Source organism: Carettochelys insculpta, chromosome 3 (assembly GCF_033958435.1).
Source record: "Carettochelys insculpta isolate YL-2023 chromosome 3, ASM3395843v1, whole genome shotgun sequence".
NCBI lineage: Eukaryota > Metazoa > Chordata > Testudines > Carettochelyidae > Carettochelys > Carettochelys insculpta.
Genome location: NC_134139.1, coordinates 39256151 through 39535394, shown reverse-complemented (window position 1 = coordinate 39535394; position 279244 = coordinate 39256151). Strand labels below are relative to the sequence as shown.

The 279244-nt window shown below is 44.3% G+C and overlaps 4 protein-coding genes across 11 annotated transcripts; 3 read left to right on the top strand and 1 right to left on the bottom strand.

Moving 5' to 3' along the window:
* Nucleotides 1-13663: 13663 nt before the first annotated feature.
* CALM2 (calmodulin 2) lies at nt 13664-31481 on the top strand. The gene is made up of 6 exons (XM_074989662.1): nt 13664-13812; nt 18611-18641; nt 26231-26374; nt 26447-26553; nt 28003-28138; nt 30854-31481. Exons 1-6 carry the CDS (start codon nt 13810-13812, stop codon nt 30880-30882), a joined length of 450 nt encoding a protein of 149 aa, XP_074845763.1. The 5' UTR covers nt 13664-13809; the 3' UTR covers nt 30883-31481.
* A 9604-nt stretch (nt 31482-41085) lies between these two features.
* STPG4 (sperm-tail PG-rich repeat containing 4) lies at nt 41086-65500 on the top strand. The gene is made up of 7 exons (XM_074988398.1): nt 41086-41091; nt 41959-42030; nt 48271-48531; nt 50287-50351; nt 51711-51765; nt 59326-59430; nt 61658-65500. Exons 1-7 carry the CDS (start codon nt 41086-41088, stop codon nt 61772-61774), a joined length of 681 nt encoding a protein of 226 aa, XP_074844499.1. The 3' UTR covers nt 61775-65500.
* Nucleotides 65501-76003: 10503 nt separating this feature from the next.
* Nucleotides 76004-248678, bottom strand: TTC7A (tetratricopeptide repeat domain 7A). 4 transcript variants are annotated; one of them, XM_074989651.1, is made up of 20 exons: nt 248516-248678; nt 241093-241256; nt 238341-238509; nt 231433-231563; nt 230902-231023; nt 218676-218754; nt 213704-213864; nt 213152-213215; nt 199783-199920; nt 198844-198927; nt 186089-186193; nt 174690-174807; nt 168897-168954; nt 158310-158382; nt 150457-150617; nt 128488-128604; nt 125911-126008; nt 123843-123977; nt 107475-107677; nt 76004-79040 (listed from the first exon to the last, which is right to left on the bottom strand). In XM_074989651.1, exons 1-20 carry the CDS (start codon nt 248670-248672, stop codon nt 78819-78821), a joined length of 2559 nt encoding a protein of 852 aa, XP_074845752.1. In that variant the 5' UTR covers nt 248673-248678; the 3' UTR covers nt 76004-78818. The 4 variants fall into 4 exon arrangements, with proteins under 4 accessions (XP_074845752.1, XP_074845753.1, XP_074845754.1 ...); XM_074989652.1 differs by lacking the exon at nt 248516-248678 and adding an exon at nt 244008-244120; XM_074989653.1 differs by lacking the exons at nt 238341-238509; nt 241093-241256; nt 248516-248678 and adding an exon at nt 237577-237635.
* Nucleotides 248679-252449: 3771 nt separating this feature from the next.
* Nucleotides 252450-259745, top strand: MCFD2 (multiple coagulation factor deficiency 2, ER cargo receptor complex subunit). Of its 5 annotated transcripts, none has more exons than XM_074989660.1 (4): nt 252450-252472; nt 255562-255710; nt 256357-256516; nt 258333-259745. In XM_074989660.1, the coding sequence occupies exons 2-4, from the start codon at nt 255568-255570 to the stop codon at nt 258462-258464; spliced, it is 435 nt and encodes a 144-aa protein (XP_074845761.1). In that variant the 5' UTR covers nt 252450-252472; nt 255562-255567; the 3' UTR covers nt 258465-259745. The 5 variants fall into 5 exon arrangements, with proteins under 5 accessions (XP_074845761.1, XP_074845762.1, XP_074845759.1 ...); XM_074989661.1 differs by having other exon boundaries at nt 252454-252472; nt 255641-255710; XM_074989658.1 differs by lacking the exon at nt 252450-252472 and adding an exon at nt 252507-252637.
* The last annotated feature ends 19499 nt before the right edge of the window (nt 259746-279244 follow it).

The window sequence follows — 279244 nt, the reverse complement described above, 5'->3', positions numbered from 1 at the left end:
GCTGGTCGCTGTCATCCGCCGCTCCTCCTACTGGCCGCCCGCCGGTCGCCATCGTCCGCTGCTCCTCCTACCAGCTGCCCACCGGTCGCCATCATCACTCACTTACCGGTCACCCTGCTGGGGGATCGCCCTGAGGCAGAATGCTGTGATTTCACCTGTGTGTGGCCTCAGCTGCCACTTTGTGATTTGAGCTCTGCGTGGCCTCAGTGCCGCTCTGTGATTCCAGCTCTTAATATCTCCAGTATGGAGTTTCATGAAAACCCTAGTATCCAGCTCTATCTTTCAACAGGTGGGGAGGACTAGTCAAACCAGGCTTATAGCTATATGGCCAAGGCATAGGCAGGGCCAAGGCACTCAGCAAGCAAGCTAAGCTAAGCTAAGCTAAGCTGGCACGGCACGGCACGGCACGGCACGGCACGGCACCCTCCCCACCCACTTTACAATGCTTTAAACCAGGGAGCCCTGTGTAATCAATGTCTTATGCCCTGTCCCCCACAACAACCCAGAGCATTGGTGAGATCCCACAACTCCCTCACTGAGTGTCAGCATAAATTGTGATTTTACAACAATGTGTTTACAATAGACAAAATCTCATTGCTTACTTGCTACCCATTAGGCTTTGCCTGAAAGGTATCACACATGCACAACTTTGCATCACACACGCACACCTTTGCATTCTCATGCAAATGATCTCTTAGAGACACATTCCTCCCAGCCTCAGTATCGCACATGCACCCCTTTGCATTCTCATGCAAATGATCTCTGGGAGACACATTCCTCCCAGCCTTCAGCAGCCTTGCGTTCCTGCTGCCACATTCCTTAGACAAGAATAAAAGATGTTCAATAAATAACGAATTTCATTACAGCATTCTTACCCATCTACTTCTCCATATCTGAAATTACCCAGTCAGATTTAGGGTTTCTAATCTCTTTTATAATTTACGTGGGTCAAATGTCCTTGTGAGTTGTCTAGAAATACAAATGTAGGGGAGATTGATTTCCCTTTCTGTAAAGTATATATTTAAATGTCAGGTGGTTGTGTGCCACGAGGTTGTGCTATGAGTCAAATGTAGATGGCTCCTACAAGGAGGATAATACTCCATGTTGGAGATATATATATTTGTTCATTCTTTGTTGCCGCATTCAATATGAAACTAAAACTCATCCAGATTGAAAATGCGTGTTTTGTCTGTTAGTGTCTGAGGAAAAACTATAAAAAGATCTGCAATTGTAAAAATAAGTGTAGGCCTTCACGTAGCTTGTGTCATTCACTCTATGCTGGTTTCCTCCTTGAAATGATTCTCAATATCGCCTCTAATCCAATTTGTCCACATCTTTTCTGGACACAATATTTCAGATGAGGCCAGGTAAGGTCACATCCTAAGCTGATATGAAAAGTGAACTCAATGGAAATGCAAGTACAAGAACAAAGAGGTCACAGTAGTAGTAAGAAATTAACATAAATCGGACACAGGAAAACTCCCTTATCAGAGGGTGAGATCAAATCAATAATAGCAGTGACTCACCTCTAACAGCAATTTTTTTTAATTGTACAGTGCATCATAGACTGAACCACTACAGTGTGAGGTCAACTGTCCACGTAAGCATGTATTAATTTTACACTAGGACATTGTTAATAGCTAATTAATGACTAATGTTCCTATTGGTACCGATTATATTGCACGAATATTAAACAAGTCTTGTCTTCCTTGTTAATAAACCTATAGGTTTTTCTATGGGAACTTGTGTGACAACTAGACCGAGGGAGACCATGTTTCGCTATGCTGAAGAAGGGACACCTGGTAAAATTATTCATACTTAAGTGAGTTCAATAGTGATCAATCAGAACAATAACGTACAAAAAGTCAAATTAACATCAAGTTGCCTGATCCCCTGTTAGAAAGAAATACTGCAGAGCTGGAGTTTTTATTTACCTTCTTATCTTTAAGGTTTGCATGGAGAGATGTGACATACACACCTACTCCCATAAACTTCTCTCACATGGGGATGGATGTGACGCACTGACCTGCCCCCAAACTTCCCTGCCCAGTGCTCTCCATGCCTGGCTGGGCCCTGAGGATGGAACTGATTTTCCTGGTACCTGCTGCTGGCTTTCTCAGGGCAACATGTGGAAGGCACACAGTGTCACAGGTCCCTCAGATTTCTGTCAGGGTTCACACCAGAGTAGGACCAGCTGCAACCTTTTAGCAGTGTTCAGGAGACAAGAGATGGGAGCTGCTTCCAGCTACAGGGAGGCACGAATGACCTAGTCTGTGTACTTGAGAAATCATCTCTTTCATCCTACCTTCCCGCTGTATCCCACTCCTGTGTGGCTGGAAGCACTTTGTCCCTTCCTGCCTGCACAATGTTGAAAGGCAGCTAACATTTCCAAGATGCTGCTAGCCACCGACATAACCCAGCTACCTTTTGTTCCCTGTCTAAAGCACGTGTAGGAAGGAGATAAACCCTAAGGATACATTGTGCTCCAGTTCTCAGAGAATCTGTCTGCAGGGCCTTCAGCAAACCTGACCAGACAAATAGGTCAGTAAGGGAGTGTGTCTAGGGGACAAAGCAGCCCCCACATGCCCTGGGGGCAGGACCAAGGCTGGAGGGTGGTATATGAAGAAGGTGCTATGTTCTTGGTTGTGTGTGCTGTGGAATGCTGCAAAACCTGCAGGGCTGGGGAATAAACAGACTGGAAATAGAAGAAAAGTGTCCTCATGCCACCACTATATGGGACTTTGGCACATTCAAGGCTTGGCTCCTGCTGCCCGTGCCCTGGCCACAGGATATTGAGCTTTTCCTGGTGCCAGCACAGCCAGCAGCAGTGGGGGAAGGAAGGAGCCTGCCAGCCAAGCTGTTGGTGAGTTGTATGCTCCAAGCATGGCCTTGTTCCCTGCACGTTACTTGGAGAGGAACATGCCCCACAGGGGTGATATAGAGAAGCAGCAGGGCTGGAGAGTGAATGGGTACAGCAGGAAAAAGGACAGTGAGAAGAAAAGCATGTAAAGAGTTGATGGGTGGAAAGCAGAGGTGACAATGGCCACTTTCAGCTCACACTCAGCAACCGCCATATCAAGCAACAAGGGCTGGCTGGAAATGGGACAGGGATTAATAGGGGTCTGCTGACCAAGAGGAGGCACTGTGCTGATATACCAGCAGGGGGAGTGGCTGGTCTCACAAGCTGCACAGGTGCCAAATCACCAGCTTTGGACTCCCAAGCCCATCATCAGACACTGGCCCTGCTCCCCAACTGGTAGGAGGGCAGCTGGCAAGCAAGGATCTTGCCAGCAGCAGACCCACCAGTACTTGTGGGAAGGGAAAGACAGAAAATATGGGACAATTGGCCTACTTATTTTTTTTAAAGTAGGGATACTTGCAGGAAAGATTAAGTATAAGATTGTCCCTTTAAAAACAGAACCCTGGTCACCCTATGAAGAGACAAAGTTCAGATCATGTTGAGGCTGATGGTGGGTCTAAGGTTATTGAAGGTGACATCTGACTATGTTAAATTCTGGCCCACTATCCTCTGAGATTTCTGGAATGGAGAGAATGGCCATATTAGGAACTTCAGTCCACAAGATTTCAGCTTCATCCAAACCAGAGCATAAATAGGATAGGTATTAGACATTAATCTGCACTGAAGATTAGATAAGAAACCAAAACTCAGTGACATGGGCATTCTTCTAATGCAGTGGTGTCCGATGGGAACTGAAAGATTGCCACAATTGTGATTATCATCTTTCTATACTTGCCACAGCACCCCCAGCAGCCAGGTTCCCCAATTCCCCCTTCCAAATAAATGCCCTCCCCCAGAGCCAGGTACCCTCATTCCCCTGTCCTAAATTAATGCCAGGGACTCCCCAGAGTCGCTAGAGCCACTGGGGCTGGAGGAACTGGGGCTGCTGGAGCGGCTTGGCCCACCAGGGCTGGAGAAGTGACTGAGGCTACTGCCGGGGCTGCTGCCAGGGCCACTGCTGGGGCTGGGGCTGGAGCTGCTGGAGCCACCATGTGTTTCTCCCATCTGAGTGGGGCGTGTGTGCAGGCAGACTGCACTTGCACGCAGCTCTAGGAGTATTTGCATTAAAAAGCCATTCCCCACATATGGCAAGTGGCAACCATATTGGACACTGCAGTTGTAATGAGCCAGACTGTGCCCCCAACAACACAATGAAGCTGTCCCAAGAAGAACCATGCCAGAGCGATAGTTCCCAATTCGGGCACTGGTGCAAAGGGGCAGTTTTTAAACACTAGGAGATTAGTTTGAATTTATTAAGTTTGATTTTTAGCACCCGATTTTGTAAAGTTAAGGGTTCTTATTCCCACTGTGATTATGAAGTCAGAGTGCATCCCCAGTAGGGTGGGCAGCTTTGACTTTGCCTGCAATACATGGTGGGGTCTTGAGGAACCAAGACATCATACTCATGAAAGACGACCCCATCCCACCCCACCCCACCTGTGGCCTCTGTTGGAACCAAAAGACAAAATACTATAACTGTCAGGGGTAGACACACTTAAGTCTCACCAGCAAGGGTGATTGGATTAAGGCAACACCCCAGCTCATCCACTGCAGAAGTCAAGTCAAAGTTGGCTACAAGCTGTTCAGAGCATGAAATGCTGAAATAAACCTACATTAAAAGCAGACTGGGACCATCACTAAGGGCTGTTCTACACTACCCAGTTAGGTTGACTGCTACAGCTGATTCAGTGGCTAGAACAATGGTGTTGGTCATACTCATAAGGTGGGCATTGTGGCTGCAATATTCTGGCCTCTCTGCAATAGTGTAGCAGTCCATCCAGGACCTCCTCTTAGATGGCGCAGCCCTGTTTTCAGATCTAGCTGACATTAGGGTGGGAACAGAGACCTGCAACCATAGGGAGCTGTGGAGGGTGGTGTCTGCGGATGGTTAACGCCAGAAAAATGTCTCACAGTGCACAATCATATTACCCTGACTGCTCACCATTGCTTTGTATCCTTACATATACATGCAACTCCAGAGTGGCCATGCTGATATCACTGGGAGAAATGTCTGGCACCAGTACATGTGGTGAGCATACTCACCACACATGGAATGGACATAAGCAATACATCCTAAAGGACAAGAGTTATGAGGTAAGCAACTATTTTAAAATGAAACTATCCTAATATAACCATATTATTCGTACTTCATAGGGATAATACTTAGGATCAGTCAATTTCAATGTGTAGATTAGTCTAAGCCATTTGGACATACATACATTTGTAGTACCCAGAGGAACTGAGACCTCATCTGGGGTGAGTGAAGTCTTTGCTCTACAGCCTTAGCTGAGAGCTAGCTGACCTTTAGCTCGTGTGGTAGAGTGCAGGGCTTCAGACCCTATGCTTGCAGGTTCTACCCCTGGTGCCAGCAACCCAGGTCTGTCAGCATTATGCATTCTTGACCAAAATTCTAGTACCCCAAGAAATCTAAACACATTCATGCTTTTCAGCCTTAACAGGGATCTCAACTTTCTTATGCATTCATTACAAGGGCAGTTTCCCCACCTTTGATATTCACAGGACTGGGACAAATCCTACTTAATTTGCTTTATCAGCTGGTCCTACTATGACAAGTAATCCTTTTCCCTGCCTCTCCCTTCCCTCCCTGATTTATCAACCCTGAATTCTATTTTTTCTGCTTCAATTATCTGAAGAAGTGGGTCTTGCCCACGAAAGCTCATGACCTAATAAATTGGTTAGTTTCTTAGGTGCTACATGACTGTGTGTTGTTTGTGAAGCTACAGACGAATGCAGCTACCCCCCTGAGACCACATTCTCACAATTTACAGAAGCCAGTTAGATTCTGAATCTTCATTTTTCCACCAATTAAATCACTATGTGAACATTTACAGATGGATTTATATACTGAAAACTTTAATTATTAAAGTACTTAACATTTACACACACTAAGCACTTCTATATTACTTGCAATCTTCCAAGCTTTTCCAAGAATTTAAATAGCTGAATGTGCTTACATCTATAGGATTAGCATGCTGGATGTAAGAAATTGTCGTTCAGCTCTTTAAGGTTTAGAGAGTTGAAAAATTGCTTCAATTATGCTATCTCACCTATAACTGTTTTGCTTATACAAGCAATGAGGTTTTAAGGAGCTCCCTAATAGTGGGAACTTCTTTCTAGTACATTTTCTTTTTGTCTCTTAAAAACCTGGGAAATTCCTACTTTAAAAAATGTCATTAAATTAAGGTTAATGAACTACTTACACTTGCATGCAGACTATATAAACAAGAACCTTATATTAAATCCTGGGGAGGGGTACGTAGCATACTATGTACCATTTTGTATAGTCCAGATAACAAAGTCCATTAAAAGATAAAAACAGGGCTGGCAACAGACTTGGCTGGGCCCTGGCTATGCGGGAGAAGGTCAGTGTCAGGGGACTCTTGCTCAGAAGGGGTGGAGTCTTAGGTGGAAGGCAGGGCTAAGGGCAGCCAGGCCTCAGCACCAGCCAGATGGAGCAGCGCTTTCCCTATCAATCCTCCAGTACTGCCTGGACCATGGGGCTGTTTGGAGCTCTGTTGGTGATTTAAAGGGCCCAGAACTCTGGCCACCATTTCTATCACGCAGCCTGGAGTCCTGGGCATCTTTAAATTGCTGGACCCAGATCAACTGCTCCATTTGTCTCTCCCTGCTGGGGGCCCTGTATAAAAAGTACATACAATAAAAGCTGTGTTACCCAGAATTCAGATAACCGGCACTCTCTTTTAAACAGCAGCCACCCAACCAGCACCTGGATGTCTGGGGCTGGAGGCTGCAGGGCCGGGTGCCCAGTGGGGGCTGGGGCCGGCTGCCACAGGGCCAATTGCCTGGCCAGCAGCAGTGGGGCTGGGGGCCAACGCCTGGCTGTCCAGTCACCAGCAGCAGACTTGGAGCAGGGGCTGGCTGCCAGACTGACGGCAGCAGGATTGGGGGCTGTCTGCCCGATCACTAGAGGTGGCTGGGGAGCTGGGGTCAAGCTGCCTGGCTGGTGGCTGCAGGGTCAGGGGCTGGGGGCCACCTGCACTGCCAGGTTTGGCAGCAGCAGGGCCAGTGGAGTGGGGCCAGTGCCCCCACTCCAATAACTGGCAAATTTGATTATCCAGCACCCACCCATTCCCCAGTAATAAACTTTACTTACGCAACATTAAACATGCAAACTAAAGTAAAAATGAAAATTGCTGGTATATGTAACCTACCTAAGTTAACACCACAAATACCCTTGACAATTCCAGAAATGGGGCAGTTAATTAGAGTTATAGAAGGCTGTACAGCTGGATGAAAAGAAAATCTTCAGTAAATTAACACTGACAAGCTGATTTAACCATATTCCTGAGGGTAATTTTCACATAAAAAGTCTATCAATAAAACATACTGGACCATTATGACAGTGAAATGACCCAACATTTCACAGCTGCCTCTAGCCTGTTTGGAGGGTTTTGTGCCTCATATGGTATATTTGCATTCTACAGAATCTCTGCTTGCTCTTCTTTTTCCCTAATAAGTAATTTCTAGTCCTCAGTGGTTGTGAAGAAAGCCTCCCAAATGTGAAGCAACTGTAACTGACATAACATTATATGCTAAGTCCGTAAAGAGCCCGAGATAATGTTCATTAGAGTGGTGACCTCTTCTGTCTGCCCTTAATCTCAATGGGATGCTAACTCCAATGACTAATGATGCCACTTTGAATGTAACATTAATGTATTGCTATTCCAATTTCAAGTCAATTTGATTGGTGACCATTTTAGCACCTCCATCCTCATCTCATCTGTTAACAGAACCCACAAAAGATGGGTTTAGGGGGTTGCTACAGAAAAAAATGCAGAAGAAAGAAAGGAGGTAACATACAAAGACTGGTAAGGGGGAGAGAAAGGGAAATGGAAAAGAGAGAAAAAGGCATAAATAGCGGCCCTATCTATGACAGATACGGCAATTTCTTCCCATATCATTACAAATTCCTACTGAAATAAGTTTAAGTACCTTTGAAGTCCATTGCATTAAATCCAACTTTATGTTATTGTGGGCTGGGAATTTATATAACCTTTCAAGTGGGAAATAAAATGAAGAACCTGGATGATTTGAACAATGTGTCAGAAAAGAATGGACTTTTGGGACAATATGTGTGAAGGGGGTTTTCTGGAAAGTATCTTAATGGAATGCAAATTTTCCACCTTCAGTTATGCAAAAACTCAGCCTTTTGAAGCTATACCCCGAGGAGTGGGCCTTTGTCTGTTGATCATCTCTTATGTGAGGCCAAGATCAAGGGCCCAAAGTGTACAAAGGAAAGTCTAAATTATTCATGATGGTTCGTTTCTGAATCTTACTGTTAAGAACTTGTAACCACATGGAATACCCCATTGTAAGATTTGAAGGACTGACACTTTCTAGAACCCCTGGTTCACAGTTGGGTGATCTTTGGGATCAGGTTCAATGTCCCATTACACAGTGTCCTGCTGGGCATTCTTGGCTGTCTTTTATAGCATTTTTCAATGGATCTTGTTTGCTGTACACTCCAGCATCTTTGTGAGAAGGGACGAATCCCACACTGCTCTCCTGTACTCTGGTAACTGTCATTAAGACATCCCAGATGGCATTGCCATTAATCACAAAACTCCTAAAAGAAGAAGACTCCCAGCTACCTGATATGCTATGTAACATGGGTAGGAGCAATCTTACATTGCTTCTGGCATTCCCAAACAGCTGCAGACAACAGATTGTTACTTTTGGGCTCAGGAAACAAGAATGGACTGGTGGGATTGACTGCTGGGACTGGTGGGATCAATAGTGCAGGTCTGCGATGATGAGCGGGGGCGACAGAATTTTCGGATGTGAAAAGCCACCTTCCTGGAACTGTGCGCAGAGGACACCCAAGCACTATGGTGCAAGGACACAATGATGAAAGCTGCCCTGTCAGTGGAAAAGTACACGGCAATTGTTGTGTGGAAGCTGGCAACTCCAGGCTGCTATTGGTCAGTCACAAATCATTTGGGAGTCAGAAGATTGACTATTTGGGCTGTGTTAATACAAGTATGCAGAGCAACTAATCACATCCTGCTATGACAGACTGTGACTCTGGAAAAATTGTGTGAAATAGTGGATGGCTTTACAGAAGAGTTATATGGAGAGAGATGTATGGCAAACTTTTCAATTCTGGTGTCAAACCACCTTACGATTAAGTACAGTAACTCTTTCATATCCAACATTCTATCATCCAGAACTCTCAAATAATCAGCATTTTAACCTTAATTAAATTTTAGTTCATTTTCCATAATTAAAGTATCATGAAATTAAATACAAATAAATACAGCAAATACAGTATAAGCTTACCATGTACAATACTACTGTTGTTGGCAAATAAAGTACTCTGCATACATTTTTGTTTGTTTTTGAATATCTAATATTTTGTTTTTCTTTATTGTTATGCATTGCTAGGTATACCTCTCTCTTATCCAGAATATTTCAGTATCTGGCAACCTACCTGGTCCCAGGGCTGCCAGATATGAAAGAGTTTACTGCATATCTACAGAAAGGGATATTTCTCTATGGTGTTGCAGGTGCATGTGGATCACCCTGGGTGTTTCACTGACATTAACACAGGGTGGTCTATGAAGTTTTAGGATGCAAGTATCTTCAGGAACAGTGACCTGTATAGGAAGCTACAAGTGGAGATTTCCTTTCCCTACTAAAAGATTATAGCAGGGAATGTTGAAATGCCCTTAGTGATCCTGGGAAACCAGCCAAACCCCTTAGAGCCATGGCTCATTAGATGTGGAAACCTGCATAGCAGTAAGAAGCAGTTCAACAACAAGCTGAGTAGGTGTGGACAGAAGTGGAACGTGCATGTGGCAGATGAAAGGTGCACTGGATAGGTCTTTCTGGTAGGTTTGACCTTAATGAGGATAATATTCCCACAGTCTTAGATGCATGTGTTTCTTTGTGAAGCAAAGGGTAACATGCTTGATCAGGAGTGGAGTGTTGAGTCAGAATCAGCATGCTGATTTTGAGTAGCCAGATACTAGGCTTATTAGAAGGACCCAGAGCCGTCTACTTGAATCAGGGAGGCTCTGAGTCAACACCTTGAAAATGATAAGTAATATGTATCTTTGTGATTAGTACTGTTGTGTTACTTTATGTGGAGTTTTCCTAGAAAGTAACAGTGAAATTTGGGATCTTACATGGCAGTGATGAAATGTTTAAACTGACTCTGTATGCACTGGTAGTGCCTGCTATTTCAGCTTCTAGGAAACAAATAAAGATGAGTTATCATTCAAAAACTTCAAAAACAAAGATGCTTGGTGGGAAAGGAGGTATGAAGGAAGAGCAGACTTACAGAGCTGTGTGCAGTTCCAGCTATCATTCTAAATGTTGTCCAAGATGTGAAGGGGAAACCAAGAAGTCCCAGAAAGGACTCTTCAGGTGCAATTGGCAGGGGCAAGAAAAGAGTTCTGAATGTGCGTCAGGAGAGGATGGGCATGCACCTGCTTAATCGGCAGTATTACTAAGGATTTCAGCATCTGTACTGCTCCTCCATAACTTTAATCATTTACTCAGTAGTTCTTAAATGCCTGATATTACTTTCTGTCCTGCCTTTCAACTTCCCTCCATTCCTTGCAATGCGTTTTCACTACACTGGACAAGTGCAGTAGCTCTGGGAACATGTCTTCTTTGCTCCACCTTGTGCGCTTTCTTATCTGATGGAGATACTTAGCTGGGGGTTTTGTGTGTGTGTGTGTGTGTGTGTCTATTTCTCAAGGCCACATGTGCTGGGGCACAAGGAATGATTGTTGTGTTCACACACAGCATTGAAACATTTCAGTGTACTGGTAACAATCACTTTCTCACTTGTCTGTGGCAAACACACATATCAGAGAACACCAAAAGCATGATAAGAGTTGACTGGGAGTGAGGGAGGGCATTCTACCTGGGGAAAAGTGCACTTTGCAAGAGTTATAGTGTAGCTGCCTAGGGAAAATATTCTAAAATTCTCCCACACTTTTCCACAAGTAATGGTCATTATAGAACAGGGATTCCCAACATATTGGTTGGGACCCAAACATGGGTCGCAATAAGATTTGTTAAGCGTCACCAGCAGTTCGGAGTTGCATGAGGCTCTTAAAGTAGCCATTTGCAGTTCCTTAACACTGCCACATCCAGCAGTTATTTCTATCAACAGAGAAGCAATTACACATTACAAAGACAGCTTCTCCACCTTTGATATTCATAGTCATCACAGGCAAGCCACTTAATAGACTCTTGCGGTAAGTAATTTTCTCCCCTCCACCCTTCCTCTCTTTTGCCTCCCACCTTCTATTTTATGCAGCTGACTTGACAATTTTCATTTTTGGTATCTCCCCGCAGCCTCTGAGTGTGACTCACCCAGCCCCTCAGACCTCTGAGTGTGACCCTCCCAGCCAATGTGACCCCCCCCCAGCTCCCAAGTGTGGGGTTTAAGCTAGGGAAGCAGGTAGGGGGAGCAGTTTGGGGATGAGGGTCTTTCCCCTACCATAACTCAGAACAACCTCAATAATAAAATATTAGTTAACTATAATAAACATAGCATTGTTATTTTAATGTATTTTCCCTTTTTCTATGAAATAACTACTATGAATATAAAACATGAGGGGGCACAATTTTATATTTTTTGCCTCAGGCACAAAATTATCTAGTTATGACACCGCTCTCTCTCTCTTCCCCACCCCCTGACTCCCTGTTTTTGCCTTGGGCCACCAAGTCTTCCTGAATTGTCAAAATGGATCCGCATCTGGAAAAGTCTGAGAACTGCTGTTGTAGAAGAGGTCTCACTGCTGAGGACAAACAGGGAAGCAAAGATATATCTACTACATGCTTGTGGCTTCCACCCTGGTCCCTGTGCTCCTTGCCTGTGTTCTGCATTGGTCCCTGCAAAACTGATTGTCAAATGGCACAGGAAAGTGTTCTGCCATGGGGAAAGGAATAAAGAACCTGTGCCAAGAAATTTTCAACACAGGATTGCCAAGTACCTCCTGGAACCTTTCCTAGTGATCTCTCTGGAGGATTCCTTGAGATCTCAGTGTGCATCGGTATCCCGTTCCACTGTACTGATTAGCTGCACAGGATAATGTCCAGTCCACAGAGGCAAAAATCCTGTTCATTCCTATCCTCTGAACCCATCACTGGATTGCCCAAACACAGGTATCTCCTCGTCAGCTTCTTGCTCACCAAAGAGCTACGTCTCAGAGTGACAAGACACTGCCAAATGCCGAACAATTCCTTGCTGCCTGCCATACTAGGAGACCCCACTAGGAGCTCCACTTCTTCACCAATGACTTTGTCCTCTGGGTTAGGTCATCCTTCTGCTGCCCTAATCCCACCAAAGCATCCATGGGGTTCTTGGCAGTGGAGACATCACCAAGGACAGCAGTCACCTCTTTACAGAGCCAGCAGATCTTAAGTGCAGCACTGGAGCAATGAATTGCCTCCCTCACCTCATGATACACCTGTGTCAGCGCCTTTATCTTTGTTCTGTACTGCGATGTATCCCAAACACAGCCCTTTTTGCACAAGCCTTGAGAAATCTGCCTCTAGGTATCAAAATTCCTATAGCTCTGCACAACCTCCTCTCCCCATACACCTAACACATCCAGCAGCTCAGCAGTCGTGGATGCCAAAGAATATTTGCTGCAATAAGCCACCATGGTCACCTAGGAAAATGCAGAGACCTCTCCAGGCCAAGTCAAAAGGAAATGGAATTTTAAAGGGCTTGTGAGGGAGAGGTACAGATGATTGTTCACCTGACTGCATAACAGTGGAATTCAAAATGCTAGCCAGAGAGGTCAGGGCAGGCAGTGTGGGACACCTCCTGGAGGCCAGTTACACTGATAAAAACAAACCTGGGGGCTAGCCCTGCAGTTTTATTAGTAAACTAAACTAAACTAAACTAAAATAAAAAATTCACAACGGCTGATAGTGCAACTTGAGCTGGTTTCTGTAACCAAAACAGGGCGGTTTTGCTGCCAAACGTTGCCTTGCAGCACATCCATATTCACCGTTCTGTTGACAAAAGCTACCTCTGCACTGTAGCTAAGGCTTGAGAGGAGAAGAGCAGCCACGGCCCTGAAATTCCCTAACCACTCCGCTGCAGCCTGACTCTCGGGGGAGCGAAGGGGAAAGAGTCCCTCTGCTATAGCCGCTGCACTGGGAAAGCAGGTGCAGAGCCGCAATGCGGCCACAAAGGGCCCAACTGGCCCGGCCGGGACCTCCCCAGAGCCTTGCTCGGCCTGCCAGCTCCGTACCTACCAAGGGAGGCTCAACGCCCAACCCCCAGGCGGTGCTGGAGGAGGAGGGCGTCACTCCCAGGCTAGACTGTGCATGTCCGAAGTGACGCATTGCAGGTAGAGACCAGCCAATCAGCGCCTCTTGCTATAGGGTTCTTTTTACACTAAATGATCCTCCGCCAGGAAAAGTAGCGCCACATTCATCCTTGCTCCCGAGTCCCACCGTTCCCCCCGCTTCGGGTCCTCCTCCTCTTTCGTGTCCGAGGCTTCCCATCGCTACGGTCCGGGGCAGTACCTGGGGACAGATTCGGGATAAGGGGCTGGATGAGCGTGGCGTGACGGATCTCGTTCCTACTTCGCTTGTTGGCGGGAGGTCAGGAGGAGGCGGTGGCGCGGAGTGATCCTGGAGGGAGTGAGGAGGTTTATGAGGCACTGTTAGCAGGCGGGTTGGGCTCAGTACGAAACGAGCCGCAGAGCGGACGGTTGGTTCGAGCTGAGCTACCGCCTCTCGAGCGTACGCCCCTGCCGCCAGGCCGAGCCACGATGGTGAGTGCGCGTGTCCCTCGGGGCTCGCTCCACTGCGCGCCCCGTCCCGCGCGAGCGGGGCAATGGAGCGTGGGTGGCTCGGGGCTGGTTAGCAGGTGGTGGAGGCGGGAGGCGCCTCGCGCGCGGCCCGGTCTTCCCGCCCGGGGCGAGCGGCGGCGTTGCCGATTCAAAATTCAAACAGGCAGTTCAGTTGCCGTGGGCGCCATGATGCTTTCCCGTGGGAGGGATAACGGTTTCTCCTGCAAACAGGCCCGGGGTGGGGTAGGCAGCTGCGGTGGCGCTAGCCGCGTCCCGCGCTCTTGCAGGGAGCTGGCCCTGAGCGCTAGCAAGGCACCGCGGCTCTGAGGCGCGGCTACCTCCCCGCACACTCCGGCCCCAGACTGGGGCGGGGCTCTGGGGCGGGCTCGCCGGCAGCCCTTCCCCCGGGAGCCTTTTCAGGGAGAATTGTCACTTGGTTACTGCGGCGAGGGTTTTGCTTGCGTTTCGGCGACAGCTTCCACCTAGCTGTCCTCTCGGGCTGCGCGCTGGGCTGTAATGCGTGAGCCCGGCCGGCGTGGCTTGCTTCGGGCGGGCTCTGGGGCTAGGCTTGCCGGCATGGCTGGAGTGCGGTGACTGCGGCTGTTGTGCTGTGCCTGGAGGGGTGTAGGCTCTTCTAATAGGAAAAACTCTCACTAGTGAGCGCCTTTTACCGCTTTCTCGCCAAGAAAAAAGAGCTTTATAGTGAAAGTCCTTTGTAATACAGTAGCTGTTTTCAGAGAGCGCTGGTTAAGGTGTAATCCTTCGTCCCTCCTGATGGGAAAGGTTACTTGGTTTAACCAGATTGCAAGTTATGTGAAGGCTGTAGTTGAGCTGCACAGTTACGAAAACATACTGTATATCAGCAGTTGGTTTTCAATATAGGCTTTAATTTCATGCTTGCTTTGTCTTGCTAATGCCTGTTTTTCCTATTTGGATAAAACTGAACGAGCTTGTAAGTCAAATTTTTAAATATATACATGGGTGTGACCAAGTGACAACTTCAGGATGGCTGTGGTCAGTGTCAAAAAAAAAAAGCCCAAACCTGGCTAAACTTGCAAATGAGTAGTGCTTAAATTGTGTGTATTAAATTAAGCAAAATGATTTGCCAATAACAAGTAACTGTGGCAATGTATACATTTTTTTTGTTATGTGCCAATCTAGCCATTGTGTTGCTGATTCTTTACTGCCTTTTGGCATCATTGTCAGCACTAGTTTTGGTAACAGGTGGTTGACCTAAATGCTAAGTTCAGGAATACAGTGGCATTTCTTTCTGGCTTTATGATTTGGCTTCTTTGCTGTTTACTCTGAAACTAGTGTGTACTGTTGATGGCTGCTTAGTTCTCTTGTGTGGCTATGAAGGGTATGTCTGCCATATACAGAAGATTGACCAGGTCAGGGGTTGATCCTCTGAGGTTTGGTGTGTGTTTTTTGTTTCTCAACTAGGAACACAAAAAAACTGAATTTTCTGGGGTTGGTGGTCAAACCCTGTACTTCTCAATATTGTGAGGAGTAGGGGGAGATGGGATGGGAGCTTCTCCCATTGACCTCTGAGGATGGCCAGAGAAGTCCAGTTGTAGAAAAGACTAATCTAGCTAAGTAACTGTGATAGCTAAAACTGCATATGTGCAATTGATACTAATGCCTAGTGTAGACCTGGCCTAAATCAAAAAGTCTGACTTACTAGTAGTATGCAGTTCTACCTCTGGGGGGGTGTGTACATTGGTGGGAGTTGTTCTGCATAATTAGTTGGTCTTAAAGCTCTAGCTGCTATTTCAATCGCCTGATCACATATAGGCATGTGATACTAGAGCTGTGGTTTATCAACCTATACATAATGGAGATCTACATATCTCAGAGAGCTGGACATAAGCTTGAGGGGTCACTGGATCCAGTCCCCTTGCCCTCTTCTCAGGGCCAAGCACCATCCCTGACAGATTTTTCCTTTTTAAGTCTATTTTCCCCACATCCCTCAATGGCCTTATCAAGGCTTGAACTTGTAACTGCAGGTTTATAAGGCCAACACTCAAACCACTGAGCTATCCCTCAGCTAACAAGATTGTATGTAATGATAAAATCTAGTTTATAGTAAACTTTGAACAAAACTTGTAGCCAACAGCTTGTTTGAAGGTGCATTGAAATATTAGGCAAAATTGGAGGTATTTTGATTGCAAACAAAATTATGCTATTCACAACAATTTGAGCAATGATCCTATTTAAGAGTGTGCTTTAAAAAGGAAAGTGAGGTGGAGGCTTTCAGGTGGAATTTGACTAATCAGTTGAGTGGTGGGTAGGAAACTATTCTTCAGGAAGAACTGATGGCTTAAACAGGTCTTTCTAAAGCAAGATGTGAATAACCAAAGACTTGTATTTACTGGCTGCAATTCATATGTATGTGAACACTGGGACATCTAAGATGGCAGTGCCCCCAAACTACTCCTAGAGCTTCTATTTGAGCTTTAAACTGAACACATAGTAACATTTGCTTTATGCCTCTCAACTATATTGGTAGGAATATCTAGCTAGCGGACTTGCTGACTGTACCTTCAGTTGCTGTTTTGCTGCAGTCCCTGCAGAACTGGGCTCTTAGCAGTACAGATGGTGTTTGTTCAGTCCTATCCTATAGCTAATGCAATTCTGTTGCAGTTTATTTTACTTTCTCAGCAACTACATATCTGAGGTCTCAGTACAGTCTCCCTCTCATTCAAAAAACCTATGCCCACTTCAAGTACTGCTACAGGAGGGATAAATGGATGATTTTTGCATGTTTTATTTTTAGAGGTAGAAAATAATTGCGGAATCTTGATATTTTTTTGGGGGGGTGAGGGGAGGTTGGGGGAGAATCAGCTCAACAAATGAGCTGGATATGTAAAACAATAAATTGAATTTACAAATCCCTAGATACTGATTTGTTGTTTGCTACACCTTCATTACTTGTTTGCATGGTAGGTAGTGGGTATAAATCATCTGAACACAAATGGGGTACATCTCTTCCAGTCTGATCGAACTATAACTGGGAAGGTTGCTTGTTTTTTATAGTGAATTGTCCATAAATTTGACTGGTATGACAGTAATGCACTCCAGAACTTGAAAATATGCCAGGTAAGGCAAGCATGGATCAATCTGTCTAAATTTTTGTCTAACATGCCTTTTGAGAACTGGACCTTATGTTGAACCTCTAACTTTTGGCATCTCTCGCTAGAAAAGCTTACAGATTCATGTACATGTCTGTTAGTCAACCAAATTGAAGTGGTGTGATTTGATTCGGTGCTGTGTGGCCTGGGGTCACAGGTAACTTACTAGATACAGCAAATGGGTATTTTTGAGTCTGTCATTACTGCATCCACCAGTCACTTTGTAGGCCACTTCCCGAAGTGCTGGGCGAAATTATGAATGACAATACAATTTAATATTTGGAAGCTGGGATAAATCTCCAATTACAGTTTCTCCACAAATGTCACTCTTCAGAATAAAAGTTGGTGTACAAAAGACTGTTCCATTTACTTTTTTGGTAATTCACATTTAATTCATGCATTTGTTTTCCAGCAGTGGGTGGAATGGATAACTTCCTAAATTGTGGTTCTCCTATGTAAAATGTGTTTGAGAATAACGGCAATGTTGAACTGTAATGTCATGCAGGAGTCCTCACACTTAATTTTTTAAGATTAGTCTTAAAAGAAACACTTACTGATTTCCCCACCGCTAAAATTAGTGGCCATAATAAAAATTGTGATAAGAGAATCAGAGGTGAAGTAGTAGTTTGTTTACACAAACTTGCCACACTGTTTAGAAAAGCTGCAGATTATCAAGTTAATCTTCTGTCAGTGGAATGGGAAGGAGTAAATTTCTTGAAAGGTTCCTTAAAGTTGGAACAGTTCAACCTCTGCTGAATGTTGATGTGTCTGATGCTTGTTCAAAGGTCATCTAGACTTGGAAATGAGATGCTTAATTCCTCATGACCTATTTTCTGTACAAAGGGGGATTTACGGTATCTAAAATTGGCTTTAATGATACTGTCCTTGCTGCTGGCAAACAGTAGGGTCACAATAGTAAACTAATTGAAGGCTTATAAATGTGTGTGCATCACTAAACTTATAGTGGTGAGGAGCTGTAAATGATATAATAGACTGTATGCACCACAGGCTATACTGTAAGCTAACAAGCATGAGAAGGTATTAAAAATCTAAAATTTAAGTGATTACCTGATTCCCATCTGACAAGTTTTAATAATTTGAATACAGGTGTATCACTAGTAGTTTTCCGTATAAATTGGTTATTTGATCACCAGCTTTTCAACACAAATCACTAAAATTAAAATTACCAGGATTCTCTTCAGAAACATACTTTAGTTTTCAATCTGAACCTAGTATGGTACTTGGAAGAGAACTGATAAAATTTACACATTGTAGAGACTAAATTCCTATGACTTTACTGATATGGTTATACCTGTAAACACTGTCTAAAGGGGACTGGATGGCTCTGGATATGAGTAATCGGGTGTAGGCTCTTAGCTAGGTTTACTGCTCTTGTACCAGATGGCATTTTAACAATGTAGGAGATAAAATGATGACAAGTCCTGGTGTAGTCAAGGTGTGTATTATAATTTAAAAGCAGAAACTATTTTTGAATAGCTTCTCCAGCTTTAGGACTAAGCTGGAGCACTGAAATGCAAAAAACATACTGAGGTTCAACCACCTCTGAATACTTTTTTGCAAAAGCATATTAATTTATTAATCTCTTCATTCCACTAAGACAACAATATAATACTGTTTTTCTATTATAGGCTGATCAGCTGACAGAAGAGCAGATTGCAGGTGAGTTTTAAGATGCTTTGTAAATAAAGCATACATTTGATGTTTTGTTGAATTGATTTGATATTTGCTTATGTGGCAGGTCATAATTAATGAGCAAGTGTCTAAACATAGGTGCTGTAACCCTAGCTTAGAATGATTTCCATTGTACACAAGGTTTACAGTTTGGTTCAGTGGCACTCAGTGCTCTCACTGTGAGTTGGTTTTTGCATTCTTGTCTCCATAGAAAATACAAACAGGTTACTATTTCAAGTTCCACTTGCAAACTAAAATTTTGCTTTCCCCTCCAATAACATTGTATAAAAGTCAGTTGTCTAACTTTGAAATTCTGAATAATTCCTTTTGAAACTATTAAGACCACATAAATATTATGGGAAAGCTTGTTCTCAGTCCTGCTTCATATTGCCTGGAAAAAGGGGTGCCTTAAAGGGAACTTACAGGGTGTTGATGCCCCTTTTTTGCAGTAAGTGAAGTCTGTGGGAGCAGGTGCTCCCATCAGCCTTGCTTAGTGGAGACTGCATGGAAGCATGTCAACTCCAGCTGTGTGATTCATGTAGCTGGCATTGCATACCTTAATTTGACGGCCCACTGTAGTATAAACCTGTCCTTAGTTGTAAGTCTTCCACTGTTACAATAGTGGGCTTTATCTTCCTATCAAGAACTCAATTTTTTTAAATTGTTTGAGTGGGGTATGCTGTTCCAATAGATATTGATAAATCTTAAAGTACTCACCAGCTTATTATATTTTAAATGGCATTGGAATTAGAAGTAAATACGCTTATTATTCAAAACAGACATGTTCCCAGAACCCCGAGTATTTTTTTTAAAAAGTGTGCGAAGTATTTTATTCTGTGTTGAAACTAAATTTTCAGGTGCATGTAACTTTTCCTAGCACAGCTGATATTTTAAAACTTCAGGTATCTTCTCAGTATTTGTTTTTTGAGTGCCATTCCCAAAATGAAAAGCAGTTGGACAGTATTATGTTTTTATGCTGAAGTCTGAAAACTTCTACTGCTAATTATTGGAAGCTAAGTTGTTTGATAAACCTGGGTCTTTTGATTCCAGGGAGTCCATAAAATACCTGTACTATGGCAGTAGGACAGTCTTAAATCCTTATCCAGGCTTTACAGATAGCTGTCTTTTTATATCTTTCAGCTTTCAGAGGGCTTTATAGCTAAAGATTAGTGATTTGTCTGATCATTTTGTCAAACAAATTCTTCAATGGTTGCTTAAATTCGGTCTCTGGCAATCCTCTTGCAGGTTGTAGTATTCTGTACTGGTGATTGCACAAGACCCAGGAAGTTCAGTATCTGAAACTTTCAGGGGTAATGCGAACATTGATAGCCTGTGACTTGGACAGCAGTGACAGCTTTGGGAGGGCCAGGTCTGGGAGGAAGGGTGCAGGAGCAGGCTGGGAACTGGGGCTGTGGGTGGGGGTGCAGGAGGTTCAGGATGAAGGGTCACAGAGGAAGGAGCAGGATGTGGGTGAGGAGCCTAGAAGGCAGGTGCATGGTGAGGGGAGGATGCAGGAAGGGGATAAGAGTAGGGGTTTGGGTAGGAGGAGGGTGCAGGAGCTGTTGGGGATACAGCTTACCTAGATCCCATGCCCCTCATCACCTGATCACCCCTGGATGCACATGGCTATGCTTCCCCTTCCTCTGCTTGCAGGCATCGCCCTCTGTTCCTCTAATTGGCTGGAATTCTGGCCAATCAAAGCAGTAGTATGTAGCCTGTAGGCAGTGTGAGGTTGCTGCTGCTCCCCTTCTCCTGACTGGGGGAAGAGCAGCAAGTGGCAGCAGAGCCCAGACCTGCTCCAAGAGCTCTGCCATGGTCTGGATCTGGACCGTGGCTTGTCTAATCCAGATTACAAAGCTCTGGGCTCCAAACTGGATGCTATGGAGGGGAGTCCTGAGCCTTGGCATCCAGATCTGGACTGTGCGCTAGGGAGTTCCCAATCCCCATTGTAAACTGAACCAATTGTTTTATATGCATTACATCAATTAGTCTGCCAGGTTTTTTTACACACATGACAAGCTTTTATTGGTGTACCCAGAAAAATAAATGGATCTGGAGGTGTTTAAGATCTTTATCACTTGTCTAGTCTTTTCCTGAAAATTCATTGACTTCATTGAAGTAGAATGTTCAGAGTTAGTCTTTCCACTGAGAGCACCCTTTTAGTGTGTGTGGTCATGCAGGAGACAGCACATTTCCATGACTGTACAGCATTCATTTATAAATGTTGAGGCATAAGTCTCAGACACTGCAGAAGAACCAGAACCAGTTTTCTGGCTGAGTGGAGAAACTTCTGTACAAAAGTGTGGCTGTCTAAACCCATTGTTAAATCTTGATAGTAAAATGGTTTTGAGATGTTCTCAAGGAAAAGTGCACGCAGTGGAAATAACCACATTTCCAATCCATTGTTCATGGTACTTTAAGTTTTGTTTCTCAAAACTTTAAATCTGTGGTGCACTCTGTGGTAACAGCTACACTGAAGTGTGTTTACTGAGCTGGCAGTGGGCACTTGACTTTAAATCTCACTCATCTGAGAAGTGACTGTAAATGGCTGTTTATTGAAATGCGTTCATCCCGGACTGACAACTGGCATTATACTAGGTAACTTGAGACCCAAAAAAACAATCTTGGATTGTCATTGGAGGATTGTACCAAGACAGTCCAGTTGACTGATACTTCTTGATTAGATAACTCTTTATTCTTGATAGTGGTGCCCACTTTTAATCCTTAGGGTCCCATGACACATTGATTGGAAAAGGGCTTGCAAAGAGTTAGTGGTAGAGATTTGTCTCCCAATGATATAGTGAACATTTTGGAAATCCCTTTCAGAGCTGTTGAAGGGGCGGGGGGGACCCAATTTTTTTTAAAAGCTTGCCTGGGAGCTAGTTGTCTCTACACTTAGACTGCAGGCTTCTGTCAGGAGCTTTCTGATGACATCCCTGACTTCCTCATGCCACAAGGAAGAAAGGATGTCTCAGCAAGGAGGCTTTTCCCAACATTTGCCCCAATGTTAATGGGCCAAATGTCAGAAAAGCTTCTCCAACAGAACTGTTAGCAAGAGAGACACAAATTGTGCACCAAATCATTCTCTGCAATCTAAATGTGGCCTAAGACACCTCCAGTTTGGCTGGCAGTCTTAAGGAGTCTAAAACTAGAACTCAGGCACCTAAATACCTTGTGGGTTAGTGTGTAGACCCATTAGTTGAGAATACTAAAGGGGGGGAGTTTGAATTAAGACATGCAATTCCAGCTACCTTAATTATGTAGCTAGAGTCAATGTACCTTAACTTGAGCTTTGTAGGGGAAAAAGCAGAGCATGACTATCTCTCTTTTCTTTCTTCTCTCTGATGGAGCCAGGGGCAAGAGCAGACTGGGGTGGGGGATATGGATAAAGCAAGGATTCTATGGACTGGAGCTGAGTTTGCCATTTTGGAGTGGGATTAGGACGACAAAGTGGTGCCCCCTTCCTGCTACATCGTGGGGGCTGGCTTGCTACATCACCATGTTGTTTTGTATGCCTCAGTTGTGGGACCTCTGAAACTGTAGCAGTACAGATGAGGAACTAGTATTTCAAGTAGTAACAGAGGGAGTCGTGCTAGTCTATATACTATCAACCAAAGCAGTAAGTAGCACTCTAAAGACTAGCAAAATAATTTATTAAGTGAGCTTTTTTGTGGGATAGACCCACTTCTTCAGACCATAGCCATACCAGAACAGCCTCAATATTTAAGGCACAGAGAACCAAAAACAGTAATCAAGGAGGACGAATCAGGAAAAAAAATCAAGGTGAGCATTTTTTCTGATCTTGACTGCTTTTTGTGTTGATAGTATTTCAAGTGTAAGCATGCCCTTCATGATTAAACCCCTTCCATGCCCTTCTGAGTTAACCAAACAGAAGTTTATTTGGTTTAAATTACAAGCTCTTCAGTGCTGGGACTGTCTCAACTTACAGTCTGCATGGCTGTTCACACATTAAGTATCTGTGTATGCCAGTTCCATATACAGTGTTTGTTCTACAAGATTTGAACCAATCACAATGATTAACTGTTAGTTCAGTTTTCCAGTAGGTGTCATTGGCATGTAATAAAATGAGAGAATGCTTCGATAGGTGTGCTGGAACTGCTTTACAGTGCCATCCAAAGCAGAGGCTGACTATTTCAGGGCACTCTTGCTGGAAGTTAAGTGTTCTGTTGACCTACTTGCCAAGCCTACTTTCTTTTGAGGGAGAATACTGAAAGTGGTGCCAGAATCCAAGCTGCTAGAAGCTCTTCTGTGTTTGGTTAGAGTTTGGATATCATACATTGATACTGACCAGTACCTGACAGCAATCTGTGTACGGTCTGCTGAACATGAGATTGACATGGGTCATGATCAACAAAATAACCCAGGAATGGCTGCAGTTTGAGTACAAATAAGATGCTGTTGGGGCTATTACAAGACTTAAAGGCTCCACCATGCTCATGTTAAAGAGGGGCATATATATCCCGCAGTGCTGTGATGGGTAGATAACCTGCTCTACTACTGTTTAGACTGCAGATGACTTGACTTCATGACAGCCTGGCACTGGGGTCTACATGAATTCTCTTGGATTAGTTTTACTGTAGATCTAATCCATTAGCTTTACCTTCCATTCAGCTAACCTAACAGAAAATGACTAAGGCGATACTGACTTTGTTTGGCTCTCATTACTTGCATAGATCTCAGTATTGCCAATTCCAAATAATCAAATCATGATTATGTAAAAAATTAGCCCACTTTTTCATCCTTGGAAGAGGAGTAAACAAACTTTATAGGTTGTGGGGTGGGGCTTGTCATCCCTGCAGTTAGCTGGGGCCCCCCAATCTAATGTAATCCAAACCAGTGGAAATTTCACTTGTGTTCATATGTGGGGGGGACCTTTCAGCACTTGGAAGAAAGTAATATAGAAACTTTTTAATCAGCATCTTGATGTCAATATACATAAAAGCAAAAACATGTTAAAAATTTTAAATGAAGGTGTTAAGTTCTATCTTGCTGTTTCAAGACCCTGCTGAGGAGAGGTGGGGGGAGGGGGACAAAACATCTCCCTGCTGTTTAAAGAGCCTGCTCTGTGGCCCATACCATCCTCCTTGGCAAAGTTAAACAAAAGACCAATGTAATTGGAAGCTGAGCAAAGGGGCTCTCCCTGTAGAAGTTTATTCTAGTTTGCACTGACTTTGCTCGTGCTTCTTATGTAGCCTGTAGTAAAACTAGGAAAATATCCAGATGAGTTGATGAAACCTCTGGGAGACCTGGGTGAGAACCACTCCTTTGGGATAATCAGCATACATTATAAAACACTAAAACTGGAAGGGACCTCAGGAGTTGAAGTCCTGTCCCCTGCCCTCATGGCAGAACCAAGCATGGTCCCGAGTCTCTAGACCATCTCTGAAAGGTATCTGTCTAACCTGCTCTTAAATATCTCCAGTGATGGAGATTCCACAACCTCCCTAGACAATCCTGTTCCAGTGTTTAACCACCCTGATTGTTGGAAAGCTGTTCCTCATGTCCAACCTAAACACCCATTGCTGCTTGCTCTAGCCTCTGAGGCCAAGGAGAACAACTCTTCTCCCTACTCCTTTAAAACACTCTCTTGAAAAGTGCTATCATGTCCCCCTCACAATTTTTTTTGGTCCTCCCTTACAGCTCATTTTTTTTTTTTTTTTTTTTTTTTCCCCCCCCTCTAGTCCTTTAATCATTCCTGTTGCTCTTCTCTGGACCTTCTCCAGTTTCTGCATATTTCTTGAAATGTGGTGCCCAGAATTGAACACACTACTCCAAAAGAGTCTGTAAATGCATTATTTGCAGCGGATTAAATGAGTGCTTGGCATGTTCTTTAAGAAACCTAAAAACTATGGTCCTGAAATGATGTTGTTACACTGACCTGATAATCTGGGTGTGGACAGCGCTTGCTTGACTGGAGAACTCCCCTGTTGACTTCAGTGCCTGCTTGAGGAGAGGTGGCCTGTCCTGCGCTTAACTGAGAACTTTCAGAATTCTGGTAACTAAGACTCAAACTAGCTTCATGCTGCAAAATGAATTAGTCACATCACTTAAGTTTAAATTAGGTGCCACTTGGCAAAAGGTTTTTTCGGGGGGTGGGGGATGGAGTCAAACTGTTTCATTATTGGATTATACAGTTAAACGTTTATTCTACTCCCCTTCCTTTGGGGAATGTACGTGTTAGGGAGTACTTGCAGGTGTTCGCATCTGTCCCTGGTACAGTAAGTAACAGTGAATCACTCTTCTCTAGATGGGTCCCTAGTCATGTTTTAAGGGCTCTACTGACTGCGTACTTTGAGCAGTGCTAGAACTGAAGTAAATGCCTTTTGGAAGCACTCTACAATTGCACTTAACCACCTGAGAATTCTTTACCGAAAATGCAACTACATGCAGAGATTGAGCTGTAATTATTTTATAGTTGTGTGAGAGTCAAGTGCTGCTTTCAGCCTGGTGTGAAAAAATGAAGGTTGCTGTTCAGAGGCTACTTTTGACAAGTATATTGACTGACTGAAATAACTGTAAATGCCTACTCTAATATACAAAAGTGGTAGTGCTGTTTCATCTACTGTAAATGAAACAGGCTACCATGAAGTCTTAATCTTCTGTTTCATGTCTGGTCTAAATTTTCAAATTGTTCCTGTGCATTAATGACTTATGGTGCTGATGGTCAGGCTAAAACATAGCCTTGTTCAGTTGTTTGGCAAGTGAGACTGGTCAAATAGTTAATGTCCAGTTGACTGTCACATTAACTATTCCAGCAAGAATGTCCTGAGTTTTGGGAGCCACCTTCTTACGTAGTGCATTTTCATTTTTAGAATCTTTCATTTTGGTTTGCATTTGGGTTAAAGTTCAGGTGACTTCTTTAAATTCAATATAACCTCCTTTGGTTTCTCATCATAAACCTACTGCTTTCAAATATCTTGTGCAATAAGACTTAATGGTTAAAATCAAATTACATACATACTTAATCGGAAAATCTTTTGTAAGTGGTCTTGACTGGGTTTATTTCAAGCATGCTTTCTTCAGTTCAGCAGAAGTAGAGAAGTCGCCTTGAAGTTGTCAAAATGGCTTATTGGTCCTAGTATTTGTAGTATAGGCTACAATCAGATTTGGAAAACTCTCTCCATGGAAACTTTAATTGTCACTATACAATTCCAATACTAAACAGTAATCTTAACACTTAAGTACAAAACAGCTCCTTCAGTTAGACAGGTGGCCTCCAGTTATTTATGAATAAAAGAATTTAATCTTATGTAGAGCTTGTTTTGAGTGATATTTACCCCAGCAAGTATCGGGCGGGGGGGAAGAGCTCCTAAATATTTTGCTATACTGTACCTCAAACTAGATTGGTCTGTAAATGGACTTACTGGGGGGCAGAGTCCTTCAAAGCACATACTGTAGGCTCATTCTAGAAAAATAAATTCAGCACTGAAGTAACTCATAACATGCCTAGTCTAAACCAGGAATCTGTAAGCACTTAACTGATTACAAGCAATACATTTCTAGACCCCTTGACTTTTTAAAACCAACATAAATTGAAACCTCTTGTTGTCCAACAGAATTCAAAGAAGCTTTTTCGTTATTCGATAAGGATGGTGATGGTACTATAACAACAAAGGAACTGGGGACAGTGATGAGGTCACTTGGTCAAAACCCCACAGAAGCCGAGCTACAGGATATGATTAATGAAGTGGATGCTGATGGTAAGTTTTCAAGGAAAGTTTGTTTTCAATAAACTTCTTTAATGTGTTACTAATAACAGAATTATCTTGCAGGTAATGGCACAATTGACTTTCCAGAATTTCTAACAATGATGGCAAGAAAAATGAAAGATACAGACAGTGAAGAAGAAATTAGAGAGGCATTCCGTGTGTTTGATAAGGTACTGAAGTATTGTATAAGGTTTGCAAGTTAGTTGAGGGATTGAATAAGAGATTCCAAAGAATACTTATCACTAAATCCCAAATGAAATAGAAATCCTATACAGTAGTTAAATCATACTTACTCACAACAGATTTCCATGGTTGTTGGACAATCTCATGTAATCAGTGGGAGGCTTGAACATACCTTTTAAGTACTAGTCCAGTGGGTAGTAACCCTTCTGTGGGGTGATTGTGAAATCCTAATAAACCTTATTGGGAGGCATGTTGCAACACTATGTACATCTTTCATACAAGATAAAATTCAGGTCATACTTCAGTAAGGCATTTGAATGTCTAGTTAAATGGTTCATATACTTATTTAAAACTGTGTCTTCCATAAAGTTACAGGTTTGTAGGGTACTAAACATTTAGGCTGCGCCTCATGAATCTGTTTAGATATATTCATGTGTCCTAAAAGCTGCTTAAATTTAATGTGAACTATCAAGAGGTTGAGTGACAACTGACAGCCTGTACACTGTGTATAGAGCAAACATCAAACCTGGTCACTTAGTTTTTCTCAACTATTACAACTGATACACTAAGTGCAGAGCCAATGACTTATGAATTGCTGAGATACTACAGAAAACAAATGTCACAGGCACTTGTTGTCTAGAAGTGGTGGTGTGCTGGGGAGATAAATGTGTGACTATTCTAAATAAGCTCCTAAATCCAGGGTCCTGCAAAATAAGGTCCTCTGGGATCCTCAGGAAGGCTCCATCTCTGATGCAGCCCAAGGAAGCTCAAAGTGAGTTGCTGCTCAGGTCATGTGCCTTTTAGGTGTTACACACTGCTTGGGGTAGGAAAGACCTTGTGTACTGCCCCCGCCCCCAACACAGTCCTTGATGCTCCCATTGATGCAAAATGTCCTCTTCTCTCCCCCCCCCCCCCACCCCCTCTTTCTCCCAGTAAAGAAAGGCACATGGCCCCAGCAGCCAGCTGTGTTGAGCAGCCTTGGGGCTGCAGCAGATAGGGAATCTGCCTAAGGGTCCTGTGGGGCTGCTTGTCAGGAGCTTACATCTGGCACCCAACTCCCCAGGTGGTTGCCCCTTCCTAACACAAGTCACCATCAAACCATCTGCATCCCCCTGTCACAAGTACCTTCCAGACTTTGCAGCCCTTCCTACATTCCTTTCACAGGCCAGAATCCTCTCCTGCCCCAGGTCACAACTCCTTCTTCCTTCACCCCAAATCTGACTCAGTCCCTTATCCCAATCTCTCTCCTATACCCTACCTACATTTCAGACCCCACACCACATCCCTAGAAAGGTACATTCCTTAATCTCTGTAGTACTTCTGGAGAAGATCAAGATGGGGCAATGATTTTGTAGGGCCCCTGCCAAGATTTTGGAAAGTGATCATTTGGTTTATATTGAATTCTCTTTTTAAGGCTTTTAAACTTGTTTCTTTAGGATGGAAATGGCTACATTAGTGCTGCGGAACTTCGCCATGTGATGACAAACCTGGGAGAAAAGCTAACAGATGAAGAAGTTGATGAAATGATTAGGGAAGCAGACATTGATGGTGATGGTCAAGTAAACTATGAAGGTAAATTTCAATAGAAACCATTGATTCTTGTTTCCTGGCTTTCAGGAGCTACATGGTGGATAAGGATAATGTGAAATGTTCAGATGAAGTCAAGCTTTGTTCAGCTACAACAGATTACAAGAGCTGGCTTGAAGACCTCTTGCATAATGTAGAAATCTTATGGAAGAAGGATACTTGAATATATTAGTACAACTTAAATCACTCCAGCTCCTCAAATAGCTATATAACTGAGTTTTTGGCTCCCGATTAAATACAATCACAACAAAAAAGCAGTAATGATAGTATATAGACTAGCACAGCTTTCTCTGTTACTGCTCAATAAGATACCAGTTTTTCTTTCTAGAGTTGAAAGATGACACACACCATTTTACAGACCTATTAATTTCAGGTGATTAAGGGCAGTGTTGCTGTGTTCCAAAAAACTTAATTCAACTAGAATCAGTAACTTCTTCCAGTAACATGTACAGATTGAAGAGATGATTTTACTGGTGGCTCTACTTACTTCATCTGAGTTTGCACCAATTAAAGTGATTAATCTGAAAACCATACTAGGAAATGTATTTCCTAATGTCCACAAGTCATGTATCACTTTAAAGACTAACAGTTTATTAGGTGATGAGCTTTCATGGGGCAGATCCACTTCTAATCTGGAATTAGAAGTGCGTCTGCCCCACAGAAGCCCATCACCTAATGAATTTGCTTAGTCTTTAAAGTGATTGTTTGTTTTTTTTTTGTGAAGATGCACACTAACACAGCTACCTCTCTGCAACTGTTTAATGTATTCATGTCCATTGAAGTCTCTCTTTTGAAAATTGAGAGTAAACTAACTTGCAAAGTTAATATTTCGTTACACCATGTTTGTGTTCTCTACTCACTGGAGTCTAAAGACTAACCTTTAAATCCATGGGAGCTCTTAAATTTGAGTACTTAATGTCAGAGTGGTACTACTACTTGGATGAATGTGAGTAGTGCTAGGATTTCACGTTATCCTTGGAATCTTACATATTGTAAGGCTCCTAGTTGATACCATGTCAGAATTTCTAGCTCAGCTCCAGGGTGATCAAGGGAGTTATGGGTACTAAACTAAATCCTTCATTAACAGTCCTTAATCATTTTAGCCAGCTAAGAAATCTTTCTGTACAGCTTACTTTGTAAGCATGTGGCTTTGGAGTGGAGCCATTTTAATTTGTTCAGTGACTTTCTGTTAATGGACCAAAATTGCTACTTTGCATTTAGATTGCAGTAATAGAAGGCAAGCAGTAAAAGAGGGTAAGCAAACAACCATTTAGATTACTGGCAATTAGTTTTTGTTTCTATGGTTCTATGGATACTGTCTATCCTGTATATTTAGATTTTGACAGTCTAACATTGGTTTCTGTAGGCACTCTCCCTATATATGCAACCCTTTCCACCTCAGGAAGAGTGGAACTCTTTCTGTGGAAAAAGTTTTTGCCTCCAAAAGTTGCTTAACATTAAGCATGCTTCAGTAGCTAGAATCAAATCGTGTTGCACTGTATAATCCATACCCTGAAAGCTCTAAGGGGATTTTTCCTTCTCTCCTTATGGATGGCAAGTCTCCTTCCTGAATTTGAAGTAGGGAATCGAGACCAATGTATGAAGAAAGCACATGCAATTGACTAGTCGTTTTCTCCTCTCCTGCCCTTCTTCCCCCCTCCCCCCCCAACAAAAATTTGCTCCTCCTTTTGAGAGAACCAGGTGTCTTTAAGGTACCTTCTTTGTTGCTCAGTGCCTAATCAGTATCCCACAAGCACATGCCAGTTAATGTTTTCAGAAGCCCTCCAACTATCAGCACATCCTCCCTTTGGTTAATGAGACCCAGACAGTGTCCCTCCTGACCTTAGATTCTATTGGGATGTTGTATTCTTATCTCCAGCATAACAGATGCCATAGAAATTCCCAAACAATTCCTAGGGCATATTTAGAAACAGTCAACTGGGATTTTAAAAATCATCATGCCTCTTGGTAAATTAATTACCAGACAGTCAAATTGGTTCCTTATTTCCTGACTGAGGTTCTCTAGCTTCAGTTTCTAGCCGTTGGGTCATGTTATAGCTTTCTTTGCTGTACTTATTAGTGAGCAAAATAGTTAATAGCCTCCTTATATGGATATGTGAATTGTCAAACTGCTTCATTAGTCTGTGTATTGCAAACCTCCTGAGATAACATTAAACAAAAGCTAGGTATTTCAGGTTTTTTTGTGGCAATTAACTCTCCTCTGAAAGGGAATGCACCCTTTATTCAGTTCTTAAAATTAGTCACGTACAATACTAAGTGATTGTAGAGTGGAAGTCCTTTCAAAGCAGAAAATACCTGCAGCTGGCTACTAAACACTGACTTAATTATAGCCACCTGGAGGTCTGCTGGAATATCTTGCCTCAATGGAGTTGGAAAATTTAAGGCCTCAAAACATTATGGCACGCAGTACAACAAATATCGTGTAATGGGACAAGCTGACCTCCAGTAAGTTAGAACTAAAATGCCAGCAAATGGCATGCTGGTACTCAGGTTACAAGTACTTTGGGAACAGTACTGGAGAAGTAGCTTAAATTCAGTCACCTCTGTGCAAGAGGCATCTCGCTCATTAGCATAGTAGCTCTATAAACAGTGATCTTTATCCTGTTGTGAGGGAGAAACCTTGTTTAACTGCATAAGAAGTTAACTTCTAAAATAGTAATACAACTTTTTTCTTTGCAGAATTTGTACAAATGATGACGGCAAAGTGAAGCGATTGTACAGAATGTGTTAAATTTCTTGTACAAAATTGTTTATTTGCCTTCTGTTTGTAACTTATCTGTAAAAGGTTTTTTCTCTTACTGTCAAATATGCATGTATAGTAATTAGAATTCCATTCCATGTTTTTTCTCCCTTATCTTACTGTCATTGTTCTGGTAATTTTTTTGAAAATTGATCAAAGTAACAAATGTTGCATGTGGCTTACTCTGGATATTAAAGCCCTTCTGCACATCTAAAGTTAGTTGGAGTTGATCAAATGAGGGAACATCTGGGTTATACCTGTTTAAAGTAGCTTTCTTTAGAAAACTTAGCATGTTGAAATGTGGAGCCTTAACCCTGCGTGGACTATTGACAGTTAACAATATGAAACTCAAAAGTTGCACTATTGCAAAACGGGTGTATTATCCAGGTACTCGTACACTATTTTTTTGTACTACTGGTCATGTACCAGAAACATTTTCTCCTATTACTATGCTTTTTAAACTCTGTTTAGCCACTTATTTTCAAAATCTGCTCATGGCACAATTTGCCTCAAATCCATTCCAAGTTGTATATTTGTTTTCCAATAAAAAATTTCAACTTAGACAAATATGGGTATCCTTGAATTATTTAGAGTATCTGATTAGCACTTCTGCAGTGAGAACTACAGCGTCAGCATACAGGTAGACTATCAGATATTAAAATGGCTTGTAAGGAATTGAGACCAGTGTTCCCTGTAAGATGTGCACTTGTGTGGCTGTTCAGCAGAAATTCAAACACTTCCAGATGATTATCAGAACACCCACAGGTAGACTTTTGTTTTTATTGATACACACTTGCTCATCTTGGTGCATATAAAACTCTTGCATTACTGGAAAAAATTAGAGTGGCTGACACAACTGGTATCTTGAACAATGGCTATTGTGTTAATCCTACGTTTGGAGTCACTTGTAGCAAGTCAGCTACCTGTAAATATGTTGTCTGGAAGGCTGGAACTTCTGTTCTTTTTTTTTTTTTTTTTTTTTTAAAAAAAAAATACAACTTGCCTTACTGTTCGCTATCTGAAGTTTGTTTGCTGTCATAGGGATGATGAATCCATAATTGGCCTAACTAAAACTTGTCTTACTGTGAGACTGACTTGATAACCCCAAGTATGTAGTCTCAAGACTGATAAAAATAACTCCAGAGAACACATGCTTGTAAATATGTCAAGGTTATGAGTTAGACTTAAAGCTAAAGACAGGTATTCCAAAATTAAAGTCCTGTTTTACAGATTGTGGACTGTAGCCATTAACAGTCTTGGACAAAGTTGAGGTATGCCGCAGATAAGCAGGACACAAGTGAATTTACTTCACTTGGATAAAGATTAATTGAATATTGAATCCTACATGTACCACAACCCCAAAGGCAGTGTATGGCTCTATTCTCAGCTGTAACAGTAAAAGCCTTTCATCCTAGAGGGGCAAGAGTAATAGCTGAGGGCCCCTGTTCGCTTAAGAATAACAGCATTGGTCCCTAGTACACTGCCCGTTAAGTCTGGGCAGGTGGCATGACTTACTATGCTCTTTTCATGCCAGTCTTGGAACAGCAGCTCTGGAAAAACAATGCTTACAGCCATACGTGTTGACATACTGAACAACTGAGGGGATAAAGGTGGGAGATAAAGCTAGAAATTGAAATGCCTTTTTCTTTTCATTCCACACCTTTGAATTTGTGTAACATTAGCAGGAGTAATGATGACTTAGTGAATGGCTGTGTAAGTGTTGAACTAAAGCTAATGAATCCAATCATGTAAATTAAACATCCAGTAGACTATGTAGCTTGTAGCCTGCTAGCTATAACACTTAATTACCTTAAAAGCCTATGCTTTCATACATGTATTAATCCAAGTTTATGCACATTTTATACATTTAAAAAACTTCCATTTTAGTTCTAGTTTAATATAGGCCCAAGAGGAAACCTGTTTGTTTTTTGTCCTAGTTAGCAATAATGCAAGACATTTACAGAATGAACTCTGTAACAAGGGGGCTTCTGCAGGGTGTTTCTTCTCTTTTCCCCTTCATGGTAAATGTAAGGCTTAAAGACAAGTACTAATAAGTATCTGTATAACATCCTGTAGCTAATACTCTAGCCCTACTTTTAACCCCTTTTGTGTTAGCAATGCTTCCTGAGAGAGCCACATGCTAGGTCCTAAACATCATGCTCTGTGTGCAACAGGCATGTAATAGGTTCACCCTGGTTTCCTTTCCTAGCCTCAGCAGTGAGATGTCTTCTAGAATGATACCTACTTATGCAAAAGTGGGGGATAACTTTGAATGAGTTCCCTGCAAAGCTACATTGCAAGCCCTGTGAAGGCTATTTTCTTTTGTCCATGTGCATAACCCCAGGCCTTCATCCCAAATGCTCACTGCTTTGTGTGCTTGCAGTGATTGTGTGCTTGGCGAGGGTCAGTGAGAAAGCAATGGATATGTTGCAAAAGGTTGCTTTTAAGTAAAATGTTTCAGTATAGTAAACTCCTATCTGGCAACTGCTGGACTGAGGCTGCTGGATGTTCAAATAGTCTGGTTAACAGAGTAGCTGCAGGGACACCCAGGCAGGGGTCAGTGCCCCCCCAGCATGAATAGTTCAGCTGACCTCAGACTGGCTCCTCCTCAACTGCTGTACCTTCCTTGTTGGTAGAGATGACAAGGAGCTGCTTGAATATGTTGGGCTCACAGATGGCTGTGCCCATGGGGAGCTGCTGTGGTTGGCGCACACAGTGCGAAAGCAGAGGAGCCAGCTGCCTGCCCACACGTGTGTGTACACAGCATGGAGGGACACTGGGCACTGAGTATACTGGCCCCTGAAGGGTAGGGTGTTGCTCACATGCTCAGTTCTGCTATCAAAGTACTCAAAATGAGAAGGGGAAGTGGCATGGCTTGTTTGTACTGGTTTTGAGTTTGGTTTGTTGAATACTGGATAAAAGTCTATTGTGCTGGAATTTAACAACCCCTCTTGCGCACAGTAGCAGCAACCTCGAGGTTCACGTCAGCAAAATGTCTCAGCCAGGTACAGATGCCAAGATGCAGCAAACATAAACATAGGGTGGTGCTCCAGCATGCCACCATAGAGTCAAGAAAACTAAAAGTGCTGGGAGGCCAAAAAGCAGAACAGAGAAAAAGAAATGTGCTAGGGCCATGACTGGGTGGATAAGTCATGGAAGAGCAGACAGGTGCTCACATCTGTAATCAAGCTCAGAGTGAGCAGATCTAGGGTCAACTTCCACTGCAGCATATGCAGTCGTCTTTGTCAAGCAACTCCGTGCCACTAAACCCACACATTGCTTTTAACTCCATCCCTTCTCATTTTTAAAATGGTTGCTGGAACTACACTCAATTACTGTCCAAGCCACTCATTTACCAACAAATGTGTTCTCTGGTGTGCTTTACTGTACTGCTGAGCAATAAAGGAAAGTTTTCTAGTGGCTCAAGGTTTTTCTTTTGTTTCACAGTCGCATAGCAATGAATTTGGTCTGAGCTCTAGGCTTTGTAAGCATTTTCTTGCATTTGTGTGAGGCCCAAAATTTAATATGGGAAGCAGCTCCAGAATAGATGTTAGTGTTCCTGATTGTTGAAGTGCTTCCTCAAAGTCTCTGCAATATTAATAGCAGCCTGCTCAGCTTTTCTGACACCTCTGTCATCTCACTGCTCAAAGTCTGAAGCCAAATGCTGTACTTCAATGTTCCCTTCCAAACACACATTTCATCTTCAGATTCACACAGATTAAGCATGATACAACCTGGGGTATAAACATGGGAATATTCTCAGCAAGGTCTAGCTTGTCACAGATGCAACTCTCATCTTGTTTTGTCTGCCAAAGGCACTTAACTATCATGCAGGACCTACTCAGTCTGTTGTTAAAATGCTACTTATTGCTGGGTCCATGCAGCAGGGCTGTATGTGGTAAACTGGGTCTCCCAGGATTACTAGATTACAATGGACATCTCCACATTTCCTACTGCAATCTGGAAAGATATTCCCCTCTTGCACCATTTTATACAAGTCAGTGTTCTTGAAAATGCATGTATCTTTCCAGACTACCTTGCACTGATGTCTGCAAAATGCCCAGGGTAATCCACAAGCACCTGCAACAGCATGAAGTATCCCTTTCTGTTGATGTACTCTGCTGCAAGGTGGCCTGGTGCTAAAGTTGGAATGTGTGCCATCAATTGCCCCCCCCCCCGATCTAGGGAAGCCCATCTCTGCAAAGCCATCCACTATTTCATGCATATTTCCCAGTGTCATGGTCCTACAGAGCAGAAAGATTTATTTCTCTATGCACTTGCAGTAGCACAGCCCCAGTGATGGACATGCTCACTCTAAATTCACTTTTAACTGACCAGTAGCAGTCTGGTACTGCTGGCTTCCAGACAGCAATTTCTAAGTGCTTCCATACTGAGAGGGCAGCACTCATTCTGGTGTCCTTGCACTGCAGATCAGGGACCACTTGAGCACACAGCTCCAGGATGGTTACTTGACACATCCTAAAGTTCTGTAGCCCCATTTCTTCATCCCACACCTAGATGATATCATCCCACCATTCAGTGCTGGCTTTGCTAGCTCAACAGCCTATCCCATACAGCTGCTCTGTGATTGCCAAAAGCAATGCTAACTTGCTGCCATCCAAATCACACAACGTTGAGCACCTCTGTCAGTATCCTAAAGATTGCACTGATGTGGGTATTCTCACAACACTTCACAGTACATAGGAGAGAAGAGTGGGGTCCATTCTTTCTTGTTGCAGATGCTGGAGTGCACAGCAAAGAATGGCCATGGCAAAAATGGCACCAAAGGAAGCTGGAAATCACTGGGGCCCTGAGAAACAAAGCAATGTCTGACAAGAATGTTTTGCATGGTCCCAAGATGTGCTGTGCTCCATTCCAAATTACCACAACATCTTGTGTCATCAGCACTGTGGGCTACATACCCACAGTGCATTGCTCACATTATCGATGATGGATGATCCACAGTAGACATGATCTGTCAACAGAGGGACCAAGTATGAACACGCTCTGGTGACTTTTATCAACATTTTCATGTCAACATTTGTTTTATTGACAAATTTGTAGAGTAGACAAGACTTGAGCCTTGAAAAAGAGGATTTTTTACCAATAAGGTACTTAATCCTTGGAACAATTTTGCACCAAGACTGTAGTGGATTATTGGCTATTTTAAAATCAAGATTGGATGATTTTCTAAAAGGTACGGGCCCAGGATTGTTTTGGGAAAGTTTTGATAATACGATCCTGGGCTTGAAATCTGAGAGAGGCAGTGACTGACTGATCTGATTCCACTGCCGTATGTCAAGCAGGCTGAAGTAGCCCACTGTAATAGAGCTGTGGATCTTATTACTTGAATAAAGTTATATTTCTTTAAGCGTGGCTACTTTTCCTATGCTTTCAAAGTTAGGTACAAAAAGGCTTTTTCAGGACCATGAAAAAGAACTAGCTGTATTCAGTGCTGCTTGAAAAGACGTTTTGCTTAAAATTGTAAGGTAGCAGAAATTGGTGAGATGGAAACAGGCAACTAGACTGCAGATTCAAGTTATGGAAAGGGCAAATAAGCACTGTATCTGGCATGTCCTGGACTAAATAAAGAATGCAATGGAACAAACTAAAAAACTAAGTAAAACTGTATTTCATAGAAGTGTAATGGCACTATTACATCACAAAGGCAACTTACAACAGCCACTGAGCTTCAACTGACTTCTTCGCTCCCAGAGGATGGGGGTGGCAGCTTGGATCTGTTCTCCTATTCACTGGCCTGCATTCTCCGTTCAGGAACTTGGTAACAACCATATCCTTCAGCATAATTGTGTGTGGGATTGGTGCACACTGCTCCTGAGAGTTGACAGCAAGTTAACAAAGGGTCAGAAATAGTGATCTCCTGACAGCAGAGCTGCTAGCAGAATACCTCAGGCTCCTACTGCTCCCCTTCAGTATAGTGTCCCTAACTATGGATCCAAGGAGGATATAGGCAACCAAGAGAAAATGCTGGGACAACACTGCCCCCAAACCAGGATTAACACTGAGGGAGAAACTGAGAGTCTACTGGAAAAGGTAATTTCCTGTTGCACCACATTTTTGGCAGGATATAATACCTAGAATGGAGAATATCACAGAAACCTGTGGGAAATGACTGACTTGGTGTGCTAAGGCAGGGAGGGAATAGGTTACTGAGTGAGGGACTGCTCATATGCATGATAGGGTTAGTAACACTGCCTGGGAGTGACAGCTGTTGCAGGGTGGGCCTAACGCTCTGTGGGGCTGGAGCAGCTAGGTGAGCCTAAAAGTAATACACATTAGAGTGGAGGACCTTTTTACAGGGATTGATGGGCAGTCCGAATGGAGGTTTTAAAAAAGTTTAGGAAGATTTAGTACTTTGCATTGCATGAGGGGATAAGGGCAGCTTCTACACCTACTCATTCGACACTGGATCAATTGCATTTTTTTTCTGCAATTCAGACTCACTAAGTAGAGTGACCAGTCATTTGGGTTCTGAGAGGCTTTTCTTCCTGATCAGCATTATGTTCTTCAGTTTGTCTTCTGCCTAACTCCTTGTGGCGAATTCAGTCAGCTGACCAGGCCGCTTGCTTAAGTTGCAAGCTCCTGCTGCCACAGGTGCAAGGCTCCTTTTTGCTCTCCCTCAAATTGGCTTTCAGCAGACCTATGCTTGGTGCGTCCCCTCTGACACAGCATTGCAGAATGGCTGTTTTACAGCAAGGTCTATGGCACCCTCACTAGCAGTAGCTGAGACCACTTGTTCTGCACACCTCTTTGCCATGCTGTCAAAGTTAGGAGTTCAGGTTTCCAACTTCTTCCTCCCCTCTCAGGGTGGGCATTCAAGGGTTAATTCCACTCCACCCCACTCCCCTATTGCATATAGACCTTGGAAGAAAAATTAATACTAACTAGCTCTTAAAGAGACACCACTGAGGGCTTAAGTGGGCTTCTGTGATGTATTGACCTATTTAAAGTCCTGTGCACAGGGATGAAGTTCAATCTTACTCCCATGGCTATGATCTGAAGAAGTGGGTCTGTCCCACGAAAGCTCATCACCTAATAAATGATTTTGTTGAAGTGCTACTGGACTGCTTTTTTGTTTTGCTAGTATATAGAGTAGCATGGCTATCTCCCTGTTACCATTCCTTACTCCCTGGAGTGCCATACCCATAAGGTCTCTTGCAGCACATTCAACCTCATAATGGGAGGGGATTTTCAAAGGTCAAAGCCACAGTCATCCCAAAAGTAGTTTTGCCTTTACCTCTTTCTGTCTCACTTTTTCATTTCAAAGGATTGGCCTGGAAAGAGATGCTTCTTTGTTGTCAACCTGCTTATACTAAATGGGTCATTCAACAACTTCCCAATCCACTGTTTGTAGCAACCTCATGGACCACTCCTCCTTCACTATGGATTCATGCAGTCACAGGCACCTTAACTCTGTGGAAGGAAATCAGGAGAGAATAAGTTGAGGAGAGAATCTCATTCCATTAAACAGAGTGGCAATTGGCAGTGGCAGGACATGCAAAAAAAAAGATTTCTTTTTGAGTGCTTCCTTGTTCATCCTGTTGCAGAGGTGTCTGTGCACACCACATGTACCAGTGCGTAAGTTTTTTCCTCCGTGATATCAGTGCCCGATTCAGGTGCCCTTTGGAGTTTCGCACAAATGGGCCCGTATATGGGGTGTCTATGGCCCACCACTCCCTCAGTTCCTTCGACGAGCCAGTGTCAGTACTGGAACACTTTCCTTGCTCAATGGGGGCTGCTGGGGAGTGAAATAAGGCAGGGTCGGGGGGACAAGCCAAGTGACCATTCCATCATGTGACTCCTCCCTGAACCATCCCTAGCCTGGGGAAGGGCCATCCCTAAGAGAGTGTGCTCCAGCCCCATCTGCCCCCACTCCACCGCTTCCTCCAAACCGCCACCCATGGTCTGCCCCACTGCTTCCCACCCATGTTCTGCCTCCTTGGAGGTGTGGGAGGGTGGCGGTGTGATGATTAGGCAGGGCTGTCTGGCAGCAAACCCTGGGCAAGGAAGGCTGGGGAAGGGAGGTCTGTACGTGCTGCTGCCTGTATGCATGGCCCCGGCAGCTCCCATTGGCTGCCAGGTGCTCAGGCTGGCGGCAACACATGGAGGCACCCCACCTCCACAGCCACAGGGATGTGCCAGCAGCCAGACTGAGTGAAAAGGCAGGAGGCTGCTCTAGCCCCTCTGCACTGCTGGTGGTGGCAGTGAAGACCACCCCTCTGCTCCCAGACCGGTTCAAATTGCCCCTGGGTGGCAGGCAGGCCAGGAGACATTCCACAGGAGGGACACATGGGGGAGGCAGATGAGGCCATGTGAGAGACGTGACCCTGAATTTGGCTGGGGCAGGGCCCCCAAGCCAGTGATATTGCTGGAGCCTAAACACCATGGCTTATATAGTTTGCTGCCACCTCCCACAAGACCAAGGATAGGGCACAGGCAAAGTCCACAGAGACTCATGCAAGGGGACCCAGCCTGCTCCACACACTGCTCCTCACTCCTGAAAGCACGACAGGCCTAACAGTGCCTTCCAGGCAGGTAGCAGGAGCTATTCTCACCCTGCTTGCACTGCCCACTCCATGGGAAGGGAGGCCCAGGGAGCCTAGCCTCCTGCCCACTTCACAGGGAAAGTCCTGAAAGCCCCTATGTGTGTGCTAGCAACCTCCAGAATCACCTCTGTGACCTGGGATGTTCCAGGCACAGCTCACCAGACTCTGTGCAGCAATTGACACCTGTCACAGATCCCACAGTACCAGGTCATGGAGGTGTACTGCCACTCCCAGGTTCTGACTAACAGGGGTTAGGGACACTATCCCTGCCCATCCTGGCTAATAATTGAGGGACCTATCCTCCATGAATTTATCTAGCTCTTTTTGAACCCTGTTATAGTGTTGGCTTTCATGCCATTCTCTGACAAGGTGTTCCATGGGTTGACGGCATTGTGTGAAGAAGCAGTTCCTTTTTTTCTTTTGTTTTAAACCTGCGACCTATTAATTTCATTTGGTGAGCCATAGTTCGTGTGTTATTGGAAGGTGTAAATAACTCTTCTTTATTCATTTTGCTCCACACCAGACATGATTTTATAGACCGCTATCCTATCTCCCTTTTGTCCTTTCTTGTTCTTATTAATCTCTCCTCATACGGCAGCTGTTCCAGATGCCAAAGGATTTTTTTTGCCCTCTTCTGAACTTTTTCCAATGCCAAAGTATCATTTCTGAGACAAGGCAACCAAATCTCCATATGGGGCAATAAGATATTCTCAGTCCTATTTTCGATCCCTTTTCTTAATGATTCCCTACATTTTGTTTGCTCTTTTGGCTGCTGCAGCCCATTGAATGGATGTTTTCTGAGAACTAGCCACAATGATTCCAAGAGCTCTCTCCTGAGTGGTAACAGCTAATTTAGATCCCATCATTTTATATGTATAGTGGGGATTATGTTTTCCAACATGCATTACTTAAATTTCATGTGCCACTTTGGTGCCCAGTCACCTAGTTTTGCGAGATCGTTCCCTTTTGTGAGTGTCCCTTATGCTGTGGCATATGTATGCCACTCCAGAGGGTGCAAGAGATGGTCCCATAGGGTGCCACTAAGGACATATCTTCTAGCACTGTGCCTGTGGCAAGCACAAACACCTACCATGGAATGGACATGAGCAGCACATCTTCAACAGCTACAGTTATGAAAGATGAGTAACCAGTTTTCATAAGATTTTGGACCAATCGTATTTAAATGTCATTAGTGCTATACAGACTCTTTAAGAGAAGGGTATTTTAAATAATGGAGACCAATGATGCAGAGGAAGGCTGGGATTTTTAAAGAGGCCAGGGGGAATTAGGGACCCACTTTCTGTGTATCCATACAAACCAATCCAGATTACAGTCAAAGCCATACCACTATCAGTACTGAAAAGAGTACTTTGGTTGCACAGCTCCTTTGAACAATGTGAATGGGTACTCTCCCTGCACACCCCATACTAGCCAAACTAGACTGCCGCCCCCCGCCCCCGCCCCCCCAGGAGGCACCTCATAGTCGTCTTTCTCAGCTTTAATTTTTTTTAACATGATTTCATGGGAATTTGAATGTTTATTACAAAAACTGTTTAAAAATGATGAGCATTTGTGAAAAATTGACTATGTAGTTTCCTGGGTAAATGATGGTAGGTGGGAGGATGGAGTTGGGCAGGGTAACAAAGAGAGAAAAGTGAGCGTCCTTCTGAGTTGGTTTCAGGTACTGAGCCATCGGCTCTCTTTCCTGAGGAGGGAGCAGGGTATGGGGAGGGCTGGCCTCCCCTCTTTATAGGACTTGAGCACTAACACGTGCTTGTGGGTTTGCATGGGCACAAGCGCGTCTCATTACATTATCAAACAGCCTTGCAGTTACTATTACATTAATTTATCATTAACAAAAACATCCATCTAAAGTTTTGAATTGGATTTTTCTTAACATAATCAGTGTAATACCACCACCAAATCATAGCTTTTGGAAAACCCAGGAAATTTTCAGTGGAAATTGGTCAGACTGAAAAATAAAGGGCGTTGTCTAGAGCAGAGGCTTAAGCTATAATTACAATATGAATTTCAGATGATAGCTCGATCAAAGCCCACAGCACCATTACAACATGTAGTTTGAGTAATATGGTTTCAACTCTAGAATGGACAAGGAGAATCAGAGTAGGTTGCCCCGCCATTTTTATCACCTGTAGGTTGATTGTTATCTCTGCCACTGGGAAAGTTAAGGAGTTTACAAAAAAAATTTTTGCTGTAAAGCTTATTGATATTCCCAGAAGTTGTACCCATTTTAAACTGCTCTGCCCATCTTGAGGTCTCATGTTAAGTAAAGAACTACTCTGCAAGAACTCTTTAAATTTAGGCTAATTCCATTTCAACAGATGACATTGCAAATTTGGGATGCCAGGTTAGATAGACTTTAAATCTCAACGTATAAGTCATTAAATCTCATATTTAGCCTAAAAGAACTATTGTAGAACCATGCAGATGCTGTGCACTAAATCTCTGTTTCTTAGGCCTTGGAGAAGGAAAGAGGAAGGGAAACAGCTTCGGGACAGAGAGACGCATGGTGGAGGCAGTCACTCAAAGTACGCATCATTTCGCTCCTTTTTTTTTTCCAGCGCTTTTTGTTCTTAGAATTGTGTCAGTTATGCAAAATCATATTTGGTCTGGGAACAACAGCCACTGTGTATCCCTGTTGTAAGTGCAAACAGTTGTGCATGAGTAATGTTACACACAGTTATAATCCCGCCGATGTCACTGAGTGTAAGAGTGGCCCTGGAATAACTTACAAATGCTTTTTAATGGGAAAAATTAACAAATTCTCAGGGAGAAATCACCATAAGAGCAAAATAATCTCTCTCATTTTCCAGCAGTGCTACTCTATTTAAGTCAAAGGGCCTGCTTCTCTGCTCGTGTACCTCAGCATAGTTGTTCTGAAACCAAAAAACACTGCAGATTTGTACCAGCTGAGCAGAGGTTCTGGGACTGCATGTGTAAGGGAACTGCTGGCCCCTTACTGAAACTCAAAGGGGATTTGGTTGGTTAGCTCCCACTAACAAAAGGAAGGGAAAGAGTCTTTGAGAACTCGGGATCCTGAGACTGACAGCGTCCAGGAACAATGGCAAGATTGCCAGGGTGGGCACACCCATGAGGGAGTGAAGCGTCTAGGGCAAATCCCATCCTCTGTGTTGGCTACAATTCCTGGGTCAGACTGAGTGGGTCTGAGCTAAGGAGACAACATGTGCCTGAGCTGAGCCAAGAGGAGACCCATGCCAGCCAGACACAGCCCAGGAGCAGAGCCATGCTGCAGGGCAAGCTGCAGCCACAGACCCTGAGACAGTGCAACAGCAGATCCCTGCTAGGAGGAAGATTGCACTCACAGACCATGAGACACAGCCGATCCTGACACACAGTGCAGAGGGCAGACCCAAGCTGGGAGTGGGGATGCAGCCACAGAGCTCGAGAGGCCAGAGAAACATGCCAGGAGCTGGAGGCAGCACACCACGGAGTGGAACTGGGACTGGCGCTGGGTGTGGTGAGCAGCAGGGGAGGCTGGGGGCACTCCACCAACCAAGAGGCCTTGAAAGCCAAACTGGGGAGGGGGCTGATGCTGGGGAGATGGGCAGGTATTTGACCTGCAGCATCTCTGCAGGACAGCCAGGCCATGAGAAGGAGGCCTGGGACCTACAAGGAACGGACTGTGACCTGCCCTGAGACTCCAGAAACACTGTTTGTGACTCTCTGTGCCATAGACCAGAGAGATGTGTTTTCCATTAACTTCTTCCATGTTTCCAGCTTGTTTCTTTTCATTGATCGAATCTTAATAAAGTGTATCTGCATTTGCGTTGAATTGTATGTAATCATCAGAAGGGTCAGCGCAGGGTTCAATTTGAAGAGAAGACCATGGCATGTGGGGACACCCTAGCAGACCACCACAAGGTTACTGGTCAAGCTGCTAGAATCTTGGGCCCCACCTTGTTGGAGTTACGAGGGCTCAGCCACATAGGAGAGTGGAAGGGGAGCCTTGAACTCAGGGAGGTCTCTAAGTAAAGGAAGTGGGAGTGTAACCGCCCCACAAACAGACTCAAACCTGGGACCTCTGACGCTCAGTGCATGAGCTCTACTGTTTCAGCTAAAAGCCCGCTGCCTCTCAGCTAAAGTGACAGAGGAGACTTCTGAATGTGGTCTAGGCTCCACCACATGGGACAGTGAACCATGCCCCTAGGTTTGTGGGTTACATGAGCAGGGATTCAGATACTTTTGCTGACCCATTTCACCAGGGTAGTGTAGAAGTCAGGAAAGTTCCCTTCAATAGTGGGACCACACCCCCATACACATGCATCCATGGCTTGAAGTCCTAGGCACTGATTTTTTTTTGTTTTTGGATACTGTGTGCTTTTTGTAGAGGTGATGTGTGTGTCCTGGGGAGAGGCCCTGCCAGTTCTGGGGGAAGAGGGGCTATTTTCCGCATTGTTATACACCTCTTCGCCATCTCACCGTTTACCCCTTTATTCAGATCATTTGTGATTACATTGACCAAGCATGGGCCCAGTACAGCCCTCGGGGGGCACTGCTGTTAACTCCTCTACATTCTGCAAATGGCCATTTATTGTGAGTTCAATCCTTGAGGAGGCCATTTAGGGGTCTGGGGCAAATAGATTAAAAAAAACAAAACAATCTGTCAGGGATTGTGCTTGGTCCTGCTGGAAGGGCAGGGGCCTGGACTTGATGACCCCTTGAGGTGGCCTCAAGCTCTGTGACATATGTGTATCTCCATTCATTCCGTCTTTTAAGTGGAGTACCTGGGAAGGCTTTCAGGATCTTCTGAGGCTAGAGCTGGGCTGGGCTGGGTTGGGGGCAAGGCTGTGACTGAGTCTAAAGCTGGCCTGTGGCTAAAAAGGGAAGGAGAGGACAACTGGGCTGAGCTGGAGCTGTTGAATGGGGCATACCCAAGCTGCAAGAGGGCCTGGAGCAGTGATGGATGAATCAGACCTGCAGCTGGGGCCATGCAGAGCTGTGCCTGGGGGAAGGGAGTGGAACAGCTGTGGCTAGGACCAGAGATGGGCTGAGTGCAGCAGGAGGTGGAGCTGTGGCTGAAGCCAGGGCTGGGCTGGAGCAGGGGTCAGAGCTGTGGCTGGGAGCAGAACTGGGGTGGGCTGAAGCCAAGGCAGAGCTTTGGCTGGGGCCAGACGCAGAGCCAGGCTAGCACAGAGCAGGGAATGGTGGTATGCTGATAAGAAGCACTCAGGATCTTTTTCTGAGGGAAAGGCAACACACCATATTTATTGCAAATACAGCATAGAAGTCAGCTTCTGCATTCCCTGATGCACACACGCACCTACATCGTGCAGCTGGTATCATAGTTCACAGTTTTATTGGTGCTTGTGCCAGCCAAGTAGGCAGGACATGAGGAAGGTGCCGAGGTTTGTCAGTTGCAAACCAATGCTCCAAAGTTATCTTCAAAGGAGTAACCCAAAGCTTTCTTGCTACACACCCCACTTTTAAAGTTATGAGGCCCAACATTAGTCTATGAGTTTTGCCATGTCATGCTGGAGTCAGTTAATTGTTAATCGGGACTCAAACCTCAAGGGTGCGTCCGTTGTCATACTCTATCAATACTTTGAAAACAAAAAGCAGTCAAGTAGCACTTTAAAGACTAGCACTAGAAGTGGGTCTGTCCCACGAAAGCTCACCTAATAAACTATTTTGCTAGTCTTTAAAGTGCTACTTGACTGCTTTTTGTTTTGATAGTGTATAGACTAGCACGGCTCCCTCGCTGTTACTATCAATACTTTGATGAGTAACCTGGGAGTGACTGTAGCTGCATTATCTTGCTCACTGTTCTAGTTCACAGATGTGCATGTCTTTCCCTTAGGGTCTTCAATTCTGCCCCCCTTTGGCCGTCCTGAATGTGACCAATGCCTGAATTCACACCTTCCTGTGACCCAGACTGACCATCTGGTGCTGGTGTCTTGTGTCTCCTGTCTTCACACAGGCACGCATACCTCAATTACACAGTTGGTTTCAGAGACAGCAATTTTTCTTACAAAGGAACAGGCAGGATTTCTTACAGATTTACAAGGTTAAGAAAAAACAATATATGCTATAAACAATTTAGAACTAACATAATACCTAATACAATATATATTTTAATATCTGGCAGCTGCTATAAAACAGAGCTTATGAAACAAAAGCTATATAACCACAAAAATCAAAGCTATAAATAAAGCCTATATAATTACTATTGTGTTTCAAGCCTACATGAAGCCATGGTTGAGGCTAGGGTTGGGCTCCGGTGGAGGAGAACTCTGGGCTGGAATGAAGCACCGGGTGAAGTGGAGCTGTGGCTGCCTCTGGACCTGGGCTGTTGGCCCAGCAGGAGGCAATCTGTGGCTGGACCCAGAGCTGAGCGGGGCCAGAGCGGGGCTGCATTTGGGGCTGGCGCTGGATCGGAGCAGAGCAAGGGGTGGCTTGGCTCTGCCACTGGGGTCAGAGCTGGTGCTGGTACAGAGCTGCAGTGGGGTGAGGGAGGGAGCAAGATTGGGTGGTGCTCCCTTCCTGACCCTCAGGGGACTGGTTGAGGTCCCATTATGAGGGGTGCCCTCCACAGTTTGGGGGACCATTGCTTTAGGGCTATCAAAGAGTACAAGACAAGTAATTTATGCATACATTCACAATTCTAGCATAAATCAGGGTCCACACTCATACAGAGGCTGGGGTGATATATATGAAGAATGCTTTACAAATCAAATGTATTTCTTTTTTAACTAATTCCAGGTTATAACTACAAAAAGTCCACTAAAAACTTTGTTTTAGACACCGTCCAGTCAAAGCCCATTGAAATGGGTGGAATGATTCCCACAGACTTGAAAGACCCCCATGAATTACAATTTTCCAGCTCTATCTGAATTAATTCATTTCCAACAAAGACTTTGCAATTCCTCCACCACTTTGGATCAAAGGTTTCCGATTAAGTAAACGAGTGACCTCTTGAAAAAAGGAATCTGTGCTTTTTTAGGGGAAAAATGAACTTGTTTACACTAACTGAAGGTTTTAACTCAAACTGAAAATGGCAGTGAAGGATTTCTGGGCTGGCCATTCACCCAATGCCTGAGGATTCTGAGAGGGTATGGATGCATGGGGGTAGGGGGCTTGAATGGTTCCTCCTTTTATGTCTTCATCTGGTTTAATATTAATTTTAAGTTATTGTATTTATAATATTACATGGGGGGGGGGTTGAATCTAGTAACAAGCCCCCACTTCAAGCATCAACAATGTGAGAGGACCACCCCTAGAGTTGACAGGCATCCAGCTTTTTATGGATGTCAGACTATCTGTGGCCCAGCTCAGCTCTGGTTTGAAAGGGATCCTGACAGCATAGGCAGCAGCTAATGAAGGCAAGGGAAGGCATTGTCTATCCAAACAGAGATGGGTGGCACTGCCCATTCTCCACGCTAGGTCAAGCACCTTCCTACCTGCATGCAGCAGGCTGCTCTTGGCCCAGCACTGAGGCTAGCATCTGGAGGGACAGCAGGTAGGTGGAGGTGATGAAGTAGCCAGGGTTCAGGTCTGACACTATGGACTGACTTCTGAGCCCCCCAGTGCTCTATGACCATGAAGGCTGGGGCTGCACAGCAGCACGGTGCTCCAAGGCTGCAAAGGCTGAGACCACATGGCTGCTTCTGGTACTCTGGGGAGGGAGGCATGCTACCCTTGGGCAGGGGCCAGCCAGCAGCCAAAATAGGGGGACAGGAGTGTGGTGTAAGGGATGGTGGTTGGATGGGCTCTGATGGGCGTGTAAGGAGCCAGGTCTTTGGCAGAAGGGGTGGAACTGCAGAGAGCCAGAATCCCCAAGCCAGCTTTTCACCTCTGGTCAGCAATACAGTCTGGACCATTAAAAGTCTGGTCATCAGCACAGTGAGGTCCTGGGACTAAGGCAGACTCCCTCCTTACTTGGCTCCACATGGCTTCCTGAACCAGCTGTCTTCCTTGGCCAGGAAAAATGAAGCCAATGGCTCCTTCTGCAAACAAACCTGAGGAAAGGAGCTAACCAAGAGGAAACGTGACTATAATTTTTTCTCCATTTGTTCCATGAATGGAACTGGGTTTCTTCATCCACTGGGCCCGCCCACTATTCTTGGGGAATCAGCAGGTGCCAGAGCCTTCTGGACAGAGAACCCATAGCTCCACATTCATTGTTACCCTGAAGGCACTCTCTCAATGGGGCTATTCTATTGAGGTTTCTGCCAGCTGTGGCTGCCCCTAGTCTTCCTTTGAAGAGGGAGCATTACTAGGGCTTGGAAATGTGTGTATCTTTTTTTCCTCCTGATCTTCTGTACCTAGAACCAGTTGGATGTTTTCACTGATGAAAAGCTAAGGTGAAAACAGTCATTCCACTAGTGTGCTCCAATTCATTTGTGGTTTGGTCCCTCGAAGTGAGGAAGCTGCCACTATCTTGACAATCTTGTTAACATGTAGAAATTCATTGCTATAGCATCTTAAGCCAGAGGTGTGATTGCTGCTCTTGGGCATAGATCTTTCCAAAGACAAACAAGATGCTTCTTGTCACTAGCTTACATGTTAGACTGTCACGTGGATAGCTCAGCTGGCTGTTTTAGTGAAATAGAAATATTTGTCATTAACTATTTCACAGACAAAGTGACCAGCAGCCAATAACCACTGAAATGTGTGCCTTTGTCAAGCTTTGAATGACTGAAATTTATTAAAGACAAATGCCAGTGTGAAATAACATTCAAATTCAATTTTAGTAAAAATGCAGAACTTCATGAGAAGCTCAGTCTAAATAATGTTTGTTTTTTCACTAGCCAACACCTACACCAGGGACTTATGCTGTACGGGATTTTATTGAAGAAGCCCAGCTCAACCCTGTGAAACCAACATATAATTTTAAAGGAGAAGGCAGAAAGAGCCGTTCCATCTTCCAACCAACAATTGATCTTACACTACCAGATGTTTACACATATATTCCACCTAGCTTTGTAGATCTGGCAGAAAAAAAGCCAGCTACATATTCATTTAAAAGCACAGCAAGGAAAAGTCCCAGCACCTTATGTTTTAAAGACAAGGTAATTAACAAAGTAGTGGTCAGCTCTACCTCTAAATGAGGAAAAATAGGAAGAACTTAAGGTCATGTTTCCCAGCTTGTACATATGAAATACAACTTGCTCTGTTTCAAATGTCAATATGTATAATTTTATATGTTTTTGTTGTCATATTTTAAAAACGTACCTTTAAACAAGCCCTGAGTGCTATTGTCACAGGCCAAGCTTTTTCAGGCCCATCCACTGGCTCGCACAGAATACAAGCAAGCCTCACATAAACAGTAACTCAAAGCTTTTAAGGTTCCTTCTCTGTGGCTGCCTCAACTGCTCCTCCTCCATACTCCAGCCCTGCAGCTTCTTTTTTTTGAGCCATGTGTAAACCCAGAAGACCCTGGTCAATTAATGGGCCCCAATCACCTTCATTTTCTCAAGTATCAGAGGGGTAGCTGAGTTAGTCCATTATCTTCAAAACCAGCAAGAGGTCCTGTGGCTTCTGACAGACTAACAGATATTTTGGAGCATAAGCTTTGATAGGCAGAGACCCACTTCATCAAGATACACGAGTGGGGGTGTTCCAGAGGAGGGTTTAAAGAGGAAGTCTCAGTCAAACGGAAGGCCGGAGTTGACAAGGTCTACTCAGTCAGGGAGGATGTGGCCCATTATCAGCAGCTAATGTGGAGGTGTGAATTTCAAGAGCAGAGAAACTGCTTTTGTAATTGGCCAGCTGTTCTCAGGAACTCAGCCTGTTCCTGACAGACACCTTAATTCTAAAACAAATATAAGAGAGAGACTTTCCAGGAAGCTCCCAAGACCCCTCATAATTCCAGTGAGTGATATAGCTGTCACTGTGCCTTCACTCTCTCCCTTCCATGTTAACCAGCCCTATGCTGAGGGCAAAAAGAGGGCGAAGGGGGGCTTCCATGCCTATCCAGATGTGGGGGAGATCAGCTCCCCTGTAAAAGGGCTTTTCACTTCTCAAACTGTCTTCAGAAGACTGTGGCCACTCTTTCCTCATATATTGTTCATGCCACCTGCAGTCTTCACGTGTAATTATGTCTGCAGAACTGTCCCTGGGGAAGAAGGAGCAGGTTTATGTTCTTAAGATGGTGAATAATACAAACAAAATGTTACCTAGGAGATGAGAAAACTGAGTGTAGGCTCTCTCTTCCCTTTGAGCTCTGAAATTGCCATAGGTAAAGCTTTCATTAAGAGCTCCCTGTCTGAATCCTCACACCAATAGCCATGACACAGTAGTTTCAGTGGAGTGGGTAGAGAGAGAGTAAGAGTTAAGTTACACTTTAATTTCAGTCAGGGACAATAATATAACGGGTGTGCTTGGGCTAGCCCCTGTGGAGATTTTTGAGGCTGATTCACAAATGCATCTGTTTCCTACATATCTATTATTTAAAGATATAATTTAAATCTAGTTTTTCAGCATCCTGCTCTGAGATGTTTACATTTAAGTGTGCATAAACATTCTTCCGCTCTTCAGCCGGGTATTGCAAGGCTTAATCAAAGAGTGTTTGGAAGAAAGGTGTTATATGTCACTGGCTTCTTTGGAAGCCAAATCTCTGTAGGATCAGACCCTTAATACATAGCAATCTAAAATGACAAGACTTGTGTATGAGCCAAATTCCACCCCCAGATACATGCATATGTTTCCCGTTGATTTAAATGACAGTTGTGTCTGAGATTGCAGATATCAGTGAAGGAATCAGTAATATGAAATTAAACCTTGATACCCATCACTGTACTGTCTATAATACCCATTTCTTTTAGGCTATTGACATTGCACCAGGGCAATATACTCTTTTCCCTGTTCCAGTGCCCAAGTTTGCCTCCAAGTAAGTAAATCAATATTCCTATCATTTCATTTTCTTAGACCGCTTTATCTTCATGTATTTTACCTGAATTTCAGAGCTACTGTGCACCTACAACTCCCCTTTATATCTTGTCTGAAATCCATTGAAATCTTCCATAACTTCAGTGGATGAGGCCTTCAGTCCGTATCCTGAATTCCATCTCTGGAAATGGAGACTCATTTAAGAGAACACTTAAACCCATCCCAAAGCAGTAAGCAAGTACTTGACTTCAAGCACACGTGTCAATTCCACAGGGCCAATTTCAGTTCCACGGACTTTGCCAGGCTCAGGGCAAGGTGGAGCAGGCAGTCACCAGAACCCCCAAAGGGGTGGGATCTCCAGCAGAAGGGACAGAGTTGGCAGCCAGACCTTCAGTGACACCAGGCACATGCCTCCTAGCTCTCCGGCGATGATTTAAAGGGCTTGGGGCTTCAGCTGCTGCTGTTGCTGTCTAGTGGCAATGCTAGCCAGAAGCCCTGAGCCCTTTGAAACTGCCAGGTCCTGGGGCAGCGGCCCTGTCAGTGTCCTTCTATTGGCAGGCCTGGGCTTCAGGGTCTGAAGCATGTACTTCAAGTTAAGGATGAGTTTTATGTGTTGTTGGCTCAGAGTCACAATACTGATTCCATTGGGAGTTGTTTGTGCTCAGTGGCTCTGAAACCCTTTTGCATCAGTTGGTGTCTAAATATGAATTAAGATGCCTAAGTCATTTGAGTTTGTAAAGTGGCTCTTTATCGATAGTAATAGTAGTGAATTATCATTAATAAAAACGATTTAGCCATCTTTTTCTACATACCTATGGAGAGATACAGTTACGTCTCTTAGGCTGTGTCAAGATTGCTGAGAACTGTTGGCAAAAAATACGCAAATGGTGCAACGCGTTTGCGAACCTTTTGCTGACACTTCTGTCGGGAGAGGCTTTGCCAATAGTTGGCCCGTCCACACGGGGCCACATGTCGGAAAAAACCCTCTGTTGAGACATTCTTTTTTCTCGTGGAACGAGGTGTGCAGGGATGTTGACAGAACACTCCCAACCGGCACAGTTCTGCCAACAGATCTGCAGTCTGGATGCACGCTCTGTCAATAAAACTTCATCAGAACAGAACAGAACAGAACAGAACCCTTCTGTTGACAGAAGCCTGCAGTCTAGAGGTAGCCTAAGTTTTACATTATAGTCCACCAATACAGAATGAATTCTGTTATGTTGCTGCCTGAGATTTAGAAGAACAACAGACCCATTTTCTTATATTGAAACGGAGACAGGTGTAAACTGTTGGTAAAACTGTAAGTAGCAAAAACAGTGTGCCTCAAATGACCTTAATTGCATCTTTTTTCAACACTCAGGCAGTTTATGTTTCGTTCTGCTGTTCAAAGATTCCCAACAATTTACTTCACTCCTGTAAGTACTTTGTACGCAAATATTACCTGATGGTAAAAAGTGTGGGGATGTACAATGCGGGGAAAAAAGCATCCCTATTTAAGGAATAGTTGTTCCTGCTTTGTAATAGTATTCTAAGGCCCTGATCTTGCAAACAGTTAAGATCATGAATAACTATGAATATTAACCTTTTTTTTAAAATTACTACAAAGAGACTATTCATTTGAGAAAAGTGACATATGCTCTTAAATGTTTGCAGGACCAGGGCCAGAAAGATTTTTGAAAATTATTAAGTATCTCAGCTTTGCTTTGGCAATTATTCAATCTCAAAAGCCATATATCAAAACAAAAAACAGTCAAGTAGCTACTTGACTGTTTTTGTTTTGATAGTGTATAGACTAGCACAGCTTCCTCTCTGTTACTGTTAAAAGCCATATATGGTGAATATACTATACTACAACAGAGAGTGTTGCTATTCCACTGAGGAAAAAATATGTGAAAGAGAAAATATTGTAAGGTGTTGAAAGCACTGGACTGCCTCATTGCCAGATATGTTTTGAGGATGTGGTTAAGATGAATAACTGATTCAAAAGGAGTCAAAGTATGAATAGTGAATAGCTTTAGTGAACAGTGAAGTTCTTCAAGTGAATAGCTTGTGAAGATAGGGAATAATGGAGTTGGCTATGCCTCATGCAAGTATGAAAGGAGAATGATCAGCTAAAATTAATCTCCTGCATTATACTCTAGTAAAGTTTAAAATGCTTCCACCATGTGCATAAACTTAAATTATATGGGCCTATAGTGTCTGTGCTCCACCAATACACTGTTAAGGAATGTGGACCAATGTTTGGGCTTATATTTTCAGAGCCATCCCAATCATACAATGGACTGGGGCAGCTGCCCAGAGCTTTCCATGGCCCTGAGCTTCAGGGATCATGGGGTCCAAGGAGAAATGGTGGGTTACCAGGCGGCAGCGGGGAGGCTGGCACCAGCAGCAGTGAGCAACCCGTCCCTAGCCCACACCTCCCCTGTCTCTGTTTCTGTGCCACCCCTGGGTCTCAGCACACTGCTCAGTTCCAACCACGTCCTTCGCAATCCCAGGAATAAGGGGTGAAACTTTGAAATTTCCTATTTTTATTACTAAATGCTTGCGTAGTGACCTTGGTCATTTTGTTACAGCTGATAATTACAAGACGTCCCATAGTTCTGGTGATGCCATAGTCTTGTCCAAGCTTCCTTTGCCGCAGTTTGTTACAATGCTACTAACCCAGGTGTTGTAATTATGGGATGCCTATTCTTGATTCTCTGTTCTCAAGGGAGCACAGAGTCGTCATCTGTCCTATTTTTAAAAGAAAAGTGATTCACATGGTAGAACATACTGCGCTACAAAAGGAAGTACTATACCACATGGTAGAAGACAGAGCTGACAACTCACTGTTGTGATTCAGGCATGTATTACATGGGCAGTGCAAAAATGGGCCTTGTACAGAATTAGCCACAAAAATCTGGAAACTACGAAAAGAGACCCTTTCTTTCGAACAGCAAGAAACTCAGATATGCAGCACGAGACAAAAAAGGGGGATGAGTGAGATGAGATGTCAAAGCTCATTGGACACCTGCTCATGATAACTTCCTTAACAGGCAGTTCTAATAAAGAGTGTTCACGCCAACGGAAAGCAAACACGAGTTAAAAAGTGTATACAGTAGCGCAAGAGATAACGTGTACAGGCTTGACTATAGTCCAGCTGCCCTTCACAAGACCACATGTATGGAGCGGGGAGTGGCATAAGGAGCCATTCTTCACTACCTTGAATGATTCATGTCAGGATGGAAGGAGTACAGCTTCACTGGGCTGGGTGGGGAGCGTACTGCTATGCTTATACAATTAGAAACATGGGAGGCAGTCTATGTGTTTGAGAGGGTGGGACTGGGCCGCTCCCAGAAAATATTTTTAGAAACTTCTGCATGTCTCCTGGTTCATTCCAAAGGCAAAACTGTAGCTTTTGGGGAGTATTTTTGTGAACCCCAAGAACTCATCATCTCTGGCTTTTGTACCATCTAACATGAAGTGAACTCCATCAGAGGGAGAAATCCACCCGTGACCCTTCTCATTGGTTATTAACACCTGGCTCCCGGGAGCCTGAGCAATAGATCAGCAATTACTTTGGTAAAATATATATATTTTATCCAGGAGATCCTCTGGAAATGCAGTGTTTTTCAGCTGACTTGCTGATGAAAGGCTTGTATGAGCGGTGATTATGCTTCTGTACTCCTTGCCTTTTCCCTTTCAGGAATTAGGTTTAAATCTGTCAGTCTTGCTGTGTTTTCCTCAGAAGCTGCACCTTTTTTCTTTGGGCTTAAATATAATTATCTATAGATCAGAATGTACGAATATTGACAATTTCAGATGCCTAATGGAGACTAGAAGAGGATTTTGACTCATGCAACAAGCTTTTTGTCACTCATCATCAATATATGCAAGAAGGAACACCATCTTTTTAAAAAAAATAACAGCCCCATCCTCCCCCGTTCCCTCCAGCAAATGCCGAGCAACTGTGTGTGAAAATACAACAAAGGATTGTGTTTATCATAAATTATCAAGAGATATTCTTTCACCGTTAAATTTACGTTAATCTTTTATTTGAAAATCCTCTAGGATCTCATTAACTTCTCTATACCAGGTGGCCCTTTGCAATAAAAGATCATTCTTTGTAAACAATGTCTCTTTAAATGAGTTATTGATACAGCTGCCATACAGTGTTTTGCAGTAAATGAGCTTTAACATCCCTTAAAAATCTGCCTCCACGTTGGAGTTGCAAAAACCTCTATGCTTTACTGATAGATTAGATTTGTTTGGCTGTGGCTTGGGAAACAATTTTGTGCTTCCTGTTTATTTCACCATCTGGCTGTTCTGACTTAGAAATATGCTTGCTTGACCTCAATCTAACATACAGTTGGATCAATAATATTAATATCAATAAAGTTTTTTTTTAATCATATAGCCGATGTAGTCTCATAAGCAGTTGCTAGCCTGCTTAATCTTACTTTAATATAACGTATGAACCAGCAATACAGCCATGCTGTCCTGTATGATGCTAGCATTTCCATTTCATAAATTCATTCAGCATCCTGTGAAAAGCTTAACAAGCGTTTATGGTCAGGAACCGATTTTGTTAAAAAAAACATGTGTCAATGTTCCATGTTAAATATTAATTATAAACCTAGCAGCATATGCAGAGTGAAATCTTGCATTCTGACTGGTTGATTTAACTATTAGGAAAAGAACCAGTATTATGAATAGTCCTACATTTATAGCTATGTGTCATTCAGTTTGCCAACATATAAATAGTAATTGATTTTTATTTTATATTCCAGCAATGATATATTAATGTTTTTAATGGTAATGACCCTAGTAGTTAATTGCTGGCTGCATGAAGGGCTATGACTTTCACCTTGGGATCTCAGCTCCTCCAGACCGTCAATGTTTTTCAGAAGATGATTTTAACCATAAATTAGTATTACTTGTCAGTAACTCTTGAGTCACAGTTGCTCCACTTACAAATCAAGAGCCTGCTCCTTTATTAAATACTTTACATGATGTAAAATTTCTCCTGCTGATAATTTACAGCAAAGGCACTTACAAAACTTCTATTTATTTCCATGGATTGGACCTCCACAATTTGGGCAGCACTACAGACCTGATGTGGTACCTGAAACTAGCCTATTTTCTCAGTGCTCTAGCACTTCACTGGCAGCTCCAGCCCTTCTGCACTTGTGATGTTCTTCTTTGGTGTTTGTCTCAACATGATTCCCCTTCTTAGCACATACACAGGGCTATCTGCCCTCAGCACCTCAGGTTGCTGTTCTCCCAGTACAGACAGGCCACTTAGCATTTCACTGCCTGCTCCATATTCTCAGTGTTGGAAGACCTTGCTATTCCCCCTGCTGCCAGCTTTTTCTTGATAATGGCTTTCTTGATAACGGGTTTTTTCTTGAAAGGGAGAAAGGATGCATGCTCCATGGCTTAAAATATTCCAGACTGATGGCCATGCTCATATCTTCCTCTGCTTTGGAGATGACCATGGCATGTCCGTGAGCATACATAAAGTTGTCACCATGAGTGATCCCCTCCAAATTAATCATTTTGAGTTACCTCATCATCTTGGAAGAGTCATCTCGCATCACAGGAAGTGACGGGGACATTTGAGGATATCATATATAGTAGCAGAAAGTGGCACGTGTCACCCATTGACCTCAGGGTCAAAATGCTTGAAGAGTTGAGGAATTCCTGATCACTTCTCTCATTGCTAAGATCCAAGTGTGAAAACCTCTAAGAATGATATCTTCAGAGAAGCAAAACAACAGGCAAGCAATTTATTTTTTACAGTTTGCAATAGAAGAGCAATAATTCTCTTTTTTGATAATCTTGTAGCCTTAGGTCAGCATCAGCTTCATTTATCATTGTCATTTTAATTGTATAAAACATTGCAACGTCCATTTTATGCATTAAAAGGCTTGTTTTCATGACCAGTCTAACATGGACAGCTGACTCATCAGAAAGTTTTTAATTCAGAGAAGCTGTTTTCCTTTGTTGTTTGCCACTTGTGTCCTACTTATAACCACATCACTCATCCCATTTTCCTTTTCCATATCTGTTGACCATAGTTTTCTACTTTGACTCCTACTTATATTGGACTCTAGTTTGAGTTCTTTGTCATGTGTTGCAACGGTCAGTTTCCCAGCTATGGTCTATGATATAGGGAAGTTTCAGCCTATAGTAATAGACTGCAAGTATTTAATTATGCAGTAGAACAACCAGATCTGTGTATGACTACAAAGGCATGTTGCAATTTTTTTCTACGCATTTCTCGTATCATTTTAGCTTCAAGTGAAGCTTATGTCATTCATGAAATTGGCTTAAAATCATCTGCATTCTGATGCTAAGCATTCTCACAATAGCTAATCTTTCCTCTGGTTAATTTCTTGCCAAAAGTCAAAATGTGATGGCCAAATGAAATTTCCTGCGATATGAAGAATTTCCTACCTTCACAAACCTTAGCCATTGACAAACAGAATCAATTGCCACCTGAAAGAGTACAAATGCTTTGAAAAGGGTCATTTTTATGCTTGATGGACCATGACAGTAGCTTAAATAAGAACAGGGGGGAAAAATAAACAAACATTAAGCTACATAATGGGTATAAATAGATTTGTCTGCATTTAGAATTTATACATACAAGAGTTTGGTTTGAAGTGTGGCATATCAGAGCCATTTATGACAGGTAGGCATTTAAAATTTACAGGTATAAGTCATTTTAATGGTATGAAACATTACAACATCCAGTTCATATATTAAAAGGCTTGTTTTCATTTCAAGATAGGATAGACATTGTCTATCTTGGAGAAGTCATCACACTGAATCTCTGATTACCACTATGCACTGATGCTGTGCTTAGGGTAACTGAGGCACGCACCTGATGACACCTTTCTTCCCCGGGAAACAGGACAAAGAAGGGAGGAGGTGTCTGGCTGGTTTGAATTGGAACTGGGCAGTTGGGGGGCAGTCAGTCTTATCTGGGTGAAGAAGGACAAAAGAGGGCCAGGGATCCACCTCGGGGATCCCCTCTGGGTGCCCTCTCCCCCCAGATCAATTATACTTACTGCTTCTGGTTTCTGTGTTGCCACGTCTGGATTATGCTGTGTCCCCATCAACTAATAAACCTTCTGTTCTACCTGCTGAATGAGAGTCACGTCCGACTGCAGATGGGGGGAGGTGCAGGGCCTGGTGACCCCCATGCTCTGTGCCATCTAATTTTTAGCCGCCTAAAAAAAATCATCAGAACATCACTGATCCCCAAAGCTGAGCTAGGCACTAAAGCGCCTATACAATGAATGTGAAGAGATCGACACCTTAAAATGTGAGCCACAAAAGCCAGCACACTAGGGCTGCATCTACACTAGCAAGTTCTTTTGGAAAATCAGGCCCTTTTTTGAAAGAACACGTGGAGCGTCCACACACAAAATATGCTCTTTTGGCCCGAAATTAAAAGAATGCGGCTCTTCTGCCAGATGCCCTGTTCCGCTCCTGGATCAGGAAGAGTGCCTGTTTTCGAAAGCTTCTTTCAAAAAAAAGTGCATGTAGACACTCTGCACATCCCTTTTGCAGCAGAGCAGTCCTCATGGTGCTGGATTTTTCAAATCTCTGGCCCAGTTCTTTTGAAAAAGAGTGTGGGCTGTGTGGACACTCTATCAAAAGAGCAGAAAGATCTCTTGAGCCGCTTGTTTGTGTGCAGACGCACTCTTTTGAAAGAAGATCCTCTTTTTGAAAGATTGCTGTAGTGTAGACACGGCCCAGGTAGGGAGCTGTCTCAGATACTAAGATGACTGGAGGTGTTGCCGATAGGGTAGCTGCTAAGCTTCACCACTCTAGTGGCAACAGCCATCAATTGCTGCTGACCAGTCCATGAACGGCCAGGGTTTCCCACCACCTCTCAGGAGGGTGTTCTAATCACTGACCTATAGGATCGCCTCAAGCTCTCCTGTTGGAGCTGCTTCGTGGTGGGGAACTAGGGAAGGGAGCTGGAGCTGCAGGTCTCCTAAATGGCTGCTGTAACTACTGGATTACAGAAGTCATTTAGGATAAATTGTGCCTAGCCCAGGCGCAAAAAGCTGAGAAGATACAAGGCTCAACATGCAGGTCCTGTCCTCTTGCTACTGCCCCTGTGTGCTTGACCTCCCTGCCTGATGAAGGGGGCATGTGATGCCATACTTACTACCACGAACATAAGCCCATCAGAGACAGTTTATCAGCTCACCCTGTGAGTTTCACAGCCTCCCCTTCCAGGGGTCTCTGGGAGTGGTGGGGAACACAGAGCCATGTGCAACCCAGGACGCTGCATAGATAAGCACCTTCATGCATCCCCTTCCTTCCAGACCCACAGTCCCAGCCGGCTTCTGTGCCCTACCACTCACCCAGACCCCCACCTCCAGCCTGCTCCTATGCTTCCCTTCTGACCAGACTCTGCACCCACGCTTCTGGCTGGCAGCCTAGTGCCCTCCCAAAATCCCCCAGCACTCCCTTGACCCTCAACCTGCTCCTGCATGCTCTCTCCTGCCCAGACCCCACACACAGAGCCAGGCTCTGAGGCTGGTGTGAGAGGGGAATGAGGGGAGTACATGTTTTCTGCTTCTCAGTCAGGAACCACATCACTGAGATATTTTTCTTTTGTTTTTTTGTTTTGCTTCTCACTTTTGTGTGGCCCCTGCCAACCCAAAAAGGTTTCCCCACCCCTGCTTCATAGTACTAGGTGTACCTGGCCCCTTTTAATTGGTTCCTTTGAGTTCACCTGCTCTGACCTAGGAAATAGCTACCCTGTGGCATGACAATGAAAGGTCATTACAAAAATAGTATAAATGTGCACTGGTGTGACTTCTGTGCAGTATAATACCAGTGATTATTATAATTATATAAAATATGTAAACAGAGTATTGCAACTTAATTTAACACCAAAAGAAAAGCTATGAACTGTTCCAGCTGGTGGGAATACACCTTTAAGAAATCCACTTTTGGTTGTGTTATAGAAAGAAGGGCCAGCGCCAGGTGAGTATGAAACAAAGGAGAAACCACCTCATCCTGTATCTTCATGTTTCCAGTCCAAAACACCCAGGCTGCAGCCAATCCGTTCAGTAAGTAGTCTGAAAGGTAGAAGGTAGTCAACTGCTTGAAACTAATCATGCAGGGTCAGCATTTAAAGTAACATTTATAAAGTATCTGAGCCAGTTACTAATGAGTAGAAAGGTCGGGCTTTGGACTAAAGAAAGAGCACACATCAAAGGAATGTTAGTTACAAAAATAAATTGGAAATAGTGTGAGCTAGGGAGTATTTTCACTTTTCTGCCATCAAAGTTAATCCAGCCCAAGTTGGTAGGCACCCAAAGTCATCCTAATTCTGTGCTTGGTTCTCTCACAGGTTCACTATGTCAGGGTATGTCTACACAGCAGCCTGATTTTGAAATAAACTGTTCTGGAAGAACTATTCCAGAACTTATTTGGAAATAACACTGCTACACACAAAATGCGTTTTGAAATAGCAATTAGCTATTTCAATTTAAAACCTCGATACACAATAGAAACTATTTCAAAAGAGAGTCTTTGGAGGCACTATGGCTTGTTTCAAAATAAGTTCTGTTAAGATACAGAATAGAGCCTATTTCAAAATAGCTATTTTCAAATGGGCACTATTCCTCATGCAATGAGGTCTACCTATTTTGAAATAAGTAGATGCTATGATAATTATTTTGCAATAGCAGCTGTTATTTTGAAATAACTTTGTGGTGTAGACACACCAGTTGTGTCTACACATGCCCCCTCCTTTTGGAGGGAGCATGTTAATGAGGCAGTTTGAAAGATGCTAATAAGGCACCCACATGAATAGTCAGTGCCTCACTAGCATAATGGCAGCCATGCGCAATTCAAAAGTGCCCCTTTCATAACACATGCCACCCGTGTAGACGGGGACCTTTTGAAAGGACCCCCGTCTTCAAAAAGCCCTTTTCCTATGGGGCTTTCGAAGTCAGGAGGTCCTTTTGAAAGGCCCCGTCTACATGGGTGGTGTGCATTGTGAAAGTGGCACTTTCAAATTGCGCAGCCACCATTATGCTAGCAAGGCGCTGTGTATTCATGTCAGTGCCTCATTAACATGCCCCCTCTGAAAGGAGGGGGCATGTGTAGACACAGCCACCCTCAGTTTGGTTAATAAGGGATGGCAGGGGGAAGCAAGTTTATTTTTATACTGATCAGAATCATCGTATTATGTGATAACCAGGGTTCCAAAAATTAGGGCGCACCACAAGAAATGGTACGGCCAATCTCAAAAGCTTGTGGTTATTTATATTTACCAGCCCAGTACAAAACAGCTTCTGTATCATCTTATTAATCAGATGGACAAATATAGTTACCTTACAGCCTCAGTCTTCCATCTAGCCACCCAAATCAGATAAAGTTCTACCAATCCCAAACGGTGATACACATTACCCCCCAGGGCAATAAATATTTCAGATACACACTTATAACCAATTCTTATTAAATACACTGGAATTTATTAAAAAATAGAGAGTATTCGTTAAAAGTTCAACATACATATAGATATGACTTCAATGCTTGAGGTTCAGTTACATAGTAGAGATGGTGATCTTGTAATTGCAAAAAGTCCTTTTAGAATTTATGCCATGGTTATAGTCCAAATCCATCGTCAGGGGGAATCCAGCCAATGCAGTTGTAACACAGTGGTATCAACAGTGGTTTTTATGCTCATTGTGACTTTCGACTCCCCTGTCTTATCCACGCCTTGTCTTTCATCTTGAACTTTGACATTGATTCTCCACATGCAAATGCAAACACATAACTTTAAGCATGCAAGCAGATACATTGAAATTAGGTGGACGACAAGTGTGCAAAAATATTCAAACTATTGTGGGTGGGGGGGGTGTTCTTTGTAAGTGCTTTGTGAATCATCTCTGTATGATTCGAGGCAGCAGAACTTAGAATACCGAACTGTGATCTGGGAGATCTTTTTATTCTATTCATAACTTTGACAGTGGCCTGCTGGGTGATTATGCATGAGTCATGTCACTGACTTAGTTTCCCCGTCTGTAAAGCAGGGATCATTTGCAAAGTGTTTTGACTGATACAGCTGAAGAGTAGTCATATGAGAGCTAGGTGTTATCATCTGTGTTTGCTCAACAAGGTCTGATCCCTATTTACAGCCTTAGGCACTCTGAAAGACAAATATTATGAAGGCTAATAATGATACACATTATCATTTTTACAGTGTTACTAATGGAGCATATTAATGTTGTATACCACACACACCTCTGCATTTCCTTACTTGCTTATTTCTTTCATTTTTTATAGAAAGTACCTGGTCCAGGATCTTATGAGCCCACAAGGCAGTTTCCAAAGCAACCACGAACTATCGAGAGCCTGGGTCATGAGCACAGCATCTTCTTTAGCAACACATTTGGGTTTTAGAATAAATGGCCAATGTGCCTGCTTCTAAGAGAAAGCAACATTCTTTCCCTCCATCCCTAGAAACTAATTCATTGCCCCAATATATTTGCCTCAGATGCTCTTACCATTAGAAACTCAGCACTTGCCAAGAGTTCCAACACACTGGGATCTGAGATGTCAAGTATACGCAGACTGTTCTAGACATCCCAAGACCCTTATTTCAGTCTTCTTGTGGGGGGAGGTGGATGGACCCTCTGCACTCCAGATAGTTTGGGCTACATTGTTTGTTCCAATTAGGAACAAATATTCATATCCATCACTTTCTAATGAAATTAAATTCCATTTTCTAAGCTTGACATGTTGTACACTTTGCCCATGTCTACAGTAGGAAACTATTTCAAAACAGCTAAAATCAAGTTAATAACTACGGAAATAACTGAAGTGAAATAGAATGTACACCCTATGGGAAAGTATTTGAATAAGGCAGATCTATTTCAAATAGCGTGTCTACACTGAATGGCACCTGCCTTGGTCTTAGAGCCTCCAGAAGCATTCTGGGGAGGGCACCAGCAGGGGGTGATACTTCCTGTGGCTGCTGAGTCAGGCAAGCTGTAATGCATGCCTCAAGGCACATTTCACAAACCACGCCACCACTGCCTCCCCACCATGGAACATATAAGAGACGCAGCGGGCACAGACTTTCTTGTGCTCTGGTTGCCCTTGCGGTTGCCACAGCATGCACAATATGGAGCGACAGCAGCTGCAAAGCAGCATTGGGCTCCTGGAGCACGTGCTGTGTCTCATGGCTCAGTGCTTCCAAGCTGACCGCATGTTGCTCCAGCAGGACGAACCCCCAGTGTAGTCACAGGCCCTGCTCACCCAGGTCCTGGTGCTCCTGTTGTTGAGCGTACCCCCCGCAGCCCCAAGGAACACAGCTTTCGGTGGTGTGAGATGAGCTCAGACTGGTGGGTCCGCATCATCCTTCAGGGATTGGAAATCAGCAGCGGCTGTGGAACTTCCAGATGTGGAAAGCCGCCTTCCTGGAACTCTGTGAGAGGCTTGTCCCTGTCCTCAGGCAACAGAACACCCTCATAAGACCTGCTAGCCCTGTGCAGAAGTGCATGGCCATTATCCCTTGGAAGCTAGGTATCCTGGAAAGGCACTGCTCAGTCAGGCCCCAGTTTGGCATGAGGAAATCCACAGTCACGGTCATGCTCCTGCAGGTTGCCAAGGCTATCAACCATGTGCTGTTACGGAGGGTCATCACTTTGGGAAATGTGGACACCGTTGCTGCCTTGGGCTTCCCCAAATGCAGGGTCTCCATAGGAGGCATGCACATCCCCATCTTGGCCTCTGACCACTGGGCCTCACACTATATCAATAGGAAAGGATACGTCTCCATGGTGCTGCAGGCCCTCATGCATCATAAGGAATGATTCATCAAAATCAACATTGTCTGGCTGGGAAAGGCATATGACACCTGCACTTTCTGGACCTCCTGCCTCTTCTGAAAGATGCACGCTGCCACTATTTTCCCTGACCACACCATCAGAGATTGGGAGGTGGATATGCCCACTGTCATCCTAGGCGACAGCCTACCCCTTGCTCCATTGGCTCATGAAGCCCTACATGGGCAGCCTGGAGCCCAGCAAGGAGCAGTTGAACCGTAGGCTCTCTATGTATCAGAGTATTTCAGCAGTTAGAGCATTAGCCTGCTAAACCCTGGGTTGTGAGCTCAGTCCTTGAGGAGCCCACTTAGGGATCTGGGGCAAACAGATTTTTTTTTAAATCTGTCGGGGTGGTGCTTGGTCCTGCCAAGAGGGCAGGGGACTGGAGTCAATGACCTCCTGAGGTCCCTTCCAGCTCTATGAGATGTGTATTTCCATATATAGAAACTTTAGAACATGCTGTACATCACCTTTAATGGTCACCCTAATGAAACAGAAAATGCAACTGATTTATTAATGGAATTTCTCAAATGTGGAATCCCATACGATACCCACTGAAGTTAATGTGAATTTTGCCGTGGACTTCAGGGGCAGCAGGCCTTGTTCCACTAGCTGCAGGTTTCACCACTTGTGTTGTTTATAGCTAATGGAATATCTGTGCCAAGGATTTCCAACAATTTTGTGTTTTACTTTCTTTGCTCAATATTGCTATTGTAATCATGTAGCATCTTGAAAATCTGAATGCAAAAACAACAGGACTATACTCAGCAAGCCTGGCCAAACGCTCTTCTGTGTCGTGCCAGAAAAAATTCCCGTTAATGAAATGATGGTAAAGGTAATTTCAACTAAATACACTTCTAATTAATTTTCCTATCCTCCCATCAAACATTGTGCTATAAATAGCCTAGGTTAGCAGCTGCCACCACTGATGTTAATTGAGAAGAACCTGTGGCACCATTGTCTCTGGTTTCTTGTTACTCATAGAGAGGCTGGAGAAGTATCTGTTGTACTGACTAGTCCATCAAATATGAATGAAGCAGATAGAGTGACTGTTTACATAAAGGTATCTATGTTGATTACATTGAAAACACACACCGGAGAGTGTTTCAACTTTGTGGCTGGAAAACACTGGAAGGAAATGGCTCAGAAATTAGTTTTCAGCAGTGTGCAGTCTGCAGCTGTCAGGTGCTGAATCTTGCCCTTCAGAGTGAAAATCCTTACCTTTGGTCTTCATGTTATCCAACTACATCGATGCAACTGAGGGTAGGGTGCATGGCCTCCTTTAACCTCTCCAATTTTGCCCTAACACTTAAGCATCTAATATGGTGTTAGCAATTAAGAGGCACATTGAAAAGCCTGGTCCCTCTGGAGAATGATAGCAGTACTTGTTTCTTATTGTTTAATGGCTTCCTCACTCCTTTGACTTTGTGCCAGTAAATATTGTAATGCACAAGTTCTAGGAGATTATAGCTTCGCTTTATCTATAAGGACACTTGGCAAAGCATTTATTTTGCCAGTGCCATGAATTATACAAGCAGGCAACTAAAAATACACTCACAAAGAGCGTCTGCTGCAGCGAAATAATTAGCAGAATGGATTGAACTGTAGAACATCACTTAATCTTTGTAAGTGTCCTGGTAGAGCTTTGTTCAGAGCAATTGCTGTGTGTTACCTTTAAAAAAAACACCACAGAACTGAGAACCAATATATGCCAGGAAGACTTCCAGGAGACAAACCCAAAGGGGATAGATATACATGTTGTTAAAAAGCTTGAAAAATTAGAGCCAAATGCTGCACTCCACACCTGGGCTAAACACCGATTGAGGAGGAAAGGCTTGATGACTTCCTGGTGGGGTGGGAGGGTGGGAACATAGAACTGACAGCTTTTTTGGTGGGCTCAACACTAAAGGCAAAATGTTTTCTGTCAAATGGTCTTTTAATGGAAACAGAGTGTTCAGCAATTATTTTTTAAAAAAGGTGTCTCCTTACTTTCAGTAGAAAATTTCAATTTTTCATCAAAACCCCAAATCCACAAAATCTGCCAAAAACTGAAATATTTTGTCTGAAAACCAAAATATTTTAAATCTGAAACGTTGCCACAGCGCCTAATAGGAGCTGTAGTTCATTGGTTGCTTGCTCTTGTTCTTCTCTCTAACTTGCACTCATCAGCAGGACTACATTTCCAATGATGTTCAGTGGCCATGTGACTTACATGAGGTAGTCACTCCCTTCATTAAAAAGAGGAAATCCTGGGACATCAAGAGAAATGATTCAATGAGTACGCGTGTTCCATCTTTGTGTTTGATGCTGCTTGTCTTTGGTTTTCTCTCCCAGCTTTCATTTTGATTATTAAATTTCGAATGTTAAGGGGCATGACAATACTCCCTCATACAAAGCATTCATATAATCTTTTACTATTTCCTTGTACCACTTCGTACCTTTGTTTCAGATGCTTGTTCACCTAGCTTTTGATAACCAAGTGCTGAGCTATCCCACTTGAGGCTGCCCCGGGCCTTTTAAAAAGCCTTTCCCCAGTGGGGAGGGCACCTGGAGAGTTGAAGCGGAGGTTGGAGAGAGTCAAGGAGATTAGTGTAGATAAGGAAAACATGAGCACCGTACGTGACAGCAGGGGAGGTGAGGAGCTCCGACAAGGAGTATTTAGGGGGCTTCCTTCCCCTGGTAACCTCAGAGCTCAGGGGATGGCAGGAAGGACTGGTTATGCAGTCCAGGCAGCCCAGAGGGCTCCTACCCACGGTTCTTTGAGATAAGGGACAGAAGCCTAAACTCTGGTGAAGGCAAGTGGAACCCATACCATTAGACCCAAGTCTTTGATGGGATTGAGAACAGGAGAGAGGCCCAGGAGTGGTACTGACTGTCATGTAACACACCAGCAGGCCTCAGAGACCAGGAGAAGGAACTTCCGTTCGTGTAATACAACCAAGTTCCCATCCCTACGTTACAGCCTGTTACAGCCTAAAACCTCGCAAACAAATACCAGATAGCCATATCAACCCTGACACCTGCATTTAGATGTGGGAACCTAAGAAACCAGTAACCAGGGCAACCTTGGCTTCAGCCACATGAGAATATTAAAAGTGGTGTTGTGTCAGTACACACATGCCCAGTAAACAGCTAAGGGATAAATCACTGTAAGGTCCTGTCCTGATTCTCCACCTCAGGGGTGCCTGGGACAAATTTCCTCCCCAGTTGGAGCAACATCTGCCGTAGCCCTGATGTGAGATGCTTTGGGACTGAGACTCCCCGTAGCAGAGAAGGAACATGAGCATGCCACAATGCCTCTTATCCAGTCACATACACTGCTGTTGTGCGTCTTGCTTGCTAATGTGTGCCTTGTGAATCTACATTTGGAGTAACTTGGAGTAGATAAGTTTAATATGCATCTCAGACATTGATTTGGTCTTGCCTCCCAGTTTTGCCCTGGCCCTCTTTTTACTCTCCCAGTGTAGCCCATACTCCTTCCCATTTCAAATTCATCTCCAACGTATTCATGCTGTCCACTTACCTGCAGGCTTTGCTCCCCTGCCCCCGTCGAACCTAGTTTAAAGCCCTCCTCGCTAGGTTAGCCAGCCTGTGTCCAAATATGACATATGATAAGAAAATGCATACGTCTTTGGTTTACAGCTGCATCTTTTAAAGATCTCCCTCCAGAAATATATAACTGAAACCCATTGAGAAAAAGTGATGACTATCCAGCTGACATCATCTCTGAAGCTAATACAATCTGTCTGATGACACCTGATGACACAAGGGGTTGGATCCTTGTGGTGGATGCTTTCTAATTAGAAGTCAAACAACACGATAGTGAACACCACGGCTGCATCTACACGTCAGATCTTTTGGAAGCTCTCTTCAGGAAGATCATCTTCTGGAACAGAGCATCTACACACCAAGCGGCATCCAAAAGAGCTGCCCAGTCTTCTGGAAGATCATGTCCACACAGGTGCGAACGCTCTTCTGGAAGAATAGGGCAGGAAATGCCTCATATGGGGTTGCAAGGCCAGAGATCCCTTCTGGGGCACCGGCCACACAGCCTTTTAAGGGCCCCTCCCCAACAGACCCTCCCTGCACAAGCTGCTGAGGCCCATCATGCTGCCCACAGCATAGCTTGCCATCTTGCTGCCCATGGACCCCAAAGTCCTTCAGCAGCACAGGCTCACCCTGACAAGGGTGCTGGGGAGCCTCCTAGCCACACTCCTTGGCCTGCTGCAGGAACACAATGTGAGCTCTGAGGGCCTTGGCCCACCCCTGCCCCTGCCAGGCCCCCAACTGCCCATCCCTCCATGTGTGGACCCACACCGCCATCAGCAACTGGTGGGACCGGGTGTTTATGGCCCAGTGGGACAACGAACGGTGGCTGTGGAACCTGCGCGTGCAGAAGGCCACATTCCATGAGATCTGTGCCTGGCTGGTTCCCCTGCTTCGCTGCCAGGACACGGGGATGTGGCCAGCCCTCCCAGTGGAGAAGCACCTAGCCACTGCCATCTGGAAGTTGGCCACTCCAACTAGCTACCAATCCATGCGATAGCAATTCAGGGTGGGCAAGTCCACCATGGGAGCCGTCGTACACAAAGTAAGCCACACACCGGGCACCAGCCCAGCTTGAGGAAGGGGATGTCAGGCAACAGGGACCCTGGGGTCCCAGGAGGCCTGCCACAGGGGACCTCGCTGGCCCACCTATACACAGGCCCACTACCGGAGGGGCACCCTGCTGGAGGGAGGGAGGGGAGGGTTGGGGACTGGCCCGGGGTACCCCTGTGCACACCCACAAGCGTGGATGCTTTCTGTCCCCCTACAGGCCATGAGGTCTATCAAAGACATGCTCAGACAGCAGCTAGTGTGCCTTGGGGACCTCAATGCAGCTGTGGTGGTCTTTGCCAAGATCAGGTTCCCCCTGTGCTTTGGGGCAGTGGATGGCACCCATATCTGTATCAGGGCCCCAGATCGCTGCACCAGCCAATATATCAACTGCAAGGGGTAACACTTGATTATGTTCCAGGCAGTAGTGGATATTTGGGGCCAATTCACAGATGTCTCTGTGTGCTGGCCTGGACAGGCACACGACACCCCCATCTTTAGGAACGCTTCCTTGTACCATTGGATGGAGGTGGACACATCCATTGCCCAACGGGAACTCATCATTGGCAATGTCGCCATCCTGCTGTGCCTTATAGCCAACCCAGCATAGCTCCTGCAGCTGTGGCTGCTGTGCCCGTACATGGGACACTTGGCCCCATCCCAGGAGCTCTTCAATACCTGGCTGGGACATGCCTGGAACCCCGTGGAGTGTGCCTTCAGGCACCTGAAGGCAAGGTTCAGAAGCCTCCTCCTCATGTGCCTTGATGTGGGGGTGGAGAATGTCCCGCAGCTCATGGCCACCTGCTGCACTGTCCACAACCTCATCAAGGCAAGTGAGGGGACACAGCACCAGGGCTACCGCGGGAGTATGAACAGCCACCCATGGCCCCCAACCGGCAGCTCCACCGGAACCTGGGCTGCATCTGAGAAGTCCTCTGGGAGGCCTTCACCCATGGGGACCTCTGAGTCGGGCCCACAGCACAGCCCCCTCTCTGCCCCCCAGTGATCAGGGACACAGGGGTGTCAACAAACTGTATATATGTAAATATATGAACATTAAAAAACGTAGCCTAGAAACAATAAAACAAGGTTCGCTATAAAACAAGGGACTAGGATCAACTATTTACAAGGGGACATCTGCATAGCAACCTGGGGGGGAAAAGGGATGGGAGGAGGGCCTTACTCAAGGGATAGGGTAGAGGGCCCCAGCACCCATGGCTGCCTCTCCTGGCCCAGGTGCGCAGTCCCTGGTGGGGTGGGGAGCACAGGGAGGTAGAGGTGGGCAGCCTGTGGCATGGCCTCGGTGGGGGTGGGGGTGGGGGAATGGCTCTTGGGGCAGGAGGCCTGCCACGGGACCCGCCTTGGCCAGGAGCCAGGCCCTCAGGTCTTGCAGGGCCACTGCAGGAAGTCCCCAGGGAATGAGGGCAGCTAGGACCTTAGGGGTGGGGATGGCTTGGGCCTCAGGGGCAGCAGGGAGGTTAGGAGGGTGGCTGGGGGGCAGCAGCAGTGGGAGGGGGGGCACGGGGGCAGCAAGAGCAGGGGGTCGGGGGAGCATCACAAAGGCCCCACACACCTGGCAGAGCATCCCCATCACCTCCCGCCATGTGTCCCAGCGACACCGCAGGTCCCCTGCCTCCAGAGCCAGGCACCTCTCTGCCATGTCATTTTGGTGGTGGAGGGCAGCCACATATGCTGCTGCCTCCTCTGCCAGGCTCTGGCAATGGACCCTCTGTGCTTGCTGAGCTCCAACCACTCCCAAGGGTCATGGCTCACCTGGGGGACTTCCTGCACCTCTGGCCTGGTCACTGCTGGCAGGCCCTGGGCTCCTCTGGAGCCTCTCCCATCCCTGGAATGGAACTGCTGTAACACAAGGGTGGGGGAAGTGGGGATTAGGGCCCCAGCCAAACCCCATGTGGCAGTCCCTTTACAGGGATGGCTGTGTAGTGCAAGCACATGGCTCCGGCATGGTGGCCTGGGCAGCCCATCACCTTGGGGATGCTGCTACCTATGAAGGGCACCACCTGGGAATGGGGTACTGGGCAAGAGGGATGCATTCGGGCACAGAGGGCTCACTGCCGAGGCAGCAGGTAGGCTGGGTGCGGCTGGGAACCCTGGGTTCCCCTCAGCATGGACTTGTGTGTACAGGGGCTCCCGGGGGGTGGCATGTGGGTTGCCTTGCAGCTTACCTGTGGCCCTGGGGTGCATTCTGGTGTGGAGCATCGGGGGGCGAAGTGGGGAGGCCTGCATGTGCCCCCACCAGGGGATGCACAGTGCTGTACACTTACCTGAGGTCACTTTGTATAGGTCCGGTGAAGCCCAGCTGGAGGTCACCTGGCTGCTTGGTCCCAAGGACATGGCTATGACCAGGGATCCCTCAGGGGAGGAGTCCTCTGAGGGTCCCCCGGCTGGCTGCTGGGCTCACTCTCCTCCCCGGCTTCTTTGGAGGAGCCCCTGTCCTCCCGTTTCGATATGGCAGGGGTGTCCATGGCTGCCATGCCCTCAGATGGGGAGGTGTCATCCCCCACCAGGAGTTCTTGGAGCTCCCTATAGTAGGGACACCTCACTGGGCCAGCACCAGAGCGGCGTCTGCTGTTCCTGGCCCACACATAGCCCTGGTGCAGTTCTTTTATCTTGCACCAGACCTGGTCGGCGATCGGGGCAGGACGGCCATGGGCAGCCAGGGCTGTGGCCAGCCAGGGGCATTCCCCTGGTGCCCCGAGGTGTCCCTCAGCACACGTTTCTCATGCCAGAGTGCAAGGAGGTGTCACAGCTCTGGTTGAGTCCAGGGTGGGGCCCTCCTCTTCTGGGGCCGTTCCCCATCTGGGGGCTGGCCATTGCTTCAGGGGTGGCGGTAGTCTGGGTGCTGCAGCACAGCATGTGTTGCCAGCCTCTGCAGCCCCTGCTTCTTACTCTAGGATTTCTAGTTCCTTGCAGCTTTAACCAGGCACCATAAGAGCCCCCAGGGGCTTGCTAGACTCTCTCCTGGCTCTGGAGGGGAGCTGCCATGGTGGACTGCGTCTTCCAGATGAAGTGGTCCATCAGAGTCCTCACATGCTTTCTTCCAGAAGAATCTTCTGGAGGAAGGCACTATTCCTGCTATGGAACTGGCGTTAGGGATCTGGAAGAAGTGGTGTGTTCTTCTGCATTCCTTCCGGAAGAGCGCCTTGCACGTGTAGACTCTCCACAGATCTTTCAGAAGAAGCCGGTGTTCTTCTGGAAGATCTGACACGTGTAGACGCAGCCCATGGGAATACTACAAAACAGTTGTTTCAGATGATGGATTGTGAAAGACAGCAGTGACTCTGGGAAGGGGGACTTGTTGTGGGCTTTACATGGTGCATAACTCTGCAGTGCATTTTGAAAAAGGAAAGAACGCGTAACCATCTGATGAGCAAGAATTCAAATGTATGTTAAGTTCAATGGCTGTTTAACCATTTTAGTACTGCAGGAGCAATGTCATTTCATTAAGGATCACTTTTATCCAGCACATAGGTGTGTGCCTTCATCATAAAGTCATGTCAGTGGTTTGGCTAAAGGTAGACGTGGATGCGGTTTTCAAATGTGCCGAGTCTTGGCCTAACTTTAGGTCCATTGAAGTCAATGGCAAAATGGCTGTGTGTGTGTAGATGTTTGGAACATATAAACACGCAGGCATGAATCGGATTTTTAAAGTATTTCAACAGTGTCATAAGCACAGTGGGATGAATATTCACAAAAATATATTGACAGTGAAGTCTGCAGATACAGCATCTGAGACTACACATTCCAGAAGAATGAGAGCATTTGAGTGAAGACTGTCTGACAACAGGAACACCCTCATTACCAAAATTAAAAAGAAAAACCAAACGACATCACATCAGATTAAAATAAAATAAAGAATTTCACTTTCATGAAAAAGAGCCCAACTACCGTACCTTTCCCGACTTGAGTAAACTAGGGAACTTTATACCAGAGTAATTACGCTGAAGTGGTTACACTAATACAAACCTCTAATACATACACACACTGCACTGGTTTTACAGTGATCCTTGATGACTGCCCAGGTGTAACCGTAAATGCAAAAATCCCAGAATGGATATTGCCTGCAATGATTTAATCAGGTAGCCAACATGGCCTTGTGATTAGACAAAGTAAAGTGAGCCAGGCAATCAGGGTTATGCTGGCTCTACTCAATACTTTGTAGTAATGAAACCTTGACTAAGGTTCTTAACTTACATGGGATGCCATTTTCCCTAACTGGAAAAAGAAACTACAATATTCATCCCTGATCTGCTGCCCTTTGGAGAACCCCTCAGTGTCTTTGCTTGCTTTCTGGGTTTAACTGGCACCTATTCTGGCAACTAATATAGACATTTGAGATATTTATGTTGTCAACCTAGTCTAAGAGGATTTTAGCCTTGGATACTCTTGCAAGGCAATAGTTCATTTGCTAATTGCCTGTGCCAGACAATGTCTGATCACAAAACCACTTCTGACCTACTTTTCCCAGCCTCTCATTCAAACCCTTGAACTCACAGTCTCCCATAGTACCCAATAGATGTTTGCAAAGACACTGATTTTCATTCACTGTTATTGTTACATAGATGATTACTTGTGTGTGTAGGCTGTGAAAAGTGCTCCATGGACTAAGAAATAAACCCTTCCCCATGAAATAGGATGTCTTTGTATCCAGGAGCTCCCCATCCAAAGAAGTTTCCTAGATCTGACTGGGCAGGGGAAAGAAAGGACTAGTCTCCCCCCGGCAAACTGTTCTGCCCTTGCCCCACCCTGTCCCTGCCCCACTTCTACTGACCTACCTCCTCCCACCTCTTCCTGTGGAAGCCCTGCACTGCTTTGGGTGGGTGTAGGGGGGGGCACCCAATGCGGGTGAGGGGTGTGCATGTGACTCCCTGTGCACTCCCACACATCACCTCAGGGGGTAAAATTCAAGTTCTATGGGCCAAAACTGCTGGGCCAATGCACAGATATTCCCACTGACTTCTTTACAGCTTATCTTGCTCAGCTGAGTAGTCCGTCTCCTTGGCCTCAACACAACTGCTCACTTAAGTGAAGTACTCGCTTAGAAATATGAAAAGCAGAGGCAGCAGCTTACCCTGGAAAGGCTTCTAGCAGCACCAACAGCTGAACTAGACACAGAAGACGGAGGCTGTCTCCACTTGCACTTGGCATTCACAGGTGCTTAACCTCCACCTCTGTGAACAAGGGAGTTTTGCTGTGGTAAGCGCAACAGTGCATGCTGCTCTGTGGGCAGAAGCACTCTCCTGAGGACAAAATGAAAGCCACTCATGGGAATGGAGTTATTTTGTTGGCAAAAGTGCCAACACATTTTGACTTTTTGCAACCGGGCTGCATCGACACAGCCTTGCCATTAAAAGCCGATAGTACAGACATGCCCAAAGCAGAGGATTGCCGCATCCCCACAATAATCGCTACCTTCTCTAAACAAAGGTCAGACATCTCTCAGGTGCTAAAGTGCCCAGCTACCAAGATTCAAATCCCGAGGGGTAATCAGCATTCAGAACACCCACTTTGGTCCCAAATTCATTAGAAGCACAGTTGTAGTTCATCAATTAGGCAATATTCATGAGCTACAACTTCCATTGCTCTGATGCAGGGGGATTTTACGCAAGTAACTCTCAAGGGGACTATCTCATGGTCACTTACTATACAACAGCTGGAGCAGAGACCTTTTGGTAAAATTGTCCTGGCAGCTGACTTGTATTAACGTATATATTATTACCTCCTAACAGTAGATTGTTGGACTAGCTGGACATACAAGACATTTTGCAGTTTCACACACCTCCAGGAGCCTGTGAGAACTCTAACACAGGTTGAAGCTCTTTAGTCGAGCACCCTCTTGTCTGGAAACATGATTTTAATTAGCCAGATGACCACTTGTCATGGGTGTGGCCAAGTTTCCTGTAATCCCATGAAGTTACAGGCACCAGTCCTGGCTCTCTGTGTTCTATGCTGTTATTTAGTTGTAATTTACCCCTAAATGTCTTCTAAAAGCCCAGGGAGCAGTGGAAGTGTTGGTAATGCTGCTAGGCAATATTAGAATCATAGACACCTAGGGCTGGAAGGGACCTGAGGTCACTGAGTCCAGCCTCCTACCCAAACAGGAGCAATTCCAACCAAATTATCCCAGCCAGAACTTTGCCTAGGATCCTATTATTCTAATACATTTCAGTGCTTCACCACCCTCTGGGTGAAACAGTTTTTCCTAATATCCAACTATAACTCCTGTTCTGTAACGTGAGACCATTGCTTCTTGTTCTGCCATCCATCACTACTGAGAACAGTCTCTCTCTATCCTCTTTGGAACCCCCACATAGGAAGCTGAAGGTTGCTATCAAATCACCTCTCACTCTTCTGCAAACTAAAGAGGCCCAGATCCCTCAGCATCTCCTTGTAGGTCATGTGCTCTATCCCCCTAATCATTTTTGCTGCCCTCTGTTGGACGCACTCCTATGCATCTACATCTTTTCTATACTGGGGGGCCCAGAACAGGATGCAATACTCCAGATGTAGCCTCACCTGTGCTGAATAGAGGGGAATAATAATTTCTTTAGAGCTCACGGAAATGCTCCTCCTGATGCACCCCAATATGCCATCAGCCTTCATGGCTACAAGCACACTGTTGCTTATATCCAGCCATTCATCTATTGTAATCCCCAGGTCCTTTTTCGATGCATTGCTATTTAGCCAGTCAGTCCCTAGCCTCTAACAATGCTTGGAATTCTTCCCTCCTAACTGCAGGACTCTGCACTTATCCTTCTTGAACCTCATCAGATTTCTTTGGCCCAATCCTCCAATTTATCTAGGTCACTCTGGACCCTATCCCTACCCTCCAACATACCTACCTGACCCACTAGCTTAGTGCCATCTGCATATTTGCTGAGGGTGCAATCCATTCCCTCATCCAGGTTATTAAAAAGGATGTTGAACAATACCACCCCAAGAACTGATCCTTCAGGCACTCTACTTGAAACCCCCTACCAGACTTTGAGCTGTTGATCAATACCTGTTGGGTCAATTGTCTAGCCAACTTTCTATTCACCTTACAGTCCATTTTTCCAACCCCTACTTCCTTAACTCACTGGCAAGAATATTGTGAGACTATCAAAATCAATATTGACCTCCTGCAGTCTGGCAAATTCTCTCCTTTGGTGCTGCTCAGGTCTCAAGGATGCCAGACTAGAGAGGTTCAACCTCTGCTCCCAAACATGAAGATCTACCTCCCTGAATACAGTCACTTTTTAGAAGAACCACTATGATATAAGCAAGTGATGCAGACTGCGGTGCAGGTGGGGAACGGTAAAAATACGGAAATCTGCGCTACCCATTTGTAGCAGGGACGCCCCCTCTGATGTTCTCCCCAGTTCACAAACAGGATGATAGTCCTATATTACTTCTGAGAGCAGTCAGTGGTGGAATTACAAGATGTAGAGAGATATTAGTACCGGCCTTAAATGATTTCTCTTTTTACCTGAATCATAGACTGGAGTAGAAGACGACCGTGTGGATGATGGAGTGCACATTCTTTTTTCCAGCCCATACAAAGGGCTTGCTCCCACTGAGGTGAATGGGACTTGGGCCAAATCCTCAGTGGTGTAAATCAGCATAGCTGCATGAAAGTCAATTAACCTGTGCTTATTTACTGCAGCTGAGGATCTGGACAGAAAAGGGCAGAACTGGGTTTCAAGTAACTAGATAACACCTGACTGATGGAACAACAATCTTTACCCCCCAACCCAACTGTTGCGTGGGCTGGCTTTATTTACAGCTTCCTGTGGCAAAATGGGTTCAATTCCATCTGCTCATGCTCTTCCAACTTATTTCACTCTCATTTTAAAGCAGTCATACTCCACTTCCTGTGTGGATTCTGTTACTGCAAACATGCCAGATTGCTGGGAAATGCCCATCTCTGGCCTGATAAGTCTACTTTAAGTCACCCATCTCTCGTACGACCCCGTAATGACTTCTCGAGATGGAGACCCCTTCCACAGACATTCTGGTTTCACTGCATGTACTAAGGTGAGCGTACAATAATCTGGACTGTCACACCAACATGATAAAAATCAGTTGAAATCTACCACCTCTTTGGCATGGAAGCCTTGAAGAGGCTGGAGTACTCTTGTCATCAAAGTGTGGGGGAGTCAGGGGCCTGGCACCCCATCTGCAGTCAGATGAGACTCTCAGCCGGCACATAGAACAGAAGGGTTTATTAGTCGACAGGGACACACAGAAGAACAGATTTGTCAGTTCAGCAAACAGGAACATTCAGTAAAATCTGTCTTTGGGAGAGGTGAGCCCAGAGATGGGGCCTGGCTTTCTTCCTGAGCCCCAAGCCAGATGAGACTGACTCACTCGGAACTGCCTGGTTCCACCCCCTCACCCAGGCTCCTCTTCTGGCCCTTTTCTCATTCCCAGGGAAAAGGTGTCACCTGCTGGCAGTCCTCCTGGGATCAGCTTACGAAGGGCATTGGCCATTGTTTACATGCAAGCGGCTGGGTAGTGGAAATCACACCCAAAATTCCCATCACCATCTAGGTATTGGTGTAGTACCCAGGAAAACTGAGGAACACGGAGTTATTATAGGACAGTAGAACTCACATGCAACATAAAGTGAATTAATAAAATCCCCACTTCATCACACAAGGAAAAAGAGCATGAGGGTGTGGGGAAAACCAGTCCTCTTCCACATTAGCAGCATGTCCAATGCTTACTGTGAAAGGGACATACCCAACACCAGAATTCATATTTCAAGTAATTTTTACATTTCCAAGTCATTGTAAACAATTCAGACAGCAAGTCTGCTGAAGAATCTTGAGGTTGTTTACAAATAAACCCTCTGTGCTTATAGAGCATGAAGACATTATTTCTGGAGTAAACTAGTCTTAAGCCACAATAAATGCTGGAACTATACACAATATAAAGATAATTTAGTGCAAAACCATTTAAAAATAGTTGGAAATAATGGACCAGATTATCAGTTATGAAGAGCCAAAGCACATGATGCAAAACAGGGAGTCTGTTTGTGTGTAAAGGGCCGTGTCTACACTAGCCCCAAACTTCGAAATGGCCACGCAAATGGCCATTTTGAAGTTTACTAATGAAGCGCTGAAATACATATTCAGCGCTTCATTAGCATGCGAGTGGCCGTGGCGCTTCGAAATTGACGTGGCTCGCGGCCGCGCAGCTCGTCCCGACGGGGCTCATTTTCGAAAGGACCCCGCCTACTTCGAAGTCCCCTTATTCCCATCTGCTCATATGCATTTCATATTCATATGCATTTCAGAGCTTCATTAGTAAACTTCAAAATGGCCATTTGCGTGGCCATTTCGAAGTTTGGGGCTAGTGTAGACGTAGCCAAGGTGATGTAAAGCTTTTCACTCCGTCGATCCTTGTGTGCTCCATGGAAAGCTGGCTTCCCTGTGTCACGTTAGAGCAGACTCAGGGCTTTGCTAACATGCTGCAATGGCCAAAATGGGCTCAAAACACAGCCAAAGGTCAGTTGAGCGTAGGGGTGTGGCAGTCACATCAACTTTCCCAACCATGCCAGAAGAAGGCAGGATGGCTCTGCACCACCAGAAGACCACCCCAATGCTCTCCGGGTAGGCAAGACAGCTGCAGGGTCAAATTACAATGGTGATGAAGCATAAAGGATTCCTAATATACTGAAGGATCTGGACCAGTATATCTGACGCCAATTTCTTTTAAAGAAATGGCTGATCAAAAAAGAACTACAGAAGGAATTAAAGTAATGCGTATATATACAAATATTGCTTCCAACAATCAGCCATGTTTATCATCTGTGCAGTCACTAAGTTTTACAGATGAACAGGAAAAAGCTCTGTCAAGAACAACAGTAAAAGTAGAACACAAATAAAATACATTTCCTGAAATCAACAATGTATTTTCTCTAAAAGCCGCTGGAGTATGCAATTGCTAAGGACAATGCTCAGTCACTTTACACCTGCTGGCCTGGTGAAGTGCCATGCAATCAAACTCAATAGGAATGAATATTTTTTAAATAATTCATCAAAATTTGAATGGATCAGATTTTTGGCTTTATTGCTTTTGTGGCTCATAACACCATAGCAGCCCATAGAAAAATGTATTTAAATTAGATCAGTCCAGTCAAAGGCTACTGTGAGTATTGACTATGTACAGTATGGCACTGCATGGTGTGTGTGCATGCAAACATGCCACACACAGGGGTTAAATTTCTCTAATCCAGAACTCTCTCGTCCAGCAACCTCCGTAATCCGGCATGATTTTAGTTAGCTGGACAACCACTTATCATGGGCGTGGCAAAGTTTCCCATGGTCCCACAGTTTGTTTACAGGCACCAGTCTTTTCTCTCAGTGTTCTGTGCTGTTTTTTAGCTATAATTTACCCTAAATGTCTTCTAAGAGGCCAGGAAGCAGCGGAAGTGTTGGAAATGTGCTACAAAATACTGAACTCCTGGGGCCAGCAAATTCTCTCATTCAGCACCAGTCAGGTCCCCAGGGTGCCGGATGAGAGAGGTTCAACCTATATATGTTGGCATATTTGGTCTGTTGTAAGTTGGGCAACTTCACTTACTACAGTAGGGCTGCACATGATTAAAATAGGTTTGAATTTAGCTCATCATTGTTAAATTAAGTCTCTCTCCAGAAAAGTTAAAAGAATGAAATTTGCTTTCAACATAAGTGCTTCTCTCAGCTGTGCTCTAACAGCATCTATACTACTGCCAGTTTAGCTATCTAGGGCCTGAGCCACCTCCTGCTAAAATCAACAGGAGACAGAACAGATATCTATGACCCCAGAAGACATTGTTCTCTCAGAGCCATCACATGTTCTTTAAGGTTGGGTTTTTCTGTGGCTAAACACATATGTCAGAGTCCTGTTCAGGAATTATTTCATGTATTCCATTATGTTACAGTTGTACTTTTCTAGCTAACCCAAAGTTCTAGCTGTGTGTATTTCTTGGCATCCACCCACTGAAAGGCTGTGCTTAGGTGAAAGGAAGAGCTTTATAGTTCTCTGGGTATGACAGTGAATGGGACAACAGGACTGCTGGATTCAAGATCCAGCGCGGTTAGGAAGCATTCCATGGCAGCTTCATTCTTCCCTTGGGCTTGCAATACTTCCCCAAGGCTGTTCCAGGCTTGGTGACTAGTGTTCTGTATCTGAACAGCATCTCTCAGAACCTTCTGAGCCAGGCTCGTCCGTCCAAGTTTGCTCAGTACAGGCCCCTGCAAATAAACACCAACCTGCTATTAGTGCATAGAAATATTTGCATTGTCATGTCAGTGTGCTCCACAATGGTACAATACATGGTATGATCCCAAGGCACTAACACTCTAAGCTGGGGTGGGGAACATTTTTGGGTCAGGGGCCTGTAGACAGATCAGTTGGAGGCCACAGAAGTGAGAATGTCTGGGTGGGAGGGAGGGCGAAGGAGTGGGCTATGGGCAGGGGATACAGGTGGGAGGAAGGGGTGTAGGTCTGGGTAAGAGGAAGGATGCAGGAGGGCTTAGGTTGTGAGGTTTGGGAGGGAGGGGGCAGGGTGGGGTGAAAGGTCTGTGAGGGACGGGGCACGTGGGTGAGGAGTCTGAGCGGGAGGGGGTGGGGAGCTTGGGGTGAGGGATCTGGGAGGGAGGGGCAGGAGCAGGGTGGGGGTGGGGAGTGTGATTGGGAACAAGGTGCGAGAAGGAGGTGGGGGACTTGGGGTGAGGGGTCCGAGAGGGCGGGAGCAGGGTGCAGGTGGGGATCTGGGGTGGGGTGTGGGTGCAGGAAGGAGCAGAGATGGGAGTCAGGATGGGAGGGGCACAGAAGCTGGATGATGGAGATGCAGCTCCCCTTTGCAACATCCCCGGACACATGTGGCTCTGCCCCCATCCCCACGATCCGCTGCTCTGCCTGGCCTCCGGGCATGCTTCCTTCCCCTGGCTGGGGGAGCAGCAGCCACTGGCAGCGGAGCCCGCAGCCAATTCCTGCCCCTCGGCAGAGCCCAGGGTCTGGATCCAGCCTGTGAGGCTCATGACTCCAAACCCTCCACCCCACTGTGGGCTGGATGCCACGGACAGGAACCCCAGGCTTCAGGGGTTGGCTCCAGACAAGCTGCGGTCCAGGCACTGGGGATTCCCCACCACTGCTCTAAGCAGACAAACAATAGATCATTTGTGACACTCCTTAGCCTGTGAGGGGACCTGCAGCACAAAATAACTCCTGAAGAGGAGCTGCCCACTGCTATATTACACACTGATTTGAATGAGGAGGCCATCAGATGACGCACTCTGTTGAAAGCTGGTAACTGTTCAGTTCCCTGTGTGTGCTGCCCCGGCTCTGTGCAGACCGCCTACATCACAAACCCCAAGAGAACCCCCTGTGACCACAAAATCGGGTAAGGGACAAAGGCACCCAGCCGCATTTATTGTCCACCAAACATGGTCCTAACACCCAGCAAACTCTACCAGGCCATTAACATATCCATGCAATGCCCTTTGCACTGGATGCAACTCAGTATCAGCCAGTGGCTGGAACTTCCACTGCCCCCTAGGGAAGACAAAGGCAGCACCTCTGAGATGCATCTAAATCTGAAGACGTGGGTCTTACTCACAAAAGCTCACTACCCCCACCACATAAACGTGTTAGTCTGTAAAGTGCTACAGGACCTGCTTGTTCCTTGTGAAGCTACAGGCTAAGACAGCTACTCCTCTGAGACTAGAGACAAACAAGTTAAACATCACTCCTGACGCATTAGAGTGCCACCCTCTGGTGTACCCGGGTACCACCTTGTATGTGTTGGTTCAGCCAAAACATCCCCATCCATCGTGCCGTCATCCTGACCTTATCCTTGGGATAGGTCAGTATATTCTTGTTATCTGTGGGGAGTGGCTGATATCAGGGTGTACTGGTATTATCTTGGAATGTGTTTGCTTGACTTGTGCCTAGTACCTTTTCAGGTATGTGTGTTTCTGCACTATCACTCCTGTTCTTGCCAGATACTGTTAGCAGGGCCTGCCTCTTGCTCCCAACCTGACTTTGGATTATACTAGCAAGTTCTGACATTATCTTAGCCCAGGCCTTAGGCCTCAGACCAGACCTCTGATATACAGCGTTACGTTTCAGTCTCCCCACCACACCTCCCTCCCACTTTTTGCCTTTTTATGGGGATGATGTTTACCCATTGTCCAGGAAAAGCATAATGCATGGACTGAAGGTGACTTTGGGAGCTAAATGATGTTCTGTGGTCACCTTACTTTACTATCCACATACTTTATATTTAAATCTGTCCCTTAGTCTGCACATTCCCGCTTCAGACAGATTTTATTTGCCAGTTTTGTTGAGTCCCTTATGTTGGGCCTGGATATATTAGGCCTGGGACTATGACTAGTGAATGTATTCTTATGATTGGGCCTTATATGGGCATATACGTTTGGTATGCATGTGTGCATATGACACCACCTTATTATATGTTATATTTATATTATATTTTTATATGATATTATTATATTTAAGCATAATTTCTTTTCCAAGACAGTGCTTTTTTTGTACCAGCACCTCAGCAACCCTAGCTGCAGGGCTGGCTAGGAGAGGGGGGATGCTGAGCCAGCTGAGTACCAGCTGCCTCTGGCCCCCCCAAAAAAGCACTGGGTTTGGCCATTGTGGTACCAGATAGTAACACACTCCTGTGCTCTCTGAAGTCAATGGAAAGACTCCCGTTGACTTCAACACACATTGTTGGATGAGTGAGAAACCCTGACCTGGTTTTGGAGATAAATTTTGGGGAATGTGGCTACAATCAACTTTTCTAAGAATCTTGCCAGTAACGTTCGACTTCCTGAAACATGACAGTATGGAGAACTCATCGTAAGTGTTTGTTAATGCTATTTTTATTGTCTTCTGCCTTCATAATGTAATAAATACAAGTACCTTAATGTTTACAATTTAAAGAACACATTGGCCGTGTCTACACTATCCCCAAACTTCGAAATGGCCATGTAAATGGCCATCTGCTCACAGGAATAAGGGGACTTCAAAGTAGGCGGGGTCCTATCTAAAAGGAGCCCCGTCGGGACAAGCCATGTCAATTTCGAAGTGCTGCGGCCGCCCGCATGCTAATGAGGTGCTGAATATGTATTTCAGCACTTCATTAGTAAACTTTGAAATGGCCATTTACATGGCCATTTCGAAGTTTGGGGCTAGTGTAGACATAGCCATTGAATGCTAGATCTCTATAGGGAAGCTGAACAGAAAAGCTACTCTGAGTCTGCTGTGAACTACAGATCACAAAATTTCGAAACATGCAGTAACATACACCATTGAACACTTAGTTTCTCTGTGGTATTTGTTCCTGCGAGCTGCTCCTGACTAGTGAATACCATATTTCCCCATGGAGTCTAGCTAGCAGTAAACAATGCCTGCATGTTGTTGCTATGTAAAGTCCATCTGGAATATACCGACAATACAAAGAAAATAATATATTTGTAGAGCCACCCACCGATGGGCAATTTACATTTTAAGCTGGAAGGTTTTTTTTTTTTTAGATTTTCTAACAAAAAGTTCTTTTTCTTTGTTTCCATAGAAACACATCTGCTTGATGTGCATGCATAATTTCATAAAATCAGAGGTCCAAGGAAGATTAACAATTAGTATAAATAAGAGAAAGCAAACAATTAAAGGTTTCATCTTCCTCTGACAAGTAAAGGGAGGGGTTGTATTATTGTTGTCCTTTACTTGTCCTCTCTCCCCCATTTTTTTCCTCCCCGCATATCAATGCAGAAATCAATGCATGGCACAGCCTCTCTTTTCCAGTTGAACACCAGGATTGTTTTGGCTGTCAAGAAGGCTCTTACATGCTACCTCCTTCCCCATGTATTGAGGTTATACAGATGACTAGTACACATCCTAGCACTAGAACTTCTAACTATTGTCCATTGATTTCAATGGGCCTCTAAGGCCTCACTCCCATTTCTATTAAAAGCAAAGTTCCCATATATTTCAACTGTGCAGGGTCAGGGCTAACAGGAGATGGGTACAGGCTGGTTTTTAAAGTATACATATTTAACTTTATAGTCCATGTGTACATTGTATTGTTAAGTAAAACAAAAACAACAAAAAACCAAACCACTCTCCTGACTCCTACTGTCCTAGGTTAAAACAAAGGAACTGCTTTCCTCTGCTAATTATTTGCTCTAACTATTAAAGCTTAACTATTGACCTACCACGTGTGCTCTGAAGATAACACATTCATTTAATATTTTCCTTTTTTTATCTTTTTTGTTGAAGCTAAACATTAATGCGTGTGAATCTAGACTGGTAGCACTGAAATGATGTGCCTTCTCTCTACCCAGCACTGAAAGATTTATAGAAATATTATAGTCTTAAAAAAAATACAAAAAAAACAACCAAAAACTTCCTTGTAGAGAGAAATGTTATCCAAGTGATGCTGGTGTAATTTATCAATGTATGCAGATACTGAATTTGGCATTATGACTCAAGGGGACTTAAGACTGTAACCAGCTTCACAGATGGTGTCCTGCAAAGAAAAAGAAACAATGGGCTTGTGGATAGAATTTTCAAAATTGCCAAGGGTCCAGATTCTCAAAGCTATTTCGACTGAGAGGTGCCTAAATACTTTTGATGGTCTAGGCCTAAGCGGCCTAGAGCTCATCGACATGGAAAATTGAATCCAAATAACTGTATCAGTTGTAATCTAGGCCTTTAGTTATTTCAGTGGAACCCCCTGTCTTCTGAAATGGGAGTACCGCATTTCAATATCAAGTTGGTAAAAAGCAGTTATTTCAGTTTCAGTTTCCACGTAGACCAGCTGTTAAGACTGGAGCACAAACCCCTCTGAGAATCAGGAGGACTTGTGCTTCTTCAGTCATTTAGGCTGTGCTGCAATTCACATTTGTGCCTTTTTTACTTCTTTATGATGCACAGAGAAGGCTCCTGAAAGGGACCTTGTCTGTCTGACATTTTTGCATTAGAAATTCAGATTCTCTTCCTTTCTCCTCTTGGGAGATGCTACTGAGGAATGAAAAGCCAGTAAGATATGATATTAGAGATAACAACCAACTGACTGAGAGACGAAGTTATTCCAAGTTAGAATGTGAATACACTATTTTTGCTAACATCTGCTTAGTTCAAATGTCTTATTAAACAAGTGGAGAAAAGCTTTCTCTGTTATAGTCTCAGCATCCTCATCCCCTTCCAGAAAGGGCTGAGAAAGCTAGCAATTTCTTGGGGATCAAAGCAAAAACAAGAAACAGAAGGCCAATAACAAAAACCCCTTTGGTTTGGCAAAAAACCTCTACACGTTATAAAGAAGCATAGGGACACATTCAATTTTGTGCAAAGGATAAAACTTTTTTTTTTTTTTTTTTTTTGAAAAAAGCTTTGCAGAAAAACTGAGACCTCAGGCTGGTCTCTGGGGCAGCAGCTCTTCTCCTTGATATCCCACTCAAGTGTCAGGGAAAAGTATCTGTCTCCTTCTGTAGCTCTCACTCAACTGAGCTACTGGCCTTGCCTTCCAGACTTCTTCCTGTGCTGCCCTTCTGGTGTGCGGGCTGTAGTCTTCTTAGCTCCACCCAACAAAGACCTTGCAGTGTTCCTGCGCATCTGCGTCTGAGAGAGGCCCTGCCTCATTCACTGCACACGATGTCCACAAGTCCAGGTCCCAAGGTTTACAATGGGACAACTCATAGCAGTTGTATGTCTTTTCTGCATCAGGCTGCATGAGCCTATTACTGCAGCGATGGGCAACCCAGGCTAGTGAGTCAGCTGCACATTAGTGGGTCCTCCTTCACATCAGTGGGCGGCAAGATTGTAATAACCAAGGCAGTCTCCCAGAATAGGACAGATTTGCAGTGTGCGCCAATGGAAGCATAGCACTGCTTTGATTGGATGCAGAGAGAGAGAATGGTTCTCACAGACAATGTTGTGTGCAATCAGCAAGCACCTTACTTCATATGCTGTTGCTTTATGTGCAAGTCACTTTAGTCATATTGGTACAGGTTGAATCTCTCTAATCCAGAACACTCTCAGCCAGCAGCATCTGTAATCTGGCATGATTCTAGTTAGCTGGATGACCATTTATCATGGGTGTGGCCAACTTTCCTGTGGTTCCAGAAAGTTTCTTTGCAACCACCAGTCCTGGCTCTCAGTGTTCTGTGCTGTTATTTAGCTGCAATTTACTACTAAATGAATTCTAACAGTTCAGTAACAAGTGGAAGTGCTGGTAACATGCTAGACAATATTGACCTCCCGTCATCCAGCAAATTCTCTCACCCAGCACCGGTCAGGTCCCCAGGGTGCCGGGCGAGAGATGTTCAACCTGTATTAATAAAAATTATGCAGATGGAAGTCAGCATAATCTGGCAACCCTACGTACAGGCAACGGTAAACAAAATGTCTTATGGGCCACACACAGAACCCCAATGTCCGTAAGTTGCCCATCAGTGTAATAGAGCCTTCCTTACAAAAGAAAATGCCCACGCCAAAACTAGCTGTAAACAGATGTCTCCCACACAGAAGGGAGATATTTAGAAAAATTCTGATTTGCTTCTTTTTCAACCCCTGGCAATCTCCTGGTTGACAAATGTTATTAATGACTTTCTCTGAACAGCTATACAGAACCAGAATGCAGTGTCATTGCAGTAACAGCAGCTTGGAACTGCAGTGGGACCTAAGGGGGAATGTACCTGTACACTCAAACTAGCACATCAATCTTCAGCTCCAGCTGTGCGATGCTTCTGAACCAAATGGGAACGAACGTTTCTTCTTTTAACCTGAAATGTCTCATGCACCTTTCTGCATGAAGAGCTTTAAGAAATTATAGCTATTGCTACATTTTCTGTGACACGCATAAAAGTCAATGAGAGAATAAACTCAATAAGATGATACAGAACTAAAAGCTTTCCATAAATATTGCACAGGCATTTCTGGGAAGAAAGTCTAGTGGGTCCACAGTACAATGATTCTACAGCAGGACACTCACCATGGAGGAGTTCCTGATTCCCTCTTTTTGAGCGGCTACCTTGACTGGATTGCATTCTCAGGACTCAGGGAATTTTGCTAGCTCCTGTTTATCAGTGCATCTGACTATGGGGAAACAGGTTATTCACACTGTTCCTTATTCTGCACTGTCTTCAGTGAAATTGTATGAGATTTAAACAGCACAGAATTTAGCCCACTGCCTGTAAAAAGAAGCTGAAATCAGAAGACAGACAAGATGAATCTTACTGTAAGAGAAGTAGAGGAAGATACAGGTGTCTGTAGCGATAGATGTCCGTGCTCCCTACTAGATCACATACTGGAGATTGTTGTAAGATTAGACTTCCTTTTAGCCAAAAGGCCAAGAAAATAAATCATGTGCGCTAAAGTAACCAGACTCAGTCTCAAGAGGGGAATAATCCTGCTCAAACATCCTTCTAACAGTACCCATGGTCAACGTTCCCATTCATCTCACCCATCCATGTACAGATTTTTTCCAGCCATGAGTGGAATAAATTTCTTACGTGCAATGAGGGCTGTGTGAATGTGCACCATCAGGACAAACACAAACCCAGCCATAGGTGCTCTGCTAATCATCAGGGCAGCATTGGGATCTCTCCTGAGCAGCCTCACAAATGCACAGCTTACAGGAAATGCTGCATGTGGCTCAACTGCCTCTAATCAACCCTCCAAGTATAAAGTTACTTACAAGGAAGCAGCTTCTTACGTACATCAGCATTCTAGATCCCCTTGGGTCTAGTTTCAGCCCAAGATGTAGTATGCAGCCAGCACTGATAATGTTGCAGAAAGATATCAGACTGTGGACAGAGGCCACAATGCCCATGTTAATATTGCAAGATTAGTTGAGAGCATGTAACTCTTAATACAGTAAAAGCTGCATTATCCGGCACTTGGATAACCAGCAACCTCTGTTATCTGGCATCGTGGCCCATGGGGCTGCCTGGCTGGTAGCGGCCCTCAGAGTCGCAGTGGGGCCTGTGCTCAAATAACCAGAAGATTTGATTTTACTGTGCTTATGTTGGCCACCAAATTCAACAGGCACGTCTGAACAGCTGCAGGAAGCAGACCTGTTGAGTACAAGAACTGTTTATTTACCCAGGCATTTTGCACATGAGAATGTAGGTTAGTGCCCTAAATAGGCTTGGTATGAGACGTCTGAAAGATCACTGCCCAGGATGCATGCTTCTCCACCCCACATCTTTGCCAGGGATACGAAGGCTGATGGAACACAGACGAGAACTTGCTGGGGCTAAGGACTGTGTATTCTCAGCAGAGAGGCATCAGCTCTGGAATCAATTACTGCAGGAGAGCAGGCAAAGCTCAAGTCCTTTAGGGCTAGATGCAAGTCTGATCACTCCTATAATGGCTGAATTATTCAAGAAACTACAGGGCTCTAGAAAATGTGCCATCATGGTCCTTAGCCTCCAAAATGGCTTAAATGTGTGGGGCATGAGGAGGGCTAGAGTGTTCTGTTCTCTTTTGAGGACTTTATTTGGTTTCTAAAGCTAGAGAAATACAGGCTAGATAATGTGGTAATGAGTCCCTTAGGGACCCATGTAATAAACAACCAATCACAACAGCTATGTGATGTAGCAGAGCAGAGAAATGGTCACAATGATTCCATTAGGTAAATAGGAAGAATTTTTAAGCAGGATGCAAGGATTTTTCTTCTTTCTAGACAACAAGGAAGATACAATGGGGATGAATTTTGCACAAAATATATTTTAACCTGTTGTCTGCAGCTCCTGGACATTTGAGCAAACCTTGTAGCCAAATCCTGATGATGGACCAGTGTGGTTCAAGGAAACATCTACAGAAGGTCTTTAAATTACAGCCTCTGTTTTACAGAATCACTCATAACTTTTCTTATGACAGCTCTACTGTGTATGCTGGAGGCAGTCTAGTGGGAAATAATAATTTGAAACAAAATTCCAACGATTCTCTGACCAATCTTAGTGGTTCTTATTGCTCAGCAATTCTCCAGTGTACTCATGTTTTACCTGTTGGAAGCAGAACAGGGGAAAAAATTGTATCTGACAATTAATATGTAACAAAGAAATGACACATGAACTGTTTTAAAATAAGAATAGCTAAATCCTACAGTTCTCCAGTGGGAGCCAGATTAAGTCGAGATTCAGCAGAACAGAGCTCTCTTTCTCAAGTTCAGCTGTCTCCATGCTGAAAGCTGAGTTAACAGTCGGCTCGAAGGATTGTTTTTCCCCAAGGAGTGTTTTATATCAGTTATTCTGAGATATTCAAAGCACAGGGACATTCTTGAGATGCTGCAGCATGCCTCAGCATTGGGAAAAAGCAGACTCTACTAATGCTCAAGATGGTGCTGTGGTTTTCAAACTGTGAGCTGGGACCCCAACGTAGGTCATGACCCCCTCTGAACTGGGTTGCCAAGGCTGATGGTAGACTTACTGGGTTTTGGGGCCAAAGTCCAAGCCCTACAGCCCACTGCTGAAGCCAAACCCTGAGCCTTACCACCCAGGATGAAGCTGAAGCCCAAGGGCTTCAACTCTGGGTACGAGGGCTTGGATTACGGACTCCCTGCCTGGTTCTGAAGCCTTTGGGTGTTGCCCCACACCCCCACCCCCGACCTGGGGTGATGGGGCTTGGGCTTTGGCCCTGGCCTTCCCAGTGGGGCAGTGGAACTTGGTGGGGGGAGGCTCAGATTTTTGTCTCCTTTCTGGGGTCATGTAGTAATTTTTAAGGTAAAAAGGGGTTCATGGTGCAATAAAGTTTGAGAAGCCTACAGTTACCAGTCTTCTCAGAAGGTCAGACATTGTTCCAGAAGACTCATTGTGTAGGGTGGGAGTGGGGTAAGGGGGGAGAGATTCATAATGCACATGCTAAATGGAACATATAAACCACCACAGAGATTCTCTCAAAAGAGCAGAATAGAATTTGGTTTTCTGTGGCTTCCTCTATAAAACACTACCCATTGTGCTCCAGAAAACAATGTGCCAGCACACGCAAGGTCTTGGATATTTTTGCTATCACGCCCCTCCCTGTGCTGCAAGTCAGTCTAAACCACAACCTCAGCAATATTGGAGTATTATTTTGAATTACTATTAACAGTCCTAACTCTCACCACCAATCAGACCTCGTCTGCCCGCTATGCTGTTGCTGGGTGTGCTAAACAAGTGCTATTCCAGCAATATGGTATCTCTTTAGGGCTGGTTCACATAATGTTAGATGAGGTGTTGAAGGTATATTGCTACTGAAATAAGCGTGACAGGTTTGTAGAGGTAAGATCTGGGTAGGCATTATAAGGGCTGCTACACTATGTCTAAAGGCGGCACAGACTGAGTTCAAGGTCTGCCTTTATTACAGACCAACAGCCACATAACTTCATCACTCAGGATTGTGAGCACCCTGTCACCCTGGAGCGACAGTTACACCAAGCATCCACCAACCCCGTGTAGACAGTGCTATGTTGACAGGAGACCTTCTCCCATCAGCCTAGCTATGGCCTCTCAATTAATTGGATTAACTACGCCGGGGGAAGAACTCTGTCCCATCAGCGGAGAGAGTCTTCATTAAACTGCTACATCCACAGTGTTTTAAACACAGACATGCTTCAGTGGGATAGATTATGTCACAAAATATGTAATGCATTTAAGGCACGAGTGAAAAGTTGTAAGCCACTACTGTATTTACAGCAACCCACAGATCCAGCAATCTTAGAGGCACCAAAAGCACAATGTCAATTTTTACAGCAGTGCTTCATTGCTGGTCTCCAGCAGGGGTTCCTCCTCCTCTCCTCCCAGTTACCTGCCACTCTACTTCCCCAGCTGCCCAGCTTCCAGGCCCAGCTGCCATTCCTCCTTCACATTCACTATTCAGCCTGGAGCACAAGTTACCTACTTAAGGAGGAAGCTACAATGCCTGATGCAATAGATATTTTTCACAATAGAATGGTCACTTGAGAAGGTAATTCTCAGCCTACATTCCTCTTTTGTTACACTGCATATTGCAGCATCCTTCAGATCGGTTAAGATTCGCCATTAAAAGGCCCCTGCAGACATCAAGCAGAAAAGGTTACCCAGGATGCCTCCTGAGATGCTCCTTCTACCTAAGAAGCCCGTACCCAATCTAATCCCCATATGGTCAGTCCACTTCTTGTTAAAAGCAGAGGAGGCCAGAGCCGCAATGCATAACATAATGCTGATCCAGACCTTCCTCACTGCAGGTCCTGGGCAGGTGACTCTCCTGGAGATGTGTCACCTTGTTATCAATGCCATTCAATCACCTTGTTTGTTTCTAAACAACTGAATACTGCTGGTAAACACAAGACCATAGTCACATAATGCACCTCTCACTAAAAAGGCCCATCTTCATCACATTTCACTTTTCTTTCTTATGTCATTTTCAGCAACACTATTTCCACAGTAAATATACTGGAGCAGACAGTATATAAGAAGCAGTCTGAGATGTTAACATTTGTCATTTATATTAAAGCAAAATTAAGGAATGGTAGTCATGTACCTTTGCATTTACTGTACATATTTTTATTTAGGTGCTAAACAATCTTAATCTTTTATTTATTCCATGCATAGAATTCTTATACAGTACGCTCACCACCTCAGTCCCTGAGACACAGATGTCACATGTTGTCTCAGTGGACCGCCCTTCTTGCCCATACATTCGTTTAAGCAAGAGGAAAAAAAAAGAAAGGCAGGTCACAACAGTACTAATGTGCTTCATGACACATATTGTGTCAGTTGTCATCAATCCTTCCATCTTCTGGAGCACAGTGGAGGTAACAACTACTGCACATCTTGTCTAAATGCAAATAAAAAGGCACACTGAAGCTTCTATATATTTCAATAAACTTTACACTATGGATATTATTTCTGACATGGACTCCAACCTGTTGCTCACCATGCCTGCCGCCAAACCAGTTTAGCTGCCTAGTGTCGTGCTTGTCTTCTACCTGCCACAAGTAGGTGCTTAAAATAACCTTGGCCATATACATAACACATACCTTTTGTGCCTCATAGTGCTTCATTTGCTGTAAAAGAGTTAATCTACTGTGGTTAATGTATCTTCTCTATAGTCTACCTGGATCTTTTCCCCCAAGGCAGCTGCTACAGTGACTCTGTTACACACTCCCCCAGACTCTCTAGCACTTCGGCTGTCACAGATCAGAAGGTGAAAAACAGATGTATGAGGGATGAAATGTTTAATGAGCAAATGCAATCTGCCTGCACCAGACTGCACAACTGAATTCACGGAGGAGAATGAGGTCACAGATCAGACACATTAAACGGGAGGAGAGGAGAGCATAAATGGAACTTGAGTGAAAGAGATGAGATGGCTGAGGCTTGTGGGGGAACAAACAGAGATGAGGTGGCACCTGGTAGAGGGGCAGAAAAAGCATCTGGAACACAGAGTCCCCCTGTACCTGATAAACCACCTGCCCTCCTCACCAAGTTCCACAGCCTCCTGTCCCAGGTGCCCTAGAATGCAGGCGAGGGGATGGGGGAGTCATGAGCAGCTCCTGGCTCTGAGCAAATTGCAGCATAATATGAAAGGTGTTTGCATGGCTTGTTACAGCAGCTGAGCGGGGTCCATGCTTGCCATGCTACAGGGTCTACATGGATAAACCAGGAAAAAAGGGCATGAAAAGCTTGTTTGCCATTGCTTTCAAGTAGAGATGGCAGGAGGAGGTAAATGCATTACAGAAGGATGATGACTTGTACTCAGAACCACCCACAGCAATATTTTTGACCCATCAGGCACTGGGAGCCTAACCCAGAACGCAAATAGGCAACAGGAAGTTTGGAATAGGTATCCACAGTGCATTGCTGTTAAGGTGGAAGACAGACACACTATTGGGGCTGAATTCCATTGACCTCACGTGCCCAGTGGGGACACACACCTTTGACTTTGTGAATTAGGCTACTAAACAGTCAACCTGAATAAATTTGACCTAATTTCATAATGCAGACATGCTCTATGATCTGGGCTGATTTAGTGGTCTTGAGGTGGATCCAGATCACTCTGGATGTTGGGGATTTTAAGCATTAATTGAGGGGTGTGATGCCACTGAACCAAAAATAACTGACTAAAGCAACCATGCCTCACGTAGGCTATTCATACCTCTCTAGTCTCCTGTTGTTTAGCTCCTAGTACATAGAGTGTGGTGCTGAAGAGATTACACCTCTCATGAAGAGCATGCATTACTGTGATACTAAGTGCTGGTCTGGATCAGCAATGTAATCCTGTTCAAGGAGCTTCACTGTAGCATCTACAATCTTATTTTTGTTTAAAGGCTGCCAAAAGGCATAAACAAATCCTTACCACACAGCTTAGCAATACTCAGTGAGTACAGAAGAGGCTTTCATTTTCAGCCTCTCCTCCTCCAGCCTCACCAAGAGTTACTGACCTTCTGTCACAATTATCATCTGGCTGCACACACAGATGATGCAGCTAGAATAGAGAAACATTTTATCTTCTGTCTGCCTGTTCATTTTAATTCAAACAACAGGCAACACCGTGCAGTGAGAAGGCTGATATGACATAAATATGCAGCAAATGCTGTCCTTTAGATACAAGCTTTTAAGTGGGGGGCAAAGGGATTCATCATCATCATCAGTGATCTGCAACCCATCCTGAACAATGATCTTTCACTCTCACAGACCTTGGGAGGCAGGCCTGTCCTCGCCTACACACAGCCTGCCAACCTTAAACAAATCCTCACCAGCCACTACAAATCACAAACCAGTGACTCTAGGCCTGGAACCAGCCCCTGCAACAGTCCTCGCTGCCAACTCTGCTCACAAATCTACACCAGTGACAACATCAAAGGCCTAACACCCCCTATACCATCAGGGGCTCCTTTACGTGCACATCTACTAATATAATATATGCCATCATGTGACAGCAATGCTCCACTGCAGTTTACATTGGCCAAACTGGACAGTCTCTCCGTAAAAGAATAAATGGGCATAAATCAGACAACAGAAACAATAATGTACAGAAGCCTGTGGGAGAACACTTCAATTTCCCTGGACACTCAGTGGCAGATTTAAGGGTGACAGTCCTGAAACAAAGAAATTTCATACATCAAATGGAGAGAGAAATCTCTGAGCTGCAATTTATTTGCAAATTTGACTCCATTAACCATGGACTAAACAGAGACTGGGAGAGGCTCGCAGCTTACAAAGGCAGTTTCTCTGCTGTGGGTGCTAATATCTCCCCATTAGACTCTGACAATGGCTCACATCCCCCTGTCTGAGCTGACTTGTTTTTTCCTCTTTTGATAAGTACTGTTGATACTGGGCCATTTCCACCTTGCTGAATAGACCTTGTCAGCTCTGGCCCTCCCTCTTACTGGGCCCCCACTCTTTAAATACCCCTCTGAAACCACCCCCCCACTCATGCATCTGATGAAGCTGGTCTTTGCCCACGAAAGCTTATGCTCCAAAATATCTGTTAGTCTATAAGGTGCCACAAGACTTCTTGTTGTTCTCGAAGCTACAGACTAACATGGCTACCTCTCTGGTAAAGGAATTCATGTCATGTAACAATTTAAGGTTCATTCTAAAAATACTTTACAAAATATGGTGTCACTTTCCAAATGGCTTCTGTGTATTTTCATGATAGTACAAATTTAAACTGTACCCTCCACAAAGTATAGTGATGGGGGGAAGTCCCCTCCAAGGGGACTACCAGAGACAGAACTAGGAGACTTCATCCTTTCCCTACACCTCTGTATGGAGACCACCAGAGGGGTAGTCAGGCAAACACTGTGTTAATCTAAACTGCTCCCATGGGAAAAGTTTCTCTGCCCCAGCCAATGTGGAGGGAATTCACAGTGCACCCTTCTTCAAATGGTAGCAGAGATCCTGGACCCCAGAGTGAATTCTGGCAGGCTCAGCCAGAATCGCTCTGGAGATTCCTGCTGCTGGGTAGCTCTCCCTCAGAGCATACCCTCTCTGAAGCCAGTGGCTGCAAACCACACTGTGACCTATTCCTCTAAGCAATACACATGCCTACTGGAACCTACTGCTAACTGTTCATCATACCCTCATTAATTCTAAGGCACTCTCTAAAGACTGCCACTAATCAGTCTTCCCCTCTTGATTTAGTACCTAATCAGATTGTCCAACATTGATTTGTTTCCTACAAAAATAACGATGTGGCTCCATTAACGTTTGCTCCCTTTGGGCCTCATGCAGCAGGAGTCCCTAGGGCAGTTCTGGCTAAGTCAGCCACAATCCATCCAGTCCCTTGAGGACAGAACACACTGGAGCAGATGCTCTGATACCCCTGGGAAAGGGGGCTTCCTGAATTCCTTTTCCAACAGCTGAGGCAGAGAGCCCCCATCTCTCCTATTGGGCAGTGCTTCTTGGAGGGTGCTGAGAGCCATTAGCTTCTACTGGTAGCTGAAGGCTCTTGGCACCCCAAGGCCGGAAATTAAACTGCCACCATAGCGCCACAAACAGAAACAGAATAAAAGCACTTTGGTTTGTTTATTTCCTACGAAACCAACGGTGATTATATAAATATGAAAAAAAGTTATTACTCACTCCCTGACCAAAACAGCAACAATTAATACTGATTAAGGCTAATATTAGTGTGCCATAACTCCAGAGAGCAGTTGCTGACAGAGATGCTCAAGCCCGTTTCTATTTATCCTTTTCGCACATCCCACTGAGATACTTTTCAGAACTATGCCTTAGTGGAAAAAAGGCTCAGCAAACCACACTGGTCATAAATCTCTCAACCCAAAGGTGATTAACTTGAAAATCCTCTTTTGTTCTGTCAGGAAACCCTACAAAAGAGTTGCAAATCCATTAAAATACATCTTGCAAATATGCATCTGTGGAGGGTACATGGTAAGTAGCATTACATAGATCTCAGTGTATTATTTGTTTAGACATAGCATATATGAGCTTCCTTTTTCAAGTGCCATATGAGTCTCATTAGGCTCACTGAAATATTCTGTTAATCTTATATTTTCCTCCGGAGGCATTAATATTGATTTTTTATCTTGCACTCATGCAGGAAGGTCATATTGTTTCCTACAGGGAAAATTCATTCAATAAGGAACTGTTCTATTAAAACTGGCTTGAAATTATTGTCAATATAACTGAATTTCCACAAAGCTTTTCTTTTAAAACCTATATTTAACTCTTTTGATTCCAGTTGTATCAATTATTCAACTTTTGAGCATATGCTTTTAGCAAATGATCAAAATAAATCAAACTATATATATAGATTACAGGTAATGGAGCCCTTGCACAGGTAATAGCATTACATTGCCTATGTGTCTGCAAATGTTAGGGGGCAATAATTAGGCAGGTTGGAGCTTTAAATCAGTGTGTTTTGCGGGGAGTGGTGTGACACAGAATGATCATCATCCATTTCCAGACTGCATGCTCCCCTGGAGCACTCCCACCAGAAATATTTTCCCTCAGCGGTCTCTGTTGGGTTTGCTCTAGTGGAGTTCTGCACTCATAATGCCAGTATACAAGGCCCCACTTCCCTGCTGCCTCTCAGTTCCTTCTTGCTGGCTAACTCGGAGGGAGGGGCGGGGCGGATGGTTTGGAATGGATCGAGTGGCACATCTTAAGGAACCATAGTTACGGAAGGTTAGCAACTGTTTTTTTTCTTCAAGTGCTCCCTCATGTCTATTCCCATGTAGGTGACTCCCATGCAAGCTGTAAGGGCAGGGTTCAGAGTTCACTGACAAGGAGACTGTGTCACTGATGTGCCAGATCCAGCTGAGAGAGATGCAAAAGTGTGGACCAACAACCATATTGCCTCTCTACAGATGTCCTGGACAGGAACCTGTGCCATGAATGAAGCTGAAGATGGTTAGGCCTTTGTGGAATGCACAGGGCAGGAGCGTGCGCGGATACAGAAAGTGAACCATGATGAAGTTCTCTGGGCTGAGACTGGAAGACCTTTCATCCTTTCTGCAAAAGACACAAAAAAGCTGAGTAGTCCTCTGATACAATTTAGCCCTCCCTTTGCTTGATGTCCAGTGAGTGAAGTGGCTGTTCCCGTCTGTTGGCATGTTACTGTGGAATTGTGAATCTGCCTTTGGGAGAAAATCTGGATGAGGTTGCAGATGGACCTTTTTCTTGAAGAATATCCTATACGGAGTTTCTGGGAGTTGAGGGCCCTAATCTCTGAGACTCTTCTGGCCAAAGTAAAGGCCACCAGAAAGAACACTTTACAGGGTATGTAGAACAGACAGCACATTCCCAATGGCTTGAACAGGGGACTCATGAACCATGAGAATACTAGGTTGGGATCCCAGGGAGGGATTGGTTGTCATACCTTCGTATCATCTCTTAAGTCTCTTGAGAAAATGCCTACAGATCATGTTTGAAAAGATGGACTGGTCATTTACCCAGGGGCAAAACACAGAAACTGCAGCACGGTGGAACTTAATCGATGGCAAAGATAGCTCTCACTGCTTCAGGTCTAGCAAGTAATTCCGAATGAATGGCACTGATGATCACATGAGTGAGACACCCTTCTGTGCTGACCAGACTGAGAACCTTCTTGACTTTGCCAGCTGGATAGGTTTTTCCTAAAAGGATATAATGAACTGGTCCTGCGCAAGCTAGATCCAAGTGGTTCAGCCATAGAGCTTCCAGGTCATGAGATGAAGAGACTTAAGGTTCCAACGACACAGGCAACTGTGGTCCTGGGATACTGGATCTAGAATCTGAGGTTTTCAGATTGCTGTTTCCACGGAAAGGTTCAGAATAGTGAACCAGTGCAGTTGTGGCCAGGCTGAGGCTATCAGGATGACTCATGCTCTGTCCCATCTGATCCTAATAAGACCTTGTGTATGAGAGGAATAGGAAGAAATGTGCAGAGCAGGTGACTTGTCCAATGTAAGAAGGCCTCTGTAAGAGATCCTGGACTGGGACCTGGGAAAAGAGAACAACTGGAGACACTTCCTATTGTGGTTCACTAAAAGCAGATCTATTTGGGGAGTTTTCCACTTCTGGAAGATGACTTTTAGGATCTCTGGGTGAATGGACTACTTGTGGTGGTTGGATAAGACCTCACCGAGGTGATCCGCTAGGTTGTCCTGAGAATCCAGCAAGTAAGAGACCTTGAGGTGAACAGAGTAGGCTATTCTAAATTTCCATAAATGGATGTCTTCTGGCACAGGTGAAAGGAGTACATGCCACTCTGTCTGTTGATATATCACGTCAGCAATGTTCTGTCCAGAACATGCACCTGCCCGTCTCAGGCTACTGGAAAGCTTGAGAGCTCAGTGAACCGTCCTGAGCAGTCAGACACTGATGTGTAGCAAGAGCTCTTCCAGAAACCAGAGCCCCTGAATTCTGAGGGACCCCAAGTGAGCCCTCCACCCTTTCGCCGCTGTGAAATGGGACACAAACTTTTGAGGCCCTGATAAAGGGACTCCTGCACACACTGCTGGCAAGTCTAGCCAACATTTGAAGGAATTACTAATGGTGGTGGCTGTCATAACTGTGTCTAATGAGATTGGCTTGGTGAATATAGTGAGGCCAGCCATGCCTGAAGAGGCTGAGTTCTTGACTGCACTTCTGCTCTTCAAGCTGCTTGTAAGAAGTGTCCCTAAAGAGGAATGGGGGGCAGAGGAGAGGACTGGAAAGGAGAGAACAACTGAACTGACGAGAGTATCTTGTGTAGCATCCGGAGGTCTGAGGTAATATGGGCCCTGGCCGACAGGGTGGGATAACAGATACCGCACTGACTGCATGGGACAACTGGGCAATTTGGTCTACAGCTTGGTCACATATGTTGTTCCTGAGTCTCCCATCAAAAAGCCAGCTTTGACCCTGATGAGTGTCTGGGGGAAAAGAAGAGGAGACAGACAGGCATGCAGACAAAGACCATGGTGGGAACTGCTGTCAAATGTTTGGCTGTGTGTGTATCATGCCTGTGTGCTGGCCCAGCCCTGCGCAAATAGCTAGCAAAGCAGATCTCAGGCAAACTGCCCAATGACCACAAAATCCATTAAAGCATGAAGGTGCATGGCCAGGTCTACTGTCAACAAAGCACGGTGATAGCACCTGGCAGACCCTATGAAAAAACTAAGACGTATGTCTGTGACAATGGATGCAGGACTTTCTATTCCTGCCTCAGCTGGACAAAGTACTCTGAGGTACATCTTTATACACTGATACAAACAAATGAGTACTGCCCCTCTGACATAGCTACATGTATTTCTGCAATACCAAACCACTTCTTGCCAGATTCTACGAGCAGGTCCTGCTTCACAGCAGGCCTCCAGTGTAAGGGCTTATGTCTCAGGCTCTCTTCTCACTACAGGGACCTCCTTCTGCTTCACTGGCTCTTTTGCCTCCTATAGCCCCACCGAGAAGGTGGCAGGAAGAAGAGAGCCATTGGTGGGAGCCTCCAGTGTTTCCTTGAGGGTACTGATGTATGAAGGCCTAAGGACTTAAGTGTGGCCCTTGAGTCCTTCAAACTGTGCAGTTTGGACTCTGTCTGCTCAGGAAAGAATGACATACCCTCAAAAGGGAAGTTCTGCAGCGTCTGTTGGACCTTGTGCAGTAAGATCAAGGATGTCACAGCTGAGGCCATGGATCAGACTACGGAATCCGCTGCATCCAAGACTGTCTGTAGAGATGCCTTTTCCTGCAGTAGCAGTTCCTTAAATTTCAGCATAGAGTTCCAGGTGTTGCAATGTTACCTGCTCAGTAGTGCCTGCTGACTGATGGTCCTGACACCTGTCTGATAGTGGGTAAGTGTACAGGAATTCAAACCCCTTAGCCAGGACAAAGTATTTCCTTTCAGTTTTATTTGCCATCAACTGATAGGATTCCATGGTCTGGCATAATTCCCTGATGGGGACCTTAATGGCATCTCTCAGGGCTGACACCACTTGTGCCGGGCCTGTTGCTATCAAGCGCATGTGACATCTCACTAATATACTCCAGCTGGACCCCTAGATTCTGAGCTATTCTCCTTAGGCACTTCTGATGCACCTTATAATCTTCCTGGGGAGGCACAATATCAGTTCCTGTGACTGCCTCACCTGGGGAAGACGACGATGCCTGGACTGGCACCAGGCCCTGCTCTTCAGCATGGCAGGCATCCTGCTCTTCAGCACTTGGTATACATCACTAGCACTTGGATCCTACTCTGTGGGTGGCAGAAGCAGTCGGGGCTCTGAAGCCACTGAATATGACCTTCTGGAGTGTGAATATGGCTGCAGTGGAACAGCTCAGGAGCTCCAGAAAGGCCACTGGGTCGGGAACTGCCCCTGTCCTGGTGGCCAGGCTGCAGGTGGGACCCTTTGGTTCAGGCCAGTAGTGGAATAGCATGTCTCCTGTGTGAGGTGTAAGAGTCCACCCCTGAGTATTCCCCTGGAAGCCAGGGTGGAGTGGTACTGATTGGTGCAGGTGAACACTGTCAGAAAAGAGGGGACCAGAGGCTCTGCTATCATGGCTGGTTTCCCCATTGAAACTATTTGAGGCATAGAGGACAGGTGCCTCGCCATACTGGAGGAGCACCACTGAAACTGAGGACATGTGACCTCACCACATGTTGCCCCCTGTCCCCACTCCCAGCCTGGGGCTTCTGCACTCTCCATGCTTGATGTTGTGTGTGCACATGGGGGTAGACCCTGCCCTCCTGCCAGCACATTTGGCTGTTCTCCTTCACAGCCAGCTTGGGCAAGGAGTGGGACAGAGCTGCTCCTTGTCACGACTCCATGCATCGTACCTAGATTGCTGCAAGAGAACCTGGTTGGGGAAGTGCCTCCCAGAGCTGGGAGCAGGACTACAGCAAGCAGAAAGGAGGCCAAAGCTGGGACCACAGCCGAGGGTCTGGCTGGGGCTAGGAGTGAGGCTGTGGTCAGTGTAGTAGCAGAGCTGCTGCTAGGGCTGCAGTGGGGACCTGTGACTAAGCTCATAGCCAGGTTCAGCTCCACTCCCAGACTCACCCCAGGGCAGGCTGGCAACCGAGCCAGAACCGGCAGCTGAGGCAGAGGGCAGGACCGTGAAGTAGATGGGAATGTGGGTCAGGATAGGACTGGAGCAAAGCTGTGAGGGGGTGGGGAGGAGATGGATGGCTTTAAGACCTAAAAGAACCTCAGACAGTGTTTTCCAATCAACATCATGGGAGAAGTCACTTGTCTTCTTTGGGATCCAATCAAATGACCCACAACATTTAAAAAAAATGTTAATATTCAAGGTTGCCCCATTTTTGGAAACTCTGGTAATGAGCACTGCAGTGCCTGCTGTGTTCTCTCTACTTCTATCTCTTGCATCACTCTCTTTAAAGACAGTGCTTTGTGGAGGGCAGCAGAACTTTTCCGGCACAAAGGTTTTATGCTTTCATTAAATTTACAGAAAAAGAAAAAAAAAAAAAAAGGATACATTTGGTGTCACTGCCAGGAAGAGGCAATCCTCTTCATCCTTCATCTCAAGGAGGCAAGGGCTATTTTTTCCAGATTACAGCATACCTTAGAATAAAAGAGGGTTATGCTGCATACTCTTCAGATTTACACCTGCTTCTGCTTCCTTTCTCCCTTAAAACGCTGCAGTAACAATCAATTAACAGAATGGACTGCAGGTCTCAGCGACAGAGGTAGGAAAGACTCCTGTGATGTCAACACATCCTTGTGAGGAGAAATGCACATAACAGACTCCTGCTTCCTTCTTTCTCTGGAATAATGCTTTAATCATCGTCATTATCGAAAGTGTGCCTTGAGCGTCCACAGATCTGTCCTAAGTAATGTCTTGCCTACCAGGGTGTATGGTCCAAAGGCAGAAGCGAAACCAACAGCACAGCACACAACAGCGATAATGACAGTAATAGTCTGCACTTACATAGTCGCTGTCATTAACTGTCATTGTGCAGATATTAACTGAGCTTCTCAATCTCCATATTACTAGGATCATTTTATAGATGTTCAGACATACAGTGTGGCACATAGTCACATTCCAGATGGCAGCATAGCTGACTTATGCAGAGGACTGTCAGATCCACGGCTCTACCTACTTCCCAACCCTTTTCAGTTAATTGCTTTCAAAAGAGATCAACTCAGCAGCAGTTTCTGTGCTCCCTGGAGGGGAAAAGCCGCACACCCATGTGCCTGCATAATTGGTAGTAGCGATCTAGCTCTAGGTGATCTGACAAATGTCATAAATCAGTATCAAAGTGGTGAACAGGACCCAGGAGTTCTGATTCCCACAATCTAAACACTAGGTCATGCTGTCTTTTGAAATGTCACTGCATTTGCCAATAGATAGCCTTATCATGAAACACTGATTCACCACTGGCTACTGGAATAATAGGCTTAAGGCATTAGTAATAGATACCACAGCATCTGAATTTGTGAAGCTTTAAGTATATTACTGTATGAAATAGAGATTTTTTTTTATATTCCTGTTTATCTGCATTTTACTATATGATAATGACCAAGGTACCAAAATGACAAATGATTAGAAATGCCAGATTAAATGGAAGCTTAATAAGGTGTAGCTAATAACTATGAATAAAACAATCTGTGCAAATGTTTTAGTTTCTATATTCTGTTCTCTTAAAACAGGTTTATGTATGGAAATTCTGGATGGGATCAAAGGAATGCACAATAGACATTCACTCAGGGTGGGAAGCAGAGGTAAAATTTCTAGACACCATTAATACTTCTTTTAGTAGCTAGCTCTGGAACCTACAAAAGGAGAAGCAATTCTTGATTTAGTCCTAAACAGATCACAGAATCTAATGCAAGAGGTAAATATAGCTGAACTACTCAACAATAGTGATCATAATGTAATTAAATGTAACATCCTTGCAGAGAGGAAAATACAAAAGAAACCCACCACAGCAGCACTTCCAAAAAGGGGAACTACACAAAAATGAGATAGCTGGTTAGCCAGAAAGTAAAAGGAACAGCCACTAGAGTGAAATGCCTGCAATCTGCATGGAAACTACTTAAAAACACAATAAGCAAGGCTTAAATTAAGTGTACACCATTCCCACAAAAACTGGCTAAACAGAATAAGAGATAATTAGAGGCAAAAAGACATCCTTTGAAAACTGAAAGTCACATCTTACTGAGGAACGTCATCTCTGGCACAACATATATAATCATTAGGCCAGTAAAGAATTTGAAGCACAACAAAGAGGTGTGTGATGCAGGCTGGGCAGGAGTCTTTGAATATCACAATGCATTATTCAGTTTAGCTTGCAATACAATTTATAGATCTTCAGGAGCTGAATCCTCTCTCATACTGGGCACTGGTTTAATAAATAATAATAAATAATAATAATAAATTGCATAATGGGATGTAGTACCTTTTAATTTCTTATTCAACATACATAAAGGTTATATGGCCTATACTTCAACTACAAGGAAGCTGTGTCACATCAGTGGGCCAAATTCTACCACGTCCATTGACACAGTTGGGCTACGTCTACACGTGAAGCCTACTTCGAAGTAGCCTATTTCGATGAATAACGTCTACACGTCCTCCAGGGCTGGCAACATCGATGTTCAACTTCGACGTTACGCAGCACCACATCGAAATAGGTGCAGCGAGGGAACGTCTACACGCCAAAGTAGCACACATTGAAATAAGGGTGCCAGGCACAGCTGCAGACAGGGTCACAGGGCGGACTCAACAGCAAGCCTCTCCCTTAAAGGGCCCCTCCCAGACACAATTGCACTAAACAACACAAGATCCACAGAGCTGACAACTGGTTGCAGACCCTGGGCATGCAGCATGGATTCCCCAGCTGCAGCAGCAGCAGCCAGAAGCCCTGGGCTAAGGGCTGCTGCACACGATGACCATAGAGCCCCGCAGGGGCTGGAGAGAGAGCGTCTCTCAACCCCTCAGCTGATGGCCGCCATGGCGGACCCCGCAATTTCAATGTTGCGGGACGCGCAACGACTATACGGTCCCTACTTCGACGTTGAACGTCGAAGTAGGGCACTATTCCCATCCCCTCATGGGGTTAGCGGCTTTGACGTCTCGCTGCCTAACGTCGATGTTAACTTCGAAATAGCGCCCAACACGTGTAGCTGTGACGGGCGCTATTTCGAAGTTAGTGCCGCTACTTCGAAGTAGCGTGCACGTGTAGACACGGCTTTGGGGGTATTTCAATGTACAACTGACCATAATCACCACAATGGACATATACTAGAGGAAATGATCACTAGTTAACTCTGAGTTTGGCTTCCCAGTAATAGTGCACAAAGATGAAGATAGGTAGACCCTTGAGATCAGTCCTTTCGCTTTTGTTTCTGGGCCAGTAAGAGCTGCATACTCAATTAAGGTTGTATCAGTAGTTCCAGGAAGGACAGGGAAAGAAAGCAATTTATAATCCTTTCTGGTCACCCGCCTTTTATCAACGTAGGTGTCTCATAGGCAAGATCCAGAGGGAGCATAGGCTAAACCACATTGGTAAAAGGATGGCTTGGTTCCATATGGGACACTGGAGAATAGAGGACTGAATATAAGGGTAAAATGAGGAGAAACATGGAGTTCCCTGACCTTTATTCATCCACCCCCCATGCCCCTCCACCCCAAAACAAATGTAAAAGGAAAAGTTCACATTGTTTTCAAGGACCAGATTGTGAACCACTTACTCATATTGGCAAGCAGTCACTCAAAGATGTAGCTCCACAGACCTTGATGGCACTACTTGAATGTTCATCAGTGGGAGTAACAATTCTACCATCTCACATACATAAAACACCACCACCATTAGCTTTTTAATTCTACTGCCATTAACTTGTTTGAAAAGAGTCAGGGGTATGGATGAGTAGCAAAACCTTGGGGATTCTGTCTGTGGCATTGCCCATCAAGCACAGCTATTGGCAGGAAAAGAACATAAGTATTATTAATCATTTCTTAAATACCAGTGGTGCTCATGCTGCTGTACAAGATATATAATGAAGACAGTCCCTGCTCTTAAGAGCTTAGAATGCACTATGTTACAATCTACTTGAATACATATACTGCATGTACACCTGCTGCACACTGGCTGTGTCTATACTTGCATCCCTTGTTCGAAAGAGGTATGCAAATGAGGGAAATCGAAAATGTAAGTGAGATGCAGATTTGCATATCTGAGACCTCATTTGCATATTCTTATTTCAAAGAAAGAAAACCAGTGTAGACACTGCTCTTTCGAAAGTAAACCCCATCTTCGAAAGAATCCTTCTTCACTTTTTTACAGGCAGAAGGATTATTTTGATGATGGGGTTTACTTTCGAAAGAGCAGTGTCTACACTGGTTTTCTTCTTTCGAAAGAGGCTCTTTCAAAGTAAGAACATGCAAATGAGATCCCAGATATGCAAATCTACACCTCATTTGCATGCCTCTTTCGAAAGAGGAACGCAAGTGTAGACATCGCTACTGTGTTGCATTTCTGTAATGGGCACCGGACAGCTTGGTTCAGTGTGGAAAGAAAACAAGCTAGAACGGTCTTCTTTAATGCTAAGTCACAATTGTTTTCAATTAAGTGAAGAAAGTGCCTGTTAAACTCCTCAGGCTTTGCCCTTGTATAAACATGAGGCTATCGATAAGCTGACAGATTCATTCATTGCTAGATTTGTGCCCTCATTTTTAAAACAACAACATTATTCACGTTGGAATTATCCAAATATAGAAGCTGTTTCAGCCTGAGGGGAGAAGCATGACTACTTCACTAACTGGTACTGATACCCGAGGGACAAAGGAAACTGTCTACAGCAGAGTTTTCTTTGAAAACTGACAAGGTCAATTGAATGGAAAATGTACTTTATCAAACAATAACTTCTATAGGGGGAGGAGGCCCTTTTATCGCTAACTTTTTTCTCCAACAGTAACAGAGAGAAAGCCGTGCTAGTCTATATACAATCAAAACAAAAAGGCAGTCAAGTAGCACTTAAAAGACTAACAAAATAATTTATTAGGTGAGCTTTCGTGGGACAGAACCACTTCTTCAGACCATAGCCAGACCAGAACAGACTCAATATTTAAGGCACAGAGAACCAAAAACAGTAATCAAAGTTGACAAATCAGAAAAAAATTATCAAGGTGAGCAAATCAGAGAACAGAGGGGTGGGGGAAGTCAAGAATTAGATTAAGCATACTTCTTTGGCATACTTGGTTTAATCTAACTTTCCCCTCCCCGCCACCCCTCTGCTCTCTGATTTGCTCACCTTTATAATTTTTTTCTGATTTGTCAACTTTGATTACTGTTTTTGGTTTTCTATGCCTTAAATATTGAGTCTGCTCTGGTATGGCTATGGTCTGAAGAAGTGGGTCTGTCCCACAAAACCTCACCTAATAAATTATTTTGTTAGTCTTTTAAGTGCTACTTGACTGCTTTTTTTTTCTCCAAATGAGTCCAACATACATTACTACTTACAAAAAGCAACATTAATGCTATTAAAAATTCCAAAGTTAAGCAGTCAAAATGTCAGAATTACTAGAATTAGTTTTCTTAGCATTAACTTTAATTCATTCTCTTTATGCAGATGGATGTCATAGTTTTGTAAAGTTTCAGGTCAGAAGGTACCATTAGGTTTATGATAGGTTGGATCACAGAGGTCCCTTGGGACAGTCCCTGGCGTGCTGATCAGAGCACTGAGTGTGCCAACTGAACCTCTAAAGCGCCATACAACTCTGACCATGTTGAGCCAGAAGTTGTGGTTTCCCCCAGCAAAAGCGCAGAGTTGAGCAAAATGTCCCCCAACAGTAACACAGATGCTCATAAAGCTTTGGGTAGGTCCAGATATAGGGTCTTGGAACCCATCACATTGTCCCAGTCAACAGGATTTACATAATTTCAAGAGAAAAGAGACAAGTCAAAGCAAGTTACTAATCTAAAATAAACAAAACATGCCACTAAGAGAAATTGTTACAAAACCTATTTCTCACCCTAGTCCTTATTTCAGGTAAAGTCCTTCAAGTTAGAACTGATCTCTTCTCTAGCCTGGGTCTAACAACTTCTTGTGTATTAGTGTGGGGAGGCAGTTTCAAAACCCATCTGGAAACAATCCCTGATTGCTTCCCATCCCTTAAACAAAATTTCCGCAGGATGGGAATTCTGAGTTCCAGTCTCCTGATATGCACAAACAAATATAAAAATTCAAGATGGATTCCAGCACCAGATGGCATGGCCATATGTCTTTATAGGATCAACCACAGTTTGGGCTACAGGAAAAAACCAAACCATTTACAGATCATTATACTGAGCAACAGACACTAAGTTCCTTAAGTACCACTGAAGACTTTCGCTAGAAAACCTAGAATTAATAAAACAGGTTTCCTCTTACTATTTCACGGATAAGAATGATACATGCACCTAAATTGAGTGTACACATTCAGGGGATTTCAGGCTCTTGAATGACAGTTTACTTGCCCTCTTTAGCCTAAAGCATTTATGAATAATGCATATTTATATTCAAAAACATATTTCCATAAAACATGGGTGCACAGTGTCACAAGATCATCTAGTCCAGCAGTGCCCAACTTTATTATACAGCTAGGTCATGTAAACTTAAGCACAGCCTTGGGTGGGCCAGACACTAAACTCTAGTACAGCATGGGCCATGTATTTCATGTTACGGACTGTTCATCAAGGGACGGTCTATTGTGTAGAACCTCTCTCTCCCTGCTCCTCAACCTAGAATCTGTAACTTCATTGCATCAAGTTAAGAACATGGTTATCTGAAAAGTGATATCACAAGAGCATTAAATTTGGAGTGATATAGTATCTGCTTAGTTACCTTCTTCCTATTAGCTGTACCTTAGCTGCTTGTTTCCTAGCTAAACTGTAGCACTTTAAAGACTAACAATTTAATTTACTAGGTGATGAGCCTTTGTGGGACAGACCCACTTCTTTAGATCTGGAAAATATGGATGAATGGGAACAGAAGAAGAGAATTCAGCTCAGACTCAAAGATATTAATTGCCTTATGTACTACAAGGACAGTTTCCCCATCTTTGGTATCTGTAGTGATCACAGGAAGCCCACTTAACTGAACAGACACTTTCAGGAACTACTTTTCTTCCCCCTCCCCTTCCCTTCCTTCTGTCCTATCTAGCTGATTAGTCAGTTTTTAGTTCAATTTTTTCTATCTTTCTGTTAAATTCTCTTTGCCTCAAAACAAAAAAGCAATCATGTGGAACTTTAAAGACTAACAAAATAATTTATTAGGTGATTTATTTTGGTAGTCTTTAAAGTGCTACTAGACTGCTTTCTTTTGTTTTGATAGAACACAGACTAACATGGCTCTCTCTGTCTCTTTGTCTCACTTATCATAGATGGGTTCAGTTTTAGGTAGGTTCGGCTTCCTAAACATTTTGCATGTACAGTATTTACAAACATTTACTTCAAACTGTATTTTCACATGTAAGCGCACTGCTTAACAGAAATGCATGGCTTTCAACAGGAAGCACTTCCATGACGACAACAAAAGAATAAATACACTTCCAAACAACCCGTGGTGCAGCAATTAAATATTCCATCCTTCACAAGTTAACAATGAGTTAAAGACTTTCAACCCAATCCTGAATTAGGAGATACAAGCTACTCAAATTATTCTCGGAATAAAGTAACTCACCTTCTACATTAGGCAGATAATGGCATTCACAGCTGACATCAGGCCCTTCCCCTCTTACAGTCAGAAGCATAAACACCCAAGTGAAAAGGACCCTCTGAAAACTCACCAGGCTGTACATAATTTCCACTCCAGCTGGATTCACTGTGAGTGCCTCATCATACAACTGCTTAGCCTCCTCCAAACTGCCTTTCATTTCTGCAAGCCTCCCACGCATGTACAACACCCTGTGAGATGTGGGGAAAAGACTGGCAGCCTCCCGAATACAAAACCCTGCTTCCTTGAGATGCCGTTGTTCCATGAAGAGTTCAGCTAAAAAACAAAAACTATTATTAGTCTAAATAATTCAATAAGCTTTTTGTTTGCAATAATTACACTTTCTCCCTTAAACAAATTCAGTTAGAATGTCCAGACCCTGCAAACGCTTACTATTACAGTTAGTGCTTACTACACAGAGTAGCTCCACTGAATCCAAACTACTCAGTAGCAAGCTCATGGAAAAGTCTCAATTCAAGAAATTATTCCTGGCAAACTTTGAGCAGATATTTAAAGTTATGTCCTGAAAAGGGAAACACTTAGGTATGTACTTAAATATTTTCTAAGTTGAAGCTAAATATGCGCCAGATCTGGTCCTCAAAGAGCAGTGGTAGCAGCTATTTAAGGTCATTTCCAAACAGATGGAAGGAAAGCAGAATAAGAAGTCATGGTTGTTTGGTGGGAGGCTTGGAAATGTCAGAGTAATAGGACACATTTAGCTGAGGGGTCAAAAAATCTCCTATTTAAAGGGGAACTTTGGAACTTGGTTTGTTTTTTAAATGGACTAATTTATCGCAATGAGTTTTCTGATTCTCTATAAAGGTCTGTATGTGTGTAGACATATACAGACAAATAATACTATATTATTAGTATACACACATGCACTTCCCATAAAAATAGAGCTCTTAGATGAAATCACTGACTGAAAATGTGATTGGTTCTGCTGTTTACTTTTCTCACAATGTAGCAATTTTACTACTGTTTTTCTTTCAAAGAAAAAAGGAACAAACATACTAATGCACTATACTGACACTAACAACTTGTTAACAGAAACACTGAACAAGGTATTTTTTAATTAACTAAATCCATCTCCTAATATTATAAAATACCTCACAGAAGGTGTCACAACAGGACGTTCAGATTTCATTGTGCCATGTATCATATGGGAACATCTAATATTGCGCCATGTATATGGGAGCATCTAATATGAAGGACAAATACAGCAATTCTCATTACTGTCACCAGGGCAAAGCAGCTGCAATTTCTTTGTTCTATCATCTGGACATGTTACCTGTGCTAATCAGCTTCAGAGTCTGTTGGTCTCATTTAAAATTTTATTCAGTATTACCATGAGCTGCAGCTTTGTAAAATCTTGGTTCAAACTTTTCAAACTTAAGTGTTAAAGGTAGGCCACTGATCCCTTATTTCAACACCAAAATGGCTGAATTTCAGGGGCAACGAACAACTTCAACTCCAAGAGAAGTCAACAGGAGCTGCTGGGACTCAGGACTTGTGAAAATTAGGTGTAAACCTTTAGAAACCGGAGTATGAAAATAGTGGCTTTAGCTTTTTGGATGACTACAGATGGTTCAAGGAATGGTAATGGGATATGGAACTTTCTGTCTGCAAGTAAAGAGGCCAAAAATACATCACAGGTTGGTAGCAACCAAAAGTTATTGCCATCTGAGGGCCGTTCTGTGACACATCTGAAATGAGACTATAGCCTCAGTCTACATTGCAACTGGCACTTACTGGCAGGTTCATATAATCTGATTTTTTTTTTTGTATTTTTGCAGGAAAAAAGCCCTGCATGCTTTTTATCAAGTTGAGGATATTCTGAACCTCATTCAACACTTTGTGGCCAGACAATATTTTACTTGCTCTTCACATAGCAAACAATGTTTTCCTGCCAAGCATGGCAGCTGATGATGTGCATGTGGTAACAATGCTGACTTGGGTATGCAAAGTTACAATTCACATCCTGAAGAAAAATACATAGTTTGGTAACACGGAAGTATGTAGCAGCAGAAGACCAGGGATGAAATCCTGGCTCCATTGAAGTCAAAGGGAGTTCCACTATTGATTTCAGTGGGGTCAGGATTTCACTCCAGTTATTAAAAGGCTGGCACCTGCCTTAAGCTAAGAATAAGCTGCAAGCAGTAGCAACCTTTAGGTTTGCAAAGAGGAAGAAGAGCACCCAGAAGACCTTGATTTAACAAAGTACTTAAGCATTTGAGCAGACCCACTGAAATAATATAAAGTTAGGCACATGCTTAAGTACTTTGCGCAATGGGAGCCTGGATGATGATTACAGGAAGAATATTGCATATGTACATTGCCATCTTAGTTGCTCTGCTACCAACCAAAACAAAATGCCACTCAGCCCATATAAGGTAAGAATGAAGGTCAGGCGGGAAGAGTGTGAGATTACATACAGCGTGTAATAAAAAGTATGCAATCTGAAGAGTACTTGTTCTTCCTTTCAGATGTGCCTGCTGTGTCTGTAAATCCACTGCAGTAATTAAAATGATTAAAATGATGTGCAAATAACATGAAATTTAAGTAAGATCCACAAACTATATTTTATGTTATCGTAATGCAACACATTAAATTTCAGGCCATTTCTTTGCAGCCTTCAGCAATCAAAAGATGATTTAATGGTGTGGGAGGTTTAATTTGCATGAAGAAAGAACACTGGACAACATCCAGCTATGTACCTTGTTCTTTTTTTTAACAGCTCAGTTGAGAATAAAGACCCTCCTAACAGAAGCCCAATGGATGTCCTACTGGGGTGAAGAAAGAAGAAGAAAATAAGAAAAGGAAAGCATCAGGCCAATTAAAATATACCAAAGGAAATATCTTAGGCTTACATATTTCCTAGAAATTTATTTTACAGTTAGTCATTCATTCTCTTTCCAGATGAAAAGGATGCATTTATCATCAAAGCTGAAAACCAAGGAGTTATTTAGTCTAGCTGGGTAATGCTCTTGTCCCTTCACTGTAATACTAAATACCACCCCAGAATAGTAGCCACACTAGAGTAGTCTAACACACAGGACCACATAGAATACACCCTCGCATCACCTAATCCTGCTGTAAATACACTTCTGAGCGGTTGCTTTGTTGGTATGCTGCCAATCCCCGAACAGGCAGCTCTATTTGGAAAGGCTGCACCACCAGGTACATGCCCCAAAGTAGCCCTGGCGGTGGCTCCTCAGACTAGAGTAAGATGATAGATATGATCTGCATTTCTTTACTTGTGACAGGTTCTTGGTTTCAGTGAAGTCATGCAAGAGTGTTAAATTGCTGGACTGAAAGATTACTCTTCCTTCAGTGTTATTTGCAGCCTATGATTCCAACAGGCTATAACCACCAGCATGGGCACGATGTATCTAACAGCACAGCTATCAGTTTGACACATTCAATGCCAAAAATCATCATAAGTGCCCAGGTAGAACAATGTAGTTGTGTCATATTAAATGGGGTGAAATGACCAGGAATCCTCTGAGTGCTTCACAGAGAGACTACTTAAAAAACAGATCACCTTCTACCAACTTCCCTGGAGCAATAGCAGCAAATGCTACAACAGACAGTTACTAGGAAGACTTCAGGCAAGTCAGTGCGAGATAGAACAAACAACCTCACATGGCTGCCTTTCCCTCTGTTACTGAAGCACGACCCTGTACCCACTGAAGTCAATGGGAACCGTCCAAGTTATTTCAAGAGATGCAGAATTGGGCCCTTAATCTCTTCTTCCCCCTTGTTTTATTCCTTTCTCTCCTTTGTTGCCCAGGACATATTGCCTAGTCATCTATCCTGCTTCTCCCCTGCTCCTGTGGGCATTCCTGTCCTTCAAGTGGCTCCATACACCTCTGATAACATTCTGTAATCACTATTTTCACTGGCTGCCCCGGTCTTAATACTGGGTTTGCTGTGAGAAGGTGGGTCACACAGCTTTTAGTAGGCTGGCTCCACCTCACTGCTTCCAGCTGTTTCATCTGATACCCAGTCTAATTTACAACAAAAGAATCAGCAGGTACTGGACCCAAGGAAAGGTGCTGACATCATTACACCAAGCAGCAACAAATACTCTGCAGACCACACTTGGAGAACTTCTGCCTTAGACGCTTTAGCTGTTTAGTTCTTTCAAACAACCGATTATCTTTTTACACCATCCTGATAAATAGCTCATCTCAAAAGATACACCAGTATAATAGCCATTTCATCAGCAGGCAACAAAGAAGAGTACAATTTAATGCTGGATCTTAAACTGTGCATTTATTCTGGTGCATGTACATGTTTCAAAGTGGTACAAAGAATGACTCCCCCTGTCACTGAAGACTCCTTTTCACAGAGGTAGGAAAAAATGGGAATTTGGTTCAAAAGTGAAAAGGTACTTTATGTAACTTTCTGCACTGTGAACCACCCAGAGCAAAATCTCAATCCTTTTGAAGTTTGAACACTTTCACTACTATCTGAGATGCAATGTTTAACTGAAAGATGCCCTAAAGCAGATTGCACTGCAGCATTCTATTGTGTGAATAGTGAAAGCAAGAACGAGTTTGAAGGCAATCGATAAGATCTGGAAAAGCAAAGTGATTAGCTTAGGAATGAAGCTGAGCGTCTTGAAAATGTGCGTATTCAGCAGCACGTTGTACGGATGTGAGACATGGGTGATAATGAAAGATTCGAAGAGAAGAATATTGGCGTTCAAGAGGAGTTGTTATAGAAAGAACCTGAGAATAGGAGGGATGCAGAAGGTCACCAACAAGGAATTACATAGGAAGATACATCTGAAAGAGAACCTATTGCAGAAGGCTATCAACTGAAGTTACACCTATTTGGGCATATTTGCAGAACGAACGATGAACGAAAACTCAAGACCCTGGTATTCGGCATAATGGATAGTTTGAATAGGCGAAGCAGACCCCACAGAGAATGGGTAGATGATATAGCAGACTGGTGCAGAGCTAGCCTACAGTAACTAAGCCACTCTGCACTGGACAGAGAAAGATGGAAGGAAATAGTGAGGGAGGCATCAGACACCAACAGGTGCTGAGCCCCTGGTTGTTAATGATGATTCTCTTGTGTGTGTCAGCTGGATCTGAAAATTGATATGTTTATGCAACATCTGCATAAACAATACCTCCGGTACTTAAATAATGCTACAAATACTGAATAGTAAAAGTACCACGGGGGAAAAGTCTTGGTGGACTTCTTCTCCTCATAGTGTAAGAAGGTGACTTTGCCTACAATTATGTGGTCATGCATTTTCAGTTCCATTGAATTAACTTGTTTTCAGAAGCTGTTGGCATTTGGTACATACGCAACCAAAGGCCTAGAAGAGAGAGCCACTTTGTGACCATTCCACTTTCATCAATGAATTGTCTCTATTGCCCCTGAAAAGAGATCTCTCTTTTGCTTCTGTGAGCTGACCTTGGCATTTAATCAGCAACCAATTCTGTCTGCCATTGTAACATTATTATGCACAGAGCTGAGGATCTGGTGGCAAGTTAGCCAGAGGATTCTCTGGGATACATTCTAAACCTCACTAACTCATCTGATATAAAATGTAGATGCTGGGGAGACAGAGAGGGTGAAGTGTGTGTGTGTGTACATGGAATATCTGGCACGGAAATAACATTTCTTATTCCCATAAGCAATAGGTGCTTACATGATAACATCAGGAAAATGACACACAGATACTATAGATCAGTGTTTCTCAATCAGGCGCATGTGTACCCTTTGGGGTACATCAACTTATCTGGATATTTGCCTAGTTTTACAGCAGGTTAGAAAAAACCACTAGTAAAGTCAGTACAGTCTAAAAGTTCATTCAGACAATGACTTGTTTCTACTGCTTCATATGCCTTATGCTAAACTGTAAGTACAATATTTCTACTGCAATTAATTTATTTGATGATAAGAGGGTGAAAAGTCAGCAGGCTTTCAGTAGCCGTCTTCTGTGATATTTTTGCATGTTTGTGTAAGTAAGTAGTTTTTAAGTGAGGTGTAATGTGGAGATATGCAAAACAAATCTGACTCCTGAAAAGGATACCTTACTCTGGAAAGGTTGAATGGCACTTGCTTCAAAATCTCAGATTACCTTAAAATCCTGTTTCTCCACCAGTGATATGCATACCCTTAGGAGTATGTGAAAGAAGTCTGGAGGTACTTCATAAAAAAGTTTGAGAAACACTGATCTAGATCACTCCCAATACCAATGGTTACCAACAGAGTCCCTGTGGGGCTCCACCATGGGTCATGCAGGGGGCTGTCCCTTAAGCCAACACTGGAATGTGCCACAACAGTGTTCTAGCACTTTTGCTGTATGGAAGGTGCCATTTTGTCAGGCCTGGCCTTAGGGCAAAGTGAGCAAGGTGCTTGCCTTGGGCCCAGCACCTTCAGGGCCTGGGGTTCCAATTGACTACAGCATCTACTGCCCTCCAAGCAGGCCCTGCTGTTCTCGTGCCGCCTTGAGCCCCACAAACTCTTTGGCTGGGTCTACATTTTGTTCTCAAAACGGTGTCCTCAGCCCAGCATGAGCTCACACAGAGTGTGCATGAGAGGTCACGCTGCCCGGGTGCTAGCAGGTGCATTCTGGTAGTATTGCAAACAAAATAGATTTAGGGCTGTTAGATGCCAGGTGTCTTTGTTGGGAAACACTTCTCTACACTGTGGCTCATTCCAAACAAAGCGGGATGCAAAATGTAGCAAAGAACCATAGTAAATGTTGGGGGGCAACGGGGGAAATTCACTATGTGAGCATGAGACCATCCTTTCGGCTGAACCATTGCAGTTTGTAGTGGGGATCTCCAAAAGCACAAAGTATTGGTTGCTACCTCTTGAGCTAATAATTCAGGTTCTGTAACACACACACTCTGTGGATCAGTAAGCTGTAGCAGTCACATTGAATGGAGTGTACACACACATCTGACCCAAAAACCAGCAGTTTATCTGAGTGGAAAGAACTCCCAGCAAATCGGCACATTTTAAAAAGCTCAGTAACAAATGGTCATGAAATGAAATGAAGCATTTCAAAACAAAAATATTAAAACTGCCTCAGCAGCAGCTACCACGTTGTAGGATGGGCAGCAAGCTTTATGAGGTAGAGTGCCAAAATTTGGCCTTTTGATCTCTACGTATGGGCCAAGTGCCGGTGATACTTTTTAAAGTCACTAACAGTCCCACTTACAACAGCTTCATTAATAAATATATTAAGATGCAGAGCTTTACCATTTAGGTGGTGGTTGGCAGCATTAGCTGGTCTTTTGTTTGTCCACAAGCAGCATGGCTTTGAGCAAGCTCTCGGCTGCATGGGAGAGGAGAGGCAGGGATGAACTCCCACCTCATGAGATGATGAAAATCAGCTGTCGGGAGGGGAGGGGGAGCGGTGTGCTGATTCCTGCTGTAGGATAACAACTGATCTTAAACATCTTCCAAAAACTGGTAAAGAAATCTTATAAACCTGAAATTATTTCAGTAACAGGGCTAGTGCAGACTAAGGAGGGAAAGCATATAAAACATTCATGCAAACAGCATGAATGTAACTACTACTAGGTGAGCTGAATGGCTGGAGAATATAGGCCACCCCTTTTGCTGTCCCCTCCACAGTTCCAATTCCCTTCAGTAGCATCAGGGCTGTGGTTTCCAACCGTTGGCCCACCATAATTTCTTGTAGAACAAAGGCCATCTCCTCTAATGTAGCCCTTGTTTCACAGCAACTGGCCCTCAATAAATAAAATTAAAAGCGTTTTGTGAAGGGAAACAAAACCTCCTACTGTACATACATCCAGGGAGTGGATGTTTTCCATTAACTCACTGTGCCATCCTGCATGGCTCTCTTCACAGTTCACATTTCTGGCATAGTCACTGTTGTATTTGTACAAGATAAATTTCTGACGTTTACTGAGACAAAAAATAACTTTCCCAAAAATCACCACCAATTGATAAAGGTGGAACAATTCTCTGGCCATTCCTTTTAATACGTCTCTCTGAACAAAGTCAGCTAGAAATCTATCTGCTAGTTAAATTGCGTTTAGCTAGCATCTCGCCGATCCCATATCAAATTACAAGAGCTACTTTGCTGTGAGTGGCCATATTTGGTGAAGTACTGAGTTAGGCAAGAAGCTAATTGTCAATCGAGTGCAAGTAATGGCAAACAAAGTAGACACTGTAGTCAAAAGAAAAGTAGAAAATAATATAGCAACACAGACTGAAGTAAATTAGCCCTGCTTTTTAAGACAGGCTTGCAGTATTCAAAAGCTAATATGCAGATAAGACACACAGTTATTAGCAGCTATTATCAAAATCCAAGTTCAGATCAGAAATAGGTCTACCGAACAAAGATATCTGAAAGTTTTCAAACTACTTTTCTGTGACAACATGTTTTACTCTGAAACAAAAGCCATCTTGTTGAAGGTTCACAATAAAACTCAAGGTGAACCTCAACTCTAAACTTTGAACCTTAACATTTTTAGTTATTCCCTTTGCAGAATAACCATGTGGGTTTTTTTGTTTTTGTTTTTTAAAAGAGCACTGGCGAGATACTAACAGAGAAAAACTGGTGAGAACATTCCCTAGGTCAGATTTCTTTCTGCAATGGATTAGTAGTCTTATAAACATTAATTTTGCAACCCCTCTTTCAGAATACATATTTATACATATTATGGTGACTGGCAAATAGCATGCTATTCTAATGGTAGTCACAGCTGGGGTTCTTAAAAATAAAAGCACTGCATATCATTTGCAAGGGGATTACCTACAAGTGGGGGTGATGGAATAATTTTTAAAGTTATTATTCATTTACTTTGTTTTACATTAGTGACCCGAGGGAACTCAAATCAGAACTGGGCACCCAATGGATTATCTACCATACAAACATAAAAGTGTGGGTGCAAGCTGACCATCCTGCATCCTCACAGAAGCAGTCAGCTGGAACTTGTTGAAGGGAACACTGAAAGGGGAAGTGTGTACCATTGTTCCCTCCAATTTCTTCTCCGTGTGCAGAATAAATTTTGTTGTGTGCTCTGCTACATGTGCAAATGTGCACCACCAAAAGAAACACATAAGGTACGTCTACACTAGAATGCAATGTCGAAGCAGCAAGCACAACTTCGAAATAGCACGCGCTGCGTCTACACACGGCACATGCTACTTCGAAGTTGAAATCGAAGTTAGACGGTGAGATGTCGGAATCCCTACTCCTATCAGAAGATGGGAATAACACCCCATATCGACGTCTAACATCAACGTAGGATGCATGTAGATGTTCTGTGTCCTGCTCCTTCGAAATAGTGTGGCCCGCCATGGCGGCAATCAGCTGGTAGGTGGAGAAGTGCTCTCCAGTCCTTGCAGGGCTCTATGATCTCTGTGCGCAGCGGTTCTTAAAGCTACATGGACCCGGAAACCCCATAGCAGGAAGATGAGACCATGAAGGCAGCAGCCGTGCCACAAGGCACCCCTGCACGGCCCAGAGGGAGACCATGGCAGCCAGCCAGCCCCCTGAAAGGCCCCAGGGCTCCCCCACGGGCCATCCCAGGGCTCCCAGGCCTCCAGCCAGCGGGACAGGAAGCGGGGCCCCTCTTGGACCGACTCCAAGCTCTGTGACCTTCTAGGGCTCTGGGGTGAGGATGAGGTGCTCCACGTGATGGGGAGCAACTGGCGGAACGCGGAGGCATTCACCTGGTTGGCCAAGGGCCTGACCGCCTGGGGTCACCCTGCCCACACTCCTGACCATGTTAGGAGTAAGGTCAAGGAGTTGCGGCAGGGTTACGCCCAGACGCAGGACTTGGCCAGCCAGTCTGGGGCTGCCCTGGCCGCTTGCCCCTATTACTGGGAGGTCAGGGCCATCCTGGGCCCCCAGGACACCACCTCCCCTCAGTTCATCCTTGACACCACAGCCTTGGAGCCCCAGAAGGCCTCAGAGCTGGAGTCGGGTCCGGAGCCCAGCCCTGCACCCCCAGGGCCAGAGCCAGGACCATCTACCCCGGCCATAGAGTGGTCCAGAGTGGAAGGGGAGCTGGTGCTAGACATCCCTATCCACCCTCCTGGTGCCTCAGGGCAGGGATGAGCCACTGGCAGAGCTCCAGCAAGGTCTGCCGGCTCATGAGGAAGTTCTGCAGCTATTGGTTATCATCCCATTCCCCCATGACCAGGTGCTGCCACCATTCGGTGCTGGAGGGGTAGCTCCAGAGCCGGTGGGGCACCCAGCTGGGGGCAGGAGGGCACAACGGTCTGGGGCATCCCCTTCTGCCCTCGGGGAGGGCTTCCCTGCCAGGAGCTGCTGGGTGGCCGCCTGTGCAGCGTCTAGCAGGTTGCCTGCCCCACAGAAGGTGGCTTGGAGGGCTTCCAGCTGCTTCCGGACGTTCACGTCTGCGGGCTCGAGGTCTGCAAGGCTTGTGTCACCAATGCAGAGCTCGTGCAGTGAAAGCTGAGTGTGTCTGAGAGGGGCCCTTTACCGGAGTGGCATGCTGTTACCCTGTAACCCTACCCACAGGCTTTCTTGGACTCTTATTTCGAAGGGGGACACTTGTATTTGTGGATGCTCCCTTTCCACGTCTGAGGCGGCCTCTTTTGATGTAGCGTGGCGCTACTTTGATGTTCAACGTCAATGGTGCCAGGCCTGGAGGATGTGTAGATGCTATGCATCAAAGTAGCATATTTCGATGTCGCTACTTCAAAACACTCTACTTCTATATAGCATGCTAGTGTAGACGCAGCCGTAGTGTTGGCTCTGGGTGCTCTGCTAACCAACTGGATAGCATTTGAATCTTTCCTGGGTGGCGGCCCAAGCACACAGCGTAGAGGGAATATAGGTGTGGACCTTAGTTCCCAGGAAGAACTTGGGCTTTGTTTCAGGACAGCATTAATATGTCCCTGAAGACAAATGTTCCGCTAAACTGAGGTCCTTGTGGGAAGCTGCTTCCAGGATCTGTGGTGGGGTTGTGCACTAGGCAAAGCTGGGGGTGTGCAGGGCGCGGTGCACTCGTGGTGAGGACTGTGGAGGAACTGGGCATAGCAGGTCTGGAGTGGCTCTGACCATAGGGAATTGGGTGGGAGGGAGGGGAAAGCGTGGTGCACCATGAAGCATGCTGACAGCAAAGGGCCAGGCAGGCCATTGTGTGCCTAGCAACTGCTTGGTTTGTAAATACTGCCCTTGAGCTGGGTTGGGCAGAGTGGGGCTGCCCAGCCATGCCATGCACTGGGCTGGCTCCTCGCTCTGGGGACCGACCTCCTGTGACAGAGCCCCTATATTGCAATGAAAATTGGTTTATGAATATACAAATATGCATAACTCAGACACGCTTTGGCCACAATACGTCATGTAAGCCATCAATTTTAATGTTACAGGCTGCTGGATCTGTATATTCTATTTTTGTGCTTGTGTTTGTCTTGTATGTAAAGTTAGAAACATGAGGTACATGTCTGTTTATAATTTTAAATGTGCTAGTGTCAGCCATTACTGGTGCCGGAACCCTAAGGATTGTGTGTTCAGCTTAATGACTTATAAACAGACTTATTTGTCCTATAAGTCTAGAGCAGGGGTGTGCAAAGTGGGGAGCGGGCTCCCTCAGGTGTGTGTGTGTGTGAAATTTCATGAGGGGCACAGCATGACTGGCTGCTGGGTCTCAGGCTCATGCATCTCATTAAAAATGTTGAAGTAGGTTATCATTTTTAGGTATGTGTATTCACATTTATAGCAATAAAGTTTTCACATTCTACATAGTTTCTTACATGTGCTAAAAGGTTTTTTATTTTTTTTTCATATGAACATAACCCAAATTTCCATCAGTTTGGATTACATTAGACAGGTGGAGGGCGGGGGGAGAGAAGGGCTGCTAATTGCAGGGATGAATAGTGGGGCCTGACGTAAGAAGTCTGCTCACCTCTGGTCTAGGAGGTGGCTGGTGCTAGGAAGACAAGTGATCATACCACCTGGTACTGAAAGCCATTTTGATTCAGTTTTTTTTTTCATGGGGGAGGAGAGATGTAAAACAAAGTTTCCAGCCCTATGAAAAAAAGCCTATTTAAGCATTGGGAAGCTACCACTGTTTTTGTCTTCCGCCTGCTTTGGAATTTGCCTGACACACCCTAAAAGAAAAACCCAAAGAACCAGGAAAGGCTGTTGACCCAAATCAAACACAAAGAACAGCTCTGGTCTGAAGATTTTACCTGATATGAGAACAGCTCTTTATGGTAAGAATCTGTATGCAATAAATCTCTTAGGGAAGTTAGAGCTAAGTGTTTTCATTTCATTGTAGTAACTTAACTTTTGATCTGCCTGTTTTCACCTATAATCACTTAAATCCTACTGTGCTTTCCTAAATGAAAAAATCTCTCTCTTTAAAATCAAGCCCAGTGTAAGTAATCCCTTTTGGGGGTTGGTTTCCTGGGAGTTTTGCCCTAGAAATGTATCCTCCGAGAGCTGAAGTAAATCAGTGTCTACACTGCTCTGCCCATATTATAACCCATTGCCCCTTTAGGGGCCCACAAATATGTTTGGTGCTGTTTCTCATTCTTTATGAATGACCCATGGGTGAAATCCTGACTCTACTGAAATCAATGAGAGTTCTACAAGGATTTTGTCCCAGGTCTCCACCTACTTCAGGGGTTAAAAACTCCCAAGAATGTGGTATGTGAATGACTGATACAACTGATGTCATATTCATACAAATAGACGCAATTGTTCATTGCTTACATATAAGCATGTAAATCATAGAATGCTAGGACTAGAAGTGACCTCGAGAAGTCATCGAGTCCAGCCCTCTGCCCTCACGGCAGGACCAAGTACTGTCTAGACCATCCCTGATAGACATTTATCTAACCTGTTCTTAAATGACACCGGAGATGGAGATTCCACAATCTCCCCAGGCAATTTATTCCAGTGTTTGACCACCCTGACAGTTAGGAACTTTTTGCTAATGTCCAACCTTACCTCCCTTTGCTGCAGTTTAAGCCCATTGCTTCTTGTTTTATCCTCAGAGTCCAAGAAAAAGTTTTCTCCCTCCTCTTTATGACACCCTTTTAGATACCTGAAAACTGCTACCATGTCCCCCTTCAATCTTCTCTTTTCCAAACTAAACAAGCCCAATTCTTTCAGACTTTCTTCATAAGTCATATTCTGTAGACCTTTGATCATTCTTGTTGCTCTTTCTGGACCCTTTCCAACTTCTCCACATCTTTCCTCAAATGCGGCACCCAGAACTGCACACAATACTCCAACTGAGGCCTAACCAGTGCAGAGCAGAGCGGAAGAGTGACTTCTCATAAATGTATAAACCCAGGTTACTCTCAGATTTAGGCTTATATACAATACAGACTATTTAAACCAGTGGTTCCCAAGCCTTTTGGCATTACACCCCCCTCTTTTGATTTCTGAGAAACCCTCATGCCCCACCCCACTCTTTTTTACCATGGGTCAGCCATCCCAGCCACCTGTGAGCCACCTGCCCGAGCTCCTTCCCTCCCCAAAGCCAGGCACTGCCAGCCCCTCATCTAACTCCATCCTCCTCCTCCCCCACAACCCACACTCACTCACATTTGCAGGAGGCAGATAGCTCCACATGGGCCTTCACTGGCTGCCTGCTTTTTCTAGTGGCTGCAGCAGGTCACCCATGTGAAATGGCAAGGGCCAAGAGCTGGAAGCAAGGGCCGGCTTTTTCTTTGGGTATGGGGAATGACTTGGGGTGGGACTGGGTTGCCTCATGTCCCCCCAGAATTTCTTCATGTCCCCCCCAGGGGGACATGTCCCCCAGTTTGGGAAACCATAATTTAAACCCTTATGCTAAGTATACAGATCAGATGGGAGAAGATTAATCATATGGTCACTCTACCAATGCAATGGATTTTCCATTTTAAAACATATACCTCCACTGTCTGTGATATTTCTGAAACCCTTGACACAAATATAACATCCTACAGTTTAGGCATCCCATCTTACAATCTTCTTATTGCACAGTGTAGTGAGGTTTTGCAGGACAAAACTTCAATACGAAGGACTGTGGTACCAGTACAGGATAGAATTAAGTTTCTTGGTTTACGCAAGAAAAGAAACAACAAATGGAGTCTATGAGAAGCTACTTTTCTCTTCTGATGATGGGCAGCCACTACTTCAGCCTTCAGTTTGCTTTGTACAGCACAAAGAGTGCCAGATTGTACAAAGAGTGCCACGCTTCACCAGGTTGTTAAAGGGCTAACTAGTAACACTGCAGATTCAGTTACAGGCCCAAGGATCGGTGGAAGAAAGTAGTGTCTACAAGAACACAATTACCAGTAAGAACTTTCAGCTGGCCGTGAAAAGGAACATTCCTGCCAACCTTATATATTAGGGTTGACAGATGTCAGTATTCAACTGGCCTCTCCAGTCAAAAAGGGACCCTGGAGGCGCCAGCCAGCACCGCTGCCCAGGCTGTTACAAGTCCAGCATGGCTGGTAAGCTTCCTGCCCAGATCACTGAGGCTCCTGGGAAGGGGCTGGCATACCCTTCTGCCTCCTACATGGAGGGGAATTTGGGGGTACTCTGCACTCTGCCCTGGCCCTGAGTGTTGGCTCCACAGTGCCCACTGCCTGGGAACCATGGCCAATGGGACTTGCAGGTGGGGGAAAGAACTGCCCCTCTGCCCCACCATTTTGCATCCCAAACCCCTTCCAATACACCAACCTCCTGCCCCAACCCTGAGCCACCCCAAATCCCTTAGCTTCAATCCCCAGTCTGCAGCCACCTCCTGCACCCCAAACCCCCCATCCCTGGCACCACCCCAGGGCCCTCACCCCTCCCACACTTTGAATCCTTTGGCCCAGCCCGGAGCCACCTCCTGTACCCCAAACCCCTCACCCCCTGCCCAGAGTCCCTGCCTGCATTTCATGAGCTCTTCCAGAACTTCTCTATATCACTATGTGTCAATCTGACACGGCCATATCAAGAGATTAAAGCAAAAAAGAGGAAACCGAAGAGGGGATTTGTATTCCCCATGCATATTAAATAATTTTCTCTGATGACTTGGCAAATGTTGAGCTGTCTCTGATAAAAAGAATATTCAATACATGTTTTGGGCAAGTTCCTCTGTAAGAAGCAGCAAGAAGTAACAGACTGCCCCTACAGTAAGTATGTTTTTAATAAAAATGTGGAGCCTGAAGAGATTGCTGTATTTTGAAGGATAAGTGGAGACACAAAAGCTACAAAAACCCTGATACTGAAGAACTGTAAGGTCTCAGAGTACATGAACCCAGAGTACGTGACCCTGCTCTTACACAGCTGACCCTGATTCCTACCATAATCCCTGGAAATGTGCCATTTCCATTTGCACTTAACTTGCTCCCCACCAGCCCTAGCTCAACACACCCAGCTCTGCATGGCCCTGGCTCAGCCCCCCACCCAGCTGCACTCACCACCCGTGCACAGCTCCTGCTCGCCCCCCCACCCCCGCCTCTGGCTCCAGCTCACCTCTCCTCAGGCATGACTCCGGCTCAACCTCCCCAACTCCAGTTCAACCCCCCTGCTGGCTCCCCACCCATACATGCTACCGGCTCACCCCTCCGTACCCCAGTTCTAGCTCCGGCTCACCACCCCTCATGCACAGCTCCAGCTCAACATCCCCTCGCCCTTGTTCAATCCTTCTGCACTCCAGTTCAAACCCCCCGTGGCCCGCCTCACCACCCAAGCAGGGCTCCAGCTCACCACCCCCATGCACAGCTCTGGCTCAACTCCACCCTTGCCCTCCTGCAGCCCTAACCCACCCCAGGCTTAACCCCCCACCGCCTGGCTCCCACAGCCCCAACCCACTGCCATGCTTAACCCTCCCCAATTCCCCCCCACCCCAGGACTTACCTTTCTGCTGCATCCCCAGCTGCAAAACGTGTCTTCCGTCAGTGGGCGGGGGGCAGAAGCCGGACCCCCATTTAGGCGAAATCTGAGTTACATGAGGGTACGTGGAACAGAACCCTTGCATAACTTGGGGGTCTACTGTATCAGATTTGGTGTATTTAGTCTAACAAATGCTGTTACTAAAGCTAACTGTCAACTGAGCTATGACAATTTACATAATTTGAGAACCTGCCCCAGTAATGTTTATTTCATGTTATGGAACCTCAAGACTATCAAATAACAGAATCAGTCAATTCCTCTGAATTCCATCAAAAAGAGGGATGTGTTTTTTCTTATAAGAACAGTACTTTAACACACACACACGCGCGCGCGCGCACAGGAAAAGCAACTCATCCTTCTCCCATATAAGTCAATGGGACTCTTATCATCATCTCCTTCACCCTCATCCTCCTCATTAGGCTCAGAGTCAGCCCCCAGAGGAGGACATCAGAGGAATACTTTCACTTATTAAAGCTCAGTCATAGTGAAATATTTGCAAAAGGCTCTAACACTTGTCACTTTTATTTGTTTTTTAAGTTCTTCATGGTGACTAATTGCATAAATTCCGAGACATACCAGCTTCTAGCCAAATTTGTTCAAGAGCTGTCCATAGTTGCATGGGTCCTTGCCTCAGAGCAGTATTCTGCATGGTTACTTCAGACATGGCCTGTTCCAGTCGTGAAGCAGCAACAGAAGAGGCACGCTGTGAGCCTAAAAACCAAAACAAACCGAAACAATGATGTTATAATCCATCAGTTTTCCTTGACTAATTAAAGACTCTGAGTCTGATTCTTCTCTCCACTATGCCAGTTTTACGCTAGTATAGCCTGAGTGACTTCAAACTGGTGTGACAGAATGGAGAATCAGACCTTCTATCTTTATAGTTTGTAACAGATTACAGAAAACACTTTCATATCTGGCAGTCCCAGGACCAGGAGGTTGCAGGATATTCAGATGTCCTGGATAACACAGAGGTATACCTAGCAATGCACAACACTAAATTAAAAAAAGACTATATTTTAAGAAACGAACAAAAATGTATGCAGAATAATTTATTTACCAACAACAGTAATACTATACACTGTATACTGTATTTGCTCTATTTGTATTTACTTTCACTATGCTGTACTTATGGAAAATGCAACTAAAAGTTTCTTATGGTTAAAATCCCACTTATTTGAGAGTTCTGGATAACAGAATGCCAGATATGAAAGTTTACTGTAATTTAATTCAAAAGACCCCTGAATTACTCACAGGCTACAACTCAAAACAAAATTAGGAGACAGCAATTTTACAAAGGTCTGCTGAGCACCCTCAGGGAAGCAACAATATTTTGCTCACCTGAAAAGAATTCCTAAATCAAATCGATGGTAAAATACTTGCTAATTATCATATTAGTTTACAAACACACTGCAAACTGCAAATTACGGATTATTAATAAAAAATCTCAGCACAACATTACATACTTGGTTAGAACAATTCACCCAGCTCATGAAGTGACAGAAATTTTATTCCATGGTAGCTGTGGATAGCTATCCCACAATTCCTGCTCTCCCCTTGCATTCTGGGTTAGGCTCCCAGTGTCTGACAGGACAAAAACTGTGTAGAAGGTGGTTCTGGGTACATGTTGTCAGCCTTCCATATTGTACTTATCTCCTCCCACTCCTGCTTGAAAGCAACAGTTCCCTTTTTTCATTGGTTATCTACGCAGATGCCAGAGCAAGGCAAGCACGGACTCTGTCCAGCTTCAAACTCTTGTGGCCAGCATTGTGAACACTGTGCACATAATGCTGCAGTATCTGCAAAGCCTAGGTGGGAGCCACCCAGCAAGTAAGAACGTGAAGAGAACATGGACACAGACGTGTATGAAATGTGTGAGTGGAGCAATTGTTAGATGCTGTCAGAAGTCAATCCTGTAATCAAGTGAATGCTGTTGAGAATCACCCAATGATTTACTTACAAGAGCAAAGATGGGAGAAGCCAGGAAAGTTCTCTCCTTTAAACTGTATGTTCTCAATGTTAACTACTTCCAGAACCCCAGGGAATACAGTCATCCCTTCCCCTCTATATATTCACCAGAGGTTTGCATGAAGTCAATAGTACTGCCCCTCTTTGCAGAGCACAGTGCATGTGCTGACAAGTTCTTCAATGACTGCCAAGTCTGATGCGCAACTGGTAGTCCCATCTTCAGATAAGACATACCCAGGCACTAGCAAGTGTCTGAATCCAAGCAGCAGATGCTTTCCTCCTCTGGCTCTACTCAATCACAAAGCTTGATTCAGTCCCTCTTGCAATGCCTTGCTTCATCTACAAGCTGGCTCCGCCAAGCAGAGCAGTATTCTGCACTCTTCTCTCAATCATCCAGAGAGATTTCAAAGGATACTAAGTCATCTTTGCAAACACCTTAAAATTTGCACAGTGGTTTGCTTCACTTTCTAGATCCTTGCAGTCTTCAGACTACGGCACACTCTTTGGGGTGGTTTGACATGTCTAAGCCACCTCAGTCTTTTCTTACTAATCAACTTTCCCACAACATACTAGCCTGATTTAACACTTGCACGTTTGTCCTGCTGCTTTCTCTCCCTTATGAAAGTGTGCATTTAAGTTGGAAAGGAGAAGGTTTCTGAATGACTGTTTTCCTCACCAGAGTCAGTATCATGAGCATCAGGGAGAGAAAGATGCATCCCATTGTGCTTTTTGATCACAGGCACTTCTGTCACACTGCTTTCTTCCTCAGAACCACTGCAAAGAAACAAGGTGGTGTTAGGTGGCCATTGAGAGGGAATTAGGTCTTCAAAACATGCAGCAACCGAATCGAATGACCATTAGGATTGATACCTGTACTATTCAGTACAGGGCAGTGGTTCCTGAAGTGTATTGGGGAAAGAGTGCTGCTGATTTTTCTCAAAAAGATCTGAGAATTGTTCATGCTGAAATATCACTTTAGACTAAGGAAAGTGGGTTATAAAAATCACACTTAAGGATACTGACTATAGGACACCGTCTTGCTGAGGCAGGGAGGGCTGCTAGGCAAGGTAGGGGTAGAAGGGCCAGCTCCACACTCCGGGAAAGGGCAGGCCAAGTTAAGGTGTTCAAGCAGCGATTTAAGGAGTTTGGGGCCCTGGCCACTGCTTATGTGGCCAATGCAGCAGCTGGAGCTCAAGGCCCCTATGAACTGCTGGGCTCTGGAGCAACCGCTCTTCACTAGCGGGCCTGTACACAGCCCAAACAACTACTCCAAATTTCTCCTTTTTATCTCTCTTCTGTAAGGCTTCTTGAGAAACAATCCTATTTCCAGGTTCTTCCTATTTTTCTGTCTCATATTGGTTCAGTCTCTTTCAACATTCATTCAATTACATCAATTTTGAGGACTGTACTTGATTTGGTTATTCTGTCTCTTTTTTGTTTGGTTTTAAAAGAAGCAATCTAATTCCAGGCACATCCTGTTTTCTTGGCACAGCAAAACGCTTATGTTGCTTTAAGTTATAAGAAGAAGGTGCACTCCAAATTTGGTGGCCCTAGCTCTTGCTGTTTAGGAAGAGTTCTTGTTCAAGAAGACAAACTCGAAAATTTATAGTAGGTCAGTGAAACCAACCGTGAAATACCACGTATGTTTCTGTTGTCCACAATTTCAAAAGAATGTTGAAAAATTGGTGATTGTGCAAAGATAAACTGCAAAAATAATTTGAGAATTAGAAAATACTTTACAATGAGAAACAAAAAGAATGCCTTGCAGTGAGAGATTTCAGAAGTTCTATATGTTTGGTTTGTTTAAAAGATCAAGAGGTGATATCAAGAGATATTGAAACCTTTATGAGGAAACAATAATAGGTACTAAAGTTCCTTTGTCTAGCAGAAAAAGGCATACCCAAGAACCCCTGGATAAAAGTTAACGCCAGAGAAATCCAATTTAGAAATAAGGAACTTTTCAAAAAATAAATGAATTAATTAGTGGAACAAACCACCAATGGAACCAATGGATTTTTGATCTCCTGACATCTTCAAATCAAGACTAGTAATACAGAAAGGGATTTTCAAAGGACTAGTGCCCAAGTCCCTTAGACACATTTGAAAATCCTACCCATAATATTTTGAAAGCTCTCAATCAATCCTGTTGCAGATGGCCTAACAAGGGCACATGCGAAACGGTGGGAAATATTTGTGAAAAAGCCACCAAGTCTCACTCCAATGGGACCGTTTATGTGAGTACAGATTATTTACTGAGGGTGAGACCCATACAGGCTAAGGCCTGTGGAGAATGACCCCAAGAAATCAGAGCCCATTCTTCCAATTGCTTTGTAGTGATCACTTTTTTTGGTCTAACAGATATTTTGGAGCATAAACTTTTGTGGGCAAACACCCACTTCCCACGAAAGCTTATGCTGCAAAATATCTGCTAGTTTATAAGGTGTCACAGGACTTCTTGCTGTTGAAGATACAGACTAACTTGGCTACCCCCTCATACTTTTTTTGGTCTATTTTTATTGCCGGTGAGTTAACTCTGTAGGCAGTTTCAAATAATCCCTCAAGGAAGAGACAAGTTTAAGCAGGTATGTTGCTGTACGTATGGTTTTTTGTTTTTTTTGGGTTTTTTTTTGGAATAAAGTGTATGTAAATACATACACAAATTGCTGAGACCTGAATATTCTTAGCAATTTACTCCTCTCCCCCAGTAACATTTCTGAAGGTTACAATCTTAATCCAGCGGTGGGATAATGTGTGCTACAAAGTACCCATGACAAGCTGTGCGCTTGTGCAGCTTTTCGGGAGAGATTCAAATGCTGCCCAGCTGATTAGCCCAGCTGATTACCCACAGCTAGGACTGTTGTTTCTTCTGGTGGTGCACACTGGCACATGCCTTAGTGCACATAAAAATTTATTCTACATATAGCTGGAAAAGATTAGAGGGAAAATTGCTGATGGGTGCTTACAATTTTAGAAACAGGTCATGTAAGTATGGATTTAGATGACTAACTTTGAAAATCTTGGTCAGAAAGTGCTTCCTTAACCTCAAATCCTTATTTTTAAGAAGGCTGGAATTTATGTATATATATATTTATTCTATATAAAATAACTCCTTAGGTCCTGGCTTTACTACATATTTTTAAAATTTGTATTATTTGTGACCTTTCTGCAGAGCAGAATATCTTGAAAATTAAAGCAGCTAATCACGTCTCCCCTTCAAAGCTCAACTTTGTCAGGCTGCACATAAGAAACTTACCTATGCTGTGAAAAGTTATATACCATCTGCCATGTATGCAACATGTGTCTACATGTCACTAGAGCTTCTTCAGGTCCTTTGTGTACCCGTTCTAGCTTTACTTTGGTGAAGAGTAAGCTGCAAGACAAAAACACAAACGCACAAACAAACAATCACTAGATTTGGCCAGGGTCTCCTACACAGAATAAACATATCCACCTCCACTTGCTTTGTACTGGCTGGGGGCATGGAGTCAGGGGAAATAACCTCACTAGAATGGAGACACATTTCTCTGTAGTTCAAGTTTGAAGTCCCACACGAAATCAGAATGTGAACAATACTCTCCTTGGCCACCATCACATAAGTGGGACCGATTTTGTTAAGACAGTATTAGAATCAATGCCTTTCAAAACTAATCGGTGTTTAAAAATACAATGAATCCTGTTTTATTTTAGACAGGATAAAAAAACCCCAGCCTCATAAGAACTGCCATAATGTACAGGCTATCAAGACCAATGATCCTTCAATCCTTCCTATGTCATTGGCTTTATAGCATACATTTCAAGGACAGGTGAGTAACAAACAAGGCTGCTTTTGTTTACACCTGGCCCATTGTGTAATTCTATCCGGAGGAGAGAAACAATTGTTGCTAGAGTGCTGCCTTTTTTTTTTCCAATTGGTGAGATACTTACATTTTTAAATTTAAGAACACACGACTATAGTGCAATAATGGCCATACTGGGTCCATTAATACCCCATCCTGTCTTCCAACAGTAGCCAATGCCAGGTGCCCCACGGAGAAGAAATAGAACGGGTCATCAAGTGATCCACCTCCTGTCACCCCTTCCCAGCTTCTGGCAAACAGAGCCTATGGACATCATCCCTGCCCATCCTAACAGCCATTAATGGACTTATCCTCCATCAATGTATCTAGTTCTTTTTTGAACCCTATTTTGTATTGACCTGCCAAGAGCTCCCCAGGCTGCCTGTACATTGTGTGAAAAAAATATTTCCTTCTGTTTGTTTTAAACTTACTGCCTATTTCATTTGGTGACACCCTCTCCCCGCAGCCCTCCAATGTGATGTTATTGTATTGAGAGATGAACATACAAATCATTGTTGCAACTACTGTTATATGTCTGTACCAAATCTTGGACAAAGTGGGCCAAAGTGAGGTATCTATGGAAACCTTAAAATTCACTGGTTCTGTTTATGCTACTTGTGTGCATGAATCGTTTTGTACCTGAAGATATGAATATTCTTTATGTGTCCATATTTTAAATGTCAGCCCCTGGAGTAACACCCACAGAACAGCTACCCAGTATAGCTTGGAAAGGCTATTCAGGTTGATGGGACCACCAAGGAACGTTCAACAAACAATGAAGCATGGGAGGCACCCAGCTACACTGAATGGACTTTCCTGCAAACCTTCAATCTGGAACCTGGCCCACGGCATCTGCATAAAAGGATACGAGACATACGTGGATAGGTGACTTTCACATGTGAAAACTCCATCTTTGAACATGGCTTTATATGCCAAGAACAACAGGAGTCTCTACACATGGCCAAGGTTACAAAATGACTTTAGGGGTTCCTCCATTTGTCTTCAATCCAGATCAGCACCTCTGGAGCATCTTTGCTACCAGCTGAAGCTTGAAAGGACTGATGACACATCCTAACTTAAGCCGTATTGCAGAGACTTGATTTAAGACAGCAAGTTATCCCATCCATGCTACAAGCCTGCACCAATCACTCTGAAAGTGGTTTATGTATTTGATTCTTTAAACAGTTTTAACTCTCACCTTTTCCTTCTTTCCTGCCTGTCTGCTAACAGAATGCTCTTTGGGGTAAGATCTAAGATATAAAGTCACTGGGGAGTGTGGGTCAGAGAGGAACCCATTTGGGTTTGGTGAGGCAGTAGCACTGATGGTGACACAGGGGTTCTCTAAACTCCTAAAGGGTTCAAAGGAATTGCTTGCATGATTTCTTACTAGTAGTGAGGTAAACAGAAGAGTTCTTTGTTACTGGTCTGACTTGCCTCATAATGGTGAACCCCATTCTTACACTGTAAGTAGCCCTGTCTCTAAGAAATTTGCCCTGAATTAACCCTCTCAGCAGCGAAACCCGCTTGTATTACATCCAGTCAGAACTGCAAGGATAGTCCATGTGGAACCTCACGGACTTTACAGATACAAACGGTCTCAAAAAAAAAAAAAAAACCCACAACCAAAAACCACAAAATCTAAACTATGGTAGATTTATAGATCGAAATCAACACCTTCAACTACACTTGGATATTAAGCAACAGACTGTGAAGCACAGATCTTCGGTAATATGCCGAGTGGATAATCACATTCTGATTAAACAAAGTTTTCACATGTCCCTCAGATCTAACCCCAAATGGTGCACATTTCAGTCTAAGGGTGACATAGATCACTATGAAAAAGTCCAGAGCTAAAACACACACACACACACACACACACACACACACACACAACTGTAGCAATTCTATACCCAAAACCACACACACCAGAAAAGTGAGAACAAAAAGCAATACTTAAAATAAATTAGCAATATTAATATGTGAGTAACTCTACAGCCAGGGATGTTACAAGCTACCAAAATACAATATGAATGGAATAAAGGAACATGGGATGAAGCAACCGTTGCCACACCTTTGAAGATGCCATAAAACAAAGATATGACAACAGTTTTCTTTGCTATAATCAGCTCTGTGTGTGTGTGTGTGTGTGTGTGTGTGTGTGTGTGTGTGTGTGTGTGTGTGTGTGTGTGTGTGTGTGTGTGTGTGTGTAAAGAGACAGAGGGAGAGAGAAGTTATACACCTGGAGATAAAAAGAACCATGCAATATGCTTTAGAACAGCAATTAAACACTAAACAGACAAATATATACAATTTTTTCTCTTCTCATGACTATATTGCTTACATATTTTACACTCAATGCACAAAAGCTTCCTTAGATGAATATACAACGTTCTTCTTCAGGAAAGATAGTAACTGGGAAAAAACAAGCCTCAGCAAGATATTATCTTCACTCATAAGACAGGCACACAAGGGTAGAAAAAACTCTTTGGCAACTGTTTCTGCAGTGGAACTTTACCAAATCTTAAAGATACCAATACTGGGTTAACTGCTGCACCAGTTAAGAGTTGTTCACAGTATGATACACATCATTAGCAAGGCAGATGCACCATGGGGAACAACATAAGTGGCACAAAGAAACAGAAGCTATGTTGACAACAGAAGCACTAGAGATGCAGTAATAATGGTTGCCAGGTGGAAACTACATCAGAATGCAAGGCTAATTATATTTCTTAAACTTCTCATAGGTAATTATTACAACAATAAAGAAGAAAATACTTGAATTAAATAGATGACAGTAACACTTTATTCTTTAGCTCTTGATTTTATTCGGGAGATGTTCCTGCTACAAATGAACCTAATGGGTTTGGTTTGCCATTGGAGTTTGCACAAAATTCCCAGAAACATAAGTTGTTTCCATAGACTGGACTTTATTTTATTTTGTTATTTATTGTCAACAACGTTAATACTTTATTGCACTCATATAGGAAGCTTTTAATATGGGGTAGACTCACAACAGATTAAGCATACAAAAATAATTCCATAATTATGGTAGAGAAATTGATAATTCCATTACTCAATGAAAATAAAAACAAAGTTGTTTTGGTTAAGGCTAAGGTAACCATCCGTCCCACTTTCACTGGGACAGTTCTGTATTTTAGGCAGGCATCCTGCCCTTTTTTTTTTTTTTTTTTTTTTAAAATACAGAAATGTCCCCTATATTCACTCCCCCTGCTGAGCTGCCCTTTCCCCAAGTCAGCGCAGCTGCAAGTAAAATCAATCAGGAGCTGGCCGGACAGCACGTACTGAGCTGCCAGTACAGGCAGTAGCAGGACAGGGAGCCTGGGGGCTGCCACAGAAGTAAGGCAGAGTATGTTGGGGGGTAGGGTACTGTGTTTTGTTCCCTGCTCTAAGATTTTAAGGGGGACCTGGTGCCCCAGCAGCGCTGGGCAGCCCCTCTGTGCGGCAACTGTCCCTGCAGCTGGGGACACCACTGCAGGGAGGTAGCCCAATCCCTGCCACAGGACAACCTCCCCTGAAGCCCCACTGTTCTTCCCCTTCCCTCCCATGGGGCAGCCGCCTCCACAGCTAGGGAGCCCCCTCAGCCAGAGAGCTCTCCTACAGGGTGGCAGCCCCGTTCTTGACACTCCAAGGCTTGGGGCAGCCCCATTTCCAGAGCCCAGAGGCAGTGGGCAGCTGGGAAGGTCCCTGGCGGTGCGGCGGCCCCATTCCCGGAACCCAGAGGCATGGGGCTGCTAGGAGTTGCAGCTGCCCCCTTCGGCCAGAGAGTGACCCCTTCGCAAGGTGTTGGCCCCCACAGGGCAGCCACTGTTGGAGCCAGGGAGCATCCCTGCATCACTCCTGAAGCCTGGTGGTGTGGCACAGCCAGCAAACCCTCCCCGCTTCCACAGGGCAAGCGCCCTGCACCCAGGCAGCTCTCCTGTGGGGCGGCAGCCCCATTCCAGCGCCCTGTGGCATGGGACAGCCAGGGAGCTGTACTTGTTTGGCAGCCACAGCTGGGGAGCCACCCCCCACCAGGTTTCTCATATTTGGCATAGGGAAATATGGTCACCCCAGTTAAGGAAAATGTACAAATTGCTAGTACACATGGGTAAAGAGAGAGGGACAGATACACAAATCATTTTTGCTACTGAGGATAATTCCAGAAAAAATGATGGAAAATAACTAGTAGATAATCTTTTATTTATGTTAGATAGTAAGCGCCTTAATGTAGGTTTGTTTGTTTATACTGTGCATTACACAGAATAAAAGAGTTCCAACCCATTATATCAGAGGCCAACAAACTTTCTAAGGCTGTGTGCTGAAGTATGAGCTTTTGATCTCTGTGTAGGATCTGAGTGCCAGTGATACTTTTTGAAGTCGCTAACAGTCTTACTTACATCAGCATCATTAATAAATAAATTAAGGTACAGTGCTTTACTGCTCAGGGGCTGGTTGGTAGCATTAGCTAGTCTTCTGTTAATCCACTGGTGGTATGACTTTGAGCAAACACCTCACTGAGGAGGAGGGGCCGGGCTGAGCTCCTGCTGTGTGTGCCAGTGAAAATCAGCTCACATGCCACTCTTGGCACCCACGCTGGGAGTTGCTCACCCTGCTTTATATGACCCTCCAGACACTACCACAATACAAATAAATGACAATGTTTATTATTTCAAAATAATTTTTACAAGGGTGATTTTGATAGATGGATTAGTTTGTACAGAGCTCTAAAGTGAGATTTCATGGAATATTCCCAAATAGGCTCTTGAGGGTTTTCTGAACGTACAAGTACAATGCCTTGGCTTTTCTCACATCCCTTTATGTACTGCTTCAAAATCCTAAATTAAAAATAAGTCTCTGTTTGACTCTACAATGCTCCTTCACCCAACTGATATCTGTTTGCCTGCAATAAGAATGTAACTTCTTTGGGTTGATAACTGCCTTTTACTGGTGTTCAATTTGCAAATGGTTTCTAAGGGGATAATAAATGTTATTAGCATGCTACAGACATAAAACGGGCTACTGTTATAAACAGCCACACGCAGTAGGTGGCATTATAGGTGGATCTTCCACGTTGTTATTTCAAGTACTCTTTCATCATCCTATTAATTCTTCAGAAAACTATAATTTTCTTTTTTTGTCTTTTTCAGATTACTTCTCAAGTATCTAGCCACTGTCTTTATCTATTTCTGCAAAGTACTGAACACATTGCTAATACTTCTCATAACAAAACAATGTCATAGTCACTCAGAAACAGGCCAACATTTTGGCATAGGGAAGCTAGAAAAGTGCCTTGCTTTACTAATTGAACAACATGCTCAGCATAGACTTCAGCAGTTCGGTCAGAGATGTGCATGGGAACCAGATTTCTCTTCACTCGGAGATGTTCATTCCTGAACGTTCTAATATTGTTTAAACACGTGCAATCTTACAATTTGCTAAAAGGAATTTAACCCTGATTAATTTAGATAATTTTCTACATATCTTGGAGATATCACTGTTCCTTTCTTCAGTGGTGCAAGAAAATAGTGCTGTAGGCTTTAGTGAATTCAACCCACTTAAGAAGACATGAATAAATGGTATCCCTTATTCAGTAAAGCAACAAGGCTTCTGCTTAACTTAAAAAACCTGCTGAAGTGATTTGCTGAACTGGGGACCAAAAATGAGTTGTGAATGACAGTGCATAAAGCTAAATTATTATATAGTGCTCATTACTCCTTAGTGGCTTTATCAAGATCCCTTGGTGTTTATTATATGTATTATGGTAGCACCAAAAGATCTCATGGTGCTAGATGCTCTACAGACATAGCAAAAATGTCATCTACTATATATTTGGAAGAGTTTGTCTTGAGCATATGTGTGCCTGTCTATCTATCCACCCAGATGGGATTCTGTTCAAGAACTCCTCTGAAACAGTATGAGCTAGGACCACCAAATTCAGTATACAGCTCCCTCTTATCATAACTTAATGTAACATAAGGGGTTGATTGTGCCAGGACAATGGGACGTGCCTGGAATGTGACTGTTTTTCTTAAAATGGAAAGGGAGGGCTCCAATAGCAGGGACAGATACACTAGATAATGACCACAGGGGGGCAGTGAGCACCACCCCCACTGCCTTGGCCAGCCCCAGAGAGCCACTGCTCAGGCAGCCACAGTTCCTGGCCACTCCTAAGGGGCCACCGTCCAGGCAATGCAGCCCCACAGCCCCAGGGAGCTACTGTCTGGACAGTGTGGTCCCACCACTGTCCCAGACAGCCCTGTGGAGCTGCTAGTGGGGCAGCCTGGGGGTTAAACTCCCAACCCCAGGTCTCCCCCATCCCAACACCCTGCTCTGAGTGCCTCCCCCTCACCCAACATCTTGCCTGCACTCCTGAACCCCCCATTTCTGCTGTGAGACCCCACCACCTGGCCTGATTCCTGAACCTTCCACCCGCTGCCCTGAGCTCCCCACACCTCCCAATTCCCTGCCCTTACTCCTGCACCACCTACCCTGAGCCCCAACAGGGACCAGAGCAATGCAGGGTACATCTACTAGTACTTGATAAGATTTCATCTATGAATATTATATAAAGTTTTAATAAAAGCTTAATATGTGCTTTAATGAATGGGCAATCCTGTCTTATAGAGCCCAAAAAGTCAATAGGTTGTTGCTAACCACTGTTTATAATAATTCATAACATAATTTTCCTGAAAAGGGGAGCTAGCTATAATTTAAAAACAGCTTTTTAACATCCATGATCGGTTCATGTTTTGCCACACCACCAAACAATAATATTGATGGTGGAAACTAAGTAAGAAAAAAAAATCTAAATGCACAGGCTGTTTCTTAAATCATAAGAAACATAAGAAATCTTAAATCATTCTCTTTTGCCTTGAGAAAATGTTGCAAATTTGGGGTTAAAATAAAGATTTATTGTGTGGGGGAAGAAAAATAAGGAAAAAGGGTGAACCTGTCAGGGTTGAGGAGGAGAAAGCACATAAATATAGTCTGGAGAACTGAATGCTGAACCAGAGAGATCCTGTTCCTTCCAGATATGCCTCTCGTAGCACTTGTATTACAATGAAGCTATGAAACACACAATCACCGGGGGCAGGTCTTGTGAGAGTAGGAGATGGAACCTTCACTGGACCTGAACCAAGACTATGGAACTTACTCCTACATGGGATAAGACTAACCATAAACCTTGCCATGGTTTTAAGGGTCAATTTTAAGGAAGGATAGAAGGGAGCACAGCAAAATAGAGACAATGGATTTCAGGAAAGTGGATTTGGTAAACTCAGAGAGCTGGTAGATAAGGTCCCATGGGAAGAAAGACTGAGGGGAAAAACAATGGAGGAGAGTTGGCAGTTTTTCCAAGGGACATTATTAAGGGCCCAAAAGCAAGCTATCCCTCTGCATACGAAAAGTAGAAAATATGGCAAAAGACCACCATGGCTTAATCAGGAGATCTTGCATGATCTCAAAATAAAAAAAGGAATCTTAAAAAAATGGAAACTAGGACAAATTACAAAGGATGAATATAGGCAAACACAGGAGCAAGATTAGAAAGGCAAAGGCACAAAATGAGCTCAAACTAGCTACAGGCATGAAGGGAAACAAGAAGTATTTTTATAAATACATTAGAAGCAGGAGGAAGACCAAGGACAGGGAAGGCCAACTGCTTAGCAAGGAGGGAGAAACAGTAACAGGAAACTTGGAAATGGCAGAGATGCTTAATGGCTTCTTTGTTTCGGTCTTCACTGATATGTCTGAAGAAGGAATGCCTAACATAGTGAATGCTAGTTGGAAAGGGGTAGGTTTAGAAGACAAAATAAAAAAAGAACAAGTTAAAAATCACTTAGAAAAGTTAGACGTCTGCAAGTCATCAGGGCCTGATGAAATGCATCCTAGAATACTCAAGAAGCTGATAGAGGAGGTATCTGAGCCTTTAACTATCATCTTTGGAAAATCATGGGAGACAGGAGAGATTCCAGAAGACTGGAAAAAGGCAAATACAGTGCCTATCTATAAAAAGGGGAATAAGAACAGACCAGTCAGTTCAACTTCTGTGCAAGGAAAGATAATGGAGCAATTAATTAAGGAAATCCTCTGCAAACACTTGGAAGGTGGTAAGGTGACAGGAAACAGCCAGCATGGATTTGTAAATAACAAATCATGTCAAACCAATCTTTGATAGTCCAATGAGGCTTGTGGATAAAGGAGAAGTGGTGGATGTGGTATACCTAGACTTTAGTAAAGCATTTGATACAGTCTCACATGACATTCTTCCCAATAAATTAGGCAAATACAACTTAGATGGAGCTACAATAAGGTGGGTGCAAAACTGGCTGGATAACCATACTCAGAGTAGTTATTAATGGTTCTCAATCCTGCTGGAAAGGTATAACAAGTGGGGTTCCATAGGGGTCTGTTTTGGGACCGATTCTGTTCAATATCTTCATCAACGATTTAGATATTGGCATAGAAAGTACGCTTATTAAGTTTGCAGATGATACCAAGCTAGGAGGGGTTGCAACTGCTTTGGAGGATAAGGTCAAAATTCAAAATGATCTGGACAAATTGGAGAAATAGTCTGAGGTAAACAGGATGCAGTTCAATAAAGACAAATGCAAAGTGCTCCACTTAGGAAGGAACAATCAGTTTCACACATACCGAATGGGAAGCAACTGTCTAGGAAGGAGTATGGCAGAAAGGGATCTAGGGGTTATAGTGGACCACAAGCTAAAAATGAGTCAACAGTATGATGCTGTTGCAAAAAAAGCAAACATAATTCTGGGATGCATTGACAGGTGTGTTGTGCGCAAGACATGAGAAGTAATCCTTCCACTCTACTCTGTGCTGGTTAGGCCTCAGTTGGAGTATTGTGTCCAGTTCTGGGCACAGCATTTCAAGAAAGATGTGGAGAAATTGGAAGGGGTCCAGAAAAGAGCGACAAGCATGATCAAAGGTCTAGAGAACATGACCTATGAAGAAAGGCTGAAAGAACGGGCACATTTAGTTTGGAAAAGAGAAGACTGAGGGGGGACATGACAGTGGTTTTCAGGTATCTAAAAGGGTGTCATAAGGAGGAGGGAGAAAACTTGTTCTTTTTGACCTCTGAGGATAAAACAAGAAGCAATGGGCTTAAACTGCAGCAAGGGAGGTTTAGGTTGGACATTGGAAAAAAAGGTGCTGTCAGGGTGCTCAAACACTGGAATAAATTGTGTAGAGAAGTTGGGGAATCTCCACCTCTGGAGGTATTTAAGAACAGCTTAGATAAATGTCTATCAGGGATGGTCTAGACAGTACTTGGTCCTGCCATGAGGGCAGGGAGCTGGACTTGATGACCTCTCAAGGACCCTTCCAGTCCTAGCATTCTATGATTCTATGGTCACAACTAAATGCAAAATACATTTTTTAAAATTTAGTTTACCTGTAACATGATTCATTTCCATCCTCTGCTACCTCTCCTATAGGAAAGGTATACTAGTTATTACACTTAAAATAATTGTGAGTCTCTCAGATAGTGGGGGAGGAGGCTCATGCAAGAGCCTAGAGTGATTATTTTTTAAATTGTGGCTCTCAAGTTCCATGTAAAATGTGACTTAAAAGATTAAGGTTAAAACAATTCAGGTTCACTTAGTGCTTCTCTCAGACTCAACCCACACATGAGAGCTATGAATTAGGATGAGAATCAAGTTAGCTATCACTGGGTAACTTCACCATTTTAAGTTAAAAACAGTACCTCTTTTCAGTCTAGCACTTTTTATCAGTAGATTTCAAAGTGATGTACAAAGACAGGCACGCAGAAGGGACCTGTAAGAGTTGCTTTTTCTATGGGATTTTAGATAGGGTACTGTCCCGCCACAGTTCACCTGCCTCGCTGGGTGTGTGAGGCTTAAGGTTCCTGAACCTGGCAAGTGACTGAAATTTGGGCACCAGGCAAACCAATAAGAAAATCAACAAGAAATGAGAAACATCAACAATTCAAGCTTGCTTGCTGGAATGTGCGGACCATGCTGACTGGCTTGACTGAAGATCTTCAGGCCATCAGTGACACCCAAAAGACCGCTGTCATCAATGAGGAACTGAAGAGGCTCAGAGTTGATATTGCTGCACTGCAAGAGACGCGACTCGCAGATTCGGGATCTCTAAAGGAAAAGGACTACACCTTTTTCTGGCAGGGTAAAGCCCAAGAAGAACCCAGAGAGCACGGTGTTGGCTTTGCTGTCAGAAACACCCTTCTACAAATGGTGGATTTAGTGATGGGCGAATCAGAAAGACTTCTTCAGATCACGCTTCAAACTTGCGCCGGTCCTGTCCACCTGATCAGCACTTATGCCCCAACCCTGTACGCCACACCAGAAGTAAAAGACAAGTTCTACGACGTGCTTAGTGCTGCTGTAGCGCAAATACCTGCTCGTGAACAACTGTACATCTTGGGTGACTTCAATGCAAGAGTTGGAGCCGATTGGGCCTCATGGCCTTCCTGCTCAGGACACTTCGGTGTGGGAAAAATGAATGACAATGGACAGCGTCTCCTTGAACTGTGCACATACCACAATCTGTGCATCACAAACACATTCTTCCAAACGAAGCCACAGCACAGAGTGTCGTGGAGACACCCACGCTCGAAGCACTGGCATCAACTAGACGTGGTCATCACTAGGCGTAATAACCTCAAAAGCGTCCTTCTGACACGCAGCTATCATAGTGCTGACTGTGATACAGATCACTCGCTAGTTTGCTCCAAGCTCAAGCTGAGACCCAAGAAGCTGTACTGCTCTAAACCTGCTGGAAGGCCCTACATTGATGCCAGAAAGACCGCAAACTCGGAGAAAGCCGAAAAGTTCAGAGAGACCCTCCAGGAAAATCTGCGCAGCGGCCCTGGGGGCGTCCATGCGACATCCAAATGGCAACATCTGAGGGATACAGTTTACAACACGGCCTTGTCGGTGTTTGGAAGAAGAGCTAGAAACACGAACAACTGGTTCGAAGCTAACTCTGATGAGATGATTCCAGTCATTGAAAAGAAGCGCGCTGCACTCCTGGAGTACAAACGCTCACCGAGCCAGAGTACCCAGCAAGCACCTAGAGAGGCCAGAAGAACAGTACAGCAGACAGCCAAGCGCTGTGCCAACAACCACTGGCTCCAGCTATGCAGCAGCATCCAGACCTGTGCTGACTTTGGTAATCTCAGAGGAATGTATGAGGGTATGAAGAAGGTATTAGGACCCACCCAGAACAAGATGGCACCTCTGAAATCCAAATCTGGTGAAGTCATCGCTGACAAAGCCAAACAGATGGAGCACTGGGTTGAGCACTACTCCGAGCTGTACTCACGCGAGAATGTTGTGGTTGACGCAGCCCTCAATGCCGTCAAGCTCCTACCAGTAATGGACGAACTGGACCAAGAGCCGACTGTGGATGAACTGAAGACAGCCATCGACAGCATTGCAGCAGGAAAGGCCCCTGGTCAGGATGGTATACCACCAGAGGTAATCAAATGTGCCGCGGGCACACTCCTGGAACCCCTGCATGAGCTACTGTGCCTGTGCTGGAAAGAGGGTTAGGTTCCACAGGATATGCGTGACGCTAACATTGTAACGTTGTATAAGAACAAAGGAGACAGAAGCGACTGCAACAACTACCATGGAATCTCCCTCCTAAGCGTCACTGGTAAACTGTTCGCTCACGTCATCCTTGGCAGACTCCAGAAGATTGCTGAGAGGGTGTACCCCGAATCGCAGTGCGGATTCCGCGCAGAGAGGTCTACCGTTGACATGGTCTTCTCTCTAAGGCAGCTGCAGGAGAAGTGCAGGGAGCAGAGAAAGCCACTCTATATAGCCTTCATCGACTTGACCAAGGCTTTTGACTTGGTCAGCAGGGATGGTCTGTTCAAACTGCTCCACAAGATAGGCTGTCCTCCACGGTTACTCAAGATGATCCAGTCGTTCCACGAAAACATGAGAGGAACCATCCAATATGACGGTGCATTATCGGATGCTTTCAGAATCAGGAGCAGCGTCAAACAAGGATGCGTGCTTGCTCCGACATTGTTTGGGATCTTCTTCGCACTCCTCCTGAAGCATGCCTTTGGATCTTCAACAGAGGGCATCTTGCTGCACACAAGATCCGATGGGAAACTGTTTATTGCAAGGCTGAAAGCTAAGTCTAAGGTGCGAGAAGTCCTCATCAGAGACATGCTGTGTGCAGACGATGCTGCTGTAGTGTCTCACACATAAGGCCAGCTTCAAAAACTGCTGGATCGGTTCTCCAAAGCGTGCAAGGACTTTGGGCTTACCATCAGCCTAAAGAAGACGAACGTACTCGGTCAGGATGTTGCTGAATCCCCATCAATCAGCATTGACAACTATACGTTAGAGGTTGTCCACGAGTTCGTTTACCTCGGATCCACCATCACTGACACCCTGTCGTTGGACACTGAGCTAAATAGGAGGATCGGAAAAGCAGCCACAACTCTGTCCAGACTCAGCAAGAGAGTGTGGAATAACAACAAGCTGTACACTCACACTAAAATGCAAGTCTATAGAGCCTGCATCCTCAGCACCCTCCTTTATGGCAGCGAGACTTGGACCCTGTATGCCCGCCAGGAAAAGAGGCTAAACGTCTTCCACTTGCGCTGCCTCAGGCGCATCCTTGGAATGTCATAGAAGGACAGAGTTACCAACACTGCCGTCCTCAAGCAAGGTGGAATTCCAACCATGCACACCCTCCTCAGGCAGCGTCGACTCCGCTGGCTTGGCCACGTCCACAGGATGAACGATGGAAGGATTCCAAAAGACATCCTGTATGGTGAGCTAGCCTCTGGCAAAAGACCTCCCAGACGCCCCCAGTTGCGCTACAAAGATGTCTGCAAGAGAGACCTCAGAGAGGTAGACATCGAGCTGGACAACTGGGAAGAACTAGCAGACGACCGCAGCAGATGGAGGCAGGGGTTACACAAGGGCCTTCAGAAGGGCGAGTTGAAGATCAGACAGCTAGCAGAGGAGAAGCGAGCGCACAGAAAGCACAATAAGGACTTGCCAGACACCCACTACATCTGCAAGAGATGCAGCAAGGACTGTCACTCTCGTGTGGGTCTTTATAGTCACAATAGACGCTGTAAATGAAGTCCTCAATTGAAACTTTAAAGGGCGCGATCCATAGTCTATGCAGACTGAAGGATGCCTACAGTCCGTACTCAGGCAAACCCAAAAGAAAGCTCCTTCATTTAGCACAAAGATTCCACATTACTTTTGGTCCCTATAGATTGGAACAGCATTGCTCATTTTCTCACTTGGCTTTATGCCACAGAGTTGTAAAGTTCAGATGAAGCATTTTGGGTCAGACCTCTCCCTATTTATGTTCATGTCTCAGGTTCAGTCCTGAACCACAGAAGGCATGAATTCTTGAAAATTCTTTGAAAGCTATGCTAAGGACTAGCACACTAAGCTAAGGTGTGTCTTGTTCACCTGCTCAGGATCATACTGATAAACAGATTTGGTGTTGGGAAGCACTAGTCCCTTAGGTCAGACTCACAGGGATGCTGGAGGTGGGTCAATTTCTCCGGCATCACAGGATATGGCTTGATGTTGGGATTACCTAACCACTTACCATGAGCTTGTGTTGTTCAGGGTTCTGTGAGCACTAAATATGACATCTAAAGAGGCTCAAGGAGGAGGACAATATGGATAATGAGCAATCAGCTGTTGTGGCCTGCACAGGCTGTGCCATGTTTGTCTTTCTCCCAGCGGATAGAAGGGACTTCATCTGTACAAAGTGCAAGCTGGTTTCTGTGTTGGAAAAGAAGAATAATGGACTAGAGGCTCGAGTATATACCATATTGTTGCATCAGAGAAAATGAGGAGTTTCTGGATAGATGTCAGAATTTGATATTTTAGGCACAGCATGCTGAAGAATCAGAGAGGGCAGTGTGAATAGGGAGGAAAATTGGCAGCATGACCTCCAGAAGAAGGAAGAGCAGAACTCATGTGTCCCCAGTGAAAACAGAGGTAAGGTCAGTCTCTCTTCACAGGTACTATGGTGAATGGTTTGGAAGTGTTATCACAGAGAAAGAATAAGACGACACCATTGAATAGAAAGCATGGGATGCAGTGTCCTAACGGCGGGGATTCCACAGCCACCACTTCCAAGAGGAGGAGCTGGATGGTGGTGGTCAGTCACTTCCCCTTAAGGAAGATGGAGTCATCCATCTGACATCCAGACCAGGAAACTTGAGAAATGTGCTGCTTGGTCACAACTTGTTTTGACTTACAGTACAATAGAATTAAGTGTTGTTGACTTGCAGTAAGCTCACAGCAAAGGCCTGCTCAGTTTATTAACTGCATCAACTACAGTGTTGAGTCACCTGAAAAAGCCAGTTAATTCCTTGCATGCTCTTCTGCCACAGCCATTATGTTCATTAGCCATCTCTGGGCTTCTGCTAATGCACTAATCATGTCACCAATTTAAGAAAAAAAAAAAAAAGGCCAAATTGGAGCACTGCTTTCAATCTCCTGAATTTTTGTTGACATCATCAAAGTTGCTGTCTTTTCAAGTAACTCCATCTTCCTTGCAGTTTCCTGACATTAAGGGAATATTCACTAGTTAAATTAGTGCAAGCAGCATTGCCTGAAAACATTAATAACTTTAGATGTATTGATCCATACACACACTTTTTATATACATATGCCCACATGTACATAGGCCTCGTTATGCAGCAGAACATCAAGAGTTACCAGAGTTACAAACGAAGCAATTTCATTTAGAACTAGATATACACAATCAGACAGCAGCAGAGGAAAACATCAAAATACAGCACAGCACTGTGTTAAATGTAAATGACTAAATAAATAAAGGGAAAGCACCAGTTTTCTTCTGCATAATGAAGTTTTAAAGCTGTATTAAGTCAATGTTCAGCTGTAAACTTTTGAAAGAACTATCATCATGTTCAGAGTTACAGACATTTCAGAATTATGAGTGATCTGCCTTCCCCAGTTGTTCCTAACTCTGAGCTTCTCTTAAATACAGACACAAGAGAGTTTGCACTCATAATCCAGGATTAAAAGATAGGGAGGCATGAGTCTGCAATGACTGCAGATTAGCCCATCTATTGAATGTGTAGAATCTTAAACCAACTTTGATGGACAGGAGGGCTATCAACCATTTCCAGACATCCCAGCCATTTAGTTAACTAAAAGACCTGTAAAGTGTTAAACCCAGACACAGTGGGTCCCTGAAAATCACCAGAAAGTGTTAGAAGGGAGTCAGGTGAGCAATGGGTAGGGAGTGCGAGATCTGAGCTGAAGCAGTGATCTGCCTGTAGCAGTCTTTGCGTGGCTAGAGGAGCAATATGGAGATGAAATGAGCCAGAAAGCAGATATGGAATTTCTCAGTAATATCCAGACCAAGAAAGGACTGAACCTTGGAATAACACATACGTGAATACGAAATGGATGATTAATGAGACGCGATCAGGTTATTTTCTTTAATTTTACATAGATCTGTGGGACTTCTCTGTGCTGATTTATGTAACCTCCTGTGCGCTACAGCTTTTAATCTGAATCCCCAGGAAGCAATTCTCTGTGCCTTAATCTACCTTTTTTCCAGTTGTTCTGTAACACCTAGCAAGTAGGTATACTTACCAAGTATGTCTGCTGTGTTTTGTTAATAAAATCACTTTTTTAAGACTATGATCTGACTCCTGTGTCCTAGAAGGCAGGAAGCTTTGTATGCCCCTCTGAGACTGAAAGAGCAGCTATTAAGAAACTGCAGTTGCTTTCATGTAGCGGGGTCTGGGCAGCGGGGAGGAAGGGTCAAGAGCTAGGGGTTAACCCCACAGGGAGACATCCAAAGTGTGTCTTTCTGGGTTCTCAAAGGGGTTTTTGCATGTGGGTGATGGCAGCATATCACCCAAGGTTAGGGAATCTGTGACCTTGAGGAGGAGGATTCCCCCCACTTTCTCACTCAAAGCAGAAGCCTTCAGTGGCAAAGTATTTTAAAGTTTGTGTGGGCCCCCACCTTCTGCACTCGAAGTGCCAGAGTGGGAATCAGCCTTAACACCATCACTTAATCATTTTTTCTACTTGTTAGTTTATTTGACTTGCACGAGGAGGAAAAGGTATCTATTCAGAACTTCAGCTGTTCTTACCATACTTTTCAAGCAATAATATGAATCTGGCATTTTCCCATTAAAAAAATCAAATACCTCAAGGTGTTTTGCTACTTCTACTTATTATTTTGGAGTCATTATGGAGCCTCAAGAAGAAAGAGATCATGTCTCAATCTGTCTGGAAAGAGACCAGCACTCCAGGGCTCACTATTGCTAATACTATCCTTAAGGCTGTTGACAAATTCTGCTAGTTTGGAAGAATAGTGTCCTCCAACATAAACATTGATGACAAGATAACTGTGTGACTAGCCAAACCACTGCTGCCTTCTGAAGAATGATTGAACACTTATGGAATGACTATTGTGTTAAATTTCATATGAAGGTATTGCTTTATTAGGCAGTTGTTCTAAATATCCTGCAGTATGAATTGGTTTGGAGTCATGGACCATATATTGTGGCCATCTTTTGAAACCTGGTCAGTTCCATACAGCTGCCTCAGGAAGATTGTCCATTTTAATTGGCATGAAGAAATTCCAAGGACATTGGTCCTTAAGCTGCGTAGTGTCAGGGCATGGAAGCAATGCTTACGAACAACCAGTTTCACTGGACTGGTAATGTTATTAAGCTGGATGACACATGGATACTGAAGATGGTCTTTGGACAGCTTGCCTGTGGAAAACATTCTATTGGTGGCCAGTATAAGCATTATAAAGATATCCTAAAGGCTAAGATAACATTATGCAGCATATCTCAGTGATCTGGAAATGACAGGTCAGGGCAGAGTGTTTTGGCAGCAAACTATTGCACAGGGTCTCAGATGCTTTGAAGACATCAGAAGAAAAGTGTAGTAAGACTTGAAAAAAGTTTATAGTGTCTGCACATGGCAAGTTTTTATGTGACATCTGCAATCAGATTTGCCAGTCGAGGATTGGCTTAGTTGCTCACCAACAGCGTTGTAGGAAATGAGATCTGTTGATCGACAGCTCTGTCCAGTCAGTCAGTCAGTCAATGTCTGTACACTTTAAACTAAGGTTTACACCTGTTTCTAAAGGTACTTCTAAATTTATTCATGGGCAAAGAGAGAAAAGAGCACAAAGGTGAAGCACCCAATATTGTCTCCAACCTTCCAATGCTGCGTGATCATACTCCAGACTCTCCAAGTGGTGCAGAACTGTACAGCTCACTTTCTTTTCCAGCGACTGTGCACTTTTGCAGCTCTGAAGATGAATGCAGTGGCACTATCTTCAGGCAACCCTCGAAGGACAGAGTGGTGGATCTGCCTTTTGAAACAGATAGCAGCACTGACATCTAAGTCACCATACATCTGTGAGAGAACTTGTAAGGGCTAGGAAGATAAACCAGAATCCCAATCCATGTGGCTAAAATGAAGGAAGAAAACTGCTAAGTAACCTTGCGCCAAGAGAAGAAAGGATATGGTCTGCAGCAGCATACTTATGGTCTGGTTGTATAAATTATGCAACAAGATATAGATTAATAAAAAGCCCCTATGGAATTACTAAAACATTTCTACCAGGCGTGGCACTTTTACGGAAACTTGCACATTATTCATACTGCCACTAGGAGCTCTTAGTGTGAAACACTGCACCAGTGTTCAATCAATATTAGTAAATCAGAAACAAAGACTTGAATCTGTCACTCACAAAATGGAAGCTCAGCTTCAAACACACTCTCCCCTTTAGAATCCTTCATACGGTGCTGTCATGCTGTCTGAAATATTGGATGTGGCCTCACTTTCTAGTTTTTCAAAATATGTAATTTGGTCAATATTGTATGGCTGCCTTCCACCCCTCTCAGTCACAGGGACGTGCAGATGTACTTAGCACCCTGGCCTGATCCAGCAAACCACTCAAGCACATACTCACTTTTAAGCAGGCAAGACAATCCCACTGAAGAATCAATGAGGTTACTCCTGTTCTATGGCCTGTGTTACACAGGAGGCCAGTATAGATAACAACGGCCCCTTCTAGCCTTGGAATCCATGAAGGAAAAAATGCGACCTTCTCTTCTGCGTTCTGAACTTTGCAGAGGACAAAATGTAAATGAGTCAGACACAACATTGCCACAGATTTGTCAGCTGAGTGAACTCTTCACACAATTGAGTGTTGGTTTAGGGGGGAGAGTTTCGTAGAACTCTGGTAAGCTTCTGCCTCATTCCACCCCCTTGCTAGTGTTGGGGTGCCTATGTACAGCTCAGTGAGCCACTCCCTTGAAATAGGACAGTGCTACCAAATGCTTCCAGAACCAGTGCATTGTATAAGGGAGCCTGCACAGTGAAAGGGAGATGCAGTCATTGGACAGAGCTCTCCACACTGACCAGGTGGAAGGTGTGGGGAGAGGTACCTAAATGAATTTGGGGCTGAGATTTGGAATTTCTAGAAGGAACTGCATAGCGAGGTAGATTGTGTTGAGTTGACCCGGAACTGTTGTGTAAAGTAAAGAAAACCCTGAAGAAAAGGACAGACACTCTTACTGCTGTTGAGAGCTTGAAATTTAACTTTCTGTCAGGAGAGCTGGCCTACAGGCTCACAATCTAGATGGACTGATTTAAAAAAAGTACATGCCACGGATGAAATTATAACTTTCCTGCTGCAGGGCCTTACTTTCAGTGTAGCAGTGTGCCAACAGACTCTGTGAATTAAGACTTCTTTCAAGTTCTTTCTTCCCTCCTTTACCCATGCAAAATACATTTCAGGCTCAAGGCCTTTATTCTTAAGCTCAGCCAGGACTGCCAACTTGAGAGCCATTTGTGGTCGAAGTGATTGTTTCTGTGACACTGACACCTATCCATTAGGAAATTGATTTAAATCAAAGGTTTTCTACCCTTTTCTTTCTGATGCGCCTTACCCCCCAACATGGCATAAAAACTCCTCAGCCCACCTGTGCCACAATGACTGATTTCCTGGGCCAACGTCAGGGGCTAGCAAGCAGGGGAACCACTAGGGATCCTATGCCACAGAGGCCTGTGCAAACCTACCTTGCTCACGCTCTGGCATCCAACTCAGGTGACTTTTTTTTTTTTTTAAATGAACTTCAGCACAGTTTTGCCAAGAACCACAGAATGATTTTTAATGAAGAAGGAAAGATAGCCTGGTGTGCGGTCAGTAACCCCTTGCATGGATGCCAAGAGCAGCACATGAGCTGATTTTCGTCATCATGTGAGGCAGGAGCTCCACCCCTCCTCCCCCATGCAGCCAGGAGCTTGTTCAAAGCCATACCACCTGTGGACCAACAAAAGACCAGCTAATGCTACCAACCACCACCTAAAGAGCAAAGCTCCGCATCTTGATTTATTTACTAATGAAGCTGTTGTACGTAGGACTATTAATGACTTTAAAAAGTATCACTGGCAGCTGGACCGTACATAGAGGTCAAAAGGTCAAACTGCACCCCTCCGCCTCGGAAGGGTTGATGACCCCTAGCTGAGTGGAAGGGGACAAACCACCATTAAAAGTAATAAACTGATGCTTTATTTGTGGTACGGCTCAGTTTTGACCCAAGATTTTTGCTCTTTTTTCACTTTGCCTCCTCACTGCTATGAGAGACTTCACAATAGGAGTACTCAGGAGGTCTCAGAAAGTTAAAGGTCTTTCCACTACTGCTTCCCCATGCTCCTTTCTCTCCTGCATCCCTACACAGAGTGCAGGGATTTGCAGCTGAGAACATGTCAGGTGCACATGTCCCTGATGATGAAATGTGCCATTCATTCATGGTCTAAACCTGGAATTTGTTATGGCTGTTCTTATTTCCCAAACAGACTCATTTTAACCCATGAATTTTTATATATATAAAATGCATTTTTCTCACTCAGTTTAACTGTGCAGAGTGCACCATATTTTACAGTAACACATATTCCAAACTGCTACCTGCTCAATGGATATCACCTATGGCTTTTGGATTTCAAAAATGCAAATTCAGTTGTAATCCTGCACTTAAAATTAAACAGCTTACAGACACCCTGGATTCAAAATATTACCTTTGCAGAAGAATTATGTAATCAGAATCAATCTGAGTTATTTCCCAGGCTCATGCAAAAGGTGATTATGTAAGATTCAGGGAGTGAGCCACATGAGTTTCTCAACAATATTGTTCCACAAAAGCCCTGCAGGCAGACTGCCTGGAGAACGAGTAGAACCAGCTCCTCTCCCATGTGCCTTGGCAATGTCCTCTCTCTCTTGCTGTACTGTCCAGTTTGTGGGTTGCACAGGTTAACTCAGGGCCCTGGCAGTGTACAGATGACTTTGCACCATGACAGAAAGCACTCCACCAATAAAAGCATCCAGCACCAATCGCATCCACAGGCTTAGGAGCCTAAGGCTGGGCCACCCAGCCTTCCCCCTCAAGCTAAAGCACTGGGATTAGAAATCTTGCCTCTGTTCTCCACATGGAAAATAAGCAGCTAGGAGGAGCAGCAATTGATTCCAAGGATTCTAAAGCAGCCAAGCTATTTAAAATAATCCCAATTAAATACAGACAGTCTCTGAAATGGAGCAAGATACTAAGCCACCCCTCCCGCTACCAAAAAATGGCAGGATATCTGAAATGACAATACCTCAATTTTTTAAAAGACCTCATCTGAAAGGCCATGACAAACTGCAAGAAACTCAACCTGTCTCCCTCCGAAGCAGAAAGGCTGAATCAACGGCTGTGCAATTTGAACTCATGACTCCAAGGAATCTCTCTTATTTCAAACCTGGGTCTTAGACAGCCAAGCCACTTCCCACCCCTGCCCCTGGCTCCAGCTGTACCTTACAACACATGACCCTCTCTCCTCCCAAACCAGACTATTTCCACAAATCAGGTCCTACAGAAATATCAAAGAAAGGGTGAAAAATCTGAAGAATTATCCGCAGCCTAAAATTAGTTGGTCTTTACCCAGGAAATTCTTGAAAATATTGACTATTCGGAATGCCATAATTTTAGACTGTCTCATAGAATGAGCACATGTATGCAAAAAAAGTATATGAAAATTACAAAACCAAGTATATGTAAGAAAAATTATACAAAGACAAATACATCACAAACCAACTAACACAGGGTTTACGCATTACATAATTAACCCTAGCACAAAGGCTCTGGAGACAGTATGCAAGATAATTCGAGCCTAATACGTCCAGTTTTACACCAGTACAATTGCAATGGAGGTCAAATAGTGTAAAACTAGAGTAATAATGTGGCAAATCAGGCCCATGTCTAAGAACGAGGGATCTGGTAGATAGGTATGATGTCACAGCTGGATATATTTTAGACAATATATTCAAGCAACATCACTTACCTAAAGTTCTCTGGGTACTCCGTTAAAGCCATGTTGATGACATCGAGTGCATGATGGTAGTGCTTTTGGGCCGAGAAAAGGAGAGCCAGTAGATGAAGTGAATTCATATCATCTTTGCATAGTTTCAGTGCTTCCTGAAGGTTTTCTATAGCATCAGAAATCTGAAAAACAAGAAATATTTTACTACCCCCCATATGTCTGGTCGCTGTCCCAAAGGTCTGAAACTTGTTATATATTCATACCATTAGAAATCTTGGCATCCAACCTGGCAGTGTAGTTGGAAAACTGACTTTTGAAAGAAATTTAGCTGCCACCCAAACTAATGGATTGTCAGCCTAGGAAAGCAAGAAAAAAGGGATGAGAAAAGGTGTGTTTTTTCCCCAGTATATCGGAGGTGAAATGCAGCTGCTATTGAAAGATCTCAGGAGAGATGGAAGTCGTAAGCATGACTCAATTCTCCCCTAATTGCTTTGGCTTTTGTGGTGCTACACTGTGAAGAGATCCAAAGCCATATCTAGAACACGGCCAAGCTCCATCTGTACATGTTCAATCGTGGGGCCCTACCAGGGTCTGTTTGGATGGGGTGAACATGTACTTTTCTGATGTACTTTGTGTCTTATGATCACTGCACGAGGCCACTTTTGATTTAGCACAAGGAAAGTGATAGGTAAATGGAGAATCATCATCATCATCATCATCATCATCAACCATGGGCTCAACACCCATTGGTGTCAGATGCCTCCCTCATTATTTCCTTCCATCTTTCCCCATCCAGTGAGGAATGGCTTAGTTTCTGTAGACTAGTTCCGCACCAATCTACTATATCATCTACCCAGTCTCTGTGGGGTCTGCCTCTCCTATCTGAATCATCCATTATGCCGAATACCAATATCCTTCTCTTCAAATCTTTCGTTATCACCCGTGTCTCACATCCATACAACATGCTGCTGAATACCCATGTTTGCAAGATGCTCAACTTTGTTCCTAAAGCTAATTGCTTTGCTTTTTCATATCTTATCCATCACCTTCGAACTCGCTCTTGCTTTTGCTATTCTAGTCGCTATTTCCTCCTTACAGTGTAGAACATGTTATGTTGTGTTCCTGATATGTGAACTTCTCTACTTTCTCTAGTTCGATCCCATCTACATCGATCTTCCTTCCTATTTCCTTACCTCCAAATACCATTATTTTACATTGTTTTATCAATGTTCAAAATCAGTCTGTACTGCTTCCTTGCTCGTTTAGCACCTGCACCATTCTTGCTAACTTCTCTTCATCTCAGCATCAAGAGAGATGTGCCATTGTGAAGTCATTTGATCAGGGAACAAAACAAAGCGTGAGGCAGGAATCAGATTCTTTCTCAGTAAAAAAGCTAGGGTAGCATTGTTCGGACACAACCAGCGAGTGCAAGAATTATGGTAGCAAGACTCGAAGCAACACCATTCAACATCTCGGTCATTCAGGTGTATGTACCCAAGTCAGACAGTATGGTGGAAGAGATCGAGCTATTCTATAAACAATTGACAAAGATGCTGGAGGAGATACCAAAGAGAGATGTGTTGATCATTGGAGGAGATTGGAATGCAAAGGTTGGAACAGACAACAAAGGTTGGGAGAGAGTCATAGGAAGGTTTGGATATGGGGAAAGAAATGAACAAGGCAAGATGGTGAACGTCAAAAGTAAAATATGCTGAAGATTCCAAAAGTTAAGAAGAAAAACGCTGATGTTAGCTGCTAGGCAAAGTGAAGTTCTGACACATACAACAGGGGAACTTCATTAGAATGAATTCCTCACTTGGTGGAAACCTCAGCTACTATAATGAATACAAATGCAACAGCCAAGCTATATGGTCTGACATCCTATCTTTATATTGTCTCTTTATGAATAGAAATCTTGTCCCTCAGTTATTAGTAGCAAATTTTAAGGAGGAATTTTGTCACTACATAGGACACCTTCCGTGATGCTGCAGCGAATGCAGTCTAAACCTATTTTTCACTCATCTGTTGGATTAGTCCTGTCTTTCAGTATTTACAGTGGTTTGAGGAAAGTATTTCAGATGCAATGACTTCAGACCCTTCAGATAACAAACCTTCCCAACTCCCATACTGCCAATTTCCATACCATGAATTTTAGGCCATTAAAAGAACACTAATATTTGGCCTTTTTTTTTTTTTTTTTTTGGATTTGCCGTGCTACTATTGTAGGATGGGGATTACAGAAAGAAGAAATTTAATTGGCCAGCAAAATTTTCTATTAGAAATAATCTGGAACCAAAATATCAAACACCCAATCTGTGCCTGCATGGCCTCTCCCTTTCAGAAGGGGCATGCAAATGACTGAGATTGGAAATGCAAATGAGGTGTGGATTTAAATATCTCACACCTCATTTGCATATTCCCACATGATCTGGCTTCCCGAAGAGCCATTTCCAGAAGCCAAAGCAGCCATGTGGACAGGTTCCTTAGAAAGCACCTTTCTTCCTGAAACAAAGAGAGGGGCTGTGTAGACGCAGCTCCAGTGTTTACCAAAGGGAGAATCCAAATTATTATGATCTGAGCCCATATTTAGCTCTTACTGCACAGGAAGCTGGTATATGTGCACAGGATAGAGATATGATTGCTATCAGAAGTCCAAACCAGAGACAGTGTGGTACAACACAGACTGTTTTGGTCAGTCTGAGACCTAGCAGAGACAAACTACACGTTCCGTCTGTGTCTAAGAGTCTTGGGAGAACATGGGTGATGGCAGGAGACTTCGGTAGGGTTGCCAAATTTATAATCGCACCAAACCAAAATGCTCTTGCCTTGCCCTCTCCCAACAGCTCTGTCGCTCGTCCAAAAGCCCTATCCCCTCTTCCTCTATTGCTCACTCTTCCCCACCCTCATCCACTCTCGTCAGGCTGAGGCAGGGGTTTGGAGTGCTGGGGTGGGGGAGGTAGTGTTTGGAGTGCAGGAGGGGACTCCAGACTGAGGGGTTCAGAGTGTGGGAAGAGGCTTGGGCTGGCGGTTGGGGTGTGTGTGGAGTTCTAACCTGGGACAGGGGCTGGGGGACACGAAGGGGTTCCGGGTGCAAGCTCTGGGTGTACAGTGCTTACCTCAGGTAGCTCCCTGAAGCGGCTAGCATAACCCTCTGGCTCTTCAGAGCAGGGGGTTCAGTGTGCTGCCTGTCCTGCAGAAACTGCCCCTACAGCTCCCACCAGCAGCAGCGGTCCTTGGCCATGGGGAGCTGCAGAGCCAGCATTCAAGGCAGGAGTAGCACGCAGAACCCCTGTGACTCTCCCTGTGCCTAGGAGCTGGACATTCTTTCTGCATCCAGGAGTCATGAGGAGCCAGGGCACACAGGAAGCCTGTTTCAGCCCTGATGCACCAACAAACAGACCTTTAGCAGCCTGGTCAGCTATGCTGACCCCAGCCACCAGGGCACTGCCACTCACCATATGACCATGCAGCAAGGGGACGAAGGCCGCATCAGGATGTGAGGTTGTGCCAGGGTGCTCACTGCCAGGCAGCTCAGGGCAATCCTCATCCAAACCAAGAGCCCCAGGGAGGAGAGAGGGGACTGGGTTGGAGGAGCAAGTCGGAAAGAGCTGGCGGACCTTGTTGCTTCCCTTCAATGAGGGGCAGTGAAACATCAAGAGCCTCCAATGTGCCAAACAAGAAGACAATTTGGGGGTATCATTTTCTCCCATAAAAAATGACTCACAGCTGTCCGTCATCTGAAATGTTCTAGCTGCAAGCACCATCCCACCCTGACACCACCCACCCTCACTGTGCATGGGGACTGCGCATCCTAGCAGTGCTGCCCCTTTGGTGGGCTTGTTTTGAACACTTGGTAAATTGACTGAGTATCCTTCAGGCAGGGAACGATGCCCGCAAGCCCTACAAGGGGCTGGACAGCCACAGGACTGATGGCAGGAGGTAGCTAATCGTGTGTTGTCTACATAGCTATGAAATTCCAGGGGGTGGAGGTGGAGACAACCCACGGGGCAATCATGTACCCTCACAGGCCCTGGTTTCTCTCTCCCCAACCCCCTCACCCCTGGCCCTGGTTTCTCTTCTCTACACCCCCCTCCCACAGGCCCTGCTTTTACACACAACACACACGGCCCTGGTTATACACACACACACACGCATGCACGCACGCACGCACGCTGGTTTCCAGATTAAAACTGAGCCCTGTCTCTTCTCTACTACAGCACACACCACAGGAATTTTTAGTCAATCTTCTCCCTGAAATAATGCTCAAAAGGAAAAAAATAAAACAAAAAGGACTGTAGGGGAAATAGCTCAAAGATGTTTCCCCTACTATTCTGTACTCCCTTTTCACTTGCTTAAGTACAGCCACTCCTGAAGTGTGCAGATGCTCTTTGGAAATCACCCTTTGAAACTTCAGGTCTTTAATGGCAGCAGATGAAGTTAATCAAACAGCAAGTGCTCTAACCCTCTGGCTGCCTTTCTCCCTCCTGTTTTTATGGGAAGGAAGGTCAAATCAAACAAAACAACTTCAATGCAAGTTTTTAAATGGTCAGAATACCCTGTCGGTGGTTGCTGCAGATCCAGCATTGATCTTCTTGGTATGCAACACAAAACATGGGAACGAGCACCTAAAATTAACAGGCATTCTGACTCCTCAGGGGGGTCGCATTTCCATGGAAACAGAATGTGAAAAGCATGGCAAGACTTCTAAAGCTGACTTTTCGAAGTGACATTTTAAAATGTTCTCTCTACCTTGTTTTTGCTGATCCAAACTATTACCAGAGGAACCCAGACAGCACCCTCAAGTTAAGAGCTAGAAATCTTATTTGCCAATTTCCTTGGCTGATTTCAAAGAGAGACCTGCCTGGGTAACCAACGCCTGCAAATACTGGTCTTGGCTTAGCTCAGGGGTTGCCAAACTGTGGCTCACAAGACACATTTGCCTCTTTTACCATTAAAGTGCAGCTTGCACACCCCCTCTCCCCACTTCCCCTTCATTCTCCACCTACTAGATGGGAGGCAGGATGGGGGGTGGGGGGGCACACTCAGAACCTCTGCCTTACAGTGAATTGATAGGGTAGGGGCCCCTGCCCACTGCGGGAGGGGAGCACCTCAGATCTTCAGCCCTGGGGCACGCACCTGCTCAGGCTTGGGGCTGAAGACCCAAACTTCAGCTCACAGTACGTGTGCTCTTGAACTTCTGGAGATTGTTACATGTTGCTTGGAGGGACAGTAAGTCTGGCCACTCTGGCCTAGTGCTTCAAGAGTTTGGGATGGGGAGAAGGATGGGGGATAATATACAACTCATCATTCAACAACTCAACACATCTCAGCATTTGTCAACTGAGATGACTTTCACTGAAAAATGTTCCAAAATATGCCCCAGGGACTGATCCAAAACATACTGAAGTCAACTGAGGTCTTCCTGCTGACTAAAGGGCCTTGAAATCGGGCTCTAGAAAAACAATACACTGAAATGCGGGTGTCTAGAATAACATCACCACATGCTTTGGTAGCTGAAGGTACGCAGTCCTTTTCCACCCCTATCCTGGGGACCACTTATAGTCACCCCACCCTACTTGGATTTCTTGCTCCTGTGCAGGAGGAACGTTTAAGTTTGTTTGTTTGTTTCCTGTTTTCCTTCTCTCTTCCCAGATGCTTGTCCCATGATTTTAAGTACATAGCAGAACCTTGCATTGCAGAAAGTATTTCATGGAGATTTCTCAGGTGAGAAAGTTCTTCCACTTCCTTAGCACTTTCCTGACTAAGCTGACCATCTAGTTCCATTAAAACAAAAAGCAAACATAACATTTTCACCAACCTATGGGAGCTCGAGACTTGTATTTTTCAACTGCATTTAAGGTATCTTAGTGTAGAGTGGCACAGTGGATTGGGGTAAGAAGACTTGGTTGGCTGGATGGTGTTGAGCAAGTCATTTCTTTTTCTGTGCCTCAATCCTCCAATCAATAAAAAAAGGGGTAATGCTCCTGACCTCCCTTGCAAAGGGGTCTGAGAGCTATGGATGAGAAGTGCTATATAAGAGCTAGGCACTATTACTAATGGTAACTGACTACAAAAACAACAGGCCTCACTTTTCTCAGCATTTTCCCAACTGCACAGGACTGGACTCTATTTCTTAGCACTTGGTTATAACCCAATGAAATTAATACAATCTGCCAGCGGTTAAAAAAAGGAAAAAAGATCATTTATCCTGCAGTTAATCAGAAAAGAATATGTTAGATACTTTAAATAATTAAGGATATTAAAAATGTATTACCTAATGTTTATTATTAACTCAACTGGCAGAAGAACAGCAGGATATTTTACAGCAGTCTGAAAATAAGGCTGTCTCAGGTATCTCTGTGTGATCCAAGCATGCTTTAAAGATTTATACTCTGCTAGATGGAGAGCAACTGGAGCATTATAGCAAGGGCCAGAACGACACAAAAGAAGTATAGGGTTCACACCTCTCTAGTGACTGGGGTTAAGTGGAAGAATATCAAAGGAAAACACTTAGGAGGGAGAAGAGATAAAGAAAGTCGGGGGTGGGGGATAACAAACTGAATGAAAAAAAACAGAGAGGGAGATGACAAATGAGTGGTGAACAGCAACACTAAGAAAGACTAGACCCTGGGAAAGAGAAAGAGAAATCATTTAAAGCCTGTAAGTTAATAAAATAGGTAAGGGGGAGGAGGAAATTACTATGAAGAAAGGCTCAGTTTTATTTTTAAGGGTAGTGATTGAAAAATATCTAAAAGGTATTCTTTTAGTATTTTTACTCACAAAAGAGATTAAGGAAAGAAACAGATCAGACTGCCTACACATTGAGCCAAATGCTATCACCAAAGGAAAAGTTAGCTGGATACTGTTTGAACGAAATACCTGAGTAATAGGCATTGTCAGGCACACACTGGATGATGACAAAGTCAAATCAGCAGTTGTAATGATCCTTTCTATTGTATTCAACCTTGCAGCACACTGCTCTTATTAAAAAAGGATTACGAAAGTGACATTAAGAGTGTGCACACTTGAATAATTAGTTTAAACCAATGAACAAGCACCTCATGTAATTAGCTTGGGAAAGTAAGAGGTATCTGACTGTTTGACTCTGCAGCATAGACTAGGGAAAATAAACTGCAGTGAGCAGAAAGCTTGCCAAGGAAGCAAACCTCACCACGTTTTCAAACTATCTAAAAGTGTTCTTAATAAACAGGGACTTCTTTAACTAAAGATATTGGCTTCAAAAAACAAAACAAAAATCAAACAAAAATAAATAAAACCTGCTCTCTCTTCAACAGGGTCTGGTTTTCTTGAGCTAACACCTGCCAAATACTCCTATTGCCCAGAGGTTTCCAGAGCCCAGAGAAATTTTAACTAAAGATGCTGAATTATGGAACAAGCAAGTCCCTAAAATGGATAACCTGAGAATTGGTCCAATAAAGTTCCTCACCAGGAACAAGACAGCATTTGGATGGGAGGGGACTATGACGGGGGAAGAGTACTTTCAAGTTCCTTAAACACCTCTATCTTACCGTTGCTCTTTCCATGCATAGAAGTTATGTTCCTTGCCTAGGTGCCACTGGGCACCCTTTGGTGTACAAAGCTGGATAGACAAAGTATACATTTTTGGGTTACATATTTTGGAATACAAAGCCTTTGAACAATCACACCTGGCAACAGGACTGTAATGATCACCAAGCTGGGGAATTTCTGCTTACACTTACATGAACTTATTTGGACTTCCTGTCATCAATCTTGATCAATAAGGAAAAAACGGTGGTGACTGACTGGGATTGGTCTCATTCTGCTCAATCATGCCACCAATTTCTAGTGACTCACTGACTGACGGTAGTGAAATTTCCAGCAATTGCCCATACCTGTCTGATAAGAGCCAGCTGCAATGAGACATAGAGGATGGTTTGGTGGTCGTCAGGAGCTAACTGATGTGCTCTGTTGAAAAAAAAAATAAAAAGGAAAGAGGAGCAATAAGAAAGTGAACGCCCAATTGTGCTTTTCATAATCTTCTCTGCCAGAAACAAGTCACAAATTAGTTATATCTAAAATCCTATTCCAAAAAGAACACCTCTCCCACAAGTGCAGAGCAGACAGAAACCAGTTAGAGAACTACATGAGCACCTTGCCAAGTTCATGAAACTAGCAAGTAGGAACAGCAGTGAAAATGCCAAGCCAATCAGATACTAAATTTCACACACTTGCAGAACACCATTTTGACAGTGTGCAATAGCTAAAGGCCCTGCTACAATTCATGTCTCTGACTATGACAGAGAAGAGGGCTGTGCAGCTTTTAATTCCTGACCTGTACACATTGCAATACTGTTTTAAGGAATTCAGGCCAACTGAAGTACCACTGACTGCTTCCTATTGCTGATTCTAGAACACAGAAGCAGGTCCTCTTCCTGGATGCTTAAATGAGGGGTCTACAAACAGAGACAGGTTAATACTGTGAATGAAAAGCATTCGTTGCTCGTATTTTTAAACTTACTTGCATTTTGGGAGTCCTGAGAGGCTCCAAGATCAGAATCCCATTGGGCCAGGCAGTATATAAATGTAGAGACTATCCCTACCCCAGAAAGCTAAATACAGGCTAAATATTCAATGACTGATGTTAAGACAGGATGGAGAATAAGAGACACACAAGTGAAATGACGTGCCCAAGGTCACAAATCAGGTCAGTGGCAGAGATAGCGAACAGTAGGTTTCCTGATTCCCCACGCAGCTTGCTACTCACCACATCGCACCACTTCTCCTGTGACATAATCAGTGATCGGCTCATTCTCGGGCCAAATAAAATGACAACTTGAACTAATTTGACTTTAGAAGATTCAGCCTGCGTGGCTCAACAGCTAACCACGCATGATGCAAGTTGTTTTCTTTAGGGACAGACACAAGATTTCAAACAAGTTTTCTCTGTCTCACTGCCCTTTACTTACAATGGAGAACTGCTTGTAAAGAGCACTGAGAAGGGTTTCATAAGGCTCCCCCATCACAACATTTGGGTTTCCTTTCAGGATTTTTGAAGGGTCACTCTGATAACACTCCTAAAATCAGTACTAACTCCACTGCAGCTGACGCAGCTTGTGTATTTCCTCATGCTCTTTTGCAACAATACTTCTTCTGCACAACAGGAAAGGCTGATCATACCAAATGTGTTTTCTAACCCTTTGGGCTGTGTGCCAACAAACAGAGAATTATGCACCTCTGATGTCCTACTATAAACAAGTGGAACTGAAGTGTGTCTCTGGGAGAAACAAAGGATTGCCAAGCATGGCAACAGTGAACTGCAAAACTTGTTCATTCACTAATAAAAAGATTTAAGAGTTACTGAGGAAACAAAAACCACATATCGTTTCAGTATCAGTTACCTTACTGTAGTCACAGCTTGTGAGGAAAAAATCTAATGCCCTGATGATTTTAATTAAGGGCTCTAAAATCAATTAGTTTAAATTGCACAAAGAATGCCATTTATCTTGCCTCTTATCTATGCTTGTTTAGAATGTTTCTCTGAACGTTTGGCTAATGTGATCCGCACGAAAGATATTATCGGATTAGGTTTTGACACTGTGCATATCACGTTGAAATTTATAAAAGCTACAATGGTTCTTTTTATCCAAAACAAAACTCAATCCTAATCCTGACTACCAGGGCAGGATGCACTACCTGTTTTTTATGTAGTTATTGTAATAGTCCCTTTAACAATGAATGGAAGGGCCAAAAAAAGGGGAAGTTCCAACGGAAGTACTTAAACACTGACTGACAACAGCTTAGGAAAGAAAGGAAAGCAGCTATTTTGTTGCTCAGTGTCCCCTTAAAGGGCATTAAAAATCAAAATGGTGGAATTAGGCTTACAACTGAGACACCTTTACATAAGGATGGCTCCACAATCATAGAATCATAGGGTTGGAAGAGATATCTGGAGGTCATTAAGTCCAACCCCCTGCTGAAAGCACGACCAATCCCAATTAAATCATCTCAGGTTGGGCTTTCGCAAGCCTGGCCTTAAAAACTTCTGTGGAAAGAGATTCTACTACCACCTACGAAACCAATTCTAGTGCTTCACTACTCTCTTAAGCCGCGTCTACACGTGCCGTGCGCTATTTCGAAGTTGAAATCGACGTAAGGTGGTGAGATGTCGAAATCGCTATCCCCATCAGAAAATATGTATGACGATCCGCGTCCTGCTTATGTATGTGTAGATGATCCGCGTCCCACTACGTCGAAATAGCAGGATCCTCCATGGTGGCAATCAGCTAAGGGGTTGAGAGACGCTCTGTCCAGCCCCTGAGGGGCTCTATGGTTGCCGCATGAAGCAGCCTTTAAAGCTCCACGCCCCCTGGGTTTTCCTGTGGCAGGAAGCTGAGAGCGTGAAGGCAGCAGCACAGACACATGCATAGCCTGCACACCCTCCAGACGCCCCAATCCCCCACCCAGCGTTCATGGCAGCCAGCCAGTCCCCTGAGCGCCCCCAGGGCACACTCCCCAGGGGGACCCAGGGCTCCCAGCCATCCAACTGGTGGCGAAGAGGTGGCGGGGCCCATCCTGGTCAGACCCTGAGCTCCGGGACCTGCTGGGGCTCTGGGGCAAGGAGAAGGTGCTCCAGGCAATGGGGAGCAAGTGGCAGAACGCAGACGTGTTGGCCCAGCTGGCCGAGGGCCTGGCTGTCCAGGGTCACCCTGTCCATTCTCCTGACCGTGTCACGAGTGAAGTCAAGGAGCTGCTGCAGGATTACGCCCGGGGCTGGGACATGGCCAGCTGGTCTGGGGCTGCCCCCGCTGCTTGCCCCTTTTACAGGGAGCTCAGGGAGATCCTGGGCCCCCAGTACACCTCCTCCCCTCTGGTCACCCTTGACACGTCGGCCAACGAGCCCCAGCAGGCCCCGGAGCTGGAGTCCAGGCCGGAGGCCAGCCCTGCACCCCAGCGGCCCCCAGAGGAGCCCACCCCTGGGACAGTGGAGGAGGACGGCTCCTGCAATGGGGGCCTCCTCATCAACCTCCCCTCCCGCAGCTCCAGCAGGGCGTCTGCCCAACAGGTGTCCCCCGACTGTGGGAGTGGACTGTCAGGTATATACCCCAGGCACACACCCCAGGTTCGGGGGGGGGGGCAATGGACATGACCAGAGGCCCCCCACCCCAACACACCCAGCTGACCCCGGCCCACCATGGCCCAGCCAGACCACAGCTCCGAGGACGGCAGTGGCATGGCCCCCAGAGCCCATCAGCACCTGCCCCCCAGGACAGTGCCACACCCCATCCCTGGGAGTAGGGGGAGCAGAACCCCTGAAGGGGGTCACCCACGGGGGGGAGACACCACACCCATCATCATCCTTGGGGACAGGGGATGGGGACCCAGCAGCGGAGGGGTGGGGGTCATGGGCTACGGGTCAGGCCCCAAACTTACGTCTGTCTTCACTCCTCCCCTCTTATTTCAATTTCACTATGTCGAAATAAGCTATCTTGACATGGCGTCCCAGTGTAGAGGTACCTCTAGTGAAATAGTTTTTCCTAATATCCAACTTAGACCTCCCCCACCAAAACTTGAGACCATTTCTCTGTGTTCTGTCATCTGGCACCACTGAAAACAGCCTCTCTCCATCTGCTCTGCAACTCTCTTCAGGTAGTTGAAGGCTGCTAACAAATCCCCCCTCTCTTCTGTAGACTAAATAAGCCCAAATCCCTCAACTTCTCCTCATAGGTCACGTGCTCCAGCCCCCTAATAATTTTTGCTGCTCTCCACTGTACTCTCTCCAAGTTGTTCGCACCCTTGCTGTAATGGGGTGGGGGGAGGCAGGGGCCCAGAATCGGATGCAATACCCAGATGCAGCTTCACTAGCGCCAAATAAAGGGTAATAATCATGTCCCTAGATTGCCTGGCACTGCTCCTATTAATGCACTCCAGTATGCCATTAACATTCTTGGTTACAAGGACACACTGTTGACGCATATCCAGTTTCTCATCCATTATAATTGCCAGGTCCTTTTCTGAAGAACTGCTGCTTAGTCAGTTGGTTCCCAGCCTGTAGAAGTGCTTGGGATTTCTCTGTTTAAGTGCAGGACTCTGCAGTTGTCCTTTCTGAACCTTAGCAAATTTCTTCCAACGTGTTTAGGTCTCCCTGGATCCTATCCTTACCCTCCAGTGTATCAGCCTCTTCCGCAGTGTAGTGTCATCCACAAGCTTGCAGAGGGTGCAATCCATTCCCTCATTAAGGTCATCAATAAAGATGTTGAATAAAAAGGGCCCTAAAACTGACTCTTGGGGCACTCTGCTTGATATTTATTTCTGACTAGACATTGAGCCTTTGGCTGCCAGTGATACCCATTGAGCCTGACAATCTAGCCAGCTTTCTATCCACCTTACAGTTCATTTATCCAATCCAGATTTCTTTTAACTTGCTGGTAAGAATATTGTGGGAGACCACATCAAAAGCTTTGCTAAAGTCTAAGTATATTACCTCCATCACCTTCCTCATATCCACAGAGCCAGTTACCTCATCGTAGAGGATCCTGGATTATGGGCTGAAAGAGTCTGTGTGTACTTTAGAACCGATAAACAGGTTGTGCCTGGTAGTTAGTGGTTGGTAGATAGTACCTGGTCCTGCTGTGAGAGTAGAAGACTGGACTTGATGACCCCTTGAGGTCCCTTCCAGTTCTAGGATTAAGAAACAGGATACTAAACTGGCTGATTTTTGTAACGCTCTTTTTGGTTGAACTATGAGTATCTGCTGTTTGGCTAAACATAGCCTTATCTGTTTCCTACGTAGAATTAAGATTCAGGGAAAATAAGATGCAGTCAGTGGAAAATGTCAAAGGACAAAAATAAATACAGTAAAAAGCAAGACAGCAGAGCAATTACCTGCAAATAGCACTTTCATAGAGATACTAGGAGTTTGGATACATCTTTACTATTATGAAAGGAGAGGCGTGTGTCTGCCCATCCACCATCCCACCCCGGCCAGGTCCCTGTGGGTGAAGCTGCCAGCTCCAGGTCCCAGGGCTGCTGATGGAGCTCTGTGTCCCTGCTAGATCCCAACCCCAGAGTTCCCCCGGCCCCAGGGATGCCAACAGAGCTGCTGGAGTTCCCCTGGTCTGGTCCCCAGGGCTGGAGCTGCTGGTGGAGCTCCGTGCCCCAGCCAGATCGCAGCCCCAAGGCTGCCAGGGTTCCCTCCAGCCCCAGAGCTGCCAGTGATACTCTGTGTCCCAACTGGCTTCCAGCTCCAGGGCTACCAGGACTCCCTGGTCCCCAGCCTGGGTCCTGGGACTGGGGCTGCCAGTGAGCTTCCGCCTCAGCAACCGCCACAAAAGGTCAGACCCTTCTCCTATTAATGAAAGTGCATTTCTACTGTGAAAATAAGCCTAGTAAAAGGGCAATGATGAACTAATTGGCTATGTGGATATGGAGAAAGCAGAGGGTGCTATACACCTTGACTTTAGCAAGACTTTTAATATGGTTTCTTGCATTGTTCTGGCTAGTAAGTTAAAGAAACATGAATTGGATAAATGGTCTATAAGATGGATAGAGAGCTGGCTAAATCACTGAGCTAAATGATTTGTGATCAATGACTCCTTGTCCAGTTGGCAGCTGGTATTAACTGGAGTACCCCAAAGGTCAATCTTAGGACCTCTTTTGTTCAACATTTCATTAATGATCTCAGTGATAAAATGGATTGCCCCTCAGCAGGTCTCCTGGTTTCACTAAGCTGTGGGAGAGGTAGATATGCTGGAGCATAGGGATAAGGTCCAGAGTGACTCAAAGAAATTGGAGGATTGGGCTAAAAGAAATCTGATGAGGTTCAACAAGAACAAGTGCAGAGTTCCGCACTTAGGATGGAACAATCCCAAGCACTGTTACAGGCTGGGGACTGACTGGCTAAGCAGCAATGCAAAAGAAAAGGACCTGGGGATTATAGTGGATGATATGAGTCAATACTGTGCCCTTGTATCAAAGAAGGCTAATGGCATATTAGGGTGCATTAGGAGGAATATTTCCAGCAGATCTAGAGAAGTCTTTATTTGCTTTAGGAGCACAGGTGAGACCACATCTGGAGTATTGTGTCCAGTTCTGGGCTCCCCAGCAAAGAAAGATGTGGACGTATTGGAGAGGACCCAGAGGAGGGCAACCAAAACGATTAGGAGGATGAACATGACCTATGCGGAAAGGCTAAGGGATTTGCCTTATTTAGTTGGCAAAAGAGAAGAGTGAGAGGCGATTTGATGGCAGCCTTCGACTTCCTATGAGGCGGAGATTGTGGTTCTAAAGAGGATTGAGAGAGACTGTTCTCAGTTTGATGGCTGGCAGAACACGGAACAATGGTCTCAAGTTTTGGTGGGGGAGACGTAGGTTGGATATTAGGAAAAACTATTTCACCAGGAGGGTGGTGAAGCATTGGAATGCATTACCAAGAGAGATAGTGGAATCTCCATCCCTACAGCTTTTTAAGTCATGGCTTGACAAAGTCCTGGCTGGGATGATTTAGTTACGGTTGGTCCTGCTTTGAGCATGGGGTTGGACTTGATGACTTCCTGAGGTCTCTTCCAGCCCTTGGATTCAGTGATTCTATGAAATGATTCTTCTTCTTTTTTCAGCACTGGTGAGGCCACATTTGGAGTCATATGTCTGGTTTTGGGCTACCCATGACAGAAAGGATGTGGATAAATTGGAGACAGTTCTGTGGAGGGCAACAAAAGTGCTTAGGACGCTGGGGCACCTGCATTAGGAGGAGAGGGTGAGGGAACTGGACTTATTTAGTCTGCAGAAGAAAAGAATGAGGTGTGATTTGACAGTTGTCTTCCACTACCTGAAAGGGAGCTTCAAAGAGGATTTAGCCAAGCTGTTCTGAGTGGTGACAGATGACAGAACAAGGAGCAATGGTCTCAAGTTGCATTGGGGAAGGTCCAGGTTGGATATTAGGAGAAACTATTTTACTGGGAAAATGATGAAGTGCTGGAAAGGGCTACCAACAGAGGTGACAGAATCTCCATCCTTAGGAGGTTTTTAAGGGCAGGCTTGCAAAAACGCTGTCTGGAATGATTTAGCTGGGGTTAGTCCTGTTTTAAGCAAAGGGGTGGGCTAGATGATCTCCTGAGGTCTCTTCCAACCATAATCTTCTACAATTCTATGATATGTACTCTAACACTTAAAGATACCTTTGTACCAGGAGAATAGCTAAGGTAAAAAAAGCTCCAGAAGAGATCATGGCAATTACAGTTCCATAAACCTAACTTCAGTATCAGGCAAATTGGATAGAAGACAATAGAATTAACAAACACAGATGAACGTGATATGCTGGGGAAGAGTCAACACATCTTTTGTAAGGGATATTGTGCCTAATCAATCTATTAGTGTTCTTTCAGGGTGTTAAGCACATGGACAAGGGTGATCCAGCTGACAGAGTGTACCTGGACATTCAGAAAGTCTTTGACAAGGTCCCTCGTTAAAGGCTCATAAGCAAAGTAAGTAGTCATGGGATAAGAGGAAAGGTCCTCTCAAGGATCAGCAATGCACTAAAAGACAGGAAACAAAGGGTAGAAATAAGTGGTCGACTTTTATGTCAAAGAGAGGTAAATCATGGGGTGTCCCAAGGATCTGTTCCAGAGTATATGCTGTTTAATGTATTCATAATGATTTGGAAATGGGAATAAACACTATGGCGGCAAAATCTGCAGATGATACAAAATTACTCAAGACACTTAAGTCCTAATCTGACTGCAAAGAGTTGCACAAACAGGTGTGTAGTGAGTCAGTATGACCTCCTGCTGACTCAGAGGCAGAGGAGGCTGCGCAGAGGCCCTCGTGGGCAGGCCCGGAGCCAGAACACCAGTGGCCCGCCCCTCAGAGGGCGGGGCCCAGGGCTAGAAGGGCCAAGGGCAGGGCTCAGGACCCATTAAAGCCTTGGCCTCTGGGCAGGGAGGAGGCGCCTGCACGAGCTCCCTGGCGCCAAGGGCAGAGGGCCTGTCGCTGCCCGGCCAGGCCGGAGGAGCAAGCCCCCAGCAGCCCCGAACAACCACAGATCCAGATGCCCCAGGGGGACTACCCGGACTTCCCAGACCTGCCAGGACCCTCACGCCGGCGGAGACCCCCCGCCTTGGAGGAAGCCCCGGACGCGGCCAGACCGGCGAGGGTGAGCAACCGCGAGGCCCCTGGAGCGACCTGCCCCAGAGTCCCGGCGGACCCCTGCAGCCCTCAGGCCCAGGATCGCCTCGAGCCCACCGTGCTACCGCCGCCAGACTATCCCAATGACATCGACATGAGCGACTGGCCAGAGCCCCCGAAGGTGGACGATTTGGAGGAGACCGACCCCGCGGGACCCCCTGACCAGATGGACTGGGACCTTCCCCCGGGGGAGGCAGAGGTAGGAAGTGGCCCGGGGAACGACGCTCCCGAACCCATGGCAGTGTGTTGCGGCCCGGATCCCCACTGCCGTGGTCGTGTGTGAGCAACCCCCAGGGCCCCGGGCCGGGTCACAGTGGAGTGGGAGGGCCTGCGACCCCCTATCCCCTCCTTGACAGGGCCAGCCCGTGCTTGGCCTGAGCTCAAACCCTTGTGCTGCTGCCCCGCCCCAAACTGAGGGCTGGGCCTGTACTGTGTTACTATTGTGAACTGCTGCCCCGCCCTAGACCGACGGCTGGGCCGGGATTGTGTTACAACTGTGAACTGCTGCCCCGCCCTAGACTGAGGGCTGGGCCTGTATTGTACTACCGGTGAATTGCTGCCCCACCCCGAACTGAGGGTTGGGCCAGTGTTATAACCCTTTTTTTGGTTGCCGCCCCGCCCTAGGCCAAGGGCTGGGCGTCCCAGGACTCCTACAAGGTGACAAAATGGAAAATGACAGAATGAAAGAAGACGACAATGTTAATAAGTGCAAAGTAATGCAGCTTGGAAAACAATCTTTCCATATGCATAAACTGACAGTCTAAATTAGCAGTTGCTACTCAAGAAAGAAATCTTGGAACCATTGTGGTTAGTTCTGTGAAAACATCTGCTCAACGTGCAATGACAGTGGGAAAAAAAAGCTATCGCAATGTTAGGAACCATTAGGAAAGAGATAGATAATGAGCATAATGACACTATATAAATACATGATATGACCACACACAAAATACTGTGTGCAGTTCTGGTTTTTCCATCTCAAAAAAGGTTATTAAAATTTAAGTATGTACAGGGAAGGGTAACAAATGATCAGGGGAACAGAACAGCTTCATATGAATGAGGAGAAATTAAAGGGACTGGGACTACACTGCTTAGAAAAGAGACGAATAAGCACAAATATCAAAGAAGTCTGTGAAATGAATGCTGTGGAAAAAGTGAACTGGGAAATGTTCTTTACCCTTTCACATAACACAAGAATCAGGGGTCATTCCTAAAATTAAATAGGCAGCAGGTTTAAAACAAAGAATAGGAAGTACTTCCTCATCCAATGCACAGTCAACCTGTTGAATTCATTGCCAGGGATGTTGTAAAAGCTAAAAGCATAAATGGGTTCAAAAAAAGAATTAGATAAGTTCATGAAGGATAGGCACATCAATGGCTGTTAATCAGGATGGTCGGAGGCACCACCTCATATGCTGTGTCCCTAACTGCCTGACTACCAGAAGCTGGGACTGGACCACTGGGGACTCAGTAATTGTTTATTGTGTGTGACTACCCGGCACCAAACACTGTAGGACAGAATATCGGGCTAGATCATGGGTCTGTTAACTGCAGCTCTTTAATGACTTCTTTGTGGCTCTCAAAGTTATAACTGCAAAGTTAAAAAAAATTCCCTCCTGATTATTTTCAATAAACAGCGAACATCTAAAAGCCCAACAAAGAACAACTCATATCTAAAGAGCAAACGATACGTGAGCTTGAAACATTAGCTAACTCCACCTTTATTGTATCTGTGTTTCGGTCATGTTGCTAATAAAGCCTTTATTTTCAAAAGGAAAAGGAAAAGGAAGTTTGTTGCATTCCTGCTGTGAAGGGCAACATGCATTTTAAGAAAGAAAAGTGAAATTAAACATGAAGTAAAATCGGCACGATTAAAGTAGGTTCAGAAGTGAAAGTCAGGAAGATTGAGGTATAAACACACATGTAAAGTGTGAGAAAATAGAATACGTACAAAGTTTGCAAACGTCCTGCAGTAAACATGTATCACATTACAAATTGTGCATGCATGGCTCTCAAAATAGGAATTACAAAAGTATGCTTTGATGTTATTTATTAAGGACCCTCACCTATTCACGTGCATTGCAGCTCTCGAATTGAGGTTTTTTTACCGAATTCTTGCTATTTTGATTGCTGACCCCCAGGCTACATGGACCACAGGTCTGACCCAATATGCCTGTTCTGATGTACAACTTTTAAAAATGAGATGTTGAAGCCTTGGATAGAGCATATAAAAGAAACAAACACCCATTTTGGATTCACACAAAAAACAAAAGCAAATAGCAGGCAGTCAGGGTCTCTCTCACCTCTCCAAAGCTTCAAGTGCTTTCTTGTGAAATTTGTCCTGAGAGCATTTCAGCGTGGCTGTGGGACAAGACGCACATGGTTATTTAACAGTTAGAGAGCCCTTGCAATACATTTTAAAATGTTAGTATACATCAAGGATATTCTCAGCCAGTGCAGTAGTACTTCTGAACTTACTGGAATCCTCAGGCTTCTTCATGTTATGCTGAGTTTGGTGTTGGCCACCAGTTGCTTCATGCACTCTCTCTTTATCTACACCCAGTGTGACTTCAGCACAGATAAGCACATGGCCCATGAGTCTCTAATTTCTATCTTTAATTCTTTAAAAAGGTCAAATGAAAGTGATCAAGATTCTTATGTCAGTAAGGAAATGATAAAGTTTGGGAGCTATGTAGGACCCTAAAAGGAAGCAGGAATGGACAGCAGATTGGAGAAATGGGTATGGCCTGGATTTCTAAAAATATCTGTCAGGAGGGCAGAGCATCTTATATCATCATTCTGTATTAAGCAGACCACACATTTTTCAGTCTTCACAATTTATGTGGAAGTTACAGCTTATTCCACATGCTACTGATCAATACTGCAAAAAGGTAATCAGCATTTGCTGAAGATGAAACACCAGTTAACGGGTTTATCTGATTCAACATGCGTCAAGCTGCTAGTCAGAATTTGCTGAGCCACGGGAGGTCAATATTTTCTAGTAGCATTGCCAACACTTCCATGTCTTACTGGGCTCTCAGAAAACATTTGAGAGTAAAAAAATACAGGATTTAGAGATAAATAATAGCACAGAACACCGAGAGCCAGGGCTGGTGGCAGTAAACAAACTTTATGCGACCATGGGAAACTCAGCCCCACCCATGATGGAAGGATAGTTCAGTGGTTAGAGCACTGGCCTTGTAAACTCCGTTGTGACCTCAATCCTTGAGCAGGCCTTTCAAGCTTCTAGGGCAGGGAACTGGACTTGATGACATCTCGAGGGTCCTTACAGGTCTAATGTTCTATAAGTGTACATCCAGATACCTAAAATCACGTGCCAGACCATAGATGTTGCTGGACCAGAGAGTTCCAGACTAGAGAGGTTCAACCTGTACTGCAGATTCAGATATTTTCTATCCTAGTCTGGTTACAAAAAATAGCTTCAATGATCATCTCTTTTTAACATCCATTTCAATCCAGAGCAGTATCTGTTTGTCATCAGCACTTAAAATTACAAAAAGATCAAGCAGTGATGATGCTAGAAAACATCTTGAAAGACTGGCACTAAATAAAAAAATTTAAGCCATGGCCACCTTTTATTTTTACAATAACCACAAAGACTCTGATGCAGCACAAAATGAACAGTTCAAAGAAATCACTGGAATGCTTCACCCTGGATATCCCCTCTAAAGAGACTGAAAGGTAAGCAAACAGAGAAAAAAAATGAAAAGCTCAATGTGGACATTTATTTAAAATGGCCGGTGAAACATGAAAAATCATATTTGACTATAAGCTCCTATGCAGGAAAGTGTTCTTACTTAAATGATACTGATTATGTGTCTTGTAGAAAAACCACCAACTTTTCAGTCCAAGTTGCTAGACAAGCTAACCCAATACAACAGAGAAACGTGTGACAAGGAGAAATTTTCATATTTGCTACAATGAAATAAAATGAAAAATTTCAGAGAATTTACCAGGTGGAATCATCCTCAATTTCTGATTTGTGGCTGTCCAGCATACCATTTATACCTCATTTAAAAATTAGTACAACACCTCAAATATATTGAGGGAGTTCAGATATTCTTCCATAAGCATCAATTTCACATCTAATTGAGAAAGAAGGACTGATGCTCAGCTATCCAAGGACATTTCACGGAATTCTCAAAAATCCTACTTTTGCTCTTCAGCTGTTGCAAACTGGTGTGGCTTCATTGGCTGCAGTGTAATCACACTGATTTATATAAGCTGGAAATCTGACCTACCTCTGCATTTGTACCCAACCACCATAAACATGTTGAGATAAGTGCTGACAATGAATCAAAACATACCATGCCCTTTTGTTCAATGAGAATGCACAGAAAGGGACTAAACGTCAAAAAACTATCGAAGATGGTTGGCATATTACATTCTAAAAAGATAACTACCACAGTCTCTGTGGAATGTAGCTTTGATACCATTAGGCCATATGGTTTCAATAAGGATCTAGGCCTTAATATCTTAAGTACTGCAAAATTTAATGGGATTTAAACTCAAATTCTAGATTTTCTAAAGCTATTCTGGTGTCTGAATATTTTTGAAACTCTGGTGCAAAATCACTTTTGAAAATGGGATGTAATCTCCTCAGGCTTTAGTTTAGTGCCCTTATACCACCAGCCAAATTCTTTTTATCATACATCAAATATGAAATAACGAGGTTTGATTTTTAATCTACAGATGAGAAAATTAGGAGTAGTTCACTAATAAGCAATGACTAAAGCTTTCTAATATTAGCTTGTGCACTGGATATACTAATTGTCTCTAGTTCTTAGAGAAATATTTTCATCTCCATTCCTGATCTGTGGCATCGTAGCCAAAGCTTTCAACTCATACATTCTTTGAATGAAAGGATGGTCTGAAAAAGCCACAGAAGATTTAAGCATTAGCTGAGGCATGGTGGGAACAGGTATGAAGAACACTTGCATTTCACAATATAGTTTGTACTTGGTGATTCTTTCCCTTACCACGTCTTAGTTAAACTCAGATAATCTTTCCTTATTTGATATGAATTCTGCATGAGACCCAAGGGAGACAAAAGTTGGCGCGACAGACAGTGACAACACTGAATAGCAAGAAGGGAAAAAAGATATACCTCTCTCTCACACACACACACGCACACACAAGAAATAGTTACACTGGAGCAAAGAAAGATCTCTGTTCCTGAAAATGAAAGAACAATGAAGGCATTTTCTCATGTATATACCACAAAACCCAGTTGCTTCAGTGAGACATTAAATTCAACACCATGTCAGCAGGCACTTTATGAGAACAAGGAAATCTCATAATACTACACAGATTGGCTGTTTCTACACAGGCCACTTCCTTCAGAAGTGGCATGCTAATACACAGAGCGAAAGATGCTAATGAGGCATGGATGCAAATTCCCCGCACCTCATTAGCATAACGTCATGTGATTTGGAGTCCAGAAGACCGTTCTTCCGGACTGCAAAACACCGTGTAGAACCGTGGCTCTGGGGGGCTTCCAGAAAGAAGTCCTCCGTCCGGAGGTCCCTTCTTCCCAAACATTTTTGGGAAGAAGGGGCCTCCGGAAGAAGTACTTCCTTCCAGAAGCCCTCTCAGAGCGGCGCTTCTACATGGCGTTTTGGAGTCCGGAAGAATGGTCTTCTGGACTCCAAATCACGTGACGTTATGCTAATGAGGCACAGGGAATTTGCATCCGCACCTCATTAGCATCTTTCACTCTGTGTATTAGCATGGCTGTGTAGAAATGGCCATTGTGTGGAGACCAATCTTGTGGTGGGTAACAGGGTCTCTCTGGTATGTGTAAACAGACTTTTTGAAGATTATTCAAAAATACTGGAACGTTTTAATGATATTGGAAATGATTCTCTCATCCAACTCCTGCAAAGCAACGGTCAAGATATAAAGCAGAAAGCGTCACAAGGAAAACAGTTTACTTTTGAATGTTCTAGGTCTCCAGCTTACTGAATATTGCTAATTCTTGATAAAGCACAAATTAAAAAGAGAAAGCTTTATCTTAATCAGAAAAGGTCTTACATTCTACCAGAATTTTCTAACAAGAACTGTCAGGTGGCTTTGAAACAATTTATTCTAAATAATCCATTTTATTTAGAGAAAATAATCTCAGGCACAGTCTATGCTAGGACATGATTTTCTAAGCAATCACTCCATACTACAATCTGCAGACTTTAAGGGTTCCTAAGGTCAATTTTGGTACTCCTGATTTAAATTTGAGTAAATTTGACCTTGCATGACTGACTTCAGGGTATTCCAGACAGTGTTGTGAAATCTGATGTTCTTGGCCTCCTGGAGGTGTCCCACAGTGCCCTGGTGTGACCACTCTGGCCACCATTTTCAGATCTACTGCTCTCCAGGTGTGCAGAAAATGGCCCAGGATTGTTTGAATTTCATTCCTGTTTGGCCAGCGTGACAAGCGGGGCAGGCAGCACACCTCTACAGCACATTTGGCCATGAACTCCTCAGGTCACACAGACAAGCTCCAGCGTGGAGCACGCAGGAGATCCAGGACCATACTGCTGCGGGTGAGTGTGGTGGAATGAAGCTGTGCTGGCAGAAACTTAAGAAGCAGCAAAAGAAATGCAGACATCTATACCAAGCTCTCAGGATATGTCAGAAAAAGATGTCCAGCAGCGCTGCATGAATATAAAGGAGGTCGGGCCGGTGTACAAGACGACAAAGGAAACAAACAGAAGTCCTGGGTCATCGCCACAAACATACCACTTCTGTGAGCACCTGCATGGGACCCTAAGGAGCGACCCAACCACCGCCCCCAAACAGCTGTGGATACCTCCAAAGAGATTCCTCTGACAACAGTGGGGAAGATGTGATGGACGAGCAAGAGGAGGAGGATTACAAGTGTCAGCAGGTGAACAGAGCAGCTGATCTCACTGACAGCCAGGAACTATTTTTAACTTTGGCTCTTAACCCCACCTCCCAAGATGTTGTGCTGCTGGCCCTGACGGTGGGAGGGCACTTCTGGTGGAGTTCCTACGGATGTCGCTGTACCTACACAGCCCAGCCCCCACGGAACAACTTGTCAGCGTGTCTGGGAATAGAGCAGCAATCTTCCTGGCACACCTCCCTAAGTCCATCAGACAGGTACTCTAATCCTTCTCACAAAACTTCTGGGGAGGCCCTGCCTTTCTCTGACCTCTCCACACCAAGCCAGCAGTAAGTGATCTGGCATCCTTGCAACACAGAGAAGTGCAGCACACCAACCAGCCTTCTGTTCACATTTAGTCAGCATCTGTTCCATCTCAAACATGTTATTCTAGGAGGGCTAGAATCTCACACTGCAACCTAGACCTGCAACCTAAAGCAGGGGAAGGTATATGTAACTTAAGGGCATTAAGCTATAATAGCACGAGCTGCACCGCCATGCCCGGCCCACCTGTCTTCCCTTCCTTTCCCCAGGCTGATGAAAAACAGAACTGAAAGCCCTTCCTTCCTCCCTCCCACCGTCCCATTCATCCATCCATCGTTCAGGCATTAGAGCATGGCAAAGCCTACCTATAATTAAAACATAATGTTCAGTACCTACATAACTCCTTCCCCGTTCAAAGCTTTTGCCGCTAGATAGTTATTATTTTAATGAGGGGTAAAGAGAGGCACAGAGAGGTTAAATGACTTGTTCAAATCCACAGAGGGAGTCAGTGTTAAGCCAGGAGTTGAACTCCGGAGTTCCAGCTTCTCTTTGTGATTTATGCATGTGAAAATAGAAGGAAAGCTGGACTTTGTTATATAACTGAACTCTTGAAAAATTATTACAAATGTTCACTTCAAGCACCCCAAAAATTGTTAGCCATGGCCCATGGACCTTCTCCCCAAAGAGGGAGGACTCTGAGAACGGTTTGTTCATATACTTCTGCATAAAAATTCCACATAACCTATCAAAAGAGACTGTGTTCAAAAAACAAGAGAATATTCCCCAGCGGCCTAGAAATTTGTTTATTTTCTATGGTCAGCCAGAGTTTAAATAATGTCTTTAATACACAGTGTACACTGAAGTCTAAGAATCATTGTTTTAGTCACAATATTTGTTAAGTCAGACACATTACCATCAGTAGCTTGAAGGCTGTATGTCAGACCCAAGGCCAGATACCCCTTAGCCAGGAAATCTCCAGCATTCTCGCCTAGGTCTATCACCATCTTGGCAAAACACTTCCCTTCTTCCAGCTGTAGGGAAAAGACAGGGTAAAAAAAAAATTACTTGCATCATGTCCACTCCAAAAAGATTACACAGTAACAACAACCCTGTCACCAGACTTGTTACCATTTGTCTGCACCTGTTAATCTTGCTGCATTCCTTCTTTCTTCAAAAATGAAAGCTTTTTAAAAAAGTGAACATCATACTTTACAAATAGCAGAAGAGATGAGTGCTCTGTCCCAGAGAGTTTACAAACTAGATGCAAGCGGATATGATGCAAGGGATAACAATGAAGTTCAATACCACATGGGACATCATCTATGGAGCGATCCGTATTGGTGCAGTTTGTGAAATGAGCAGGTTTTAAACAAGGCCTATGAAGAAGGATACAATGTGAAACACAATGGATGGAGGGGTCAAGGATGAAAGAAGATGCAAAGAAGAGAACAGAAGGAATAAAAGAAACAGTAGACCTGATTGGACAGAATTTAAGATTAAGGGAACTAATAGGAGGAGTGGATATCAGACATGTGGGAAAATAATCTTGCCAAATCCCAAGAGTGAGAACAAGATGCTTGCATTTGACGTAGGGAAGAACCAGGAAAAGGGATGAGGCAGAGAAAGAGCCAGACATGGAGGAGACATGGGGAGAAGAGTGAAAAATGACTTGGAGGTGAGATGCAGAAATCTGAGCTTCTGAATTGCTTACAAACTGGTCACTATACTTTGCTATTGAGGCTGGAGTGACTGGTCACCTATATCAGCTCGCAGAGTTTCCATTTCCTAACTAGATGACCTGAGCTTCATGAACAGGAGACACAGCTTTCATCTTTCCTGCTCTGCACTTATGCAGGACCAGCTGTAAATATTTATTCGGATTAGTTTTAATGGCATTTTCACTTCCCATAGAAATTCCTGGGAATACAAATGTGGTCACACCAGACTACTTTGAGTATAAAGGGCTTGCAAACTCCATCAAAGCTTTCACAAATCCTTTTTTGCACTGTTCAGCCTCCGGCATTTCTGTTGCGACTGCCACCCATCCCTCCTCCCCAGTTCTTAAAGAGCCTGATAATCTCCAAGCTGGTCATTTACATTAACATTCATGAGGCCTCAGCTCTCAAACACCAATGGTCCCCGATGTTCCTGCACTGCAGGCGGACAGCTCACTTACTATGAATTTTAAAGATATGGTGGCTGCCACTCTGGGCTTGCCTAAACAAACCTTTAATATGCGACAAGCCGAGGTATGAATATATCCCACACTAGCATGTTGCGTACTAAGTGTCCAGATGGACCTGCAGCGGTCCTCTAGAAATCCCATAGCGTACTCTGATCTAGCCCACTTGGAAACAGGAGTAGACCAAAGGACCCTAGGAAACTTCAATGGGTAGAAGCAGGGTTCACATGGACACAGTGCAGGACAAACCAGTATCAGAGAGGTAGCCATGCTAGCCTGTATCTGCAAAAACAAGACGTCCTATGGCACCTTACAGACTAACATATATTTTGGAACATAAGCTTTCCCTGGCAAAGACTCACTTCATCAGATGCAATGTAGTGGAGATTTCAGAGGTCTAATAACAACTTGTAAACAGCCTGGTTTATAAGTTTATCACCCAATAGTTAGGGATCTGGGTTATAAGCAATGGTTCTCTTCGGCACATTTAAAACTATAAACAGACATATTTCAGACCTCTAATTTTCCAGAGAAGAATAATACATGCACCAAAATAGAGCATAGATCAGCGGTCCCCAACATTTTCCAGGTGGGGACCCATTTTGACAATTCAGGAAGACTTGGTAACCCAAGGCAATTCAAAAATGGGAGGGGGGAGAGAAGGATTGCCATAATTAGCTAATTTTTTGCCTGGGGCAAGAATATAAAATTGCACCCCTCATGTTTGTAACCCTGACAGACCCAGGTTGCTGGCTCTCACTCTAGGCTGTAGAGCAGGGACTTCACTCACCCTAGTATGAGAGTACTACATGCTTCCTGGGGCTGAGGAAGCACATCCTGAGCTTCTGAGACCTTGCAGCAGTTCATCCTGGAGAAACCCCCAATTGTTAATGCTGACAGACCTGGGTTGCCAGCATCAGGGATTGAACCTGTAATCATAGGGGCTAAAGCCCTGTGCTCTACTGCATGAACTAAAGGCCAGCTGGCTCTCACCTGAGGCTGTAGAGCAGAGACTTCACTCACCCCAGTATCCCTAGTGAGAGAGGCACTCACTCTCAGTGCCTCTGGGTACTACATGTTTATAACAGAGGGTATGGATAGCTCAGTGGTTTGTTTGTGCATTAGCCTACTAAACTCAGCCTTGTGAGCTCAATCCTCAAGGGGGCCCATTTAGGCATCTGGGGCAAATACCTTTAAAAAAATCTGTTAGGAATGGTGATAGGTCCTGCTGTGACTGCAGGGGACAGACTTGACAACATCTGAAGGTCCCTTCCAGTTCTATGAGATAGGTAAATCTCATAGTAGTTATTTCACAGAAAAAGGGAAAACACATCAACAATGATAATAAAATAACATTACATTTATTATTTAATTGTTTTGTTTTCTATTATAGATGATCTGAATTGTAATGGGGGAAAGACCCTCATCTCCAAACCACCCTCTCCACTCCCCCACCTTAAACCCCGCACTCAGGGGCTGGAGGGAGTCAATCTCGGGCTGGAAGGACTGCAGGGGTCACACAGGTTGGGGGAGTCACATAGGGCTGTGTGGACTGGGAGGGTCACACTCAGAGGCTGGGGCGAGTTACGCAGGCAGGGGACTGGGAGGGTCACACTGCTGGAAGAGCCGAGTGAGTCACACTCAGGTGCTGGGAGGAGGTACAAACATAAATCAAAACTAAGAAATCAGCTACATGGAACAGATGGGAGGCAAAAGAGGGAAGGGTGGAGAGGGGGCATAAATTACTACAAGAGTCTAACAAGTGGCTTGCCTGGGATGGCTACGAATACCAAAGGTGGAGAAGCTGTCTTTGTAATGTGTAGCTGCTTCTCTACTGGAAGAGAGAGCTGCTGGATGTGGCAGCGTTAAGGAGCGGCAAATTGCACCTTTAAGAGCCACATGCAGCTCCAAACTGCTGGTGATCCTTAACAAATCTAATCGCGACCCATGTTTGGGTCCCGACCCACAGGTTGAAAATCCCTGATATAGATCCAGCAAACTGTAACATTAAAATTGATAGGTTACTTGAGGTATTTTGTCCAAAGGATCTCTGAGTAATGCATATTTATCAGCTAATTTTCATAAAGCATAGCAGGGGGACTTGCTCAACCTAGTCCCACTAAGCTGCTAGGGATCATGGGACCAGGGACTCAGTGCAACTGAAAACTAACCTAATAGAAGAATAATTAATGTCAAATAGGGTCCAATGCTAAAGTCAAACTGTGTGGCAAACCATTTAGATCAGCCTTTTCATTGCAAGCTATAGGTGGTGCTAGCAAGCCTGGAGGCCCAGAATCTGACAAGAGTCCCTCAAGGGGCAGGAACTGTGCATTCCTTTCGTGTTTGAAAAATGATTAGCCTATTATGGACATTACCAAAAGCAAACTAATAACACTGTTTCCAAGCCCCAAAAACATGCTAGAAGTCAACTGTGGAACCTCAATACAACACCTGGTAAAGACCTGGGGCGTCAGCTTACAGGCAACAGCCTGAATTTAATTTAATTAGTTTAATTTCTTCCTTCCTCCTCCTCCTCCTTTTATTTTTAGTTGTCTTAGAAGCAAGTGGGATCTATGTCTGAAATCTGTTCTGTTACAGCCTCAAAGATGCCCAGAAAAATGAGACACAAAAACACACAGAGCCACTTCTGCATGCTCCCTACTGAAGAAAGAAAGAAAGAAAGAAAGAAAGAAAGAAGAGCGCGACGGCAGCAGAATAGGACAGAATAGGGGTGAGACCAGGAAGCTGAAAAATGATGGGCAGTTAAAAGCAAAGAAACACAAAGATACACTAAAGCATTGTTAACTTGCATGCTGCATTATGGCATGATTTGTCAGAGGAAGTTTTGATAACTGGCTAACTCCTGCTTCGGGCCACAAGGAAGCAAACACAGCTCTCAGAGAACTATGTCATCAAGCTGCAAACTGCCACTGACGATATAATAATGTGGCTTACCCCCTGCATTCTCTTTGATGGAAGCCAAACCGTAGCAAAACTCTGAGCAATGTTTTACCTGAAAGAGAGTCCGTTACAGCAAACCAGCTTATTTGACCAGAGCTTTTGGTGTGTACTTGAGCCAACCCCCCCGACAAACGTGGGAGAACAGCAAACGCTAGCCCCTGGCATACAGCCACCCACCTATCTGGCTTTCAACTGGCTTAACTTATTTTTCAAAAGGCTGAAGCCCCATCACACTGAATCTTCACCCTCCAGATTCATAAACAGTCACAGACTAAACACTGCCAGGGACAGGCAGGGAAATTGCTGGCACAGAGCAGTAGGATGAGGACAGTTTTAAACTTGGCAGGTAAAATTACACAGGACTGGAGCAATAGACTAGAGAAGCATTTGTTAGGGTTGGAAAAGTTGGGGAATTTCAAACATCACTATTGTTTTGGTCTTTTTTTTAGTTATGACAAGAACTGGTTCTTGATGGTTATTCCATATCTATATTGGACTTTAGACAGGGATACATGGCATGGGGCTCTTGAGCCATTCCCGCGCTGCAGCATTAGCTGTCCAGTCACCAAGGGATTACACAGAAGCCAACACTCTTGAATGTCACTTCCTGTGAGAGACTTTGAAATTGCTCCACTATGAACAGCTGTGGCATGAGTGGGAATCATCATTTAGAGCACTAGCACTCAACCTTCCCAGATTACTGAACCCCTTTAGGAGCCTGATATGTTTGGTGTGCCCCCAAGTTACAATTCACTTAAAAACTACTTGCTTATGATATATGCTCAAATGTCACAGCAAAGTATTAGTCAAAATTATTTATTTTCTAATTTTGAGCATTTAATTACAAAATAAATCAACTGGAATATAAATGTTCATACATTTCAGTGAATAGTGTACAGAACAATATAAACAACTCACTGTCTGCATGAAATTTTAGTTTGTACTGACTTTGCTCATACTTTTTATGTAGAGTGCTGTAAAACTAGGCAAATATCTAGAAGAGTTGATGTGTTTCCGGGAAAACCTTTGTGTACCTTGGGACTATGTGTACCCCTGGTTGAAAACACTGATTCAGAGGGTAGGGAAAATTCTGGAACAATTATTTATCTATAGAATATTCTCCTGAAACACTGACTCAAAACCTACCAGTGCCAATAGGCATCAGTGACCTGTAGCTATTTATACAACTGGTCAGAGACAAAGAGAGAGAGGAGTGTGTTTTTCTTGAGATTCTTTGGATGGCACTAATCTTGGGGAGAGAGGTAGCCAGGATGGTAGCGACAGAGTTCAGAGTGACCTAAATGAATTGGAGGATCAGGACAAAGAGAACTGATGAAAATCAACAAGGATGAGTGCAGAGTCTTGCACTTAGGACAGAAGAATCCCATTCACTGCTAAAGGATGGGGACCAACTGGCTGAGCAGTAGTTCTGCAGGAAAGGACCTGGGGATTACAGTTGATGAAAATCTAGATGAGAGTCAACAGTGTGCCCTTGTTACCAAAAAGGGTAATGGCAAACTGGGCTGCTTTAGCAGCACTACCAGCAGATCAAAAGGAAGTGATTATTCCCCTTTATTTGGCACTAGTGAGGCTGCATCTAAATCGTGTCTCCAATTCTGTCCCCCATCTCCCTTGCCTTACAGAAAGCATGCGGACACTCTGGGGAGGGGGATCTGGGCTTATGTATTATGCGGATGAAAGGCACCGGGGGGGAGGGAATCCAACAGCAGCCTTCAACTAACTGAATGTGGGGGGAGGGTTCCAAAGAGGATGGAGTAAAGCTGTACTCAGCGGCAAGAGATGAGAGAACAAGACGCAGTGCTCTCAAGTTGCAGGGTGGTGGTGATCTAATTTTGATATTAAGAAAAAAACTGTTTCAGTAGGAGCATGGTGAAGCACTGGAACGGGCTGCTTAGAGAGGCGGTGGAAGCTCAATCCTTAGACATTTCTAAGGCCAGGCGTGACAAAGCTCTGGCTGGGATGATTCAGCTGGGGTTGGTCATGCTTTGAGCAGAAGGACTAGATGACCTCCTGAAGGCTCTTCCAACCTTAATCTTCTATGATTTTATGAAATTGTTCTTGGGACCAGGGAGGGTAGAACACCTAAGTCACCTTTCGCCCAATGGCACATTTTAAACACATTGTACCACATACGGATGTGGAATACACTGAAAGTCATAGCTTGGTCCAGAAAGCTTTTAAATCCCACGGGCAATGTTAACCAAAGGCCCGCTTGTGTCTCTGTATGGCCAAGAGTGATCCATACAAGTGTAAAAGCTTTAGTGCTTTTTCTGCTCTCTGGCAGAAGCTCACTGAGGCCTTGGGACTAATGAAATATTGATTTGCTGTTTACACCACAGTTTTTTAATGTGTGAAAACCTATCATTCCAATACAGGCGGAACAAGGCATTGCTTACTGCTCCACAGGGGCCCAATCCTCAGAGCTCCTGTGAGGCTCCTCTTCAAGGAACAGAACAACACAGCTGCAGTGAAATCAATGGCACTAAGCCAAGTTGTATCAATTGAAGATCTGGCTCTTCATGCCAACAGGAGCTGAGGGTACTCAGCTCTTTCTGGCTCTGGCTCTTTATGTATCTATTTGCATGATGTAGTATTAAAATATATTGTTATTTAAATTTGCTGTGTTCTGGAAAGCTCTTTACAGATGCATAATGGGCATTTTGGGCACACTAAATCATTTTGCATATTCATTCAATACTTATTTTTGTTTTTTAAAGTGTTCCAGGATCACCATGTAAAAATCTGGTACTATAAACTAAATAACTGGTTGATTAACCAGCAAGGAAACAAGTCTGTACACCTCATGACAATTATCCAGAAGCATAAATGGCATTGAAATGATTTCAGATGCTAGCAGTAAAAAGTAAGATTAAAGTACCGTTTGCACCTCGACAGCAAACTGTCAGGATGCAGTAACACAGCACATATAGTAAAGAGACAAAGGGAGCAAGAGTTTGCTTTTGCATTTGTATAAATGATTTTCTGACTTCATCTTTTTATGGCAAATATTTATATTTATTCCATAAATAAACTTATAATATGCTAGTCACATTTCCAGGAAGTTAGGTATTAATCAGATCTTACACTTCCTGAAAACCAAAGTGTACATTAACATTTACAATTAAAAAAAAACTTAATATTTTCCTATTAGATTGCTCCCTTAAATATCGGTCCTGGTGTCTATTTACATGGTCACTGATCACAACTAACTTGTTCAGCTTTGGTTTGGAATTATTTGATTCTAATTTTATTACCAGGACATTTGAATGCATATAATTGCTGTAATTATGACAGTTAGGGAAACCGCTCTCCAAAGGCAGAAGGATCATTTAAAGTTCACTGGGAAACCTACTTTTGCTGACAGAAGAATCCGTTACTGCCTGTTAGTGGATAGAGATTGTGTAAAATAAACTTTTTTCTCTATTCCTGAAGATCTGAAAGGATTTCACCCAATTTTTGCCCAGTTTTACATCCCTGCAATCCCACTGACTTCAATGTCAGGGTAAGCTAACCTGTTTAAGGATAGGAAAAAATAAGCTTTAAAATGGGACACAGAAAATACAATCTTGCCTTTGGAACTGACAAACAACTGTTAAACACACGTTCCCTTTCTTCCTCATTATGTGTTTATCTAGGATTAACTTGTCATTTTGCAATCTGCCATGTCCACGAGTAAAGGCCTATGCACAGCTGGACTGCCCCAGGAGTAATCAAGGCAGGGAGTTATGACTCACTCAGATTTCAATCTCAGACTTCTTCTACACCAGAAGTGTATTACCTTTCATAGGTTAGCTGTGCATCACCTGTGGAGGGAATTAGGGGGTGCTTTTTACCCCCTTACTCCCTCCTCATTAGATCTTCCTTTGTAACAACACTGAGTAACCCTCTAATTCTTTAGGCTCCCCAAACAAGAGAAAAAAAACAGTCATGTAGCACTTTAAAGACTAACAAAATAATTTATTAGGTGGTGAGCTTTCGTGGGGCAGGCCCACCTCTTCATCTCTGGAAAAAGATGAAGTAAGGCAAGTTCTAGTGTTAAAGGAAATCAGCAGCTATGTGCCCATTCACTAAAATGGCAAGGCAAGTTCTGCAAATCCTATCCTATCCCATCTGCATGACAGGATGGCAGATCAGACTTCTCCTTATCAGAATTATAACACCTTTTAACTTTTTTCACTAACTCTCCTTTGTATTCAGATGGCTCCAGACTGAGCCTGAATCTGTGCAGAGCTGAAGACAGACATTCTGGAGTGAGCCTGGGGTATCCGCAGAGAGGGAAGCGAGGGAGGTAACTGGGGAATATTAAAAATAACCCAAGAAAGTGTGCTGTTTCTACTATAAGCTCTTCCAGGCATGCACTTGTCTTTCTATACATTTTTACCCCTTCTAGCATAATGATCTTAATTGCGGCCTCTATGTGCTCTTGTGACATGCATCATCCTGATGTTTTGTTCAGTGCTGAAATTTAATCAGGCGCTGAAGATTGCATAATCTGGGCCAAACACAAACTAATGGAGTTCAAACAGTCTTCTTATTTTGCACTTGCAATCTGTAAACTTTCCGTGCACCAATTCTGGGATGAACAAAACAATTAATAAGCACCTAATCATGGACAAAAATCAAGGAGCTAAGCCTCTGACTTATATAATTGGTACTCATGAGCGTGATTTGAACAAACAATGGATGGTGAGAACACAATGAAATGGCTGCGGTTTGAGATTTGATCATTAATATTAGGGGGGTGGGAAAGAAACAAGTTAAGCTAGCAAGAAAACAACAGCACAACATACAACAGACACAAGAATTCTGTTCCTTTCCTTTGCATGATATAGTAGCCTAGTCTACGCATCTCAATAAATATCAAAGATGCATTTTATTTCAACGGTAGAGACCTCGGTTACAGCTTCAGTGCCTACAGAAAACATGACATCACAATGATTTTCTTTTCAGAACTGAACCTCAGAACTTTCATTTACTGTATTATTTCAGTTCTGCCTGCAGACTAGTTAGAGCAGAAGACATTATGTGCAGCAGCTAATGAGGGGGAAAAAGCAGTCTTCCCTACTGTGAAGTTTGTGTTTAGGAGGACCCACAGGATTGCACATAAGTCATTATGTATCCATCTCTTAGATGATGGATATCTGTTTATGCCATTTATAATAGGCAGGAACCCTTTACTAGCATTCTGGCTTTCCAAGTAAGGCATTCACTTTATCATTAATGTAAAAATGGTTTTCTCCAGGCTTGAGTTCTGCAGTAGAATCTCTAAGCTGGCTCTCTGAGCTCACATAGCTCTGGTCTAAACTAGGAGGACCACTCTGAAATAAGCAGGCCAGCAGCTTGTTCTCAGCTACCTCTCCCCGCACCTTGTTCCCTCTGTGGCCTAGCTGTTCCTAGGATTCTCCTGCTTGCTTTGCAGAGGGGGTGGTGGGGAGAGGAAAATGCTGAAGTCAGTGTGTTCCCCTGCCCCTGTAACCCATCTCTGCAGAGGCAGGACAGAGGAGAGGGAGACACAGGTGGAAGCTGCTCCAGTCTGCAGCATGGATGTTAAGTGCCTCACTCTGGAGTGCAGACAGGGAAGGGGAAACAACAGAGGACAGATTTCCCTTAAAGAGACAGAAGATGGCTTCTTTCAGAAACTTACCCAGCAGCAGCCAGCACACACATCTGGGTCACTGTCACACATACGCACTCTGTGCCACACACACAGCCACCGTCACTTGCACACTGCAGCACACAATCTGTGTCACAAAGTCTGTCTCTCACGAGGGCGACCATATCTCCCACTCCCAAATACGGCTCAGAGAGCTATGGGCAGGGTGGCACCTCCTGGCTCCACCAAGCCCCGGGGAACCGGGAAGGAAGCAGCAGGCGCTGGCCCTCTCTGGAAGCCCTGGGGAAGCAGCAACCCCCAGCAGTCCCCAGGAGCCCCGGAGAAACAGCAGAGATGTGGCAGCTGCCCACGCCCCCCCACTTCCTTCAGGCGCAGGGAAGTGATCTATGTGCTCTCCAGCCAGCAGCTATGCCAGCACAGCTTCTAGTGGAAAAGGTCAGCAGGGGGAGGGCCCAAATACAAGACAATTAGTCCCTTTTAAAAAAATAAATAGGCATGTCTTTTTGGCATCCCACATACGGGATGGATGGTCACCCTCTCTCACACACACAGTCTCTGCCTGTAGCCCTCAACTGTATCCCTTCTCCCTAAGGCCCCACCCCTTCCAGGGGATGCGGGAGACCCAGAGCCAGCCTGTGACCAGAACCAAAATTCATGGTGTGGCCCCCCCTACAAAAATTATTGCTCATCCCTGCCCTGGGGCCTCAGTCTTGACATGGAGGGGCCAGCTCTTCAGGGAAATATTTCTTGTCTTTTGTCAACGCAAGTCAGACCTTCAACATTACAGTACAGCTTATTTTGGCATATAGTTGCCTTTAAAAACAAATTTCACCTGATTCTCAGGTGGTGTAAACTGCTGTAGCTCCACTAATTATGCTGATTTACACAGCTAAGGATCTGGCTCCTAATGTGAAAAAAAAAAAGTCAGATTTTCCACTCAACCAAAGCAGATTCTTATGGGTTTTTTTGTGCCTTTTGCCTCTTGTGCTTTATTTAAAATTTCCATTTGTAATCCGTTATTGGCTGCAGGAAAACAGAGGTGGAAAAGCAAGCTTTCATTCGGTTAATTAAACCAAGCAGCAAAAGACTGGCAGATGTTTCTGCTCTTGAGGATAATTAAAATTTCACAGGTTCTGTCTCCCATCCCCACTCTGTTTCTGGAGCATGTATTAATGCAACTGAAATATAAAAGCCTGACACAGTGACCCAAGAACAAAGAACTGCAGAGCTGTCTGACTAACAGACAAGGGGCCAGGTTTCCTCAACCCCAACCACAGCCATTAGAAGGTGAATGTTAATTATTGGGATTCTGTTCTGGAAATTAACCTGAACAAGGAGCTGTAGGCTACCCAGGGAAATAATTCCTGATCACCTTGTACTTTTAATTAGCTCTGTTGTGCTAGAGAACTGCATTTCAGATTTTCACTGCTGATCTATATTTCACAGGATTCTTGTTTTGTTTTTTATTGCACTATGGCACTGTCACTGTGGCACCTAATACATTATGTAGAAAGCATTGTAACAGCTCACTTACCCAGTGCAATGGCCCAATGCAGACTTTAGCAGCTAGAAGAGGAACCATGGGATCTGCAGGGCGCAACTTAGCGCATTCTTTGAGCACTGACACAGCATATGCAGACTGGAGAGGGTAGGCAGAAAAAACAGGTGTCTGATTAGGCAATGCAATTTAGTGAAATGCTGGCAACAATTGCACAAGTCAGCAAAGACTTATGCATCAGCAACGAGCTGCTTGATCCTCCTCCCGCAACAAAAATCATACTCAAGGTTCAACCTCTCTGGTCCAGCACCCTGGGGACCCAAGCAGACCCAGACTGGGGATTTTGCTGGACCAAGGGAGGTCAATTCTGTCCCCCACCCTCCACTACTAGCCTGCAGCCCCTGCTCCAGGGGTCCCCTCTGTGCTGTTGCTCACGGCTCCCTGCCCCTGCCCCCACTCCTTCACAGGTTCCCCAGCCACCTTTCCTGGCACCAGCCACCCCTCCCCATTCGCAGTTTCACCAGGCTGCAGTTTCCTGCCTCGTCCTGGCAAAGAGCCGCTGTGAGCCACAGATCCCTGGCCTGGGCTTTTGCTCCTGGGACCGGCCTCCTTGGCTGCTGCTGCCCACTCCTTGCCACCAGACCAGCTGTGGCTGCCCTGCCCTGGGCTCCTACGGCTGGTCTAGCTGGATCCTCCTCCTCCCAGCCCCAGGACTCTCTGATCCTGGAAGATGCATGGTCCTGTCGGACGAGAGAATGATGGATTTGGGAGTTTCAACCTGTATATTCAAAATGCCAAACAGCCAGGCCTGGCACAAGAGAACTATTTTCCCCAATAAATCAAAATACAGGTTTATCCTAATTCTATTCTTCATCTCGCCCTGGGGCTCTGCAGTCATTCACTGCAACTACAGAAACACTTACTTGTGATCTTTGGGAACTTGGGGGGTCCTGCCCTCCAGTTAATTAAATAAAGACTTGTAGAAGTTTGGGCACCTAAATCAGTCTCTGTCTGGTGAATTTTGCTTTTGTTTCCTCAATTTCTGTAGCAAACAGTAATACCACCAGGGTCAGATGGAGCACAGAGTTAACAAGAGGAGCATAACGCAGTGCTCAGCATGTGCCCACCCAAAACATCCTGGGTATGGTCACCATGCCCAGGAGAAGAATCTGAACTCTAATGAAGGCAGTATGGGTAGTTTATGTTCTAAGAAAACCCATGAAGCTCACGGTCTGTCTCTCTGGGGTTACAATTCGTTACATCTAATACATGTAGCATTTGCATAGCTCTTTTCATCTTTAAAGTGCTTTACACACATTAACTAATCTTCAGACTATGCCGTGAGGTAGGTACCTATTGTAACACACCCATGGCCTCCTAGGAATCTCACAGCAAACAGGGGGACAAAAGCTAACACCGACTGATCCAAAAGCACAGTTTCCTACCACCCACTTTCAAGGACAGGCTCTATTAGCAGTCTGGGGCTTAAAACAGTTGTGCAGTTCTGATTCCAACAAGCTAAAGACAGCAGTACAACCCCAGTAGTGAAACTGTCAATATCTTCATGCCGAAGACCAGAAGGGAACTCAACTTAGAGCTGGGATTAGAACTAATATATTCCACATTCCCATCCTAGGATAATATCTAAACTGGCTGGTGTATTTATCAGAGTGAACAACTCTAGATATTGTTTTACTTTTGTTTCTCTTTGTGATTTTGAGGCCAGAGTCTTGGGATTTCAAAGATATCTTCTTCCACTCTAACATGGGTCTGGCAATGGCGTCTGATACCCTCCTGGGTCGAGTTACAAGCTTTGACATGGTTCAAGAAAGGATCATGATCTAATATTCCAGTCCCCTCCTTCTGCTGCTGTTCCAGCCACAGCTCTATTACAAGGCAATACACACCTCACCCTAGCCAGGGAACTTCACCCAAGTGACACACACAGCTCCACAGGGAGCATCAATGGAGTGACATACTCAGTTCCTAGTATCTCAGCATATGAGAGTTTGTTCCCAGGACTGTTTGCAAGGCTCTGCATTGTCCACCTTTATTTCCAAAGATTACAAATTAATTAAACGTAGGTGGGGGGAATCTGTAAGCGGAGCTGAGATACAGAGGAAGCAGATCCAGGATGTTTTTAACCACATCTGTAGAAGTGAAAAATTAAGTTCTGCGTTTGCTGTCTTGTGGGTCAAAAATAAGATAGGTGGTGAGATGTCGAAGCCAGTAGTTCTCAACCTGGGATCCATGAGATTATGGCAGTGGATCCATTTAAAAAAAAAAAAGATAAATAAAAATCACCATAGAACACAAATTTTAATAGCAAAGTTACAACCAATTATTATTCTTAAATTAAATATCTTCTCTTATGTTATTAATTTACTGTCCAAAAATCTATGTTGTGGTTTCCTTTTCCATTCAATAATGTGTACACAGTGGTTAGAATTGGCTTTGATGGGGATGTGTCAACAATTTGGGGGTGGGGTGATTGTGGGTCTGTGAACAATTTGTGGGGGTGATTGGGGGTGGTCTTCACTAGTGAAAAGGTTGGGAATCAATAGTCTAAGCTATGTCCATCTAGGACATGTCAAGTAGGATGCTGCGACTTCGCGCTTCTAAGGCCCACGTAGATCTTCCAAGGGTCCCCTTCTAGATTAATACAATTCTGATCTTGCCCATAATGGCTGAAGAACAAACCTGCCCTGGCAGGGAAACGTGCTAAGTTCAGAAATACCCACATTTTCCATTGTTTTCCCCATTTTCCATAGGATCCCGCAACTCGCCTAGCTGGGATCCAGCTGGTCCCATTCCTATTAGAGATGTGTGACAGAGATGGTGGCTGTGACTCCTGATGCTCATTCATGGAACCTCATGGGGTCATGAACCAGGGGATGAGAATCCCCAGATTGCGTGACCTCATTCTATCTTTCCCTCTAACTTGTATAATTCTGTGAATTCCAAGTGTACCCAATGGTGCTATTGCTTTTGGCTCTTAACATATAATTTGACTTTTTTTTCCTCTCGTCTTGCCCCTGCATCTACTTATCAGGCTGTTACGCTGTATGAAATATGACCAACAGTTTGTTATATTACTGACAGCAATATTATAGACTTTCAAGGAATCTGGCTAAGATTCACTATATGAGGTAGCTGCACAAATGTTATTTGCCAAATATGGTAATTTTAGTTGTAGCTTTATAGTGTAAGTGATATGTATGTGTAGCATATCTGTATTTCCAAACTTGTGCTGTGTTTCTTGATGATACCCCCAGACTGATTGGCAGCAGCACTCCTGCATGATAGCCCATCGAGGGTCAGCAAGCCAAAAAGCAGCATTCCTAGTGACAGAACTCTAAGGCCTTTCAGTGCCATGTTCTGCAATGTTTGTGTCTGGGGACACCAGAAGTAAAAGCCACATGGCAAAAGATGATAAAAGGCAGCTGCGTCATCTTCGTTTTGTCTTCAATCCTGTTTCCTAGCTCTGAAGTAACTTTTCTACAGACAGAAGCTCTGAACAAAGGACTGACTGACCCATCCAAGCTGGGACTATATTCCAGAGGGACTTTCAAGACAGCAAACTCACCAATACTCAATATATGGACTATGAAGCCCTTGAGAGTATGTGACAGCTTTGCCATTTAACAACTATCTTCCTTGTTCTTTCTTTTATAATGTATTTTGGGTAAGATGGAATCTGATATTGACCCGACAACATGGTCGGCCTTTTGGGGTCAGAAGAACGTTTTCTATAGTGAGCAGAGTTTTAAAACGACCTCTCCTTATGCTGGACCAAAGTGCTGATTGGGAGCCAGAGAACTAGAATGGAATAAGAGCTGTGCGATTTCCTCCTCCCCAACCCCACTTATTGATAAGTAGTGTGGGGCTCAGAAGACAGTTTGTGACTGGTTGGGACATCTAACTTCATTGGTACTCACTAATCTTGGGAGTATCTGCTCCCCTTTTCCGCAGCCTGCCCTGCCCCTGGGCATTTCCAGTGAGGCTGCCCTAGACACACCACTGACACAGGTAATCAGTTTCAATATTCGTTATTAAAATAATTGCCAAATCCCTCCAACCCCTTTCTGTGATCACATTTTTAACATAAATATGCTCTCACTACTGATGACCTAGTATCTTGCTGTCAGAAAAATGCCTATATCTGATGGTTTCTTGCTGCATATCCCCCTCCCTTTCCTTCCCAAACAAATGCACATATGCTCCATTTCATTTTGAGGAATCTTTGGAAATTTCCATTTGCATTACTGTCTTAAACACATACTCAGGCAAACCTCTCTCATCCCATGCCCCCTTACCACAGTCAGAAGAAATCAAACTATTGAATGTCACCTCGCTGGCTGACCTTTGTAACAGGATCCTTAACCAATGAATGTTCAATATTTTATCTGTCATTCCCCAATGATGCTATTTAAGGAGCCATCTGAGGCCTCTGCTGCTCCCAAGACTCCCGACTGCAATGCGAAAACAAATGTGCTTTTTTTTTAAAATACTGGTTACCTAGCAACCAGCTTAAGCTTTTGCAAGGAAACCAACAGCAGGAGCAACCAAAATCATAAAATTCATCTGCTCTTGCTGCAGAATTATGCACCAGATATATTTATATCTTTCTTTCTAACCTTCTAGAATGGCTTATGGTGAATTTATATGCCCGCCTTTGAGTCAGACGTAAAGCTCATTATAAAGATATTGACTTCTTTTGCAGTGTTTTTAAATAGGAAGAAAGTGTTCCTATTTCTGCTTGGAACACGGATGGAAAGAGATGAAAATGTGAACACGTCATATTAAACTACTCATTACGTGGTTGTGGATATACATGTGAATAAACCCATATATTCCTCACTGGGTCACATTGAGCTGCTTCTCTCTGTCCAAAGCTGAATCTAAGGGAAGCAGCTGAAATCAAAACTCAATCCAGAGCAGCCCCACCCAGCAAGCAAACATTAACCACTGCTCAGCCAGCAGCCACAGCAGCACAAACCAATGGCTCTGGAAAGAGGGAGCGTCCCTTCCTCAAGCAGAACAGATGAGTGACTGAGATTCTGAGAAGAACGTAACTCTTATTATCTCTGTGTTATCACCCACATCCCTGAAGCTTTATGTTGCTAATAACATTGCAGGTGTCAGCCAATGGCTTCCTCCTCCTTCCTCCCTTACCCAGGCACAAAGGCAGAAAGGTCAAGGACAGACAGTGGCAGTTGTCCCTGTGGTTTAAAAGGTTCTTTACGGTCTGTAGTGCCATGTCTGTGGTTTAAGCCCTTCTCACCATTCTGTACAGCTTCCACAACAACATGCTCGGCAACTGCCAAGGCGGAGGGAGCAAGACTGATGTAATCGCCCCCAAAGTCATGTAATCGTCGTCCTTGCTGCAAGTGCTACAACTGTTCTCCGCCCTAAATGGTTAGTAGAATACTGGGTGTTCCATCTACGTGGAGGCAAGCGCTGTGGGTACCCTATGGGACCTTACGTTTGGTAAGTCAAACATGCACTCAGGTAACTGCCTCCCCCATCCCATATTGCTGAAGATAACTCCTCCCCCCACTGCCCTTTCCACTGGCTTGGAGCCTTCCCCATGCTCACAATTATTCACCTTCCTTCTAGAGGGAGAAGAGCAGCAAATTCATGCTTCAGCTGGGACATCACACTGCCCTCTACTGGCTTAAAAGTTCCCAATGCATCCATCCTACTCCTCCCCACACCTGGAATACATTTCCAAATCAGTAACGGAGCATTGGTTCTCTAAACATTTTTCCATCGTGAACATTTTTGAAAAATTTGTTTTAATTAAATAATGCTCTGATGCACTATATAAAGTGCATGCCCTGAATGGCCATCTTCCTAACACAGGACATCATCGCTACATTAAAGGTAAATCTCCACTACAGTAGGAATCTCAACACACATAAGCCTGTCAGTGAGCATTCAGCGGAGTAGGCCAGTCTGTCAAAGACCCGAGAATGTGTGTCCTACAACAAAGAGACTTTAAAGGCAGACTACAGAGAGAGATTTGTGAACTGGGGTTCATATTCAAATTCAACAGATTAACACTTGGTATGAACAGAGACAGCAACTGTTTCCCCTCCTTTCATGCTCATAATTATCTCAGACAAGCCCGTTAATGTCCCCCACCCCACACCTTCCTCCTTCAGTTCCATGTATCTGATCTGTCAGTTGTTATTGCAACTTTTTTTTAACCTCTTCTTTTGTGGAATGGAAATGCTATAGATCTGAAGAAGTGGGTCTGTCCCACGAAAGCTCATCACCTAATAACTCATTCTGTTAGTCTTGAAAATGCTACATGACTGCTGGTTTGGTTTTGTTAGAATACAGACTAAGGCGGCTACCTCTCTGTTACATTAAGGTGAGTTTAATTAACTATCTGGGTATCCAGCACTTTTTGTCAGGGCGTTTTTATTATTGTTTAAAGCTAAAGAAATAAATCTGTAGCCATCCCTAAACAGATACATTTCCAATTCACATGGGAAACCAACCCACTGGCATCAAAATCAAAACCATGGGTCCTGAGAGAAGCACAATGTGGAAACGGTGCACAATGTATAATGCTGCCCCAAACAGGCGAATATATTCAGCAGACACCTTTAGTCTGTCACCTTTACAGAGAATAGGCCACTGCAACTGTGGTGCATGAAAGGTTCATTCAGCCCTCTGATGTGTTGAGCAGCCTCCACTGACAAGCAGTTCAGGACCTAGAACATCTTATAGGATTAGAAAGCCTGGAATACGACAGAGGGGAACATGTAAAAGACAACTGGTCTGCAGTCAGTGCAATGCTTGCCACAGCTAGAGGCCCCAGTCCACATCCCTTGTGCTTGTAATAAAACATTTAGGAACCGAGGTTCCCTATAATCTGTGCAGTAGCGTGGCTGCACAGCTGCTTAATGAGCCCACCCAGGGGCTCTGAGCTGCCACACACACAGGCACCACCTGGCTGTGGGAGGGGCCCTTCTCTCTGAGCTACAGCAGCAACTCCCTGCTGGTATGGATCAGCATCTCTCCCCCATATGGTAGGGACATGAGAAGGGAGGAAGCGTCTGGGCGAGGGGTAGGGGTGGGGCTGTCTGTGAGTAGGGAAGTTTGGGGCATCCCATCTCCCAGCTGGGCTGTGGCAGTGGGGAGAGGATAGGAGAGAGAATGCTCAGGTTACAGCAGCTGCTGTATTGCTAGAAACCCAGCTCTCACCTCCTGCTCCAAGCTGGGGTGTGGGGACAGACTGCATGGGGTAGGCAGGGGAATTAGGTGGTAGGTGGATATCAGCCAGGATATCAAGGAAGCTGTCCAAGGGTGAAGTTAGTTCCTCCTTTTCTAACCCCAAACTCGAGGCAACTCTCTTCAAGAGGCCCTCGTATGCCTGGTAGTCTTCTGGAAGGAGTGGCTGGGCAGGCCTGGCAATCACCTCACTGGAGACAATGGCAGCTCTGGACAGGGTGCAGATACCCCTTCTTTTCCTGGGGAGGCTTCCCTTTGGTACCTGCTTCTGAATGCTAATTTTATTCCATTACTGAGACAGGAAAGCCACAATCCACTTTGCCGACCCAGTGAGAAAAAGAACACTGAGAGCAGGATGCTGAACATCAAAGGAAGCCCCCATGGGTTCCAGTATAGCCATGGATTAGCCATTGTCCATGGGGCAAGGAACCCATTGCAGGACCAGTACCCCATTCTGACTTAAGGGCCAACCGGTGCCTTCGGGAACCACATCCCCTTCTAAATTTGAGAAAGACTCATCTCCCTTGGAGACCAAAGTGGTGCTGCAGGTGCCTCCTGCTGTTGGCTCCGACGCATATCTGATCAGTGCTGGGGAGAATGAGACAGCTGGCAAGTATCTGAGGAGTGCTGCCACCTTGGAGAACAGAGTTGAGCTGGCAGTGAGACACATGGAGATGAAGAGCGAGGTGATGGAGACCAAATGGGGTGCCAGGAGGAGGACTGACAGTACTAGAGAAACATGGACTGATCCTGAGTGGTTAGTGATCATCCTCCTGGTGCTGGGGATCAGAAACACGAGTTGGGGTCTGGGGCCCTGAAGTAGGAGACCACAGGTGCAATGCAAGATACTAGAACTATAGCACTGCAGACTGGTACCAGGACTCCAGAGACTGGTAACATCCAAGCAGCCACTGGGGCAGACCACTAGGCAGCTTCTCCATGGGAGGTGGGGCCTTTACCAGTGCCATTGGTGGGGGAAGGTGTCTCAGAGTAGATGGCACTGGTGGAGTCATCAGATCCCTGGCCACTGGGAAGGCCTCCAAGAAGTGCATAAGACCCTGCCACTCTCTGGAGTCAGAGGTGGTTCTGGTAGGGGCACAGAGGCTGCACCCTGCAGTCCTGTCAGAGGCAGGTGACCCAACATGGGTCCTTTGCCTGCCACACCTTTTCTGTGAGGCCAGTGAGCATCTGAACTCAGTGCACAGCTTACCGTAGCCCTTTTGTGGCAACAGTGATGAGGAAATACTGGATCATGCCCTGTCCTGGCGACATAGTCCCTAAGGGGGCTACTAACTATTTATCTAACTATACTTACTTCCCTATATACAACAACTATGAAGTCAAACCACTAAGAGCACTTTGTGAAGTGCAAAAGGATAATGGCATTGCAGTGACCCCCTGGGGTGGTAAGAAAGAAGTAAGAGGTCGCTGGGCCAATGATGCCTTATGTACTAGCACGCAAGTGCGGGGCTCCAGAGGGCACCAGTGCTGACTGTACGGACACCATTAAGGGAAAAATCTCCAGCAGTCATGCAGGTGGACACATGCATACCTAGCATGGAACCAATATGAGCAAGCACTCAAAGAACCACCACTAATTTGCCCATGTGAATATCCTACAAAGCAGTGTTCCCATCTTTGTGAAGAAGAGGTGCACCCAAGCATGCTTTCCTGACCTCATGGTCAGACTAATTCACCTGTTGAAAAACTGCACATTCCACTTGACTTATTTATTATCTGGCAGATGGAGGAAATGGCTGGAATTTTGACTCTCCAGCATCCCTGGCCTTAGTGAAGGAGGATATATGAAGTGCAAGTTAACACAAGCAGAACGTAGCATAAACAGAGGGCAAGATTGGATTTGACAGCACTTTTACACAGGACAGGTTTTGCAATGTAATACTGAACGTTTCAAGATTTGCAGGTCAATTATAGGGTCTACTGGACTGGGCTCTCATGATACCTGAGATTGGTTACTCTGATTTCCAATGCTGCAGGAAAAGTTCCATCTCGGGAGGTGAGATCTCATGTCTTGGTAATGTAGTCAGGAATTGGCTGTGATTGAGACACAGGTGAAATCAGATCTCTTCCCTCTGAAAGCTCAAGTGTATTCTGCATACTGTGGCAGACTATCCCGCTCATCATCCCTACCAGCTACGTTTGAGAGCTTACATTTAAATGAATTCTGTTCTGCACAAGCTGCAAAGCAACATAAAAATGTATGCCACATCTCTCATTAGCAAGATGACGCATTGCAGAGTACATGACAGGAATCTTCTGGGAATGCTTCAGGACTTGAAACAGAATACTGCACAGAGGAGACTGCTGGGTAAGGGAACTCCCCCCGCTCCATATAAGGCTCAGAGTATTTAGAGCTCTTATATCAATTTGCAATACCAGGCCACTTCACTTCCTGAACATTTACAGTCTAGGCAACAGGATAGGATGTCCTTCAAGTCCAAGCTCTTCACAAAGATTTATATTGAGGCACATGTGAGATTTCCCGCTTTTTCTATGTATTTTAATACTGAATGTGTAATATCTAACCCCAGGTCTGCCAACAGAGGGATGTGAGGAGGAGCGCAGTTGCCCTGGGGCCCAGAGCTCTGGCCACTGCCACAACAGCAGTGGCAGCACCCAGAGCTCCAGTCCCCTTTGAAGTACCATGGCAACGCTGCTCAACGTGGCTCTAAAAGATGGGAGGAGAGGGGGAGGCGCAGCATCACAGTCCTAGCACCGCTAAGGGCTGACGGCCCTAGCCCCCTCACTTCCGCCCTTGACCCTGTCCTTCTGGAAGCATGGAGCTGGGCTGTCCTCCCACCTTGCCCAGGGCCCCAGGTAGCTGTCAGCCCCAGTGTCTAATTGATACCAGCAGAGGTACATAAGCAAACATGTAACAAGAGGAGGACAGAGATCTCAATCAAATTGCTATTGGCAATAGGTCAGCACCCTACGTATTGTGGAGAGTTCCATCCTGGAGCCTTCTGTGTCCTGATAGGAGACCTGTGGACATGCTCACTAAGATTCTGCATTTCCTTACTTCCTCTTTCTTCTGCTGGATCATCAAAGCCACAATCTTACGTGCTTGAGAGGAGTAAGCAATGCTCCTCTGGACGCATGGCAGCCACTCCTCAATTAGCTAGAGTGGTAACTGCTACACATAAGCAGCACTCCTCCTCCACAGCCATTGTAGCCACTGTTAGCCCAGGAAGCAAGAGACCAGGAATTAAGGGATTTGCAAGGGCACAGAAGCCAGTCAGATGCCCAGTTCAACTGACTGCCACAGAAAGCTGGGTCCCTAACTCCCATTTATGCCTTTGAAAAATCTTCTCCCTAACCTGTGCCTTTCAAGTGTAGGGTAGTGGCACTAGAGTATTTGGCTTTTTATGTGACTGATCAAAGTTTCTGGCTTGTTTATGAACTGATAAAATGTATAGGTCTTTTCTGTGTGTGCAATTATTTTCAAAACTCCTAACACAGGGGTGGTGAGCCTCTGACCTGCAGACCAGATCCACCCCGGTTTCCTTGGATTTGGCTCATGATGAGTATTCCAGTCTCATTCCCCTCCCCTGACACTAACCCCAGGAGGGCTGCAGCATGAGTGCTGGCTCACCGGGGAAAGCCCTGAGCGCTGGCACCCCCCTCCAGCCCCCAGCCCCACACTTACTGGAAGCAGCTCAGTGAAGTTTTCTCACCCACACCTTATTTTTGCCTCCCATTTATGAATGGCCCCCAGCTGATCTTTCTGTTTGTCAGTGGCCCCCAACTGAAAAAGGAGTCCCCACCCCTATCCTAAAGGATCTAGGAGCAAGCACCCTCTTAATCTCCACCTCAGTGCCTCACTGCTTCTGCATGTTGCACATTTGATTGCTGCTCTGGTACTTTGTTCCTGCTTGTAACACACAAGTACTTTTAACGCACACGGCAGTCCTGGGGGAATTCTGCAGTTTTACTTTAGCTCCATATGCAACAACTGCAGAATTCCCCCAGAACTAAAGCTAACGAAATGGTCCGTGGAGTCCCATAGCAGCACAAATGTAAATTTTACATGCAAGACAAAGAGCTTAAGTGTCAATATGTATTAATTTTTTGTGCATGTAGTCCATAATTATTCTCACAACTAAAAAGAGAACAATGACACTGACACCTGGACAGCACATTTCATTCAAGGAGCTCAAACGGACCCCTAGTGACAATCATTAGCATCCAGGCAAGGTGCATTACCACTGTTATCCCAATATTCCAGCTAAGGCAACCAAGACACAAAAGGACATGTCCGACTACCAGCCTGTTACGCAGATTGGAATAAGTACTCAGACTTGCACTTTGATTTAGGGATGTAACAGAGTATCTGGTTGCACAACTAACACTCACTCCTTTGCTCTTCTCTAGCGCCCTTCACATGACAACTTCAAGGCATACTACAAACATTACATACTAATTCTCTCAACATCTCCATGAAACCAGTATGGGGCCATGTCTACATTACCTGGAAGATTGACCCACTCAGGGTTGCTCTTGTGGGGTTCTATTTCATGCGCCTGCTAGAGGTGCGCGAAATGGGCCCACCAGGGGTCAGCAGCTGACCCCAAGGAGTAAGAGAGGTCGATGGAAGAAACTCTCACATCAACCTTCCCCAGTAGGGACAGCCAGGTGAGCTGATTGCAGTAAGTCAGTTCTAGCTATGCAATTGCTGTAGCTAGAACTGAGGTATCTGCAATAAACTTACCTGCCTAGTGTAGACCCAGTTTTAGTAACACTCTCCTTTTCCTTAGATGAGAAAAGCTGAGATGTAGAGAGGTGAAATGACTAGCCCCAAGCTACTGACTGAGTTTGTGGTGGAGTCCCTAACACAAACCAAGAATCTAATCTTCCAGCTCCCTGCTTATTGTAAACAATGTATTAATATGGAACACAAAAAAGGGCCTTATACAACTTGTTTTTATTTCTCTATTGTTTACATCTATAGGTAGTCTGGTTTCCCTTTGCTCCTTGCCATCAGGAGCCAAACAACTGCTATGTTGCCAAGACACTGCCCAATATACAACACGCACATCTGGTTGGAAGCAAATAGGAGTCTATCCAGAGCTCTAACCTTTCACATAGGCTATGCATAGTTATTAGCCCACATAAAACACAGTAAACTCTTTCATATCCAGCACGGTATCATCCAGAACTCTCAAATAACTGGCATTTTAACCATAAGTAACGTTTAGTTACTTTTTCCATGAGCATAGTTTCGTGAAAGTAAATACAAACAAATACAACAAATACAGTATAAGTATACAGTACTACTGTTGTTGGTAAATAAAGTACTCTGCATACATTTTTGTTTGTTTCTTAATATCTAATCTTGTTTTTTCTTTAGTGTAATGCATTGCTAGGTACACCTCTCTATTATCCCGAATATTTGAATATCCAGCAACCTCCCGGTCCCAGGGCTGTCAGATCTGAAAGAGTTTACTATATATGATTCTGCAAGTTGCAAAACCAAGCAGAAATGCATTACATAGGAGAAAAACATGATTCTCTGATGTAGGTCTTACCTTCCCACAAGCTACCATGGAAAGGGCCAGCTGGTACCAGAGGTGAAATTCACCAAATGCAAACTTCATTGCTCGCTCCAAACACTGAAAAACAAGCATCAGGAGTAATGTTAGAGATACATTTTTCTCCCTCTATCAAGGCTGCTGCTCAGACAGCTCAGTGGCCAAGTAAGGGCTTGCACAAATGGACAATTTAAAATTTCCAGAGGTGATCTTTTATGGCAGGGGATCTCAAACTTCATTGCACCATGGTCCCCTTCTGACAACAAAAATTACTACATGACTTCAGCAGAGGGAACTAAACTCTGAGCCCTCCCAAGCCCCTCCACCCCAGGCGCAGGGCCAAAGCCCCAGGGTATCAGTCCCCAGAAAGGGGCATGTAACCCAAGCCCTATCAACCAGAAGCCCTGAGGATTCTGCTTCATACTCAGGTGACCGTGGTTTGAGCATTGGCTCAAGCAAATCTAAGTCAACCCTTGATGACTCCATTAAAATGGGTTCATGACACACAGTTTAACAACCACTGTTTTACAGCAATGTTCCCATTTCCAATTCCCCTCCTATGCTAATGGGAAATGCAGATCCTCAGTACCTCTAAAATCAGGCCCGTTTTATTTAAGTGCGCAGGAATGGCTTAAGGAATTTGAAAACAACAAGAAGTCCTGTGTCACCTTATAGACTAACAGATATTTTAGAGCATAAGCTTTCGTGGGCAAAGGCCTGCTTCATCAGATGCATGAGTGCGGGGGTTTGGACACTCAGGGGTGCATATTTTTGATTTAAACTGACACACACTTGATGCTGTTTCTAACAATTATCAACTATTATACTATATTTCCTGTTCACTTTCCCCACCAACATTCAATAATTATTCTTCAAAGGACAGCGTCTGTTTGCAAGAATTCAGGTGATGTCTCAGCAAAAAACAAGATCAGGTACCTCAGAAAGCATGGCATACTGCCCTCTTCTGCCCAGCGTGATACTCAGAAGATCATACACTGCAGAAGCATCCTGCAGGCTGACAGCTCGATCATCCTTCTGATCAGGAGCTCGGCTAATTACTGCATCTCTGTTCGCCTGGTCACAAACACAAATAAGAAATCTGACCTGATGACGGAATTGAAAACATCAAGTCAAATGCAGAAGGGTATCTGTCTGTCATTGACTGTGTTTAACATTATCACTCCATGTTAAACAACCTCCCCATTTATCTGCATGAGGCTAATTCAGGATGGCATACATATGAAAGGCAAAGCTGGAAACAGCTCATTACCATTAACTTGCAGAATCACAGAAATTACAGATGGAAATGAGTCACTGGCTAGAATTTCCAGGAATCAGGAGCCCAGAGCCTCATATAAATAGTGTGTTTAATTACAATTGTCTGCAACTCCAGTGACTGTACTTACATGTCCAGGTAGTGCCCCAGGCTTCTGACAGTTTATTACTACCCAATGATAGTAACAGCGAGGGAGCCGTGCTAGTCTACACACTATCAAAACAAAAAGCAGTCAAGTAGCACTTTAAAGACTAGCAAGATAGTTTATTAGGTGAGCTTTCATGGGACAGACCCACTTCTTCAGACCCCACGAAAGCTCACCTAATAAACTATTTTGCTAGTCTTTAAAGTGCTACTTGACTGCTTTTTGTTTTGATACCCAACAATAGGTATTTCTTTTAATCCTTTCTGCTGTTCTCTTTTTATTAATTTGGTCAGGTTGGTTTAGTAACTGGATTTGTCCGCCATGCTAATGCATTTGTGGTGTAAAACCAATAAGATTTTAAAGTAATGTGTACAGATTATTATACATAACCTATAATTAATTGCAATTTATTACAAATTAAGCTCAAAGAGAACCTACATTTTAACTTTAGACAAGATAAAGACAGTCCAGTATCTCACTAGGAATACTTTGACCTGCAATGCAAGACACACAGATTTGATTCCAGAGCCCTGCCTTTGAGCATTCTACAGAGAGATGATAAAATCTTGTTCCCTGTGAAATCAATGGCAAAACTCACACTGACTTCAGTGGGACTAGGATTTCATCCACGGCATCCTGACCCTGTGGATATGTCTATTGTACAATGTGGACATAGGCTCTGACAAGTATTCAAGACCAAACCCCCCACAGCCCATGCAGAAAGTCCAAGGATAAGCATCTGCACCCCTCAAGAACACAGGCTGCTGGATCAGCCAGAAGCGCAAGGGTATATAACACTCTAGATTCTGATCCATCTATGGACTATAAGGCCCATGATTTTGACAGAAGCACCAAAAATGTGCATTTATACACACAAAGACCTCCAAGAGGCAGGTGGGATTTGAGACCTACTGCACTCCTGTCTGGTGCAAGAAGCAGATCAAAAATATCAAGACTACCAGACACAAAGTAGAGGATGGGAATGGTGTGTGTGGGAACTCCTGGCCTATCTTATTCTACCATGAGGAATTTGACCAGGAGCTGACAATCATACCAGCACAGAATCAGGCTTGACTGTCTCCAGAGCAAAGACGATGTTCACATCATCCTGGAATGAGTGCATTATGCCATTCATCAGCACGGCTAACACCCTACACAGAAACCCCATCTGAAGCTCCTTGGCTGGGGGTGGGAGGAGGATGAGTGCAGTGCAAGGCCTCAAGGGCTGATCATCATCCATGCTGGGAAAATGAAGCGACTCCCCACAGTTCCTTCAAAGTTAAAAAAACCAACCAACCAGCCAAACACTTATTTTAGATCTCGTTCTGTTCAGTATCTTCATCAATGATTTAGATAATGGCATAGAGACCACACTTATGAAGTTTGCGGATGACATCATGCTGGGAGAAGCTGCAAGTGCTTTGGCAGATAGGATTATAATTCAGTATGATCTGGACAAACTGGAGAAATAGCCTGAGGTAAAAAGAATGAAAGGTAATCAGGGCAAATGCAAAACACTTCACTTAGGAAGGAACAATCAGTTGTACACCAACAAAACGGGAAGTACTAAGCAGGCCTACGGCACCTTAGACACTAAAATTTATTAGGTCATGAGCTTCCACTAAGTCCGTTAGTCTCTAAAAGGTGCCGCAGGAGTGCTTGTTGTTTTTTGAAGTTACAGACTAGCACAGCTACCCTTCTGAAAATGGGAAATGCTTCCTAGGAAGGAGTACTATGGAAAGTGATCTAGGGGCCACATTGAAGCACAAGCTAAATATCAGTCAATAGGTTAACACTGTTGCAAAAAAAGCCCAATCATTCTGGGAGGCATTAGGAGGAGTGTTATAAGACACCAGAAATAATTCTTCCGCTCTACTCCATATTTATTGGGCCCTCAGTTCTGGGTACCACATTTCATGAAAGATGTGGACAAATTGGAAAAATAGCAGAGAAGAGCAACAAAAATTATTAACGGGCTAGAAACAACAATCTACTGGGAAAGTTTGTTTAATTTGGAAAAGAGAAGACAGAGGGAAGACAACAGTTTTCAAATACCAAAGATTGTCAAAAGGAAAAAAAAGAAAAATTATTCTCCTTAACCTCTGATGACAGGACAAGAAACCACGGGCTTACATTGAAGCAAGGGAAGTTTAAGTTGAATATTCAGAAAACCTCTCCCAAAGTAAGGACATTTAAACACTGGCATAAATTGCCTAAGGAGTTTGTGGAACCTCCATTGCTGGAGATTCTTAAGAAAAGGTTAGACACACGTCTGTCAAGATGGACTAGGTGGTGATTGTTCTTGCCAAGAGCGCCGGGGTCAGGACTTGATGACCTCTTGAGGATTCTATGATTCCTTTCAAAAGGCAAGGCTGCAAGGTTTGTCTTGTAATATTAATTTCATATCTTTTTCTCTCTAACTGCAGTGAAAAGGTCTTGTCAAAAGGTTAAACACAGGAATCAAGCACATAAAGTGACAGAATAGGTAGGTCTTACAGGCCATGTATATTTCATTATGATAAAAGTGAAGGTGTTTTTACCATTACATATTTTCTGCGTAATGCCCAGTTACAAACCTTTATTACCACAATTAAGAAGGCCAACACAATTACTGCTATCCCATACAATCACCAGCAAAGGGCTAAATGGCAACTAGAGCTAAAGGAAAATGATAGGTCTAATTAAATCCAAAATGCAGAGTCTTATAAAAACAAACCTTGTAAGACTAATGCTTCAATTATTTTTTTTAAAAACTGTAATGAAATTAATTTTGCTTATAAAAAAATCCCCTGCTATTTGCAGCACACATTTTCATGACCTGTAATTGTGCACAAGAACCAGTAAATGACTAGTCAGTTTCAAATCAATCTTGTAATCTGGGCCCCAAAATATAATGATGTACTCTTCACTTATTATCCAGTGTGACGGGAAAGTAAAATTAAATAAACAATAATGTAAAGTAAATTAAACTGTTAAACTCTCATTAAAAATTAAAATTTAGATAACATAGTAAGGCTAAAAAGTTAAGGAAAAAATGTATAGCATGATCTTTACTGGAAATTAAATCCTCCTACACTTACATGACACCTTTAAAAATGTTCCTGCATCAGTTACTCTTCTACAACACCACTTATGAAAAAAAAGCTACACTGAAAAAGCACCCACATATTTCATAAACTGCAAAGAAGCTTCACATCATAGTCAGCATCATCCTGCTGCTATTTTTGAGCATCTGTCTAGCACTGAATTGTGATTTTGTAACAGATATATTAGGAGAATAGTTTAATCAAAACTGGGGAATGTCCATTAATTTTTGGAAACACACTGATATTACATATCAATGTCACGTAACACTTTGGAGTGTCTAGATCATGCAATAAATGGCATATTACAGTAGCATGGTTTTAGAATAGCTACGCATGCTGGAGATACTACACTTTACCTAGAAACAGTGCAGTGAAAAATATTACTGTCAAAGCAATGACTAATATACTTATTTCCAATAATCAGGTCATAAACCTACATGTCTTGCTTTTGTTTGAGAATATGAACACAGAGATGGTCTGTACTCTATTATTTGGTAAACACACGTTTCCACTGAGTAAACATATCAAAGACATTTTCTTATTCACTAATTATATTTATGATCATGTAAGAATTTACCCTATTTCAGGATTACGAATACCAAGAATATAAAACTCACAAGATTTCTATGGAAACATATGATTTTGGAAACTGGACTTTACTATTCTGAGACTCACAATAAAATTTTGAGAGTTGACAAAACTGTATTTTGTTCACAGTAGTGGTTTCTGCTATAACAGGCGTTATACATTAAAACAGGTCACTTAGTACCATCCATTAGCTAGCTACTAGAAATAATCATTCCAAGACCTAAGATACCATATATTATTACATCCAGGAAAAACTGCTGACTTGTGTATTGAAAACTATTTGGGGTGAATCAATCTATTTTCATAATTTACCTCTTGCAAGATGAATTATACTAAAATCTAGAAAAATGTTAGCCAGGATTTTATGCTGTATATTTTTAAATTTATAATGAATATAGGTAGTATTTTCAAAAGCACCTAAAAGATACATCAGCGCATAAGTTTCAGTGAAAATGAATGGTGCTTTTGAAAATCCCACCCTATTTTTTTCAAGTGCCTGCCCTGGGCTCTATGTATCTTTACCATACATTAAAAATATAGTAAAATAAATATAAAGCCAGGAGCTTCTCTCTTCCCTAAGCAAATATAAATGAACCAAACCTATTTAAAATAAATATAAATAATATCCCTTTGTCTACAAACATCAGCTCTTAAAAGGAAGCACGCTTAAAAACAAACCAAAGGAAGTATTTCTTCACACAACTCACAGTCAACATGTGGAACCCTTAGCCAGACGATGTTGTGAAGGCCACATATATAACAGTATTCAAAACAGAGCTAAATAAATTCATGGAGGATAGGTCCATCAATGGCTATTAGCCAGTAATGGCGGGGATTTTTGTCAGAAGCTGGGAATCAGCAACAGGGAATGGATCATTTGATGGTAACTTGTTCTGTTCACTCTCTCTCGGGTATCTGTCATTGGCCACTGTCAGAAGACAGGATATACAGCTCGAGGGAGCCCCACCATTAGTCATAGTTATGTGACAGCTGTGGTTTAGTTATGTCATCTTTACATTATATACATAAAAATGAAGCAGCAACCCAACCAGCCACTATTCTATGCCTGCATTATGCTACAAAAAATCTATAATATAGAGATGTGCTTCTTAATATGTAAAAGTATGAATTATAGACTAACAAATTCCAGGCAACAGTCTCTTATTTCACAGAGCAAATAGACAGGAAGTATTCTTTAATGCTCACTTTGAAACACAGCTTTAAAAACACCATTACAATCTTTGAGTGCTTCTCCCTGCATTCTAATTTATGGGGAATCTCATGTGCAATTTGTGTCTTTTTATATCCGGTATACTTGCAAGACCCACTACAATCCACAGTGGGTGGAGGAGAGAGAGGAAGCAAGAAATGCAGCATACTGTATACTGGTGTATGTAATAGGAGTGAATAAATTCCAGCATTATGAAAGCAAAGCAAATGCTACTTCGGCATTTCCCATTTCGACTGCCAATGGCCTCTGTTCAGGTTTCTGAAATCCCAGTTTACAGTTGGATATCTCCTGAAATCGCTATCAGGGGACAGGTGATGGAATTTTTAGCTTTCTACCCTTAGGATATCAATTCTGCAACATGTTCTGCTCGGAGCCCCTTAAGATGAGTTGTCCTCCATGTTGGTGCAGGTTCAGTTCACAAAGAGCTGTTACAGAATGAGGGCCTAACTCACTGGATCAAGGTCAGCCCAGACTGGTCACGAACAGTGTGGGCATCTGTGAAATATGAAGGCTCAGTCTCATTTCCAGCAGATGTCCACTGCATAACAAACCTATCAAAACCCTTTTCAGGCAGTCTCAGCAAAAAGCCAAGGATGCGAATGGGCAGGGAGGATGGGTTACCATTTGCCCACAGAATGGCCCAGAGGCAAATTAGCAGATCAGTGAAGTGGAGTTTATGCCACCAGTGCCCCCTACAGTGGGAAAAGAGGAATTCTGGTTCTGAGGATGTCAAGGTGGCACATTCATTTACAACTTTTATCTTAGAAATTCCTGAAACCACAGTGCATAAGTTAGTTCACAATGAGGCCTCACATGTCAGCACTCAGTGTCACTCACCATGGAGAACATGAACATTTCCTCATCTAGGGCTGTGTTTAGATGGCAGGCTTCTGTTGTCAAAACCTCTGTTGCACGTCCAGACTGTAGATCTGTCGGCAGAGATCTGCCTGTTGGAAACATTCTGTCGACATCCCTGTACATCTCGTTCCACGAGGACAAAGGGATGTCTAGACAGATGGGGGAGGTTCCAACATTTGGCCCCGTGTGGAGGGTCCAAATATCGGAAAAGCCTCTCCCGACAGATGCACAATTTGCATATTTTTTGCTGACAGTTCTTGGCAATCTGTACACAGCCTTGAACAACTGACAGAAGGAGTGAGTGAGTAGAAAAGGAGACAAAGTCATTGCTCCAAATCTTTCCCCTTAAGACACAAAGGACAGAGAAGAAGCTCAGTTAGTCCCTATGCAGAAATACTCAAGAAGGAAACAGGACATTCAAGAAAGTTCTGGTCACAGCATCCTCACTACCTTCTTCTATGAAGGGCAGGGAGAAGCATGCTCCCCTCACTACTTATGAAAGAAACCATGAGTTCAGCACACAAACCCCACAGGTCCTCCTAGATCTGCACAGGTATCAGGGATTCGCTAGGATACTGGTGCACGGACACCACTTGCCACTACATGGACTCTGGGTTTGCCACCACGTCTCCCCAAGAAGTCCCATTTTTCTTTAAAGATAGGCACTGCTGAAGAACTAATACAACTCCAGCTGTACTAATTTTTCTTTCTGTTTGCATACTGAGGGTAAGCTGTCTTTTGGTGGACTTTATATGGCAGGGGCCATCTGGCAGGTTCCCCATCAACTTGTAACAGCAGATTTCTATACAGATGTAAATTCTCCCCTTGGGTCTATACATCATATGGGAGACAAAGGGCCAGATCCTCTGCTGGTATAAATGAGCACACTGCCATTGAAATCAATGGAGCTGTGGGTACTTACACCTACTTAGGATCTGACCCATAAAGCAATCAAGTACTAAATATTACCATTTCACTCTTTTGTTACTGCTTTCCCCTAAGTAAACTGCATCAGTAACATATACAGACAGTTAAAAAGATATCTGCTGGGAACTGGTAGAGAACTACAGAGCCCAAATAAACAAAAAACTGGCTGTTTTCCACTCCAGCAGTACAACAGGGGCTTGTAAAATGAAGCAGAAAAATTCGGAAGTGCCAATGAGTCTCTGAAAGGTAACAGTGTATGAATAGCCCTTTAAAATGTTCCCTTTTGTTTTGGCATTTAGCAAAGCAATATGACTATCATATTTCTTAATGGTTGTATTTTAATGGCTTCTATGGTAACAGAACAAATTCTAAAAATCTCACAAAAAGCAAGAGACACAAAGATGACAACATAACACATTTAATATAAATCAGAAATGGGCCATATAGCTGGAATAAAATATATTTGACTGCTAACACAATAACTGATGGCATTTGAAAAGCTCCCATCTCATTTGTATCTGAATGCTTCTCACAAACGTGGAAGTCCCATCCACTGCTTCAGGCTGGGGACCAACTGGCTAACTAGTTGTTCTGTGGGAAAGGATCTGGGATTACAGTGGACAAGAAGCTGGATACAAGTTAACAGTGTACCTCATCACAGTTTACCCGTGTTGCCAAGAAGGCTAACAGCTTATTGGACAGCATTAGGAGCATTGCAAGCAGATTGAGGGAAGCGATTATTCCTCTCTATTCAGCACTGATGAGATCACAACTGGTCCAGTTTTGGCTCCCCCCCCCGACCCTACAGAAAAGATTTGGGTAAATCTGAGAAATTCCAGCAGAGAAAAACAAAAATGATTTGAAGACTGGGGCTCCTGTCTTATGAGGAAAGGCTGAGGGAACTTGCTTTATTTAATCTGCAGAAGAGAAGAATGAGGGAGGATTTGTCAGCAGACTTCAATTGCCTGAATGAGGGTTCCAAACAGGATGGAGACAGGCTGTTCTCAGTAGTGGCAGATGACAGAACAAGGAACATGGTCTCAAGTTGCAGTGAGGAAGGTTTAGGTTGGATGTTAGGAAAAACTATGCCACAAGGTGGTTGCTAACACATTGGAATGAGTTACCTTGGAAGGCAGGGGAATCTCCTGCCTTTTGAGGCTTTTAAGGCCACGTTTGATAAAGCCCAAGCTGGAGTGATTTAGTTGGGCTTGATTCTATTTTGAGAATGGGGTGAACTAGATGAACTCCTTTGGTCTCTTTCAGTTCTTATCTTCTATCATCCTACGACTCTAACTAACATCCTTTCCCACAAGGGAAAGGAAAAAGGCTGTCCATAAAAGATTAAAGCTTATTCAAGAGACTAATGTAAGTGGTATGTTTTCTGAAGCACATGTTTGACACATTCTTCCTTCCATCTTCTTGGGAGATCTACAGAAAGTAGCCTTGTGTTGCACCCTAGATGTAACAACACTCATTCTTGTTGTAAAACGTGCCGTGCATTGGCTTGGTGAGATGATGACAGAGATATGTAAAATGACAATCATGTATCTCATTCATCTACTATGACAGATGCCCTTGTCATAGCCCTCAGGCAAATCATCTCCGGAGAAGGCTTCTGAACAGCTGATAGGCTACTGTAGATCTGTCGTTACTGGGTTTGCTGCCATTTCAAGAAATTCCAGAATTTTAAGAAAAAAATCTCTTAATTTCTTACAAATAAATATCTTTATACAGTCAGCAATTGCAAAGGAACTGGAAGACAGTGAAAAGATCCACATGTCAATCACCAAAGATAGATAATGGGTCAAACTACTCCTCTGACTTTAACAAGCAAACCCACAGAAATCCACTTGACTGCTCATTTTATGCAAAGAGAGTAGGATGTTTCCCTGCACCATCCTCTCTTCTCTCTGACTCTCCAAGGTCAAATCCCCACTGTGAACTCAAGTCAGAAATGAGATTTGATTAATTTTTTCTGATGCCTATAACACTGGCACTGAGTTTATTAGTCTTCGATACAGGCAATTTAAATTCCAATACAACACAGAAGGAGCTGAAAGCCAAATCAGTCTAAGTTAGTCTGCCCCAGTCTTGAGTTCTGCTATATTCTGTGGACCCACAACAGCCAAGGACAGACTATGCCATAACACTGTCTCCTGCCACAACTGTTGACACAAACAAGGACTCAATATAGACAATGTAAATTGTGCTTTAGCTCTCTAATTCAAAAATGGGATAGATTCTAAAAGTAAACAAGGAGCTAAAATTACTTTAAAACAAACATACAAAAGTTAATAGCAAATGTTCCATTCTTGGTCTGGGAAACCTCTGGTCTGTGTGGCCAATTACAGTACAAAGAATACACCACAGAATTCTTTTTTCTTTTTTTCCAAATAAATTCAACTACATTAAGGGAAAATCTTGTCTTATTATCTCTTCCCTCACATCAGCACAGAATGCCTGGCTGACAACAGAAGCTGTGCCATGCCACTACATGAGGTCGTGGGATATGGGGGAGCCTACACTAAGGCAGCCTGGGAGAAGATGCCAGGGAGCATGATGCAGAAATGCACAGTGTTTTGGATGGGTGAAATCAGAAGGAAGACTGGAATGGTGGAGTTACAGTTATACCCATCATCCTGCCAAGCATGGTGGGCATACCTTAGCCCAAAGGGTCCTACAGCCCTCAGCCTGATTGTGCTGATCCTTCTGGTTTTGAAAAGGAAGATGTCTTCCCCAACAGGCAGAAGATCTCCCCTCTGGGCAACCTATGTACCATTACTTGAGCAATGTTCTCCTGTTGCTATAGAAAGTTCACTTCCCTGACAAGCAATAGTTAGGTTAACAAAAGAACTCTTTCATTGATGTGGTACTGGCAACAGTGGGGAGCTACGCTGGCATAGCCACATCTTCCCAGGGTGTAGATTTTCCACACTCCTTAGAAAGGTATCTACATGAAACATATGTTTTCAGTGAAGATGAGTCCTTGGACTGTGCAGAGGATGATATTTATGCCCTCAATTCTTAACCAAGACTAATCTTTGCAATTTGCAGTTATCTTGAGGCTGTCTGGTCTATTTCAATAGATTCCTTGAAGAGAACACTGTTGCCAACTGCTGTAACTATATATATAAAATTGGAGATACACATCTCCTAGAACTGGAAGAGACCTTGGAGGGTCATCTAATCTAGTCCCTTGCCCTCTTGGCAGGACCCAGCACCATCCCTGACATCTATTTGCCTCAGTCCCTAAATAGCCTCTTCAAGGATTGAACTCACAACCTTGGGTTTAGCAGGCCAATGCTCAAACCACTGAGCCATCCCTCTCCCTCCCCCTAATTCCATATCACCTGGCATTGGAAAGGAACATCTGACAAACTCAACAAGCAGGGCACTTTTCAATGTTACTAGAATACCTTCCCTCATTATGAAAATTAGACTAGACATGAAGCATGTAGGAACACAATTGAGATCACTTCCAGAGCAAACATTAACATTGTTTAGATATATATGGGAAGCAGGTTATTCTTGCGATCTCGGAGCTGGTCCAAATATATAAGGTGATCCAGTTTGAAAATTGTTGACCAGACACTGGCAGGCCCTTCATTCTATCATGGTAGCTACAAAGAACTGTGTTGATTTGTGGAAAGGCTTGATCCATTCTAAGTAAAACACCAAAGCCTTCTTGTCATCCAGTGCATGGAGCCACCTCTCTTCTATCAACCTATTAGGCTTTGGGCAGAACACCAGGAGGAATATATCCTGATTAACATGAAAAGTGAAGATGACCTTTGGTAAGGAGTCTGGGTGCTGCCTCAGCTGAACACTGTCCTTGTAGATCAATTACAATGTTCTTGTTGCAGGCTTATAGCAGAGATGGAATAATCAGCTATCTTATAAAATCTCTGGAATACATCCTTTGTTAGGCTGTGTCATCAGTCCTTTTGGGCTCAGTTCACGGCAAAGATGCTCCAGATGTGATCATCTGGAATGAAGATGGGATTGAAGACAAATGGAGGAAACTCTAAGTCCCTTTGAAACATGGAGACACACATACCTCACAGAGCCAGAAGGCACCATGAGGGGTCATCAAGTTCAGTACCCTGCACTCACAGCAGGACCTACCCCCACCCCGACAGATTTTTTTTTTTTAAATATAACCTGCCCCACACCCTTGAAAGACCCCCCACCCCCACCCCAAGGGCTGAGCTCATAACACTCAGTTTACAAGGCTAACGCTCTAACCACTGAGCTATCCCTCCCCACTTTCTATAACCTTGCCCCTGGGAAAGGAATTCCATTGTTCTCCTGTCTGAAATTAGGCCCCAAGATAGTGTTTGTCTAATGAGCAAGTCATCTGCCCCTGCATGAATCAATCTTTTTTAGGTATCAGCCATTGCATACATCCTGGTCTGAATGTTCACATCAAAATACCTTGGATGTGGATTGGCACCTATTATGGTCCATTGTCAGTCAAGTATGGCTAGTCACTTGACTAGCAACCCTTTCACAATTGGTTGTCCAAGCCTGTTATCTCCCAGAAGCAAACATTTGAAATACAAGTATGTAGCCGATAATCATAACTTCAAATAGCGAATGAAGCATGCATATGAATAGTATAAACAGAATCAGAAAATCATCAGCTTTTCAGTTATCTTACTTGACACACTTTGCACAAGATTTAGTGCAAAACCTAACAGCCGTTTCAATGACGATTCCTATGCTTCCACAAAAATCCAGTAATCTCACAGTTATAAACTTCATGGTTTTTACATGGTCCCTTAGCAATGCTGTATACACAACACAAACCCCTCATGCACCATGACTGCAGCTAATCCAAGGATATTCAGGCCTGGAAGTAGGGATGTTTCAGTTAAAAACTTGAGGTGTGCTGACAGAGTGCTGCATATTGCAAAGGCTGAGCAGCACATATCTGCATTATGCCTGACTTCACATAGTGTTACTAGTTCTCCATTTTTATGGCCAACATATTCACAGAGAATATCAGAAAGGCAAAATCTGTAAACTTACAGCTATAAATATTGCAGCAGGGTTAAGAAAAAGAGTAACAGAAATTTAATGTGGACATTCAAGATGTATTTCACAGAGCTCAGATCCCATCCTAACAAGCATTTAAGTGCATACTTTACTTTAAAAACACTAGTCCCCACAAAGTCAGTAGGACTACTGACATGCTTAAGGGCTGAGCTGCGTCTGGTCAGAGCGTTCAGCACTTTGCAGATTAACTCCAGAAGGACTCCTGTCAGATTGTCAGACAGTTCAATAAAAGCTGCAGAGGCAAATTATCTTATATTCCAGAAATGAGTAATTCAGAAGAGAATATCAAAATATGCAACAAAACATTTACATTCTCAACATGCTTTTAGTTCCCAAGTAATTTAAAAAATATGTAGACATTTGAATTCACCTGAGGTAACTTATTTAATTCTGAATTTTGCACTACTTATTCATAAACAATTTTCCCTTTAATAAGGTTGGATCTTGTTAAAAAATGTATATGCCTGTACTTCTCTACAAAGCTGCTCTAGTGCCAGCAGTCATCAGACATGATACCAATATAATTGCAGCCTTTACTAAAGGAAAATTTTTATCACCATAATAAATACCACAGGAAAAACTTCAAGATTAGAGTTGCCAATTACAGTAGCTCCTGAACAGACTAATGTATTTCCTTTGTCTTGTTATTTCAAAAATATGTACTTTTTAACAAATATGCAGATCCCTTAGTAATTTAAGTTGCTCACTCAACTCATTTGTTGCCTGCAAAATCATCATTTGTAAACACTAGAAGGCTTGTAAAAAAAAAATCCAATATATTTAAATCTGAGGAGAGGAAAATGTCTGTTTTCCTTTCATTGTAGCTCTCTACAAACTGCATTTTGGAAACAAAGAGTAGAAAAATATTTTTCCCAAAACATAAGATGGGCAAATCATTTTTTATTTGCAGACTCCCATAGTCATTCATCAAATATTCATTTAATAAACAATAATAAAAGCTGAGTCATTAAGAGAAGACTTTTTTTCCTGCCTTATAGATGATTTATTTATTCTCGGCTGTCTGGGGAAGATCTTGGCAATCATGTAGATTCTTTGCAGGTTACAAAGACTCCCAGAACACTTGACACACAAATGCTAGATACCCTTTACTGCTGTCATTACTCATTTTGGCTTACCATGGATTCACTGATTAAGAGGAGGAGAAGAGCTTCTTCTATGTTGTCTTGAGGGCAGTACAGGCTGAAAGACAAAAACTTTTTTTATAAACAAGATCAGGAATTAGCCCACCAGTCTCTATTTTTAATGTCACAAGAGGACCAGTAACTTGAAACATCTCATGTATGATTCATTTGCTACATGCTCAAATATGTTGTTTCTCTTTTACTGTTATATAATTCAAACAGTGGAAGGGATTGTCCTTTAAACATAAAAACCCCTCTTTTTCAAACCATTAAAGCTCTAGTGAATATTCTAAAATGGACTATTTTTACCTATCATTCCTTCATCCCATTCCACAATTAATTAGACAGATGTTTTCCATCCATCAGAAATAACTGAATACACCAGACTGAGGTCTGGGTTTTTCAGCAAGCACCTTGATTAAAAGTTTAAAAAAATAAATAAAAATAAACAAGACTACATGAATCAATAGTCAAGTTAGCACTGAGGGACACTTCAGCCATATTTTCTCCTCACAGAGTGGAAACCAAAATATAGAGCTATCTTACTTGTCTCCTGTGTACAGCTGGGGTCTCCGCTGAAGCAGACTGCTGATGTAAGAGTTGTCTTCCTTGTTCATGAACTCAGGCAGAGGATCAGATAAGGGGCTCCAATAACAGTCTTCACTCAAGGAGTGGAGGAGTACTTCAGCTAGCTGCTTGGCTGCAGTCTACAGATCAACAGAAAACACTGACAATCATTAAAACAGCTCTCAGGTGCAGAGAGTATGAACTCACTCACATAGGAACTGCTGGTACAAAACACACTGGGAACCAGACTTTCCGAGCTTCTGAGCACTAACACTCCAACTGAAGTCTCTATGAGTTGTAGGTGCTCAACTCCTCTGAAAATCAGGCCTCAGAAATGTGGGTGGTCCCTACGCAAGTGGCAGAAAAAGAGAAGCTCATTCATGCAAATGAAAAGTGACACCCCACCCCCAGATTTTTTAGGCCCCAGCTACACACCAAATGGCTGTATAGTAACCACATTCATAGCTTTCTCAATATGAAAATTCCACTCTCATGTCAGCCCAGAAAGGAATATTTTTAAATGTTTAAAGGACAATTCCTCCTACTGTTTGAATTGTGGTACTGTGAAAGAGACACAACATATGTGAGTATGTAGCAGGATACTGGTGCAAGAGCACCTAATTAGCCCCTGCCCTGTCAGTCCCAATCAAGGGGAATAGATTGGGGCAAATGAAAAGGCCTGATTCTGGCCTGAGGATTGGCAACACCAGCCAGCCTGATGAGCCAAGCGCTATATCGGCTGGGAAGGAGCCAGAGGGAGGGAGGGAGAGGTCAGTCAGGGAGTGAGCAGGAGGCCTCTGCCTCTAAGAGGTAAAAAACCCTAGAAAGACTGTACCTAATTTGGCACCAGTGCTGGGACAAGCTTGGGTGAATAAAGGCACAGATGCCAGCACCTGATTTGAGAAGACAACCAATGCCCAAGAACAGGGGACTGCTCATGCACCTCCTTACAGAGTACTACACTATGGTCTCAGAGTACACGAATCCAGAGTACGCAACCCTGCTCTTACGCAGCTGACCTCCAATGGTTACAGTAACACTCATTTTCGGCAGCTTCACGTTCGCACAACGCGAAGCTGTTGGGCTTTCAGCCTGCCTAGCTGCCTGCAGCTGTGGGCAGCTAGACAGGCTAAGAGCCCCTTCCCCCTGCCTTCCCAGAGCATCGCAAGGCACCACTCTGGGTGGGTAGGGGAAGGCACTTAGCTCACCTAGCTGCCTCTCCCTGCAGGTAGCCAGGCGGATTAAACCCCCTTCCCCCTGCTTCCCAGAGAGGTGCACTTGACAGCCATGCCAGTTCACCCCCTTTAAATCTCCTCTGCCAGCTCAACCCCCACAACTCCCCTGCTCCTGTGGCCCCAGCTCACCCCCCCAGTCCCCCCGCCCACAGGGCTCCAGCTTCAACCCGCATGTAAGGCACTGGTTCCCAGTTCCCGGTGCGCTGCACGGGGCTCCAATTCCCCCACCCCCTCCCCAGTGCACCCCCCATTCACCCCCCCACCTGACTCAACTCCCCCCCACGGTCCCAGCTCACATCCCCCCCCACACCTCCACACACACACACTTGGGGCTCTGGCTGTCAGCCACCGGTGGTGTGTGCAGGGGCTCTAAGCCCCCTGCCAGCTCAACCGACCCCTACCCCAGTTCACCCCATTCAACACCTCCTAATCCCACGCAGCCTCAGCTCACACTCCCCACCCCCGCACATGGGGCTCTGGCTTCAACCTGCGCACAGGGCTCCCAACCCCCAGCGTGTGCGTGCCAGGCTTCAGCTCCAACTCCCCTACCCACCACCACCGCAACCTTGACTCCATCCCCCTGGCTAGGCTCAACTCCCGCCCCAACCCCCTGCTGCACGAGTCCAACCCCCTGCACACCCCGGCTCAACTGCACCCTCCCACCCCTCCTGCAGCCCTAACCCACCTCAGGCTTAACCCCCCTTCCCCCTCCCAGGGCCCTAACCCATCCCCCCAAGCCCTCCCTGACTTAACACGAAATTCAAGGTACGCGAGGGCTGCATGGAACGCAACCCTCACACACGTCGAGGGATTACTGTACTACTATTTGTGTTCCTAAATAACAAAACAAAAGCTTTCTGCAGGAACACGGATTGTGGTATGTCCTTCTTTGGGCCTCATACCCACAGCATAAGGGGATGTCACCAGCTGGCCCAATGTTCTGAGCAAGCTGAAGTGAATCAGAGGACACCATGTGCCTTGTTGTTCAAATGTATCTGATGCATCCCTTTGCTTTTTTGCATAGGATCTATGCAGATTGTAATGCCTGTACATATAAACACACACACACATGCATAGGCAGAGAATGTTACAGAGACATAGAATACATGTTTGGGAAGCAACTAAGCCTGCCACATTAGTATATTTTACATTTAAGGTAAATATACCCATAAGTACTAATGTGTCTGTCCTAGTTGCTCCCAACCACGCATTCTAAATTTCAAAAATAGAAATGACCTCTCCAACCTCAATCTACTTTATCTGTACCTATGGGAAGTTCCTATTACCAGATCCCCAGGAAAACAAAAACTATTGATGCTGAAGATTTTTACTGTTTCTTTTTTCACCATCTCATCACACACCTATATCACCTTGTTAATTAAGATGCAAGAGCAGAAATGGGCAGTGTTGCTTGAAAACTGTAAAGGAAGATTTCATTTTTATATCCAGATAACGTCAAAATGATTTGAATGGCTGGTATTGCTGTGGAGAAACACAGCTCCTGGTAAGTCCTTGGAGTCTTCATACCTCCATGTGCTGACAAATGACAGAAAGCTACCTGATAGTAGCCCCTCTTTTCTATCATATTTAGAGCATGAAAACATGATCAAAATGCCTAGTCCTGGGATATCAGCCAATGTCACATCATCTCAGCATGTAACCAGTCAGTTTCACCCTCAGGCTCCAACAGCCAACATTTTTTTTGCTTTTCTAATTTTTTCCCCTAAAGCTCTGGAGATGAGAAAAACTGCATTAGTATCAGAAAGATCTCTGCAGCTCTGCATGAAACTATGACAATGATTGGGATCAAACAACTCAGAAAAGACAAGCGCCAAATGCTTTGAGTCTTTTTGACTTTAACGTACAGTGCATTAGCACTGTAAATTGGCTTTGGTTGGGTTTAAATAAGACCAAACAAATTAGATCAATCCAAGTCTCTGATTTATATGATTACTACCTTTGGCTAAAACAAGCATAATTATTCTGGGAATACACTGTCAGCCTCCAAGTGAAAAATGCTCATGTATTTTATTTTAGTATTTGAAAAACTAGTTTAAATATATTTGTGTTGTAAGCCCCACCCAACAACTCATTTAAAAAAAAATAAAAAAAGTCCACTCATAACCTTCCCCTGGGAACCACTCTCTCTTATGTGGCACAACCCATGCCATAGCAGAGAAAGTAGCATCCAAGTACCGCTGTGTTATACAAATGGCTATGTTGCCAACCGTTTGCCAGAGTAATGTTATGGTTGAAATATAAAATCCCCCAGAACTGTGATGTTGGTCTGGAAAGTGATGGAACCCTTTTCATTTTAAAAATACCCATCTCCACACCCAGCACGAAGATAAGCTCCTGAGAACACAGAATAAGCTAGAAACCACCTAGAGAGCTAGCGATCTTGAGATGGCACAGAAGAAACTGGCAGCCTGGACACAGAAGTCTCAGAATGATACAGCTAGGTGACAGAGAAACCAGATTCAACATGGACTCAGGTAGAAACAAACCCAGAACACTCATTTTCTGCACACTTGGTATACTCATTCATTTCAGCCCTTAATTTGAACAATAGATGGACACATTTAGACCAGTCCACCCTGGGGACCTTGGCATCCCCTCCTTCTAAAATCATAGGTAAAAAGCACATCACATCTCCTCCTCAGCCCTCCCTGGAATAAAGCTGAACCAACACAAAACCAGATCTCAGTAACACACAAGACTGTAGCTTTCCAGGTTTAAGGGTCTTCATCCATGACCCAACACAAGTGTCATTAAAAGAAGGCCAGTTAACATTAACCATATATTTGGGAGACTACCAGCAATAACTAGGAGACAAGTCCCTGTACAAGAACAAGACAAATCCAAGTTTTGACTGACTTCCTGAGAAGTGGCCTTTTCCCACCTCACCATGCTATATGAGTTATGACAAGTACCCGAAAGTCTCCCACTTCAGGACTAGCCACTGCTTAATAATGCACATTAATAACGTCCCTGCTATTTTCCCATGCTCTGTATTTCCATTACTACAATCAAGACACACACAAATATAAACCTACGAACAAAGTACCAGCTGCCCCAAGAACAAAACCTCCATAACTTGTGACAGTCTCTGACTGCTCTCTAATACGCAGCAGGTAAATTCTGATGTGTCAGTTTGTAAGACCCTTGGAAAGACAGCAAAGAAAACTGGCACTCTCAAAGTATCATTCCCAATTACAGTTTTCAACACAGAGCTTCACAGAGACAAAACGCGTCAGCTTAAAAGTAGAAGCACTGCAAATTCCAGGAGTCAGAAGTGGTTAGCAGTGTACGGCTATGTATTAATGTGAAAAAACAGGTGTGCATCTGAATTTGAAAGAAAGACAAAGAGACATCAATAGCTGAATTCACAGATGCCAGAAATACAGGAAATATTATTTCCTATTATAACTATTACTTTGGTGTTCAAAATCAAATATAAAAAAAACTTACCCATAAAAAAAAATACACTGAACAGAACATAAGAGGCAGAGAAAATTCACACCTGCCCAGATTCAAATGCTCAGGTTTGTTAGTGTTGTGTGTCTAAATTAAATGCCTCTCCAGAACATCTAGCAAGGGCATTAGTCAGGGGATGACTGGGGGAAACCCGTCTCCCAGCAATGATTATGAAAAAAAAAAAAAAAAGATCCACAAAGTATATTAAATCGACTTCCCATCTTTAAACCCTTCCTTACCATTTTGAAGCTCTGCGTAGCTTTTGTTTCCACAGTCCGTAATACTTCTCGCAGGTCCTTCATTCCTTTCACAATGTTTCTAATAGGAAGGCAAAAGCAGCATGTTTAAGATAGACTGCTCAGGATGCTGATCTGCTATGCTACAAACTGGCTTTTCAAAAAAAGAGAAAATAAGAAGGATAACCATTCCAGAGTTTGACCAATGACATCAAGCAAGGCACTCTGAAGACAATGACACTCTGAATGAGGCAGAGTTGTTAACATGCCTATGCCAGATGGCTTCCTAGGAGAGAAATCACATTCGCGTTTGAAGAACAGAAGAGATATCTGAAAGCCTTTCATGGATCATATTGACAAAGCAGATTCTGTCCCTCTTTTTGTGTACACACTGTGCTGGTCTGTATTAAACTGAGCTTGCAGTGGTGTTCTTAAATGGAGACTCCTTTTTGGTTATGCTTAAATGCACCACAGAATAGATGTGGGGGAAAAGGTCAGGGCTTGTCTATCCTGGGATGGGGCCCTCTGTTTCCCATCCCACAGTGAAGCCGAGTGCAGTGGACTGGGAGGACAGCTTGTCGGAGCAGAGCAGGCTTCTGGGTCACTCCAGCTCCCACTGCCTGCGTGAATAGTATGTTGGGGGAGGAAAACCCTGCTGCTTCCACCACACCAGGCTCCATAATCCCCCAGGTCCCTCCCATATATAGGACATACGGAGCAGCTGCTGTAGGGGCCCCCAAAAGCACAGGGTCTGGGACAGCCACCTCATTTTGCCCTATGGACATGACAGCAAGCTTGAGAAAGTTTCCATCTTGCCTCAGTGTTGCCATGAACTCTCCACGTTCAGAAGCAGGGCCTTAACCTGCCTTTTTGTGGGTCAGAGCAAGAATGGAATTCAGTAAAATCCTGTATTTTTCCAACAGCCATGTCTGTAAATCTGACCCAGTGCAAGCGAAAGCAGCAAGTGGGCTAAACAAGCAAAAGCTCTGTTTGGCTGCTTTTGTTTTTCCTCACACCAACAAGCATTCTGCACCCACCACAAAACGCAACGAAAAGTTTAGCCAGCAAACTTCCTCACACAGAGTTCATGTTGACCACACAGGGTGTCAATCCAGAGTAGCGCTCCAGCACACACCCAAGCATGTGTGTAGTCACACTGAATTTGATGGAGTTAGTCACATGTAAAGGTGTGCTCAAGTGATTGCCTTGATCAGGGCACAGAAAAATTAACAAAAAACAAACAAGAGAGACTATACGCAGCGTTATTTTTGCCTGAGAATAAACGGATGTAGAGATGCATGTTGGAGCTGACACGGATTTGGCCACACAGATGGTAATATTTTACTCCAAAATAAACATGACTGGCCCTATTAAAGAATGCTTTATTTATTATCTGGAAAAAATAAAGAAAAATGTGGACAAGTTATGGGTAAACTGTGAGTTGGGTGTATCATGGCTTAGATGTGATGCCAATGAAGCAGTATTTAATAACACAACGCAAGCTAGACACTAAAACCGATCAGTCTCATTTAGCAATAATAATATTATACTTAAAAGTGCATTTCATGCAAGTGGATCTCAAAACATTTTCCAAAAAGCCAAAAGATAAGTCATGGTCATGCCTAGTAGGATGGGCAATGAAAGCTACTATTGCAGCACTCTGTACCTCAAAGCAACAACTCAGAATCACCGTCATATGATGATATGCTTTGTACAAAGTATTCCTTGTGAGGTCTCATTTGAAAATCTTGATCTGTTGAACATTAACATCCTGTGGGACTGCATGTGCTACAATTGTACATGAAGTTATGAAATTCTGCTATGTGGGTGTTCTTGAAAAACAATTGAAAATTGGAAACACCTACAACCAGTCTTTCAGATACCACAGTGGAGTAGCCAGAATAGCGCTGATGGGCCATTAAAAGCAACCCACAGTCCCAAAAGCTACCCTAGGAACTGCATACAAGGGATACGTCTCAGAGAAAGCACTTACACAGTGGAGGTTGCTTGAGTCACGTCACAGCCAAAGGTCTTTCCAGCAAAGCTGGAAGAAATCATAAAAGGAGGAGAGTGACCTCATCACTTGGCCTCATGCCCCTTACAACTCACCACCTGGAAACATGACTTTGAACTGGGACAGATGATGGATGTTCCCTCTAATTTTCTCCAGCTCTGTGCAGAATAAAGTTTGTGCATGCTGAGGCATATGTGAATGCACACCACACACACAAAAAACATGCTGCTGGCTGTGGGAGCTGGGCAGCACTGGAATCGCTCCTGGATGGCTGCCCAAGCACTCAGCTAACAGTGAACACTGCAGGTGATCCCAGTCTATAGGAGAGTTCCAGCCTGTGTATTGAAGACTTGTGACCTGTTTCACCCATCAGGGTTAGACACAGCTTGATTCAAATCCTGTTTAGTTTGTAGAACTGAGACTGTGAATTTGATTTTATATCTTAGGTAACCAACTTTGCTTTCCACGCTTACTACTTATAATCACTTAAAATATCGTTCTGCAGTTAATAAAGCCCTGAAATATTTTGCCTAAAATAATGTGTTTTGGTTGAAGTGCTTGGGAAATTTCAGCTCAGTTTACAAAGGTTCATGTATGTTCTCTTCATACGGAGGAGACATCGGACTGGGTAATAAATTTACACTAGTCAGGCTTCTGATTAGGACAAGATGTTATATCTCAGGCTGGAGAGCTGCAGGGAACTGGTTGGAGCCTCTCCATTGTTGCTTCTTGAATTGCAGGGAAAAGCATTCATGTAATTCAGTTAAGCATGTCCCCGCCCTTGGATGTCTGTGTTAGTGCAGTACCTGCCTGAGGTTTGTGGCTTGCCAACAGCATCACAGTGTGAGAGGGAGCCCAGGAGGCCGGGACAGAAGGCTTAGCAGTTCAGGCTGAACCCAGGAACCCTGTCACAACTGCATCTGATTAAAAATACAAGACTCATTTAGACAGACAGTATGTAATGAACCAAACTGGAATCTGGCCCAGTCCCTGAGATCTGTGTTTTTTTCCATCAGGGTTATACATAGCTCGAGGGATACACTCAGGCTTTCCACAGGTACATCAACTCATCTAGGCTGTGTCTACACATTCCACCTCTTCCAGAAGCAGCATGGTAATGAGCCATCCAGAAGATACTAATGAGGCGTGGATGTAAACCTTCCACACCTCGTTAGCACATGGGCATGTTGTTCAGAGTCCAGAAGATGCTCTTCTGGATTCCAAAATACACGTGCAGATGTGCAGCCCACAGGGATCTTCTGGAAGGAACCCCTCCTTCTGGAAGCCCTTCTTCCTCAACATTTTGGGGAAGAGGAGGCTTCCAGAAGGAAGGTTTCCTTCCAGAAGATACTCGCGGGCCACGCGTCTGCACGTGTACTTTGGAGTCCAGAAGAGCTTCTTCCGGACTCCGAACCATGTGCCCATGTGCTAATGAGGCGTGGGAAATTTACATCCATGCCTCATTAGCATCTTCTGGAAGATGTGGCATGTGTAGAGACAGCCATCATCACCAGAAGAAGTGGCATGTGTAGAGACAGCCCTGGATTTTTCACTAGTTCTACAACAGGTGACTTAAAAAGCACCAGCACAGTCAGTTCCAAACTAAAATTTCATACCGAGAAAATAAGAATTCTTTCTAGTAACAGCGTGCAGCAATACTTGCGTATTTGGTGTCTGATTTTGTAAGCAAGTAGTTTTTAAGTGATGCAAAACTTGAAGTAGGCAAGACAAATCAGACTCTTGAGACTGACACTGTAGTCTGAAAAGACTGACAGAGCCTGCCATGTCCCCACACTTCACATCTCTTAAAAACTACTTGCTTGCAAATTAGAAATAAAAATACAGCAGTGTCACAGCACATTGACTGAAAAATTGCTTCTTTCTCGTTTTTACTGTACAGTTACAAAGTAAATCAACTGGAACATAAATATTGTGTTTACATTTCAGTGTATAGTATAAAGACCAGTATAAGCAAGTCATTGTAAGAAATTTTAGTTTGTACTGACTTTACTAGTCCTTTTATATAGCCTGTTGTAAAACTAGACAAATATGTACAAGAGTTGATATATGCCCTGGAAGACCTCGGCATATGTTCAGGGGTAAATGTAACACTGGTTGAGAAAGAGTCCTAGATTTAACACCCACGGGCAGCAAAAAGTGACACAGGAGTTTTATTGACAACAAGTCATATGGATCATTTTTCCATCATACTCAGCAACAGCACATCACAGCTGTCTATAACAGATGGAAAGCTTTCACCTTGAGATGACTGCATTATGGAAAACATCTCACTGTCACTCCCCCTGAGTACAGTTTTACCTGCTCAAACCACATGCAGATGGTGCCTTTTGGAATGACATCTGGCTACAGTTTCAGACTCCTGATGTGTCTTCAACACTAGCCTTAGCTCTTTATTCCTTTCTCTCTGATTTCTAAAATGCTGAACCTCTCTTTAAAAGATTATTTACAAAAAAGCTGCGAAAATAAGTCCTCAGCCTGCTTTAAATGCAGATGGAAGGTCTACCTAAATAAATCAAAGCACAGTACAGTAATCCCTCCATTTATGTGGAGGTTGCATCCTGGGCAATCTCTGTGTAAATCAAATTTCACGTACATGGGGTGGGGCTTGGGGAGAGTCCCAGAATTCCCCTGTGGGAACTGGCAGCTAAAGCCTCTGCAGAGCTCTACTGCTCCCCAGTTCCTGCAGCAGCACTTTGCTGCCGTTCCAGCCGCCTGCTTCCCCTGGCTGGGAGAAGCGGTGCAGCCACCAGCTCCAGCTACCGGCTTCTCATAGGTGGGGGAAGCAGGGCAGCCCCTGGCTTCCTCCAGCTGGGGGAACACAACTGCTTGTGGCATGGTTTCTCCTGCTGGGGTCTCCCAGCTGGGGGAGCTGGGGCGGGGCTGTTTTGATTTGCACTTAACTTACATTAACGCAATTAAGCGCAACTCAAAAAAAAAAAATCACACTTCTCGAGGGTTTACTGTACAGGATCCTTACACTTTGGAAGGGAGAGTAATTTTCCGAAGTAGTTTAGAGTTGGATTTTCAAAAACACTCAGCACTGACCTAACTCTGCTCCCATGGAAGTCAGTGTTAAAACTCCCACTGAAGTTCTATCTACACTGTGCTATGAGATCTAAAAAGTCCAAGCTCAAAACACAATTTGGGAGTAAGGCTATAATACCGTTTGAGCCAGTCCAAAAAGCAAAATCGAAGTGTGTTTCTGCAGTGTTCAAGAACTGCAGCCAGGCACATCAGCTCTTGATAATACAAAAAACATTATGCAGCAAGATGAATTGGATGGGGTGAGGCCTTCCGTAGCACCCAGGATTAAGGAGGTAAATAAGTCAGCAGGCTGAAAGCAGAATGGATAAGGTAAAGAGCAGTAAGGTGTGTACGGACAGTGTGTGCGTGGACAGAGCTTAATGCACAGGGATTGGCTCCTAAAAAGTGACCAAACCAACTCCAAAATCTGTAACAAAATGTTTAGTAAAAGCAACGTAACACGTAAATGTATATAAGAAAGATTTGCACTGTGTAACTTTAGATGTGTAGTACAAGTCAGACCAACCCCTACACATACAGCTTTGCTGTATGTCACATAACAGAACCTGAGTGATGACACTGGAGTCCAGCTAAGTTCTTGGGGAACTGAGGGGAAGAGGTCTTTGGGGTACCACAACACAGGATGAAAAGGCTGAAATTTTCAAAAGAAGCACAGTAGATTTGGGTTCTCAATCATCTGAATCTCTGAAGTCTCAGCCAAAACAGGTTCAGGCGAGGCCCTGCCGGGGTTACACTTGAAATTTTACCAAACCTTCCAAACAGTGTGATAGTACTAAGGTAGCTACTTCTAACACTGGGATGCTGGTGTAGACCAGCCAGATAAACTTATACCACCACATTATTTCATCCTGTTCAGAGCAGACTACGGTGACACAGGCGTGGAAATAGTAGCAGAAATTCATGCATTTAATCTAGTTTTTTTTTTTTTGAAGCCTCTTAAAGTCTTTGTCTTCACAACCTCTTCTGGCAAGGAGTTCCATGGGCCTACTAAATTTTCTTTATTCAGTTTTTGCACACCAGTAATGATCTTCTATACCTCCCCTTAGTCTCCCCGCATCCAGTTACTGTCATCATGAATGACTCCCATTCACCTCAAAGGGCTTTGGAGCAGCCTTTAGGAATTAGTGTGGCTGAAGTTAGAGCCTGAACATGTTTACTGGGAAAAGAGGGCAGTGTGATCACAACAGCATAATGCAAAAAACGTTGTTTGTGTTTGTTAATATTATTAAGCCTTGTTTTCAGCATCCCATTGGTTTGAATAGGAAATGAGCCTGAGTGAGGAGTTTGGAAACAGATTCAGTGGGGGCTTGGAGAAGAAGGTTCAAATGAGGAGTACCTACAAGTGAAATGCCCTGTTTTAAGGGAAACTAGCACATTTTTGTGTTTGTACTCCTGTGCAGCAAGCCTGTCACAAGAACAGCTCAGGGCCACATGATTGATCAATCCCATTCTCCTCTTCCTCTTTTGTCTGGATTGGATGCGTTAAGGGTCAGTCCTGAAAAGATTTACTTCAGATGCAGCCATGAATTCTAACTCTCAAACCCTCATTCTGCTCTGGAATCCTCTAGCATGCATCCGTATTAAGGGAGAGGAAAGCCCCTGAAACTGTGTAAGTGCAAAAGTCAGCTCTAGTACATTTGGATGAAGGATTAAGGCCTCAGACTGCAAATGGTTTAGGGAAGGAACCATGTCTTTATGTCTTTAAAAGCAACATTCACATCTCCATTGCTAATAATAATAATAATAATAATAATGCAAGACACTGTACGAAATCTCAGGCTGATTTCTATTTTCAAGACATTTTTATCAATTCAACAAAAGTGTGAATGTGATCTAAGCAGAGCAGAAAGCCAAACAATAAGGCATTGTGAATCAGACTCAGTGTACTACAACTAAGTGTCATTCATTATTTTTGTTGAATTGTGAGAAAACAAGTTTGACCTCTTCCTTTGGAGAAACAGCAAGCTACACATATATTTAAATGCTGTGTCTAGTTAGTAATAAACAGAGAGCATATTCTCAAATCTAGCCCACTTCCTCAGACTACTCCATCTTTCACAATTTTCCCCTTAAATTTTTGAAACCATGCACCTTATTTCACATTCTGAGAAATGTTCCCAGGGAGGAAGAAATGTGTAGTTAACAATATTTAACTACCTATGACCTATGAAGAAAGGTTGAGGGAATTGGGTCTGTTTAGTCTGCAGAACAGAAGATGAGGAGGGATTAGATAACAGCCTTCAACTTACTGAAGGGAGGTTGCAAAGAGGCTGGAGAGAGGCTATTCACAGTGGTCACGGATGGCAGAACACAGAACAATGGTCTCAGGTTGCAGTTGGAAAGGTCCAGGTTGAACATTAGGAAAAACTTTTTCACTAGGAGGGTGGTAAAGCATTGGAATGGTCTACCCAGGGAAGTAGTGGAGTCTCCGTCCCTGGAGGTGTTTAAGTCCTGGCTCGACAAAGCCCTGGCTGGGCTGATCTGATGGGATTTGGTCCTGCCTTGGGCAGGGGGCTGGACTTGATGGCTTGTTAGGTCTCTTCCAGCTCTGTTGTTCTATGATTCTATATTTATATAGTGCCATATCAGAGAATCATAGGATTGAAAAAGACCACAGGAGGTCATCAAGTCCAAACCCCTGTTCAAAGCAGACCAACTAAATCATATCAATTAGGCCTTTGTCAAGCTAGGACTTAAAAACCTCTAGCGATGGAGATTCCACCCTCTCTCTAGGTTATGCACTCCAGTGCTTCACCACCCTCCTGGTGAAATAGGTTTTCCTAATACCCAACCTAAACCTCTCTCACTGCAACTTAAGACCATCGCTCCACATTCTGTCACGTCACCCCTGAAAACAGCCTCTCTCCATCCTGTTTGTAATCCCCCATCACATAGTTGAAGGCTGCTATCAAATCCCTCCTCACTCTTCTGTAGCCTAAATAAGCCTAAATCCCTCAGCCTCTCGTCATAAGTCATATGCTCTAGCTCCCTAATCATTTTTGTTGCCCTCCGCTGGACTCTCTCCAAGGTGTCCATATCCTTTTTGTAATGGGGGGAAGTGGCAGAATTGGACATAATATTCCAGATGCGGCCTCACCAGTGTTGAATAAAGAAGAAAAATCACCTCCCTAGATCTGCTGGCAATGGTCCGACTAATGCAGACCAACATGCCATTAGCCACAAAGGTATATTGTTGGCTCACGTCCAGCTTCTTGTCCACTACAGTGCCCAGGTCTTTTCTGCAAAACTGCTATTTAGCCAGTCAGTCCCAAAGGTATAGCAGTGTTTGGGATTCTTATATCCTCAGAGCAGGACTCTGGACTTGCCCCTGTTAAATCTCATCAGATTTCTCTTAGCCTAATTTGTCTAGATTATTCTGAATCTTATCCCTACCCTCTAGCATATCTGCCTCTTCTCCCCAGCTTAGAGTCATCCGTTAACTTGATAAGGGTGCAAACCATCCCCTCATCTGGAGACAACTTTCCAGACACCCTAGTTAAATATTAAAAATAAAGATCAAGATGAGAAATAAACTGGCCTTCTATTACTGGATATTCTTCTCCTACCTTAGCAGTATATTACAGTACTTATCAAAAGGGGTTGGCTGTAGCTAAGTGTTTTAAAAAAAATGAGCTGGATAGTTAACTGATTCAGCTGTTCTCAACAATTTCCACATCTGGAACTGCTCCCTCATATCTAGATAAGATCTAGCTGGCATCTCACCTCCTGTTTAGCAATGTGGAAAGAGCAGGGTGAACATACTCAGCTTGGAACCACATGCTGAGAAGCCTGGGCTCTCACAGATGATTAAAAAAACAACTTACTGGTTCCTGAGAATGGGATATGTCCTCCTGGAGAAATTCAGTGAAAATATTTCTTCTTTTATGTGAGCGAAGGGATATCTCTACAGAGCTGGGAAAGTTATGACAGCTAAAAGAAATGTATGAAGGTATTATTGCCGGCATTTAACAGTAACTGGAGCTTGCATTTGGGACTGAGCAACACCAGAAAGGTATTAAAAGCTATACACTTTGTTGAGACAACACAACAGGACAAAAGAACCCTAGCAGAAAAGAGAGCAGCTCATGGCCTTGCTCAAAAGGCTGCGGCAGCTGCTCCAAGAGAGTACCTTCCCTGGGATCGTGAAGGATAAGGAACACATTAGAGCAGTGCGATGGGGCACTCAAACAGCCAAGAAAGGAACAGTTATGGAGCAAGGCAATCACTGCCATATTTTTAAGTAAGACATCTGTGTCTTAGAATCAGTGAGATTAAACTGTGTAGAGGTTGAATCTCTCTAATCCAGAACACTCTCGTCCAGCAACATCCAGAATGATTTTGCTAACCGGACAATCATTTACCATGGGCGTGGTCACGTTTTCCATGGTCCCATAGAGTTTTTTTACAGCCGCCAGTCCTGGCTGTCAGTGTTCTGTGCTGCTATTTAGCTGTAATTTACCCCTAAATGTCTTCTAAGAGCCCAGTAAGCAGCTGAAGTGTTAGTAATGCTGCTAGACAGTACCAACCTCTCACAACCCAACAAATTCTCTTATCTGGCACCAGTCAGGTCCTGCAGGTGCCAGATGAGAAAGGTTCAACCTGTAAATTACACCCTCTTCCTACTTTCTCACACCGTCTATGTTTTTATATATTACACACAAAAATGCACAGAGTGCCAAGTCCTAAATTATCTTGCATTAGCCATTTATAGAAATGTGCCTTTTCAGAATCAAAACCTCTAGAAGGATGGAAGATGGTAGAATTAACAAAAAAAAAAAAAACAACCACAGGTTAATGCTGAATGGCGAGGCTTAAGGAAGGGGTAATTCCTGCTTCAGTGGGGAAAAGGTGCGGACTGCTTAGCAATTAGAAATATTCTCCAACAGAAGCAGCAATGCAGCCCACAACTGCACACTGTTTTGATTGTGGGTGTCATTTTCAATGGGACCTAAGTGGCTGAGGAGCCTAAGTCCCATTTTCAAAAATAACTTAGGCGCTTGAGATTTCTGCTCATGTCACTTTCAGGGATTTCCATAATATTTTACCCTGCAAGCTTTTCTGAGCAGGCACCCTGGCCAAAGCTTTACAAAGCACCTAGTGCCTAACTTGCATCACCTTAAAAGAAGCATAATTTTCAGAATGCTCTTAATGTGCACTTCTGAAAGTCTGGGCCATTAAGAGATCTTAAGTTGGACATCCAAAATTGGAGGCATCCAAAATTAGTCGTAACTTTGGAAAATCCTGTTGTTTGTCTTATTGATCACAAAAAATACCTACCACACTGCTGGTGCTACATGGACAACATCATAATGATAAATGATTAAGGTGAGAACAAGGCTCACCAGAGGTCTCCACGCCCTGCGGAAATATTTATAGTATTAATGGCCAAACCTGCACACAAAAGAAATAATTCATGTGTAATACTTTCAATTGAAAGCAAGTCTTGCTCTGATCCAGATTGCCATGCCTTTCCCTAAAAAAGGAAATAGTTTTTCTCACCAACATCTGCACAATCAGCTGCTTCCCACCCTGACAGAGCACCTGCCTGTCATAAACAGAATATTAATGATATTTAATGCTATAATACAAGAATGCTCCTCTGTGACTCAAAAGGGTAGACAATTACAAGAGATTTGCCTTCACTGATACTTAAACTAAATGCACACCAAGAGAACAGGGGCTTCCCACAGCTTCGGGACTTGCTGGCCCCAACAGGTAGCCCTTTAACCTCTAAAAAGGAGAATGGATCTTTTGTTAGTTACAGGCTCTCTTTACAATATACAATTTAAGAGAAAGAGGGCTCTCCAGGCTGTAATCTGGCAAGTTGCCAGTGGGAACAAACAAAGGCAGTGCAACAATGTGCATGTCCCCAATTCAGTTGTCTGACTAGACACTGGGCAGCGCTGCTCATTAGAATCAAAGTGCCTGGAATTCCACAGTATGCACTCTCCACTGGAAATGACATCCTGCCATATAAGGCCCTTGTTGGCTTGTCTGGGCATTTGTCACTCTGGACAGACTTCCCGGTTCCACCATGCTGAAAGCAACACCCGCAACTTCTTTGAGGAATGGAACAACAGGTTGAGAAATAGGTTGTTATATCGTTTGTACATCGGACAAAGCCCCTCTCCCTTCTTTTTTAAATTTTCCCAAGAGTGCATTAAGAGTTATGCTTATGCCCTCTTGTGATAAAAACATGAAATTATTAATGCCAGCCCTGGGAAAATCAGCTATGGATTCTTGTACAATTATTTTCCACTAATGCTTTAACTTCATTGGCTTTAACAGTTAGCTGGACAAACAAATAGCATGGGTGTGGTCAAGTTTCTCATGGCCCTGTAACGTTTGGTTACAGTCACGAGTCTTGGCTCTCAGTGTTCTGTGCACTTATTTAGCTGTAATTTACCCCAAATGTCTTCTAAGAGCCCAGTAAGCAGTGGAAGTGTTGGTAATGTTGCTAGACAACACTGACCTCCTGTGGTTCAGCAAATTCTCTGATTTGGCACTGGTCATATTGTGAGGGCGTTGTGCTATGGGGGTCAACCTACACCTACAGCAACCCAACAGATACACTGCACTAACAAGGAAATCTTAAGGTTGAATTTAAAAATGAACCCCCAAAACAGTATCTTACTTATCTTGGAAGGGGTCCTCAACGGCATGTCTATTCTGACACAGAGTTCTACTGTTGCTGAGGTCTCAAATGTCTGATTCAAAGCAAACTGAAGTCAATGGGAAAGTTTCTGATGACTTCATTGGACTTTAGGTCACACCCTAGGCTTGAGAATGTTCAGACATTCAGTGTCAGCTTTGCTCTGCTCCCACTGAAATCCACAGTACAACTCTCACAGACTTCAATGGGAGTACAGTTGAGCCAAAAGAGAGTGTGGAGATTATGTGCCTGTGTCCAGGAAGCAGCGGCTTGGGACCACTGTGAGGTAGAGTGAAAGAAAGAACCCTAAGAGAACAGCAGCAGCAAGGTCAACATAACGGAGAGGTAGCTATCATCTGCCCTGGCAAGAATGGTCACAGCTCATTCCAGTTAGCTGTTACAAAAGCTTCAGGACAGTTATGCGAAAGAAAGTCTAACTCCACTGTGAAAGTACCTTCAGCATTAATCATTTGTACTAAATAACTGCATCCACTTACCCCTTCTTCAAGTGAGATACATATGCACTCTGTAGAGCTGCTTCCAGGAAATAGGGAAGTTCAAACTCTGAGAAATTCACACTGCCACCTTTTATGCTTCTTGAATGCATGACGCTTAAAGTCTGGAAAGGAAACAAAAAGCAATACAATTATAGACTCATTGCACCTATCCTCTGCTTACACACACCATGGATCACTGTGCTGTGATTGGAAGAACAAGAAAATGATGCAATGCCTCAAGCTACGAGTCATGCACCATACTTACCATAGTTTTAAGATGTTCAATTTTATGGACTTTTTTATTTTATTAATTTCTCAGCTCCCGTATTTAGCAAAATAAGAGTCTGAAATATTGAGAGGACCTATCATCCTTTCAGTCATGCTTTGGCAATCCTTTTAGGCTGTCAGAGCATGTAATTCTGCCCTCAGATTTGCACAGTTTCCATTGATAAATTCGTTTGGAGCCCTGTCCAAAGATAGGATTTGAGTCACGTATGCGTAAGTCAAACATAGGGCACGTTTCTTCCTTACCTTCTCAAGTTCCTGCAAGTACACTTGTGCAATGACACATGCTCTCTCAAAACAGGTCATGACTTCCTCTTCCCTTTCCGACAGCCGAGCGCGGGAGGCAATCGAATTGGGGGAGCGTTCCAGTGAGAGACCTGGAAAGTGGCAATATATCCTTAAACCCAAGCTCACAAGTAGTAAACTCACTGTATTCAGCTCTCATAGAAGTAGTACTTACAAGACAGGGAAAATCTCTGGAATTATGTACACTTTTGTTTATTTGCTTACTTCCAAATGCTCTGGAAACATTAGCAGTTTAAAGTATACGATACATCTTATCAGAGGGGTAGCCGTGTTAGTCTGTATCTTCAAAAACAAGAAGTAGTCCTGTGGCACTTTATAGACTGACAAGGTGCCACAGGACTTCTTGCTGTTTTTGACGATACTTCTTGCATTTTGTATTTCCTACCTTACAGCTGTCTTATACAGAACAATAATATGCTTTTCTATAGCACCTTTCATTTCTCTGAACCATAAACACCAACTTGCCAGAGGATGCTTGACCCCTCCCCCCACTCCGGGCCCCACCCTCATTCCATCCCTTCCCCCAAGTCCATATCCACGCCTCCTCCTCATCTCTTCACCCAAGCATGCCCTGTCTCCTTTCTTCCCCCCATGCTCCCAGAGCTCTAACACCACAAATCAGCCATTCCTGGTGCTCCAGAAGTACTAGGAGTCAAGGGTAGAAGCGTTTGGTGCCGCACCCACTAATTCTTCTCCCAGGGTCTACAGCACCCAGAGTCTGCACCTATGCTATGAACACCATTGAGGAAGGGAAGTATTAGCCCTACTGCGCACACATGCAAAATTTTGGGGCATAAAGGCACTTTGAAGAAACACAGGCACTTCGAAGTGCCCACAGCTATCGGCATGCCAGCACTTCGAAGTCTGACACTTTGAAGTTGCCACAGGGGAGAATTTGCCTAATGGAATGTGGCATATGCTCTGCAGCACCTCATTAGTAATCTCCCATCAGCCCGATTACCACATCTCCTTCGAAGAAGGGGGCTAGTGTAGACATAGCCCTACATTAGAACATGGTTTCCCAAACTGGGGGGTGGGGCCCCCAGGGGTGCATGAAGAAATTTCCAGGGAGGGGGTGCAAGGTGACCCAGTCCCACCTTCCATCATTGCTCCTCCACCTGAAGAAAGAGCCGGCCTTTGCTTCTGGCTCTCAGCCCCTGCCATTTTATGTGGGTGACCCAGCGCAGCCACTATAGAAAACAGGCAGCTGGTGAAGACCCACGTGGAGCTAATTGCCTTCTGCAAAGCTGAATGTGTGGGATGTAGGGGAGGAGAAGAATGGGGTTAGATGGGGGCTGGGGGTTCCTGGCTCGGGTGAGGGGGATGGGGTAAAAACGGTAGTGCCTGGTTTTGTGGGATGGGAGGGGCTCGGGCGGGAGGTTTGCAGGGCTTGTGGGGCCCCTGGTGCTTGGGCAGCTGGCCCCGGCATCGGAGGGTTCAGGTGGCTTGGGCTGGCAGCTCACCCTGACAGTGCGGGCTCAGGTTGGCAGGTGGGCAGCTGGCCCCAGCAGCGCTGGGCTCGGGTGGCTTGGGCTGGCAGGCAGGTAGCTGGCCCCAGCAACTTGGGGCTTGCATGGCTCAGAATGGCAGGCGGGCAGCTGACCCTGGCAGTGTGGGGCTTGGGTGGGCAGCTTGTGCAGCTGGCCTGCGGCTGGGACAGGCAGCTGGGCAGCTGGTCCCAGCAGTGCGGAGCTCAGGTAGCCAATGGGCAGGTGGCTCGCCTGGGTGGCTGGTGGGTGGGTGGGTGGGTAGCTGGCCCTGGCACTGTGGGGCTCAGGCGGATGGCTCTGGGTGCAGGTCTCAGGTGGGCGGGTGGCTGTCACAATTAGTTCTGGCAGCTGGCATGCAGCTCAGGCAGCCAGCCAGCTGGGGCTGCACCAGGCACCTTCAAGAGGCCAAGAGAAACTATTTGTACTTACTTTTAATTTCAAATCACATTTTTATACCAGGTTCTTGTGTTTAATTTAAATTACAAATTTAATTTTTTGTTAGAAGGGGGTTGGATGATGGTAAAGAAGAGGTGGGGGGCATGAGGGTTTCTCAAAAATCAAAAGGGGGGCGCAATGCCAAAAAGTTGGGAACCACTGCCCTAGAGTCTATTCTTGTCTCTGTCACCGATTCCTTTTCACTGTCACTCGGGCAAGTCACTTAGATTCCTTGTGCTGTGGTCTCCACATCTGTAAAATGAGGTTAATGATACCTATACTCCTTTATAAAGCATTTTCAAGATGGCAGATCAACAAGGTATTTAAAAGCAGCACTGTCATCATTAACACCTATGTCGTGCAAGAGCTGCATTGTTCACAAAACTTCAAGAGTCAGTGATACATTTGCCAACTGTCCCTCACTACAAGGGAAATCCTTTATTTCTCATTTCTGTACACGAGCAGAAACTGTCGAGTGTTGGTTATGACTATTAACAATTATTATGATAAAAATAATTAATATGGGAAGGAGTGGTGGGGACAGGGTGCTAAGAAAAGAGTCCCTTAATTTTACCACAGAGTATTGGCAACTCTAGTGACACAAGAAAACTGATAAATTCAGGTAACTGATTTTCATACCTAAGTACGCTTGGACACAAAAGAGATCATTGTAAAGTTTATTCTTCGTAGAGGAAATGTGGAGTCTGACATAATATTTCAGTTCTCAGAGAAACTAGAATCTAGATATGTTGAGAAGCCCACCTAGACTTCATAAGCCAGTGCTGAATACCAGCTCTGAAAGTTTCCCTCCCAATGCACCACACAAGGCAGAACTCCAAGCAGATGTGCTCTGACTAGGACGCTCAGGAGATACCGGTTGTAAAGTTACATTGCAAATTGACATTTACTTGCTTGTTTTGTCTGGGGCCTGTCATACCTTACACAGTTTGGTCAACATAACTTGCCTCAACCTAATTATGTCAGTATCTACACTACAGCCTGGTCTTTCCAATGGAAGTTCACTAATACAATAAACCCTCTATTTAATGGATTATTAGGGGGAAGGGGCATCCGTTAAACTCAGAAGTCCATTAAATCCGAGGGCTTAGTGCCCCTCCCCACAAGCCAGGCTCCCCCAGCCCCCAGCAAATGCCGGTGACTCACCAGACCCGCCATGGCTGGAGCCTCCATCCACTCCTCCTACTAGGGGTGGGGCATGTACATGAGTGCCATCTGCCCACATGTGCGTCCCACCCTTGGCGGGAGGAGCACACGATGGCTCTGGCAGTAGCCGTCCAGGCTGCGGCAGAGGCTCCAGCCATGGCAGCAGTAACTTCAGCAGTGGCACTGGTAGCTATGGTGAGTTGCTTTATATACTTTCTTTGCAGGGGGAGGAGGGGGTCTGGTGGGGAACAATGGATATCTGCCAGACACCCCCCGCCCCGGTGTTCCCAAAGTCCACTAAATCAGATCCCTAATATCGAGGGTTTACTGTACATCAACAGAATAACTCCACCTCTGCAAAAGGCACAGGGTAGGGGTTCTCTAACTTTATTTTTTGCAGGGATATTTCAGGTCTGTGAGGACTCTTCCCCATACCAGGCCACCCATATTTCTGCTTGCTTCAGAGCTGGGTATCTTGTCAGCAGATGCCTCTGTCATGACCTCCTCTTACAATATCTTGTGCCTGCCTTTTGGGTCAGGACCCCATTTTGAGGACCACTGGCACAGGGCTTATCACCAGTGTAGTTAGGACACCTCTTTCTTACATCAGCTGCTAGCACTCCTGTCAATTTCACAGCTCCATTAAATCCAGGCATCCTGAGCACACTTACCCTCTGCTTTCATGGGGAGCTGGGCAGCAGAGGCGTGCTACCAACTGAGGGCCAGGACAAAAAAGCCTCAGCATCACCTCCCATCCTCCCCGCACACCTCCTCCCAAGCACTGAATGATGAGTGGGGAGGAGCAGCCCACTAGGAGCCCAGGAAGCAGACAGACACTGGCAGAGAGCAAGACACTGGGCTCACAGCTCTTCAAACTGCCCTTCTTAGGTCAGTGGAAGCACTCCAGGGAGGACTTGAACGACCTAGCCAAGGAGTGTAGTATGGCCATGCACCACTCCAGAAACTACTGTGATGGCTGCAAACAGACTTAAGCTGACTTAAGTCTTTAGTGTAGACACTGTCTGAAGCTCAGAACACCAGATAATCCAGTCCTGACATGCATCAAGTGGATGAGAAGTGAAAACGGAGTGAACTTGGCTTCTAACATGTTTTCCTATGGCTAAAACAGGGTCGCATAAGAAACAGACATAATTACTCACACCACAAATGACTGACCAAACTCCAGAGCAAGACAGAAAACGCAACACAGCAAACTGAGCACAGGGCTTCCAGAATGCCTGAAAATCATGAGACTCATGCTGAAGAGGAAACATGTACAACTCATATGTCCATTTGATGACCACTAAAGGAGCTTTCAAAACAAGCATTTATTAAATTCAGACTGGACTATGGAAAGTCTGCACAAATCAACAGTACCCACTCACAGCTGGCATTCCTTCCCCCACCCCCTGAGACTCAAATGGTCAGGGATTTGGAAACAGATTTGGGTAAAGCACATGAAACCAATTTCTCCGACTGTTTTTGTTAGCTGCTCATGCCAGCATTTATAACTTATTTAAATATTTGTTGATCCTCATTTTGGAGAGAAATCCGTCCTACCAGACTTTTGATAATGGGTTTTTCCTTGTGTGTTTACGCCACACCTAACACAATGGGGCCCAGACCCTGACTGTCTGCTACCCACAATACAAATAGTCATACGCCGAAAAGTTTCCAAGACGACCCCTATGTTTGGATCACTATCAAACATCCATCAAAGTGTTGGACTAAAGAGCGTGTGAAAGGTGCTATATAAAAGCAATTCCTAGTTTTTGTCAGATACTATTCCTTGCCATCTGCTGTTCATACATCTAGAACGGCTCTCCCCAGGTCCCGCTTCAAACCAGCCCTTTCTAATCCCATTGTACATTTGTTCTCAATGGAAGAAGTCAAATGTCCCTCACCCTGATCCTTTTTATCTTCCATCACCATCATTTTGCTTCTCTTTGAGCCTGTACTACAATGTAATGTCCCAGTCTGTGATAAAATCTTCAACTCAGAAACACCAACATGCATTACAAAGACAAGGGGAGCGAGGTAGTAGCTTTCATCGGCTAAAGCTCTTCCTAAGAGTGCATAAGCTCAAAAGGTCTTCTCTGAGCTCTTCTTCAGATGTGGGAAATGTATTGTCACAGCTATATATAAGTACACAAGGGTATCACTACTCTGAGGCAAGTCCAAAAATACTAGTGATACAAATAACTGCTCATCGCCATCAGAATAATAATCGAAAATGGGAATGTTGTGTTTTCTCCACAAATTTAGCTGGGCTAAGTTGCTAGCAGGATTCTTTCTTCTGGCAGAAACTTATGATGAAAGAACAGAACTGAATTCTAAGAGGCCTATGTGCCCCTGACTTCAAGACTTACCTCCTAAATCAGAGGGGAAAATGAGAATAGTGAAGATGAGGCAGCATAGGTCACATATTTCATGACTATCATGAATCCTTCGTAATTGCAAACATGAAACATTAGCAAGAGACAGGACCCGATACAACAAAGTATAAACCTGCCTCAGCTCCCTGTGGCATCATCAGGGGACGGCACCAACCCCACCTCACTGGCTAAGGCCCTAAGAAGCAGTGCTTTGAAGCAAGCTTCTCTGCATACAATAATGCATGTAGCTAAAAAAACAGACTTGATCAAATGCCCACTGAAGTCAATGAAAAGACTTAATGGAGTTCGAAGGGTTATATTACACCCTTAGTTGCTCTTGAATACACTGCTAATGTTCACATTGGTAGCTTTCACCAGTCCTCCCCTCCTTGCCCAAAGTAAGTGCAAATTACAATATGTAAAAGCTCACTCAGAAGCTCCCAGAAGACTCATCTGATGCCCACAGAAAAGAAACCCAAAGCCAGCACAGAAGCACAACAAACAGGCTTTCAAAAAGTAGAATTCCATGATTATGAGAGATCATAAAAACACCACTATCAGTGCTAATGGCACATTCAAACAAGAGTTTGGATTTGTTTGGTTTTAATTTTTTTACATACCAGTTGAAGGTATCTGATCACCACAGAGTTCTCATTCACCTAACAAGCAGGCGGAAATGCTGAAAAGAGTAGAAAGCAGTAGATAGATAGCAATATTTTAGCAACATTTATAAAAGAACTGAAAGCAACTAAAGGAGAAGATTACAGAGCTTGTTTCTTTCCATCAATCTACAGTTTTTTCGCTTTTAAAAATTATATGTAGATGCTGTTTTCAATGAGGTTTCTCAAACTGCTCTGTATAATTAAAACAAAAAGAAGAGAGACTGCTGTTTATATATAAAGGAGATCTTTATGTATGTGGCATGCTTTGTAATAACACGCTAGCCACAATGAAAGCACATATTATGTCAGTTTGCAGTTTAAAACTTGGCAAGGCTGACTGTCTTATGTATGTCACTCAAAGTTTGTGTGTGTATGTCCTGTTCTTCTAAGTAAAACAGCCCCCAATTCAGCAAAGCACTTGAAGTTTAAAGTAAGCACATGTTCATTCAAATGCACTGCTGAATCAAGGCCATTACTACAACAACCTTCCTTACCTGCTCTGACTTCTTTTTATGTCAGTCAAGTACACAATGTGCGGACCAAGATTCTGCAATAATATGTGGAAATATAGTTTAGACTAGGTAAGCATACTCGTGGAATTTGCAAAAGCATTCAACAGAACTTAACTCTGCTGCCACTAAAAATCAGTGGCTAGACTCCCTCATTTGAAAATCCCAACTAAAATGGGTAACTACTTCTAAGATACACTTAAAACCCATTACCTTTTATTACAAATGCTTCAGTCACCAGGCGCAGAAAATACAAAGGTTCATTTTCTATAGAGATGTCATCTATTCCTGCTCTGGCATACATGCTGACTGCATCCCTATAGGATCCTTCCACATAATGAAGCTTCCCCAGGATCAACATTGCTTCAGTCATATATTTAGGCTGGAAAAATTTAAAAAAATCTGTTGAGAGATACATAGAGCACAAACCAGCACTACCTCAGAGAAAAATGTGTGCTAGACATACAGCAAAAAAAACAAAGAAATTTGTCAGGGGCTGGCTCTGATGAGTTCACAAGGTCCCTTAATGCAGCATAAGCTAGTGTCAGGAGTGACTGCCATAGAAGGTAACTTACAGCAAACATACCAAGCATGGCTATTTGAATAATGACACTAATGAGAGAAGGATCTATATGAATGCAAAGTGTTAATTCAGCCATTGCTGAGGCCTAAATGAGAAAGGAAACAAAAAGCCTTCTACATTTAAAAGTCTTCATCATTGCAGCAGTACCAAGGCACCTGTGCCACTGTAGCACTTTAATAAAGATAATCGAGGCTAATGGAAGAGCTCCCTCTCAGTTAATTCAAGCTCCTGAGAGGTGGTAGCTATGGTAGGAGACCTTCTCCTGTCGACAACACAGCACTGTCCTTAGTGGGGTTAGGTTGGTACTGGGGGATTTTTCATATCGCTGAGCAAAATAGTTACACTGAACTAAGTCTATTATGTAGACCACACCTCAGAGCATGAAAATGCAGCAGGCCACCTTCTGCCCTTGATCTGCTAAATGATATCCTAGAGCAATCCAGGCTTACATGTACATCTCGGCTGGAGCTATGGTAATAAGCCACTGTGGCAGATGCTAATATGGCACTGCTATGAACATGCAGCCCCTCATTAGCATAATGGTGGCCATATGTGCTTTGAAACTGCCGGTTTCAAAATGCAGCCACCCATGTAGCTGGGGGGCCTTTCGACATGACCCTCCTGATTTTGAAAGCCCCCTCTTCCCAAAACCAAATGAAAATCAGGGGCCTTGTTTCAAAAGGCCCCAACTACAGGGGTGGCTGCGTTTAGAAACTGGCAGTTTCGAACTGCGTGCAGCTGCCATTATGCTAATGAGGCACTGCATATTCATAGCACTGCCTCATTAGCATCTGCCAAATGGCTCATTACCATAGTCCCTCCAAAAGGAGGGGCTAGTGTGGCCACAGTCCTAGAGATATTCAGGTCTTCCATGGAGTATTCAACTCATCTAGATGAGTATCTCTCAGGCTGGGGTCTGCAGCCCCCTGGGGTGCAGGAGGGTCAGGGATGGGTTTAGGACGATTGCAAGTGCAGGGTCAGTATTACGGGATGGCAAACAGGGCATCTGCCCTAGGCCCCACAAAGTAAAGTTATGTGATTCAGCCCCTAGCAGCGGGACTTCAGCTTCACATACGGCTCATAAGTCGGGGGGGCGGGGGGAACACAGGCTCAAGTATAATGCTGAAAGGTAAATACACTACGTATATTTCAATCGATTTACAGTTAGGTAGTGAAAACAAAAACTGGTATTTCAGTACCAGCATGCTATGACACTTGCTTACAAAAAATCAGATGGAACAATACACAAGTAGTTTTTAAGTGAGGTGAAACTTGCAAGGGCAGAGGTGCAATAGTCTGGAAAGGATGAAAAAAAAAATTACTTGTCAAGAATGTGAGCCCCAATTCAGAACAATTAAATATATGCTTCCACCAAAGTTCTCTGTAAGATGAGTGCATGAGCTGCTGCCCAGGAGAGATTGGAAAGAGAGGCTGATGAACTCTCTTTTATATTCAAATTCGACACGTTAACACGTATCTTGTACTCAGATGGGAATTTTTTACGTCATTATAGGGGCTCTTTTGCACACTTGGCTTAATCTAATTCTTGACTGCCCCCCACCTTCTGCCCCTCTACTCTCTGATTTGCTCACCTTGATGATATTCTTCTGATTTGTCCACCTTGATTGCTATTTGTGGTTCTCTGTGCCTTAAATATCGAGTCTGTTCTGGTATGGCTATGGTCTGAAGAAGTGGGTCTGTCCCACAAAAGCTCATCACCTAACACATTATTTTGTTAGCCTTTAAAGCGCTACTGGACTGCTTTTTTGTTTCCACCATCTATATTTCATTTCCAGGGGACTGCAACATGTACTTCCAAGACAGTCAAAGAAAGCTCAAGGCCCTTAAATAGACTGTAGCAAGTCCAGGATTTCAAACTAGTGTTATTTTTAGTCCTTGAAAGAGAACTACATAAGCATGATGCATCCAGTAATGCAGCAAATATCTACCATTTCAGCCAACTCCTTCTAAATGATTGCCCCCTCCCCAAAAAAAATGTGAATCAGTAAATGAGCAAAATTTACTTGAGCACACCCAAAAAGGGATTCTTCTGAATGAAGATCCTGAAAAAAAGGTGGCAATACTGCTGAGCACAGAACTGAGTTTAGGAAACAGGTGGCCACAGATAAATGACACAGGTGTTTACCATTTCAGTCTAACCACTAGAGCACAGTAGCATCAACATGATGATTATCAAAGTGTAGCTGTGTTAGCCTGTATCTGCAAAATCAAGAAGTCCTGTGGCACCTTATAGACTAACAGGTTATTGGAGCATAAGCTTTTGTGGACTTATGCACCAATAAATTTGTTAGTCTATAAGGTACCACAGGACTTCTCATTGTTTTAATAAGATAATTGTTTGCGTCTACTAAGAGTACTTACCAGTAACTTTCCTCTATTTAGAATACCGATCAAATATTTTTTGGCTTCACTCATTTTTGGTTCATTCTTTTCCATTAATGGAATGGAGTCCTTTATTTTGGCAAGATTTTCCTTTAAACACTGCTCCAGAAGGGCCTCTGCAAGCAGCAGATTCCCATAGTCCACTGAAAGACACAGATCAAAGAATAAGAGAAGTCACACAGTACTGCATTCCCATCTATGGTAGGTCAGAAAAACAAACAAAGAATCTTTTCCAACAGCACAGTATCCCACCTTATTTAAGGAGTTCAAATTTAAGTACCAAATGATACTAGGCTATGAAGAGACATATAATTCTGCTTACTGGAAATGTTTGTTTCATCACTAAAAAAAAGGAAGAAAGAAACAAAACTCATCTAAAACATACTTTTACAAGTGCAGGCATTTACTCTGGCAGCAGACTTCCATACACTGCCATCATAAATTCAGCAGTTCACAATTTTCTCTGCAAACCCATTTTCAAGGTCTAATTTAGGCCAAAATTCAGCATAGAACCTAGATACATACATACGTACATACATACATACATACGTACATTTAAGCATATATGAGCCGGTATAATACGTGTGCTTTCCTAAATCAAGACCTCCTTGTTGTAGAAAATTGACAGAATTTCAGATATGGCAAAAAAGGGTAAAGATAAAGTAAAAAACTAAACAACAACTCCCACAGTTAAACTAAAGACAAGTTTGGAGCGTGATTCTGCAAAATAAATTAGTGCAAACATATCTGTCATTGCCATGGATAAGACCCTGCCATCCTGTGAACAGTTACACACATGAATAATTTATAAATAATCTTAGTAGCTTCTGTGTGACTGTTCATATAAGAGTTTCACATGCCATAGGCTGTGTCTACACTACAAAAATAACTTTGCAGTTGCTTACTTCAAAGTTGAGCATCTACACACACCCTACTTCGAAGTCAAACTTTGCAGTAGGGCACTACTCCATTTCCGGGAATGGAGTAAGGACTTTGAAGTTGGGATCCCTACTTCAAAGTTAATTTCGAAGTAAGGGAAAAATGTGTGTAGTCCCTCTGCTGGCTACTTCGAAGTAGTGCCTAACTTCGAAGTTAGTTCCTAGTGTAGATGCACCTATAGTATTAGTGGAATAAAGGAAAAAAAAAGAAATTATTCTTAGAAATGTTAATTTTAGTAAGAATTCATGTTAATATTGAAAGTGTCAAGACTTTATATTGCTCGTATATAAATCAAAGGCCACAGCCTGCATTCAGTGTGGAATGGTCAATACACAGAGAATGCAGGAACAAATGTGTTCGCCCATTTTTAATTTACATGACAATTTTCAAAGACCACTAGTATTACAGATATGACATTTTTGCTACACAGAATAGTTAGAAGGCATTCCGGCATTATGGCTGAATTTCTCAGTTGTTCTGCGTCGCAGGGCCAGTCTCATTCCTGGACCCCAGTCCCTTGTTCACAGCCCCACAATGTGGGTAATGCAGTGTGGGCCCCATGTGCCCTGCCCTCAGTTTAGACTTCTGTCCCTTGGCTGAAAGGGGGCTGGGATAGGTGCCCCCCGGTCTGCTTGTGTTGAGTGAGCAATCCTCCCCGGCCCCCAACTGAGCCCTGTGGGAAAGAGAGCTGGAGTTCTTCTCAGCTCTCTCTGGCGCCTTATCTGCTGTTGTCTCCTCACCGAACTCCTACTTCCTCTTCCCCTCTCCTCCCACTTCTCTCAGCAGGTGAGATCAGCCAGCCCTAATCGATTAATAGCAGCCTCCTCTCAGTTGCTCCCACAGGTCAGCTGCTCCACCCTGGTAATTTGCCAGGCCATCTCTGCTTTTGTTTAGAGCTGTCCCTCTCCCCTTCTAAGCTAGCCCTCTGGCCTGACCCTGTCACATCTGGTTTGTTTGTTTTAACAACACACATTAAGTTGGCATCTTAATTGGTGACTGCTGTTACACAAATGCATTTGCAAATGGACCATTAGATCTGTGGTTTTCAACCACTGTGCTATGGCACATTGCGTGCGCCCTGGAATTTCATCAATTTCTCTTCCCTGTTGCTCTGTACAGAGCCACAGCAGAGGGAAATTGTCAACCGTGTGACAGCTGAGGCTCAAGCATCAAGGTTGCCTGCTGTGGCAAGAGCGGAGGCACGGCCGGAGCCTATTGGACGTGGGACATGATTCAAATGCTATATCCACTTCAATGGGCTGGCAGGCAGGGGCAATGTTTGTGAGCAATTGATTCAGCTATGAAAAGTGAAGGTTTTGTGGAACAGTTTGTCTCACTGAAATGCGCCACATTACAGAAAGGTTGGGAACCACTGGATTAGATACACAGCTGCCCAACACTGTTACCTAATCTATGCGAACATACACAATAAATTACTTTAATAAATTAGGGTCACAATGACATTTTTAATAATCAAGTCCAAAACAGTCAGAATAATAGAGGATGTTCAAACACTGTATTTTCCCCTGCTGTGTAATAACACTTCACCTCACCATAGGTTGTCACTCAACATTCAGTGAAGTCACAACATCACTTTATAAAAACTACAGAAAAATATAAAACACACACAGAGTAAAAGTAAAGTAAATAAGTAAGTAAATAAAGCAAGTAAGTCAATACAGCCACCATATTTTACAAAATAAAAACACTACATAGGCATATTAGAATTTTTTTTCTTTACTGAAATTTTTCATGCTGTGTGCCTCTCCCTAGTTATTATGGGACTGTTGAAAAGTGGCATACCTTTGAAACTAACTCTTTAGTCAGAGTAATTAAACTAAAGTTCTTCTTTCTCACAACTACCCAGTGAGAAAGACTGGGCAGGAGGCAGTTTATAAACTGATAAACCTTGATATTGTCTCTAAGTAAAAATGATTAAATTAAAAAAATCTTACCACTAATTCTCCTGACACTTGCAACCAGAGCTGCATGGTGAACCCTTGTGTCCGTGCAAAGCCTTAGTAAAATCAGGACAGATCCACGCAGGCATGAAAGTCTGAAGTGCAGATTAAACTGCAGGACTGAGGCCTATAATTTTACTAATTCTACATGCAAACAAAACACACTTTTAGAGAGGCAGTAGTTAAAGTGAGACCAAACATATCAACATTTCCCTGCTCAAAAAAACCCACTGCATTTCAGGAGCTCTATGGCCCCATCCTGCAAAGAGTTTTGTGTGCAAATCACTTTACTCACACAAACAGTCCTACTAGCTTTGACACTGGTACAGTAGACCCTCGACTTACGCAGGGGTTGTATTATTGCGCAACCCCATGTAAGTCAAAATTCGTGGAACTGATGGGAGTAGTGCTGGTCAGTTTCCTACCTCCTGTGAGTGGTGGGCAGCTGAGACCCTAGCTCTGGGCTACCAGCTGCTTAAACTACAGGGGAAACTGACCAGTGCTAATTCACTGGGCAGTTTCCCTGCTCCTGTCAGGAGTGGCAGCCAAGACTCAGGTTCTCAGCTGCCACCACTGACAAGAGCAGCACCCTGGTCAATTTCCTGGCTCTAGCAAGTGGTGGGGAGCCAGGAACCAGGCAGCAGAGCTGGTCAGTTTCCCTGCTCCTGTCAGGGGCAGCAGCTTCACTCTCGCTGCCCCTGACAGATGTGGAGAAACTGCTCTTGTCAGGGATGGCAGCCTGACTCTTACTGCTCCTGTCAGGAGTGGGGAAACCTGTCAGCGGCAGCAGCCACTCTTTTCAGTGGTGGCATCTCAGCTGCTGCCCCCACAGGAGCACTGGTCAGTTTCTCTGCTCCTCTGAGTGGAGGGGAGCTGATGCCACTCAGAGTCACATTAACCTGAGATACACACAACTTGAGTGCGCGTATCTTGGGTGTTTATGTACAGTACTGCTCACATGAATTAAGTCATGGGATCAGTTTCTTTCCGTTCTGTTTCTTTAAAAAGTCAGTTTTAGCAAGAGTTTGTATCATGTACTTATCTTTACAAATTCCAAGCTCTCCGTCTAGTATAAAGTAGCCCAGCACTCCAGTCAAGAACAATGCGATAACAAAGCAAGAAACAGATAAAAAAATATATATACTGGCTATTTATAAATTGCCCTCCACCCCAACCAAAGCATTCAAGATATCATAACAATATAGGACACATTTAAGTAAGAGAACATACTCTACGACACAAGAAATAAAATGATCTAAGAGGGTTCAGAAGGAAAGGAGAGAGCACATATATGCTACTTCTACACTAGCCCCTTCAAAGGAAAGGGCATGGTAATGAGCGAGTTGAGAAGGTGCTAATGAGGCACTGCCATGAATATGCAGCACCTCATTAGTATAATGGCAGCCACACGCAATTCAAAGTGCCACTTTCAAATCGTGCGCTGCCCGTGTAAACGGAGACCTTTCAAAAGGACTTCCCAGATTTCAAAAGCCCCTTCTTCCAAAAGGAGGGGTCTAGTGTAGATGGGGCCACAATAGTCACACTTCCATAATTTTTTTCAGATGTGGTGCAATGACATGCATTTCAGGGGGTGAGAACACCACAGTCTTAGACCTTGTTTCAGCAGAGACACAGAGCAGCTGTCTATTTAACAATCCACAGCAGGTAATATGCAGCCAGGAAAGAAAATCAAATACTTCTTTGATGGATTCCATTTTCCAACAGCCAGCCTACCCTCAATTCTGACTTACTTGCTATGTTTACACTTACTAAAAACTTCAAAATGGCCACACAAATGGCCAAATCAAAGAATACTAGTGAGGCACTGAAACAAATATTCAGCACCTCATTAGCATGCCACCAGGAGCCACAGTTTGCTCACCTGTGGCTTGTCTACATGGGGCTTCTTTCGAAAGGATCCCGCCTACATCCTATCAGCTGAAAAGGAGCCCCATGTAGATGAGCCCCAGGTGAGCGAACTGTGGCACTTTCAAAGTGCCTCAGCCTGCAACATACTAATGAGGCACTGAATATTCTTCAATTTGGCCATTAGCATGGCCATTTTGAAGTTTTTAGTAAGTTTAGACATGGACATTAAGGGACAATCTTCACTCACTGATACATTTGCTTTCTGCTACCAACTTTCTGTGCATGAGCATTGTACCAGAGTACCTGACTAACATTCAAACAGTTTTGCTAAACTTACACTCCTAAATCTCAGTTATTGGCAATTATATTCTGTATGTATCATATGACCCTAAAGCAAAACTTTTATTTGTAGATAATGCAAGCATGACACCCAGACATACAGAATCTGTTTATTTCCATCCTGAATAGTAACAGAGAGGGAGCCGTGCTACTCTATACAATATCAAAACAAAAGAGCAGTCAAGTAGCACTTTAAAGACTATCAAAATAATTTATTAGGTGAGCTTTCGTGGGACAGCCCCACTTCTTCTGAAGAAGTGGGGCTGTCCCACGAAAGCTCACCTAATAAATTATTTTGATAGTCTTTAAAGTGCTACTTGACTGCTCTTTTGTTTTTATCTCCATCTGTGTATTCTGTATATTTAACATTAGCTTCAATTTTTTTTTTTTAATCTGGGTCCAGAAACTAGTAGGATGAGGATCATAGAAAAGGTCTCAGATACAGATTTTGCTTTAATTCCACATGAATGGTGCCTGTGTTATCCTCCCTAGTCTGCCACATATTGAGAGGCAGACAACTACCTTATTTCTATCCTCTGGTGAAAAATCCTCCTTTACACAGTAGAGCCGTGGGAGTGCTTATTGTAAATCCAGCAAGGACTAGAGTTCCTAGGTGAATAGAACACGAACAGCAATTGCCTCTGAGCGCTCTACAAAATATTAGAGGCATTGCCATATCACCAAAGCCCTGCCATGGAGCTGCATCCTATCCTTCTCAACATCAAAACAATCTTTGTAATAGGTAATTTCCACAGGCACTCTCCCACCTCTCTCTTTGAGGGAGGAGCAGTTTTTAAAGGTAGTTAGGCTCTTAAAGATGCCAAGAAGCACATAGTGAAATTTTTCCAACGGACTTATACAGGGAAATTTGGTGTCCATACACTTGAAAATTCCTCTGAGCTCCTAGCTATATCTTTAACCACCTAAATGTAGCTACAAGTCTGCCCTGCTGTTCCAAAAAATCTATCATTAGATTAGAAGAATACTGGACAATAGTTGATTAAGAAGTGAAGATCTACCCCTCTGTAATGTGCCTGCAATTTTCTCCGCATCATATAGGGTCCCCACTATAACCGAAAGCATTGTAATGTACTTCATCTGAATTTCAAAATATTTTGTCTAATGTGTGTTCAAGATAAACAACAGCTCACACAGTCTTTCCAAATGCTAGAGCCGTGGCATCCAATCAGCTAGCCGCTAGCCACATGTGGCTCTTTGGCTGGTTGAATGTGGCTAGTTGGCTTGAACAATAAGTATGTTTCCAGAATAAGGTGGCTAGTCGGCTATAGTGGCTACTGCTTCAGAAACAGTTGCACACCCTTGTGCTAGAGAGTAGTTTGCAGATGATAGTCTCTAAGGTTCTGGCTGAATAAATCTTAACAGGATGTTTGTTCAAACAAAAGTGATCATCCCAGCTGTCACCTGTCTCTTCCCAGAGCTATACAGCATGAAAAAGAAGGGGGTAAATCTAATCTTGAAGGTATATACGTGATGAACAAGAATCTGCCCTGAGCTATACCACTGAAAGCCCACTGGTTCCGTGGGGGAACACAGGAATAAATGATGGCTAAATGTAGCCATGAGTTTTGTTTGTTTATTTTTTAATTTCCCTTAAGATTGCAAACTAGTCCCTTTCTTGCAGGTTCATATTTTGGGTCTTTCTGCTCCCCCTGTTGTCAAGTACCTCAACCAGCATTACAAAGACGTATGAATCATCTAAACTGAGTGACCACATTCACAGTCACCCACTCTTCTGGGAGTAATTTTCCCCTCTCCACTTTCTGAGGCTCTAGAGAGCCTCCACAAATCCTCTAACATTTCTTCCTTCAGGAGTAGGGAGCACCTTAGAAGAGACCAGGAACGCAGCCCACACCATTCCTACTGGAAGGGAGCCTTCATTTCTGATATGTACAGCACCTAGCACAACAGGGCCCCCTTCCCTGAGGCCTCCGACCCCATCGCAGCACACAGGTTTCTGTTCGGGTTTTAGAACTAAGCAGATCTCTGCTTCTTCGCTCCTACGACTCAGCCCTGGCCTGAGCCCCTGGGCAAGGCTTCAAATGAGCGGCTCCTCGGTTCCAATTAAGCCACTTCCTGATCACCGGCGCTAAGCGCACGAAAGGACTCGCGGTGCAGGGCTCCAGCTCGTTACCCTGAGAGCTCACCCAAGCTCCCGCACGGCCACTGCCGTCCGCCCCCCGCTTCGGCGGCTGGGACACGGGCAATCGCTGCTCGGGGCTGGGCTCGGCCGGGGGCAGCAGCCGCGCCGGGTGCCAGGGCTGCGCCTCACTCACCGCCGTCCTGCGCGTCCCCGGCCCCTTTCCGCGGCGGGCTGGTCCCCGGCTGCAGCTGCCTCGCCAGCTCGGGCAGCCGCTCCCACTGGCACTCCGCCCGGCACCGCTCGATCTCCCCCTCCAGCTTCAGGAGAGAGTGGGAGCCCCTGGCGGCCATCTTCGCGGGCTGCCCGGCTCGGCCGGCAGAGAGGGAGGGAGTGAGCGGAGTCCCCAGCGGGCGGTCCCCGCAGAACCGCCGGCTTCGCCGTCCTGCCCTGAGCAAGTGCGCACAGCGCCGCGTGCATGGTGGGAAGTGAAGTCCTGGCTGCCGCCCTGCAGCGCAGGACTCCCTGGAGAGACACCTCACCAGCCAGGGGCGCCCTTCCCGCCCGCTGCTGCGCGTTACCACGTGCCGAACCAGGGCCCTCGGCTCACCCCGCGCTCGAGCCTTTTCGGTGCTCCGGGCCTGCTTTTCTGCGTGTGTAGGGGAAGGGTGAGCCCTGGTCCTCTGTATCTTCCCAGTAACTTGGAGACCCTGCAGCTCAGCGCGCCAACCTCTACAGCAGAGGTGAGCATACCCCCGCCACTTCCCCCCAGCCTGCCTCATGTAATCCAAACCCCTGGACAGTTTGGCCACATTCATATAAAAAAAAACCTTTTGGCACCTGTAAGAAGGTAAGTGTGTAGAATGTAGAAACGTGGTTGATGGGGTTATAAATGTGAATACACAGACATATAAACAGTAACAGATTTCAGTGTTTTTAAGGAGAGAGATGAGCCCAACAGCTGATCATGCGGCAACCCCCTGATGGAATTTCACATGCCTTCCCCCTACTTTGTGCACCCCGTTCTACAGTTTGAGCTATAGGGAGATACAGCTGTCTCATAGAACAGGAAAGAACCTTGAGAGGTCATCAAGGCCGGTCCCCAGCACTCACAACAGGACCTATCACCACCCCAGTGGGTTTTTTTTACAATTTAAAGCTGATTTTTTTAAAATCTATTTGCCCCGGTTCCCAAAACAGCCCCTCTCAACTATTGAACTCACAACCATGAGTTTAACAAGGCCACGCTCAAAGCACTGAGCAATCTCTTCCCCCATTGGCTAAAAGCCACCCACCTAGGAGAGCTATTTTAAGACATATAGACTGCTGCATTGAACATTTCACTGGTTTACAAAATGTTAGGATAGCAAGTCCAGCGGAGCCTCAATGTTTGAATGAGCATCTGTACCAAATCTCTGATCCTCTTAGGGTCCATTCATCATTAATGGGTTTCAATGATCACCCAAATTTACAGTCACTCCCAGGCAGACCAATTTCAGTGGTTCTTCTAAAAATTAGCAAGCATTCCTGTTAAGAAAAAAGTTCATAGCTAGTGATAGTGCTGTTGCAGTACTAGTGGGCCAGGTGCCAGCTCGTGTGAACTGCTGGTTTGATGAAGTTTAACCCCCAGCTCGCCTCTTCTGCCTAAGGCCCTGCACTTTCTGTACCCACTGAAGCCCCCCCCCAACTACCACTGTAGCTGCTGGCCTCTTCTGTACCCTTGCATTCTCCATTTTCACATTCTCCAAGTTTGAGTCCTTGGTTACAAGTTGGGGTTCATCTGGGATTTCAGCTGGGTCTCTGAAGCTCTGGACAGTCTTCCTCAGCTAGGGGTAATATGTGACCCACATAACTACTGGATGTGGTTCGCTGTCCCATGTAGTGGCACATAGACCACTTGCACAGATAACAAGCAGTTCTGTAGCACCCTTTCCCCTGCCCATGCTCTTTTTCCCACCTCTGGAGTGGCGCAGGACTCTCCCATGCCCATGGGGAAGTGAGGCAGCACTGACAGTGAGTGCAAGGGAAGGGGAATGCTGGAGGATGCATGAAGCCCTCTGAGGACTCCCCACACATTGCCTATGCCCATGCCCATGCCCATGCCCATGCCATGCACAGTAGCCAGCAGCATGCAGAGCCCAGCCTCCAGCTGGCCACTCTCCTACAGGTGCAATGCACTGGGGCACACCAGCTCACTTTTGTGTTTGCCAGCCACACTGATTGCACAGCCCAGTGAAATTATAAGAAATGTTTCACCTTTTCAGCCACTTAAGTGCTCCAATTTCGCTCCTGTTAGGGAAGTAGACAGTGCCAGAGCAAAGCTTTTGTGTGCTCTGCAGTACTCGAAAGAAATACATGCACCCACAGGAACATGCAAATTGGCTTATCATATTTTTCTCCCTTAAGTTTTGAGTAGAATTTTAGTGTACCTCTTAACTCTTTTAGTGCTTGCTTGGAGATCGATAGATATAGAAAGGAGCTTTTGCTAACACTATTCAGAGCTCATTTCTATATGTAAATCTTATAGCTTTCCACAATTCCATCACTTTCCACTCCAAGTACAGAACATACTTTGACATGCCTTTCACTTAAAAAAGCTCTTAAAATGACTCCCACACACAGAGACAGGTTTCCTGGGAAAGGATTGGCAAAGCAATCAACAACTCGTAGTAACAGAGAAATCTGTGCTAGTCTATATACTATCACAACTTTTTTGTTTTAACAAGTCGTAGGAGTTGCAAGGACATGCTGGACACTTCAGAGAGCGGCACAGGGCCAAGGCAGGCAGGGAGCCTCCCAACGCCCTGCTGCACTGCCAGACTTTTAGCAGTTTAAAATCTCTTGGATTGGCTGCAGTAGCTTCTAGGAGATAGCATCTGATTTCAGAAGACTCCCATCAAAACTCTGATGGTTGGCAACCATAGACTTCTACCAGTAAACTGACATGGCCATAGTTGTCACAAATCAGTGTGCAAGGATGCTATGTTTGTGAAGTTTTCAGCATTGATATAGTTTGCACCCAAATTTGGTACATGGCACAGAACTGTCCCGACAGCTAACATGCCTCCCTCCCTTCTCATTTTATCCAACTAGTCCTTTTTAGGCTGTTGCAGCTTTTCTATCAGTTAAAAGCAAATATTTAAAATCCAGCCATATTTTTTAAAAAAGACTTATTTGTTGATTACTGCAGTATAATAATGAGTACTTTCTGTTCTCCCAGTAATGTGTGTTCTGGACTAAAAATATCTTAAACTCTTGAGATCTATTTTACTCCGGAAGTGGTTATTAAACTTGAAAACAGGAAGCTTCTTTATGTATCTAGTACTGAAAAGTCTCAGAGAGGTAGACCTGTTAGACTATATTTTATTTTTCCCCCAGTTCTGAAGAAGCAGGTCTGTTCCTCAAAAGCACATCACCTAATAAATCATACTGTTAGTGTTTAAAGTGCTGCAGGACTGTTTTTCTTCCTTTGTTGTTTAGTACTGAAAAGTTTCAACACTAGTACTGCAGGCTCATGTTGACTAGTAACAGTGAGAGAGCCATGTTCGTCTGTATTCTGTCAAAACAAAAAAGCAGTCATGTAGCACTTAAAAGACTACCAAATTAACATATTCGCTGATGAGCTTCTGTGGGACAGACCCACGTCTTCAGATCATAGCCACAAAAGCTCATCACCTAATAAATTATTTTGTTAGTCTTTAAAGTGCTACATGACTGCTTTTTTGTTTTGCCAGCTCATGGGCACTGCAGCAACAACATGCAAGGAGGGTGAGGGCTTCTGTCACTGTGGGTCTTGGCTCCCTGCAGCCTGGGCCGGGCCGGGCCGGGCTAGGCTAGGCTAGCTTGGCACACAGGGGGAGGCGGGGGATTGGGAGGCACATCCAGCCCTGTTGGCAGCACGGCCCGAGGGGGCTCAAGGCAGGGCCTAGGTGGGTGATGCCAGAGCCCCGCCCACTAGACCACCGCAAGTATTGCCGGGGGAGGTGCAGCAAGAGCGAGAAGCCGAAGGGGGAGGAGTTACGGAGGAGTGGCACACGGGAGGGGCGTGTCCTGTAGATCACCTGACAACCCCCTCCCCATCGCAGTCGCATTCTGGCCCTTTGTTTTCATTACACGTGGAATTTCCAGGAGCCTGGACGCTCCCCCAGCTGAGGTAGGCAGAAGCCAATGGGCGGGAGGGGGCGTGGCCGGGCGCGTACGTGCGTCGGGTCAAAGATGATCCTGGGGATGGTGGCCGATTTGGCCCAATCCCGTTCGCACCTGCCCGTGACCTGGTGCCCCAGCCGGGTGATTTTGGGACGTGGTAGTTGCTCGGCCGGTGAGTGGTCGGGGGGGGCGTCGCTTCCCTCGCGAGGGATGGAGGGAGCCGTCATGTGCAGACCGTTGACAGGCCAAGCTTAGGGGCGACGAGTTGGCGGCGGGCCTGCGGCTAGCGCAGCAGGGGGAGGCCGCAACGGCTCAGTACCTGTTTCTGGTCTGCCGCGCTGGGTGCCCCGCTCCCATCGGACGGTGTCCCAGGGCGCGGCAGGGTCGTACCTCGTGCAGACGAGCGCCTGGGACCTGATGAAGCAAACCTAAAACTAGCCCTTCGCGCAGCCGTGGGGGAGCCCGGCGGTTCGCGCCCCGCACCCCCCGTGGCGCTGGGGCCCCGTCTGCACTAGGGAGCTCAATGCGAGCAGCTGCGCTGCCCTGAGAGCTCGCGCGTAGCTACGAGCTGCCAGTCCAGAGCGCTCCCTTGCCTAAGGCAGGCGGAGCTGCACCCCAGAGAGACGGGGTGCATTTAAATTGCACAAAATGCAGTCAGGGAGCACTTGAAAGACTAACAAAATAATATATGAGGGGGTGAGCTTTCGTGGGGCAGATTCCACTGGAGTCTAGTGCTACTAGATTGCTGATTTGTTTTGTTATAATACAGGCTAACGCTACTGCCTCTCTGTTCAACATGCAATGGATTTAAACTGTTACACTCCACACTGCTGCAGAGTCACATTTAGGTCAGTGAGTGAATGCTCCCTGCCGCTGCTCATTGGAGTTGGTTTGGTATTGATGGAAGAGTAGTGCTTGCTGACACAGAGCAATGTACACTGCCGATTCTGTTGGAGTGACTTACATCACTTAGAAGGATATTTTGTGTGTGATACGAGCAAAGTGCTGATGTAGAATGTTTTAGTCTAGGTTTAGGAAACTGTGTGCAATTAAACTGGTGCAACTTTCTGGTCTCGACAAAGCTGCTGATCTAGGGATGCTAATGGTTAACTGGCCCGTGGCGTGCCACTGGCAGGGGCCCTCCAACCTCGCCTAAACAGTCCCAGTCCGCCACAGGCTGTGGGATGGGGGGGATGGCTATGGAGGCTGTTCCAGGCCAGCAACTCCTGTCACCTTTAATTAGTTAAATGGTAAGCTAGCCCAGAGGTGAACAAACTTTTTACTTGAGACTCCACTTTTTTGTCCCTGCAATTAGCCCAACCTGTTTAATGTAACCCAAACCGATGGAAATTTTGGATATATTCATATTAAGAAAAAAGCCATTTGGGCATGTTTAAGAAAACAACCTATGTAGTATGTAAAAACCTCATTAATCAGTTAGTATCAGTATATGTGAATGCACATACATAAAATGGTAACATTTAACTACTTAACCAATTAAACAGGATTTTACATCTCTACTCTGACCATGTTGTCCGTCTAACTTTTTCAGTCCAAACACAATTAGCTAACTGACTTGCTGCTGTACTGTTTTACATGTCAATATTCTTTTAAAATGATGTTGTACCTGTGGCGCCACTGGAGTAGTTTCTTGTCTTGTACACTGGATACAGCAGGTAAACGATACCGGTTTATGAATTGCACCACACTAGTTAGTAAATGTCAACTTTAGAGGTTGTGAAATTTGTTCTAAACAAAAGAGTTTAGCTCACTTTTCACTGAGCACATATGGTGACTATGTTAAAGTGTCCTAGAGAAAGGATGTCATTTTCCCAGGCTGTTTTCTCTATTGTCAAAGACAAACAAGATGATTCAGAAGAATTGTGGGGAAAAATTTGATCCATTCCAAATCTCTAGTTAGTAAAACTAATATTTTCATAAGTTATGCAAACTCAGTGTAGCCTCCTGGGTGTAGGCCATAGAGTTGTGAAAGATGATGTCTCTGGAACTACTAGGTGACCTGCTACTATAGCTCAGAATGTTAGCAAATCTTCTGACAAACAACTAGTATAGCAAACAAGTGAATATTATGTCTGTTTTAGACCTGATTTCTTATAGGCATTGACTCTTCAGGAAAGTTTCTAAAAAAAGTAAATCAATATTGTTTCAGGATAGTGTTCATCTTTATACATGCTTTTTCATGAGATAGCAACACTGAGTGCCAAGTGTTCAAACAAGTGTACCAAATTTTTATACATTAATTTCTCTGTGCTTCATAGCAAAATACTGGAAAAATAATGCTTGCTTGAGTAGTGGCACTACACTTTCAGAGTAGCCACTTTGTTTCGATTATTTTGTGTAGCCACTTTGTTTTGATTATTTTGTGGCTCTGTTCATTGACAAAGACTACAATAACATGAGCACTGAACAGTTTTATAATGTGCCGTTGAGGCGCCAGAGTCATTAATGTAGCTTAATAAAGGTTAGCTTTGACTGTCACAATTCTACCATTAGTTTAAAAAATTGTCTCTATAGATATCCTAGTTTTAAACTGGTAACTGAGCATTTCCACTGCTGCTTTGTGTTTTAAATATTTAGAGTAACGTTTATGAAGTCATGCAGTACCTTCAGTCAAACCTAAGAAAGGAGACCTACTTGGACTAGGAAGATTCACAGATTGAGATTTCAGGAGAATATTGCAAAATGCATCTAGGTGAAATTGCCATGGTTGTTTGACTGGAAGACACACACACAGTCACAAATAATTTGTTGTGGCTTTGGCCTCTGGAAAGAAATGTAGTTTCTAACAGTTATCCCAGATTTTTTTTTTTTTTTAAATTTGCATCTGGCGAGATTGAAGAAATTCTTATTTGCAACCCTTCTGTCTTCTGCTGGGGAAAATACTAGACATTATACCCAGTTTTATGGGCCATTACAAAAATTGTGCTTGTTAAGTAGTGTTGTTTAAAAAAATATTCTTGCATCCTACACCTTAATGGGGATTTCACATGCCCATAGTGTTCATTCCATTGAAAATCTTGTATTTTATTGAATGTATTTTTGTGTGCATTAATGTATGTATTTTTCACTTGCTAGGACATCATGATGGCCACAAGGATGTTTAGTGTATATTTGCTATTCTGCTTACTGTCTGCATTCCTAATCTTCTCTGTAGCTGAGGTTCACGTAGAAGAGAGTCATCTAGCAAATATTCGCCTTGATAAGAACTTAGTACAAGATAAAGAGTATGTACTTTACGATCTGTAAATGTAAACCTCTATTGACCAGTGATTCACTTTGAACTTCAGACTTAAGTATACGCTGGGATTCAGGAGGCCTGGTAGTCCTGACTACACAGTATGGAGACACTCAGCCAAAATTATCCTTACGCATTGTTCTTCCTTGTATACTGACCACAGAAAACATTCGAGGGAATGGGGTGTGGCGGTGGGGGGCAGGGGTGTGGAGTGCATGTTATGAACACTTAAGGGTAAAATTCTCTTCCTCTCCTCATCACAACGGACAGAAGAACCAGATAATCATAAAGGGGCCCTAAAAGCTGCTGGGTGTGGGAGTATTCACCCAGCATAGGCTCTGTGGAAGACAGTCATAAGGAGATAGCATGGGGAGGCTAGTGTAATTTAGACAGGCCCCCAGCACTGTCTAAATTATGGCAGAGATCTCTCTAGCTTCTGCAGCATACCAAGATCAGGAAGACACAGAGATGGCTTAAAATCACCCTGCAGGTATGAGGGAGTCTGTGCCACTTCTCTAATAGACTCAGCACAGAATCTCCTGCAAAGTGTTACAAACAATTTCCCTAATCAAAGAACAGTTAACTATAAACAGGCCTTCAAATAGAAACCATCTGGCATTATTTTCTATTTTCAGCCACATCATGGAACACTTAGAAGGTGTAATTGACAAACCAGAATCTGAGATGTCCCCACAGGAGTTGCAGCTCCATTACTTCAAAATGCATGATTATGATGGCAATAATTTGCTTGATGGATTAGAACTCGCCACTGCTATATCGCATGTTCATAAAGAGGTGAGCAGTATTTATAATGTCCTGTGCAGCTCTTCAAAACGATGAATTCTCGAAAGTAGTTCCAGTTAGAACATGAATTATCTGGCTAGTCAGATTTTTTGGTAATGCCAGTCTTGTTCTATAAAAGTACCAGTTAAAACCATATCTGTAACTTTGCAGTTCGTGCTCCAGAAAAACCCTATCCTAGCTTCAACATTGTAGGCTGCTAGGGTGAATGTGGCCTGGAAGAGCATGATGTGCTCGAAACTGCAGAGGAGAGAACAGCCTGATAGGCAGGAACAGAAAGGGGTGTTACCAGCTATGTGGTCAGTATGCTGTAGTGCTGCTGTGAATTTGCTCTTTTGCTGCAAGTCTGCTGCTCAGCCTCTTTGGGTTGGCAGCCCTTATTTGATGTCAGATATTTTCGGAACAAAAAGCAGTCAAGTAGTACTTTAAAGACTAGCAAAATAGTTCATTAGGTGAGCTTTCGTGGGACAGACCCACTTCTTCAGACCATAGCCAGACCAGAATGCTCTTCCACTGACTGTGGGCTTGTCTACGCTATCACTCTTGTTTGAATGGAGGATGGTAATGAGGGTGTTGGGAGTTTACCAATGAGCATACGCAGCACTTCATTAAGCAAATTCCCCCCCCCTCCCCCCGGCAACTTTGAAGTTTTAAAACTTTGAGGTACTGGCTCGCATCTAGCCATGGCTCACCCACTGGTACTTCGAAGTGCTGGGGCAACTTCAAAGTCCCTTTACTCCTCGAAGTAAAAGGACTTGGAAGTTGCTGTGGGGGGGAATTTGCTTAACAAAGTTCTGCGTATGTAGTGCAGCACTTCATTAGTAAACTCCCAACACCCTAATTGTCATCCTTTCTTCTAAGGAGAGTGGTAGTGTAGACAAACCCTATGAGTATGTAGTAGACCAGTAAGCCTATGTGTGTGTCTGTACTTGTTTTAAGAGACTGATGGAGAATATTTGACATTGAGGCTGCGTCTACACGTGCACGCTACTTCGAAGTAGCGGCACCAACTTCGAAATAGCGCCCGTCACGTCTACACGCGTCGGGCGCTATTTCGAAGTTAACTTCGACGTTAGGTGGCGAGACGTCGAAGTCGCTAACCTCATGAGGAGATAGGAATAGCGCCCTACTTCGACGTTCAACGTTGAAGTAGGGACTGTGTAGACGATCCGCGTCCCGCAACGTCGAAATTGCTGGGTCCTCCATGGCGGCCATCAGCTGGGGGGCTGAGAGATGCTCTCTCTCCAGCCCCTGCGGGGCTCTATGGTCACCGTGGGCAGCAGCCCTTAGCCCAGGGCTTCTGGCTGCTTCTGCAGCAGCTGGGGATCTATGCTGCAGGCACAGGGTCTGCAACCAGTTGTCAGCTCTGTGTATCTTGTGTTGTTTAGTGCAACTGTGTCTGGGAGGGGCCCTTTAAGGGAGCGGCTTGCTGTTGAGTCCGCCCTGTGACCCTGTCTGCAGCTGTGCCTGGCATCCCTATTTCGATGTGTGCTACTTTGACGTGTAGACGTTCCCTCGCTGCGCCTATGTCGATGTTGGGCTGAGCAACGTCGAAGTTGAACATCGACGTTGCCGGCCCTGGAGGACGTGTAGACGTTATTCATCGAAATAGACTATTTCGATGTCGCAACATCGAAATAAGCTATTTCGATGTTGGCTGCACGTGTAGACGTAGCCTGACAGTTAAGGGTGTTGTGGAGTGAAGCAGCCAGATCCTTTTTCCTTTAGATGGTAACCCAGCTTTCAACCTTCCTGGGCACTGCAACCTACTGATTGAGAGAAACTGCTATAACTAATTTCTTTCTTGCAGGAAGGTGGTGCATCCTCCCAGGCAATGAAAGAAGAAGAGCTAATTAGTCTAATTGATGATGTCTTACGAGATGATGACAAAAATAACGATGGATACATTGATTATGCTGAGTTTGCAAAATCACTGGAATAAGTTAAAAATTTCTTCTAGTTATATGCAGATGTTTCCCAGTATAATGTGATTTATTGCAGTTTATTATAAACTAATTGTACAGACCACTCTGAGCTGCAATATGCATAGTAGGAAGATATGTTCTTAATTCACTCTAATTCTTCTTTAGATTGAAATGTGTATGTTAGGAAGGAACACTATATAAATCAGAAGTGGTAGAATTGCACTTGACTAAACATGACAAGCTATCTCAATCTTGAAAGTGCCAATATGAAAAATTACTCATATGCTTCAGCCTCAGTTAGTGAACTGTTACTTTCCTAGCATAAGGATAGTAAAAAAGTAGATTTTCTTGTTTCCTTTAAGAACCCTATTTATAAAATGCCAGAAAAAGTGACCATGTGACTGTAGTGTTCCTTTTACAAGAAAAAGTCTCTGGAATTCCACATTAAACATAAATTCACCAAAAATGAAATTTGTGTTTTTAAAAAAAAAAAAAAAAAATTTAAAACTTATAATTTCTAAGAAACCATATCCAGCAATCTTTTTGTTTCAAATTTCACTGATGCCCTACAGAGTTCAATTCTTTGCAAAATTAAATGCATAATTATATTTACTGGCGCAGCCATTTATATTTTTCAATTTCCTCCTATAGGTCAGATTTTTCTATAGGTAGTACTTTACTGGATATTTCTCTACCTAAATGGTCTTTTTAAATGTAATTAAAAAAATCTTATTTTCTTAATGCTGCATAATATTTAATAGAATAGTTTCTGAAAACTCATTTTGATATTCATGTTATCAAACTGGTTTAATACAATACTTGTTTAATCTTTAGAAGAAAACTGCTCGTATGTTACAATATTATAAAAGTATTGTTCAGCACAACAGTATAATCTAAGAAAGCAATGCTGCCTTCTTAAGGTTTATATTGATTTATGTTGACACTTAAATTATGGTGTTATTAGACAAAGTATTTCATTACTAACCATTTGAAGAGTTTAAAGATACTTGAATTATCTGCTTACAAAAATGGTCAGTATTTTTAATGTTTTCCTTCAACAAGACTCGAGCAAATTTAAGTATAGAAGTGATGAGCTGCTACTTTCTATGACACTGTCTTAAGTGTAGCTTAAAAATCTTAGTGCATCAAGCCATCAGCTTCGTGACAAAGAATTTAAATGTGAGCTTTTCTGTAAAGATATTTTCTGTATAAAACTATTCTTATGAAGAAGAATGCATTTGTAAAGTTTGCTGTTTAAATGTTTGTGCAATGAAAATGGAGTGGTGTCGGTCTTGTCATACTGCCTTTTTTTGACAAATTTGCATAATGGCTTACGCAGGCTATCCAAGCAATAACATTTTGAAGCTGATGCAGTTTGAAGTTAAAAGAATAATACAGAATATTTTCCATTTAAAATTGCTCTACCTGCTGAATTTCCTAGCTGGAAATACAATTATTTGTATTACTGTGGTGCTTAGAGTCCCTAACCATGGAGCAGGATTGCATTATACTAAGTGTTATACAATATAGAACTCCTTTGCCCCAAGGAGTTTAAATATAAAACAAGACCCTAACAAATGGGAAGTACAAGGCGACAATTGGACAGTAGTGGTCAGTATAATAGTGGTCCTAGCACACCAGAAGCCTAACCTTGTTTCCCCCCATACCCAATCAAATATGGAATAAAAACTTGGCTAAGGCTTTGTCTACAGTGGTTGGTGTAAGTCACTGCCAGTTAGTGCTGCTCTCGGAGCACTCTAGCGATACCACTGCTGTGTGGCCACACAGTCAGCTGCCAGCGCAGTAGCATGATCACATTTGCTGCAGCATTTGGAGCAGTGCACTTTGGGCAGCTATGCCACAGATTACCTTTGCCACCACTGAGGCTTGCAGGAAGGGGGCATTATTGCAGCATCCTGGGTCCTGTCCTAATGCCAAATGGTGCATCACTTCACATCTCAGCAACCCCTGTACTTCCATCTGCGTTCGGTGCCTGCTTTTAAGGGCTTGGTGCAGCCTGCTCTGCCTCCATGGTCTATAGGAATGGAGTAAGATGAAGAAAATGCTGATAGGTCTCAGTGAGACATCATGAATGGTAATCGAGTTATTCCTTAAACTACAAAGTGACAACAAGGAGTCTGGCGCTGACCTGGCCACATGTAATGGCTATGACATGAGATGTCTTGTGACATTTACAGAGGTGCAGCCACAGTTGAACGCTGCTTTTGGGATGGGGAAGTGCACTGAGTGGTAGGATCACATCATCGTATGAGTCTGGGATGGGGAGCAGTGGCTGCAGAACTGCTGGATGATGAAAGCCACTTTCAGGGGAGTGTGGGGTGAGCTCCTCCTCCACCTAGTGGTGCAAGGGAATGAGAGCTGCCCTGCTGCTGGAGAAACGTGGCAATTGCACTGTGGAAGCTGGCTACTCCAGACAGCTACTGCTCAGTCACCAGTCAGTTTGGAGGGGGAAAGTTGACCCTTGGATTCACAGTGATGGAAGTAGGCACTCACTGTGGCGTCAGGAACTGTGGGAGACAGAGAGATGCAACATTCTACTCTATCCCCCATCTCCCAGCCCCCTGTGCACTGTTTCACCATGGCAGTGGCAAGCAGAGCAACCTGGCCTCAGCCTGCTCCACTCCCCCAAGCCATGGTGAAGTGGAGTGGAGAGGGGTGGGGGAGCAAAGCAGGCTGCTGTGTTGCTTTGGGTCTTACTGTCATGGCGAGTTCGAGGAAAAGGGGGCGAGCTCTACAGCAGCTGTCCCCTGCCAGGTCCCCCAGGTATTACCCTGGGTCATGTAGCTTTGTGGGGGAGGCTTTAGGAAAGGGGTGCAGTGGGAGCAGGGAAGAGGTGGGAAGAAGTGACAGAGTCTTATCAACTCCCTGTTCTGCATCTGACTAGCACCACACTGACCTAAGTCCTGCTTTGTACAACTGTACTGCCCCCAGCAACTCACTTCAGTGTTCCTCAGTATCAAAGCTGCTTTCCTGTGGCATCCCCTGGTGTTTGTATCCCCCCAGCCACTGCCTGCTGTGGCTGTCTAATCTCTGGGGCAGAAAATGGCACCTGAGTACATGCATCTGTGAAGTTGTCCTCTGGGTTTGGATCCCTTTCCCCTCTTGGCACACTTGTGCTGGATTTCCTCTCTAAGATGGCCCTAAAGTACCACCATGGGATTTGAGAGAAGAGGTAGAATTGCCCCCAAGTGTGTTATCCAGCTCTTGGTAGAGCCAGCGGATCATGGGTGCAGCCCTGGAATGGCGGTTTGCTTCCCACACCTTGTGGTAAGCATTTCACAACTCCTTCACTTTGACCCTGTACTGGTGTTTGTCCCAGTCTTGGCCCCTTTTGGTCACGCATCTCAATATCTGCATAGCTGGGCCTGGACCACCTCCTCTCTCCAAATTCCAATGAGGTCCAGCACCTCAGAATTCCTCCAAGTCAGGGATAGTCTTGGATGTGAAGCAGGAATGGTGACCTCGAAAGTTGTGCTGAGAGCACTCCCTGCATCACCAAGCAAGTGGGAAGAGGACTTCCAAAATTCCCAAGGAATGTCAAAGGCAGGTCTGAGGTTTGGACACCTGAGGGCAGGGCAGGTTCAGACTTATAACCGGAGAGGTGAGAACAGGCATTGTGGGAATGGGACTGGAGTCCAGTCACAGTGTTGTACTACAGCAGGGCATCCACACTGGCATCTCAGAGCTGTAGCTACTGCACAGAAAACTCTCTGCTTCTTGTTGAGGTGATTTACCTGTAGCACAGCAAATGTAGCATTAGTGTGCAGTAAGTACCTTGCCAGTGTGGACACCTCAGCAATTACAACTGTGGGAGCTGGTTTACTGGGCTGTAACTTACCAGCGTAGACCAGGCCTTGGGCTATGACCATCTTTGCTCAATAAAATCAATACTTTTGGCAGCAGCAGTGAGTGTCCCAATAGCAAACATTCCTTACAAAATATCAGTCTCTGTTCTTCTGGAAATACTGTATTTTCCTGTGCACATCTAACTCTTCACTACGTTAAGCTTTGTTTTAAAAAAGGCAAACTGCAAGGAAAAAAGTGTAAATAGTTTAAAAGAAATGCTTTTCAAGCCACATTTTAGGGCTGTGTTAGAGTACAGTTTAAAACAGAACAGTCTGTGCATGATCACAGCAATCAGTACAATTAAATGTTTGTGCATAAATGGAACACCTATTATATGCTTATCTGTGGAATCTTGAACATTGGAATTACAGAGCCTCAGTCTGATTCATCAAGAATGTTCTGCTAAAGATAAATAGGATCTCTAACAGCAGCAATGACCAGAGCCTGGCAAAGGACTGTGTTTGAAGGTGATCTGTACATCTAAAACTTCAGATTGAACAGGTCTGTTTGCTGAGTGTCAACTGCAGTATTTACTGGATAGCATCCACCACAGAACCATAACAGTAAGATAAATGAAGGTAGCATGGACAGTAGCTTTACAAAGATTCTTATCAATGAGATTATTTTGATAAAGTAAGTCCAGAGTTATATAAACCCTTTAACCTCAAATGGAAAAGAAAATTAAGTTAATGGCATCTTGTTTTAGGATATACGAAGAAGACAAAGATATTTTTCCTGTCTTTATGCTTGTTTCTTATGTTAGGCATTCAGATCTTCTATATCCCGTTTTCCTGAAGAAAAAACTAGGCAGCTGATAGCAAACGTCATGCAAGTAAAACCTTGTTTAATAAAGCAAGAGTCTTCTTTATTCAGCCTGCTTTAGAACTGTTTAACAGATTTAGTTCAACTGCTTTTAAAAGACAGCTGAAAGAAAAGCTGTCTTTGCTAAATATTCCTACTAAAGCTTTCAGTGCCATTAACTCAGTGGTTAACTCAAAACAAAACAAATCCCTTGCAGTTTTGATCACACTGTTAGTAATCGTTGTTACTGCTATGTTTCACCATAATGTCTGTTTACTTTAGTATCTTGGTAGTCCGTCGCGTCCGACAGTGACGTCTTGAGCTAGCAGAGGCTCATTGCTTGTGGACTCGCATGTGGCTGAGGAATCTAATCCTTCAATGGCAGGGGCATTCACAGTAGGGATGAGGGAATTGTCCTGGCTCTGTTGGTATGTCTGCTGCTGCTGCTTTCCTGCTCTCACGAGCATCAATCAGATGTATGCATTGCTCTTCTTCGAAGTTGTTATGCGTGTCGTATGAGAGCACGCCAGCCTGTTCGATCTTCTGCATGCTGCTCTAGCTGCTTTGGCTTTAACCCAGCATGAGCAATGTTGGCCTTCACACAGTCTTTATACCTCTTGCAAGGCCTACCTTGATTCCTTCTGCCCTGGAAGAGTTCACCATAGAGGAGTTCCTTAGGGATTCTTGACTCCTCCGTTTGTATGACATGCCCTGAAAGCTGGGCTTTCAGAATCATGGCTTCAGTGCTTGTTCCTGCTGTGTCAAGGACTTCCAGGTTCATGACTCTGTCCTACCATCGAATGTGCAGTATTGACCTCAGGCTGCGTGTGTGGAAGTGCTCCAGCAGTTTCACATGTTTTCTGTATATGGTCCAGGTTTTGCATCCAGACAGGAGACTGGTCAGGACTACAGCCTTGTACGCTTTCAGTTTAGTGGACTGTCGGATATTGTGCTGATTCAACACTCGTGCTGTCAGACGTCCTAATGCCTGGTTGGCCTTGCAGATCCTGGCATTGATTTCTTTGTCAAGGGAGCCATCGTTGGCTATCACGCTGCTGAGGTACTTTACTTACTTTTTTATATGTAGTATTACACTGCAAACCCCACCCACTGCCCTGCGGTTCCCCCATCCCCAGGTTGGGTGTGATACAACCATACCTGTAAGAAATTTATTTTCAACCTTCGAGGTGTCACAAAAAAAAAAAGTCTTGTCTTCTCACCCCTTGTAGTTTCGTTTTTACAATCAGTGCATACTGAGCAGTATCTCCTCCTATGGTTTGCTACTTTCGTTGAGACTGTGCTAGAATAACAAATGTGGCTAGGCCAGCAAGTGAAGAGATTAATGCAACAGGGGCTTGCAAGTAGAAGTACCTGTCGTGTTAGGGGACATGCAGTTTTGCACTTACATAAGAGTCACGTAAATGTGTTGTCAAAATGGCCAAAATCCAAGTAAGCAGGGGGTTATTAGAGGAGAAAGGGTAATGAATGGCCAACTGGGAACATGAAAAGTGCACACGCACTCATATAAAGGAAGGTCCAAGTGGCCACAATGGCAGCATGCAACCTGCTCCACAGCAGAGCTTCAGCAACACTTTACAAAGCACTAGACCAGTGGTTGGCAAAGTGGGGCAGATCCCCTTGGGATGAGATGGGGGGGCATGACATTTCATAAGGTGGAGTGTAGCACAATCAGTTTCTGGGTCTCAGGCTCATCCACCTCACTAAAAATGTCAAAATCTGTTACTGTTTTTACATCTGTGTATTCACATTTATATACCCATTAATAAAGTTTTACCATTGTACATGCGTATTTTCTTATACATGCTGAAAGGGTTTTTTTACGTGAACATAACAGAAATTTCCATTGGTTTGGATTAGGCTAGATGGGTTGAGGGGGCCACTAGTTGCTGGGATGAAAAGTGGGGCCTGATGTTTAAAGTTTGCTCATCTCTGCAGTAGAGAGTACCTGGCAGGATGAGATGTTGGAACTATCTTCAGGATTAGATTGGCCCCCTCCCGGCTCCCCTGGCAGGCCTCTGTTTGCCTCACTGCTCATGCTTTTGGGCCCCCACCAGGATCAGATCCCTTTTCTGCTGTTCCTTAAAGAAAGGAAAGAAGACAATTAGCAACAAGCTTCCGGGGTGGGTCGGCAGGAAGCATTCAAAAATGAAGCAACAGAACAAACAATACTAACACTGTCCCTTTTGCCATTTAGTTCTGTCAACTGTAATTCATGTCTTTGCTGTGCTGCAGACGATAACTGAGATAAATCTATTTTACAGGTCACGGGAAGTGGTGACACAGCAGCAGAAAAAGCTTTTCATTCACTTCACATCTATGTGGTTCCCACTGCTGGAGCCAGGATTTACTTTAAAAAAATGTGACTCATGCATGGATAAAATGGAAACTATGCAGCACACTCCCTTCAAATGCAGGAGGCTGACCACCCGCTCCCTTCACTAACGCAAGACCACACCACTCTTACAGGGGAAGAGCCACGAATTTACTTACTGGGCATGATGTTAAAAAAAAGTGAATTCTTCACACATAATCTGTATCAACTCAGCATTCCGTTGTCACTGCCAGCAGATGAATGGCTCTATCTGGAATATTAGTCCCCTCCAAACAAGGATTGGAGTCCCATCTCATGAGACATTCCAAGCTAGCCCAAATAAACCTCTTGAATATTCTCTAGGGAACAACAGACTGGATGACCTAAGAGCTCTTTTTCCCACAAGTTTGTGTGTGTGTGTGTGTGTTTTTTTTTAAATAAAGAGAGGACACCAAATATGGTCTCCCGTATCTGAAAGGAACACTGGCCTCTCCATCTAGATGCAATGTAATTCTGGAAGCACCCAAGAAGTGTATTATGTCTCCTTACATCTGGGAATAGTGCTGCCTTGTGAAACTGATTAAAAATAAAGTCCTCCCCCAGCTGACTGGACCATGCTATGCCAAATAGCTGATTTAGGGATAGACTACAAGTTTACTCACAACCTGTAGCTCAAGGCAGTGGGCAGCAGTGGCACCCGGGGACAGATCAGATCAGAAAAGGAACGTCCATCCTTACTCTAGAGTTATCTGTACTTGAAGCAAGTTATTTCCCACTCTATGCCAGCCCAGCTTTCTCAGCTAGTGTACCGGGAAGCAGATCTCAGCTCCCTGCTTCTGCTTTCCCAGCAGTGTGGGAGGCAGGGGCCTGGCAGAGGGCTACTGTGTGACCCATATTACAAGTGGCCCACATGGGAGTAAGGAAGCGCCTATGTGTGGGCATTAGGCAAAGGCCAATATTGCCCTAAATCATAGAGCTAGCAAATTCTCCATCCAGAGTTATAGGAGTGCTAATCCCATCTCTTCAAGCCCCACTGCCACCCTCCCTAGGAAGGGAGTGTTTTACATAGAGTTGAATTACAGTATGGCAATTTCCATTTTGGTAGGAGATATAAATTCCCAATACTGGCCGCCTTCTTCAGGTTATTTGCTGCAAAACATAGGCATAATCACAATGTTTTTGGATAGATGCACAGATGTTCAGCAGCAAATCTTCTGGAAGTGCTAGTCAGTGCCATGAGGTTTCAGTTTCTGCAGTAAAAATGAAATACAGTAAACCCACAAAATGTGTGATTTTTGAATTGTGCTCAACCTGAGTTGCTCTGCAGCTGTCTGCCCACCTGTCTCCCCCAGCTGGGAGAAAGACAGCTGTGCCGCTGCAGCTTCTCCCTGGCTTCCCCCAGCTGGGAGAAGCTGGGGAAAAGCCATTGCCTGGCTCCCAGATGGCTACATCCAGGAAACTGACCAGCAATATGCTGGTCAGTTTCCCGGCTCCCACCAGTGGAGGGGAGCTGGGAGCTAGGCTGCCACCTGGTCCCTGCCCTCCCCAACTCCCTCCAGCCAGGAAACTGACCAGAGCTGGTGCCCTCATCAGTTTCCTGGCTCCCCCCATTGCATAGGAAATTTGACGTACACTGGAGTTCCAAGAACACAACCCTCCGTGTAAGTTGGGGGTCTACTGTGTTCAGCAAATCAACTCCAATCAATGCTAGGTTCCTAGTGCACTTAAAGGAGACAAACATTACAATACCAAATTTCACTGACTACATTGACCTTTTGTAGGCTAATGATATCTTTCAGCATAGGTCCAGACTAATGTACAGCAAACTTAAAAAAGGCACAGCTGTATTATAAGCCTCACCTGCTTTGCTTTTCAGAAAGCTACAAAAGCTTTAACATATCTACTGCTCAGGAAAACTAATTATAAGGCAAAATAAATCCATCTGAAAACCAACATTGAAGTGACTTCTGCTGCTTTAATTTCATTAGTGATATTAGTGACATGAGAATGAAGAGACAATATGGACCTAGTTGCAATGTGCACCATCAAGTTCCCATCAGGCTAATCACAAATATAAGTGGGCTAGCCCCACTAAAAGACTAATACTCAACCCTTCTTTTGATTTGGGTTAGCTATGTACCCTGGCTTTATTTAGTGCAGGCATAGTTTAAAGCTTGTTTCATGTCTAGGGTGAACCAACCCTTCTAGTTTCTTAATGATTCACAGATGGGCCAATGAACCATACATCAGAACATGTTGATTAGTATCCAAATTAACTCCATCTAAGCATTCCACCAGCATACATAACTGCGAGGGAGGATTCATCTATCTCAGGCAGAGGCTAAGGATTGTTCACCGGGGCTATTATTTAGTCACTTCATTTCCTTCAAAGTGACATAAGGCACAAAATGCCAGCCCACAGCTTCATCTTTAAAAACTGAGCTCCAGAGTCAGCTAAATAAGGTGGCTGCTGTAAGTGTATGAGAAGACATGGGTGGTGGCAACAGAGGCAAAGGAAGGCAGTGGTTTTCCCAAAAAGACCTGGGGCTCCTTACCTACAGTGGGTTGGGAAGGCTGGTGTACCAGCTGTGGTGCAGCTGCCTCCAGAGCAGTGCTCTGGCTACCTGGGAAGGCTGTGGCTGTAGGGCCACATGGCAGCCCAGCTTCCCCTAGAGCCACAGCTGCACAGCCACTCCAGGGGCTGGGGACAGAGCTGGGGCTGTGCAGCTGTTCTCAGGGTCAGGGCTGTAACCATGTGGCTGCTGTTGGGACTGGGAAAAGCAAAGGCTGCTGTTCTCTGGGGGCAGGGGGCACTGGAGCTGTGCAATGCTGGGGTTGGGGAAATGCAATAGCCTTAGGTAAGGGGTGTAGGATCGGGTGTCGGTGGGCACAGAAGGAGAGGGGCTGGGGCTTGCCTGAGCCTGGCCTTCACCCACGTCCCACAGCAGAAGACAAGTTAATAGTGTTTTCCGTCTTTAATCATTAGGAAATATACCTAGCTGAATTAGTGTCATTTGAATGCAGTCCCAAAAGGAATAGTCACCCCTTCCTTATTTTAGCTTGGCCAATGAAGGTCCCTGGGGAAAAAAAGTGCAGTAAGTGGCAGTCTTGGTTAACGTAAAATTTTCAGCTTTTACGATTTACAACTAGTACCTGAGACTTTTCATGCCTAATGGTTGCATGAGAATGACAGTTTCTCTGGGGGATGATAGAAGCTTTACGTGTGCAGTGCTCTTGTTTTAAATGGGAGCCCCCATGGCACAGACTCTGAGTTCACATCCTTCTGCACTGCCTGCTGGAGTTAGCATTTCCCTGTAACATCTGCCCTGAAGCCTCTTAAGCTTGTCACCTTGGGATTTATCTTTCTCTCCCTGGTCATTCATTTGTTAGACATGTAGATTAGCAAACTGAACAAGAACGTGTAAACTTGGAACTCTACCTTATCCATGAAGGACCTGATCCAAAGCCCATTGAAACTAATGGAGAAAGTTCAGCTCCAGTGGGGGCTGGAGCAAGCCCAAAGCTTTCCATCTATAAGAGCAAGGCAGAAACTGGTTACTAGCTCTTTGCACCAGGCTTCTTTACAGCTGCTTATAACAGAGTCTTTCCTTGTTCAGGCTGATCTAAAGGGAAAGATCGGTCTTGCTTTGATCTGTTCCATTCAGAGCAGTCACATTGGAAGGTTCTGGAGTATTTCCTGGCATTGAAAGTTGTTGCCAAAATTGTATCCCAGTTTGTTTGGTTTTTTAAAGTTTTGCTGCTGTTTCCTGAATGTCCCACTCCATCATGGTACTGCTGCATGCTCACCGAACCTCCACTTTGCCAAAAACGCAGAGACACACACACACGCGTGCGCGCGCGCGTACGCTTGCTTCCCTCTGGAGTGCATCCACACTGCTTTAGCATGGGAAACATTCTCCTTTGGCCTGCCACACTGACTTCTGCTATGATAACTGTATAATGATGACCATGAGCAAGGGAGCCAGCAGAATTACTGGACCTCTGGGCAAGGAGTGTGGGGGGGGGGGATGGCTCTGTGCTTCATGAGGGGGCAGGGCCTCAGTGAAAAGGGTGGACTGGGGTCTACCCTTCCCCGGCAGCCCTTTAGGGTTGCCCAGCGTGCTCTGCTCAGGGCTCCAGCAACGATTCAAAGGACCTGGGGCTCCTGCCACCACAGGAGCGGCAGCAGCAGCTGGGAGTCCCAGGCCCTTTTGAATCACTGTACCATAGGGCCATTGCCCCCTTTGCCTCTTCCCCAGGCAGGCCTGACCATATAAGCTGAATGCACCACCAACTATGAAAGGCATGTTTGACTGTACCTCCTCCGCCCACTTGAAACCACTGCTTCTCCCACCTTAGCCTTCCCAAAGTTGTCTGTTCCATCAACCCAGTACAACTCATCCTAAAACTAGACTATGTCTGGTTGCCCCTAGCCTCGCCCCTTCTGCCTGAGGCCCTGCACCTTCTGGCAGCATGGCAATTCTGTCAGCTCCCTTAGGGCTGTGTGCTTGGGTGCTGTTGACGGAGCTTTCCCAAAGCTGAGGTGATCTCAGTGTCTGTATTACACTGCTGTGCCTGTGACCCCCATCTCTGTGCCAATACTGGAGGGGGCCAGATGGTCTGGCTCAGCAGGCCGTGGTGGGGAGGGGTGCCCCAGAGGACAGGTCAGCATGCTCAATGGTATTTCAGCAGCACATCAAGTGACAGTCATAAGGGAATCACTGTGACCAGACCCATCACAAACTCCTCCAGGAAATTAGCCATTGAGAGCAGAAGTATAAATTGACAGGTGAGAATGGTACAAGCTGCTCTAAGTCAAGAGCAGGCCAAAGCTGTATTGGCACAAAGACTGGATCATGACCCTGGACTCTGTTAGGCTAGGTTTTCCTTAAAAGGGTCATTTGGATATGAGTGTGCTAAGGACTGATCTTGCTGCAACTGGCAGCATTTGAACTAAGTGGGACCAGGTCCAGAGGACTCACACCTTTGAAAATCCTCCCCTTGCACTGATACTAAATAAGAACACTGCCAGGGTGTGGTGCAGTTCCAGCGGCATGTTTTCTATGAGGTTCAAGAGACAGAGAAGGAGCTTGCTAAAATATTTGTGAAAATGCAGAATGAGATCCAATGCATTACATGCATACAGCATGTTGTAAGCCTTTTGGGAAGTTGCTCAGAACAAACAATCATAGAAGAATTTTATAGAAAGGTTCTGTCTGTTCCCTGTTGCCATCAAAAAGTTACATCATCATCACATTTCTGGACATTTCCTCCTAGTCATTCTGGCAACCTATTTCATAATAAATCCCATGAGCCAGTACTTCAAGAACCTGAAAGTATGTGCAAAAAACTTAGTTGTGTAGGTCAAGTACATGCTCCCATCTCTTGTTCAGTTATCATTTCTGACTGCTGCTCTTCATTTTAATGAGCCTAAAATAAATACGTTTCTTCATCTGAACTAAAAAGCCAGTACTCTCTATGATGACTAAGCCATTAAGTGACACCTGCCTTCCTTCTATAGTGTACTAGAGCCCAACTTGCCTACACTGTGGGGATGATCCAGGACTTTCTGAGTGGTGTGTCCATATGTTAGCTATAAAGGCCCGTAGGAAAAAAGTGAAGCAAACCTACAAATCTGTAAATGTAGTTGAAGAGGCAGCAAGGTATTGTGAACCCAGCAGGAGACATGCTTTTCAAACAGGCCTCATGTCAGCTGCCCATTACAATTGCTAGAGCATGCAGCTGCAGGCCAGGCATTTGTCTGTCATTCTCTGCTATGCGCAGCTTAAAATCTGATTACTCAGCCTACTGGACAGAGTTGCATATAGTCTGTATAAAAGAAGCATGGCAGAATGAAAAGAAAGAAAGAAAGAAAAATACTAGGGAGAAGGTGGGCTTGTTTCAAGTGGAACAGCTCGGCCACATCCAAAACTTTTTCTCTGACATTTCTTGCTGTTTCCAAACATTTCAGTCTTTTATCACTGGACTTAATTCACCTCCAGAAGATTCACATAAAATCTGCACTTAAAATATGTCTCACCAGATAGGAGCTTTTCATATCATCAAGACTTTGCCCTTCTTTAGTTTCTTTCCACAATGATCTCCAATACATGCTCTATGAGGCAGACACAATCTTCTTTTTCAGTGTCTGTAAAGTCCATGACTAAGACTTCTAGGAATCAGGTAAGCTTGTTTTCTGCATAAGTAGAGGCACCAGGATGTTAGAACCCGATCTAATGAGGAACTGAATGACCTCAACTCCCACTGTGTTCCTTGAAGGTGTTCAGCACGTCATGGGGCTTGAGACCTTCTAAGTGATTGACCCACAAGGATTGCAGCCATTTGGAAACTGACCTGGTAGCAGAACACAGCAATCCAAGTTGTCGTCTCTACTAGAGCCTGCCTACCTTAGAAAAGTACTTTTTCTATATGCATGTTGTATTGTATGGTATTTTTGCTTTCCTTGTTCTGTGTTATTTAAAACAACATGCATATAGAAAAAGGAGAAGTGGGTTATTTAGATGTACAAGAATGTGCACCTCCAACCTGACCACAGGCCAGTAGCCAAGCACTTAGTTCTAAGTCTGCAGCAAATACAGATGTGGTAGGGGAAAAGATAGAGAAGTCACAGAGAGCTCATAATGTGCACCCCACACAGGGTCCAGGGACAATTTTAGTCCTTGTGTTGGGCGGTAGGAGTACAAAACCTATTCATCTCCAGGGGCACAACTTATTCCCAAGAGGACAGGGAAGAAGTGGGTCCAGCGTTCTCATTATCTCCACACTCTTAGTTCAGCACAACCCCTCCTGGAACTCCAGCTAGGGTCGGCGCCTACACCCTTCCTGGCAGAGATGGCATGTCAAGGGTTCCTTGCAAAGGCACTTCACATGCCGCATACATCATTCCAATAGCAGGGCCCGCAAGGTTCAGCCCAGGGATCCAGTCCTACTGTTGCTGCCCATTTCAGACTCAAAACTCCTCACTTGCTGGTAAGAGCCTTATGAGGGCAGCTGGCAAGTAGGGTAAACTAGCCCGGCAAACATAAAGTATGACTGAACTACAATGTAAACCTCTTAAGACCTTGACGGGCCCAGGAAGATTTACTAATAACCCCATATCCACAAGAACCAGAACTGGGCCCACAGCCAGCTGATGCATCAAAACCAGGAGATGTCAGAATCATAAGGTTGGAAGAGACCTCAGGAGGTCATCAAGTCCAATCCCTTGCTCAAAGCAGAACCACTCCCAACTAAGTCGTCCCAGCCAGGGATTTCTCAAGCTAGGACTTAAAAACCTCTAGAGATGGAGATTCTACCGCCTCTCCAGGTGAAATAATTTTTCCTAATATCCAACCTAGACCCCTCCCACTGGAACTTGAGACCATTGCTCCTCGTTCTGTCATCTGTCACCACTGAAAACAGCCATTCTCTACCCTCTATGTAATCCTCCTCCAGGGAGCTGAAGTCAGCTATCAAATCCCCCCTCACTCATCTCTTTTGCAAACTAAATAAGCCTAAATCCCTCAATCTCTCTTCATAAGTCATGTGCTCCAGGCCCCTCATCACTGATTGGCCCAGACTGAATCCAATCTCATTCCTAAACATAGATGTATGGCACAAGAACTGATCACCACCTTCTTGGCTGTCTTGTTCAAACCTGGCAGCTCACAACATTCAGACAGAACTAGGGATTAGGGTTCAATTTCCCTTCCCCAGAAGCTCAGGGAAATATTAAAACAGGAACGCCATTCGATGCAGGCACTGGGGGTAATCGAGGAGTCCTTTGGTGAATGGAAAAGCCCAGTTGTCTTTGTCCCCAAACCTTAGAGAAACACCCACTCTTGCATTGATTTCTGCAAAGTTAATGCAGTGACAAAATTTGATGACTACCCAGAGCCCTGGTGGGATGAGCTGCTTGATTGGCTCGGACATCAACACCTTGGCCTTAACCAAAGGGTACTGGCAGATCCCCCTACACCCAGATCCAAGGAGAAGGCAATATTCTTCACCCCACTTGGACTCTTCCTGTTTCTAAACATGCCCTCAGTTTGTACAGTGCCCTCAGCACGTTACAGCAGAACCATGTTCTTAGCCCTACCGCCAGCATCCAGCTGCTTAGTTAGACGACGCTGTGATCTATAGCTGCCACTGGCAGAATCACCTACAACAAGTGGCTGCCATGCTACAGTCACTCAAAAAGGCTGGCCTGATGGCAAACCCCATTAAATGCCACCTCAGGAGGGATGAGATGACCTACCTGTGCTACACAGTGGGGAACGGTACTTTCTGACCACTGATTGGAAAGGCCTGAGCCCTCCAGCGACGCACCCCTCCATCTTAAAAAAATAAACAAAAACAAGTTTTGGGCGCTAGTCAGTTACTATTGCCACTTCATCCCAAGGTTGTACTCCAGTGTGGCCTTCTCACTGATCTCCTGAAAAAGCAGAGTCCAAACAGGATTTAGTGGAGCACAGCCTGTGAGAACACTTTCCAAACCCCCTTCAGAGAGGAGTTCTTGTTACAAACAGATGCCTCTGACATGGGCCTCGGAGACAGTCTCTCCCACAGACTGGGAGGCAATGAACACCCCATCATATAAATTAGTAGTAAGTTGCTCTCAAGGGAGGCGGCCTACCCTGTGATCAAGAAGGAAGCACTAGTGGTGAAGTGGTGGTGGACTCACTCCACTATTACCTCCTGAGCAGACTTCAGCCTAGTCACGGGCCATGTCCCCTCCGCTGGCTGCATGCAACAAAGGATATCCCAGAATCATGTGGTGGTATCTCTCCCTCCAAGCCTTCGCCTTCTGGGTCCAACAGCAGCCTGGGAGGGCCTATGTCAATGCAGACTTTTCCACCCGGGAGAGTAGAGTGCAGACGGAAGGAGTCTGACACTGAAAGAGGTCATGGCAGGTGGGGGATTGAAGTTTTACTGGAGGTGTACATCCCACCATGGACATGGAGGCCGTTAGGAAGAAACCGCAGTCTGTGGGCAGTGGAATATCAGAACTGTAAAGTGTTGTCCACCCAAACACAAACACACACAAGCTATTGCTTATTATATATGCCTGGCAGGAAGTACCAAGAAGTAACCCTAACAACAATACAAGTATGTGCTGGGAGGTGGGTGTGAGTGAGACAGTGTGTATGTGTGAGACACATGGACAGCATGTGAGACACAGACAGAATATGAATAGTAACAGAGAGGAAGCCGTGCTAGTCTATACACTAGCAAAACAAAAAGCAGTCAAGTAGCACTTTAAAGACTAGCAAAATAGTTTATTAGGTGAGCTTTCGTGGGACAGACCCACTTCTTCAGACCATAGTCAGACCAGAACAGACTCAATATTTAAGGCACAGAGAACCAAAAACAGTAAGCAAGGAGAACGAATCAGAAAAAGATAATCAAGGTGAGCAAATCAGAGAGTGGAGGGGTGAGGGGGGAAGGTCAAGAATTAGATTGAGCCAAGTATGCAGACAAGCCCCTATAGTGACTCAGAAAGTTCCCATCACGATTTAAACCATGTGTTAATGTGCCGAATTTGAATATAAAAGCCAGCTCGGCTGCTTCTCTTTCCAGAACGGTGCGATAATTCTTCTTCAGTAACACACATACCTTTAGGTCATTGACAGAATGCCCCATTCCATTAAAATGTTGACTAACTGGTTTGTGGATCTGGAGTGTTTTGATATCTGTTTTGTGTCCGTTGACCCTTTGTCTAAGGGTCCCCAACTCAGACCACTGCAACAAATTATTAAAGACCTACAACATATCCTTAATCAGGATGCTACACTCCAGAAGGCCCTCGGTAACATGCCTGTTCTCTCCTACAGACAACATCCCAACCTCAGGAGGATCCTCACTAACAGCCACAGTCTATACCCCAGGAACACCAGTCCTGGAACCTTTCCCTGCAACAAAGCCCGCTGCCAGCTTTGTCCACATATCTTCTCTGGAAATACCATCACTGGACCTAACCAGGTTACTCACAGAATCACGGGCACTTTCTCATGCTCCTCTACTAACATCATATACGCCATCATGTGCCAACAATGCCCAGATGCTTTGTATATTAGACAGACTTCTAACTCCCTTAGACAAAGGGTCAATGGGCACAAAACAGACATCAAACCACTCCAGATCCACAAACCAGTTAGTCAACATTTTAATGGAATGGGGCATTCTGTCAATGACCTAAAGGTATGTGTGTTATTGAAGAGGAATTATCGCACCGTTCTGGAAAGAGAAGCAGCCGAGCTGGCTTTTATATTCAAATTTGGCACATTAACACATGGTTTAAATCATGATGGGAACTTTCTGAGTCACTATAGGGGCTCGTCTGCATACTTGGCTCAATTTAATTCTTGACCTTCCCCCCCCAACCCCTCCACTCTCTGATGTGCTCACCTTGATTATCTTTTTCTGATTTGTCCTCCTTGCTTACTGTTTTTGGTTCTCTGTGTCTTAAATATTGAGTCTGTTCTGGTCTGGCTATGGTCTGAAGAAGTGGGTCTGTCCCACGAAAGCTCACCTAATAAACTATTTTGCTAGTCTTTAAAGTGCTACTTGACTGCTTTTTGTTTAGACAGCATATGAGTGACCCAGAGATGCTGTCTGTGTGTGTGAGAGACAGAGGCACTCACACACATACACACAGCTGTGTGGCTTGAATGCCTGGGAAGTCTCAGACACTATGAACTGTCTCTTTAGGTGGGTCTACGCTACAAAGTTTTGTCAATGGAAGAGAACTTCTGTCAACAAAACTAGGGAGCGTCCACACTACAAATGCGTTCTGTCTAGAATCTGTTGACAGAATGCAGCAGTTTTCCCAGCAGGGTTCTGTCTTGACCGTAGGAGGCATATCGCCTCTGTTGACAAATTCTGTCAACAAACAAATAGTGTGGATGCTTCAGTGGGCCCTCTGTTGACAGAGATGTCTTATGGTTCACCAGGCTGCCCTGTTTGCAGAGCTTCCAGTTGGCTATTCTGTCAACAGAGAGCTGGACAGTCTGGCTGCTCTCTGCCGACAGAGGGCATTGACAGACAGAGCCCCTATTAGGTATTCATATGGTCTGCAGATAGAGGTTCTGTTGGGAAGTATCTGTCAACAGTGACTTCTCTCGACAGAACTCTGTAGTGTTTAAGTAAGGCATTCGCTCACTCACTGCGCAGAGGCTGGAGTCATTCAGACCTCAGACTGCCACAGCTCCAAACCCTAAGCCAGGCTGTCCCCTCCCCTGCTCTGCTGAGATGGGGTCCCAGGATGAGGGAAGGGTATGCCACCCACAGCTCTGCAAAGCCAGCAGGAGAGTTCCAGGGGCAGCTGCAGGAGCTGTGGAGCAGGGGACCACTGGAAACACACTGCTAGATGTGTGCACTCTGCTAATCAATGACATGGTGCTTGAATCTCTCCTGCTGGCCACCCAACCATGCAGCTTAGAGGGAACACAGTATGGCACCTGTTTTACCCTATCCCAGTGCTTTGAAAATGTCCCCTAATGTTGACATACAGTAGCACTAGAAGCTGAAGTAGCTCCCTGCACTGAGTGATTTATAGATGCATAATATAATGAAGGCCTCTAGCTAAGTTTTCCCTCCATCTCTCTTTTCTCTGATTCTACGAAAATGTGCATGACTGGATACTGTAAATGGATCCCAAGTGTGATATTTCCCCTACATCTTCGAGGAAAATTTCATAGCAAACATGAAACTTAATTCATGTGATGTTTCAGTCTTCAGAGAAAGCCCAAACTCTGCAATGTCAGAGAAGGCCTCACCTACTACTCATCTCCTATGGCAATTCTCCTGACACTTGCTGCATTTGATGCTTTCTGTTGCAGTGGCTGGGGGACCCTGCTTCCATCTTGGGCTTTGTGTTGGCCAGCTAACTGGTCCAGCTACCATGCTGCCTGTTTGGTGATCTGACCATTCAAAGGATTGGAGTGTTTGCACTCCACATACTCCCTTTCAATAGCAGTGCAGCTGAGAAATATTCTTTTGCTTTGGTGGCTCCTGTTATAAGACACCTCAGTGTCATTCTGGGACCCTGTGCCATTCATCAGATTTGATGAACCTTGTAAACTGCAGTCTCCAAACGTGCCTCCACGCATATGAACTTCAATGAAGCAACCAGAGAGCTTCAGCTCCCTGAGACTGTGCAAATGTAGCTACTCAAGTTTCTCAAAGCCAGAACCCACATTCTTTTTGGTTTTCCATCATTTGGCATAGAAAGTTGGCATCAGTAAGCCTCACTACTAAGTCGAAAATTCTTGCATCTAGAATCATACCACCTCTTCCATGAGCCCTTTCCCTACTGGATCTCAAACAAACACTGAAGAGAGTTTCTCACACATCTCTGGGAGGTGGGAAACATTATCATCCTCACTTTTACAGATGGAGAAATTGAGGGACAATAACATTAAGGGCTCTATCAGATAGTCATATAGGAACCGGTCCACTGATACATGCAGAAATAAGGGTCATGAACCATTTCCCTGTATACTTTTTGCTCTTCCTAAAGTGTACCTGCACAGCTGTACTTTGACCCCTATGTGCCTTGGTCAAGGTCACATGGAGGAGCTATTGGACAGCTGGGAAAGATGCCAGAGCTCCTGACTCCTAGTCCTGTATCTTACACGCAAGGCCTTCCTTTCTCTTTCCCCTGTTTCACTACACAGGAAAATGATGTTGGGAATAAATATGTCCATCTTTTAGGCAAACCCTATTTTATATGGAATTCAGAGAGAGACTTGTCTGTTATCTCTAGAGGGAACTCACTCTACTCTTTGAGGCCAAATCTGATTACATTCAGCGCCAAAACCATGGTCCTACTGCATGACTGAGGCTCATATTTCCGTGGAGGAGCTGTGTTCTATAAATAGATGCAAAGCAAAAATTCAAAACTTGAAAGTTCTGCAAGAATTCAGTACATCCATATACACCCTGACAAACAGCTTTTCACAACACTGACTACAAGTAAAGCAGGGGAGAGCGTGGGGGAAGAAGCTGAGCACCAGAGTGCTCAGCAGTTTGCAAGATGGAGCCTGTGAAATGCAGCAAGATTTGCTTTAAAAAGACACTCAGACTTTTTCAGAGGTTAAATAATACATTCAGTTTGGGATTGGATTGTGCAGTAAGGTGATGGCTTGAACTTTATTTTATTCAACAAAGCTTCCAGGTTTGTATTATATATAGCTGGGGATATAATTTCAGACAGAACATAAATACATTAGCTGGGGATGCAAGTTGTTAGAATTCTTTGCCTAACTGAATTGCACATGCGAGAAAAACTGCACTTCACCTCAGGACCGCAGCTCTCCTGATGAACTACAATAAGTGTGGGTGAAATACTTGCTTCACTGAAGTCAATGGAAAAAAATTCCTCCAACTTTGAATGGAAATTTTTCTATAGATGTCAGGGGGCCAGGTTGCCGTCCTTTCTCTAAGAAATGTAGTTTCTGTGCTTCCTAACCACTTAGGTCCAGCCATGCTGCATTTGGTGAGGGACCTCAGGTGGATGGAGAGGCGAAAATGCCTTTTAGCAACCTGTGTTCTTCTGCATCCCTGGGGTCAGCTAAAGGCCAGTTCAACCTTCTGCTTAAGTTACAGGAGCCTCAGGACTTCTCTAGCTTATAGCCCAGTAACAGCTGAGGATCAGCAGTGCTCTGGCAATGCCTCATTCTACCTTGGTTCACTGCCCTACATGAGGGATGGAGGCATAAGACAGGGGAATCATTCCCTAGTAGTCCTATGAGGGCAACTTTACATCCATTTTATGCTGTAGGGCAGTGTAAAGGG

Bases quoted from the DNA above. Each gene is read 5' to 3' on its own strand.
- MCFD2 (XM_074989660.1), top strand. From the start codon at position 255,568: ATGATGGCCACAAGGATGTTTAGTGTATATTTGCTATTCTGCTTACTG. The intron at 255,711-256,356 runs GTATGTACTTTA...TTCTATTTTCAG, and splicing joins AACTTAGTACAAGATAAAGA to CCACATCATGGAACACTTAG. The intron at 256,517-258,332 runs GTGAGCAGTATT...TCTTTCTTGCAG, and splicing joins TATCGCATGTTCATAAAGAG to GAAGGTGGTGCATCCTCCCA.
- TTC7A (XM_074989651.1), bottom strand. From the start codon at position 248,672: ATGGCCGCCAGGGGCTCCCACTCTCTCCTGAAGCTGGAGGGGGAGATC. The intron at 213,216-213,703 runs GTAAGATAGCTC...TTTGTCTTTCAG, and splicing joins CAGCTGTACACAGGAGACAA to CCTGTACTGCCCTCAAGACA. The intron at 186,194-198,843 runs GTAAGACCTACA...TACCCTCTCCAG, and splicing joins CCATGGTAGCTTGTGGGAAG to TCTGCATATGCTGTGTCAGT.
- STPG4 (XM_074988398.1), top strand. The intron at 42,031-48,270 runs GTACGCATCATT...TTTTTTCACTAG, and splicing joins GGTGGAGGCAGTCACTCAAA to CCAACACCTACACCAGGGAC. The intron at 50,352-51,710 runs GTAAGTAAATCA...TTCAACACTCAG, and splicing joins GTGCCCAAGTTTGCCTCCAA to GCAGTTTATGTTTCGTTCTG.
- CALM2 (XM_074989662.1), top strand. The intron at 26,554-28,002 runs GTACTGAAGTAT...TTGTTTCTTTAG, and splicing joins CATTCCGTGTGTTTGATAAG to GATGGAAATGGCTACATTAG. The intron at 28,139-30,853 runs GTAAATTTCAAT...TTTTCTTTGCAG, and splicing joins TGGTCAAGTAAACTATGAAG to AATTTGTACAAATGATGACG.